We start from the raw sequence: 272,524 nt of genomic DNA, 5'->3' as shown, positions 1-272,524 counted from the left end.
ATTGAGGTCGCATTGTAACGTAACCTTGTTTATAAATCAAGCCGTCTTCCTAGCTTCTATTATGCAACATCGAGGTCAGTTCATGGAGCATCTTCTTATGATTGAGGTCAGTTCATCGAGGTCAACTGCATTACTGAATGAATCTTTCGATCGAAATTCTTACGCGTGAGACAAAATGTGCATTCTTGAATTAAAAGGTCGAACTGTATTTTTTGTATGTTTGCATCTCTTAAGGTAAATTAATTAAAATAAAACTGAGTAAAATGTTATATAACTACTAAACCAGACTTCAAGTTTTTATAAGAACTACTTATGCAAGCGGAATGTGTGCGCACGTGGAAGCATTTGCCGGATGCCTCATATGGACACAATTCAGGTTGCACAACACTATTAATTTTTACTATATATTCTTACCAAAATTACGCAACTTTAGATACGGGTAGCAAGTTTAAAACAAACTTCTGGGAAAATTCCTCTTTACAACTTTTAAAACAATTGTTCCTAACCAATTTAGTAGCTAAAAACACACAGCCATCCACAAAGGCACGAGAGTTTGTTTACATCAAAGTTACACATGTGCTTGAAAATCATGTCCGAGCCCTTTCACCCCCTGCCTAAATAACTGGCATCAAAAATTCAAGTGACCTCGTATTTTTACAAAGGTGGGAAAATCAGGCATTTTACACGTTGTTTTTCATCTCATTTAAAAGTACAGTCCCTGTCGCTGGCGGAAAACTCCTAAAAGCGAAGGGAAATTCGGGAATTATTTTCACTCAGCCATGTTTTGAAGTGAACCTCCGGAAAAATAGTGTTGTGATACCTGCAAGTAATCTATTATTTTACACTCGATAAAATAAAATCTGAGAACACAAAAACATTTATTGTGGAACACATGTGGAAAGTTTTACTGAATTCTGTAGCTATATCTAAAAGTTATGAGCGATTATTAAAACCATGGTGCTCGCGGTGGCCTCTGATTTATGAAAATATGTTAAAAGTTATACTGTATGTAATTTCACGGCGTGTTAATTTTGAATGATTTTCTTGGTTCTAATTTGTGCAAATATGCATGTCTATTCACAAGACAATGCAAACCTGTTTATATCATGACGACCCGAGAATATATACATGTACAAGTTTAGGGAATCCTGCCTTTTGGGGGGGGGGGGGGGGGGTTGAAAAACTGCCGTTATATCATTCAGTATTAAAGAATTGGCGTGCATTTTCATATAACTTAGCATTGTCAGGTTCTAATAAAACTAAGGCGGGTGCTGAATCATAGCTAAATTCATATTTCACTTTAATATTGGCGTTTTAGGGGCATAATTTTATAGATTCTGTATACCATACAAGCGTCTAAATAACTCATTTTACACAAAAGTCGTATTACATAGAAGCTTTTTTGGTTTACGACGATAAAACCAACTTTCTGGATAAGCTGCTGTATATTTTGGGGGCAGTTTGGACGGTCCGATACACTATAATCGGGTCGCTGTTTGATGTTCTACGAAATTTCAGAGGAAAAATAGTGTTGTGATACCAATAGTGATCGGCCGAAGCCGATCACAACAAAGGAAATTCGGACTGATTTTGTTCATTTTCTTTTTATTCTCTTTAAAACTTTCTGTAGCAATAATTCTGTAGGAATGTAATTGCATAAATTAAGTTTCTATGTGGTTTTTTTCATATCATGTTACATATTTTATGGTTGTATTCCCTTATGTATGATTTAATGTCACTAGCTGACATGCAATGGGAAAAACCTTTAAAATATATAAAATCAATTCCAGATAGAATATCTCGAAAATTTTATCATTGATCTTATATAATGTTGATATCATTAGAAAATATAACAGTTTGTAGGCAATCAGTGGTTTGGAGCTCCTATTAGTCAGTTTTTTGTAAACTTGATCAAAAATGGGTAGAATTTTGAAAATTGATAGAGGAGATTCGGGCTAAATTAAACTTAAAATATGAGTTTAAAGGGTTTCATTGAAATGTGAAATTAGTGAAATTAGTAAAGCTATTCGTTTTTATTTTTCAACCAACAAGTTGTTTTGTAATTTCTATAAATTACAAAAATTTTGAAAACCTTGGAAAGGGTGGACAATTTTGACAAATGTTTATCAATAAAATAAAAGTAGATTATTGACCTAGTTATTTAAAATTGAAGAAAAAGTATCCCAATACTATGGCTACAATGTAAAATAAGTAGTTTTTTCGTTCCTATTTGTGGATTTTTTTCCGCCCCTGAGTAAACGTAATCCTTAAGTCAGGGTCATGTGACCCCGACTGTTTGATTAACTTTAAGAAAGGGTCACGTGATCCCATCTATAAGGGCGACGTGAGCTGAAACTCGGGTATATAACTTAAAATTTACAATTTTCAGTGTCTTTGCATGTGCAATGGAACACTATTTATCAATTTTGTACTATATAGTCCAATAATTTCAAATGACGTAATACTATTATAATACTTAGTCCAGTAATTGGGGCGCAAATGGGATTTGCTTACATATATTCAAATATTTCATCGTGTAATTTCATGAGGTGATAATTTCGGTCGGGTGTGATCAATCTATCTAACAACACGTTCCCTAAAAATATGATTATTTTTCAATTTTCAGCAACCTGATAATATACCAATTTAAATTATTATAATTTATAATCATTTTTAAAATGATTAAAATTTAGAATATCTATGCCAAACATTTTTATTTCAGCAATTTAAGTTGTTTTCAATAAGATTATATAGGATATTGCACACTCTGGTATCCAGCACAAATGTCCGGTAAGGTACCCTAATTTGTTGCAAAAAACCTTGTCAAAGTAGTTAGTAAATCTATACCAAAATCCTGGAAATAGTTTAAACAACATTGAAGAACGTGTTGTCTAGATCTGACCTTAAATTTTAAAACTTTAAAATTTTCCTCGTATATGACCAATATTCACTTTGATATCTTACCAGCTCCAGGACTCTTACACACTGAATTGCTCTACAAATTTAAACCTCCCTAATCATCTAGATAATCAAGTTCACAATCCGTATCGGAAGCTAGCTCTGGTTTTAATTTACATAGATATCCAAAAATTCATGACATAGATTTATCTCACCTGAGCTAAAAGCTCACGTGAGCTTTTCTGATAACATTTTGTCTGTCGGCCGTCTGTCTTTCCGTAAACTTTTCACATTTTAAGCATCTTCTCAAGAACTACTTAGCCAATTTCAACCAAACATGGCACAAAGCACCTTTAGGCAAAGTTCAAAGTTGAGAGAATTTCTTTATGATTTAATTCATTTATTGACAATTACCATGTCGGCATACATTCATGAATATGAGTTACATAAAACAAACATTAAACATAAGCAAGCAAAAGAATATATCTACAGTGGACAAAACATTGGGTGAACAAAACTGAGCTTGTGCAAAGATTGTTAGTAGGCCTATACAAAAAATTGTATAAGTGTTCATTGTTGACTTTCTTTTCTAGCGTTGAAAAAGTTTTTTTAGAAAACAACTTATCCTTCTAGCGGATGTAATGTTTTTAGAATTCACAAGTTCCTTAATGGGATTGACATTTGTATAAGAGTTCACATTAAATATAACAGAAAAAACGTTACTTCACAAAATCACGAAAATCCCATGTTAATTCAATTTTTTGTATGTAACTTTAAGGTGCCTGTTGGTCATATTTTGAACAATACAAAGTGTTTCTCATCTTCAACAAACATTATGCAAAAATTACAGAGACGTTTTTATCTCATCTGAGCTGAAAGCTCAAGGGAGCTTTTCTGATCACATTTTGTCGGTCATCTGTCTGTCCGTCTGCATGTCTGTATTTTTTTTTTTACAATTTCGAGATCTTCTTAAGAACAACTGAACCAATTTCAACCAACCTTGGCACAAAACATCCTTAGGCAAAGGGGATTCAAAGTTGTGAAAATTAAGATCCACGCCCTTTTTCAAGGATAGTTAATTAGGAATTATTGCAAATTTTTGAAATATTTTCAAAAATCTTCTTCTCAAGAACCATTTGGCCAGGAAAGACGAAACTTGTGTGGAAGCATCCTCAGGGATAGTACATTCAAAATTGTGAAAATCATTACCCCCAGGGGAAGGGAGGGGCCATAATTTGGGGTCGAATTTTTATATAGGATTATGCAGAGTAAATCTTTAATAATCTTCCTCAAAGAAAACAATCATCCAGGAAAGCTGAAACTTATGTAAAATGTGGAAGCAAAACATGTACTGTAAATTTTAAGCTGTGAAAATCATGACCACTGGGGTAATATTTTAAAAGATTTTTTCTATATATTCCTATGTAAAAATTCGACCCACCCTTCCCCTTGGGGTCATGATTTTCACAATTTTAAATCTACACTACCTGGATGCTTCCACATAAGTTTCAGCTTTCCTGACTGCTTGGTTTCTGGGGGAAAAAATATTTTAAAAGTTTTTTTCTATATATATATTCTTATGTAAAAGAATTTATTGTGGCCCCACCCTACCCCTGGGGGTCATGATTTTAACAACTTAAAATCTACAGTACATGAGAATGCTTCCACATTCCACAGAAGTTTCAGCATTTCTGATTGGTTTCTGTGATTTTTGGGAGTTGATTTTAATCAACTCTCCTATGCAGTTACTCTGGAAAACCGAAAGTGAAACAGTGTTTGGACCTAAGCACAAATCATCACCGCTGACAAGACTTAGTTCTTGAAAATAATAGAAAAATTCGATGTAATGTATGCTGAAGCGTTGTTTTTCAAGGAAACTTACCTATAAACACTTTGAAAATAGTCAGATTTTATATAATACGAACAATTTAGATATTTTTGTAGTCTCATGTGTTCCTACGCAAGAGTTTAATATAGTCTCGTTCAACCAAACGCTCGGCTGTCTCCATAAATCTCCGACAAGCATAGAGGCTCTCTTGTTTGTGGGAGATTAACGGAGACAGCCGAGCGTTTGGTTGATCGAGACTAGAGTTCAATATCAATAGTGCTTGGATCCATACAATTTTTAGAATTGTTTCGATTACTAATACATAGTTTGAAATCTATCTTTAAATATAACACAACATGATTCATATGGGGCTTCTCAAAATTCCTGTCGGAAAAGTCTAAAAATTTATATTATAAAAAAGTGCGTAATTCAAATACAGACTACAAACTAATTGCCATGCAAGATAAGTTGATTTTAATTTAAATGATAATTGATAAAATCAACTCCCGTCAGTATTTCAGTACTTTGATTAAAGATTAACTCTAAATATTCCTTTTTAAAAATTCGACCCCCCCCCCCCCCCCCCCATTGTAGCCCAATCCTTTATAGGGGTCATGATTTTTTCAATTTATACTACATGTAGATGCTTCCATATTAGTTTCGAAGAAGAAAATTTTAAAAGATTTTATCTATATATTCCTGTATAAAAATTCGACCCCGCACCCCCCCCCCCCACCCCCATTGTGGATCAACCCTATTACCGGTGGCATGATTTTCACAACTTTGAATCAAAACTACATGAGGGTGTTTCCACATAAGTGTCAGCTGTCCTGGTTGATTGGTTTCTGAGGGGAGATTTTTCAAAGAATTACTCGTCATATTCCTATGTAAAAATTCGACCCCCCCCCCCCCTGTGACCCACCCTATTTCCGGGGGTCATGATTTTCACAACTTTAAACTACACTACATGAGAAAGCTTCCATATAAGTTTCAGTTTTCCTGGCCAAATGGTTCATAAGGAGAAGTTTTTTGAAAAATTCTCAAAGTTTTCAATAAAATATTTTTGAAACGAATCTTTCTAAAATAAGCTTTCAAACATATTTTCCTGCAAAAACTAATTTCTCTGTGGAAATTATGTTCAAATCATATCGGTCAATAATAACACCAATAATGACTTATGGGTCTGAAATATGGATATCCGACTTCAAATGTGATTTAATGTCTTCAGAACACCCAAATTTTAAAAAAAAATTAGGGATACATAGAAAGGCATCAACTCTTGCTGTTTTAAGTGAATTCCGACAATTTTCTCTGTATTATATATGCATTGAAAATATGTTTTATAAGAAACTAAAAGATATGGAATAAAAGAAAATGACTACAATAATTACTTAGTAACATCTGCATTCAAAGAAGACAAAAAATTGCTTCTAGAGTATCTTGGCAAAGAAAACTGTCTTCATTGCTACAAAAAATTAAACATCACTTCTTTGAATATTTGTCAAAAAATTTTAAAGAACAAGTTAAAAGAACATTATTAAAACGAAATAGATGAGCTAAACAAAAAAAAGGTTGTAAAGCTGACACTGGAAAATTGTCTTTTTATAGCAAAACTGTAAACCAAAATGAATATGAAGTACAACATTACTTACTACCTTTAGAAAAACTGTGACAGATCTGTCCTTACAAACCCAAGAATCACTGCCCATTCATTATTTATTGAAACTGGTAGATAGTCTAAACCTCCAAGAGAACAAGACGCCCATGGGCCACATTGCTCACAGGTATGATAAAATCAGCGTAATGGAATCATAATACAAACTATCTGGACAATGTTGTATAATACATGTAGATTTCCCCTAGATATTCTTATTCTTTTTATCAATAGTCCATTTTCTAACAGGATAATTTTATAATATTTGAAGGTTTGTATCCCATATACATAAACATGTGTTTAGGATCTTTTTGAGAACTGCAGTGCTCAGTATATGATATATATATCTATATCTATATCTATATCTATATATATATATATATAACTTTAAAAGGGACTTGATTATAAACATAAGAATATCCAAGGGAAATTGAATTTTTGTTTATACAAGATCGACAAGTATTTACCACATTGTCCAGATTTTTTGTATTATGGCTCCATTAAGCTGATTTTACCATGCCTCATGTTGCTCATGTGTGCAATGTGGCCCAAGGGCATCTTGTTTCCCCATGCAATTTTCGTTCACTTCTCCGATTTTCATACATCGGCCATATGTCGCACTATATCTTAAGCAACATCAATTTATATCTGGTTCAGATCGTCCTAAAAATATTTTTTATTACATGTATCATGATTCAGAGGCAGGTCAAAGTTTTTAAGTACCGAGGAACCAGTATCTCTTCTCTTTTCACACTCGATGCCTCCTTTTTTTCGTTTGCTCAAATTGTATCAAAATCATGATAAAATTGGGGCTAATCCGTGAAAAGTTGGAGCGATGACGTTTACGCCAATGGTATTAATAACATTACTTATAATTCCGACATGGATTTGTAAAGATAACCAGATAACCATTTTTTATTTGTATTTATAATTTTTATAGTCATAAATACATAATAGTAGGTTGAGATTATACATGAAAAGTAAAAGTTAAAACGAATACATGAATTAATGAAAATATCAAACATCTTACAATTATTATTGCACGGTTATAATTTTTTTTGCTACAAACTGATTTCATAAACATATTTGTGAATAATGTCATTTAAACATATACAAGGTAAATACATTGAGTTAAGAAGTTGTATATTTTTTCAATAGTTAATTTGGAAACTCTGCACTAGCAAGACAAATGAGCAGCTAAATTGTTATACGGGTACTTGTGATTTTTCTCACAGATTGAAATTGTAATAAAATAATTCTATATGTAAAAGATAAAGATATAAAAAAAAAAACCGGCTGTTTATACAACCTAAAGCTCCCGATAGTTACAAAATTTATTGCAGTTAAATAATTAACAAGAGGCCAATTGGCCTTAACGGTCACCTGAGTAGCATATATCCAATACACAAACTTGTCATGGAGTCTCATATATGCATCTAATTAATTAGGTTTCATACTGGAGTAGAAAAATTATAAATTTGTAATGACAACCACATTTAATTCAAAAAGAACTGTGAAACCTATAATTTTGGTGAAAAACTAAAAGATCTGGTCTACAAAATAATGAATTTAGTTTTCCTTTCAGGTGTGTGGGAGTAAAGAAGATAATTTTTTAACGTTATATGCATTAACATCTATACATCCATTTTGGCCCTGCCCTAGAGTCAAAACCCATACCCCAGGGGACATGAAAATTAAAATTTCAGTAGAGGACTTCCTGGTAAACATAATTATTAGTCGGTTTTTTTTATACAGATGTGTGAGAATAGAGAAGAAGATTTTTAAACATTATATGCATTAACACTTTATTGCCATATTGCCCCCCACCCCCCTCATGTCCTGAACCCCTGACCCAGGGGCCATGAATTTCACAATTTAGGTAAAGGAGATTGTGGATATCATAACCATGTATTCAGTTTTTTGCCCACATGTGTGGGAGTAGAGAAGAAGATTTTTTAAGATTTAAATCATTTTTACTATATGGCCATATTGGCCCCACCCTAGAGCATGAACACCTAACAAAGGGGTCATGAATTTCACAATTTTAGTAGAGAGCCTCATGGACATCATAATCATGCATTTAGTTTTTAACAAATATATATGATAGTAGAGAAGAACATTTTCTAAGATTTAATACATTTTTACTATTTGGCCATATCGGCCCCACCCTAGAGCCTGAACCCCTGACCGAGGGGTCGTGAATTTCACAATTAAGGTAGAGGGCTTCATGGACATCATAAACATGCATTTAGTTTTTAACAAATATATATGGGAGTAGAGAAGAAGATTTTCTAAGATTTAATATATTTTTACTATTTGGCCATATTGGCCCCACCCTAGAGCCTGAACCCCTGACCCAGGGGTCATGAATTTCACAATTTAGGTAGAGGGCTTCATGGACATCATAATCATGCATTTAGTATTTAACAAATATATATGATAGTAGAGAAGAACATTTTCTAAGATTTAATACATTTTTACTATATGGCCATATTGGCCCCACCCTAGAGCATGAACACTTAACAAAGGGGTCATGAATTTCACAATTTAGGTTGAGGGCTTCATGGACATCATTATCATGCATTTAGTTTTTAACAAATATATATGATAGTAGAGAAGAAGATTTTCTAAGATTTAATACATTTTTACTATTTGGCCATATTGGCCCCACCCTAGAGCCTGAACCCCTGACCCAGGGGTCATGAATTTCACAATTAAGGTAGAGGGCTTCATGGACATCATAACCATGCATTTAGTTTTTAACAAATATATATGGGAGTAGAGAAGAAGATTTTCTAAGATTTAATACATTTTTACTATATGGCCATATTGGCCCCACCCTAGAGCCAGAACCCCTGACCCAGGGGCCATAAATTTCACAATTTTGGTAGAGGGCCTCATGGACATCATAACCATGCATTCAGTTTTTTCCTCACATGTGTGGAAGTAGAGAAGATTTTTGAAAATTTGGCTTTTTTTGCATATTTGGCCCCGCCCGTGGCACCCCAGTGGTGGTAGAGCCATAAATTTCACAATTTAGATTCTTCTTACCATAGAGATGCTTCGCACCAAAAATGGTAACGATTGGCCTGGTAGTTTTCAAGAAGAAGTTAAAAATGTAAAATTGTTAACGCACGACGCACAACGCACGACGACGGACGAAGACCAATTGCAATAGGTCACCTGAGTGACTCAGGTGACCTAATAAAATTTTAAAAATAAAAATTAAAAAAAAAATATCTACCTGCGATCGTTTTCATTTTCCAAATATTCTTAATATGTATATTCAAAATATGAATGTAAAACAGCAACTGTCATTTTATAATTAAAAGAAGGTTTATATTCCTTACTTAGTTTTAACAAAATGATAAAGAATAACTTCTTTTTGTGGGAACATAAATAATCATGAGGTATGCGGGGTTCAGAAAGAGATTACGAAAACAGGAATGTGTTTCTAAATAATATAAAAACTTTCATTTAAAAAAAACGTTACGACAAATGTTAAAAAAAGAAATATCTAGACTAAGATGAAAAAGGTCTGAGTTGTGATTGTATTTTGAAATGGAGTATTAGCAAGTGAGTAAAAAGAAATTGTATCGGACATCATTAATATTGATAAAGGAGTATGATTTTTGACAAAAGTCCGTTTAAATAACGTATCGTCATATTTTCTTCCAGTGAACAAAAATGGAAGAGAAAACATATGTAAAAGCAAATTTGCTCATATAAATAAAATATTTTAATAACCGCTCCATGCTAAGCGTACAATTTCCTACTGAAATATCTGAGTTAGTTTTGGCGGTCGGTGTTCCTCTGTTCTTCTGAGTCCCAGCTCGTCAATAATGGCTTCCTTCGCCTCCATTTTACGGTAGTGGTGCAGACGACGACGCCATTGTGTCGCAAGAATAACAGCACAAACCTCATCGTTATCACCGGAGTCTGGTGAGAATAATCCCTGAAAAGCATCATGTTCCAGATATATTTAGAAGTTTTGTAAAGTTAGACTATCAAATCGACGAAATTTGATCCTGCTCTGGGCTTAGCGTTAATCATACGCATTATCTAAAGCAACCGTAACTGTTATAATAAGTTTATTTGTACTCAAATAAAATTTCAAGTTGTTCAATTTGATGGGAAGGGGGGTGGGGATATATATTATAAATAAAAAGGTACAATTTAAGATAAAAGATACGACAGGTGCTTTGTTATTCCTCTCTTTATTATCTATAAATTTTCTTGTCTTCATTAAAAAGAATACAGATTAGAGGCACCTACGTTATGTTGTGTTTCCCCTAAAAATACATGCTTGTGATCTTAGAATTAAATCATGATCTGGAAAATGTGCACTTTTGCAAAAATTTCAATTAAAGCACAAAGGTTCATGGTGTATTTTTAGCTCTATCAAATTAATGACATATCTTGTTGACAGAATATCACGTTAAATCAAATGTATTTTGTAAAAGCAATACATCTAATTGTCATTACATTTACAGCTTGTCAAATTTGAAAAATTGAATTTTCTGTTTGTTTGTCTTATTTGTTATCGAAGTCCAGCTGTTGGATTTTATTTTTAGAATAAGGAGCTTTAACCAACAAAAGGCCCATGGACCACATTGCTCACCTAAGCAACAATAGACATTATAAAATCAACTTTACGGAGTAATATACCAAAAAACATATGGACAATGTAGTCTAACAGATCCTATATTTAAAAAAAATAATTTTTTTCCCTGGATATTCTGTTTATCATTGATCCCTTTTTGTCACTGTATTGTCATTTCACATATTGAGCATTACATTTCTTAAGAAGACCTAAATCAAATGGGATATAAACCTATCAAACTTGTGAAGCCCAAGAATTGTCCAGAGGCCAAAGTGTAAACAATTTTAAAGAATCAAAAATATGTCAAAATTCTTACATTTAAGTTTAACCATAAACTATTACATTTGAGTTTTGATGAATTTAAACTGTTTTCTTATGTAAAATTGGACCCCCAACCCCATCTGGCTCCATCCTACTTCTAAAATTTAATTTTGACAAATTTGAATCTACACTATATAAGGTTGCTTTCACTAATGTTGCCACTTTTCCAAGAATTTTTTTTTTATAGAAAAAGATTTTTCACAATACATTCCTTTGTAAAGATTTAACCGGTCTCCACTGTGCCCCTACCCTACCCCCGGGGATCATAATTTAACCAAACTTGAATCTACCCTACCTGATGATACTTCACACAAGTTTCAGCTTTTCTGGCCAGTTGTGTTCTGAGTAGAAGATTTAAAATAAAATTTCTCTTTATATTCCTATGTAAAAATTTGCCCCCCCCCCCAATTGTGGCCCCACCTTACCCCTAGGGACCTTGATTAAGCAAACTTAAATCTGCACTATTTGAGAATGCTTCCATGCAAGTTTCAGCTTTTCTGGCCTAATGGTTTTGAGATTTTTAAAGATTAACTCTATATACTCCTATGTAAAACCTCTACCCCCATTGTGGCCCCACCTTACCCCTGGGGACCATGATTTGAACAAACCTAAATCTACACTATCTGAGGATGCTCCCATACAAGTTTCAGCTTTTCTGGACTAATGGTTTTGGAGAAGAAGATTTTTAAAGATTAACTCTATGTATTCCTATGTAAAACTTCGACCCCCCCCATTGTGGCCCAACCTAAGCCCTGGGGATGGGACCATGATTTGAACAAACTTGAATCTGCACTATCTGAGAATGCTTCCACACAAGTTTCAGCTTTTCTGGCCAAATGGTTTTTGAGAAGAAGATTTTTAAAGATTAACTCTATACTCCTATGTAAAACTTCGACCCTCCCCCCCCCCCCATTGTGGCCCTACCTTACCCCTGGGGACCATGATTTGAACAAACTTGAATCTACACTATCTGAAGATGCTTCAACAGAAGTTTCAGCTTTTCTAGCCAAATGGTTTTTGAGAAGAAGATTCTTGAAAAATATCACCAAATTTTTTAATAAATCCTAATTATTTCCCCAAATAATAGAGCGTGTCCCTTTATTTTAACAAGTTTGAATCCCCTTTACCCAATGATGCTTTGTGCCAAGTTTGGTTGAAAATGGCCAAGTGGTTCAGGAGAAGAAGTCAAAAATGTAAAAAGTTTACAGACAGACGGACGCTTGACAAAAGTGATCAGAAAAGCTCACTTGAGCATTCACCTCAGGTGCACTAAAAATACTAAGGTTTTAATAACAAACACATCATATAAACGCTTTATTCAAAATTGTTAGATATCCTGGGCCCTGCACACAATATTAATTTTTTTGCAGCAATAACCAAAGGATTAAACTTGCAAATATACATGTGTATGTAACTGACCCCTATAATTAAAACCTAAATAAAGAAGTGCATTTTACACTTTTAGCTAAGACGAGTACATTGACATCCTGCTGATGTCTATCTACTGTTTTAACAGAGCAAGAATATTGTCCAATATCGACTGCTTTTTCAGCACATAACAGTAGACATGTGAACAACGAACCTGTCTATATTTAACCCCCTCCCCCCGGTTATACTTGGTATGTTTAATGGTAGTCGGTGTGTTCGATGGTAGTGAATAAATTGGTATGTTCAAGGGTAGTGGATAGTGGTATAATTGGTATGTTCAATGGTAGTGGATATAATTGGTATGTTTGAGTGTAGTGAATATGGTATAATTGGTTTAATCAATGGTTGTGGATATCATTGGTATGTTCGATGCTAGCAGATATAATTGGTATGCTTAATGATGGTGGATACTGTTGGTATGTTCATTTGTAGCCCATATAAAAGATATGTTTGATGGTAGTGGATATGATTGGTATGTTTGATGGTAATGGATAGTGGTATACAGTTGGTATGTTCAATGGTAGTGGATAGTGGTATAATTGGTATGTTTGATGGTAGTGGATAGTGGTATACATTTGGTATGCTCGGTGGTAGGGGATATAATTGGTATGCTTGACGTCAGTGGACATACAATGTACATATATTATAAATTGGTAAATTCCTACCTTAACACAGACTGCCTCCGCAGCTGTCATGGCTTTCAGAACAACAGTCATTAGATTTCGAGCATTCTGCACCAATATCCTGTCCGCCTTGGTAAAATATAGTAATTATATTATATATTTTGCATGTTTATGTATAAGACACATTAATTGTGCTTTGATTGTGTGAATTTCATGTAAAATAGACTTATATACGTAGCTTTTCATTTCACATGAACTTCATGTGAAAATGTTCCCATGATTTTTGTACAATTTCTGTATAATATTTCATGTTATCACAATTACCTAAGTAACATAAAAGTATGTTCATCTACTTCTACTCGTCTTAAACATGAAAGAAATGTTCTTATATTTGGGGGGTTTTAAAACTCTAATACAATTCAAAGTAAAATATGATGAGGTACCTCAGTTGTTGCATGTATCATCAAAGACTATAATTTCTACAATATAACCAATATAACATTTGGCTGCCAAGTGAGGGAAATATTACTAGTAACCTTAGGGTCAGAAAGATAATTAAGGTCAGCAACAAGACCCATTTCACATTTGAATTGTCTCACCAATTTGTTTTATCTAGTACATAGCTCACAGTGTTTCTTGGAAATATCTTGAACTGCTTCTAAATGGAACTAATTTTAGGTAAACATGAGGAATAGTGCATTAGTGAAATAGAAAAGGTTAGGGACACAGTTGAGTTGCTCACACAATGTCTGAAATTTGATGAATGTGTCTTGAAAAGTTTCTATGATTGCTTAATGAATAGTGTGATGGACAGACAGACAGACAGGCAGATATATAAAAGATGAATACAACTAACACTGTACACCCTGGCCATATACAAAGCAAAGCATAAAACAAATAATAAGATAAGAAATATGATATTCAACTTCAATCATATCGCATTAAAAACCATAGTGGATTTTCCATACTTAAATTTGTTGATGTAAAATAACTGAAAAGAAAAAGGACACAATAAAAGGAAGATTTTAAAGCACATTTTTCTCCACTTAGAATAGAAAAAGAGAAGATACAAAACTGAAAAAATACACCAAATAATACACTCTACAAAATGTGCAACACAATTCTACAAGACTCATGAACAGCAAACTATAATCTAGATCCAATTCTACAGGGCTTCTCGGTTTGATAAAAGTTACGCTTTTTATGTTTTTGAAAAAGAATCAAATCTTTTATATGCTGATCATTACATTGAAATTGTTCAACCTTGATTATTTGGATTAATTAAGTCATAAAATTCCTGACAAGTGTATATAAAGTATAAGTGTGCTAGCTACCAATCAAAAACACATAAAAATGATTAAGTTTGGCTTAAAGTAAATATATATGTATTTGAATTACAATTTTAATTAAAATTCTTTTCAAAAAATTGTAATTTTGGCTTTCAATATCTTAATTATTAATAAAGGCTGTGCAATTTGACATGTTCATGAACTTAGAAATTTTAGCCCTAGCCAGTGGTATAGAAAACACATGCCACACTTAATATCACTCCAAATAATTAGTTACCACCTCATCAGGGCCAAGCTGAAATTTAACCCACACAATAGTCATTTTTATGTTTAATAGGAGCAAGTGTCTGGTCATGTACTTAGCACCAAAGGAAAACTATTCTGAGTTTTATTATAATAAAATTATCAAAACAATCCTTTAAATCTAACTGTTGTCAAAAGATACAATAGCAATAAGTACTTAGGTTTTAAATAGAGTTTAGTATAATGCAAATTGTATATTAAACAAGTACAGAATAATTCTTTTTAATTCACTTAGAAATGCCAAGCTACAGACTTAAATTGAAGATTTAAAAATCTGAACAAATATGAGAGGAGGTCATTAGTGTTCACTTAACAAATATTTGTTGAGAACAAGGTTGAAGATGGGATATGTCCAGTGGCGTCAGTTTTAATGTATTTCTGGTCAGTAAATTATCAAAATCATTGAAAATATCCATAAAAATGTCAGATACTCTGGACTAGAACAATGTTTATCTATTTGCCATTTAAATAAGCACATTTAGTATAATATTATTATCAATAATACCACCTTAAAATCATCATAAAGTCATAGATTTCAAAAACAAGTGTACATAACAGATGCATCACCTCAAAGTTTATGAAAAATAATGGTACTGTTTAAACTATAGAGCATTTAATATAAATTGATGGTATTAAATGTACTTAAAACTTATACTACTATTAGCACATATAATATAAGTGATTATCATAATAATCACCTTTAAATATCAAAGTCAATCTGTTTACAACTGTGACATTTATTTTATGAAAATAAAATGTTGCAAAACACTGGTGAAAGACAGAAATGGATTTTGTCTGTGAAATACAAAGATGTTATTACTTCAAAGTGACCTTCATGTACTTAAACAGTGGATTTTCTAAGGTTAAAATGCAAAAAAATAGATATTTAAATTCCCTGAAATTTTCATAGATATTTCAAAAACAAGTGTACATCAGAGACATAAATAACAGAGATTGGCAGCTGATCGAAATCTCGCAAAATCCCGCGGTCCCTATTGTTCCCAGTTTAAATCAGTATATCATTCTAATAAACAACTATATCGAAATATAAGCAGCTAAAACCTATTACCAAAACATTCAAAATATTATACTTTCATGTGTTTATGTCATATAAACAATATTAAAAGAGGAGTTTTAGGAGGCAGTTGGCTACCCATCGTCCGAGATATCGTCGATGTCTTATAGCAGGCCAATATATTTTTTAATATATTAATCTAATTTTTCCATTTTTTGTTTCAAAAATGTCTAGAACCTATGCACACTTTTCATTAAAGCAATATACTTTTGGTTTAAGATCATTATCTCAGTTCACTAAAATGTAGTTCTCAAAGTAAGGTTGGTCCCGTACCATTTTTCAACAACAAAACACGCTAATGGCAGAGTAGCCAATCTCTGTTATTTATGTCTCTGGTGTACATAACATATGCATCAGATCAAAAGTTTCTGAAAAATGATGGTACTGTTAGAATTTTAGAACATACAGTACCGATCAGACCCAACCTAACAGAAAGTAAACCCCAACTAAACCCTGGGTTTACTTTCTGGGTTTACTCTGGGTTTACTAGAGTGGACCCAGAGTAAACCCAGAGTAAACCCCAAGTAAACCCAGAGTGGACACAGAGAGTAAACCCCAAGAGAAGTATTCCCTGAAAGCAGACACTACATGTGTATTCGTAATATACAAGGGACAGGAATCACAGGCAGTAGGATGATAAGATAAAATATACAGGTCTGCTTCACACTTCAGTGCATATAGTTGACTCCAAAAGCAAATCTCAAGTAAACCCAAAGTAAACCCCGAGTGGACCTAAATTTTCAAAAGTAAACCCAGAAAGTAAACCTCGGGTTTAGTTGGGGTTTATTCTGGTGTTAGGTTGGGTCTGATCAGTACTGTATAATATATATTGATGGTACTCCATAGTTATATTTGTATGCTAGTATTAGTGCATAAAATATCAGTGCATCATTCTTTTACAACTGAATTGGTTATAAAAAGGTCCAATAATAAAAAATCTTGCTCAAAATCTTTGCTTGTCATACAAGCATCTGTATATAATTATCATTGTTCTGAAGCTGCAAGTTGCAAACATATCACAGCACAGTTATACAAACATTACCATAATGCATGAATTGTACAAGTATTCACATTGATTTTGTTTATACTTAATATACCACTCTGTTATCCTTATTCACAAATGATCAGTTTAGCAAAAAGTAGACAAAACTTAAAGCTTAAATTCAAGACATGCACAATATGCATGCAACAATACCAATCAGGGTTTGGAAATTCTACATCTTTTTGAAAGAATATAAAGAATATTAACAAACAGATCTTACTCTGTTGTCATCCTGTGAGCCCATCTGCACATTGGCTAAAATAGTCAGTTGTTTACTAAGTGAAGGGATCTGGCTGGAATAGTACTGCAGGTCTTTACCACATCTTCAAAAAAAAGGAAATCTAAATGTTATACTTCCATGTCGGTGAAAAAGAATTTAGTACATATAGTAAATGGCAGCAATTTATACTATTCTTACATTACCTTTCATCTATACAGTGTTTAGCAAGCACATCTGTAAATTGTTTCATTTTTCTTCCATTATCAGCAATGGCCAATGCAACTCTTACGACATCCTGATGATTCTGGGGAAAATAATCAATTATACCTATAATACTTCAAATACTTGTGTGAATGGTTATTTCATAAAAAATGAAGCTGAAATTACTTTGGTACCATACCATGTACATGTACATAATGTCATGTATTACATATGTAATATTGATAGAAAATGTAGTTGAAGTACATCAAACCCTTACCCCAACAGGTCCATCCCCCTTACAAAATTCTGCCATCTGTTCCATCTGTAAAGACATTTCCTTGGCAACCTGAACAATAGGGTTGTTTTCATCTTCCCATTTATCAGCTTCTTTTTGAAGAAATCTTGCAGCATCCTAAAGCAAAAAAATGGAAAGTGTCAATCTACTAGATATTAAATATCAAAGATAAAGATCTCATTTATTCCATCCAATTATGTTTTGTTTCCTTTTGTAGTTTTTGGGGGGTGAGGGGGGAAGGGCAGTGATGGGGCAATACGGCAAATAGAAACTAGGATAAAAATTCCCCTGCTATATGTATAGAGTACATGTACATGCACAATTTTTTTTTACAGTGTTCACAATAAAGTCATTGTAGATAATTAAGATCAGAAATCATACAGTTGTATACCAGAATTGATGCAGATGGCTTATAAGGAGATTTTGAGTGGTCTTTTCTTCGATTTCTGCTAAATGTTCCAACATTAGTTTCCAGATCTTTTTCTCTGAAAATATAAAAGAATTAAATGATAAACATGCTCAACAACCTCAGAAAGTGAAGTATGTTAGAATCACATGCAAATCTTTAGCCACCATTTTACATGACTGTATACAAACCAAGTTCATTCACTTCACAGGGTTGTTTAGGCTATTTTAAAGAAGTTAAAAAGCAAGTTAAGAGACAACATCTGTAGTTAAATTTTTGAACAAACAGAAATCTTTTCAGCCTGGGTTTATCATGTGGACATGAAATTAAAAATTTTTATTGATGACTTAAAAAAATGAACTTTATTTATTATACAACGACTGATAAACAAGTTATACAACTTATACTAATATCTCTCATTGGCATGGATGTTAGCACGAGGGGGTTATTGTGGGAAGAAGCCGGAGTACCCGGAGAGAACTCACCTGTCCAACGAGCGACCCCCATACCCTATCACATACAACCACTGTCGAACACGGGGATCGAACTTGGGTCGCAACAGTGAGAAGCGAGTGCATTGTCCACTACACTACTTGGACACCTTATTGAGGGCTTAATGGGTCACTTAACTACAGTGTATGAATTTTCGGGGGGGGGGGGGGGATTCCAGATAAGCAGATGCAGTGAAAAAGATATTGTAAAATGGTCAAATTTTTGGCAAATCAGGCACTGTCCTTAGTGCCCTTCTCGGGAAAGTGTCATAAAAGAAGATGAGTGAATAAGATGGTGCAAATGCCCACTGGTTTAAATGTATAATTGCATTTTTCAAAATTTTTTTAATTTACCAGTAAATTCATTTTTTTTTATTTAATATTATAATACAATTTTGCAAAAAGAACATATTTCTCAATATAGTCAGAATATTTTAACAGACACAAAGAAAAACAAAACATAGTTTCCCAAATTAATTTTGGTTGTATTGAACCCTCAACCTAAAAAGACTTCATTGTTCCATAAATACCAGTATGATTCTACAGACCGGTGTTCTAACCACTGAGCCATTTCAGTCACATCAAAGTTTGTTATCAAAATGCTCTATGACTATTTGGTTCAAGTTTACAGACCTCTATTATTTTCCTAAAATGTTCTAAATCAGTTGTTGCAATACAAAGTGATATGACTATTTCTAATGTATAGTGGGTCACCTGTCCAATTTATTGTTGATTGAAATTGATTCATTTTTTATCCAACCTCAATAAGAATATGTCAAAAATATGGAGCACAGACCTAATCTATAGATTAAAAGGTATTGAAAATCTAAAAAAAAAATTGTAGGTAAAACACCAGTTCAAATCAACATATTCCAAATATTGAACCTTTTTAAGGGTTATACATATTGACGTAAGGTTCAATGTACATTTTTTTGGATTAAATGTTTGATGGAAATAAAAAAAAATATGTTGGTAATTTAATTTTCAGTATTTTATCTACCCTGAATTAGGCATTATATCCATCTGTTTTACAATCTATGTTCCTCTTATCCAAAAGATGGATCAAAAGCAACCCATATTTGAAAAAAAACTGACCAGTTGTTCTCAAGAAGAAGTAAACTAGAGGTACTGTGAGCAAGCTCACAATTGATACCCCCGCTAAGAAAAAATTATAACTTGTATTTTTTCTATTATAGAAAATATTGGATGAATCCATTTCACCGTCCATTTTTTATAGTAACAAATGCTCTATTTTTTGAAATTGTTAATGCTAATATGAGTACACAAAGTAATTTCTATTCTTTAAATTCCATTTTAGTTCAAGTTATCTGTTAATGCACGAGGACATTTGCATCCTTATGTTAACAAACATGACTCGAATCAAACAAAATTCCACATGTCAAGCAGCCATTTAATATATCAACATTTTGAATTATTGGTATACTGAGCCCAATTTTTTTTTAAACAATGACCTTGAACTTCCTCAATTGACTTTTGGTCAAGGTCATGAAACACCCTCAGGTAATAAGCAATCTGGATGTGAATTAAGAACTTCCAAGGTTTCTCCATAAGAAAGATATGGACCAAACACGAATTTTGCACTTTTTCTGCCAGTGACCTTGACCTTGCGCAAATGACCTTAGTCAAGGTCATGACACACCCTTGGGTCATAAGGAATCTTTGTGTGAAGTAAAAACTTCCAATGTTTCTCCTTAAGAAAAATATGGACCGGACCTGAATTATGCACTTTTTCTGCCAGTGACCTTGACATTGCCCAAATGACCTTAGGTCAAGGTCATGACACACCCTGAGGTCATAAGGAATCTTTGTGTGAAGTAAGAACTTCCAATGTTTCTTCAATAAAAAGACATGGACCGGACCTGAATTATGCACTTTTTCTGCCAGTGACCTTGACCTTGCCCAAATGACCTTGGGTCTAGGTCATGACAAACCCTTAGGTCATAAGCAATCTTTGTGTGAAGTAAGAAATTCCAATGTTTCTCCATAAGAAAGATATGGACCTGACACGAATTGAACAGACAGACGGACGGAAGGACGGACGGACGGACGGACGGACGACTTCGGTGACTTCGTTTGTGGGGGGTATAAAAATGTTCAACTGTAAATGCACAATGTACAATGACAGTCAGATAAACCTATTGCACTCTGGTGACCTTACAATGAAGTCAATCCCTAATCACTTTTAAATCACTTTATTCAGGAACTTGAGCTCTCTGATGCGTTAGACCCCTTCACATTAACTGTGGTACTGTCTTTTGCAAGACAAAACGACATAGCTTGGTGAAATTTGACTTAACATATTCTACACAGGTAGAACATACAACAATTTTTTATTTACTAATATTCACAGTAAGTTTCCAAAAATCACAGTATCTATAGAATTCATTAAGGGCAAACTGTAAATCATTTGCAGACTCAGCTAGAATAACAGTATCATCTGCATAAAACAGGATAAACATTTTTAAATATAAAAAAAAAGTTCCTTTTCAATTCCCTCAGTAATTGTAGACAGGCCAGTTACGTTTTTATCTAACAATTAATATCTAAGTTTATTAATAGACAAGGAAAACCAGAATGGAGATAAAATTTCTCCTTCAACAAAGTATATCAATTTCTCCTGCACAAGAGACCATAGTTATCATTGAGGGGTCTATCCTAACGAGAAGGTAAATTTGCAAAACATGTTCTTATATGTGTAAATGAGTGTTTCACAAGACAATAAAAACATATTGATTTATGCTAATTATTTTCAACGTGTTAATTCTTGAAGACTACGATCAATTGTTATTAAAAACATTAGTATAGAGAAAATATTAAAAAAAAACAAATTTGCTCACATACGTAAGCCTGTCAAATGCAACATTATCACAAGACACACCATCCATGCAAGTTTGGTGATCAAGCTTGATAATGGAGATTGGGCTCTGCATCTGAAGCTTCCTCTGTGATTCATTTATATTATAGTTAAATCAACTATGCAAGTTTGAGATAGTACAAGTTTTATTGAAGTTAGGACCTGTAATAACTAAAATATAATCATCAGAGGGCACCTGCTCCAAAAACTTTAACCAGCTCTAAAAACATTAACCTCCTCCAGCATCTGTAACCTATTGCTCAGATTCAGCATTCAAGCCTGTCAGGTGCTTCAGTGTCATAAGACCCACCATTCATGCAAGTTTGGTGAAGTTAGGACCAGTTATAACTAAGATATAATCATCAAAAGCACCTGCACCAAAAACTTTAACCTGCTCCTAAAACCTTAACCTCCTCCAGCATCTGAAATTCATGGCCCAAATTCAGCATTCATGCCTGTCAGGTGCATCAGTATCATGAGATGCAACATTTTTGGTTTGGTGAAATTAGGACCAGTAATAACTAGGTTAAAATCATCATGATCAGAGGGCACCTGCTGCAAAAACTTTAACCAGCTCTAAAAACCTTAACTTCCAGCATCCGAAACCTATAGCTCTGAAGATTCAGCATTCAAGCCTGTCAAGTGCATCAGTATTATAAGACACACCATCCATGTAAGTTTGATGAAGTTAGGACCAGTAGTATTTAACTTAGAAATTGGTATCAAAGGGCACCTGCACCAATACCCTTAACCTCCTCCAGCAGCTGAAATTCATGGCTCATATTCAGCATCCAAGTCTTTCAAGTCCATAAGTAGGTCCAGATGCATCATCCATACACATTTGGTGAAGTTAAAACAAGTAATAACTAAGATACAGGAACTGCAACAAAAACTTTAACCAGGTCTGGATGCCGAAGCAACCCCTGAAGCAGGGGGTATAGCATAAGCTCCTTCCGACTTAGTCTCGGTGAGCTAATAAAATGGGGGCAAATATTTCCCTGTATGTATACAGTACTACCTTGTCACTAGCAGCAGTTCTTCATGTACTGATGGCAATCCAAATTTCATTGGTTGAATCTGTGATGATCCAGATTTGCCACCCTCAAGAGATCCAGATGGGCGGTGATTTCCTGCAAGAGTCTCTGTCTCACTGTCAGCAGAGAGTTTTTCTGTCATATCCAAGACACCCATCAAGTTATGAAGTTCTAAAAATACAATAGGTTTCCTTTGAAATTTATCCAATTTTAACGTAAATACATCTCTATAAATGTTTGTTGCAGAAATTACATTGTGAAAAATGTTAATATGATATTTTTAAAGAAGATGGGGGAATAAGATAGCGAAAATAACCATTTGGTTTGGTCGTAAAATACAATTTCAAATCTATATTTTTTAACTAAATATACTTGATAATGTTAAAATAACAGTTAACAAAACACAATTTCTAACTATATTGGTTTTGAATATTTTAACAAATGAAAAGAAAAAAAAAAAATTCTAATGTTTTGGTGGTATCGAACCTACAACCTAAAACCATTGTTACATAATGTTACCTAATGTCTGTTGCTCTAACCACTGAGCCATTTCAGTCACAACATACTCAATTGTTTAAATGCGACTTCAACCACAAATTTATGGACTTGTATTATTTCTCTAAAACGTTCAATTGTTGGGGTACAAAATGATATTTTTTAAGGTAAAGTGGGTCATCTCTCCACGTTGATTGAAATTGGTAGATTTCCTTTAAACCTTAAAGAGATTATGTCAAAAATGTGGCGCTTAGACCCACTCTATAGAAGAAAAGGCACTGAAGTTCTAAAAATGACACTATTTGAAAATTTTGACACTCATACGCCAGTTCAAACCAACCTATTCCAAATATTTAACATTTTTAAGGGTTATAAATCAATGTTATGGTAAATATACATTGTTTTCAATAATCTAGAAAAAAAAAGATGAGATTTGTTGATATTTTTAAAGTTTTATAGAATCTTGTATATCCTCATGTGAGCAGTTCACATGCCTTATTCCCATATCTTCTTTATAAATTTTCCTTTTACAATATTGTAAATTTCATTCAGCATATGATTTTCTGGATCTCCAGTTCTCCACATTTTTGTTTTCAGAATCCATATCACCACTCTTTCTTAAACTGATGACAAATAGCTAGTGTACATATTAGAGTATCATATCAATCTGATTGTCAGTGCACTTTATAGGAAAATGTTTACTCCAAGTCATCCCCCACAGCTATGTCAATGATATAAACAGGATGGTATACCTGATAGAGACAAGATGTTATTCGATATTGTAACTGCATTATTATGAATGATGTAAACAATAAAAGGAATGTTTGAAGTAAACACAATGTTGAGTAATGTCTTTAGACAAAAACACAGCAAGTTGAAAAGTTCACCAGGATATGAACTTGGTTGGTCACATGACCAAATCCAGTGAAGTCAAAAGGGCCTCTGATGATAGAAGATTTGATTTCATACCAATCAAATTTAAATCCTAGTGAACTTTTAACATTGCTCATTATTAACCATATCTATGTTTGAGAAAGGTAACTTGTTTCAAATCATTAAAATAACCGTGTTTAAATGGTTACAATAATGCATTCATCAAATGATAAGTGCATGCGGTAATCATTGTGACATCATTAAACAAGAGGTCAATGGGCCACATCGCTTTTTCACCAACTAAAATACAACCTGTTGAACTTTTGTTTCATTTAGGGAGTTTTAATTTGGCTTTTAATTGAGCGAGTGTAGTGAATTGAGCCTTCCCATGAATTCACTAGATGGATTTTAAAAAATACAAGATAACATGTTCGAGAATGTTAGATAGTATTTTAGTAGAAGGCCAAGGTGCATCCTACTAGCCAAACCACAACTTGCAATCGACAAATGCAAGGTAATTCTGACTACATGCAATTCAAAATAACAGGACAATGTGCATTAATTATTTGCTTACATGGAAGTCAAGGTCACCTTCTAACATCTTAAATTAGCGGCTTGTGACAAGAATTTGACCTGGCATTTTTACTTCTTAGTCAACACTTTCCCTCCACATAGTTTATTAGCAGCAATGATTTTTCTTAGATAATCAAAAAAATACTTTCATGTCAACCATTCTCTTAATGCATATCCATTTATTACACATCTCAATCTTGTTTGAGCATTTTCAGAATGTAAACATGGCGAATCTAAACCATACCATGTGTATTAATTGTATTGCATCACATCATATTCATTCAACAGCCGACAGAATTTTTAGTGGCCACCTTTTAAAGAGTTGCTATGGCTGAATAGTTAGCATACTGGGTATGCAAATCTAAGGATCATAGGTACGAGACCCATTATTTTTATTTTCTTTAAGATCCAAAATTGATTTTTCTTTTTAATAACTCATTCATCACCAATGCATTTGGACATTTTTCTACACCATCAAGAAAGGTGGAAAGGTCTATGAATAATTAGTCTACAAGTTCTGCTTTGCAATGCTTACACTATGGGAATAAAAACTGTGTTAAAACTTTGTTAATCCATAGTGAACTGCAATTGAAGCAAATTTCAAGAACATATCATTTCTATAATCACATATAACCTTTTAAAAATCAAAGATATATATACCTGCAACTAGATTTGGTTTAATGTCTGACATCTGCCTGAGGTTGACCATCAACTCTCGTATCTGTGAGGCCCACAGTAACTTCTGTCTATCCACTTCTACCATTGTCTCAGTCACTGTATGCTCATCATCTAAATCATGAAATCATTATGCCATTTTCCAATTAAATGTACAAATACATATAGTTACACACACATAAATTTACATTTATCTTTAACAAAATTTTTAGCTTCATCCAAATATATAAATACAGATAAACAACATTTAACATCTATACAGCCTGGAATTTACTTGTACCTGTCAAGGACTTGATGACTTGGATAAGTCTTGGCGAGGATTCTGTCACCTGATCAAGACACCTCCGGACAGCCGCCCTTTTCTCTAGATTTGTGGATAACTGGATGCAACTTTGCACTCTCTGTCTCATTTTTACAAGCTTCTCACTAAATCTGCTGATCTCAAGCTGCAACTCAGAAATCTGGATCATTCTCTGCTTTCCTGGCAATGAATATAAACTTTTTTCAGTTTGATTGATGAATTTTTTGTTGGGTGGGGAAATTGTCGTTTACAATGATAATGCACACATTATTTTGTTTAAGTACATACATGAGCAGTGCCCATGTATGTATTCAAAATTTAAATATTTCATCCTTTTTTTAACACCCATGCTATCACTGATCATAAGCAAGGATATAGCTTGATTTACACCGGACCAGTCCTAAATACAAAACACACTATCCAGTTTGTTCCGTTCTTCTGTACCTTCTGGCATTGTTCTGGCACCGACTCCTCTATCAGTAAGTGACATTACTGGTTTGAAGTACACAGAGATCTGCTCCTGTATCATATTCACACAACAAACAGCCTGAAAAAGTGTGAAATGATAAATACATATTACACACCAAGATAAAATGGTTGAGAATTAGGTTCCATGTTTAGGCTCTCTTTTTCGGGCATTATTTTGTCCTATAAATGTACACTTGCCTTTACAATCCAACACATACTGGCCATTCGAATTCTGAGAGGAACATAGGATTTAGACACCATGAAGGCTCGTTGACAGCTCGTGACTCGCCGAGCCATCTCAGATCTCAGCTTGTCAAGGAGTTCACTCATACAATGACAAAGGTCCTGTGCCTCTTTGGCTTTAGATTCATTGCTTAAAGATAAATATAGTAGCAACTGTCAGTCTGTGTTACTGATTAATCTAATAGAAGATTGAAGTTTATCATTTATTATACAAAATTTATAAAGCACCATATATAATTCATATAAAAATTACTCTACAGTGCTGTACATATATAAGTTTTGGCATAAAAGCTAAGAACATAAATAATATATCTACATACACTTTAATTTAAAACTACATACATATATAACACTAATTTTTGTTTACATGTAAAATTCAAAGCTGTGCTGTCTATTATTCAAATTCTTACCCGATACATGCCCCATGAAGAATGTCTCTCAACCTTTTGTTCTCTTGCTCAACATGTGCAATGATATCCTCTTGTTCTAACGATGTCATATCCTGTGTAGACCACACCTTCCTTTCTATTCCCATTTTGCTCACTTCCTCTACAATGGTGTCCAGATCAGAGAGAATACAGAACATCATGACAGCCCACTCTCGTCCTAGCTGGTCAAGCTGATTAATATCCTCGTCACTCACTGATAAAATTTGATTCAGGGAAATAAATATTTTATTCTAGCAGATGTAAATGAAAAATACCCTCTTAGAAAATATATAAAAATAACATTATATAATGGTTTAATTTACAACATTTAAAGGGGAAAAGAGAGGGAAATTTTCCAAAAATAAGATCTTTTAAAATATGAAAAAGACTTGGATTTAAGTTAGCATATGTACTAACATCTTTGTGAGCTCATTTCAGCGGTTGTGGTAATGGTAATAGAGATGTTCTCTAGCTCTTCCGCGAGGTCCTGACAGTGCCCCAATGGAGCCTGGTCGGTACAGACTAAACCTTGTGTCATCAGCACAACATCACCCACACAGGAATAGTGAGTCTTGAGACAATCCAACTAAATAAATATTTTTTAAAAATTATCAAAGGCCAAAAAAAGTTAATCTATTAGTTCTAAGGCATGGGCAGATTAGGTCAAATTAGCCATATATTTAAAAGGGAAATAACTCAATCTTCAATTTTAAGTTAAATGTAAAAACTGAGTTTAATTATTCTTTTCAAATCTTAACTGCAATGAAGATAAAAATAAAACCTTTCTGTCCCATTAAATTTCGAAGTTTTTGGACAATAAAGAATCAAAAGATTATTTGTCAGACAACTATATTTACCAACAAGAGCAGAAAACTTTTAAGTACAATGTATTTATTGGCATTAGGATCTGTGCTGTCAATGAAATGTATTTAAATTGTGTGTAATTGGGGACACAATGTTGTTGGATGTTATTTCACAAATTTAATGTTATATCAAAAATAAAACATAGGTAATCATAGATTACTAAGCTCACCGAGACGGAGCATCACCCTTATGAGACATCACCTTCATAAGACCACCTTTATCATTTTATATGAAAATCATACTTTATGATCTTGGATATTCATGGATTCTGTTTTAACAAAATATCGTATATCATCTGATAAATTTTTTTATGATAATCATATGTTAATCAATACAATGATATAAAATTAAATATTGCATCATGTCATATATCTAATATAATATATATCATATAATAAATAAAATACCGTAATAAACAATAATGAGATTTGATATTGTAACGTATGATATGACATTGTATTGTGTTATACCTTATTGTATTTGATCACATAATACAATATCATAAAATATAATACAATATAGTATCATATTACAATATCATATTACATAATACATCATAACACTGAAACATGATATTATATTGTATAATATAGAATGATATTGTATTGAATGACACTGAAACATATTTGATACATTATATGATATTATATCATATAATACAATATAATTTGATTCCAACATTGTATCTTATCAAATGATACAATATTATGTGATATGGTAAAATATTATAAAATACATTATTATATTATACATATTGCATCATATGACACAATAAAATATATTACAATATCATATAATACAATTTCATGTGATATGATAATATATCATATAAACCAATATCATATCATACAATATCGTATGATACAATATTATACAATATTACAATATCATATAATACAATTTCATGTGATATAATTCTATATTACTGAAACCAATATCATATTATACAATATTGTATGATACAATATTATAGAATATACAATATTGTATCATAGGATACAATATAATATTTTGCAATATCTTATGTAATTGTATCATGTGATAAAATAATAAATTAAAAATACAATATAATATTATACAATATTGTATCATAATATACAATACTATACATAACAATATCATGATACATAATCATATCATAAAATATCAAAAAAATTGATACAATATCATATCGTATAACTTTTTATAATATAACATATGATATCATATTGTATCATATCAAACAATATTGTTTCATATCATACAATACTTTATCATAGGAATCATGTTATATCATTTATCAACAAACACATCTATCTATCGAGCTGGTTTGAGTGAGGTAGGAGATTTCTTTAGCATCCTTGATAATGGAGATCAGGCTCTGCTTCTGAAGCAACCTCTGCATTTAATTTATAGTAAAGTTAAATCAACTATGCAAGCTATCATCTATAAAACATGTGACCTGTTCCAAAAAACTAAACCTCATCCAGCATCCGAAACCTATGGCTCAGATTCAGCATTCAAGCCCATCAGGTGCATTTGTATCATAAGACGCATCATCCATGCAATTTTGGTGAAGTTTGGACCAGTAATAACTAAGATATCATCATCAGAGGGCACTAGCAATTAAAACCTTAACTTCCTCCAGCATCCGCAACCTATGGCTCAGATTCAGCATCCATGCCTGTCAGGTGCATCTGTATCATAAGACACACCATCCATTCAAGTTTGGTGAAGTTAGGACCAGTAATAACTAAGATTTATTTTTTAGCATCCTTGATAATGGAGATCAAGCTCTGCATCTGAAGCTACCTCTGCGATTCATTCATATTACAGTTAAATCAACTATGCAAGTTTGAAATAGTACTATCATCTATTAAACATGTGACCTGTTCCTAAAAACTTAACTTTATCCAGCATCCGAAACCAGACTATGCATTCAAGCCTGTCAGGTGCATCAGTATCATAAGACACACCATCCATGGAAGTCTGGTGAAGTAAGGACAAGTAATAACTAAGATATCATCATCAGAGGGCACCTGTTTCAAAAACTTTATCTAACCAGCTCTTAAAACCTTAACCTCCTCCAGCATCCGAAACCTATTGCTCAGATTCAGCATTCAAGCTTGTCAGGTGCATCAGTATCATAAGACGCACCATCCATACAAGTTTGGTGAAGTTAGGACCAGTAGTAACTAAGATATAATCATCAGAGGGCACCTGCAACAAAAACTTAACCAGCTCTAAAAACCTTAACCTCTTCCAGCATCCGAAACCTATTGCTCAGATTCAGCATTCAAGCTTGTCAGGTGCATCAGTATCATAAGACGCACCATCCATACAAGTTTGGTGAAGTTAGGACCAGTAGTAACTAAGATTAATCATCAGAGGGCACCTGCAACAAAAACTTAACCAGCTCTAAAAACCTTAACCTCTTCCAGCATCCGAAACCTATTGCTCAGATTCAGCATTCAAGCTTGTCAGGTGCATCAGTATCATAAGACGCACCATCCATACAGGTTGGTGAAGTTAGGACCAGTAGTAACTAAGATTAATCATCAGAGGGCACCTGCAACAAAAACTTTAACCAGCTCTAAAAACCTTAACCTCTTCCAGCATCCGAAACCTATTGCTCAGATTCAGCATTCAAGCTTGTCAGGTGCATCAGTATCATAAGACGCATCATCCATACAAGTTTGGTGAAGTTAGGACCAGTAGTAACTTAGATATTGCTATCAATGGGCACCCGCAACAAAAACTTTAACCTGCTCCAAAAACATTAACCTCCTCCAGCATCCGAAACCTATAGCTCAGATTCAGCACTCAAGCCTGTCTGGTGCATCAGTATCATAAGGCACACCATCCATGCAAGTTTGGTAAAGTACAGACCAGCAGTAACTAAGATACTGCTATCAAAGGGCACCTGCAACAAAAACTTTAACCTGGTCCAACAACCTTAACCTCCTCCAGCATCTGAAATTTAGGACCCAGATTCAGCATCCAAGTCTTTCAAGTCCATAAGTAGGTCCAGATGCATCATCCATGCAAGTTTGGTGAAGATAGGACAAGTAATAGCTTAGATACATGACCTGCAACAAAAACTTTAACCAGGTCCGGACGCCGACGCCGACGCCGACGCCACCGCCGACGCCGAGGGTATAGCATAAGCTCTCCTTGACTTCGTCTCGGTGAGCTAAAAATCAATATTGTAAACATAAGATATTAGGTTACTAGCTGGTAAAAAGTTTTAATAAATGTCCTGCCAATGGGAAAATTATAAGTACATGTACTGGTATTGTATGTACCATGAGTAACTCATAAAAAGCTTTGTTTTGCCTTGGACTAGAATTTCTGTACAGGGCAAGCGTCAAAATTTATACGGCAACATGGCAGACGTAATGTTATTTGAGCTGATTTTTTACTGAAACGTTCAACCATACCTTTAATTTTTAAGCCCCAAAATATTTAGAGTGACCCCCCCTTTGCCCGTGACGTAATATTATGATCCTACAAGAGCATCGAGGTTTGCACAAACGACTGGCGACGAAGGTAAAAAATTAGAGAATTAAGCTATGAATTTAATTGTTATATATTATCTTTTGTTTGTTTACATATCAAACTGTAGGTCCTCGACAAAACAAAACACTTATTAGGTTTGTTACTGACTGTTTACAGAAATTTGTGATGTCGGTAAAGTCCTTAGAAGGCTCAGCTCCGCCTTGCCTTCTATGGACTTTACTGACCTAACAAATTTCTGTAAACAGTCAGTAACAAACCTAATAAGTAATATTATCCACTAACCTCAATATGGTTAATAAGAACGAAAAGGAGGGTTTTTTTTAAAGCCCAAGTACCGTGACTCTTTTAGAAAATATATATATATATATAATACATAATACATATACAGTCAAACTTCGTTATCTCGAACTAGATGGGACTATATAAAAACTTCCAGATACCCGAGTATTCGAGATATCGAGGGTAAAATACTTCAAAAAATTAAGTAGCTGGGACTTAAAAATTACTTCCACATATCCATTGTATTTGAGATATCGGTGTTAAAGATATCGAAGTTCAACTGTACATAGAAGCCGGCTTGATCTGTTCACGTGTGTGTACCTCTTCCTTTGCTAGCACTAGGTTTTGCTCACTAAGTGCCTCTATCAGAGCGTCAGGGACCACCTTGTATGTGTCAACAGTAGCATCGACACATATCTGTAATTTCTCTGCCTGCAATATAAAAATATCATGATTATATTTTCATGCATTCCTCAGAAAAAGACTACACTGCCATTATAAATGGCATGATGGAAGAATGTGTGAATTTACATTGAGCATATATGACTTATTGCAAAGCAAGTAATTTTGAAAAAAAACAAACAAACATAAATTATTATATACATTTCACATTCAATAAGTTTGATTGGGGTTTTTTTTAACATTAAAATTTGTTTGACCTTAGTTTTCCAATTCAGACAATGTTCATTTAGCTCGTCCATCTGATCTGCATCTCCATCCAGGACTGACTTAGTTTGATCTATGATTTCTGATGCCAACAGGTCAGTTTCATGACAAAGACTCCTAATGCTTCTAAAATAAATTTTACCCTGAATATATTTTTTTTTTCTTCATACACACAGCACAATAATGCACTGCAAAAATTGCAAAGTAATTAATAAAATTGATACACAATAAAAAATTTGATTAATATTCCTCTTAATGATGCTGATGTTTTTATTATCTAAACTGTTCTCAATGCAACTACTTTCTAACTTTATCCATTAAAAATAAAAAGAATTACTTTTGCTTTGTGCCTAAGCAGTAAGGGCCTATGTGTTTTGCCATGTCTACAATATGGTTGGTCCAGGCTAGCAATTCTCCACACAACAGATTGGATCTGTGCTTGTTTATTTTCTGCACAGCACAAGTAAGTCCTTCCGATATTTTCCTCGCTATGCTCATCCCGCCTTAATGAAAGAAAGAAGTAAAATGTTACTTAATCTACCGTATCTTAACATTAAATTGTCATTGTTCCTTCTTGTCAGATGGGAAGGGTATTTTGTGAAGATAATTCAAAAATAGGAATTTCATTAAGTTTGATTTTTCTCCTTATGTACTGAAAATTATTATTATTCTATACATTATAGGAAAGGATTTATATGTTGAAAAAGTTTTCAAGAACCTAAATTCTCTGTTTCTGAAAAATGCTGGAAGACTTTGTGCTGCCGATCATTTGAGGAAGACATTTGGTGACTAGAATGTTGGCTTGAATATCTGGATTTCTGAATTGGATTCTGAACGGAATTGTCAAGGAAAACATCAGTGTCTTCTGTGGAAGATAAATGGAGTGATGGAAATCCTACAGTTGTTCTGGATGACCTGTTATGGAGGCCAGATCTGGAGGATTGGTCATGCAAACTAGATCTGGAAGATTTATCTGGGTGATCAGTTGTGGTCGAATGATCTTGTAGACTTGCTTTAGAGGACAAGAGGCTACTTTTTGAAGACTTTTTGTAAATATTTGAGTGTGACATAGCTGAAAAATGCAGAATTGATTTTTTAATAATACATATATAGAAATTGGAATAATATTTTTCAGATTTTAATATAAATGTGGACAGAAACTCAATTTTGCTTCTAAATAAAAAAATTCAAACCAATGATACAGAGTATTTGACAAACAACCTTTGCCAATATTTAGATATCAACTTAATATTCACTTCATCTTTTTATTAAAACATGTGAGTATATTTGACACCTGTCTGTCTGAGATTTTTGCGCTGTGGACTAAGAATGCTGGGGTGGTTGTCCTCAGATAAACCTGATGTGACCTGTTGTACTCTGTCAAGAACCTGCTCCAATCGCTTCTGAAATGTTTCAGCAAAAGCTCTGTTGCCTCTGTCTGACACAAGATTACTGTTGGCAGCTCTCAATCCATTCACAGCTATGCAATAACAATATTAAACAATTAGCCATTAATTAATGATAGACCAACTGAAAGTCTTTCATTGAATGCAATATATTTGACTTTGTCAAGAACATTAGCATTTAGAATGGTCGTTAGCCTGTATGGCTCAGAAACATGGAGAATAATTGTCTCTTCAGCAAAAACAATCCAGACATTAATCAACTCATGTCTGAGACATATCCTCCTGATCAGATGGTCTGACAAGATCTGTAACACCGAATTGAACAAAAAATAAATTAAAAAAGGTGGGGTGGATAGGTCATACTCTACACAAGCCACATGATAACATTACAGGGCAAACCCTATCCTGGAACCACCACCACCCCCCCCCCCCCCCAAAGAAAATGCAAGAGGGGCAGGCCAAGGAACACCTGGTGGAGAAAAGGAAAAGGACATTAAAAGAATGGGCAAAAGCTTGAATAAGGTGGAAAGGATAACCTGCTACCCCCCCCCCCCCCACACACACACACACACACACACTTTTTCCTGCAGCAAACATTTTTTCTTAAAATAACATATAAAAAATCGAATTATCAAGGAGTTGCCCCCCTCACTTTTTTGAAGCATGTAAAAACTAGAAGTGTTAAAAAAAGAAATTAACAGAGAAATTGAAGGTATACTCATACTCCTTTTACTTTTTGAGGTCTAAGAGATCAAAGTTTTTGACTTTGACCTCTAAAAACCCCTAATTACGTAACACATGAGAAAATCATTTCATTGTTTGAGTACATAATTGTCAGATTAACATGTTTGCTTCTGTAACCTATTACAAAATATCCCTCAGTAAAGTGCTATAGATAAAAGACTTTAGACCCATCTGCATGTCTCTAATTAAAGGGGCCAGCCCCTTTTTCCAGATATCAAATGAAAGGTCTTGATGTTTTTTACACTTACATGTAACTTTTTTTTATCTCTATTATTTTAGGTTCAGGTGAGCTTCGGCACCTTTTGAGAAAGAAAGAAATGAAAATTAAATTACAAATCTACCATCTTTTGTTTACCATTCATAAAATTTTGAACCAATGTCTCTTTTTTTTTATTTAGGAGGAGTACCATAGACAACACTTCCCTCTAAACATTTCTAAAATTGCAATTTTTCAAAAACAGAAATGGCGTCAAAAAAAATTTCCGATTGAGTTCAGATCAGTATCTATCAGATCTGAAAGTTTCAAGAAATTTGTCTGAGTCAATTTAGAGAAAGAGCGTGTACAAAATTTGTATGAAAACAATAAAAGTAATAACTACAGTAGACCCTAATAATAATAGGGAAAAAGAAACCAAACGAAAGCAATGAGGTCTTTTGTTGGAAATGGAAGACCTTGATTATTTCATATTCTTAGATTGTGTCTTATATTTTATCAAATAACTATGAAATATTAACATCTTCTTTTTTATCTTTGATTTAAATATGCATTAGATGAGTACGAAAGCCCATTGAGCTCATTTTCGTGGGTAAAAAAAATATTTTTTTCGCGAATAAACGCGAAAAATTCGCGATATAATGCGTTAGTTTCGCAAATAAACGCGAAACTTTCGCGAATAAACGCGTAACTTTCGCGAAACTTTCGCGATATAACGCGTAACTTTCGCGAAACTTTTGCGAATAAACGCGTTAGTTTCGCAAATAAACGAGTAAGTTTCGCGAATAAACGCGAAACTATTATATAAATATTGTCATTTCATACAGAACCCATATGAAGAAAAACAATGGAAAACAAACACATTTTAAGTTTTATATAATAAATACTTATTATTCATTATCATTATAATATCCGTGTTACGTTGATTTATGAAGACAAAATTTCCTTTTTGCATATAGATATTAATAAATCTGATAAAACTTTATCATAACATTTTTATGTTATATGTCCAAAGTAGATAATAAGTTTGAGCATCATATTACGATTTTCAGTTGTTCGCCGACCCTGTGTTCGAACAGGCATTCATTGATGATCTTTTTCTTATAAAAATTGACATAAATTTTAAACCGTCACAAACCTTTTAAATCTTAGTATTAATTTTTAAATGACATATGTGATAAATTTGGAGGACGAATTTACGTCATCTAGATTTGAACAAAAGCTTGAAAATTTCAATTCACAGCTTGACTTATCTTTCTGATATAAAACTAGACGTTAAGATATGTTGCAGCGATATAATATATATTATAACGTTTTAAACAATGATATCCTTTAAATTCTAAAATGATACCTAATAAAACGTTTATTTCGAATTAAAATTGTCATAATTAAAATATGTTGCTGCCCAATTTTCAATAATACAGCGCCCATTAGAATGTGAGAAGCGCGATGCATTATGTTCTTTGAAAATCAGTACTAAGATTTTAAAGATTTCCTACGTTTGAATTTATGTTTATTTGTATAAGGTTAAATCTAATTCATTTACATCTTTATGTAATATTATTTTGTTTTATTTAAATTAATATATTTGTTTTCAGTAATTATTCTTCATAGTGTTTCTTCTATGAAATAACAATATTTATATTTAAGTTTCGCGTTTAATCGCGAAAGTTTTGCGTTTATTCGCGAAACTAACGCGTTACATCGCGAAAGTTTCGCGTTTTATCGCGAAAGTTTCGCGTTTATTCGCGAAAGTTACGCGTTTATTCGCGAAAGTTTCGCGAAAGTTTTGCGTTTATTCGCGAAAGTTACGCGTAATATCGCGAAAGTTTCGCATTTATTCGCGAAAGTTACGCGTTTATTCGCGAAAGTTTCGCGTTTATTTGCAAAACTTATGCGTTTAATCGCGAAAAGTTTCGCGTTTATTCGCAAAAAAATATTTTTTTTACCTACGAAAATGAGCTCAATGGGCTTTTGTAGATGAGAAAGTGGTAAATAGTTTGGAAAAAGTAAGCATATATGTTTAATGGAAGTTAGGAATATACATCTCTATGCTCATTGACATTTGACCTTGTTTACTTAAAATCAAGAAGAGTCATCTGCTTCTAAGGAGTTACCAATGTGAATTATAGTCTGTCCCAAAATATTTTTGCTGCATATTTTCTTTCATTATTGATATTTATAAATACCTCTTGATTCAGACAATGTCCATTCAATAGTATGAAAAAATCTCAAGGTTTCCATTTTGAAACGCCCCCTCTAGCTATTCAAGTTTCAATACACAGCTAAAAATAGAAAGTCTATGGGGATTTTGCATTGCATCAGCCATTATTAAGCCTGGATGATAACGTTGAAAAATTGTGCAAGGTATTCCCAGTGACTTCTGAATGGAGAAAAGATGTCAACATTCCCCATTATAAATCTCCTTAGGAAATCTGTTCTCCTTCCTGTGAATTTTTACGAGGGAAAAATGTTAAAGTGTGAATGAAGTTATCTTGGAAATTTTCCCTTTCATTGACTTCAATTGCACTTCTTTCACATGTATGTGTATTTTTATTAAAAATCATCCAAATGTGCAGCATAAATATCTTGAGACAGACTATACTAAAGTTTGAGGTCTGTCAAGCAAAGGGCAACCAACCAATCAACATACAAACCAACTGGTGCAAAATATCTCCTTCATAAAAATAATTTATTTTTACTGCAGATTCCTAATAAAACACAAAAAATGGCTAAAAACACTCATCCCAGATTTTAAAATCCCACATTTATTTTCCTGAGAGTTGTGGACTTTGTGGAATAATTGTTAAAATGTTTGATGCTCACAATATTATGTGATATAATATATTACTCAGTATGTTATTCAGTTTTATTTCTCTCGATTTGATGGTGGAATTGCGGAATCACTTACACGCCTAAAATAAGGAATCTACAGTGTGGGTTTGTTATACGGATTCATTCACCTTTCTGCAGTTGTTTGACAAACACCAGAAGTCCATTTCTGTACAGAGGGTCCTTGTGTCCACCAATGATTCTCTCAGCCATCTGACAAACCCTTCTGGCTCTGCCTACTACAGATTTCACAGCTGACCCTAAATTGAACTCATCTCCATCCTCCAGATATCCATGGCACACAGATATATCTTCTTGAATTCTAGATTCTGTAAATAATCATCGACATTATATCCTGCAAATATCATGTTAAGCATAATATTTACAAAAAGAATTTGTCTCTTTGTAAACACTTTTAAGGGGGATGTACAGCCATCTTGTACATTTGAGGATAAGAATGTAAACATTTCTTGTACTGGCTTGTTTCAGCCTGAAACTGGCCAAAAATGTTGCCAAAAGATATAAAAGCAATAAATACAAAGTCCTACATGCCATTTTGTTTGAAAAGTATGCATACAAGAACAGGACAATGCCTTTTTAATCACTCAGAACATCTGTCGAACTGCGCACATACAGACTTATTTTGAAAATTTAAAAATCTGAAAAAATCTGAAAGGGGTTCATTAGTGTCCTCCCTACAACCATTTGTTGAGAAAAAGTTTAAATTTTGCTCATTCAAGTGATTTTTAAACCTTCAAAATAAGTCTGTAGCTGCACAGTTCAACACCTGTTCTGAGTGATCAAAAAGACATTGTCCTGTTCTTGTATGCATACTTCTCAAACAAAATGGCATATAGGACTTCATATTTATTGCTTTTATATCTTTTGGCAACATTTTGGCCAGTTTCAGGCTGAAACAAGCCAGTTCAAGAAATGTTTACATTCTTGTCCTCAAAAGTACAAGATGGCCACACATCCCCCTTAAAAAGAGTTACGGTATATATTTCTTGCTATGAACACATGCAACTATGAGACAAACACTCTGGGGAGAAAATTGGCTTTAAAAAAGGTGTACCAGTATACAATATGTGAGACTTTACAACAATATTGTAAAGACTAAGTATTATAACTGCTGTTCTTGTGCTTGAATACTAGATGCCTAACAACACAAATGGTCTCATCTTACCAGAGACTTGCATGAATATTCTTGGGTCAGTCATTTCATCCAGAACTTGCATCAGAGAAGTCAATTCAAATGTCCATTCTTTCATTAGTAGTTTAACATGCCTAACAGCCATCTTGTCCTGAGACTTCTTGGCCATAGCAACCACAGCTGGCACAATATCTGGATCAAGTCTCTCTAAGTGACAGACACATCTCCGGATGGTTCTAACACCTGAAGGCAGAAATAAATGACATTATAAATCACATTCTTAAAATGAATCCACTTCTTTACAAACATTTACGAATTTCATAAACTGTAGATTCCTTATAATGTAAAGCGAGTACTTAATTCTGCAATCCCGCCATTGTGTATCAAATCAAGAGAAAATAAAACTGCGAACAAGGAACTTATATCCTAATTTCTTATAGTTCTCAACTCTCCGAATATAATAGCAAGATAAAATCTGTGAGAGTACTTCTCACAATTTTACGCAATTATTAATTCCTTGCATTTTATCAAATATCTACAGTACTGTGGTTTCATTAATCACTTTTCACAGTTTCAAGGACACATAACTTTATAAAGACCAATGATAACAATATGTTACAAGATGTTGCACTTCAATAAATCAGGTAATTTCATGAATGACCTCTACAATGGAATCCACAAAAATTGGTATTCAACAAATATTGATGAAACCTGAGTAATGCTTTGATTGAGTTCAAAGGAAAATGGGAAAATAAAGTTTACGTTTGGCATCAGTGGAGCTAGCTGCAGCAAAACTTGCAATCTGTCCCATTTTATCTGCATGTGCTTGAAAATCTGTAACTAAATCCTTCATGTGCTTTTCAAATCCTTTTTCCTGTAAAACAGTTTACACATGAATCAACAAAGATTTTATAAGGTATATATTGGATATTAATGCAGTTATACGGTTAAACTATCAACATAAAATAATATTTTTTAAAGACCTGTGTGGAATACATGGCTGCTTTCACCAGTCTTTCCAGTGGTTCAGTGGTTTCTTTGAACACATCCACCACCAAGTTCAATAAGGCCAGGTTTACATCCTTTTCAAGTTCACAAAATTCATCAATGTAATTTTCACAGCATTCTTCATAGTCCTCCCTGAAAGAAAATCCATGCATTTAAACCAATGTCCTGATCACACAAGCACATGCTTTAATACTCATCTTTTATATGCATGTATAGTTCTTATGGTAGTTGGTTTTTCACTTATTAGAAATACTTAAGCAATAATTACCTGATAGCGGGAAGTTCTGGATTACTGATCATGGAGTTATTCAGCTGAAGAACTCTGCTTTTCAGCTGCAACACCTTTAACATGCAAAATTAGAACATGTCAAACCCTGCCTGTAATAAAGTAGTCCTCTCAAGATTTTTGTTTCTTCTCCAGTAAACATCAGATATAAAAAATCGGAGAGGCCTACATTATTGCAGCTAATCAAAATGCAACTCTCAAATGTTGATGAATGTAACTAAATTTGATCTTGATTCTTTTTGTACTATATCTCAGTCCTGTGAAGTTTATACTGACCCTCTGACAGGTTTTGACAATGATATTTCTGTAATGGTCCAAGCACAGGTGGGCCACCAGCATGCTGTGTCTGACCAGATTCTCTGTCCACGTCTCTAGGTCATCATCCAGTTCAAACCGCTTCTCCACAGATAAAGCTTCCAGCACCTGGACTCAAATAATTTTTGATTAATTTAAACTTATGATGAATAAAAAGAAAAATATGTTAGGGACCACACAGAGCATTCAAAGGAAGGAAAAGGACAATTAAGCTAACAAGACTACTTTAAAAACCAACTTTATATCATGTGCAGGAAAATTTTACATTGAATGTTCACAAGTATATCATCAACATAAATGTTTCTAACTGCTAACCAATCTTTGCATTTTATTACCTCAGCAGGCATTTATTTCATGAAATAAGTTGCTAAAAATAAGCTTACCTCTAATAAAAAAATTGTGAATTAAAATTACCCAGAATATTAAAAAGTTGCAATTAGTTTACAGTTTCAACAATTTGAGTTTACTAGTAAAAACAAACCTGATCTATCTTTGTAACAAAGTAGCCAGGTTCCTCCACATCGAGGTAATCTTCATCTGTAAACTTGTTCTCCACTGCCTCCACTATATCAGACACTGCAGACTGAGCTTGGTTAATCACGAATGATTTGCTCATCTGCCAATGAGAGAATTTGTCTTTTTCGATGACTTTTAAATACGAGGAAAATTTGAATGTATTTAAACCAGGTCTGTGTTTTCAGACTCCCTATTCATTATCTCCTTCACTGCTTACTTACTGGTACATGTATATCATTTTGTAATGAAACATTTTGTTGAGTATTCAAACAAACATCACATAGAAAGAAATTATTTTTCACCTGTGCTTGCTGATTTTTGGGGTATTTGATATAACTTTGGAGTGCCACACTTAGGGAAGGAATAGATTTCTTCAACAGACTGAGGGCTGTTATAATCCTTTCTCTCTGTCGATTCTGACACAATTCTGCCTGTCGCCTTTGAGCCAACGAGCAAAGAAGAGCTGCTCCATCAGTGAAGCTCTGTAAAATATTGATGAAAATAGAAATCATCCTGCAATAGATGCATAACTTGGCAACATTTTATTGTAAATACAAAAATAAGAAAAGGAAAAATCTCAACCACTGTAAACCAACTTTTATTCACACACAAGAAATATTTGCTAGGTTTACAAGAGTCTCAGCATTGTGATTATTTGTTGCACGAACCCTCTCTCAAATGTTTCTAATAAATTAAGTTAAGATAATCTGCATCTTGGTCATCAAAATTACTCCTGACAACTGTGATCAAGTTCATTTCTGATAAATAGTGAAATAAAGTTGTTGCAATTAAAGTTAGGTTACAGTATTCAACATACCTTGAAATTTGCAAGCAGATCTTGCATGCTATGAACCATGCTTAGTCTTGAAAGGCATTCTGTCACTAAGTGACCAGCACTGACCACTTTTCTAACCTCCGCATCATCAGAGACAAGCAAAACCTTCAAGAATATATTTTTTAAGTGAATATTTTGATCTTTGAAGACCATTTTCAATAATTATGTAAATATTTTTACATAGTGTAAAAGTTCTGCATATATTAGGCTTACCTTCATTGTGCCCTGTAAAACATCTTTGGAAGCATTGATGACTTTAGTGCGAATTTCTTTGGAGGCATCATCATCAAGTCTTTGTGAGGCTATGTATAAACCGCTGCTAGCTAAATCTAGAATTTCACATGCACTCATCATCTGTCTTTGGTAATCCTGAAAATAATTACCCTTTTCAATAACCACCCTTGTAAAAATCTAAATATTGATCAGAAAATTGATGTGCATTTCATTTGACATTTTAAATCCCTAACATATTACATGAAGATGTATCAACATATTTAAATGTACATGCAAACTTAATCTTCATTTTTTATATACTGTAATGAATGTACATGTTACATACACATAACTGTTGACATCGGCAGTGAATAATTCATATTTCATTCAGAGTAAATGAAAATTTGACAAAAATTCTTTTGGAATCCCTTGTATAAGAAAGTGATCATGTAGTCACCAACAAATATATGAATGGGTATCTAAATATATCAAAAGATTTTACATATTAACATTGAGATAGCTCTATAAACAGGACCTACACTGTCATGAAAAAAAATCATATAAAAGACAGCATAATCAGAGGTGAAAAATGAGCAAGTGGAACTACCTGATCTGGTGAGTTGTTTGCCCTCTCTTTGCCTATCTTGATGAGGTTTTCTGCTGCTTTCATCACAGCCTGTGCACAAGGACCCATATGATCTGGTTTACCAACTCCATTATCAGACTCATCCAAAATGATTAACAAAGAAACCTGATTACGATAAATACTAAGTAATAATTTTACAACTTCATTAGTCAAACATAGGTAAATAGATTCCCATAGCTCTTTCTATAGATGAATACGAATTCATTCATTTACCTTTACTTTACTCTGGTTTATATGTACCAAGATTTATCTTGTAATATTCCGAAAAAGACTCCTGTTCTAATGTTAGTCTGATTTTTGAATGTTTGTAACATGTTTATTTTCTTGCAATTGATAAAGTGATATCAATTAAGGTATATCTGGTGATATTAATGTGGATAAAGGTTCATTAAATCAAAAATATTTTCACTGGTTTAGAATTATAAAGTTTTGCAAAATTTGACCAAAAAATTGTGTTTAAAACATTGTTGGAATGGTAAAAATTATAAAAGCCCCAGCAGGATGCGAACTTATGACTTATATTTGCATATACAGATAGCATGATGAAGCTATGCTGAATTGCTTAATAAAGCTATATAGTGAATATAGTCTATAAAGCTAAATTAAGAAGATATCATATATCATATAGACTACAATCTCTCGTACCTGTGATGCGATTGGTGCCAAAACTCTTTCTATCGACTTCGTCTGCACAAGACTGGATAGAAGACCGTTTGTGACCTCCATTGTTTAAAATTCAATAAACTACTCACATAAAGAGGGACCTGTACTTCTTACAGGTCCCTAATAAAACTTGAAATGTGTCTATTCAAATATTGATTACACTTGCTAAGGATAAAACAGTCTCCAAAGCACGAGAGTATGATCGGGGGAAGCAACTCTTCTCTCAGAATGGGTGTAAAAGTAGAAACCTGGTTTTAAAGAGAAGCAGAAACGAAATATCAAAGGACAGAACTATTCTGTTCTTGAAGTTAAAAATAATTAGACATATATATTATATGTATTTAGATATTTATATGTATTTAGATAGAAAAAAACCTTAATCCAGCACTCCTTATAAAAAATACTTATTTTTACCCCAACCCCATGTTGGCTCAAATTTGCCGGGAAAAACGTCCTTACGGTCCTATTGATTTATAACTCACAAAAATGGATGCATTTCAAGACCAAGGATTCATCTCTGCCTTTAAAAGTCTTCCTGAGAAACCAAGTACAACTGTGAGATTTTTTGATCGTACAGATTATTATACAGTCCATGGACAAGATGCTGTTTTTGTTGCCAAGGAAGTTTTCAAGACAGTTGCAGTGATAAAATATCTTGGAGCAGGAGAAAAGAAGCTGGAGTCCGTAACTGTAAGCAAACTCAACTTTGAATCTCTCGTCAAAGAGTTGTTGTTAATACGTCAATATAGAGTTGAAATATTGAAGAACAAAACTGGATCCAAAAACAATGAATGGATGCTAGCTTTTAAAGCATCTCCAGGCAATCTAACTCAGTTTGAAGATATTTTGTTTGGTAACTCCGACATATCCCAATCTGTTGGCGTGTTAGGTTTGAAGATCGGAACAGAAAATAATGAGAGAATGGTGGGGGTTGGATTTGCTGATGTAATGATGAGAAAAATGTTGGTAGCAGAATTTGCTGACAATGACCAGTTTTCAAATTTAGAGGCATTGATTGTACAAATGGGAGCCAAAGAATGTGTAGTTGGGACAGGTGATCTACACACTGGAAAACTGAGACAAGTCTTGGAAAGAAGTAATATTCTCATCACTGAAAGAAAGAAGAGCGATTTTAGCAGCAAGGATGTTGTGCAAGATCTTAACCGATTGCTGAAGTGTAAAAAGGGACAGCAAGTAAACAGTGCAACTCTAAGTGAAATGGAGAAAAAGATCGCAATGGAAGCAGTTTCGGCACTTATCAAGTATTTGGAGCTCCTGTCAAATGAAGATTATTTTGGACAATTCAGCATTGGGTCTTTTGACTTCAGTCAGTATATGAAACTTGATTCTGCAGCAGTCCAAGCATTGAATCTGTTCCCCACCTCATCTGATGGAAACAAGAATCAAAGCATTCTTGGATTAATGGACAGGTGTAAAACTGTGCAGGGACAAAGGCTTCTGGCTCAGTGGATAAAGCAACCTCTGATGGATATTAATCTTATTGAGGAAAGACAGAAGCTTGTGGAATTTTTCGTAAAAGACACAGAACTTCGACAGTTGGTTGCAGAAGATCATTTACGAAGGTTACCAGACTTTCAAAGATTGGCTCGAAAATTCCAGCAGAGAAAAGCAACACTGCAGGATTGTTACAGAGTTTATCAGGCATTGGATAAGTTACCCCATTTAATGGAGACTCTAGAAAAGCATGGGATGGAGAGTTGTCAACTTATTATGGAGATATTCGTAAATCCAGCAAAAGAAATTTTGATGGATTTTGCCAAATTTCAAGAAATGGTGGAAGAAACCATGGATCTCCAACAAGTAGAAAACCATGAATTTCTAATAAAACCAGGATTTGATGAAGAATTGCAAGCCCTGTCAGAGAAAATTAGTGATTTGGAAGATAAAATTAAAGGTCAGCTGAACAAAGTTGCTAGAGATTTAGGAATTGAAGCAAACAAAGTTCTTAAATTAGAGAGTAATGCACAACTGGGGTATTTCTTCAGGGTGACACGAAAAGAGGAAAAAGCATTGAGAAACAACAAAAATTATATAACTATAGACACTAAAAACAACGGAGTTCGTTTTCACAACAATGCTGTTAAACAACTGAATGAAGATTATCTGAAAGCTAAAGAAGAATACAGTGAACAGCAGAAAAGTATTGTAGCTGAAATCATTTCCATAGCTGCTGGTTATTGTGAAACCATGGTCATTTTGAATGAGTTGATTGCGCAATTGGATGTGTTGGTTAGTTTTGCTGTGTCAGCAACAAGTGCTCCAATACCATTTGTTCGCCCAAGTCTGTTGCCTAAAGGCAGCGGAAATATCAAGCTGATAGATGCCCGTCACCCTTGCTTGGAAATGCAGGAAGATATTTCTTTCATTCCAAATGACATCATCTTTGAAAAAGACAAACAGATGTTTCACATCATTACTGGACCAAACATGGGAGGTAAATCTACCTATATTCGTTCAGCAGGTGTCGTGGTACTTCTTGCACAGATTGGTTCTTATGTTCCATGCAGTGAGGCTCAGGTGACCATTGTGGACAGCATTTTGGCGAGGGTTGGTGCTGGAGACAATCAAGTGAAGGGCATTTCAACTTTCATGGCAGAAATGTTGGAAACGGCTTCAATTCTGAAATCAGCGACAGAGAACTCTCTTATGATCATTGATGAGCTCGGTAGAGGAACTTCGACATATGATGGATTTGGACTGGCTTGGGCAATATCTGAACATATCGCAACAAAAATCAAAGGATTCTGCCTCTTTGCAACCCATTTTCATGAATTAACTACACTTGCCGATAAAATACCAACAGTGAATAACTTACATGTCACAGCTTTAACCTCAAATGACACTTTGACCCTACTCTACAGAGTCAAGCAAGGACCATGTGACCAGAGTTTTGGAATCCATGTCGCAGAATTAGCTCATTTCCCAGCACATGTTATTGAGTTTTCGAAGAAAAAGGCAGCAGAGCTCGAAGATTTCCAGTCGGTTGATTTGGAGACTTCATTGAAAGGAGATGATGAACCAGCTGTGAAAAAAAGGAAAATGGAAAAAGAAGAAGGTGTGGAGATTATCCAGAATTTCCTAGATAGTGTGAAAAAGTTGCCAATCTCCAGCATGTCAGATCAAGACATTCTCAGCAAAATGAAAGAAATGAAACAACAGGTTCTTGATCAAAATAATGCATTTGTTAGAGATGTGTTGGCTAAGAAAAATTGAATTGTGTAGATCTATACATTTGTTTACAAATTTCTACAATCAGATGCATGTGTGTATATGTGTAGATGAATTATTGAAATATTAAATTTGTAGTCATGTATCTACATAGACTGGTAGTTGTTATTAAAAATTTTAACTTTTACTAGTTGATAATGTAACATTAATGTGTCAGTTAGAAGAGTGATGTTACAACTTTTGAATGTATTTTGTTTCATTTTGTTGAATTTTTTTGTGGGGCCATGCCAATTTAAATTTTTTGGTCATCAGACACCTGATGAGAAATGTATGTGTAAACAAGTGATTTAATATTAATAATAAAAGGATTATATTTTGTAGGCAAAATTTAGGTGGTACATGAATAAATATGAATGTACAATTATAGTTTTTCCTACTTTTTTCTGATTTATAAATTAAAACAATTTAAGCTATGAAAAAACAGAAATAAAAAAGAATTTCCTGGATAAGTGAAATCTGAAATAATACATGTATTATTTGTTTAGTTTTGTTTGAATATGAGCATGTGAGACAAGCAAGAATTTTATTTGATGTGGCCTAGGAATATGTTTCAATTTATCCTTATGACTTATGAGGATGAACTAATGCTTAGTAGAATTCATTGCTATAGTTGAAGTGTATAGTACATAGTTTTAATACTCAACACAAAAAATATTTTTGTGTGAAACTGATAAATATCATTTTTTATAATTTGTGACACAAATAAAAAAGGGGGTTTGAAACCCAATCTGTATGTAGTAATGAACGCTGTCAATATGGTACAGTACTATATAATTATGCAATTTACAGATACATGTACTTATCAGATGATGACATTTTTTATGTAGATACATGTAGTAGATATGATTATTGTTATTTCATGAATTTATCTTTTTTATTGTATCTGAAGCGATGTAAATTTTATTTGAAATTATTGCATGAAGAGGGTCAGATAATCATGGCCAGATTTAAACAATATTGACACCTCCTCTCCCCCTTCACCACCACCCCTCGAAGGAGAACTCTATTTAAAGTTCAAGAATATATGATTTTTTTCTTTTTCTAAGTTATAGTCTATAGCAGATGACTTGTTTGTTGACCTCCCAGCCTCATTCAAGCAACTTCTTAAAGAAAATGTTTATTTTTTAAATTAAGTAAAATTGTGTATTAGAATTTTTTTCTGATGCATTTAAATATATTGCTTTAAGATTGTTTAATTATCCACTGAGATGTTTTTGAGTGAATTAAAGTACTGATGGTTGCTCTAAGCATTATAGTTCAACATTTGAATCCAATATGTGATACTTTATTTGATACATGTATTACAATACGTAAGGTTAATACGTGGTCAAAGCCTCAACTGATTATCTTTCCTAGGAAGTAAAGAAGACAGTGTTGGAGTTTGTATCCAGTTCAGGGGAAACCTTTGAGAGACAATCCAACTCAATCAACTCATTGTTAACATGCATGCATGTTTCAGACTATATGATTTGTTCCTAGTCTGTTCATCTTTAGAACATTCATCAAACTTGTCCTTGGCTGTTACTAAGGTTTTTTCCTACTCCTTTTTATGAAGTGGATGTGACTGTATAAAAAATTAAGAATACTTAATTAATCTTTCAAAAAACTGATTTGGTTTGTACATCTGTATTCTTAAATATGAAGTCAAGTTTACAAAATTTTGTAAAATATTGCTCATTGTATCTATACTGATTTAATTACATAACTCATGATTTAGTAATAAATGATAAATCTATGAAATCATTAATTTTCCTTTGGAGTTTTCAACTTCCTATTATGTATTGTTTTAATATATCAACTCACAAGAATGGACTTGAAGTACAGTAACCAATTACCTTATAAATTTGATTGATTTTAAATTCATGCTAGTGCATCGCTGGTCAACTCGCAAAAAAAATGAAACAAAAATGAAACTGACAACTTTTAGAGAAACTTTTTTTTTACATGACGTAATTCTTTTACGAACGTCATTTCATTTTACCGCCTATGGATAATCTAAGTTTTTTCGCACCGAAATTGAAAATTTATGCTTTTATGCACATATATGTACGTAATATGCATAGATAGAGATATTCTTCTCTTTAGTACGCACCTAGTACTCATTTGTTACATGCGGGTCATTTCATACGTAAGGTTTTTTAGTGGATTTATAGAATAAATTCAAAATTTTTGAGAGAATCATTGCAAACAAATAATATAATCCTACCGATGATTTTCCGAAATGTGTTTTACTATTTTCTTCGTAAAGCTTACTTGTCATTATGCCCCATCTCTACGAGGGGCATTCAATAAATAATGTCATCGTTGTTACAAAAATAACAGAATAAAATAATTTTTGCATTTTTTTTAAGTACAGACACGCATAATTTCAACCGATTTAATGTTTTTATGCCCCCGCCTTGAAATGACTTGGGCATACAGTGGTACCCGTTCCGAAATTCCATCTTTCTGTTATTCCGTCCTCATTCACTTTCCGATCATTATCTCCAAAACCGCTGCACACATTCAACATGTGTTTATGAATATATTCATTTTCAACTCAAATATGATGGATTTACATGGATGTGCCATAGGAATATACAGGGTGAGTTTGAATTTTGTCCATTTTGTTCCGGTCCAATGTTGTGCCTCTTGAACTTTGAAAAAAAAATGAGAAAATCTCAGTTTCCGCTATGTAACTTTTGAAGGGATGGATATAATATCGGAAGCAGATTGAAAGGGGGCGGGGGTAGGGGGGGGGCTAGACTAATCATCAGAAATCTTGACGAGCAAATTATATTTCATAGGTAGGCTGTATAACTATTTACGAAAAACAATGTACAAATCAAGTTCGAATTGAGTTCCAGTACAATGATTTCTAACAGAGTTATGTCTCTTGAACTAAGGAAAAATGGAAAATTCTTATAGTTTCCGATAACTTTTGAAGTGATGCATATTTGACATGTGTTTGATATTTAATAAAAATTAAAGGTTACATTTATTAGAAAATACAGGTCAAGTTTGAACATGAATTTTGACAGAGTTATGCCTCTTGAAAATGAGTCAATTTGAGTGATTTATAATTTATAATTGGTACTAGTAAACTAAATTTGGCATTTGAAACTTTGGTCGCAGGCGGGGGCATTCGTAGCTTTACGATATATATCTAGTTTTGGAATGATATTCATGATTGTACTAATAAATGGCAGAGCCCATAGCATTCCTTGAAGCAAGTCCTCCTGACAAGTGTTTTTTTTATAATTTAGGAAAAGGGAAAAAAAGTAGCAGGGAGGCAAGTCGGGTGAATAGGGAGGATGGGTCAAGACATGAACCATCCAAAAAATCTTGACAAGCAAAAAAAAACAAAACTCAAAATCATAAAAATTCTAATCCTTGGGGGAAAGGGAGTGGGTAGATAGCGTAATATACACTTATAACTTATCTCTACTTTTCAATTTTTTACTTGGTCTAAAAAAAAGTTGGGGGGGGGGGGGGGGGAACTCCTTGTTAATTCACTTTTTTATATGTAAATTTAAGAAAAAAATTTGTTTGCTGTGACAACTACCCCCCCCCCCCCCCTCCCCTCCCCCATGCTACGACACGTGCATAAGCTGTACGAAGTGCTCCAGGACGTTGTTTATTGGACAATGACTATTTTCATACACTTTCTCGAGTAGGGTTTATATAAATAGATCAGCTTCTCAAAGGAGCATTCGATGATGAAACGCGGTCAGATAAACGGCCATAAATAGAATATGATCCAAATCATGAATGGAAAGAAATCCAAAGGTTAATTCAACCCTAGCTATATTGTATGCAATCTGATTAGTGATATTATATCATTCATTTATTGAACGTCCCTCGTACTTGATCTTATTCACACGTTTTAACTGTGCTCTCATTTCCATTTTTTAAACGTTTAAATCTACTTTAGGTATATATTTTGGACTTTACATATCAGTTCTCCTTGACTTTGACATTAGTTGGTACAAATAGAATCCTATATGACGTGACAGAGATTGGGTAGAGGTCATAGGATAAAGCCTTCCAAACGGTGCATTCATGTTTACCACTTATAAATTTTGATCTGTAACTTAAAGCTTATTCTCCGATCATTATATAATTGGTGTTCTGTATATGAGACTCCTCCAATGAACTACAGAGTGTTTTGGTCTCTTATCAAGCATTATGCTGTCCCATTGGTGTAATGCAAAGACCATCCACAATTTGCCATAGGTACATGTAATAACAATAACTGCATGGTTCATGTTCTAATTTTTGTTTGAGGGTATTGGAATTATTTCAAAATAATTTTCTAACAAATCAATAGGTTATCTTCAACAGTTCAAGGAAAGCTTTAGTGGATCTTGGTTGACATGATAAGGTGATAACCTGATACTAAAGATTTGTCATTCGATCTAGCTATACACTAAGATCGATATCTTCTAATTTTTTCGAATTTAAGAATTGGGATATGCCCACAATTCTATACACTAGAAGATATAATTTATTTTGTGCGATTAATACTATTCAATACAAGTAATCAAACAATCGAACAGACAAATAATGAAAACAAATATACAAATCTATATATCAATTTATCGCAAATCTTACATGAAAGTATTCGCTACGACCGATGTAGCATTGCGTTGAGTGATGACACTTTCTAATCGGTGTGTATTTCAATTGTGATTTGAAATAAAGATTCTGATTGGTGCATTTATATGGACCCGCCCATTTATCAAATGCATGTTGAGAACATGATGCTAACACGTGGAAAGATATGTCGGAGAAAGAAAACATCTCATAAAGTTGTACTAGCAAGTTAAAATTTACGTTCAGAGTTATTTAATAACAAACGGGGAGATGTTCACGTACATGTGTAAAATATTAATGAAGAGAAAAAGAAAAAGTTCCCTAAAAGCAGGGATCGGCGCATATAGATTATCAGTCACAGAATAAGATTGTACTTCGCTTACGAATAATGTCATTCAGTTCATTGTGAAAAAAAATCGCCAGAAACTGTTTAGTGAACAAATAAATTTTACGTTAGCGTTCATAATGAACCATATACTGTTTATGGAAAATCGCATGAGTTGAACTGTTTTTCCTCATAAAAAACTTGTTGCAAAATGTAGATCCACGGGTGGACACGCCGTGAAATCCATTAGACGTTTTACAGCATATGTCTTCACTGTTTTATTTACAATAAATATGTACTGAAATCTTTTAAACATCGTCAACAGCTCCGCAAAATGAAGACGTGTGGTTTGTTTATATACATTGAAAACTGTAAAATGGCGACTCGATCTGCACGTGAATTATACAATCCGAGGTCGATTAGCGTGTCAGTGTCAACATCAGAAGTAAATATTGTGTGATGAATATCGAAAAACATATAATAAAATGAATATTTATACAGACTAAGTGAGTTACAAAATAATGTTGATCACAGATCAGTCCAAAATTGAACACGTTTACATGCCGTAAAATTCAATTTTTTGGTATGTTTGAAAACACATGCACACTTGTAGTTCTAAGTGTGTCATATTAATCAGTCAAATTTCAACAAAATGCAACATAGGCTATGTAATATTTATTGTCAGTATCTGTTGTGAATTCTTTGGAATAAGCTACAACAAAATAAATATAGCTTCATCTTAAATTGATGCGTTTAACAGCTAAAAGGATTTGAATTTTTCGATGAAGTATGTATTATATTTAAAAATGAATTGGGGATTGAACCTGTTTTAACAGCGTGTTTTTGACAATTGTTTACACCAAAAAAGAAGATGCGATTATTGTGAGAACTCTTAGTCAATTATTGCAGAAACGACACAAATACCACGTCAGCAGGTATGGGTGGGCGGGTACTAAAACGGCCAATGAAAATGCTTGTTTATATAACTGCAACTCGCAATCCCGATAGTGTCGTCACTCAACGCATCAGTTTATCACTCGCAGCGAATACACCCGTGTAAGATTTGCGATAATATGTTTCAGGATAAATAGGAATATTTAGTGTATATATCTAACATGAACAGTGTATAATGCTGTGTCAAAATACAATTTAACATTACATCCGACGCAAGGTGGATGAAAAAAACCTTTCTTAATAAAAATATACGTTTTATATCTTTGGCGAAAAGCAATTAAAAACGTTATAGTTTAGATGTTTGTTCTGTCTTTACGTTAACGTTGGCTCCGTGCACGTCAACGGAGAACGACACGTGTCCATTGTCATGACTAGAGTTGCCGTTCTTTAGAATCCCTTTTTGCTCCTCTTTTGAACGTTTCACTAACCCATCGTCATCATCGTCTGCCTCTTTGCTCAATCCAAGAGAAATCTTCTTCTCTAGCTGTTTGATCTCTTTGGTGAAGGCAGCTTTCTCCGTTTTCACTTCTTGCTCGTATGATAGAATGGTGTTTTCTCCGTACCAGTTTGGCTCGGTCGGATTGCGGCGCATTCCCGGAATATCCTCCACGGATTCCGAAACGATCATCTTGAGATCGGGACTAGAACCCGGATGACTACCCAATTTCATGACGGGTTTCCCCCTTTTCATTCGCCTTTTGGCTCTAATTCCAAACGGAATTCCCAGAGCCAATATAACGATGATTAGCACCAAGACTCCTGCGAAAATGGCGGAATGAAGAGAGTAGTCAGATGGATTCTCGGTCTTTTTCTCAATCCGAACAATGAATGGAAGAGGGTTTGACACTGCCTGCCTATGATTGTTTGTGAGTACAACCTATAAAAACAGACACAATTGTTGTAATCAGATTGTTGCCTTATTTAAAAACGCATTTTAACGCCAATTCTTAAAATACCGTTGGCTTTTTTTTTCAATGTTACTTTTCAAAAGATGCAATCTGGCACCTGTTTATCATTATGTTTTTTTTAAATTTTAGACATTGCTCAAAATATGATATACAATGGGTATAAAAGAATCGTTAGCGTTATTCTCTGAAAACATAAAATGGACAACAACAGTATTTTAATATAAATGTGCTCACATAGAATTTGAGTTCTTTCTCATCCTGTAATTTAGCTGTGTTGTTTGTGTCCACCACTATGTAGTTGTCTTTGTTGACGGAGAAGTGTTCCGTGTCGAACACTCGGAAAATGGGAGCGGGGCCCTGTAAAAATGGGAAACAATGTCACGTTAATTTTTTTGGTGCAAAAATGACTATTACATGTACAACACAAATAAAATGAAAGTGTTTTTTTTTCAGAATAAAATTATTGATGTAGAAGAAGCATTTATGATTGAATTAGAGGCGTACCGATGTGTTTCTAGATTTTCTAATTTTGAGTCGGATGTACTTGACTTCGTTTCCATTCTCTGTAAGAGTTTCGCCATCTTCTAGATTCACCAGTATCCTGTCCCCCGACTCAAGATCAGGAAAGAGGTACCCTTCCATTGCATGACCCTCGCTGTCGATTTCATAGTCGTAGACATCGTGGGTTTCCTCTACAAACAAACAAACAGAATTAGAAATGAATGGTTGTGTTATTAGTATTACAATGGAATCATTTAATTATTTAATTTAGCTGAATATACCGGTATTCATGATAATCTTTTTTGCTTTTCGACAAGGGTATTGGTTGATATGTTTGATAATGTAAACCAATCATTGATAAATAGTCATGAATAATCATTATTTATCTCTAAATGTGACACATTTTACTTCTCTAATCTTTTGAGCATCAAAAATACAAGGTCTCGTTGATGGATATATACCACCCTGTTCTGTATATATATATCTATCTATCATATACCTTTGACATATTATTATTGACTCGCCCAATATAGACATTGACACGGATAAAAGACGACATTTTCACAGATAAAATCCATTTCGACAACACGCAGTTGGATCATAGATTTGAACTTCTTATCAACATTTTAAACACAACATATTTCTAGACATAAACAAGTGACCCTCTCACCTGACACGGCACTTCCGAACACAATCGCACACGTGAGAAGTAAAAGTTTCCATTGTGTCATCTTCAAAATTATTTCCTGAATCAATAGAACAAAAATTATTTATATTCCTAATATGTATTTTAATTTACAAGTTCCCAGCTGGTATCCTTAGTTTCAAAGAAGCTGGTTTATGTTCACAAATCACGTGTTTCAATATGGAAATGTCTTTTGCTAATGAATGAGTGAATGAGTAGTAGTATAAGGACCGAAAACAAACCGGAAGATGACTTCTGAGTTACGTCTTGTTTATGACTGGTGACGTAATAATGTCCCCGGGGGTAGAGCTTGCCGTGTATTAGGGAGACACACCGGTAGTTACGTACACCCGGGTGCGAGCATTTGCACATAATGTCTCATTCCTGACCCACCTTAACCCCATCCGTTACGTTTCTACAGGGAGTGGGGTACGGTTTGCGAGTGCATGTGCACCGAACTCTGTACTTTCTGCTCATTTTTACAATATACCCAGTGTGAATTGTCGTTAATTCATAATGTATAAATATCTTTTGTTCATATTCGCATTTCATTTTCTTATTCCATTGTACTTTAATTTTTTTCTTGCGGTTTTATTCCATAGAATTCCTGAAAAAATTCTAATTACGACAAGTCCAAAGAAATTGTTCTGAAATTCAATCAGAAGCTATCTAATTTTGAGTTTGTGACTTTAGATATTATTTCTTAGAGTTTTAATAGGTGTATGTCTTATTCATTTTTGATTTATTATTTTCACTGAGGTCAGACGACACGTTCCTCGAAAAATTATGATTATCTGTCAAATTTTCAATGGCCTGATAATATACCAAATAAAAATATTATTATATGATATGAGTTTCAAAATGATTAACATTTTAAATATATATTCATGTATATGCCAAAAAATTTATATCAGCATTTCAAGTGTATTTTCAATAAGATTATATAGGAAAATGTATACTCTAGTATCTCGCACAAATGCCCGGTAAGGTACCCTAATTTTTAACAAGAAAGCTTGTCAAAGTAGTTGTAAATCAATAACAAATTCCTGAAAAAAAGTTATATTAAATTGAGGAACGTGTCATCTGAACTTAAAATTCAATATATCTGATCCCCTTGCTATCAGTATTAATTTTAAAAAAAAACATTCGATCGTTTAGTTCCTGTTTTATGAATGTTTCCTCTTTCTTTAAGGTGGCACACCTTAACCCGGATGGTAACGAATTGACCGACAATTAACAAACCCCCAGGATGTAAACTATACATGCAAGTAGAGACACGTGTCTCCAATTTCTACATACATGCACATGTTAACGTTATGCAGAATGTATCCAAATATAGCTTGACAAAACTTTTTTTCGGTTAACGATCAGAATAATTATAATAATAACAATAATAATAATAATAAACAAGGTACTTGCAACACTGATATGACCTAGGCGATTTTTCACAGATAAAAAAAAATTAATTCTGAAGGATACCCCTTTTAATAATATTAAAAGCAACATGGTAAAATTATCATGTGGGGTTGATAAGAGTGTATGAATCGAATTCATATCATTTGATAAATAAATGGAAAATTAATAATAAAAATATAATGCGTACTTTTTTTCTGCAAAAAAAAAAATGAATATATTTTTTAGCATTAATGGAAAATTATAGTATAATTTATATTGAGTGCATGCATTATAAACGATTTATCCAAGTACAAAGAAAAATGATCTATAAGAGCTATCTTTGCAAAAATGATTACAAGCAATGAATTATTTTTCAAAACTCACGTTAAAATACCAACAAAGGGTTCCACTGACAGTTTTGTGTATTCCTCTCATATGATCAAAGTCTGTCGTAAAGCCTTCCGACAAATGCCCTAATATCCAAGCATTCGATGAATGTGTTTAAGATGTATTAAGAAATCGCATGGCCTGCGAAGCTTTATCTTTGATAAATAAACTTGAAGCCGCGTCCTAACGAATGTGTACTTTAAAATGTACCCAAATGTCCCGCTATTGTACGAATACCTTATCTAGATACTTCTATCCCCCTCCCAAATATATAAACTGTAAATAAGTCATTTTAGTACTGCTTCGTTTCATAGTAAATGTACTTAACTTTTATTTCACACATTCTCATCAACGTATTGTTAATATTTAAAAAAAAAATTTAATTATTTATTTGTAATCAGCATAATACTTGTTTTTCATTACATTTGTCGTTTTATAATAAAAACATACTGGCATTTGATATCAAAAACTTAAATTTTGCAAGAAATACCGTATTGCAACCTACTGACACAGGTACCTAAGAACAACAAAATCATTTTATTCGATATTAACACAGACAGGGATGTTGTAAACATATACATGTACTGATGCATGGACTATAGTAATTGTTTAATTATGTTAAACAAACATGCTTCAGATTCCAAAGGAAGATAAAAGATGTCCATTTCGGAGAAAATTATTGATAAGACGAACAACATCGATATCGTCTATTTACCCCTATGACCTGCACCACCCCCGTTTTGTTTTCATGCTCAAATAATATTTATTAATTCCTGTGTTTATATCGTCTGAAAACTACAGATTTTTTGAACGAATGAAAATTTTAGACGGTAAAAACCGGATATTTATTCATTAGATAGATATATCTGTAAAGTGTATTAAGCTGTATAATTAATAATTAAGCTGCTTTAATTTCTCTCTCATAGGAAAATTTTAACGCCTGTTTACTCATTGGATGCAATCTTTATGTAAAAGTACATTAAACGTTTTAAACCGAACGGCAAGACTACACTAGTAAAAAGGCTTTTGAAGGAATTATAAAAACTTAACATCAGCAATTTTGCAATGCGTGGATAAGCAATTTCGAATCACGCAAGTCCAGCGTGCCCAACGATCAGGCGAAGAGTCTTCGAAAAATCAGACTTTGCGTAATCTGATTAATTGATTTTGTGAATTGGTGCTTTCTGGCGTTTGTTTCTGATAATAGCCCCCTTATCTGTCGAGCTCATTGCCTTTTAATTCTAAAAAGTATGGATTCTAAAATATGCATTGGTTTGGGCGGAATATTGGTATAGTGCACAATTTGTAATCCTTATGACATCAACGAGCTGCGTGTTCTAGTTTTTTTTATGAACTTAGAAATTAGTATTCATTACCGGTGAACTATTATTTATTTAGTCCTCGCGTTCCCCTTCCAGATATATTTGTTTATAACTTCATACAAGATTGTATTGTGTTTATTTTTTGGATTTTAATCAATTCTTCTATGCAGTTACTCTGGCAAAACGATAGGAACTAGGCACAACCCATGAATGGGAAACCATCACCGCTGACAAGACTTAGAACATGAACTTGAAAATAGTCGATAAATCCGATGTCATGTATTTAGAAGCATTGTTTTTAAAAAAAACTTATAATTTATAAATTTCTTGAAAATAGTCAGATTTTATATGGTACGAACAATTTATAATTTTTTGGTAGTTCTATGTGTTCCTACGCGGCCAGATGACCGATTTGCTGTCATTTATAACCAAAGCGTCATTTATACAGTCTAGACTTATTATAGTTTGTTTGTTAAAAATTGCTTGGGTTAAATTTTCAAGAAATATTTCGATTACTAATACATAATGCATCGAAGTGTTCGATTGCGTTTATTCTTTATATGATACACAGCATGATTCATATGGGTTTTTCCGACTAAAGCTTGGAATTCGTTTATTGTAAAATAAACAATAATCAATAACATCAACTCTCGTCAGTACCTCAGTACTTTGTTTTTTTTAAAATCTTGGTACCACGTGAAGGTCTTTTCACCTCATTTTTTTTGCTATTTAGATGTTTATTTTTCTACAAATGTCATGTGATTTAGGTCTTTCGACATATTTTGATTTCTGTCAGTCGTCCAATTTTTATTTTTTTCCTTTGAAACTGTTGAGCCAAAAATTTATGTAGCATTTGTGATTCAGTTCAGTTCAGTTCAGTTCAGTTTATTTCACTCAACACCATATAATGGTACAAGAGTACATAAGAAGAACAAACATATTTACATATATACAATAAAGTTGTAAAGTTCAAGAAAGTAAGTGGGGTGAACGAACAGTATGATTAATTTTTGAAATAAAGAAACACAATTTTCTTAATGTGATATAATCGACTGAAGACATGATTTCATAGAACTTTTTAGTGTTAAGAGAAGAACAGTAATATGTATCTAAAAACTGACTTCGTAATTTACTTAATGCCTTGCATTCTAATATAACATGAAATTCATCACCAATTTTGTTACAATTACACAAATTACAATAACGTTTACTTCTTTCAACAATACCCCACCTTCCTATTTCAACAGGAAGATGATGATTTGTAGTTCTAAACTTAACTAATATTTTTCTTAATTTATTGGGTAACAAGAGTAAGTAGCGTTCACATTCAGAATTTGTTTTATAAATTCTATATATAACACCCTTAGTCGATTCCTGAATATCGTTATGCCATTTTTGTAAAAATTGATCTCTTAACCTTTGGTTAATAGTTGAAAAATGCATACATTTTAAAAACGAGCCGTATCCCTTTCGGCGAAAGATTTTTGTTTAAAACTTTTAAACATTGTTCTCTGAATTTTTTTTATATCTACCTCAAGGCATTGCAAAGACAATTAGCACAGTATAATAATGATCAAGAAGGTATCAATCAATTTTTTAGAGCACGGCTCACGGTTGTACCTGTATTGCTGTATGGTTGCGAAGTATGGGGTTTTGAAAATCTTGATAGTATTGAACGTGTTCACCTAAAGTTTTTAAAGCACATTTTATGTTTAAAAAGTAGTACTCCAAACTATATGGTTTACGGAGAAACAGGTCGTTTTCCTTTATCTGTAATTGTATTTACTAGAATGGTATCATACTGGTGTAAATTAATTTCTAGTACTAATACTAGCATTACAAATATATTATACCGGTACTTGTTGAATCAGACTGAAAATACAACCAGTACTAACCCTTGGATTGATTGTATTCGTCATGTTTTTAACTCATGTGGTTTATCAAATGTTTGGCATAGTCAGTTTTTAAATATTGTTAATCAAAAATGGGTTTCAACGGCAGTTAAACAGAGATTACAAGATCAATTTATTCAAAAGTGGCATGCTGATATAAATAATTCATCAAAAGGAGTAATATATAAAAATTTTAAAACAAATTTTGGATATGAAAAATATTTAGATATTTTACCCCTGAAATTCAGAAAAATTCTAGGTAAATTTCATACTTCAAATCACCATCTACCAGTTGAACTGGGAAGATGGGAGGGTATCCCATTAAATGAAAGATTTTGTCCTCTCTGTAATACAAAACGTATAGCCGATGAATTTCATTATATTTTAGAATGTGATGCAATATCACAAGTCCGGAACAAGTTTATAGACAAAAAAATTTCAGCTAGACCTAATGTGTTAAAATTTTCGTATCTTATGACAACATGTAACCTGAAATTGCTGAGAAAATTGTGTATTTTCATAACAAAGATATACGAGGTAGTCTGTCCTCCATGAGTTTCACTTTGTATAACTTTTCCTAACTCTATAACCTTTATATTAATATAATTGTTTACCTCTGACCAATTTATATGTATATTTTAATGTTATTTTTGTCCTCATGTACCATATGTTTGAAACGGTTTTGAGCGAATAAATGAACTTGAACTTGGAGTGTAAGGATTACAGAATAGGGTTCCACTGGTTATATGGTGTTTTAAAATTATACATAACTCTTTTTCAGACTGTTCGTCTTTACACAGGATTTCATTTGTGACAAACTGGTTGTATAGGCATGACTAGCATAGATAATGGAATCTCATCAAATTATTCCATGATGCTGGATCATCACATCACCCAAACCTTTCCGTCTTATTTAGATCTATTTTATCATGATTTATCACTTCGAACTATTGACTGCCATGATTAGGTTACTTTATCTATTGGCTTATCAGTTCAATGAACTTGCTAATTTTGCAGCTAATTTTTAGATGTCGCATATGGCTCTACTATTTGAATTTCTTTAATATGAAGATTCATGTGAATACACAAATATAATGAAATTAGTCTGGACCCCCCTGTCACCCCTCACGATCCGCGCATGTCATTTCAGTATTGCATCTGTTCAGTCTAATATGGCTACAGTAACTCATACTCTACATGGTGAGGCTGTTTGTTTGGTGGAATTTGCACCATTACAGGCTTCTCAGTTTTTTTATGTAGGCAACTGTTCCTATGCCTACTCAAAGCTGAATAGGTGGTTAACTGCTCCCAGGATCTTCCTAATGTAGCCATTAAACAAGCTTTAAGCAAATCGCTATATTTATCAACTATAATATTTACGTTTTAAATGTCTATGTCTGTGATAACACGATGATTTTAAAAAATCACATAAATATGTCAATATTTTATTATTTAATCGAACAATTGCTGAAATTGAAATAAATATAAGTGACAAGATATCATTTTGTGAATATTATGAGGTGACAATTTCGGGTCGGAGCGTGATCAAATCTATCGTATACATGTAGGTCTTCCGGCTTTATTGGATTTGACCACACCCCGAACAAAATTATTACCTTATGATACTCAAGGAATTATTCTTTAGTGTCTAATTTGATCCATTATTGATTTTTTTTCTCAATTGATAAATTGACAACGATTGATTGATTGATTGAACAATTTGATTGATCGATTGTTATTGTGATGATTGATTGATTTATTGATTGATTAATCGTGCAGCCATATACCTGCTCACCAAGTAGATGACATGACGGTTGTGAAAAGGCATGGTTAATTTTTAGGAGTTGATTTTAATCAACTACTTTTGCAAAACAGAAGTGAAACAATGTTTGGACCTCCTAAGCACAAATCATCACTGACAACAATTAGTTCTTAGAAATAATCAATAAATTCGATATAATGTATTTAGCAGCATTGCTTTCAATAAAAATTCATAGATAAATTGAAAATAGCTGGATTTTAATGATACGAACAATTTAGATATTTTTTTAAGTTGTTTGTATTCCTACTCCAAAGGTTTACTAAAGCGCCATTTCTACAGCAGCTGCGTTTGAAATCAAGAGGGGCTAGACAATCAAATCTAAGATAGAAACAGTACTGGCATAGACTAGACTTTATTATTACTTTTTGTTAAGAATTGCCTGGATACAATTTTTTCAGAAATATTTTGATGACTCATACTTAATGCACCGCTGAGTTTGATCCCGTTAATTCTATTTTTAAATATTACACACGATGATTCAAATAGGGTTTTCCGTCTACAGCTCGGGTTTCAGGTCGGGAAACCTCGAGAATTGATATTACAAACAAATGTGCGTAATTATTCAAATACGGCTTAGAAACTACTTGCCATGCGAAAAAGATAAAAAAAACTCTGATTTTTAAATAAAAACAAAAAAATAAAATAAATAAACTCCTGTCAGTACTTTGATATTACATAACTCATGACAAAAACCACCACTTGGTTTTTTATAAACTAGTGGAAATTAAAATTATTCTTTCAAATAAATGTAGTTCTCAAATCTTGTTTATTCGATTTCAAAAGAACTTCTACTTGGTGGAGACCCAAGGGTTCGGATTTCAATTTTGTGAAATTTTAAATTCAGTAAATCCCCATTGTAGGAAGATGTGGTACAAATACAATTGCAGACAATACAGTGACTAGTACACACCAATATTTATTCATTTGCAAGAAAATTTGTGAGGTTTTTTAAAACATCCAAGTCAAGAGAGTTAATTGCCGTGAACCAGTTTCTTTAAAGTTCTTTGCAGTTGTAAAGTTGGGCTTGTGGTCGAAAAAATTAGTCGCTGCCAACCAGTTTTTAACTGGGTTACTGCGAAGTATGTCGTGATGACAGTTGTTTAACAGTTGACATACTTTCAGCAGAGATGTTATCCCATTGATATTTCGTTTCATCATCTGTTGTCGGTTGTATTTTTGTATCTTACTGATAGAGACGCGGCACATTTAAATTGGCTACCGACGATGAATACATTTCATACACATGACATACATAATATATATAGCCCTCCAAATGCTGAATATAGAATCAAAGTTTTAATTAAAATTCAGTTTAACAGACTAACAATTTTAATTGTTCATCTATAATGTTAAAATCTTGTTTTTGAGCAACATGATTTTTTATATCATATTGTTATTTAATTTTACTTATCATCAAATTTTCATTCTGTGAATCCATTATACATGATTTTTTTTGTTCTCAGGTGACCCTTAAATCCCTTGAGCCCCATGTTCAAAGGAGGCTCGATATAGATTTTTATAGGTAATAATAATTTCATGGGCAAAATTTAAGATATATAGCAACATTGCTCTAACAGGAATTAAATTAAACAATGTGGTTTTGTTTCAAACAAGCATTTCAATGGTTTGACATAATTGATGTCGTTTTGTTTGAATTTCCGCTTACAGAAATTCATATTTATTTAGAATTATAAATTTTGAGTTCAGTCAACGAAGAAATGAATTTGTGCCTCGCCCGGTGTTCCCCCGATTCGAGATAAGTAAACACAATCATGAATTGATTGCCTTGATTAAGCTTTTGACTTCTTTAACCTTTATTCAGCTCAAATGTGTGAGGGAAGTATTGATAATGCACTTTATGCATGTTTAATGGTAACGGGAATACAAACCCAGGACGCGCACTTAAAGTTGGACTTTAGAATCTCTCTCTCTCTCTCTCTCTCTCTCTCTCTCTCTCTCTCTCTCTCTCTCTCTCACAGATAAGATATAAGTTGTCAAGTAAAAAACAACAACAAACAACAACATTTGGTTTATATCAACTAGATATGGTAGACACATGATCATATAATTATGTATGGTGCTGTCAGTGGACGGATTTTGCTATTATTTTTGTCCTGTTTTAAGCCTCTGAAAGTTTTTCTCCTAGATGCACCGGCGATATTTTAATCAAGTATAACGACATCAATACAGAGTAAGCCATCCTTTCTTAATTTCAAAAACATGTAAATATTCCGACGTTGTCTCATATATTCCGACATTGTCTCATATATTCCGACATTGTTTCATATTTCGTCATGAATTGATCATTGCAGAAGTTCACTACTTTTAATGATATAAACATTGTCAAACTGAGAAAAAATTAGCTTATGACGTTACTAGGGCTGGGTAAAGGTCTCAACTTTATCATGTTTCGTTGTATTATTAAATTAATTTTTACTTTAAAAGTATCTATACTACTATATTAAAATAATAGACTCGAATTTTTTGTCTTTAATACCGAGAAATCGGAAGAATACTGTCTTTTGTTTTGTATATTTTAAACATCATTGGTACTTGAAGATTACCAATTTGTTTTTATTTTTTCTCAGTTAAGCTTCGCTTATTAATAATAAACGAAAAAGGTGTGTCGATATACCTATTTCGTAAATGTCCGATATGCAATGTCAACCCGTGCACGCACGGGTCAAAGCCTAGTACTTTAAAAAAAAATTCAGAAAGCTTACAAAAAATGACTATTATTATTATATGTGAATGAAACTGAGGAAGTAAAACCCATGTGTCAGATACTTAAATATACTTATTGTACATGTATGAATCATAGATCTATATGTTATCTTTCACCATACAAAATGACCAAGTACGAAATAACGTTTTCAGCACTCGTTCACTCCCCCATTATCCCCTTCCAAACAGAGTTAAGAAGATCGGTGTACAATACAAATTTACCCACGGATATCCGCCCTAAGATAACGTGACATTTCTATGTACTGTATAGTAAATGTCAATACAAAGTCTGCAATTTCTGAGGATTTAAGCATTTTGAAGTTATTAAGTATATATGATTTTTAGATACCCGCCCACCCGTCTGTCCGATAGAACATGCCATTCAGACCAATTCATTCACTTAAACTACCCGGTATGTACGATGGAATTCATTCACTCATTACATCATTGAGTATAGGATAAATGCAATCAATTGGTGTTTACATACATTGATTAATTTTTAAATCTTGATACAAATACAGGATTCTAGATCTTTAATATGTAATAATATATCTGATTATTTTACTTGTACAACTTGAGTTCGATGAATTGTAGATTTTTTTCTATGTTCTGTTTTGAATAATATAGTAACATTATTACGTACAAAGCAGTTGTGGATAATCTTTAGAATATATTATGAAGTCCCTCCATAATATTCAAACATGTGCCTCTATGGGTATTGGTAGAAACAATGCTTTTTATACTTTATAAGATCTTGTATATTTATTTCTTCTTTTGTTGTGTTTTATGCAAAAAGGAAAATGAAAATGGGAAATATTGGTTTCATACCACAGTACCCCATTGATATCTGATATTGGTGTGAGGGTTTTGAACAGCAGCCATAACGGACAGTGTGAAAGAAAGAAAGAAATATGTCCTAATCCCCTTTTGTGTATGGATAATATTAAAGCGGCAAAATGAGAATAATAAACTGTTCCCACTTCATTTCTACATCAATAAATCAATGAAATGTTTACTTTTCAATGAACAAAGCTCTATTTTTCAAGACTTGTTTTATCCATAGCGATTTGGGGTATCAATTTCACTTCAACATGAATTTCAAAATGATCTGGGCAAAACTACACACGTTTTTTTTTTCAATGGTGCTCATTGTAAATTGAAATAAATTGTTTATTTAACACTACAAAGAGCTTGACTATATATATATGAGTACTAGTAAACGATTTGGAGATTCAGGAATGCTAGTAATTTTAAAAAGTATTTTATTACAAGGTTGTATAGTTAATACATGTACATATACACTTACTTTGTTACAATGATAACAGTGGAATACCTATTTGAACTTTATAACCTTTGAGAGAAATCGTTTAATTTTAAGCAATGTATTCTTTAAAAATCATTTTTCCTTTAGACTAGATACATAAGTATGCTTATACATGTCTAAGAGTTTTCCTTTCGTAATGCTATCCATTCGAAAACCCATCGTCTTTAAATGGCCACAATATGGAGAGGTGATGGCGTGTACCTTCTTGATTAGTGTTTAAAGTAGTCCGAGTATCGCACTACGTCATAATACGGATTTTACAATATTGGTTCGACTTTTACAAAGCGTTTTTGATATCCGGTATTGATTTTGCTCTACATCGCTGTTGTAAACAATGGCAATAATAAGCATTTAGAACAGTAATATATGTATTCTATGAGAGATAGAAATGATTAATGTTGAGAAACTCGATTCTGTTAAAGTTAAATGAAAAACGAAGTTTCTGATTAACCAGGATCTCAGGTATGCTTATATCTTCTTTGTTTTGCCCCCCCCCCCCCCGATTTTTTCTTTTTCTTTAACTAAAAGCGGTTTGAATTAAGAGACAGAAGCTTTTTCGAGTTTAATCAATCATCAATTTATAAATGTTTAAATGATATCTAACATTGTTGACAGATCTAGGCAGAAAACTGTAGCAAAATGTGATTTTTACGGATTTTTTCGTCAGGGTCTACTTGGTTTAGAGCTTATAGCGTGAAAAGTAATCCGTCAACATATATTTTTTTTTAACAAATCTTTTTTCTAAGATGTCAATCTATAGAATAAACACCATGAATTTTAGTTTGAGTCCATAAAATAGTAAAAAAATTACCAAATGCGATACTAGCATTGCATTTTTTGTATTCTATTTTGATACATCAGGTCCATAAGGCGTACTTACTTAGAAAAATTTGCGCAAAATTTTTGATGAGATATGGCTTAAATAAATATTTATACTCTATTGTGAATGTTCAGTTCTAATTTTCCCAAAATTGGTAATTATTTTTATGAAAAACGGACGTCTGGCAAATTTCATAATTGTCAATAATTTTCGCAAGGGGGTATACCCGTCTGAGAGGTGATAACAAACAAACTAACATGTAAACATACATATTTTCTTTTGTATATGTATTGCTAGAATGTATATTTATCATTTAAAGCTAAGCTTTTAATGATTGAGCCCATTTAGTGCCGAGTATAGGACTACCTTAATGTCATTAGTGGATACCGGATGGTTACAGGTCGAATTCAAAGATCGATAACTCTTACTTGTGTATGAGATATTCTGAATCGCCAACTATACTATCGGAAAAAAGAAACTGAGCATTATTTGATATATGAAAAAAAAATTAAAAATTACAATGAACAAATTTTATTTTTTGTAATACTGTGAACACATGTATCCGTAACAACATCTCATAACACATTAATGTCAACGTCGAATAACGTCAATTTCAGCACACTCGAAAGTCACTGTTATTTGAAATTGAATTAACAAAATTAATAACGCATGTGACCACCATCTGCGTTCACAGATGCTTGACAGCGACGCCTCATTGATGCCACTAAAGTGTTCAAAAATGCTTGAGGGATGTTGTTCCAGATGTTGGTTAAAGCCTGGCCTAAATCAGCCAAAGTCATTGGCTGGTTTGGTAAACGGCGTAAACGTCTTTCCATTTCATCCCAGACGTGCTCGATCGGCGACAAATCGGGGGAAACAGCTGGCCAAGGCAAAACATCGACATTCTGTTGAACAAACAAGTCCCTGACTATACGTGCAACGTGTGTCCTTGCGTTGTCTTGCTGCAGAGTGATGTGATTTTGATGTCTCTGTATGAAGGGTATCACATGACGCTGAAAAATTTCATCTCGATAGCGTACGCCGGTGAGATTTCCATTGAGAATTTGTAGAGGGGTCCTTCCACGTGCTGATATTCCACCCCACACCATAACGCTACCTCCACCAAATTGTCGACGTTGCACAACACAAGCGTCCTGGTAACGCTCCCCACCGCGACGATACACCCTACAACGGCCGTCACTGCTATCCAAATGAAATCTATATTCATCAGTGAATAGAATATTGGCCCAGTCCTATGATGATGACGTTGAAGCAGTACTGGGCGCACCGCTGGACGTCTTGGTCTGATGTTTTGCTCACGCAGACGATTACGCAGTTCTTGGACTAATTGGTCGAAGCCTTGGAATGCTACGGGCAGTCAAACTTGCTGTCTGAATGCACAAGTCTAATGTGGTTGTACTGTTGACGTGACGTCACACGAGGTCGCCTAGAGCGCGGTCGATCCTGAATGTTGCCAGATTGTTGAAAACGTCTCCATAATGACTGGATTGTGTTCCTGTCTTGCTACAGTATTTTGTGCCATTCCAGCTTGCAGCATCTCAACAGTACGATTACGTTGGTTTTCGTTGAGTCGTGGCATGACATAGGGGTAAATTTTGTTGAAACTAAAGTGATTTCCTTAACAAAAAAAGGTTTAAACAAATCCTTTACAGTTCTTATTCCAAACAGTATTGTCCCATAAAACTCGTGCGTACAAATTCTTCAATAAACAACAGGTGCTCACTAACCATGAAAAAGTCCGTGCACCCGGACGGTTACCATCCGATATTGTCAAAAACATTACCATTATCGATTGTTTAAATTTTATAAATACAAGCAATGGATATAGAAAAATTATACTAAATTTTATAATGCACAGTTTCTTTTTTCCGCTAGTATACATTTATTCCCCTCCTCTACAGCAACTTAAATTAACTTCATTTTCCTAATAGCTAGCTGTTAGCTAGCTGCTAGCCAGTTAGCTGATTTATAATAAAACAAATACATTAATCTTTTTATCAAAATGTTAGCTATTTATTTTTTCAAAAACGAATTTTAGAAGGAATATATTGAGCGAATAAGGTAGTGCAATTGCCTATCGGTTCAATATTTTCTAAAATATTTATTTTGGCTTGTTACAGTCTCTTGAAGATGAAAAAAGAACATGTAAATCAACGGTTCTGTAGTGATAATTTGAAGCCTCTGAATGGTATCTCTAAATAATGACAATAGTTGAAACTATCATTTGATTGTCATAGATAAATACATGTTCATGGTATATGGCATTTTCACAAATACTTTTTTGCAACCTTGTATTTCATAGCTCATCTATTCATTCGTATTGTGTTGGAATAAATTACTGATGCTACGGGCTTGACATTTTTTTTTCTTAATTCAGATTGACAGTTCACACACTTTACAACACATCGGGTTTCATAAAAATATTGGTGAAAAGAAAATGAGTATAGCTGTAAAAAGACGTGCCATATTTATAAAAGAACAGTACGATAAAGTAAGCGTTCGTAATCGGACTATTATACAGCTTAAAATTAGTTTTTGCATAGCTGGTTTTCCTGGGCCTGTCTTGCCTGTTGGCAGTCTCAGCTGCTCTTAAAACAAGGCCTTGGACTTTCAGTAGGACGTTACTATCAATTTCTTGCGTCAAAACAAGTTAAAAATGACGCTGGTTTCATGTGAAATATACACCGATCGCATAGTGTTAGCTCAAAAGCCAGACAAATCTTGTTGATTTTAGAGAGCAATTGCTGAGTCGCTGACAATGAAATAGACAGGCCTACGTCACATTGCTGTTTGACACCAACTACCCAAAGTCCAAGCTCTTGTTAATATGGTTCTAAACACTTCACCAATAATCAGCAGAAACTGCCATATAAACACACGGTTCCTGAACCGCTTTGTGGTTTATAGCCTGTCAGTATTAAACAATACGCTTGCTCACGTCGTCTTCGTATTGGTTTTTGGGAATCTACATTTTTTCTGTTCAGCTGCTCCTGCAACGTTTTGGATGCAAAGGGGAGGTAGTCAAAGGATTTTGATCGGTATGTATGAGATAGGATATCTGTGTGTGTGATTCTTTTTGGCATTGTGTCCGTAAACATTTAATTCCATTTTTTTTTCAGGCAATGTTTATCACCGTCTTGATATTTGATATGATGTGTAGCCTCTGTTACAAAATGAAAGAAGATTCTTGTGTGAAAAAGTTTTGTTCACATTAAGTATCCTGAATGACGTTAAAAAAAAACTGTCGAAGATGGCGACGAAAAAATTAAAAAAAACAACCGGTTCATTATTGTGAATTTGAAGCATTTTTGTTGTGCAGATTAGTCATGTAATTGATGTCTTCTTAGATAAGGCTAACAGAGATTGTATTAAGCCATAAATGGACTTTTGAAAGTTTTTATTTCATTTTCTTTTAACTCAAAACCAATCGAATATATACCCTTACATGCATATTCTTTGAACAGTTGAATAGACTCTCTCTCTCTCTCTCTCTCTCTCTCTCTCTCTCTCTCTCTCTCTCTCTCTCTCTCTCTCTCTTACGTACCGGAAATCGCTCTTTGAGAGAGGACCTTGACTTATTAACGTTTCGGCTGCAAAGACCGTTTCAACGCCTACTTATATCAGCGTATTGCAGATTTAGCTCAGCATGAATCCTTCAACATTATTAGTCCTCAGTCTTTTACTAATTTTTCTGACATATGGAAATGGTCAGAAAATAACTCTTTGGATGAATAACCAAGCAGTAGTATTGGGTAAGTTTTAATTTCAATCTTTGAAAGTTATTCAAGTAAACTGAATTTTAAGTTTTAAAAAAATGTAAAACTTACAGACATGAAAACCAGGCCATCTGTCAAAATTGGTTCTTCTGCACCATATGAGCCACCAGTCAACCATCAAACAAAGATAGGTGCAGATGAGCACGAGGAACCGTTGGAGGAAGATCCAAAAACAGTGTACCTAGCGGATTCAATGTGCGAGTCGTGCGAGAATCTCGGACCGGTCAAAAAACACAAATGCCGGAAACAGCTTTGTGAGGAGGGACAAACAGTCGAAAAAGAAATTCTTATTTCGTAAAATTTGAACATTCTTTGATTTTTACAGATCTTTATTTTGGAACCGGATTAGAATTGTTTCGTCGGCCATATTTGTTATTGATTTTAACGTTTTATTACATGTATGCAGAATTTAATTTTGAATTATGTCTTTTTGGATTCAAAAGAACAAATAAATGAAATGCGATTTTGTTGCTTGCCTTAATCATTATCATTTATATTGTATTTGTGAATCTGTTCTAATCAAAGGATCATTGTTGTAATTTGTACCTGTTATATGTCTGCATTCAACAATTTTGAAAATCATGTCATAGATTATATTCGAACCTCTTTATCTTTAAAATGAATTATGGTTTAAATAAAAGAAAATTTCAATCTAATTAAAATTAGAACTTCCATCCGCTCCCCGGTTTTCGATATGTCGCGTGGAAGATCTAACAACATTCCGTAAGAGGTCATGTTCTGGTGAACTCTGTATTAACCAATCAAATCTCAGTAGACTTTCTTGTGTCCGGTAGAGACTGGTTCTCTGTCATTGCGTTCGGAAGTTTTCTCATTCTATGTATTTTAGTACATACCCGATGTGTTCCGAATTACAAAAATGGCTGCATCAACACCTCGAAAAACGTGTGTTTTGTCAGACGTTTGCATTCTATGCGGATTTTCCTTCATTCAAATTGAAAAAACGGATGGTGGAGAGAAAATTCACAAGTTTTTTGATATTAAGTTAAAATTAAATAAGGAAAGAGTCGACAATGTAAAGAAGATTACCGGACTGCCAGACATTGATGTAGCAACGAATGCTGGCGTTTGCAAAAAATGTTACAGATCAGTAGAGTCTATTTTAAAGACGGAAGAAAAAAACCAGATAACCAAGCAGAGATTCCGCGAAATTGCAGAAACCACAATGAAATCACACATGCTACAACTGCCCTCACCTAGGAGAAAATCCATAAGTAAACGAATGCTGAGAAGCCCGTCCATGCCATCTTCAAAAAAGCAGACATTGGTGAACCTATCATATCGAAAGCTCGTGCAAATAGCGCCATTTAAGGACCTGACGAATACAACAGAATGGCAGAAAACTGAGGTAAGTCTGCTGTCATACTGTTATGGGATGTAGGAAGTAATTCGAAATTCCTCTATATCAATTAACAGGTAGACATTCACTTTATTGTTTACAATATGAAGATAATGAAGATTTTGCCGTTTTAATCTGACATTGGCGTCGGAAGCAAATTGAAAGTGAAGGGCTAGGCTTATCAGGAATGTTGACAAGCAAAAAAACTAAACAAAAAATAACCAGGAATATAGTTGTCCAAAATGCACCCCCTGTTCTGACGCCTATGTCTGAAAGAATTAACTGTATTGTCCATATATTAAACTACCCGGTAAATACAGATACAGATGTATATCAACTGTGTTTTAATCAATAGGATTTGGTTATTTATCTACTCTATTTGAAGTTATACATGTATGACATGTATGATTAAAGATTTTATGATTTACTACATTATATTCACAGCTGTCTCTACCAGTCACCTGTCCACCGGAATTTAGTGCATCCACCAATATCCCTATTGCACCAAAGGAGAAACAAGGTATGTTGGATTTGTTTTAAAAAATTGAAGTTATGAATGTATGAAATAATAAAATATGACCATATTTCACATGAAGTACTCGTTATATAATTTTAACTGAGTGATATGTTGTTGTTGTTGTAAGTACATGTAAACATGAAACACAAATAAATCATAAATTTAATTTGAATATACTGGCAGACAATCAATTCTCACCAAGTACCAATTCTTGCCACCTCTTTTATTTTTGACGCAACAATTTACTGGCAGGAAATGGTACTTGGAGAGAATTGGTCGTTGGTGAGTAGCGATCTAAAATAAAATATTTGTTTTAAATAATTTTTATCTTGTATTATCAATTTATTCTGGATTTTTCTTCTTCATCGATGTTACATCTAGTTTGGAAATACAAGGGTTTAAGCGATCTTAAGATCTTAGTGACATTCATTCCACACTATTAGACGGATTGAGGTTAATTCAAAACATTTAGTAGTTGTTAAGTGTTGAAAATGTTATAATGCTAATTATGTATTTACTGCCCCAAATCATGATAGAAAATATTTTTATTGTATTGATAAATTTATGATGAATTGTAACAGAATCAGTTCCTAAATCCTCTAAGAGGGCCTTATTCTCAAGCGCACTAAAATCGGACCAGTGTTGTCTAGATGGGAAAGTTGAGGTGCAATGTTACAAATTTTTTTTTTTTTCAATTTCGTTTGTTTCGATTAGTCTTAGATTACACCTGTTTTATTTGAATGTTATGTAGAAATGTAGGGAACTTGTTAATTAACTGTGTTGAACATTCCTTTAACAGTATGTTTTGTGTACCGATATATACCATAAAATAAATACTTAAGGGTTCCAATGTCAATAAATGAATACACCCAGAAAGATAATCACTGCTCTTTTGAATATCTATGTAGGTAGTCGGTCATTTTCCACCTACTTCAAATTTATGTATCGGTATTCAATTCATTCATACAATTTTTTTTTTTATTTTACAAAAGACTTCCAAAGTTGTTTTTAAAAGTTTTCCAATGACAGAAATCTTTGGAAAACTTTAAACTTAAACCTTCACTAGTAATCTCATTAAGATTTGTTGAGACTAAAAGATTTTGACGGATCGGTCAAAATTTTTCAGTCAAAATCTCTCTGAGATTACGGTATATTACTAGAGGAGACTATTGTAAAAAAAATTCTGATTTATACATGTTTTATTTTCTATCTGACATTTGTCACACTGATTCAAATATTGTAAAAAAAAAAAAAATGTAAAATTCTTATTGCCAACAAACTACTTGTTGGTTTAAATATCAAATTTTATATTAAGCAGTCATGACTCAAATGTAAACATGTATAAATTTTCATTGTTCCTTATAGTCCTTAATTGATTTTTGTTTTATTGAACTGTTAAATTATTTCTTTGTTTTTGTTTCTGATTTTGTTGTACAGGTTAAAATCAACATAATGACCAACCAATGTCTACCAGTATTAAATTTCCAACAAGTAACCTTGCCAATGCAAGTAACTGAATATTGTAATGTACTTTTGTCTAAATCAGCTTTTTAAGTATATAAAAGGACAAATGAATTGGCATTAGAAAAAATGAAGGAGCTTTAAGAAAATGTTAAATTATTTTGTGTAATGATGAACACTTACAACTGAGATACTCCAATGAAAATTTGATGCTGATATTAATGATCAGTTTAAATTCAAAAATTCAAACAGTACTGACAAGTGTTGACCTTGTTAACTTTAGATTTTGATATTTGCGTTTATAGGTGTCCGTGTATTATGCCAGTGGAAAGAAGAGTGTTGAAATCACAAATGATGCACACAAAACTATATGTAAAGCATTCATCAGAGGAAAAGGTGTGGAAAAAATCATAGTTGATAGTATTTGCAAAGCAAATAAGTCAGCAGTAATTCATGGTGCAGGGCAAATTCTGAAGGAGGAGTCTCAAAGAACATGCAAGAGAGGAAATTCCCTGTTACAGAGAAAAGACTATCATAACTTCTTTGGCTTCCATTGGAAAGATATGTATGATGACTTGAGCAGAACCTGTCCTTCACTTCTTGAATTACTATCATCTGTTGTATGTGACATCCCGCCTGCACCTCCCAGTAAACCCTTTGTTCATATCATGTTAGCTGCTGCAGTGGCACTACATGGTAGAAATCAGGAGATGTCATTGATGCATTACTTTACCGGGTTTATACTTACACATGGAGGTTGCACGCAACGGGTAAGTTATACATGTACATGTATATAATTTACTAAGTCTATTTTAAATTGCAGTTGTAATTGTGGTTTTCTGCCAACCATATCATTTTAAAATTGGTAATTTATATCTAGGATATACAAAGTATGCATCAGGTTTGTGCTGAACTAGCATAACATTTTTAATTTGCAGGAGCCATGCTGTGCAAATTTTAATCTATATTTCTTTTTAATCTTCATAACAGGATATTGAGAGGTTGTCTAAAATTGGATTTAGTGTCCACCCACAAACCGTTCACAAGAAACTTATCAGCTGGCAAGACAATTTAGACATGGATTTGGTTTCTATTAGAGACTCATGGGCAGAAGGTGATCAGACGAAGTTCCAGATCATAGGCGATAACTGGGATAAGAATATACTACCATCTTATAGAACTTCAGATAGAAAAACCCTCTCGCTTCATCTCTTTAATATGTATGCCATTGTGGATCGGGTTGTACCAGCATCTTCAACAAACTCCCTGACAGAGAATAGACCAGAACTTGACAATCTGAAATTCATTCCATCAACTCAAGAACAGGAGCTTCTGTTAAAGGAAATGACCTTTCTATGTGCACGTTCTGTCATTGAAAACATACCACAGATTGGAAATTTGTTCCACAAAATATATCCTGATCATCTTGAGCACAAATACAGTCGCTTTGCTGGTTTGAAGACCACTCAGGTGATTTAGATTGAATTATAAAGTAGTTAAAAGAAGGAGCAAATTAATATGTGCCAGCATTGTTTGTATGACCATCCCATCCCATAATATGTACCTACCGAAAGCTTATGAGCATAATCACGTCTCGGAAATTAGCTTAAACTAATAATTGGCCATATTTTAGATTATAGATTGTTATATAAATATTGCTTATGATAAGTAAGTACCTCATTAATGTTTATAATCCAATATCATTCTTATAACTATATGTACATTGTATGCATTTTATTTTGCAGTATCCACTTGGATTGTATGACTGTAACGAAACAAAAACTGCTGATGTTGTCCAGTTGCTGAAGAAGCTAACAAACATGTATGTGCCAATGAAAGATGATGAAATTGTTGAGCCAGTATTTTTTGGAGGTTTGTCTTTTATATTTTTTTTTTAATTTAATAGTTAACACCTCTACAAGTAGAAATATTTACACAATGTCACATCTTCAATACTATGAATATAAGCTTGTTTTCAAAGAAATGAAATTTAGAACCCATCCAACCCTGTATTCAAGCCTAAAAACTGATATCAGATCTTGTTATGGGAGTATATCTATAGCTTATATCCTACTTAATATCATGTATATCTTACCTGTGAGAAATTAACATTAATGCAATCCATCTATTTATGGATCTCAGGTACACTGATATATGAATCTCAGAATAGTGAAAATTCTTTCAGATGGTCCACAGTTGGCTACTGATTTATAAGTTGTATGCATATTGCATAATATCTTATTCATTTTCAGGAGACCGACTCACCGACGAACGAGTGCAGGGAGCTCAACAAGCAATGAGCAATGCAGGTTCTGCGAAAGAGAGGCTAGAGGGGTTTATTTCTAAGACAGAGGATTTCCACCGTCTCATGAATTTCTTAGAGGTACAATTTTTGCTATGGTTGAAGGCAATTTTTTCACATTAAAATTTTAAGAAATATTTGTGTATGGTTAGCTAAATCATTCTTAATTTTGATATTATTATACCATTGTTTCCAAAATTAATTACCAAGCATTCAATATTTAAATTGATATATTTAAATTTTAGGCAATACACAAGATGACATTCAGTACAGAAAGTGCAAGTGATCCTGGAACTGTTTATTATTATAGAAATGTCCTTAACATGAGAAATGTCAAAGGAAAAGTAAAGAATTCATATCGACCACACAAAATGTTATACTATACTGTTTTGGATGGTATAATCATGGCACTTTTCTATAATCATTTTGGGTTAAAGGATTTTGAAAGCGATATTCCTGTACCAGAACATTTTCAGAATTTTACAGAGGAGCAGAAATTGCATTGGTTGAATGACATTTGTGAAGAAATTGTACAGAAGTGGTTTTTTGACAATGGCACAGATATTTGTCAATCCCTTAGAGAAGTACTATCAGATCCCAATCACCCTGAAAATTACTGGACTGAAAACATTTGTGAAGGTGGTCGGATTAAGTGTCACTTTTGTGAAAAGGATTATGCTTTTATAGGTTCATTAAAGTCGCATGAATCTAAAGTTCATAATTTCGTTGTTATGAAGGATAAAAAGCCAAAGAAAAAAAATGACTCGGATGAATTACAAGACTACATTTCTCTGCTGTTTAAGTTAACCTTGCTGCACAAAAACCTTGACACTGCTGTAGATATGGGAGACGGTGAGCGTTCAGTACGTTCTACTAAGTATGAACTACCTATTTATAACAGAACAAGAAAAGTCAAGTATGTGATTGGTTCTATTCATTTATCAGCTTTGACATCTGGAGTACTTGAAGAGGAGCAATGTGAGCGTTTGGTTGCTAATCGATTTGTCAATGTACAAGGAGGGCGAAACAATAACATAGCTTTGGATGAATACCTCGAGATATTAAACCGGGAAAGCAAAATAGCCTGTTCAGGACATCAGACTAAAAAAAGTATTATAGAGCATTCAAAGGAATATCCGCATTTAGTTGGATTTGTGCAACATTTGGAGTCAATCAGCGATATGAACCCAAGGAAAGGATTTCATCACTTACCAAATTACCATGATGATGTTAAAAAAGTTGCCTTAGATTTGGTGAAACATAATGTACTGTGTAACATTCCAAAACGTCAATTACAATGCAGATGCCTTGTTAATGACAAAAACCCTTTTGAAAACTGTTACTCTGGACTTCCAGAAATGATTCATCGCCACAAGCCAAGCTTACCATACCGACGACTCCGAAGTCATCATATTTAGCTTAAGGTACCTCACTACACCTTGAAGTAGTTTCTTAATTCACCAGAAAATTACTTGATTATGATAGATAGCATGATGGATAAGAAGTATATGTGTCAAATAGGCGAAAAAATGTGCAATTTTAGATAAAAAATGACATTTTCAAAAATTTCATTCAGTAAACATAAACAAAAGCCCCAGTCGGATTCGAGTTCATGACCTGCGGTTCACAAGCCTGATACTTTAACCACTGAGCTATTACGATATACATCTGAGTCAATTGATACAAACAGTTTAACGAAACATTTAAATCGCCATCTTGTGACGTAGCGTCTTGAAAAGTACAAGTCTTGGTGTAGTGAAGTACCTTAACATAATGATTGTACATTGTATTATTGTAGTACAGGAATTATCATCCATGTCATGTTAATATTGAACAGTCATCTAAAGTAAATAATGTCACAGTGAAAATTTTTCTGTGGATGTTTTTCAAGATTCTTGCCTTTAATTCACCCTCACTAAGGCTGTCCAAAGATAATTTTTTGTTGAACATCACCAACAAACATGAAGAAATTGCCATTTTGAAAAATAACTTATTATAAGTCCAACTTTAATCTTCCTTGTACAGTAGGTAATGTATTTCGAAGGTGACAATAAATATAGAATTGACTTTGGACAGCCTAATTACTGTTTAAAAAGTTTGATATTTTAGCAAAAATCAATTTAAGTAATTTTTCTCGCATATAAATAAAAGCAGTAAAAAGTTCAATTTTTATTTGATCAAGACAATTCTAAATTTTCATCATTGGAGAAGTACTCCTCTGTATCACTGTCAGAAATATCACTGTCTTTCTGATTGACGCTTACCGATGAATGGTAATAGATTTCTTCCAGTGGAAGCATACTACAGTTCTGACACTTGCATTTAGTTTTACATAAATCACAACATGTGTGTTTCCTGCTTTCATTCTCTTTAAGCAATGCAATAGCTTCTGGCTTTAAAAAACACTGCATCAATGAAATTCTCCTACAGTCAGTTGATTTCAAAATTTCTTTCACATCTGATGAGAGTTTTCTAAGATGATAACAGTTATATAAAATAATAGCAACTGAAGGTCCTCCATCCCTGCCGACTCGTCCGATTTCTTGAAGCAGGTCAACAATTTGCACAGGTGGTCCAAATAATACGACACTGTGACAATTTTTCACATCCAATCCCATGCCCAATGCGCTAGTGGCAATAACAATTTTGATTTCCCCTGTAATGTTTGTTAGACTTTCCAGGATTCTTTGTTTTTTGGTCTGTGGGGTTTCAGAATGAAACATTTCCAGTAAAGTTGAAGTGAAAGGTAATTCCTTTGTAACATATGAATAAATTTCAGAGACATCCTTTATCGAGGTGCAATATATAATCGTTCTTGGAAATTTTTCTTTGAGTTCACTCAGCCCCTCGATAAGCCAATGCATTGCTGTTTCTACAGTGTTTGATACTTTGGCTACTGATATTCTAATATTTGTTTTATTTGGAGAAATAACTATCTCTTTGAAATTGTCAGCTAAATGCAGTACCTTCATCACCCTCTTTCTAATCTTTATAGTGCACGTTGCACTGAGTGCCAACACTGATGATCTTGGGTAAAGGGAGCGTAATTCTCCAACATCATTAAACCATTTACGAAATGTTTCCTTGCCTTGACTTTCACTATCGTCCCCCCTGTAAAAAAGATTTCAACAAAACTTTGAAACCAGGTATATTTATCAATATATTGTGCAGTATGAAGATTAATCAAATACCAGTAATTAATGGTGCCAATGCTAATTTATATGGAGGGACATTTCCATTAAGTAGATAATTTTTTTCTTAATTGATTTGGACTAACTGAAGAAATTTAATATGAACAATTATATATATAAACACTGGTATAAAATCTGTAGCTCAGCTTTTGAGATGTGAACATTTTTATCACTGATAATTTTGGTGTTTGCACATGCATTATTCCTGAATCCATATAGTTTTTGACAATGACATGTTCCAGACAAATGAGTGACAAAAAAAATTATATTTTTTTTGTTTTTGTCATCAGTTATTCAGTATCTTCAGAGAACATAGTTCAGTATGGAACTTGATAAATAATACCTGTATTTTTAATTAAACATACCATGTAGCAATTGTGTGGAATTCGTCTATGACAAGCACAGACACTGGCAAATTTTGGATGCTTGCCCTCCATTCTGGATCACCTACCAAGGTTTCTGGCGATGCATATATGATGTCCACTTTGCCTTCCTTTATTTCAATGTCACTCTGTGGACATGAACCTAACGGGAAAAGAAAATGCCATGGAATTTGATAAGTACAAATGAGTAAATATTACGAATTACAGTCAACTCGTAAACAAACTGACTTGTAAACAAATAGTCCGAGTGAAAAATTACCTTGTTATAATATTAGTCATGCTTTCAAAGAGTGAGAAGAATATTTAAACTTGGCCATATAATTAATCTTTTTGTTTAAAGATAAGATTGCATGGAAACAGAAATTTTCTATCAAATGTTGATATAGGGGCCTCTTTGGCAAACTTATAGGAGATGACACTAAATTGCCTAAAATTCTACATTCAGTTATCTCACAATTTCTGAATTATTTGTAATCATATCAAAACTTAACCTTAACAGCTTTTCTTTTATATGTTTACAATCCAAGTATCATTGTTTTATATCAACGGTATTATTACCCATACATGTAGCAAGTGATTTTTGCAACATTATTGCTGAAAAAAAAAATAGAAAGGTAAATACCTGCGTAGGCTGATTTCACACCTGGAATCTTTGACATTTTTTCTACTTGATCTTGCATTAAGGCCACAAGTGGACAGCACACGAGAACGATTTCTTTATCACTCGTCAGTCGTCGGTTTACCAAACTGTACATCTGATAAGGCAGGGACTTTCCATAGCCCGTGGGAAGAACTGCCATGCAGTCCGTTTTATTCATCAGACACTGTAGTATTGTTTTTTGTTCGTCCTTTAACGCATCGACTCCAAAAACTGGTAATAAATCGCAAACTAACGCTTCTATCGTGGACGCCGCCATCTTGTAAGCATAAACGAATCAAGCAAGAAAGACGCTTTCTGATTGGGTGCTTGAAAAGGTTGATCCATATTTTGATTGGCTTGTTAAAAAATAAGATAATGTATTCATATTGAACTCTGACGTGACCCTTAATGGGATGTTGTTAGATCTTCCACGCGACATATCGAAAACCGGGGAGCGGATGGAAGTTCTAATTTTAATTAGATTGAGAAAATTTGAACTGTTATCTAGAGAGAAAAATATTACATGCGTAAAGCAAAGGAGCCACTCAACGTGGCCTTGTGAATGTACTTGACTTAAAAAGAAATATGATTATTTTGTACTAACAAGGCAACATAAACATACACACTGCACATTCAGCAATCTGGTTAGTGCCAGTATTATGTACGTAGTTTTTTTTCCTAGATAACTGACATGGCATTTATTAATGATTTATAAAAATATGTTCGAAACGGTCGTATGCTAGCTAAAAAACAAATTCCGAAATGATGCCTGTATTTTTGTAAGCATCCCAATGCAAGAATTAAACATACTGTTTCATTAATGACATTCTCGACTCTAGAACATACAACAAGAACAACTTTGCCGTAATATAATCAATCAAGAAAATCAAAAAGAAAAATAACCCCTATGAGTTTCATATCCATCTCTCCCCAATTTCCTGTTACCAACTTACTTGTTTGCTTACTTACTGCCTGACTTAATCTTCTTCATGTATTTCTGCACATAAGGAGGCAACAAGGTATCTCCATCCACATCTATCATTTGCATTTCTTTTGATGTCATATCATGCTTCCTCCATCTGTTTCTATGTTCTTCCAGGCTTCCTTTTCCCGGGTGGAGTCGATTTCAAAGATCTTCTGACAACGTTATTCTCTATATCTCTATATCACCATTTCAATATTTATATCATCTATTTTTGTTCTTTCAGCCATTTACAATAAAAATTATTTAATACCCATTATTTGCCTTAAGCATCTGCCTTCAAACCCACGAAGTAGGCTTTTTATCTCCATGTTTGTTCTCCAAGTTTTAAGCGGCATATAGTTGCCCTGTTCCTACATTCCTGCTGTTCAGCTTTTTCTCCATTATTTTAGATATCTTTTTTGATTTCCAGATGTTTTCAGTTTTTTAACCTGATGGTGCTTTTTTCCTATGTATACTCTCATGTAATATAATATAATTTGTTACGAAACTAATAAACTTAATACAACTCACAAATAATTGTAAATTTACAAGATATTCTCAGTATCTTGTAAAGAAGATGGGTGGATAAGGCGTATAAAATGCCCATACACGGTCGGACAAGCTACCGAAAAATTAAAATATCAATAAATCTGATATTTTTTTTTTAAATCATTTAAAACAATATACATTTTACATATCGTGGATTTTTTATAAACTTTTTCAATACTTGGAATATGTTAACTCAAACAGGCGTATACGCATCAAACCTGCAAATACTGTCATATTTTAGAATTTCAGGGCATTTTCTTTTATAGAGTGGGTCTGTGCTCCATATTTTTCTCATAGTCTAAATTAGGTCTATTGGAAAACAAACCGATTTTAATCAACAAAAACGTGGAGAGATGACCCACTATACATTAAAAATATATATTTGTATCCTAACAACTAAACGTTTTAAGTCCGTAAAGTCGTGGTCAAAGTCACACATAATATTTAAACAGTCTACATTGTTGTGTCTGAAATGGCTCAGTGGTTAGAGTACCTGACATAAGCTAACCTTGTATATTTAAGGTTTTTATGGTGTGGGTTCGATACCACTAAAAATTATGGAAATACTTTTTTTTTTCTTATATTTTGTTATATATATTAAAAACTGAATATAGTAAGAAATTGTGCTTTTGCAAACTCGTATCATAATGTATCTGAATAGATTTAATTGGGAAAAAATAAATTCAAAATTGTATTTCACTACTAAACCGAATGGGCATTTGCGCCATCTTATTCCCTCATCTTCTTTAAACTTACTACGAATTATAATACAAAACTCTGTTAGAAAATAATGAAAACAAAGATTAAAATGAGTTAACAAAATTTTAAAGATATTCTTTTTTAATTTTGCTCTCTAAAATTTACATCTATTAGATTCTGATCTTTTTTTTAAAAAAATGGTTACTAGAATTCTGAAAGGAAACATGAGGAATTAGATAGCTTTTCAATACACTAAGAATATGTCCAATTGGATATCCAATGTTATGGAATTGAAGAACGTGAAGAGCGTGCCAACCCACCAGTACAAACAGATATTTGCAAATGTACTCACTTTCAACCAATTACAAGTACCTGCTTTAACCGGAACGTTGGTGTCGGGATATTTTGACTATTATTACAAAATAAAGCATCGACAGTTGTATACTCACAATTAGAACATCATTTATTACTCCATGAATAGTATTTTTACTATTGAGGTAGACGAACATTGCAAAGACGGTCGTTTTATACCCAAATTCTAACAATAGTTGCTAAGCGGTTTATTTGCAGATGGTGCGAGTGGGGGTCTTATCGGCCACGCTCACCAGAGAGAAGCTTGAGCTGATCTCCAGACATCCTCTGTTCCCGCTGACATTTGCTTCAAGATACAGACATGGGGATTTAAAATGAAACAAAGATGACAGTCTTTTTTAAGTTGGAATTAAGTTTCCTCCTGTTTAGTGAAATCAATTGATCTGCGGTCTCTCAGGTTTAGCCAAATTTAGCACTTTTTTGTAGCTACGTCAATATCTATAAAATTCTAAGAACACCATTTCAGGAATTGACCACAGTTTTTATTTTTTTTAGTGTTGATGTTAAAATTGCCATTTTATTTTTCTGGGTGGGGGGGTTGTTGTAAATTTTGCCCTCGAGTTACAAAAATGTCACTTGGACTTTATCCCTATAGTGTTATCTGTTTGTGTCTGTGCTTACAATCATATCTTGTTATAAATAACTAAGTATTACCTATAGCTCAAAGTAAAACACCATTATACCATCATAAAGTGATTTTGTAATAAAAATAATTGTAAAATTTAAGAAGTAATATCATCGTATAAGGACTGTGATTTCCTGTGTGTATACACAAAGTGTTTTGTACTGTTGGTGTCACATAGTCATAAACGTTTGATTATTACGAGTAGTTTATTAAATAAATCTATTTTGATATCAAATTAAAACTATCTGGACACCGATCAGGGGAAAACAAATTGGTAAGTTATATGCAATTTCGGTAGAATTTGATTAAACGATCTGTGTTATCTTAAATAAGGGTTTTCTCTTTAGATATCTGAAACTGAATGATAAATATTTGTTTTGCTATCTACATGTACATAAATGAAATTTGACCGTTTTGATATGATTTACAATGTTATCGAGTTGTTTATTATACATCCAAAGTGCGCAGTGACAATTCCGGCCACCATTGCGTTTAAGACCACAATTATACGTAAGTGACTCTTTTCTTTACATCTTTAACGTTATTCCATCCTCAGCAAAGACCAATAACTCTCAGATCCGGACGCTATTTATTTTTAATTCACTCCACTTAAGGAAAGGCTCTGTCTACACGATAAAAACGCGAAATATTTGCATGAGTTCATCTGTCTTACAATAGTTCAAGTCTATAACCATAATTTTATCATTTTCCACCAAATCTTGGCTAAAAAATATTGGGGTTTTTATAAAACACTTATCCTATAGTCAAATTTCTTTTGATTTGTTTATAATGTATTATATACGAACAAACAAATTGCCACCATGTTAGCAGACAAAGCTCAGGCAACCTAAAAATATTATATAACAATGGTTTATCTTTTAAGTTCGTGAAACAAAATGATTGCATAATCAATATAATGTATGCTTAGCCTTACTATAGTGTTTCTGACTATCTATGAGAACTTGTTGGGTTGCTAACGACCATAGAAGGCAAGGCGAAAATTTTGTTTTTGTCGAGGAGCAAAACCGTATATATGTGTAACAAAATATATAAGAAAGAAACGCAATAAAAACACATTGCATCTGTCATGTAGTACAGTACTCGTCTATATTCTGCTATTCGCCTTCTACAGATCAAGTGACACCCTTAATCAAATACTAAACGTGAGCTATTGGCTAAAATGGAAGTTGGCTTGATTTACTCCCCCTCCCCTTTATAATCTCAATAAGAAGCTGATTTTGATGGGTTTCCTTTTCTTGTCAAATTGATCACATAGTTTTGTTCCATTTCAACATTGAGAGCTTTGAATAAGCGTCTTTTCTCTAACTGACTGGTAGAGCCTAAGGTTGTTACAAATCCTTCTGAAGCTCCATCCCCCCCCCCCCCCCCCCGGTGCTTTATCCTCTCAATTTTTAGGATTTGTCTTATGATATAATTACTCACACAGACATGAGTTGTTTTTGTTTTTTTTTGTTTTTTTTTGGGGGGGGGGGGGTTTGGTGGGGGTTTTTTTGTTTTGTTTTGTTTTGTTTTGTTTTTTTGGTCAGGGTCATTTTAAAATAAAGCTAAAAATAAAGCTATCTCTCAAATAAAATCTATTTCATTAATGCAATTTACTTTCAGATAAGTCTTCCCATCAATTCAAATTTTATTCAGAAACTAAATTTCAAAAAGATAATATTGGACTGATGTTGGTGATTTGGATACAATACAAATTGATTAAAACTTCCTGATGGGTTCATTTGTGTTATTATTTACAGGGATGCTGGGGGTAGAAATAAAATAATCTTTTCTTATGAGTTTGTTTCTCATACACGACTTAATTATCCTACATGTATAGCATTATTATTTAGATAAGAATACAAGTAGTTTTTAGGATTATTTTATATCTTTTAAAAAGTTTGTCTAACGCAGGACTTTCAAGGTTTTCGATAGGTTACCCAATCGATATTCCCCTAACATAAAACTCTAACCTTTGAAATAGAATTAAGACTTTGTCATAATTTGCTCAGGTTTTTAATAAGGTATCCATTATTTTAGTAGAAGGAAAGAATACACCGTAATTGGACTTGTACATAATATTAAACGGTATACAAAAATTAAAAGTGTTTCAATGCAGTCCTTTCTTGGAAAAATAATTTAAGAGAATAGAATGAGAATTTTGTTGTTGTTGTTGTTGTTGATGTTGTTATTCAAACTTAGATCTTTAATCTTGTATCCTTTTTTAAAAAATCACGAGAGAGAACAGGAAACCGTGAGATATTGGGCCATCAATGACACTTAAATCTTAGTCAAGATACATGTATACCACTAACAATGTACTGGTACATGTATAACTTGGTGTTTATGATTTGAAACTGCATGATAACGGCAAGGTTCAGATTTAACTGTTCTCTAGCTTGGTATCTATACAACTGTGTCTTTCGGCAGTATATCGATAGCTTTATTTCCCAATATACATTAATGACGCTTGCAACTGGTATTTGGTTTTTTAACATTTTAAAAATGTTGTGTACAAATGACAGCTTTTATAAAAAGAATTCCTTTGTTTTATCTCATTTTGTTAAGACTCGTGAAGAGATGTTACATGAACTGTAGTATTTTCTAATTGTAATCATAGGATTTATTAGGACCACAATACACCTTGTCATGGAAACCTTACTGAGGATGACATTTACAAATAAGTAAAGGACAACAACAGCAGGTTACTAACACAATATATAAAGCAGTTCTGTTTCTTTTGTTTATACAACGTAGACAGTTGTGCTATGACTTGTCAATGCCAATCCACCCTTTCAATGTCAGTTTGAGTTTATAGTGTGCTATGTCATTTCGACATTTCAATTTTAGTTTTGCAAAGCAGCTTACATGATATATAAAGTTAAATCTACATTGCCGATAACAGCCACATTTTGTGATATAAACGTAAGTCCACTGTTCACTGCATAACTCACTGATAGTGAAAATGAGAGGTTCGACTAAATTATTTTAAAATCTCGTCAGCTAATTTTTAGGCAACTAAGTAAATGCAGTGAATCATTACACCCATAAAGGAAGTAAAATGCGTCGGTAGCTAGATATAAACATTTATTGATTTTCGCAAAATACTTCACAGGACATCGATCACAAGTTAGGTGTTCTGTTCTAATGATTGAAAACGGTCGTACCTATATTAGTTAATCTTTATGGAATATTCCTAGCGGTTTGGGGGGCTAGATAAGAGTTTTGGCTAAGGTAGGTACGTGTTACTTTCAGATTAAATCTTTTTAGAACCTAATATCATAGCTGATTTGGCTACATTTGTAAGTTAAACTTAAATCTTCACTTATATGATTTATAACACCAACACTAATGGTTCGAATATCGTCGTAATAATTATAATGATTAAGTATTTCTAATTAGGCCATTTTTAATACATTTGCTTGGTTTGTTGATGAATAGTTATCGATCCAAAATGAAAATAGAAAAATGATGTAATGATGTAAAAAAAAAAAAAAAAAAAAAAAACGGTCATGAAATTTGGTACGGAAAATATTTCAATAGTATTTATTTAGTGCATTATGTATAAATCATACCTGAAAAAAAATAAAATACTGTAATACTGTAAAACGTCATCTGAGTAGAATACATACTTCAATTGTTTAACCTTTCAAATTTGAATATCTGGGTGTCCTGCACAATTAATGCATTCTTATATTGATTTACTAGAGTGCTGTTTCGATATCAAATACAGCACGTTGATCAAGGCCTAGGTACTTAAATCAAGCTTGAAGGATGATGTAAATATTCACAGTATAACCAAATCATTGTACTGTTGTAGAGCAAATCGTTTTTATTACGTAATACATGCTGAAAATGCATAGATTAAGGGTTATTTACACCAAAGAAGAGTTACTGGTTAATGCTTGAATACGTCATTGACAGCTTTTTACCCCTGAAGGGGAACAAGATAAAAAGAAAAAAAACAACGACGGTATTAAACGAAGCGTTTTGCAAAACGTTTTCAAAAGTCTTAGAATTTTGAATATTGTCTCATTCCAAAATTTAGTGAATATGACTGCGTCAGTCTAATGATTATTCAATTTCCACTCATATCAAACAATATCAATGACATCATAACAATGAATACAAAGTCAGCCATGTTAAACAAGACCAATAGCAACTACATTATCCAGTGACAAAATGGGTACCGCTCTGCAATGTTGTCGACCGTCTATAAACTATACCATCATGTCAATATCAGTCCATCTAGATTGATGGAAAAAGCAAGTATATTGATATCATTTTGTACGTAATAATATCGTGTGTTGTTAGGCATTTAAATGTCCTCTAGACCAGGTAGTAAAACGTCTAGTAAAACAAACAACAAGAAATAAGATTTACGCGTTCATGCATTGAGAACCAGTGAATAGCCAAGGTAACTTTTAAAAGGGTACATATATTTAGATCTATATACATTTGCTTCAGGAATATTACCAGCTGATGAATATTACTAGCTGTGTTAGTGTTGTACGAAAGGTGGAGACTTAGCGAAAGATTGTTAAACTTATTACAGAACCGAGGTATCTATATAGTAGGTTAAAGTATGGGCTTTGACTGAGTATTTTTGTAAAACAATAATCTTTTGCTGAATTTTAATTATATCAATTCTGTAGCTTCAAACATTGTATTCGTACAGTTCAGTACATGTTGAAATATTTCCTTATTTTTTTTTCTTTTAGTTATCTAATCGAGTTTCGTAAACTGAAACTAATCAATGGTACTTGTATCTGAGTGTTTATAGCTCAAGTCATTGTCACAAGACGGACATGAATTTGATACCCACTGGGCCGTTTACAAAATTTTTTAAAAATCTATGCACCGTTGATGCTTAAAGAAATTTAAATGCCAGAGTAGTTTGAATAATAAAGGTTTATTGCGTGGATTTACCTTTAATAAAACATGACCTAAAATTTATTTTTATGATCTTGTCAAGGTTTCATAAAGTATCCAAATAGTGTGTATTCTGCAACTAAGGCTTGTTTAAAGGTAAAAAAAAATAGATTGGTATCCCTGTTTTTCTTATATGGTACTTATTGCAGAGTTGACATGTCAGTTTTTACAAATTAAACATAAACTTGTATGTGATTTCGTTGAGATATATAATTTTGTCTTTAAAGGAAGCCAGTTATGAAGGACAAAACAGCACAGTAACACTCAACAGTAAGTTTTATAGTACTTATAAATACTTAAAAACAACAATAAACAGATTGAAGCGAGTGTCAATAAACCGACCGCAAACACATGTTTTTCTTTTACCAGAAATATGTCTAAAATGGCGGTTTTAAAATAAAAACTAGTATGATCTTTAAATTAGATGACTTCGATTGATTGCATTACATGACAAATATAAGCGCTACCAAAATGACATATACCATCACCCTCAATCAATATATGAAAAAATAAGTATCAATGAATGATTTAATTTTAATATTTTTACATTTCCAGTGGCTGATAAAGGTGGTTACACTCTACGAAAACAGACCTTCATAAAAACTGCACAGTACCTCAAATGCAAGTCGGTGTTTGAAGAACGTCGCCTTATTTTGATCACAGGAGATGCTGGATCTGGTAAAACCGCTATTGCTCAAAGACTTTTGAAAGATCGAAAAGGGCGAATTTCGGCTAATTGTTTCGAAATTCGGCACCCAGAAGAACTCCGAACTGTGGGTCATGGAACGACAATTCTATTCGATGATATATTCGGTCGGTATGATGAAGACGTGTCAATGACCATAGCGTGGTATTCAAGGACGAAAAAATTCGAAGAGTCGAGTAAAAGAGTTTTCTTTATTCTGACCTCAAGGGAAGATATATATTCTCGATGTAGAGATCGGACAGGGTTGCAATTTCTAGAGAAATTTGTTATTCGTTTATCGTCCATCAAACTTACAGAGGAAGATCGAGAAAACGTAATAGCAGGATTTGATTATCCATTTGGTGCAAATACAAGTAACTATGAGCTGTTTCAAGCCTGTGATATTTGGAGTAGGTTAAAACAACAAACTTTCCTGGACGTGACTTCTGATGTTTCTGAAACATCGTTACAGACCTTTTTTCAGGATATGTTCAAAAGAAGAAAGGACCTGTCCTTCGCCATTATAATGACTCTGATATTTGGCAACAAGTTAACAGAGGATAACTGGAAATCTTCAAAACTGTACGAAGTAGCTAAAAAGATTGGATACGACACCAATGAAAAAAAATTCAAAATGTCATTGGAAACCTTATCAAAGTCGTTGTTGGAAAAGGATGAAAATTCTTACTCTATATCCAGTACTATCGTACTCAATGAAGCATGCAACTGTTCACTGAAACACTATCCTGAGGCTTTCATAGATTATTGCGATTTGATATTTTTAGACAAGCTTTCAAAACATTTTGATAACACTGATCATGTTAACATTGAAAGGCTTTGCGGGAGGTTGAGTTTGGAATTGAACACCATAGTAAACCTAAAACTGTTCAATTTACTGAAAAATGACCGTACTCTTCAAATGTTTTTGGAAAATCTATCGGGCTGTAAAGAACAATTAGATATGCTTTTAAACTCTGATTTCTTCTGGTTTTCTTGCTGGTCAAATAGCTTCTTAGTAGTGGAAAAACTTTTGCAGAGAATGAAGGGTAGAAAACATATTGTTGAGACTGCAGTCGGTTGTAGTTCATTAGAGATGATGCAAAGGTTGTTAAAAAGGCATCTAATGCAAGATTCGTCAGAAGCAACAAATATTCCAGAATCGCCCAGTATATATGAAGAGATGGGTATGTTGTATCACAATTTAAATCCAATTTTGATTTTTCTAGTATTTTATTGCGTATTTGGGAATTGAGATCGCAGTAATGCATCACTACTATAGATAAGTAATTCCCAACTGATGAAATCTCATAATATAATTGATTATTTCTCTTTCAGATAATCCATTGTCACATTTTACGACTTTTGAAGCTCTGAAGTGTCAACTCGAGGATTTTCCAAGACTCCGATATCACGGCAAGCTGCTAAGGGGTCTTGGAGACAGATTTGTTACTCTACAAGCTGAAGAGCCTGGGCTGAATAGCGTGAACTTTGTTCACTGGGATAAGGTGAAAAAGAACCCCATCATTTACCTGGCTGGAGAAACAAGGGGTCATTGGGAAAACTTGCCATTTCTTTCTGTTGATAGACAAAAAGAAACATTAAAAACTAAAGGTATTACATTACAAAATGTCCCAATATTTTCTCTTAATCGATTTCACCCCCCCCCCTCTCTCTCTCTCTCTCTCTCTCTCTCTCTCTCAGTTATGATTTTGATCTACCTCTTATTTTTAGATGTACATAAATCACATCCTAAGTTGAAATTCTCCGACTTCGAAGGCTGGTCTTTATCGTGTATCGTATACCGTTGCTTTGAAGGAAAATCAAAACAGGAAAACATTTCTTTGATTAAAAAGGTATGTACCGACCTTTCCCGAGTCCGTCTGATTACGACATTCTCAAGAACATCCCAAACTAATACTTTACATAATTAAATTTCAGCTGTCTGTGGATATAGCCAATTCTGAGTTGACTGGAATGGGTTCATGTGTGATGGTTGTTTTGAATTGTGGAATACCCTTTACTTTGTTGGATGAGAATTTTCAGGATACTGATGTGCCTAAAAGTAATGTTCAAATCGTTATTTCCAATGGTGAGAGGGAAGACTTACTGGAGCTTTTAACGTCAGCGTTCGAAGTCCCGATGAACGAATATATCACTCTGTTACAGTCAAACTTATGTATAGAGAGTATGTCGTCTGCCAAAAGGATTAGGTCCCTAAAGACAGAGTCCGATGCCCTTCTAAAGAGACTTCGGATGTCTTCAAAGCTACCACAAGAACCGGTGACTGCTTCCCCGTCCATGACCGTCCCCAATGAAGTACTTAAAGAACTAGACAAGTATGGGTTTTTATCTTTAAAGACGTACTTAGCGGACTAAGGAACATGATGAAATCGATATTATCTTATGATCTCAAAATATAAAAATTGTAGTTGAATATAATTTTAACGTTTTTAATTTGCAGGAATGCTGACCATATCTACGGTTATGGATTTCGACCTGATGAATTTTACGTCTTGGTGAATGACCGTCTGTCATCGAAAAAAAGGAAGTCTCTTGAAGGCAAGATTCAAAAAACCATACAAAACGAAAACTTTTCCTGGAAAGTCAAATTTGTAAACTCTAATGGTGTCCATTATACCAAACACTTTGGAACAGGTAGTCCTGTAGTGCCTGATAAAAAAAATCCAGGCAAGTACGGAACTCTTGGGGGTTTTGCACAAGTAAACCGCAAGGACGTGGTAGGACTAACGAATTTCCATGTGGTTGACAAAGGAATCGAAGCATACGTGAAAGACGGTGACAGTTTGATAAAGTTAGGAAAGTGCCAGTTTGTTCTAGTTCCTGGTTCGAAGTCTTTAGCAGATTTTGCCCTCATTCAGGTCAATAATGGACTGACAGAACAGTGTAGAAAACCCCTTGTTGATGATGAGGACCAACCCAAGAGTGCTACGATATACTTAGGAAAGCCAAACCTGATTATTCCCGCCATTGTCCATAAAAAGGGAGCTTCAACAGGCATAACACAAGGAACTGTAGTAGAAATGATGACCTACAGAGAAGTTCTGGGTGATCGAGAAACCCATAGTGCTTTTCTAGTGGAAGACCTTGAACAACCTTTCAGTGTCCCTGGGGATAGTGGATCACTCGTATTTCAGAATAGCTTTAGTGCAAGTCAGGAGAGTATAGAGGTAGTGGCTATCTTGAATGGAAGATACACTGAGCAGGGTGAAACAGAAGAATCCAAGTTTGTTTTGTGTTCTGATATGAAATACATTTACGATGAACTGAAAAGTAAAGGTAAACGCTTGCAGTTCTTCAAAAAAGAAGAAGAGTCACCATAAAAGTAACTCATGTACAGAAGAGGACTAGTCTTTCAACAACAACAAAAGAAACTTCCCAGTTGTCAATAAAAAAAATGTTTTGTTTTTTATATTTTTAAAGAAAATTGATGTATATTGACGAGATTTGTGATAGAAAACGATGTGCAATTGTTTTTATTTGTTATTCAAAGTTTAAAATATAATTAAAAAGACGTAAATTCAAATGAATGTTTTTCTAATGTTGTCCATATAAATAAGAGGTAATTCGTATTTATATCAAAGTATGTGAAACATTTGACAAAGTGCTCATGAAAAAGAAACATCCCGCTAAACGCGAATTGAAATTCCAACTTTATTATGTACATTGGATAGTACTTGTTGAAAACTGGGTAAAATGAAACACTGGAACATATCCATTGTCATTTTTGATAAGATACATGGAAAATGATGTTTTGACAGCCCATGATAATAAAGTAGTCGATTGTTATATAAATAAACCCAGAACATTTAACATTCATGTATAAAATGCGTACAATATATATTGAATTCATGTGAAATGTCTAATACTTGTATATGAGAAAATATGTAGTTTGAACTGGGTAGATCAATGATAAACATAACACCACAACATCGAGTTGAATAAGAATAAAGAAGTCCATAAACCACCTCAGTGTATTACCGATTAGTACAGAGTTACCAACGCTACTTATGAAAACTGTAGAAACACCATAGGAGCATGATAACAGTAGTAACAACACTTTGCAAGGACAAAGCATCATACATAGCATGAAGATCACTCTATAACAAAGAAATTTTTTAAGAAGTCTACAGTAATAGGTGATTACATGACGATGGATGGTTGTTAGCGACTTAAGCTCACTTGGTCATATGGATGACCTAATCAATGCAAGGCCAAACAATTTCAAATACATTTCGCTGATTTTATTTCATTCTTTTTTTTTGCAAAAGCACAATGACAACTTAGTGTTATGAATATACACGTATATTACAAGTAATAGTACTGATTCACCTTTAGTAGTAAGATTTGTTTTTTATATGACATGTCTAACAAGTACTGTATCAATGCATTCACATACTAGTATATGTGTCATTCTGCAGCTCATACAAGAGATCTTGACTTGTTTTATGATCTGGATGAAATCAATTCCTGAACACAGTGTCTGAGGCTGCATTCACTGTCTAGATAGAGCACAATTTGACTGGTCCTTCCTTAGAATTTAAGGCTGAATCCTGGCCCTGACGCACTGACTCCTTTAGCAGCGTTTGTTAGATGGAACCCTCCTGACATTTCTATCATCTTATCATCATCTCCTCCCTACAATACAAATGCATTTCATTAACTTTCTAATTCATGAACAAAAGGAAACTCATATTCATTATCTGTGCTAACAAAAGCATTAACATTACTAGGATTTCATCTTTCCTAAATGTTTTATCCAGAGCGGTTTTTTCTTCTTGAAACAATAAAGTTAACCTAGTTCTGCTTTATATTAAAATAAATAATTTGTAAATACTAAATTATCTCACCAGAAGTTTTGAGTAAGCCTTTCCTCCAGAGGGAGGTTTGGGGGAGCTAGTGTGTTTGCGGGGTTGCTCACTCTTGGCTGGCCAGGTGGGGAACATTGAGGGATCAATAGGAAGAGGGGACTCGGAGAAAAACTCATGCTTCAAAGACTCCTCCGCTGTTATTCTCTTTGTTGGGTTATAGGTCAAGAATCTGCCAGTATATCAAATTGTACATACATCAAAAAAGAGGAAAATAAACATTTATGGTATTTTACAAATTATTACTAATATGAGTGGAAAAATTATTATGTTCAAGTTACCAGTGATATCTTGAAATACAGTAACCCTTTTACAAGTGTTACATTCTAACAAATATGCTTTAGCACTAGATGTACTGCATTTCAGGAACTTATTTTGAAAAAGACAGTAGCCAAAATAGGAATAGGTGGCTTTACTTGTTTAACAGTCCAAATCCTGAGTCGGTGAGGTAAGACCCAAACCTCTGCCTCAGTGTGTTATATGGGTGTTCAGCAAACGTACACTTCTTCATTCCTGGCAGTTCCTTCACTCCAGACCAAATCTTCTCTGTAGGGGTCCCAAGGTCCTGATAATACAATAAAGTAAGTAATAAACTATGTGGTTTTTCCTCTCAGAACCCAGCAAAAAACTGAAGCAGAAGTACTGGCCCATTATAGGTATACACACAGTATATATGTTACCACAGGGTGGTCTTTAAATTTCAGGGTTGAACTTAAGCGTCCAAAGGACAATGTAAAAAGTTGATTCAGGTTAGTATAGAAATTGATGTAAAATAAGTGTTTTCTATTTCATTGTTTAAAAGTCCTAAAAATCATATTAGGTAACCAGCATTTACATTTCTTTTAACTTATATATTCATTATTCAAACACTTTGCCTTCATGGACCAACCTATTTTAGCTAATTAAGGTTTTAAACTTACAACACTCATTAAAAGAAAGTCATTGAGAGAATTGAATTGACAAATCAATGTTAAAAAACTGAATAAAACAGATTTTCAAACACACAAATACCCACACACCCCCTTTGTTTTATAGAACAAATCTTCAACTTCAACAGCACATTTTTAGTAAATCTGCACTTGTGGTATCATGTCTAATATTCGTTTGTTTTGAGTCATAATTTTTTTTTTTTAAATTTTCGGGGTGGGTGGTGGGGGGTGGGGTGTCCAGTCTTAGGGATACTTACATACTTAGCAATACCAGTACACTGTACTTACATCTACTATCGGTTACCCTATATGGTTGTTAATATTAACATACCTTGAATATTCTGTTAAGCTCATCTATTTCAGATTTTCCTGGCCACAGCGGTTTCATTGTCAGGAATTCAGCAAATATACAACCTACACTCCACAGATCTATCGGGGTAGAATATTCCTACAAGATAAAAGTACACATTCTGGTCAATGTAAATGTATACATGATCATCCCCCTACAGTAAAACTCAGGACATAATGAATTCCAGATAATCTGCCAATACACTCCATAAGTCATCACAACATTATTTCAAACTTTAAAATTTGTAATTTACATATTTTTCATCTGATGTCCAGAAATATACCATTGGCAGTACCCATTTTCTGCTCATCAAAGCATTAAGGTGAAATAAGAATTAAAACCTGATTAGAATCTAATCTTTAGTGAAATATCACATAGAGAGAAAAATTCCTAGTCTTCTGGGTCATGAATGTTAAACTCTGTGTGGTACGTGTTATGGAATACCTTGATGCCCAAAAGAAGTTCTGGAGCTCGGTACCAGAGGGTGACCACTATGGGAGTGTACTGCTTCAACGGGGATCCATATTCCCTAGCAAGCCCAAAGTCTCCTATCTGAAAAATTTAACAATTGTACATGAAGGTGATTAATTTTACCAACATCTATCAGACCCTTTTCTTTACTTTATCAAAATAAATTTCAACCTATGAAACAAATATTTTATAATACATGCAACACATGTCTATGACTTGACCATTCATGATCCTGTGTATATAAAATGTTTAATTGCTTCTAATCTGCATTTACAGGATTGGATTTTCATTGCTTTACTTTTTTCACAATAAAAGTTAAATTAATTAAACTAAAAATTACTGTAAATTCCTTATATTACGGGAGAACTTAATTCTGTGATCTGGCAGTTTTGGATCAAATCGCGAGAATATAAAATCGCGAACACGGAATTTCCATCCTTATTTCTTATAGGTTTGAACTCTTAGAAAATAATAGCGAGGTTTTAAAATCCGCGAAGGGTGCTTCTCGCGATTTTACGCGGATATTAATTACTCGCGGTTAATTAGGAATCTACAGTACATGTACCTGTATTATTATGGTGTTCAAGATCTATATTCAATTCAAAATAGCACAACACAACAAAGTACATACCTTTTTTTTAACTCAATGTAGTTAGGAATTAGAAATATACATAAGCTTCCATAAACAAAAATTAATAACATATATTATCTCATAACCCTAATACATGTTAGAGAAATAATATGTTTATGCATCATGTATATATATTAATAATAACCTTAAAAGAACAAATTGTACAAGAGTACAATATTACACCAACCTTTAGTATCCCTTTGTGACTAAGAAGAAGATTAGAAGTCTTGAGATCTCTATGGATGATCCAGTTGTCATGGAGATGAGCCACACCTTTTAACAGCTGTATCATTAAAGTCTTCACTTCACCTATATAATGTAAAGGAAAATTACACTTAAAAAATTGAAGTTTAAATCTCATTTTTTAAGGCCAAAAAAAATTAATCATTAGTTTCTCGGGCCAAAATTTTGAAATTTTGATGAGGCAGGCAGGTTTTTTTTTTTTTTTTTTTTTTTCTTTACACAAAATTTACATTGACTGTGACCCATATTATATGATTTATTTGTGTACTCATCAGCAGATATTCATCAAGCTCATACATTGGCAAAGTTTAAACATTTGTTTTAATTTGTTCTTTTTAGTTTAAACTGTTCAGTTTCCTTTTATAAGGTTGAGTTTTTGCAGATGAACAAACAAGACAAATGGTTTATGCTCCTGTTTCATTTTGCGGCCCATCTTTCCCCTCCACAGTAAAAACAGAAGTCTAAACTGAAATAGGGGACTTCTTATGGCATTTTACTAGTTAATTTGCAATATAAAAATTCATCAAATAAAGCATTCATTTGGGGGTGTTTTCTTATCAATCATCTGTGCCTTGAGGACAGAAATCAAGGAAAAGTAAATAAGTCATTATAAAATTCTCAAACAATACAAGTGTCCTTTATTCCTGTTTCTATGCAATATCACAGAGGCTTCAATTTCTGAAGATAACAAAGAAATTTCAGTGGTTGTGTTAACAGGGAGCAACCCAGAGCAAACTTAGTTTAGGGAGACTTCACTTCTGGAGTTCTCCCTCACAGAAAAATTGGGAGAAATTTGAGAAATCAGGTAGACTTCCATTCTTTGACAATGGCATAATGCTAATGATAATACATTTATATACACAGATTCAACCTTAATTTGAATTTGATTAGAAGCAAGTCAATTAAAACAACTCCTAAAAAATTTAAAATCTTATCCAATTTTTAAAATTTAATTTATTATGTGTATTCATACATTTTGTAGCTGAAATGTTTCGTAATTGTGTTGGCTAAGTGACAAATAAAATTAGTCTATGTGTTTAAGTGTATTTTGGAGGTATTAGTCCAACCCTTTGACCCAATTACAACTGTCATATAGTTGGTTGTAGAGAATTTTGTAGTTAAAGATAACTGTAGAAAAACGGTTTCATGATTATTTTAGCACTAACTTGGCAGAGTTATTAATTAATTACAAGTTACCAACTAATTGTATATAATATCAGCACCTAAAGTTATAAACATCGGTTGTAATTTTCAGTGCACAGTATGTGGTTGCATAAACCGTATTTATAACCTATGAAGATAAGACAGTCGCTAGTTATTAATCACAACAGGGGTTAACTTAGGCTATGAAAATGTCTTTTGAATTAGATGATTATCATTTTATTGCATTTGGAGTTAACTTTCACGATCGTGAACTCAGAATACAGGGCAACTTCAACCTCTCTTTCTGAGGAAATTCTGGCGAAGTTACCGACCACAAAGCGAGTAATCATATCTACATAAAGTTGTATTTAGCCCAGGTAGCCCCCTAGGTTGGTCACTGGGTAGATGTTTCAGATAAAATTACGTTTTTCACTGACAGAGACAAGCATTTGTTCTGAGCGTTTGTTTACATAGATTCTATAATAGAGAAAACCGATAATGATAAGATATAAAAAATCCGGAAAAATGACGATAAAAAAGTTTGATGCGGCGATGATTTTACTGATGCGGCGGTGCCTGAGAAACAAATCATTAATTTTTTTTGGCCTAAGTAGATTCAAGATGAATAGTCCCAGTGTATAATAAATCTATGTATACAAAAGATAGATTATAAAATGTATTATTTCTAGGACTACCTAGATCCTTCTATACTACATAATCACTGACCCATTAGAAATGGATTCTTCATAGTTTCCATAAGACTCTTCATATCATGTTCCACATAGTCCATCACAATGTAGATCTTATCCATGTTGCTTCCAACAACTATCTCCTGAAGTAAGGAAAAAGAGTGTTGAATAAAGAGTAAAAATTCATATCTATGACAACCTATCAACAAATTACAGTGCAAGTTGGAATTCCACTTTAGTCTACTGACAAACTTCAATCATATTTAGTTTTGTTCACTTAAAAGCATGTACATACATATATCCATACAAGTATTATTTAAGAGTAAATAATTGATTCCAGTATTCTACACTGGGTATGATGTTATTTTCTTTCATTCTCAGTTAGTTACTGGGTTAGATGGCACTAAGTTTTTGGTCATCATTTCGAAGACTCACCCTGACTGTTACTATGTTCATGTGCTGTGACTTCAGCAATGTGTTGATCTCTCGTAAAGAAGTTATTGGGAATCCTTCCTTCTCTTTCTCCATCTTCAGTCTTTTCAAAGCGACTATTTCGTCTAAAGTTACATAGAAAAATACAACATGCAGAAAAAGTAAGATATCTTGCATTTATTCATTTATACATTCCTTAGTTAAAACATGCAGCTATCTGATAGTTTGTTACAGATACTGAAACTTTGTCAAATATACAATTGCATTGGCTTAACAGATACATGTTTTGGAATTAAACTTTTTTAAACTAACAATGCATTAGAACTTAGAGGGCAGAAATGGGTCACGTTGGTCATTGAATGAGCACTGCAATCGCATGTTGAATGTAAACAATTGATCCTACCTGTTTTTTTGTCCTTGGCTCTGTACACAACACCATACGTTCCCTCCTCAATCCTGTTGAGACAAGAGAACTCCTCCACATTCCTACAGCCCTGTATAGCGGGCAGGTAGGGAGGGAGTTCTGGGCGGAGCTCCACAGGGGACTCTGTGGGAGTCTCATCCATGTACACCTCCTCCTCCTCCTCCTGCTCTGAGTTGTGGGCCGTGTCCGTGCCACTCTCATGATCAGAATGGTCATCAAACTTTGAAGTTACTTTGACTACAAACATTAGATACACTGAATTATATATTCCTTACTCATGTCTTGTAGAGGGATTTCCCCATGTAAAAAAAAACTTTTAATCTGACTTAGTTACTTTAACTTTGCACAAAAATTACCGGTAAATCAATTGAATTACATGTACAATGTATATTCATTATGCATGTCTTTGGCTTTCTCAAATGTAAAAAGAACTTTTAATCTGACTATAGCAAATGATCTAATTCATTGTAGAATATACGCACCCATGGAATCTTTGTCCTCTGGGGTGTGTTCTCTCTCTTCATGGTCATCACTCTCACTCCCACTGCTACTGTCACTGTCTGACCCTGTCACAGGAAAAACAATAATTAATGAAGGCTCTACAAGCTATTATCCACTAAATGTTTTACTAAAAATATCTGTATTTATTTTACAATTTGAATATCTTTTTAAGCTGTTTGTTTTCAGTTCTAGAAGAATATGTTTTAAGTTTTTTTTATTTATTTTGATTTTTCTCGCAACAATTGATTTTCTTTTTGTCCCTGTTTTGTGCAATGTTTTTCTGTATACCTGAGTTTGACCCAGAATCGCCACTGTTGGATGCCCCACTGCCCTGGTGATCATGGTACTCTGGGTCTGGACTCTCCGGAGATTCTTCTTCCTCTTCATGCTCGGGTTCCGGGGATGAGGGAGCTTGGGATTTTCTCGCTGCATAAATAATCGAAACCAATAATTGTTTATTTTGTAAGATTGAAAGCTTGCAATATGCATAACAAAGGTCTCTCTAAAAGGTCTTTATAAATCTAGTTTACCTCTTGTTCCCCCATTACTTTTAATATTATTTTTAACTATATCGTAATATTATATAAAACAATAGAAAATAATTAGATTGCAATGAAGTGCTTAATTACGGGGCTCTGGTGATTGCTGTTTCCTCATTTTGAACCTCTCATCTTTCCTTTCTGTCTGTCGATGTCTTTCTCGACTTCTACTTCTGGCCTCACCATGTCCATGTTTGACTAGTTTCCTCTCTTTCTCTCGTCTATACACATCTATAACAAATAGTAATAGTGTGAAAGTGCAATAAACTTTTCGTTTTTGGGGGGGTATAATTCCTATTGTAACACACTGATGCAACGATAAAAAAATATCAAAAATCATACTATGGTTTCATCAATTTTCATTGAATGCCAATTTTCAAAGATTTAGCTGTTGAGTTGATTAAAGAAATTAAACTTTAATTGAAGCAAACTTTCAAATAACATACTGCACTGATAGGACTTTGTTCACAAATTTATGTACCGATATGTCTAAAAACTGATTTATATATAATCCATGAAAATTGATGAAATCACAGTACTGAAAGTAGGCTATGGGACATAACTCTCCCTGATAACTGTCAGACACAATGAAAGCTTTTCCCAGTTGGTTACTAAATAAAGCTATTTTCATTGTTTAAAGGTACCTTCCATTCTCTGTTGAGCAGCCATATATTTTTCTTCTTCACGTCTCTTTCTCCTTTCCAATTCTTTTCTCTCTCTATCTTCTCTTCTTTCCCTGTCTTCTCTTATCCTTTTCTCTCTCTCCCTTTCTCTTTCAATCCTTTCCAATCTTTCTCTGGAAAAAATTGAATGAATAACAGGCATTGCTTTTTAACGTTATCAGCTTACATCTTTTTAGAAGAAATTTAAATAAAAAATAATAAAATATTTACATTTCGTACCTTTCCCTCTGCGATTTTTCTCGTTTTTCTATCTCTTTTCGTACATCTTTGACTCTGCGTTCTTTGTCACGCTCTCTATCTTTCTCCTTATAGACCTCTCTACCATCTCTTACATCTCGAGATTTTGCTTTCTCACCATGATGAAATCTCTCATCATGACCTCTTCCAACATCTGAATTATTATGATTGACAACTTATGGATAAAACTGTTCATATTTATTTACAAATAATATAAGAATTTTAGTTATTTTTTTAATTCAACAACTTGTATACCTCTTGCATCCTTTGCTTCCCTGCTCCTCCCAGGGTCTTTGCCCTCCCTCATTCGATCTTTGTATCTTTCGTATTCTCTATGCTCTTTATCCCTTTTCTTTTCTTCCTTGTGTCGGTGTTTATGGCTTTTTTCCTTTCGACCTGCCTGATTCTGAGGTGGCTTAATGTTTATGCCATCATCCTCTTCCATATGCTCATCCCTGAAAGGTATGAAACCCCGAACATTAATTATATATATGTACACTTCCATTTTAAAATGTTATTCAAAAGATATTAAAGCACAAATATAGAAAATAAAAATACCCATCATCATCTTCAGTCTGAGATACATCTTCTTCATTTTCTTCCTCCTCATCTTCATCATCAGCACCTATTCTCTCTTTTGCATTCACAGAAAATGAGATCTGGATGTTCTCTACCATTTCCATATCAGGACTTGGAGCTAGTTCTCCTTGTTCATATGGACTTCTACTGTCATCTTCACTGTCTGACATAATATGCTAAAACATAAGAAAGAAGACATCAAATCAAAATCTCTACCAAATCAGTCATTCCACTCCCCAAGTTGTTCCCCAGACCAGACGCATTTTGTAGGTGAGTAATTTCCCATTTTCCAATTTAATGATTTAAGAATATGCAATATCTACATAGATTTTATAGCTGTGTATTTTCTCTCTTTGTTCTTTTTTGATTTAGATCACAATAACAAGGCTGTGTCTTTGATTACAGTTTTGCCAATATGTCTTTTAATTTCTTCTTTTATTTTACTTACTATATGCAAAATTAGCTTAAAATCGATATGCCAGTAAATTATAGATCTTGCTTGTATATATTTAATACCTCCGTCATTTTGTGGGAAATCGCACCCGGAATGTCTCAGATTTTATCGTTAACATGGCGACAATAAACAGCGAATTTTCAAACCTGATGTTAAAAGTGGCAGCGATTTCATTGCTTTTTTGTAATGTGGTATTATGGGATTATAAAAGAGCAACATTGTAGGTATTTGAGACCAATCAAATGAAAATTGAGGCGAGATACAGGGCAATATAATTTTTTCATTTGCTACGAAGCGAGTATATGGGACGAATTCTATCGTTAAACCGGGTCCGTAGGACGTCTGTCATTTTAACGATAGAACATTCTCAGGGTTGTCTCTAAGACCCGGGAGGCGGGGAATTCCCCCGCCTAAAGTGACGTAATTACCCGGCTATTATTGCATTTCAAACACAATCTAGTTATAAGCTAGACCTTCAGATCCCCTTCTACTTTCTTATTTCTCCCTTCTACTTCAATTTTTAGAGACAACCCTGCATTCTATCTACTATATATCCCATTTGGTCGTTTGGTCCTGTCAAAATTGGTACAGTCATTGGCTAATGTAGGATCGAGGAAGTCGTCCACCATTGTTCAAAACGTCCAACAATTTGGTCTAACTGACCCCTGGTTTCGATTTATCAGTCCCCCATCTAACATATTAATGACTGAACATAAACAGAGAAGTGCAAAACATTTTTGTGTGATCAATATGATTGCTTTTAAAATAATCACACATAACTGCTCCTACTATATCTTATGAATGAGCAATGGAATACTTACCTCAGTTTCAAAAAGTGAAGAAAAACTTGGTGAAAAGAATACAAATCTAAACAAAAACTTAAGATAATACAGTTGTAACAAAAGTGAAAAACGCCGAAAATGATGCGAGCGGAAATAAGAGTATATTTATCTCCTTCTCAAAAGAGCTTTGATAACTAAATTACAAACTAAAAACGAGTTAAATTCCGGATAAATTAAAAAAATCTGTAATGTATATTCCAGTACATTTCACCAATAACCAATAGGAGATGAGGTCATCTACAGATTTTTCCGATGATTTCTTCCAAATACGGTCACTAGTCCGGTCCAAGTGGAAAGTGGCGTAGCGTACTATAAGGCAAAAAGGCAATTGCCTACACATAATTTTGTAAAGCAAAATTTAAAATTTGTGTACAATTTTAAATTTAAAACAAAGTTGACATTAACTTTGATTAGTTAAAAAATCATAAAACAAATCGAAAGCAGTAATCGTCATACTTGCACAGGGTCGGTTCTTTAATTAGCGTTAGAATTATACTTCCGATTTAATTTCTTTTAAACTCGAGGGAAAATGCAAAAAATAAACGATTTTTTTCATTAAAAACTAACAATTTTTTACTCTCAAAAGTTGTATTTTTGCGTCCTTTAAAAAAAATTCTAGGGGGAGGCCCCCCTAACCCCCCTCCCCCCCTCCCGCACCTACCCCCGGCTTCAATTTTTGCCTACACTTATATTTGGGTCACGCTACGCCGCTGATTGTATGCTCGTACAGTTGCTGAAAATAATATAAATATGAGTAATAAGGAATCATTCTTTGAATATTATGAGTTGATCAATTAAATGCAGTCGTGCGTGATAATCCATTCGGCCAGTTCGGGCTTTATAGGTTTTGATCACCCCCGACCGTATTTGATCACCTCATACTTAAAGAATGATTCCTCGTAATTTAAGTCCAACTTTTATGGCATGAGACATGGATATAACATCCTTATGTCATAATCGTTGGCTCTTCATCAGCATCAGAGAGTTTGAAAACGGAATGCAAACACCTGAATTTAAACACTTTATAATAAGATAACATCATGCATGTACTAGTCTTTAATTACGATATTGTTTTTAAAGGACAAGAAACTGTTTTCCATATGATATATACAAAGTATGCATGGATCCAGAGCATTTTTCCAGCGGGGGGGGGATGTTTAAGTTTGCCCCCCCCTCCGGGGGGTTGGGGGTTGTTATGACCAGAGGCGTTTCGAAAGGCAAAAGGGGGGGGGGGGGGTCCGACCCCCCCCCCCCCACTCGACAGATCCGAGCATGCAAAGAAATATCTTTTCCGTCACTAGCATTTCTATATAGCAGATAAAGACGGTCAGGGGTCAGGAAGGATACCCACCCCACTCTGAAAAGTCAATCTCGATCATTAATTTCACCTATAGAGTTACCTAAAATACATGTAGGTAAACACCCCCAACGTAGTTATCTGTAGAACACCCCTTCCCTGAGAAAAAAAATCTAAATCCGCGCGTTGGGTGAACCATTCTCCCCGGTGCAATGGGTTTATTGTGTGATTTAGCCTGCTTTTTGTAAAAAAAAAAAAAAAAAAATAATAAGTTTTGTTCACTGTCATCACATAAAATCCCTCACATTATGGTTTTTACGTATTTGTTAGATTATAGATCCGTTATTGATCAAATGAGTAATAAAAATAGAAAAGAGCATCATAAACATGTGATACACTTGGTCGCAATATTTACACATTAAACTTCTCTGCTTTGTTTGTTTTGGGATTGTTTATTGTGTTATTGTCTTTTCTTTCCTTTTTTCCGGGGGGGGGGGGTACTAATTTTGAATAGTTTCAGTTATTGCAAGTTTCCAAACGATTGTTCATGATTGATAGAATGATTGAATGAATTGGATAAAATTCTATTATATATTGTATATTACACGTTCGGATTAAGTGATGAATAAGTTCAATTGCTATTGTAATATTTCTATTTCAGAGGGAATTATGCTATTGTAAATTTTGAGTAAAAGACTTGTTAATTCCATTTAAATTCAAAATAACTAGACACTAACTACTACTCCCTACAATATTGAATGTATAATTGCATTGCATTATGCATCGCAATATCATACTGTGACATTAAGTATAGTAACAATTTTTGATTTTTTTTTTTTAAGTTTTTTATTCAATTGGCGAAATATTATATCATAAATAAAATACATTTTCGAGATTAAAATTTGTGTCCGGAAAACAAACAAAATTATTCTTATACATAAAAACAGTAATATATATCTTGCGATTAATCAGGTCTTTATATACAACCAATTTTTAACACCCATCAACAATGTACTTGAACCAATGGGGAAAATGCAGAGGCGGATCCAGCAATGGGGGGGGGGGTTCCAATTGATGAAAATCAATACCTGCAAAATTCATTACTTGTCAATAAACAAGGACTTTTTGAAAGTTTTCCGTGCGTAAATTTAATAAAAATTTATTTAGTCACTATCTATTTCACATCTATTTCAATATCAGAGTGCACTGCATTATTGAGCGTTTTTTCTGTTTTGGTTTAGGTAAAGAAGATTTGCATAATTTCTAGCCTTAATAAAAACCAAGCATCCAGCAATAAAAACGTGCGTCTATGCTTAATAGAAAAGAAACACTAAAAAACAAAAAATAATTCGGACTAATTACGACAAGTTATTATAAAAATGGATTTTTTTGGTAATTTTTTATGTCTTTGATGTTTAAATTCTGAACTATTCATCGATTTTGATTTCTATCGATTGCCTTCTTAGATAAAGGTCTAAATGATCGGATATGACAAAAGAATGGGGATAATTTATCTGCTGAATATATGGTACATGTGTAATACAATGGTACAAGCAATTGTCGTCTCAGGAAACTCCTGTAATGGGTGCGCTACATGATCCGGTAGTAGTACAGATGCGATCATACATGTATAAGTTCTGCATTTTCATAATGGTTTACATATAACCCTTTTACACGGTAGTTTTGTAACAGAATTTCCGATTGTTGGAAACAAAATACAAAAAAAAAGGCTTTTTTGTGTCTCATGTGGGTATGAGGGTAGATAGCATTCCAGAAAAATAGCATAACCCACGTGTTTATTCGGTGTAGTAAACACCGGATGCTGAAGGAGAGTACTTTATTTTGATAAAAAAAATCGATAGGGTTTTTTTTCATATAGGAACAAAATTTCGGTACGTTGTACGAAATTCTTTAAATAAGCAATTTTATAAGCATTTATTTGATATTATTTGAGTATTTATATTATAAATGGGGAAATTGTCTTTAAATAGGCATTAAAGGTTTCCAAAAAATTCATTTGTCCCAAAGAAAGGGGGGGGTTCCGACCCCCGGAACCCCCTCTCTGGATCCGCCAATGAAATGTATGTGTTGCATGCAGGACACAGTATATTTAATTTGATGAAAACTTTTATTGCATCAAACATTTTATATACATGTGTTTAAAAAAGTTCATGGCGGTGATGGCGGGGGGGGGGGGGGGGGGGGTCAGTGTTACGCAATAATCAATGTGTACTTGTCTCCCGCTTTGACCTTATCTCTAGGGAGTCTAAAATTAGACCGGGTAAGGGGGGGGGGGGGTACAATGCACCCCATGCGGCGTAGGGGATAAGTGCCAGATGCCATTTGAGTTTCCGTTAAGTTCTATATAGATAGTACCTTTGTTTTAATTTACACAGTTGAAGTAGTAGTATACAGTACGTGTAATCATGAGCGGATCCAGAGGCGGGCCGGGGGTCGCCCCCGTACTTTTATCCACATTAGGCATTGTTTTTGTTTTGTTTGTTTTGAACATATTTAATTGAATAAACAAAAGGATCAGAAACAAGTTCTAACAACTTACAAGTTCCTCTCCTTAAATATAACAATAGTTGTCATGCATATGAGTATAGAACAAAAGAATATAATATTGATATACACAAAGAAATATTATTTAAATCTCAAGGATTCATCTATAAACTTTTGTACAGAAGCAAAAATGCTTTTGTTGATATGTAAAGGAAGGTTATTGTTGCCATATAAAAGTAAATCAGTATCAATATTGACTAAATCTAACATAAACAATTGATCAAACATGTTGTTTCTCGCTCTAGAGTATTTTTTACAAGAAAAAAAGAAATGATACACATCTTCTGTTTTACCACATAAACACAACGGATTATTTATAATATTACGTTTACAAAGATCATAGTTCAATACACAGTTATGTCTCAGCTTTGTATGAATAATGTTGGTACAGCGTTTACCAAAAGAAAAATAAATAGGGGGTTTCGTAACTTTAGGCATATGTTTGCAAAACAAATTGATTGAGGTGGCTGTTCTGGCTTCTATATTTAGTGAATTTAGTTAACATTAGGCATTGACAAGACTGTGGTGTCCCATACCACCTTAATGCTTATTTAAAGGCGATTTTCCTCTTTCTATAATCAGAATACTATGCTAATCTTAAATAAAATGCTTTAATATTTAAAGATAGCTTATTTAAGTGAAGAATTTCGTAAAACGAACCGTAATTGCAAATTTCTATGATTAAAAAAAATCTTTCTTTATTTTATTGATTTTTAAAGTACTCTCCTTCAACTCAACATCCTGGTCCATTATGATTTACAGAGGCAAGATCTTTTATATTCAATAAGCAACTTGCAATTAGATGTCCCCATTTTCTGGAACTTATTGTTATAGGAGCCGGGGACTGTAGTTTAATTGTCTTATAAAAAAAATGTTGCTATATATATTCAATATTACATATAAGCTACCAAAAGATGTAAGTTTTTAAATATTCTTTAAAGTGTCATTTAAACATACTAAAACAATTTATCGTTTTGTACATAGATAATATCAGGTACCGAGCTTTTGATGCCATTTATTTTTTCTTTTGTTTTTTCTAACTTATATTTTGTTGTTACCATCACTGTCAAATCGACTGTTTAAGGTGAGGGACCAAATAGGCAGATGGGCTGCTGCCCAATCCTTATTATGGAATATTTAAATGATAAAATATTGTTTGTAGTAAACATCTAGTTTATTTCACTGAGAAAACATGTGGAAAATGAAAAAAAAGTTTCATATACTTTAGCAGTATCGCTAAAACTATCAGATTTATGAGGTTATTTCCCTCTCTCTATTTCTTGATAAAATCAATTATAGTTCATATATACAGATTTGAACTGATTAGCCAGAAATCTCGGCGATCGAGTAAAACATACGGCATTCGCGTATGCACGAGAAAACGCTTTCGTTTTCCTTTTAAAAACTGCTTTCAAATATATTGGTTAGCTAATTCAGTTGTCATTTTCATTTATTACTTTATGAAGTAGATAACTTTTACTTTATTTCATACATAAAACACAAAGTTATCACGCGGTATGATACAAAAGAAAATTACACAATCCGCTTGTGCAAATTACGTTATTTTTCTGAAATGACAGCTACTTTTATACCTGCATAATAGTCAAAAATAGCATTTCTGTCGTTGTTTTGTTTAAATATTTCAAAGAATCGGAAATTTGGTTATAAAATATCCCGAGAAGGGTTAATACACGTATGTAAACCATATTGAAATTGTATGACATTTCAAAACTTTCCTGAAAATAATTGCATTTTTAAAAAAATTAGTTTAGTTTAGTTTATTAGCTCAAAACACATGGTTTATATGCATTATATAAATACATGTAAATACAAAGCCAGTGTAAACAAAGTTAGCAGTACACATGCATCTGCCATGATAAGATATTACCTAAAATGTACTATGTAATTATCACATAAATATGGGTTAAAAAAATTGGAAGGATTTACCTTAAGGTGGACTAGCACACATGGAAAAGTCACTTAAATCAACAGTAATTATTTGATTATGAAAGACATGATAATAAATAAACTCTAATATATGTCAAATAAGAGAAAAAATTTGCTGTTTGGGGATGAAATGTCTAAAAAATTTAATTCAATAGTGGTAACAACAAAAGCCCCTGCGGGATTAAATTCATAGTCGGGATGAACGGATCACAAGCTAGAAACGTTCTCCACTCGGCTATATGAAGTGAGTTACATGTTGCCGTCGATAAAATCCTCTTTAAAATAATATAAAATGTCGTAGCATCGGGTGAGGGCACTTTTTCTCGGAAAAACTAATTTTCTTAAATTTACATATAAAAAATTGAACACACACTCACACTTTTTTGGGAGTATGTAAGATTAGGATTAGGAATTTGAAGATCTTGAAAAATTTAAAAAATCCTTTTCTTTTTTTTTTTGGCTTGTCAAGATTTTTTGGATGAGTCTGCCCCCACCCCCCCCCCCCACTTTCAAAAACGATGCTACGTGCCTGCTTAATCCAATGCACTCTGATGTTGAAATAGATTTAGTGATGAGATAAATGTGTTAAATTCTACGCAGGAAGATTCCTTTTTTACGAATACTGAATTTCATACGAATTCTTTTTCATTCGTTTTCGTTGGACCCCCCTTTTTTATCGCTGGATCAGCCTCTGGTTTTTGGTTTATACAGTAATATTTACATCTACCAAGTTTTATTTCCTCTATTTCTTACGAAAACTTATAGTTAATTCATAGCTCTATAGAATCAGCCAGACAGAAATCAATCACATGTATTTTTTCTGCAATTTCGCCACCTTCATATCCCGCATGAATCACAAAAGGAAGCATTTTATAGTTTAAATGATATCCAAATTGTCCTAATTTCAATATCATAAACCATGCATTCTCAAAGAAATACTTTCTAAAAGTACAAGACGTCAGGTAGTGTGCGTAAGTTTCGTCGAACATAGATAAAACCTTAAAATTTTGTTCAAGCCTCTATTTTGATATCATTTATCATATCAACATGCTGTAAAATACAACAAAACATAACATTTATCTCTAATTTAGAGCCCAGAGCAGACAAAGTGTGGATCAATTATTACAATTACAAAGGAAAGATATATCAATTGAAAAAGTGTTAAAGCAATTATTAAAGTATAACACTTATAGTAAATGAAAATGTTCAGAACAAAAATTCTATGCATAACCAGAGACTCAAATACTGGTATTTATCAGATTATGTCTCTGATATAACCTGTTGTACTGTACTTGTAGATATTTATTTAAGTTCTATAGTGTGGAGGAGGTGGAGTCTGGTTTTCTAATGCCAGTAATGGGTTTTTAAGTAGCTCACCATGTGTGGTAAATAAATTATGCATGAATAATTTCTTTCGACGACGAGAAACAATATAAGCAGTATTCCGCGTCGCATGTATGCACATTCTTCTGGCTCTTACACATTTCCGGATGGTTATCTACACAATGGTTATCTGATTTTTATAGAAGTCCTTTCCATTCGGAACTCTGTATGTGCCATAAACTCGAGAGTAAACCCGAAGAACATTGCGGATTCCAAACAAAAGCACATGTGGGTCAAAGTTGAAGCTGGAATATTCGGCGGTGGTATCGGATTACACTTCTGTAGAGAACCAAGAAAATCTGGTTGCCACATCATCGTTTCTAGAGAGCCGGGTGAACGAGCAATGAATTGAGGAGACTGTCTTTCACAGGAACTGTACAAATTTTCAAAATGGATATGTTGAAGCGTTATAATTTCTTTATCGATGTTCTTATCTTTACTTGTGGTATATATTCCGTGGCTTCTCTGGAAGATAACGGTGAGTGTTTGTATAACGTAGAATGGTGTACGTGACATGGATCAAGCCAATTCTATAACATATAAATTATTTGTAACTAATGTACACATTTGACTATACTAATATTGTAATGACAGCTGATGGAGGTTATGTAGCCCTACATCAATTAACTAAAGAGAAAGTGATTAAGTTTCAGTTCTTGTAAATTATAAAAGCATCAGATTTATAGTATATGTATTAGTGCAATGTTTCAAGATCAAACTTTTAGCATGTTTAGAGACTAATGCTAAAAGCGAGCATTATAAAAGCTTAGTACTTTAATATTATATTAAAATATAACATTGATCGAATATGATATAGAATATATAATATTAATATTATATATTTATATTATAATAGATTGGTCTCTGATTTACATTTAAAATAAAGCGGATGATTTTAAAGTCTTTAATTGTTAAAAAAAATTGTTTTACCACTTTCTTTTGCTGCCAATTAAGCTGTCAGATTCTAATTTCAGGATGCTGTCTTTATTTTTTGAAATGTTATTGTAGGTAATTACGGGATAACATTATTTTGAATTGATAATTACATTAAACATGTTAAAACCATGAGCTGCAAATAATAGAATGATTTACTATAATATTGTAAGTTTTGGTCTGTGCTTTACAACAAATTATGATTTAATTATTATTTGTATTTTTTACACTTTTGTGTACTTTTGAGATAGTGATTTTAATGCATTCATGAAAATCTTAATAAAGCTGTTTGGTCCGATTTTTAAGCATATTTAATGGATGCTATAAAAGAAAGGTTCTAGCTATATTATATGTATATATAAAATTGATTGGCAATGCACATGTTATTGTAGTAGTATTGTTGATCATAAATATCATTTTTGGGAGTTGATTTTAATCAACTCTCTTATGCAGTTGCTCTGGCAAACCGAAAGTGAAACAGTGTTTGGACCTAAGCACAAATCATCACCGCTGACAAGACTTAGTTCTTGAAAATAATAGAAAAATTTAAAGTGATGTATGCTGAAGCATTGTTTTTCAAGGAAACTTATCAATAAACACTTTGAAAATAGTCAGATTTTATATAATACGAACAACTAAGATATTTTTATAGTCTCATGTATTCAGGGTTGGCTGGGAAATACCAGTGCTGGGAATTACCGGTGGTAAATACCGGTATTTCCCGTCCCGGTAAATACTACTAATTTTCACTAAACTGGGAAATACTGGGAAATACAAATTTTTAATCTTAATTTCTTTAATTTGTTCAAAGTAAAACGTATGTTTAGGATATAAGATAATATTTACATTCTACTGTGTTTTTCCATTAAATTCTGTGATCTTCAAATGCCTCTAAATGCAACAAGTAGTCAAAGGTCAAATTGACGAGTTTTATTATGACGTCATAAACGCTGAACGCTGCAAACTGCAACGTCACAAGCGAAAATCAAAGTTCACGCTTGTGGCTGTTACTGTGGCTCTTCCATTAATATTAACTTACCCTTAGAATAAGATAGGAATTTTAAGGCATGAATCACATTTGCAGACAAGGCAAGAAGTTGAAAAAATGTAAATATAAGCATTAAATCATGATTTTTTGAAGTATACACTCTCATAACTGCCGCTGTGTGTGCATACAAATTTTCATAACGCGCTAACGCGCGTTACTCAATTTGTATGCACACACAGCGGCAGTTATGAGAGTGTATACTTCAAAAAATCATGATTCAATGCTATATTAACAATAAGCATCAAAACATAATTTAGCATACTTTCAATTGCCATTTCACTGTCAGTTTATGAATCTTAAATTCACCAGATCACCTATTCCCAAAGACTTCTATAGCTGCTAGTGAACAAATTTTAGTCCAGCTTTTTGAACCCCAAGTTTTGTGTTTTACAGATTTATAATTCAAAGCACAAAATAAACTGTTATAATTACTGTAGGTATTACAAGTAACAATTAAATAATCATACATGTTGTTTTAATGAATAATTGACTCCTGACAGTTTATGTGCTCCTGTTTTGGGGAGATATATACTATGAGTGTGGTTAATTGGCTTCTTCTTAGGTGTGTTGCATACTGAGGTAGTGACACAGTCACACTTTAATTTTCATAATTTTCTTGGCCCATTTTCACATACATCAAATAACTAGAAAACAGAACTTTTGATATCATGTTATTGACAACTTATAGATACACCTATACATGTACCTGACTTACGTACCTTAAAAACAAATAACAATGGTGTATGAATGAACCATGTTTGGAGTATTCATGTGAGAAGATAACCAACGCATTACTGGCCATTTAAAACTTGTTAAAATCAAAGACAATTATAAAATGTCATTGCTGACAAAGTGTACTATTGTCTACATCCTTACAGATTTGATTTAGACTGAGTATGAAGTACTTTAATATGTAGTTGTACTTTATTTCCCAGTATTTCCCGGGAAATACCAGTAATTCCCGGGAATTACCAATATTTCCCACCGTCCTGGGAAATATGAGTATTTCGCGCTTTTTTGCCAACCCTGCATGTAAAAGTCTTAAATTCATATAATAAAAAAGTGCGTAATTCAAATACAGACTAGAAACTAATTGCCATGCAAGGTAAGTTGATTTTAAAATAAATGATAATCGATAAAATCAACTCCCGTCAGTACTTCAGTACTTTGATTTTTAAAGGGTAACAGTTGATTTTGTCGATGATCTACTCTTACTTATTCCTTCTTGTATACAGAGATTAATACATAAATGACATTGGCATTCACCAACAATAATGGTGAAAACTTGAAAGCGTTGCTGCATGGCTAATTGGAAAATAAACACATTGCACAGAACTGTTTATCCTATAAAGTTTGAATTAGTCAGCAATGCATATAAACTTAGTGGGATCCCATCTAAAACAATTCATCTTGAATTGAAATGAATTTGAATATAAATTATGAAATGCAAAATTTTTTCAGAGTTGAAGCTGATTACAATAGGGACAGATGTTACTGATGGACTAAGAAGATACCTCAGATCAACCAACAAGTATGACTTGGATGCAGAGGTACATTAAATCAAAGTACTGAAAGTACTGAGAAGCGCTAAGTCGGGAAGAAAGTGTTAAAAATATATCGATTGATATGAAAATACATGTAAAGAATCATATTGTTAGTTATTGAGAAAAATGCACTTACTCAGAATTCTGAAATGATGTAGAATTTGGATATGTCTCAGTTATAGAATGCAAATTTTTTTAATGATTAATGCATGTTGTCGTGTTACAGTGAAAACAAAACGCTGATGACTTTTTAAAAAATCATAATAAACATGATAAAAGCATTTCGCAATAAATGTAAGTGTATCTTTATTTTGAGGCATAGAATGATTTATCCATTTGACTGTAAAGTCAAAATTTCCAATTTACAATATAACAATCTGCCTTAAAGCATGTTTAAAAATGCTTGATTTTAAAATTTTAGCAATTTTTGGAAATCGAGGTCATTTGTTTTTGTTAATTTAATACTGGTAGAACAAATGCATCTGCATGCAGGATAACTTGAAGATAATTAAGTTCTCCCTACTGCATAGCTATGATATTTCCAGAGTACGACTTCTCCATGATACGACTTCTCCAGCATCCGCCAGTAGGTGGCGGTATATAGGAAACGCGAAAACGAAAGTGGAAGTACATTTAGAAATCTGGCGACAAAAAAGCGCTGCAGCTATGCTTAGCGCTTTAACAAAAGGAAAACCAACATACATTTAATTCAATAAAAATTGTCATTATGTCCTTGTTATGTTATGCTGCAGTTATGCTTAAGTTATGCTGCAACAGTAAAAGGGTTCAAGAATTTTTTCTTCGTTATACAATAACATTTTTTTGGACACTTGAATCAGAAATTACGATTTTTAACATCATGCTGTGCTTATATCTTATGTCTGAGTCTGAGTCAATATCAAGGAATTTGCTAAAAAAATAAGTGACAAATGACAGATTTTGACATTTTTTATTTAATAAGTAGTATGAGGACAAGAGGATATTTTTCACTATTTTACAAGATAAATTAATGTATATAGATTTTTTTTTTTCTGTAGGTCTTTGGAATTGGCATGGATTGGAAGGGAGGGGATGTAGCCAATTCTGCTGGCGGGGGTCACAAAGTCAACATCCTTAAAAAAGAGCTGGAGAAATACAAGGACCAAGAAAACCTCATTCTCATGTTCACAGACAGGTACTTGCAGTTTTATTTGAAGCAGAGTTGGTTGATACATATGAACCTCTATCTTTATTTTTTTCCTTCCAATCCTATTTGCTTTGAATGTCTCCATCTACATGATCTAAATTAATTAATTGCTGATATGCATTTTTACAAGTTTCATAGGGCAGAACAAAGTTAATCATGTGTAATGATAGATTAAGATAAAATTGTTTTTGGAATATTACAGTACAATACTATTTGCATTTACATGTAAATGTAAAAATATTGAGAACTAAGTTACAATTTTTTATTACAAGGAATTACACGCATGTATATCTTATGTATCTCTATGTGTCTTAATCCCTTCTGATAAGCATTCATGCTGAAACAAAGCATTAGTTTCCTAGATATGTTTATAATGCTGCATTAGTTTAACAACAGCATTAAGCCCACACTGCTACAACAGGTGTGAATAGAATTTCTATATTTTGTAGCTATGATGTTGTCCTTACTGCTGGCAAGCAGGACATTCTAGAGAAGTTTAAGAAGTTCAATGCAAGGGTTGTATTTTCTGCTGAGGGATTTTGCTGGCCTGATCCATCATTGGCTGTAGGTTTCATGAAAATCTGCATGATCTTAAAAAAAAAAAAACATATTAAAAAATAAACCCTTAACATACCTGAATTGATTTTATCAAATGCCGATATATATAGGAGATGAGAATAAGGTGCTTCAAGTCCATTAAAATCGCTTTATAAAATTAATGATGTGGAATCTTTGACAGATTTAATTCTTGATAATCTTACTAGAGTTCATACCTATCAGCTAGTACATGGCGCGAGACACTTATCAAGTTTTCATGTTGTAAATTTTTTAAAAACATGAATTCGTATAAGAAAAATATGTATGCTGCTCTCTCTCAAAGTACATGTTATTATTATGATACAATTTATTTTTCAGGCCTCATATCCTGAAGTCAAATCTAAAGAGAAACGTTTCCTTAATTCAGGAGGTAAAAAGATACATCGTACTGCACTGGAAAGTATATACAGGCAGTGTAGAGCTGATGATGATGAAACACAGTTTATAGTTAGAAAAAAATACAGTTCCTCATTATGATGGCCAATTCTAGAAAATCGAAGTTCATATTACAATGAATTATCGATTATTTATGAAAATGATGTGTCACTTTTATTTTTTCATAATTAGCTGTATTTTGTACTTAAATATTTTTGGGTATTGATTTTATATTCCTAGAGAGTAAATGATTGTACATGTTTTGATTGAGTACATATTGCATAACTTGTGTATGCAGGTTACGTTGGTTATGCAAAAGACCTGTATGAGATAATCACACATCGCAGCATTAAGGATACTGATGACGACCAGCTCTATTTCACAAACATCTTTCTGGATGAGACACTCAGGGTGAGTCGATGTCTGGCCATAAGTGACCACATCCTTTGTGTACTTACTAGTGTGTGAATGCCATCATTGAATGTGCATCTATAAAAAGGACATACACATGCAAAATTAATAACAATAAAAATTTGAACAGTTCTTATATGCGGAGATTTTTGTAAATATTTCTATGCATGAATTGGTGTATACATATGGTTTATGTTATCTATATGCTTAAGGTATCCCACTCCTCAATGTTGTTGTATAAAGATTTTCTTGAGAAGTATATCATTGAAATCTGTAGACAAAACAAACTTTAAAAATACAAAGATAATGGGGGATCAGTATCCATCCCTCTGAGTTATGGCCCATTTAATTTGACCTTTTTGCACATAAAATGCAATTTCATCCTGATTAGGATTTGTTGTCAGTATTTTTGATTAAGCAAACTTATTTCTTCAAATATTGTTTTTAATTATGCACAATGGTCACACTTAATAGAGGGATTACGAAAAAAAATTGTACAAAGCTGCATAAATTTTTTTGTGACCTTTTTGCACTTAAAATAGACAATTTCTTTAATAGTTACAATTGGATTTGAAATAAAAACTTTTTGAATATCAAGAATTTTATAAGATTAATCCAGTTTGCCTAAATATGTATTCAGTATCATTTTGACATAATATAACATGGGGGTCAGTGATGTCAAATTTTAGATATAGGGCTTCAAAGGTAAAATTCTCGCAAAATTTGGCTTAAAAAAATTCAGACATGTTCTATATATATGCATGATTTTATGCTAAACGGCTATCACATTCTCAAGATTTGATTTTGTACATGTCACACAGAACCTATAAAATATGTTACAAACCTATCAAATGTTAAAATGTGAATAATGATTAAAGTAGTCCGAGTATCGCACTACGTCATTATACGGATTTTACAATACTGGTTCGACTTTTACAAAGCGTTTTTTATACCCGGTATTGATTTTGCTCTACATCGCTGTTGTAAACAATGGCAATAATAAGCAATTAGAATGGTAATATATGTATTCTATGAGAGATAGAAATGATTAATGTTGAGAAACTCGATTCTGTTAAAGTAAAATGAAAAACAAAGTTTCTGATTACCGGTAACCAGGATCTTAGGTATGCTTATATCGTCTTTGTTTTGAGCCCCACCCCCCCCCCCCCACCCCGAATTTTTCTTTTTCTTTTACTAAAACCGGTTTAAATTTAGAGACAGAAGCTATTTCGAATTTAATCAATCGTCAATTAATTAATGTTTAAATGATATCTAACATTGTTGACAGATCTAGACAGAAAACTGTAGCAAAATGTGATTTTTACGGATTTTTTTCGTCAGGGTCTACTTGGTTTAGAGCTTATAACGTGAAAAGTAATCCGTCAACATATAATTTATTTTACCAAATCTTTTTTCTAAGATGTCAATCTATAGAATAAACACCATGAATTTAAGTTTGAGTCCATAAAATAGTAAAAAAATTACCAAACGCGATACTAGCATTGCATTTTTTGTATTCTATTTTGATACATCAGGTCCATAAAGCGTACTTACTTAAAAAAATTTGCTCAAAATTATTGATGAGATATATCTTAAATAAATATTTATACTCTATTTTGTATGTTCAGTTCTAATTTTCCCAAAATTGGTAATTATTTTTAGGAAAAACGGACGTCTGGCAAATTTCATAATTGTCAATAATTTTTGCAAGGGGGTACACCCGTCTGAGAGGTGATAACAAACAAACTAGCATGTAAACATACATATTTTCTTTTGTATATGTATTGCTAGAATGTATATTTATCATTTAAAGCTAAGCTTTTAATGATTGAGCCCATTTAGTGCCAAGTATAGGACTACCTTAAAGTATAATAAAAAGAAAAGTATATTGAAAATTCATAAAATTGCTTGTTTCTGTCATTTTCGTCTAAAAAACCTTCCGCACAAAAAAATAGTTCCCCAAAAAACTTGTTTGTTTCTTGAATTCAAATGGATTTTCTTTATGAATGTTGTGTAATTATGAAATAATAATCTATCTGTGATGATTAAATAAATAAAATCATATTCATTTTAAATATAATGATCATCTGCGCAATGAAATCAAAACATGAGGAGTGAGATACCTTAAATTCTTATGAAGCACTTCAGAAAAGTATGGTACAGTTTTGTATTACATCATACATGTATTTAATTAACATGGGTTTACAGTTAATTCTTACATGTCAACGCAATTTGCTTTTGATTTTGGATAGAAAAAATGTCTCCATTTTAAAATTTCAGAAAAAATGGAACATAAAACTTGACGTTAAATCGGAGCTTTTCCAAAATATGCATGGGGCTCAAGGTAAACAAATAGTAAATTTTCTCTTAATTAATCTTTAATACCCCTGATTTTTTAACATTGATTTAAAAATAAATTCCCTTAAAAATAAAAAGTGTTTTCCAATGAACAGGTGATGTCACAATTAAGTTCAAAAGTGACCACAGCTATGCATACAATGTCATAACTGGAACTACTCCAGTTGTGGTACATGGAAATGGACCCATCAAGGTAAGTCATTGATTATGGACTTGGGACTTAAACTACTGTAATATTAGTTCTACATGTAGGTACACATACATGTACGTATTCAGAATATACATAATGAAACTTGACGATTCTTTTTCAGCCTGAATTCAACAGATTTGCCAACTACCTAGCAGATGGATGGACAACTCAAAATGGCTGTCAGGCTTGCAAGGAAGAGACAATATCTATTAGGGAGTTGAAGGTAAGAATTAAATGCAGATACATGTACTGGCAAAATGCAGAAAAAACAAATAGCAGAAAATACCTGTTATATGATATTTATTTGCATTTGAATTTTTTACATATGTGTGTTCCTTAACAATCAATGTACATATTAAGAAATAAAATTGAAACAACACAGATAAATTTATACATGAACTATATGTGCGGTAGATTGAAGTATTTATTTAATATCATGAATTTTGGTCAAATGAAAAAAAACAAAAAACCTTTTTCATATATACAGTTGTACAGAACAGTCAAAATAACACTGTTAAGATATACAATCATGACTTTTCTTTTTGTTTGTTGCAGGATGATGAATTCCCTACAGTCTTAGTTTCACTGTTCTTTGAGCAGCCGACACCATTTGCAGAGGACTTCTTGGAGAGAATAGCTAACCTGAAATATCCAAAATCTCGAATAGACCTATTCATTCACAATAAGGTAAGTTGTTGATAAAGTATAATCTTGTATTAAATTTTGTAAGCTAGAGTAAGACTATGAATTGTACATATTTACATTCTGAGTGCTAAGTTCTTCTATGTTAAGTAAACCTTTTTTTTTTTAAAGCAAATCTTTATTTAATTGATCAGGTGGAATTCCACAACAAGGATATTGCGTCTTTCCTTGAGAAATACAATGACATGTATAGGTCTGCAACCATCTTGATGCCATCTGATGGAATTTATGAAGCTGCTGCCAGGAACTGGGCAGTGTAAGAATTTGTAACTTGTTACAACTACATTTATCTGCATTTATTTCTGTAATCTTTTTCATGTATTTTTAAAAACTCCATGTTACAAAAACTTTTAGTTAATTACTGTAGAAGCAGAAATATTCGTTGAGGATTTAATTTCGTTATTTTCGTTGGCAATATAAATCAACGAAATTAACTCCATGACGAATTTTTAACCCTGGTATTAATGAATACAACAAGATTACGATATGACGAAATTAAATGCCAACGAAATCTTGTTTGGTTTAAAAACAACGAAATTTTGACCCAACGAAAATATATGTTTCTACAGTAAATGCCCATACAATTGTCTTTACAGGGAAGTATGTAAACAGAAGAACGACCAGTATTTGTTTTCTGTGGATGTTTATGCTCAAATCACAGACCCCGAGACCTTGATCGATCTAATAGAACAAAACAGGTAAAAATCATTTAACTTGAAATTTCTTAACAAATTCAACCCTGGCAAGGATGAAAAATGCTTGTCATTAAAACTTGAATAAGTAATAATTTGCATGATATTCATGCACATGTATACATAACTGTAAAAACAGAAGCATTTGTTAAGGATAAAATTTTGACCAAATACAAATTTTAATTTAAGTACTTGCATACATTTACATGTACATGTACAACATATCTAGATGATATACATTTATATATGTAAACAAAATTAACTTTGTTTGTGACAGAACCATGCATGAATTTAAAAAATACAAGTACTGTGGTTTCATCAATATTAGTTGAATACCAATTTTCGTGGATTTCGTTGTTTAGTTGATCCACAAAATTAAATGTTCATTGAAGTGCAATTTTTATTAACATTTTGTATTGATGGGGTAATTGGCCATTGATTTACGTATCCTTAAAACTGTGATTTTCACTTTATCCATGAAATTTGATACCCTTGAATATTAATGAAACCACAGTAGATTAAGAGAAAAATTAGTGTTTGTTTGATAGAAACAAGCCATTTTCTTTTTTTGGCCTAGTCATAAAAAAAATCAAAGGAATATGACAATGCATTGAAATGTGTGATGACTGATGAATGGTATGTATTCAATGTGTAATGTGGTTAGCTTTTTATCTCTTTCAGAACTGTTCTGGCACCAATATTGTCTCGCCCTTACAAATTATGGTCCAATTTTTGGGGAGCTGTCAACAAAGATGGATGGTATGCCAGGTCTGAAGACTACATAGATATTGTGGAGAAGAAAAAAATGTAAGTCACTAAGTTACCGGTACATGTACAATTTAATGAGCATGTACCCAAATGTTAAGTGATGATAGCAAAGCTTACTTACATGTATCTGCTTTTAGTGGACTGTGGAATGTTCCATACATCACTGGAGCCTACCTTATCCATGGATCTCTAATGGAAGAACTGAGAGACATTTATTCTGCAGAAAATGTTGAACCTGATATGGCTTTCTGTGGAGGTCTCAGGAAAAGGGTTTGTGTTGTCAGTTTTTATGTTTATATATCTGCTGGACAATCATCAGTATTTGTCAAAGATTCTCTCGAAAAAGGAAATGACCTCTTTTTCAGATGAGGTCAGAGGTCAAAGGTCATTAAACTGCTCTGGACACACCTAATGATATCTTTGCTAGATAGAAAATGATCTTTGCCATTGGCATTTAACCCCTATTGATTTTGAAGTGTCAAGGGTCATACTACTTGGATATAGGAATACTGTTAACTAACTTGAGAACTTATAGTAAACTGATAATCAAACTTAGTACGCTGCTGCTGTTAAGAAGTAGACAACCCTTTGAAATAATGAGTTACAAGGTCATGGGCCAAACTACTATGAACATAGAGAGTTGTCAGCTGAAAATCTTGAGATAACTTCCTTTGCCAACTCAGTACCTATTCAAAAAGTTAAAACTTTTCAAAATCGCCTTAATTAAAGCACAATTTAGTCTAAAACACCTCTATATTGTTTTTAAAAGCATTAACATTTTCTAGTTTCTTTGTTTTCAACAATCATATTTTAATTATCTTATGCTTTTCTTTTAGGGTATATTTATGTATGCCACAAACAGAAAAATCCTTGGCCATCTTGTGGATTATGACAACATGGATACCTCTCATCTTCATAATGATCTTTATCAGATTGTACAAAACCCTTATGTGAGTACACCTGCATATGTTAATTAATTTATACATGTAAAGATGTTTAGTCATATTTGGATTCCATTCTTTGGCTTGATGATGATGTATAAGTTAAATCTTATGTTTGATTAAAGGATTGGAAACTGAAGTACATTCATGAAAATTATTCCCAGAGCTTGGAATTGAACAGGACTCTTGTTCAGGTACATGTAATGCATAATTTCTTTTAAATCTAACAGTACTAGTAATAGAGATACCAGCCAACCACGTATGCTTGAGCATGCACATCATTTTTAGCTACAGTGTATATTGCATAATCACAGGAAAAAAAGCACTGCCATTCCAGCAGATGTTGATGATTTTATCCACTGCATAAATAAATAATGGTTATTTTGTAATACTTTTGATAGATATACTACATGTACTTCATGTCAAGATAAATCCAGTGCCAGTTTAGAGCTGTTTTATAAGTGGCTTCTATCCATTTGAACCGTAATACATGTAGCATTAGAAGTGCTTACAAAAGAATAATGTTTAATGATTAATTTTCTCTCGGCCCTTCAGCCCTGTCCTGATGTGTTCTGGTTCCCCATTGTGAGCACAAAGTTCTGTGACAGTCTGGTGGAGGAGATGGAACACCTAAACCAGTGGTCAGGGGGCAGGCATGAGGTCAGTGTTTTTGAACTTACGGTACTCTTTATAATAAGCTTTATAATAAAGGTATGTTTGGATTTGTACTTGTACATTTATCATAGCATTGCTTTCTGGTACATGTAGGGTTTCAGTAAATTACAGGTTTTCTGAAATACTATTAGGGAGAGCCAGGGCAATTATACAATACATATCTTTTTGAATTGTGCCCAATCCTATTGTTTTGAAACTGCAATAAAGTGTGTTCAGATTAAACCAATTACTACAAGAATTCACAAACCAATATACATGTAGCAAGAAAAATATGTGCATGTATAATGTGAAATGATGTAGTAATAGAGAAAGTACCTGTATGTTTTAAAATTTTCTCTAGGATCCCAGACTGGCTGGAGGCTATGAAAATGTTCCAACTGTAGACACTCATATGAGGCAAATCGGAATGGAGGAACATTGGTTACATTTTCTAAAGGTTTATGTCTCTCCTCTACAAGAGCGAGCATTTGAAGGATACCATAGTGATGTAAGTTAGTGATAAACTGGAAAAAGACCCTTAATGTTCACATCTACACTCCGGTTTACAATATTTATATCTATATAATTTCTATTCAGTGCAAAATCGTAAGATTAAAAATCAGTTTTTGAAATTACCCGGTATGATTTCATTTAATCCCTAAATTAAGTCACGAGATATTGTTTTCATATAGGAAATTTCAAAATGGACCAAAGGAAGGATTTTAATTAGTTTATCATTAAAAAGTGAAACTTATCTAGCATCATGTTATTGTTAAATATTCACAAAGAGGTTCAAAACATTTATATAACATTTAGCTTGATACAATTGGGATATCATATTTTGATGTTCTATAAAAAATGTGTAACTCTACAATACATGAGTGCATATACATGTATGACTTTGTAGCCTCCTAGAGCGATAATGAACTTTGTTGTGCGGTACCGTCCAAACGAACAAGACAGATTACGCCCACACCATGATTCCTCCACCTTCACCATTAACATCGCCCTCAACACACCCATGAAAGATTTTGAGGTAAACTTTTCTAATTTTGGAATCTTGTGTTGGTTTCAAGCCGCTGTTATTAATAATGGTTGAGAAATGTTTGGAAGCAGTCATCGTTTTCATGTCTTGGAATCTATAAACATCATTTATAAAAAAAAAAAAAAACTTGTAACTACATGCAAGTAGAAGATATGAAGGCAAGCTTTGTAATATTCCAGCTTCTTTAGGTATGGAATGTACATAAAAGATGCTTGCATATCTCATAAACTTATGAACAAACTTATTTTTCATTTACTTATACTTTACCTCTCAAGAAATATTGCTACAAATGCCTGTATTGTGTAAAATGTAATTTACATACCAGTTTAATATATGGTATATACATTAATGTGCATGTCTTTTGAGGTTCAAAAGTAACTTTAAATTATTTTTCTTTTTTTCCACAGGGAGGAGGTTGTCGCTTTTTAAGGTACAATTGCAGCGTGACGGCAACACGTAAAGGCTGGATGTTGATGCACCCGGGACGACTCACTCATTTCCACGAGGGCCTCGTGACGACCAAAGGAACACGATATATCATGATTTCATTTGTAGATCCTTAAGAACGAACATAAAATTCTTAGATTTCTGCAAAGTTCATCTATATATTTTTATACAGTATTTTGATGAAACTAATTTTAAAGTTTCCTCAAAATAAGCATGTACAATAATATTGAATTTTAAGATATGAGCGATTTATTTTACATTAATACAAGGATCTGTTTTAAAGGTTTACAAGGAGATACACGGATAGGCTTATTTGTGCGCTCTGATATAAGAGACAAGGGGATACAAGGAAATTGGGACCTGGCCTAAGTTCTTGTGATACTAGTCAATTTTTACCCAAATATTTCATTGTCTGATTGGAAGTCTGGTGTTTATGCATGTTAATGGTTCTACACAAGTGTCATATGTGGATTATATTGGATTTTGCAATTCATATGAATTGATGCTGCATAGGGAAATTATACACGCTTTAAAAAGAATGAATGTTTTTCTATGCAGTTTATCTTGCAATATATACATGTATGCCTGCTTTTTAAAACCAATAGATCTTCTATTTAGTAGTTGCTTTTAATGATTTTTAATTGCATATACATTTGCTATATGGTGCTTAATTGAAGAAATTTCGATGTATTGAGTTAAAGCATGTAATAACACATTTGAAGTTTTACAATGCTTTTAATTACTGATAGATGGGGGATTATATGGTGGTAAGAAATCTTTTAATTGACATGCTTTTTATCAGAAAATGGTTGTGTTTCATTACTATTGCCTGTGTGATATGGTATTTAATCACATTTTAGAAAGACACTGTTTTCTAAAGAAACTTAACTTTTTTTAATTTAGGCATACAAACATGCAACAAGTCTTTAAATTACTGTGAAATCTAGTCAATTCGTTGTGTCATAATCAATTGATGATTTTTTTTCTCTTCCTTGTGAATGTCGCAAGTCCCATAAAGAGCATGCTCTTCTCGTTTGGTAATTAAGAGAAAGAAAGGTATACATGTATCTTCTTACATCATTGAGAATGAAGAATGTACATCGTTTGTTTTTGTGACATGTAAAACTTTAGAATGTTTTACAGGCTTATTCTAATCTTGTGTAACAGAAAGCTTGCTAGAGTAGAATTTCATGTATTAAATGTTATGATTTGACACACTTTACTGAATGTTTGTTCACTTGAAATGTAGAATCTCAAATTGTGATAATCTCTGATTTGTCTTTCAAGTTTTTTAAGCACACAACAAATAAAGCTGAAGGGAAAAAATGCGTTTGTTATTTGTAAAACAACTTGGAAATTCCAGTTCATGCATCTCCAATAATGTAATACTATCATATTGATGACAGGAGTTTAAAAACTTCTATGATTTAAGCAAGACAGAGGTCAGATTTTAACAGACTGCAGAAGATAAATAAAAAGCAACTTGCAGCATCAAGAAAAGTACCAAAGGTCATAGACATATTTTTTTGGTATTAGCTGAATGGGAAAAGCCAAGTTTAAATTTACATGTAGAAGGCTCAGTAAGATTTTGATGGAGCTCTCCAAAATAATCCATTAATATTCACCCTCGAGGTGAAATAGCAGGGCAGCAGTCAAAGACAGATGAAAGCAGTGTATCAGGTCCTAATATGCTAGGTGAGGTATTAAATATTTTTGCATTTCAAGCCTGGCACTAATATGCACACCCCTAAAACATGGACATTTCATCTAATATGTAAAGTCTCCTACTGCATGCAAGATTTAAATACTATTTAAAGTAGTGTTTTTATTTCAACTGGTAAGCATATAATCGAAGAGAGAGTCAGACAAACACCTTTTTTGTATTTTTTTAAAAAAGTTTATTAATAACCATTTACATGATAAAGATTATTCAACATAAATGAACATGTAAACATACACCAGATTAAAGATAGAAAAATTGTTTCCCAAAAGTTAGGAGTAGAATGCTCAAAAATTTAGATCAGAGGATCTATATAACTATAAATAAAAATTCAAATTTTATTTTTGGGTTTATTTTTCTTTTTATCTTTTTTTTTTTGCTGTATCAACAATCAGCTTAAAGTTGCTATCTATAATCACGATAAATCTTTCACCTGATGGTGTCACAATAAATTTACCTTTATAATAATTCAATACAATGTACAAATAAAAGCAAACAACAAGTGACATGCTGTAATTATCTCGACAGATGATGCCAAATAAGACTTTGCAAAATATTTCATGTCGTTTTCATAGTTTAATGATCCGTTCCATAGTCCAATTCGCAATCCAATCACAGAAGATATTTATGCACCGTACACACTTTCATCACTGTAGGCAATATACAGAAAGAAGTCCTCCTCATGATGCTCCTAAAAAGTTATATACAAAATAAAAATAAATGGCTGTGTTTTTAAGTTTGTGACAATGTAGAAATTTGCTTAAAATATGTAAGACTTTGATGTTTTCACCAAAAAAATATATCATGCTTTCGGTGCACAATAAATGCAATTCAAGTAACAACTAAAATTTACTTTCTAAAATGTTGATGAAAATTTTTCAATCTTTATTTGATTATATCTTAACAGCTAACACTTATTACAGATTATTATTACTTGATAAAGGGATCCCATTGTGGCACTGGTAGGTGGAATAACATTATTGACGAAGAAAAACAAAGCATCCTCTGGTCTCAAGTGAATTCTTTTTCTGATCAAGAAATAAAATTGTCCAACAGTTAAATCTGAAGGAACTAAATATTTCTTCTTGTCCAAATCTCCAACGCGAGCCTTTGGTGCCTTTTCTACAATGACCTGTTGAGAAAAAATAGAGCATTTTATAAGTTAATATTGAGTTGAAACAAATAAATATTGGTATGATTTCATAAAAACTTTGTATATTTTATGAAATAATCTTAGTAATACGATTAAAAATTAAGAAATGAATTATGTGCTCCTGGATAAGCCAAGTCTTCACAAAATGGTTGACCAAACTGTGATTCTTAAGACTTTGAGCATTAAAATTTCTTCATCGTATGAACGTTAAATGATTGAACTGGTTTATTTGATCAGATAACAACCTCAAGTTGGTGCTATCGACATTGATTATCGGAATAATAATGATACTCATTAACATGTCTATCATATTAAATTTCATTTCCCTATCCACTTATAAAAGAAAAAAGATCCTTACAGGGACTCTGTCTGGGTACTTCTTTCTGATTTTTTCTCCCTCCGCCCTTCTTTTTTCAAAGGAATGTTCTTCTTTATACTCCCACTTCATTTTTGCAGAAGATCCAGATAAATTAAACTCAGACGTAAATGGTTATGGTACCTTTCTTTCTGTCAACAAAATGGCTGACCACTGATATAAACAATCGAATCACTGCACAAAACAAAATAGTTCAGTAAATTACCATAAATAACTCTTAGTAGGCAAAGTGGTTATTGTATTGCTTTTACGAAATATATTATGAAATATGTATATATTGCTTGATTCATAACATCATTTTGCAAAAAGATGACTCTCTTTTTATTTTTTTTCTCAACCAAATGCGGATGAATAATCTACAAGTCACGAGGCAAATTTCGTCACTTTATATAGTTCCGTCAGTGTTAAAAATAAAACAAGGGAATGAACTCTAAAATCGACACGTAAACCGGAAGTGCTTGAGAATGTAGACTCAAACAACTTTTAATATTGGACAAAACATTGAAAATGTCTGCATTATTTAATTTCCAAAGTCTTTTGACTGTTGTTCTATTGCTAATATGTACATGTGCTTACATTAGATCAATTGCACCACGCCTGTTGGATAAAAACAAAACAGGAGTGCTTGGAACATTTTGGAAATGTGCACGGATTGGAGAGAGACTGAGTCCCTATGTAGCAGTTTCTTGTGTTGGAATGGCTATTGTGATATTATTTTTTACATAGACAGGTGAAGAGATACCATTTTCCTTTGCTATTCATTGGATGCATCAGATGACTGCTTAACGAATTACACGCGATGAATGTTTGCGATACACAGATGGAAACTTTTGGACAACTTCTCCATGTGATGTGTCATTTGACTGTCTACCGCCAAGTGGTACTTTCATTGAAAGTGATTTTTTTTTCAAATCCATATGCACAATGTAAACACTATGTAAAATATAGATGAAAAGTAAAAACAAGAAATGAATGCCAATTTTTAGCTCATTTCTTTTTGTACATGTACATGTACCAGGTACATATTATTTTCCCCATTAATTAATAATTATTAGACTAGTGTACACATATATCATATTACATTGACTGAAATGGTATGGTTTGCTAACACTGAAAACCGCACCTTTTGGTATTTATTGTTGCACAAAGTTACTTTGATGGAGTAAAGCTCTGGTATCAACTTTTAAACATGACCTTTCATTTGTGCATGTAATGGTATTTTAATGTATATTTAAAACACAAAATGTGAAAGAAATTATTTAAATTTTTCTATGAAAAATTATAAGCATGAAATGTTCAGGGCTTCATTTCCTAAATGCTATTAGACTTTTGACCAATGAGCTTGGTGAGTGCGATAACAAAACCAGGCCATGAAAAGTCAGATAATTGATGCAAGGATAAAGCACTGGATGTTATAATGCACACTCAGTCTTATGTGATGGCCCTAGCCCCCTCAATTTCATAGTGATAAAAATTGAATTTGGATAAAACTGATAGGCTACTATTACAGCAACTACAATTCACGTTGTTTGTAAAAGGCAACTGCTTTTAAAAATGTGTAAACAGCATGATCTCAGAAGTTAGATATTCAGACAAATGGACCAGTATGACTTTCACTATCTCTGTAAAATTCATTTTTACAGAAAAATCATATATAAGATAATTATACCCCTCTCTCTCTCTTTCTCTCTCTCTCTCTCTCTCTCTCTCTCTCTCTCTCTCTCTCTCTCTCTCTCTCTCTCTGTGTTTCCCATCCCACTGCAGAAGATAGCAGAGACGAGAAAAAGTAGTACACGAACTTATATGACCCATGTTTGAACACTTTGTCGATGACTGAATAGATAAGATCATATACAGTGAAAATCTTGTACGTGGCTTTGACACATCCTTGCACAATGTGGACCCTGTTGATTTCACCGATTCTAATTTCTCTTGTCTGTAAGTGCTGGGATTGCATTCTTTGAAATTCTTTTGCAAATATAACTTCAAACACATTCAATATTAATGAATTACACTTTGCTATAGGTACTGAATCCTACGATTGTCGTTATGCGCAGTTGGGATAATTATTATATTAATTAATGTTCTTGTAACATACGCTGCTATCTAAAAAATGTTATCTCCGTTTTATACTTTGTTATACTTTGGCATAAATACGGTGAATAATTTTTACGTGGGTACCGACACAATGTGGTTTTAATATCAATTCGCAGGCACGTAGCATCAGGGGGGGGGGGGGGGGGCAGGGGGGCCTGCCCCCCCCCCCCACTTTTTCTCGCAGCAACAAATTTTTTAAAATTTACATATAAAAAAATGAATTATAATGGAGTTGGCCTGTCGTGTATCCGCGCCGGTAGTGACGTGTTTGGATAAAGTGAAAATGGTGGTTCCGTTTGCTTCGTGATAAGTTTTCGTGTTATTTAAGGCTTATATTGTCTACTTTAACACGAAAAAGATCGTCAGATCTATTTAAAAGTGTATAAAATCTTTAAAGTTCTACGAATTTTATGTTAAAATTATGTAAATAAGCAGTTCATGTCGATTAATTGTGAACAACGGAACAGGTTTGGATGACCTTGTTTTTCAAAATAGGATCGGTTTGGATACGCATCTGATACGGTTTGGATGTAATTAATTTGTGAGTGTAAATAGTTCCTTTAATTATCCCCTCGCGAAGGGGATATACCTTCGCTACTATGCGATATACATGCCCTCACTGAAAAGCATGCTGATATCGTCATGTGATAGACATATGAAGTCACATTGTTTAAAAAAATAAACATACACGTTAAAGACTTGTGCATTTAAGCCAACAAAACTTAATATACCGTAATTTGAATTTCAATTTTACACACGCTCCAAATAACGTGCAATTGGCTTATAAAAATTGCATACAGATTGCTTTACAGATATGTTAAGTCTATTGTATAATCATTCCATCGATATTAATTTCGAAAGATTCAGCCTTACCAAAATCTGTACCGACACAAAAAACATGTGTTTAAGACAGTTTCAATTGTTATGCTTCTATATCGTTATCGGCTTTAAACGTGAAAACGTCAAACAATCAAAAGAGATCAGTCAAATACAGAATTATACCAACTTTAAAAAGTTTAAAGTCTGTAAAATCATCTAATGATACAAATATTTTTTTTCTTTTAAAATTGAAACGATATAATATATCGATACACTGCACAGAACAAACCGTGATAACGTGGATATTTTTAATTATTGGTATCCTGATATGGGTTTCATGAAAATGAAAAAAAAATTCTCTTTTGATACAGAATATTTAACTTATGATATCCAACATTATACTTGTCTATTTTTCTAAATTAAAAATTGAAACGTTCCCAAACAACTTCTTAGTTTTGCAACAGCCTAACAACTTTGCTTTGGCAAATTTTTAACTATGACATTTTTATCATTATACTTTCATGTTAAATACTAACGCGGGTTTTGTACTTTTTCTGCAGTGACACCACCTTCATTTCCCGCATGAGTCACCAAAACCTCTTGATATACATAGATACATATTTATTGTTTTGATTTTCTGGTGAGAATTATGATTGAATAAAATTTAATGTACATATAAAATGGCGATGTTTACTTAGGTCTCGTCATCACTTGAATTTTTTGGACCAACTATTTCTAACAACAGAGTAAATATATGACTTGGCAGACATCTATGGTACTTTGTATTATATCAGTATAATCACTGGGAGTGAAATAATTGTAGAACTTTCTTTGTCTAGCGATGTACAGGCTTGGTATTGAATGTAAACGAGGCTCACTTTCATAATATTATTACCAAGCACGTTCTCCGTTAAACGTACTTCACGATTATAAATATCATTTCAGAATAACTAAAAAACACATCATAAAGTCGCTTGCCATAAAAGTAGTAGATAGTTGTCTGTTAAGGTGTGTATATGATATATTGCTTTTCAGGTTAAAGGTGAAATACTTATATTTTCTTTATAATTTAAAATTAAAGAAAGTATTCTTTTGAAATGTCAGTAAAAAAAAACTTGATATAACTATATTTACATTTTCAATGTCTTTTCATTTGATAACGCTAAGTATCAATTTGTTCATATTCAGTCCAATAAATTCAAATGACGTTTCCTTATTAAAATATTTAAAAGTACAATTGCTGTGAATTAAATTAATATAAGTAATAAGGAATCATTCTTTCGATATTGTGAGGTGTAATTTCGTTTCGAGCTTTATTGTGTTTGACCACGCCCCGACCAAAATAATCAACTCATGATATTCGATCAAAGAATGATTCGGATCCTTATTCGTTAAATAATCAATTTCTGATCAATTATACACTAAATATACCATTTTATCAGAGGAAAAAAACAGGCTTGTCTAAAGAAATAAACTTATAGTCATCCAGTTTTAGTTCCCTTCGAACATGTGGAAGTATTTTGGTTTTATAATATGTCATTATAATATTATATAAAAATATTAAAAATCCTTAAACTTTAAATTATTCAAACCGTACCATTTGCACAATTGATATTTTAGCATCCAAACCGGAATAATTTATTTATCCAAACCGTACTACTTCTTTAGCAGGTGCATGAAGTTATTGCTATTTTTATACATATTAATGTATTAAAAAGACATCGGTTTGGTTTTATTTGGTTAATGCAATGTTTTAAATTAATTTTGGCTGCTTCAGATTTTTAGTATGTGTTATATTATCTACGTAATCTAGAAATAGTTCTTGGTTTTAGCGTTAAAATGACACGTTAACGATTGATTTTTCTACAAATAAGTCGTTTTTATAAACGATGAACGAAAATAACGCACACTCTTTTCAACTGCAAAACCTTCAGAAAAATATGAATGACTATTACGATATTTTAATTAATATTTACCCCGTTGTCGATAGAAAAAAGGACACAACACTCATTGTTTTTGCAATGGATACGCCATTTTCACGTTATCCAAACATGTCACTACCGGCGCGGATACACGACAGTGTGCCCCCCCCCCCCACTTTTTTGAAAGTTAGTAAAAAATTAGTAAGAAAATTAGGAAATGAGTAGTCAAATTGAAGTTACCCCCCCCCCCCCCACGGATTAGGAATTGCATGATTTGGAGGGAAAAAAATTTTGGTAGGGAAGAATTTTTTTTTTTTGGAAGTATAGTTGAGTCTACCCCCCCCCCCCCCCCCCTTCTACGGATTAGGATTTTGAAGATTTTTGGAGAACTTTAAATTTCCCTTTTTTTGCTTGTCAAGATTTTTTGGATGGGTCTGCCCCCCCCCCCCCCCCCCCACTTTCAAAAACGATGCTACGTGCCTGATTCGATTTACAATTATAGACCAAGTCGTAGATAAATAGCACACCCTCTTTCCATTTTCTTAAGATGGCGACAACATCGAAAACTGTCCACCGAATCTCTCACGAAACATAAATCTAAAGGCATACAATGGCCATTGCTACGAGTTTGTGGTCCACCGCCATATTGAATGGAAGGCGGCGGAGAGTGACTGTGCTTCTAAGGGAGGGACACTAGTTGTGGTCAACAACATGGAGGAACAACTCTTCCTTATGTCCGCTCTCGGGTCGTTCTCATTCCATGGTCAGGGAGTCTGGATCGGATTGACTGACCAGTTGCAGGAGGGGAAATTTTCATGGGTCTCCGGTATCTATTGAATAACCAGCAGGCCTATATTCAAGTACAGGCTTCCAAAAGCAGGCCTATTAATATTCAAGTACAAGCTTTCCATAAAATAAATCTATAATTGTTTAAAGTTTTTAGACAGATTTAAGTCACCTTGCTCTTTAGAGTCCGATTTTGGCAATATTCGGTCTATTTGATAACTAAACATATATTATACCAATTGACTGATCTATCTTTAAAAATCATATACAGATATATAAAAAGATACAAATTTGCTCAAAAGTAGGAGAGCCAGCTACTTTCACCTACTGGGCCGCAGGACAACCCGGAGTGATAACCTCACCCCATATTGGCAAGAAGCGTTTGATTTTGGACACCATTACTGGCCTTACTAACATTCATCTCATAGACGAGGACTGTGTGCTGTTGAAATACACCGACTCGGGTCACTGGCACGATTACCCCTGTCTCAAGCTGGACCCTCTAGGCCTTGTGCACGAAAATTTCCCATACGTATGCGAGTACAGTACGTGAAAATACTTGCCGATACTTTAAAGAGTATTCATTGTTGTTTGCATGGTAGACAGATTGGAATGTATGAGTATTCTTATTCTTGTCCGTTCTTTAAGGGCAAACAGCTACCACTGTCGGAACACCGCAGACCGTGACCCCATCTACCACACAAACCACTATTCCTACCACCACACCGGAAACTGACGTCATGGCTTCCACGGCATCAGCTAAAGTCGCTGGGTCCGTGGGGGAACTTGTCGTAGGATGAATTGAAACAAATGTTGCGTCCGTGCTTCAATAAAAGAAGAAAACACAGAAAAGCTTAACTTTGTTGTACTATAATGCTACTATAATTATGTTATTACTAAACGTATTAGGATTCTATATTTCTGCATTCGTCAAAACTCTCACCATCATTGCTGTTGGTGTCTTATTCTTATATCTTGTGTCAAAATGTCATTTCATGACTCATAATTAGCCGAGGTCGATAGTAGCAGAAGTTTGTAACATACAACAACCTGATATAACTTCTTTCAGTGTAAATATATTTCCTATTTCATTGAAACTCTTTATTACAAGAAATCAGCGGATACAGTTTTCATCAGTCCTTATTAAGAAAATTCGACACGTAAAAAAATTCATCTGACTATGTTTTTAGTTTTTACCCCAAATGTAATTCTTTCATTGCTTTCATTGCATGTCTCTCTAGAGGAAAAGTGCGTAATTTAAGAAACCCTTAACTTTAGAAGATGATGTATATCTCATACATGCACATATTTGGATCCTTCCGTGAAAAAAATAGACTATAATTTAGATAGTAACGTTATCAGGGATGCGTTCAAGATCGTAGCAGATAGCCTAGCCGCTAGGTCGTGGATATCTAGGTCTATTGAACGGACCGCTAGGTTAGCCGCTAGGTCTCAGATTTGAAGTTGGAATATTCAACTAAAGACTAATTACATTGACATAATTTGTTAATTTCAAGCGGGAATATGCATGTTAAATTTCATTATAACTTAAAGGATGAACAACATATCACTATATAAATAGAGTTCATGTTTGTTTCAAAGAGGTAACTAAGATGGCCATCTTGAATTTGATGCCTAGCTTAAAATATTTAAGCTACGAATATCTACGTAGCGGCTAGGTTAGCCTACCGTTCAACTACGTAGCCCTACGTAGCAGCTACGATCTTGAACGCAGCCCTGAAAGGCTTTAAATCACATCAGTCTTGTCATATTTTGGAATAAACTTGACCCCATCTTTCAACATCAATTCAAAACAGACTAAAAAAGCACTGTATTGTTGCAAAACACGCCAGAATCGGAGGCTTGTAAATGTTGCAGGCCATGCATCCAGATGCGTCTAAAATGCCAGTAGTGTGTATGTGTAAGTTACAGGAAATTAATATGATGAAATGTGCCAACAATACATTCTTCAAACAAAAAAAGGTAGGTTGGAAATTTCTTGATATTTTTGCAAATACATGTTAATTACGCTTGCAACCTTATATCAAAGAATGTATACTCAAATTCCTTTAATTGGAACTGGTTGCTATGAAAGAAGATGAAGGGTCAACAATTTATCCAAAACTTTCCCCTCGAGGTTTATTCCCTAGTCGGAATCTATATTTACTGTACACGTACATTACCTGTAACATTAATTGCCTCTACTATTGACAATTTCATATGGTCAACAATTCCCCGAAAATATTCATTTTGTACTTTCCCTCCTTAGTGTATTTCGCTATCGGATTACTTCAAGCACAGGGCATTTTAAAGGGGCATGGTCACGATTTTGATCAAATTTTATTTTTATGTTTTTATTATTTACAATGCTTTAGATATGCATTTCTAATGATCAAATGAAATTTAAGAGTCATTCGTAGAGTTATAAGTAAGATACAGGGCTCAATTCTTTGTCATGTAAACAAGGCTCGTGCCCTGTTTTTGTTTACATAGGTTCAATATACAAGTAAAAAAAAATCCAGCTTATTTGTCTATCTTTTTATTTGTTTTAAGCATAGATAAACAGTTCCTAACATTTGATACATTCGTTTTAGGTTCAAAACTGAAATTTTTGCTTCAACCTTCAAAATGTAAACAAACGCTTTGTTTACATTGCGAAGAATTTCAAGCTCTGTAACTCGCTCATAACTAAAAAAAAAATGGCACTCAAATTTCAGTTGCTTATTAAAAATGCCTTTCTGAAGCATTGTAAATATTAAAATCGGAAAAATAATTTTTGACCAAAATAGTGAACATGCCACTTTAACTATAAAGAATGACTAAACCCTATCGGATTCTTGTACCCCATCAGCTAACTACATTCCATAAGATGATAACACCCAGCACACTGTGTGACTTCACTCTTTTGGGTGATTGAATATATTATATATTACCTATCTGATGAATGTCATCTGCCTACAAGCTAGCGGGTCACTATATTATACCAATGACTTTATACTATAGTACTCTTTGTGACGACAGCACGTACATGTATAATATATGAACTCCGAAGAGTCTACCAATGCAATCTTATGAGCAGACCTTGAATATGCACTGCACATTTCATATAAATTAGATAAGACAGCGTAATTGCAGTGCAGTCCTTATGATGTTGTTACACGTGTTCCTGTATATTCTTTCGTCGGCAATTATTGCATGTAAGTTTGTATTGCAATTTTAATTATAAATTTTAACTTTTGATATTACTCAAATCATATTAATTAAAGATAAAACAATAAAAAATAATATGAAATTTATGAAAGTCAATGTAAAATTTTGAAAACAGATGGAGACGATATTCAGGGGTGTCCGACGGAACTCCAACAACGGAACGCCACCCTGAAGACCCACACGGGCCACTGCTATGAATTCGAGGTCCGTCATACTAAGGACTGGAATGCGGCCCAGAAAGATTGCCATTCCAAAGGAGGGACTCTGGTGACGGTCAATGACAGGGCGGAACAGGACTTTCTCATGTCCGCACTGAAGGCCATTTCGTTCCACGGGACAGGCATATGGCTGGGTTACAATGATATGACACACGAAGGAACCTTTACATGGGTCACAGGTTATCCTTTTTAAACCCTACATAGGAAAATATATATAAAACACAAAATGTGAAAGAAATTGTATATAAAAGTAACAAGTCCAATAATCATTATTTTCAACTGATTTGAACAGAATAGAACATGATGTGTTTTGTAAATATATGAAATGTAGGAGAGACCAGCACTTTTACTTTCTGGGCGCATGGGCAGCCTCATTCTCACCACAAAAGAAGGTTTATCCTGGACAGTGTGTCGGACGAGGACTGTGTCCTCCTGAAGTACTCCGACTCCGGTCACTGGCACGACTACCCTTGTCAAAAGTTGGACCCACTGGGAATCGTGAAGGAACACTTTCCTTACGTCTGCGAATACGGTAAGAGCTTCAAAATTGCCACATAATTCGAAATATTACTATTTCATCTGAATTGGTTACATATATATTTAAAAGTTCTTGACAAACGTTTGTTTAAGGTTCGGCTGTAATTCCGTCCCCAACTGTCGGTTCTACTATAGCGCCATCTACAATAGAACTCGCTACCACGACTGTACCAGAAACGCCTAGTATTCCTACTTTGTGAACTTAACGTTCATTTTCTTCCAATTAATAAATACATAATCAAGATAATAGTCTTAGAGAATCAGTTTTTAACAATGCTCATTTGTTTACACTGTAGAAGCATTGTCATGTGAGAAAAATATTTTACGTATGATGTTGGTTTTAATCAAGATATGATGTCTCATTATTATTCGTTTTCTGAGACAAACGACTATGTTAAGTAAATGCCACGGTACATGTATCTCTCGAACGCATATAAGATTTAACATTGATGCATTCAAATAGCACATGATCGTTATTATTTTTGACCTAATACGAAAAAACCAAAAAGTTTGAATAATGCGCAATATACATGTACGTGTATAACTTAATGTGAAGATGGTGGTTTTGCTGATGGTGGAAAAGAGGTGAAATGTTAATTAGTATCATATAAGGCTATAATCTGCTTATTTTCTTTCCATATAATTCCTCTCAAAAGTTAACAGCGCGCTTTTTCCCGATTCCGGACAGTTATTCTCACAAGGATAGTCCCTGTATCTCACCTTGCTCTTAAGGACCCTGAGTTAGAGATAAGAAGAAACATATCATATATTACATCATGACTAGCAGGTGTGCAGACCATAGGCTTAAAGATGCACTCCTCGATTCTCTGGTTTCTCCTGGCGATTAACGCAGTCTGTAAGTTCAGCATGTTAACAGAAGGTTATCTTAGATCTTGAATCACTGTCTCATCAATATGAAAACCCATATATTACAGAATTTAACGAGCTGATGAATACTTTCAATGTAGAAAAATAAAGTTGCTGTCAAGATTTTCTGCTCTTCCAAAAACAATCCAATACAACCTACTGTATTGTAAACTCAACTTTTTAAAAACCTTTATTACTACGGCTGTACATGTAATCATTGTTTTTGTGTTCATTTGTACATGCTTATTTTGAACCTCAAATACCACTGTACTAGTGTTGAGTGAGTAAAGAATTGAAATTGAAATGAACTTTTTTCAAGTTATTATATGGGTTTGATATAACGGGTAATTAAACAAAAAACAAAATTGACTAATCGATTTTTAAAAAGGCTGTAATTTTGTTTTTAAAAAATCTAGATTGAGATGATGTATGTAATTGAATAAGTAACTTTAAGAGCTATTGTAATATGTGTTATAGGTGGCGCGCATGTTTCAAATTGCCCTGCCAATCTACAACAAGGTAATACGTTGAAGGTGTATCAAGATCATTGCTATGAATTCAACCTTCACCACTTGACTGATTGGCCACATGCCGCAAACGACTGCAAATCGCGGGGAGGGACTTTGGTTGTAGTCAACGATTTAGCAGAACAAGACTTCATTATATCGGCTCTGAAATTATTCCCCTTTCACGGTCGTGGCATTTGGATCGGATACACTGATGCAGAAAAAGAAGGGACGTGGAAATGGGTCACAGGTAACTTATTACATGTATAAATCATATCTAACCCCGATTCAATCCAGTTTTATCATTTAAAAATGCCATATGGCACTTTGCATTATCATCTGCATTACCAAACTACATGTACTAGTATTTGCAACTAATATTCACAGTTCCGCTTCAAATGGCGAAAAAAAAAGAATTTTGTGATAGAATGAAACAAGTTTTACTTGTTAATGTTGCCTCTTATTAGAGGGACATGCTAGGATATAAAATTCAAGGATTAAGACACGAGACTTAATTTTACGTGTGCTGTAGGGGAGACGTCTACCTTCACGTATTGGGCAAGCGGCGAACCAAGCAGAAGGAGGCGATTTTTGTTAGACGCAGACGAAGACTGCGCCATCATGAAATACTCAGACCCCGCGGGCCATTGGAATGATATTCCCTGTGTAAAACAGGATCCACTTGGATTAATCCACGAACGCTATCCCTATGTTTGCGAGTACTGTAAGTCATCTCTTCAAAACACTTGGCTGGAAACATAACACGATTTCTTAATATATAATTTTCCAATGTCTTTGTATTGTGATAACAATTCTGCAGTACACATCTTTAATATATGTCATCAGTGACGTAAATGGTGTAACCAAGCGGGGTTTGCATAATTACACATTCAAATTGAAAATAACGAATTAATGTCAACAATTTAATATTTAATCGTACAATTGCTGAAAATTATATAAAAATAAGTATTAGGGAAGCGTTCTTTGAGTATCATGAGGTGATAATTATGGCCGAAAGGTTATCAAACTTGATGACGCCCCAACAAAAATTCTCTCCCAATAATACTTTAAGAATGATACCATATTCTGTAGATATTAAGCATGTGTAGAAAAATGTACAAAATGTTTAGATGGATTAGAAACAGTTGCTGAAAACAAATTTGCAAAAAAGCAAATTGATTCTTCAAATAGAATCTTAAAATGATACAAAAATACACACAATTACTTCTGTCGATATCTTTGCTAAATGCATTGTTTTATTTTACAGTACAAAGAGCAGCCACAACAACACAGCCTGCAAACGCTGATACATCACAACCATCCACTGTTCCCAGTACTGCAGCATAGGCCGCATCATCGCTTGAGTGTATTTAACAACTTAACTTTTACTCTCACCGATTTAAATGAACCATTTTCCCACTTTCCGGAAAAAACTTATGCCTATACATGATTGACCATAATCATTTCATGATGAAAACGATTTTAAAAATGTTCTTGTTTACAACCCCTCCCATTCTGATCGTGGTCGAATAGAAACTGACAAAACCGAAATAATTCATTATAAACAGTTTAAAGACTCCAAAAGAAAGCACAGTTTAACAGTTAGCTGTTCATTATTTGACAATGATTTTAAAAAAAAATTAAATTAAAATGTTTATATTGTTCAATAGTTGTTTTTTTTTTTTGCATAATAAGGTTGATCATACATATGGATTCATTATGATCGCTCGAAAAAAATGTTTTATACATTACTAACGTTCGGCTTTCGACAGTGCAAACGCGTTGGGCATCTAATCAGAGAATTGCTTCTACAGAAGCTACAATGTAAGTATATACATTTGAGTAGAGGACAAAAATATTCATTTGCATATAAGGCAAAGATGAAAGTAAAATTTCTGAGCGGATGACAAAAATTTATCGACTTACTAAGCAATAATTTTGCAAAGTGCTTTTCGTTTACTCAGGGTTTGAGATTTCAAAATATCATTTTACAAAATTCAATACCTGCATGAAGATAAAAGCTGTTTTAAAAACACAAAATAACAATTTTATTAACAAAAATCAATATTGACATCCATTTTTTGTTTATTTGATGATGCTATGCTACGATAAAGGTAGATAAAGGTTGATACAGAGGAAATTCGGACTAATTTTTCATTTCTTATTTTCTCTTAAAAACTTTCTGTAGCTGTGTAGTTGCAAAAGTTAAGTTTCTACGTGTTTTTTCACATCATTTTACATATTTTATAGTTGTATTATATTGTGTATTATTGTATATCACTTGCTAGCACGCGATATGAAAATCTTTAAAATACTTATAATTAAAATAATTCCAGATAGAATATCTCGAAAATTTGATCATTGACCTTATATAATGTTAATGTCAAAAGAATACAGACAATAAAATAAGCTTTAGGCAATCAATGGTTTGGAGCTACTATTAGTCAGTTTTTTGTAAAACTTGATCAAAAATGGGTAGAATTTTGAAAATTGATAGAGGAAATTCGGACTAAGTTAAATTTAAAATATTAGCTTAAAACGATTCTTTGAAATATGAAACTAGTAAAGCTATTCATATTTTATCATTTTCTAACCAATAATTTGTTTTATTATTTCTAAAAATCGCAAAATAAAGAAAATCTTAGAAAGGGTGGACAATTTTGACAGTTTTATTCAACAAACATTCAGAGGTCACTAGCATAAAAAGTAGGTCATTGACTTAGTAATTTGAAAGTGAAAAAGAGCACCACAGTAGTAGGGCTACAATGTAGAATAAGTATTTTTTCGTTCCTATTAGTAGAAAAAAATATTCGCCCCTGAGTAAATGTAATCCTTAAGTTCACTTGATTTTTACAAGCAAATTTAAGAGAATCTAATTCTTAAATCGGAAATCACCGGTTTTTTCAAGAACACTTCAATTTAAAGGAAATAAAATGAATAATTATACGTTCGAATTTATATAAGTATGATATGAACAAAGTTATTAATGCAAACAACTTCAAAGAACTTGTTTTTTGCAATCACGCCTAAGCACCATCTTTATATTCAACGATGTATATTTTAAAAAATGATCGTATAAACTTATACTATATCATAGTGCACGAAGAGCAATGATGTCATTTTCGACTTTATTTTTGTCTATGTGACAAGTGTGAAGGTGTAATCATGATGGTATTGTCTGTTAACAAGGGTTTAATTTCTACTACAAGGGGACTGTTGAGAAACCGCAAATGAGCTCTAAAGCTTCCTGCAAGCAAGCGCCTAAATATTTAATACCTAAATCCAGTTTTCAACAGTATTATAGTAGACTACTGCACCCCAGTGAATTTGGTAGAGCAATGGACAGCAAAACTGTAAGTTCAACCATTGACATGGACAGGAATCAAACCAGTCATAGGGGATTTACTAGTAAATACCAACATTTATGTGTCTAAATTCAGTCGTAAAGATAACATGGACGTCTAGACGAAACTATTCTTAGCCTTGCTTATCATTCTAGTTTATATGATACTTATAAGTTCACAACAAAACAATACGATCGATGCTATAGATCTATATTATCTTAATAATATTCAAGTATATTTACATTTTGAAGTGTCTTTTCTATGATAGCACTACAAATCGATTCTGTAATGTATAGTCCAATACATTACATCAATGACTATTTTAAATGACAATCGTACAAATGATGGAAATTATACACAGTAAATGTAAGTAATAAGGAATCATTTTTTTAATATTATGAGGTGATTAAATACGATCAGGCGTGACCAGATCTATCACGTACACTCCGGGCTTCACTGGATGTGATCACTCCGACCTTTTTTGATTACCTCATAAAACTCAAAAGAATGGTTCCTTATTCCTAAAATAGAACCATTCAGATCACTTGTACCAATGTCTTTATGACCTTAAAAAAATCTTGTTAAACATAATATTAGTAGTAGTTAATATGCTTTGCTCCTGATGTAATCAAGACTTTTGTCAAATTGGGACGATATGAATCTTTGTAATGGTCATCTATATTTTATATAATTACGAAGACGTCGGTGTAAGGAACTTCTCTGTCAATCAAGAAATTGACCTGTCCATAAAGGCAGAACAACCTGCTCTTTTAAAAATGCGCATACGTCTACGGTACATTTTCAGAACATAACAGATAATCAGTCTTCTTACATTTTGTGTATTGTTTATTCATTTGATTTCTACTGTTACATATAATATACGAATTTACTGACCAATCATATTTTAGCCAACTGATAACCCATATATTGTAACGAAGATCGGTTGAAGATAAGACCACCATGTTATACGATAGGAAGCAGCGTGTACTATTTTCCCTTGTTGTTTTGTTTTACTCTTCCGGAGCTTATCTAGGTTCGTAAATAGCTCTCTAAAATTGTTTTACTGTAGATCAAATAATGGTTAAACTTTGCATGCAGTGAACGGTGAAATTTGTATTTACAATAACTATACCTTTCACATTTCTTACAGATCCCATTCATACACAATTAAGATTAGAGTAAATGATATATTAAGTAAATTTCTCTGATAAAAGACAGTAACGAAATGCATGGTTTGATGGCTTGTAATGCTAAAATCTACACAATTATCATCCATAGAAGAGAAAATTTAAACGATTCAATTACTGTTTATAGCAATGCCTTATTAGTTCCCTTTATACTTTGTATCCTATTTAGGAGGGGGAGGTGGTGATCCTCATACTTGCCCCAAAAGTCTCCTACACTCTCCCTATCTGAGAACATACAATGGCCATTGCTATGAGTTTAAGCTAGATGGAGGTCTTAGCTGGGTCGAGGCTGAAAGCGCCTGCAGAAACCACGGAGGACACCTAGTATCTGTTAACAGCCCCGAGGAACGGCAATTCCTATTGACGACCCTATTTTCCATGTGGTTCCATGGAGATTACGTATTGATTGGATTAACCGATTCCAAAAGAGAAGGAACATTTGTTTGGTCCTCCGGTCATTAATCAGTGTTTAGATTCTTATTCTGTAACTTAGATACATGTATTTATTTTCGTAGAATGGGTTTTGTTAAGTGCAATAAGTTACTAGTATGAAACTTATGAACAAACTGGTGTTACACAAAAACTCAATTATTTAAGTAATGTAAAATGTACCTTTTTTATTATTATTTATTGATTTATCCAGGGGAGACGACTTCTTTCATGGACTGGGCATATGGACAACCAGACCAATACATCCATGGAAAAAAACGTTTTCTTGTACCGATACCACCGGTACCGAGAGAAGAGGATTGTGTCGGTATGCGGTTTAAGGACTGGGGTCATTGGCACGATGTTCCTTGTGATAGACCATTTATCAGTCCTTACATATGTGAATATGGTAGGGAATACTTTTTGCAACAAACTAAATTTTGCTGCTGAGAAATAATAAAATGATATACTAATAACATGACACTGACATGATAAAAATGACATATCAAAAACGTACAAAAGTGTGTGTTCTATCAATCTTTATATATCCCAAGCACCAACAACACACGTTCCTACCAAAACAACATCAGTAACGATGACGCCATTAGCTAGCACCACCACACCAACACGACATGGTGAGTTAAATTAATACACACGTGTATCACAGTATGACATGGCATATTTGGAACTAGTTTTAATTTCACACTTTTTTTCAACAGCTGAGACATCCGAAGAGTCCATTGACCCGCCAAAAACAACAGTAGCTACGGTTCCCAGCACTGAGTGTAAATATAATAATGAATTCGAGTTTTATGTCTGTGTACATAACATTCTGGTGTTTGTAAAATGATGATGATAAATGATAATATCAGTTAGAATCTGAAAAAATATTCATATACAGTATATGGTATATAATAACATTTATTTACTACTTTATTTACAGGGGTAACGCTAGGAAAAAGAGGAATGCTTTCTTACTGGCACCTGATTTTGAATAAACATAACTAGTTATAACTAGTAATATAAAACGCTTTTGTATGCTAATTATGTATTCTAAAATAAACTATTATTTACTATTTTCATTCAGTCTACTGATATTTATTTGTTCTTACATTATGGACTTTCACCTTATTTTTTGAGACATGTATTTTCCTTTCGATGTGTCAGCTGATATTATTTGCTCTGTATTATTTAATTGCTATTCAAAGAATTAGTGCAAACAGACCATGCTAGCTCCATAAAGAACACTATAAACGTTTTCAGTAGTACATAACGAAAATTGTGTCTTACTGAAGAAATCAATAAAAGCAGTCTACTTTAATTCAGACTTAAGTTTTAGCTTCTTTTAAATAGATAGATTTTTCGTAAAAGAATCATTGATCGATTATCTTACGATACCATTCAAACTGACTGCAATGGCATCGAAACCGATATATATCAGTCTGATAGTTATATTTCTTTGCACGGCGATGTCAGTGTATCTGTATCAAGGTAAGCACTAACATATGATAATCATCTTGTTTGCCCAAGAATAATAAACTAATTAGAAGTGATGTCGCTTACAGATATTTATACAGGCACGTAGCATCAGGGGGGGGCCAGGGGGGGCCTGGCCCCCCCACTTTTTCCCGCAGCAACAAATTTTTTAAAATTTACATATAAAAAAATGAATCATAATGGAGTTGGCCCCCCCACTTTTTTGGAAGTTAGTATAAAATTGATACGAAAATAAGGAAATGAGTAGTCAAATTGAAGTTACTACCCCCCCCCCCCCCCCACGGATTAGGAATTTCAAGATTTGGAGGAAAAAATTTTTTGGTAGGGAAGAATTTTTTTGGAAGTATAGTTGAGTTCCCCCCCCCCCCCCCCCCACGGATTAGGATTTTGAAGATTTTTGGAAAACTTTAAATTTCCTTTTTTTTCTTTTCTTTTTTTTTTTTTTTTTTTGCTTGTCAAGATTTTTTGGATGGGTCTGGCCCCCCCACTTTCAAAAACGATGCTACGTGCCTGTTATAGTATTTAAAATGTTTATCCTAATTATTGGTCTATATACCGGGTATTTTTTTTTTTATTTCTTTGAGTGCAAATGTGTTGATTGTTTTAGTTCAAATTTTATGTGAATATAAAAAATATTGATAAAGCATAAGGAAATTTATTTATTTTAAGGAAAAAGTAAATTTTACTGCTAAATCGATTTGTTTTGCAGACATTCAATTTAAAACGCGACATAGTATCACCACAGGTGTGAAAGAAATTGGACAGAGAACCAAGAAAAAGATGACAAAAGGTATAAAAAAAAAATAGATTCTGCAGATTAAAAAGTGAAGAATTAAAATTAGATATATTATATCGAGTTGCAACAAGTTTGCTATATCCCTTGTATGTTGTAAAACGTTAAAACTTTGCCATTTTTTCTGTTTTGTTGTAAAGAGGTTTTTATGTATATCATAGTATGTTCAATATTTAATATACATGTACTACTTTCTCTGGTTTCTTTATATATATATATATATATATATATATATATATATATATATATATATATATATGTCGAGGTTTGTTTTCCTCTAAAATGCTGTCTAAGAATTTTATATCTTCGGTCTGTTAATTCTTTGCTTGTTGTGACAGGTTTAGTGTATCCCTGTGATCGTATAAGGTGGTATGGGACATCAGTCGGTATTTATTTGGATTAAAGTACATCGTAATTGAAATACTTTCATCGGTTTGGAATTTTTAAAATTCACAATATTCAATCAAAAAATACGTTTTAAAAATGTTGGGAAAGGTAAAAATTGTAAAATCCCAGCAGGATTCGAACTCATAACGCACAGGTCCGTAGTGAACCCTCTTTCCTAATGCGCTACGCTGTTAGGTGACAATATTGGGAAAGAATGTATTTATGAAATTATACTTGATTTTATTTTCGATAAATAATACGTCACAGCATGGAGGTGTCCCATACCACCTTAAACCAGATTGCAATATCTGTTTTGGTTTTCTGATTTTGTTATGAACAGAACATTTATTTATCTTTCCATGTTTGTTATTTTTGTGACGGGTTCATTATAAAAGGTTTACTTTACATCTGGTTTGTTGTAACATGTTTTGCATGCCTGGTTCTTTTTGGTTTCTATACGTCTGGTTCGTTCTGAAAGGTTTCTATATGTCTGAATCGTTATGACAGGTTTCTGTGTGTATGGTTCATTGTGGCAGGTTTCAGTAGATATGGTCATTGTCATTGGTTTTTATATGTCTGGTTCGTTATAATAGGTTTCTATATACCTGGTTCGTAAATATAAATTTCTATATACGTGTACGTTGCTCTTTATGGCAGGTTTCTATATGTCTTGTTCGTTGTAACAGGTTTCTACATGTCTGGTTCGTTATAACAGGTTTCTATTTGTCTGGTTCGTTAACACAGGTTTCTGGTTCGTTATAACATGTTTCTATGTGTCTCAGTTGTTAGACAGGTTTCTATATATATGTCTTGTTCGTTATAAGAAGTTTCTATATGTTTGGTTCGTTTTGATGGGTTTCTATATGAATGGTTCGTTATGACAGGTTTGCTTGTCTCTTGCTTATTTTGACAGATTTACTTTATCATTTGCGTATTATGATTGACTTTCTTTGTCTCCAGTTTATTGTGACCAGGGACTTGTTCGCTTTACACCTGATTCATTGGACATGTTTTCTGTATTTTGACTTGATTTGATTGTTTTGGCAACATTTTTTTTCGGGTTAATTTGATCACCGCGTGGAGTACGTAGTTTTCAGTAGTGTTTTAAGATATCATGTAATACCAACGTGTTGTCGGACCTATTCAGAAACTTTGCAAATAGGACAACTTGAGACAATCCCTATTTTCAACAACTGAAGGTCACAAGGCCACAATTAATTTGTAAGACGATTTCATCTTACAGACATTCAGTTTCAGACTCAAGAATCTCTGACAAAAGTACGCAAAATTAAGACAGCAACTGAACAGAGAACGAAGAGGACCTCTGCCAAAGGTATAACCTTGTGTCATACTGGGAGTTCTTTGAATGTCTATTTCGAGGAGTTCGTTGGTACCAGAGATTTTCATACTCTGTTTTATGTATTCTTAGATCACATTTACATTAGTTGATCGTGATCTTTATTTAGCCAGAGCTTTGAATTTTTGTTTTGTGACCACATACTAGCGTAATATGTGATGTGCTCTTAATAACTCTTTCATCTTTTATATATTGTAAAAAAATCATCTTTTTTCTCATACTGTGGAATTATTAGAATTCGTGGTGGATCAATTTTCGTGGTATTCGTGGGTAGCCCTCCTCCACGAATTTGCATCCTCAACGAAAACAAATTAAGAAAGAGTTATCTTTGCTACTGAAAATGAAAACCGACGCACCCACGAAATAACATCCCCACGAATAAACAAAAAACCCACAATCCAAGAAAATTGGCCCCCTCGAATTTAAATGATTCTACAGTATTCTATTCATTTTAATATACTAGTTCCTTCGTTTGATTTGCATACCAGTAAATATTTTTTAAATTTGTCATCCGTTTAATAAATGTAGTTTTACTGGTGAATAGTTTGAAACATGTTAAATAAGACGCAAGTCTGTATTTACGCAGTGTCTCGGGCAGTGCGAATGACTCTATTGTTGGCCTACGCAAGGACTGGCTCAACCCTGACTGGAGAAATACTGACCTTGCAATCGAAGAATTTCTATTTATTTGAACCTCTTCATGGATTAATAAAATCATTACAAAACCAAACAGAAGTTACTTTCTTAAATGGATCAACTAGGTTGGTGTTTTTGATAACTTTTTATGAAAAAGTGAAATGTATATTGTAGGGATCTTAAGTCCATTTTTACTAATTCTGTTTTTATTTCAAATATTAATTTTGCCTTGAATTCCTTTTATATTTTAGAGCTATATCAACTGTAAATGAAATTAACGATCTCATTTCGAAAACACTTTACAACTGGTTTACCTGTAATTTTGAGGAATTGGACATGGCAAGCCTGACGGACTTTTTTCTTGACGTTTTTACACCAGAGCATGAAACATATGTAACGTGTTTGGGTCCTCGGAACAAAACAAGAGATATAAGCATCGAAACAGTACAGAGATGTGTCGGTATACTACAAGATAGATGTCTTTCAATGACCTCTGTGACCATTAAGACAATAAGAACCCCAATGAAGTCAGTTGAATATCTTTTACAGACAATTCGACATCTGAAGGTGATATATTTAGTGCGTGACCCTCGGGGAATGTTTCTGTCTCGGGCGCGAGTTGGGATGCTGCGCTGGAATGAACTCGAGGAAAAATCAAAGATGATATGTGAACAAATCGACAATGATATTGAAGAATTCAATAAGCTTTACACAAAATATCCATCTAGGCTTAAACGATTGGCTTACGAAAACCTCTGTAGGAACCCCATATTTGTAGCTGGCAAAATGTATCAGTTTTTACGTCTTCCATACATGGAGATCGTGAAATACCAGATAAGAAACATTACAACTGGGCCCATATTGAAATGTTCTTTTTGTACAAAGCGAGGCGATGCACTGGGTAATGCATACAAATGGAAGAAAGACATAAAGGAAGATAGATTGAAAGTCATAGACAAATATTGCTCTAATGTCTATCAAAAACTTGCATACAGGTATTTGTCTTATCAACAATTGAAGAAGGTAAAAGAAACATGGCAAGCGCACGTTGACCTCATGCAGGTATAGAGAATGGTTATGTGACTGCATATAACTCTTTTATATATAGATATGGTTGTTTTCAAAATCGAAGCATATACTTTAAATGTTTAACGTTGTTGAAACTTGGATGAATAAAGATTTTTAACGATATTTTTTTTAGGATTTACAAAAAACTTATTAATGAATAAATTGGATTTTTAAGCGTTTTTTTGTAAATGTTTTGTGGTTGTATATTTTCATAATGTACATATTCACTGAGCTAATCTGGTTGCCTAGAGCTCATTATTTACGATCCTGTAACAAAGAAAAAGGCAAATAAAACATTTTAATTCATATTTGTTTCCAGAGAGGTGACTGGTAGAGTGAAGAACAGGAAAATACGAGAAGTACATACCTGTTAATTCGGACATCTTTCTGCCTGTCCAGGGTAGTGGGCGAGCCCCAGGCAGTTTTTTAAGCTTCAAAAATTATTTAAATTTTTGGAATTCAGAGAGAGAGAGAGAGAGACCATGGTTAAGATTCTGGTAAATTTTTCTTTTTCTAATTTCATTGTTTACAATGCTTTACTATTGCATTTCTAATAATCAACCAAAATTTGAGTGTCAGTCGCAGAGATGTTTGTTGTGTAAAAAGGTTCGTGCCGTCTATATGTCTATTAGTTCTATGTAACGGTAACAATTCTTTTTCAATTTTATTTTTTATCTGCTAAATCGTTTTGAACATAAATAAACAGTTCCTAGAGCTTTTCACATTTATTCTGGGTCTAAACCTGAAATTTTCTTGTAACATTCATAACGTAAACAAAAACCAAGACCTGAGCTTTGTTTACATAGCAAAGACTTGTGAGCTCTAAATCTCGCTTATAACTCGACGACCGACACTCATATTTTGGTTGACTATTAGAAATGCTCCACTTAAGCGTTGGAAATATCAAAAAAGGAAAAAATTGACCAAAATCGTGACCATGCCCCTTTTATAGTATGCCTTTCGCATGCTGCTCATTAAAGAAAATAAGATAAAAACTTGTAAACAACTACCATTTTTCTATTGCTTATCACAGGATTTTAGGAAGGCGTGGTACTTTCAAGATAAGATCATTCTATTATCCTAGCATCTACGATTTTTTCATAACAAGCTGGTGTTTTTATCTTTTAACGTCATATATTTACATTTTCCAGTGCCTTTGTCTGTGATAACACTACGTATCGATTTTGTATTATATAACCCATAACTCCAGCGGGGTTTGCTTATTTATATTGATAAGGAATCATTCTTTGAATATTATGAGGTGATAATTTCGGTCGGAGCATGAATAAATCTATCATAAAGCCCTCATGGCTTTATTGGATTTTATCACGCCCGACCGAAATTATCACCTCATAATGCTCAAAGAATGATTCCATATTCCATTTATAAAAAATCCGAGAGAGATAGCATGATATATATGTACAGTAGAGAATATAAATGAAAACAAGTACCGTTTTAAATAATGTGTGTCTATCAAAATATCGATGAAAAGATTTTCATGCCTTAACGTTCAGTACACGAAACATATCGAACGCTTGAAACAAATTGAAGCCTACATATTTAAAGCTATACTGAGTTTTATTTCATTTGAGTATACCTTCTATGTTATGTACCGGGCGGTTGAAAACTTTGAACATCAAACGTGCATATATACGTTTGTATAATTGTGTAAATCAATATTTATCAACTTTACTAGTCTTCCTTCTTTTATCTTTAAAATTGTGTTTTAATAATATTGACAAAAAGACCAATGCTTTGCTGAATAATGCTGAACTAGAATGTGTTTTATTATGCGAATGTAAAGTAGGGAGGCATAAAGTCCGTCTACAAAATGACGAGGAAAAGAAATTGTTTGTGGGTCAGGAGGAGGGTTAAAGGGTACCTGCGGCCCAGCCCATGTGAAACTGGGTTTAAAACGGCGAAAATTAACCCCCTAAATATTCTTTTTTATTTGTTTTGTTAATATGCGGAACATTTCTTATAAATAAAAAAAAATTAACTTTAATATCGCATGCATGTATGACAATAAAATATTCTTCATTTGTATTTAAAATGCGTTTTGATATTATAGAATAAAACTTATGGTTTACAGCACATTCAAATAAAACTAATAGCAAGGTACAAACATTTGAATGTTTATAAATTAAACCATACAGATATTTAAATTTACTACCAATCAATTAACCGTTGTAGTTGACACTCGAATAATTTGGAAACAAGAACTTTGAATCTTTATAATTCTTAAAGAATAATTTTGCGAGTTAAAACAAAAACATATGAAAGGTTTTGAATAATATATAGGGGTTAAAATCGCAGGAACATTAAAAAGGGGTATACTTTAAATGTATAGATGAATACGTATATAGAGAATCTTGCACAATGATAAATCGTGTAATTTGAATTGCACACGTTGTGTAAACATAATCGAATGATTTGACCAACCCCGTATTTAAAAAAAAAACAATTTAAATAACGTATTTACAACCAAAAAAAGGCGTGAAGAAGAGACGCTATTTATATACCCGAGGAAACGTCGGGTGCTAGAGACAGTCACGAAGTGTTTAGTCGTTCCTGTAGATACTCAACTCGCCTTGTTTCACAGTTCTAATATATATTCTGTCTTGCTTCAAATTCATTTACGTAAAATATGGGTAAATCAAAATGTCTATTGTACACGGCCTTTTTCTCTGTTATAATCATAAAGTTATTTATGAGTTACAGGAGTGGTATGTACTTATTGTCGATGGAGAAATCTACAGCAGGTAATGCAATATATACAATCAGATTACCATCTTGTAATGTAATACGATGATTAATTAGTAATATTTCATGTTTGTTATACTTTCATGTTAAATACTGAAATCTGATTGGTTAAGACGCAGTTAATAATATTTTCTATTACCCTCAGCGTTAGCAACGCACTTAGCAACGGGTAACATTAAAAAATGTTACATGCGCGAAAATTATGCGCGTACGGTTCGCTGTAGAATTCACGTTACTCCTATATAAAAGCAGTAAAATTTTCTTAAAATTAAGACATTCAGTATAACAAAATAAATAGTGCCTGTTTGGGAGGATAACAGTTGAAATTGACACCCCTCGAAAACCATTGTCAACCTCCGCTTCGCGTCGGTTGACAATGGTTTTCTCGGGGTGTCAATTTCAACTGTTACCCTCCCAAACAGGCACTATTTATATAATATTTCAAAGAGGACATCTTTCATTGTATCATTTTTAATAATGAAAAAGACATCGGTTAATACAGAGTGATATTAAAAAAAAATTATCAAACGACCGAGCAGGGACTAATGAAAAAAATATATATATCATATATATACTTTAATTATGAATAAAATTTTATTTCATAATTGAATATGCAAATATCTTTTGTATGAACTAAGTGTATAAAGTGTGTATAAAGAATATAACACCGGCAATCTGTAATTTGTGACTGTTGTGGGATCATTAGTGTTTAAAAAGTGATCAAAACGAATCTCAACGCATCAATCCATGGTCGTTAAATCCATTGAGATAGTATAATTGCTATAGATTCATCTGTCGTAAGTTGTGTATCATTCCTAAAAAAATAAGTGACGAAACATAAACTTTTCTTTAAGATATCGGTATTTTAGCTTTTTAAAACTTTTTAAGTTTCAATGTTATATGGTTCATTGAGGTTAATATGTTTATATTAAAAAACCTCATTAGAGTATTAAATTCCAAACAATCGATCGAAGTATATTCAAAAAGGCCTGTTAATGTTTGCAGTTGACTTGTAAACAGATACATCAATGAGTGGCTAGCAACTTGTTTTTGAAGTTCAAACACCCCAATGTCATCATTTATTGTATATTCCCATTATGGGCTCTTCAACTTTCAGCATTCAATACTTGCATGTTTTGTTGTAGACTAAAGACAAACACAACTGGCAAAATATTGATTTGGAGTTTAAGGAGTGACTTCTGTCCCAGTAATTCCGTGTGTGTTTGTATAAAGAAAACGCTTGTTAACATTTATTATATTTTTGTACCCATCAAATTAATCATAAAAAACTACTTTTTGGTAATTGAAACTCTATGGACGTGTTCCGCGAGGAAAATTTCTGCGTAAAGACAATGTTTAGCTGTATAATTGATTTGGGAAAATATACTAAATCTTGAAGGCGATATATTTGTATGCTTTAAAAAGCGGAACATACATTAGAGTTTTCTCGGTCATGACGTCATGTACACTGTTTCTCGTGAAAGCCCTTTATTTTCCTGGCGGAATAATGCGAAATACGTCAATTTACAAACTGGTCTACTATGTAAGAACTGTTTCGTTTAGAAAAAAATATGCAACTGATATTTACGGTAAAAAGAAAAATATTTATATTATTCCTTGCAATTACATGTATCATTATTTTATGTGCGTTTCATGGATTCTACTTCCTACGACCTGAAGAGGGCAAAGGTAATTTAAAAATCAGTTTTGTTGTAGGTCGTTCATGCAATATTCTAAAAACAAATTTTTCACAGATTTGTAAAAGCAATAGGAATTAATGATTGTTTTTTTTAAATTATATATATATATAATAAAAATAACAGAAAGCCGATTCAAAACACTACCGGTTTCATTGTAATCTTGATTACAATGAAACCGGTAGAGTTTTGAATCGGTTTCTGTTATTTTTATTTTACACACACAAATTTTAAAAATATCTGCAGATGAAATGTATCGTGTACCAAATGTTCTGTTTTGGGTGTGTAGACATGTATATTTTTTGTTGTCCTTTTAGACTTCTTTAGGAAGCAATACAAAGTCTCAAAGATATCAAGTATTAAAATTACAAAATGTAACAATGAGAAAACATCTTTGGAAGGAAATAAAAGCAGTAAGTCTGCGGGTATTCTTTCTAATGTAAAAACAGAAATATTTATAAAAGATGAAGCTCTGAAAGAAACTGAAAATAATATAATTTATATATTCTTCAATTTTTTTCGGTAATTTTTTATTTAACAGTACATGTGCCCATGACATTGGTGCTAGGTTACATGAGAAGTGGGTCATCCTTAACCGCTGACATTATTCGCTGCAACCATGGAGATTTTTATATATTTGAACCACTCCATGGATTGATTGAACTCTCAATAAAGCAGAACAGTCCCGTTCGATTTCTGAATGGGACAAGAATAAGGTATATGTTTACACAAGATTTTTTTCTTTTATTTTTTTAAACTACAATGTAATACCTCTCCTCAAAATTATGTAAATTAGATAATTTGTTAACAATTTTCTTGCTACAGATGTTAAATTTGTTTTAGTATTACTTTTATCAGGTGATTTCGTATGCAATACATGTATATGATTGTTGTTTTGCATTAAAATGTGATACCGTTTTTTTAAACTAGGAATAAGAATAATTCCTTAGGGTTTCTTTTTTTTCAAAGTATGTTAAGAGTTTATCAGAACTTGAATCTTGTCTTAATTGCTTGTTCATTTATTTTTTACTTAAAATTGGTGTTTAAACCTTGAAGTATTTAGCAAAACCGATTTTTTTTCTTGTTGAAAAATATGCTAGAGCGCATAAATGAACGGAATATTATTTAATGGTTAGTTGCAAGTGAATGTGTGTCGAAACATAAATTATTTGAGAGATTTATTTAAGTTAATTATATTATAAAAGTTTCATTTAAATCACAGTCTTATATCACTCTTTTTCTACGTCAAGACTGTCTATCATGTTTCATACATTTACATACATTAAGAATTTTTATTTTGTTGATCATTTTGTTTCTTGTCTTTTCAGAATCGCACAAGATGACAGAAACATAAATAATATGATGGCGGATATGTTGTACAATTGGTTTACTTGTGATTTCCGACAAATTGACCTACTAAGTTTATCCAACGAGTTCATCCACATTTTTACACCTGAACATGACACGTATTTCAATTGCTTACGAGGGCTCCGAATGAAATCTGCACTCATAAGAACCATTGATAAGTGTTTACACATTTTAGAAGAACGATGCAAAATAGCCAATTCACGGATATATAAAACCATTCGATTGCCCATGGCCTCAGTAAGTAAATTGCTCGAAAGGCTACCTTCGTTAAAGGTTGTTCATCTTATTCGAGACCCTAGGGCAATTTTGCAGTCACAGCTGGTCGAGGGTTTAGCAGACAAGATTAAATTTAGTAATATATCCAATCTCACATGTACACAAATGCATAATGACGTCATTGATATGAAGTCGTTGGTGGTAAACTATCCAGGTCGACTTCAGCGACTTGTGTACGAGAATCTTGCTGTCCATCCAATCGAGGTCTCAAAAAAACTGTACAATTTTTTAAATGCCCGCTTTGATAGAAATGTAGAAGGTTTTGTGAACTATTTAACAACTGGGCCAGTGTCTAAGTGTAATTACTGTACAAACAGGGGGAATTCAAGTTATAATGCATTCAAATGGATAAAAACTATAAGACCGACGTATCATCGAATAGTCGACCAACATTGCAGAGAAATATACAGAGAAATTGGATACCGACAACTGTCTTTTAACGATCTAAAAAGCAGAAAAAATACTTGGAATCCAAATGCGTACCAACGAAGTGTTTCACTGTAAAATATTTCATTTCTTTATTTACATTAACTGAACCTCTGTACAATTCACATGTCATGCACCGCCATAGGCTTCAGTGTCAATGAATTGTTTGATCATTTCTGTATCGATAAAATGGGTGATGAATTTTCTTGTACCTATCCTCTTATTCTTATCCCCCTCCCAGCACCCATATTGATTACATGTGTATGTTATGTTTAGATTTCAGTACTCCAATCAGGCGTTATTTTAATGTTAAACTGCTTTTGAATGCTAGCTTTCTTGGCTGAATTGAATCTTGTTAGTGTTATTAATTCCTGCATTATAAAATTCTGAATTTGCTCCTTTTCAAATGGTTGTCGCCCAATATTTTGTCGTTTCAGGAGTCCTTTGAAACCATTTTGGTAGCCCCTTAGGTCTCGTAAGAACATGATTGTTGAAAAACCCGTTTTCTTTTAAGCATTCTGTGTAAAGGGCGGCGATACAAATCAATTCAAACTTTTATTGATATTTCTTTACATAGCCGCCAAATGTGAGATTCATTTATCAATGATAGAGTACGTTATTGTCCCTTAAAGAAAGATGGTGCATACCAACTGATTTATTATTGAAAAATTTAGTCTCGCTGCTTGTTAGATTATAAGACGTCTTATCCATACTTGAAACTGGTTAGCAAGCCAGTCAAGGTCAAAAGAAAGTTAAGACTTCTAAAAATAAGAACATCCTAAGTTTATTAAATTAATCAAATTATTACATAGAAAATGCAACTGTTTAAAGCGAGTGCATACAGTCATGTTTTTACTATATATATATATATATATATATATATATATATATATATATATATATATATATATATATATATATATATATATATATATATAATATATATATATATCCAAAGTCTCTTTTTCAATGAATAATAAAAAACTTTAAAACACTGTTTCAAAATATTTCGACCGTGTTACCGGTGTCGTATAATTTAAGGTCCGCCCCGTAAAATGGTCCGGCCGGACCCTTAATGTTAACATTTAAGGTCCGGCTTTCCCCTATAAGAAAAGGTCCTACCCGTAGTCATTTATTAAAGTTAAATGAATTAATTATTCTCTTTTGCTAATGTACTTGTATCTTAAAGATGTCTTTGTTTACATAATCCAGTCGGCCATTTGCGTATGGTTTATGTATGACCGTATTATTTTAATAAATTACTTTGTGGACTATCAAATTAATATTGATAGCGGGTTAGATTTTGACCAATTGTTTAAGAATCTGAAAAAAGAAAACCAGGAGTATTTTGTCGATAATTTGCACACACCATGTAGTCCCTTTGTTTTTAAATCTCTTCCGGTGTGTATAATGTATTAGCAGAGGGTTTCACAACAGATGAACACGGGTAAAAGAAGCCCTGCAGGCATTCACACCTGTGCTAATCAGAATACACCACTGAGCTGAGAAAGAAAAAAAATGTCTCCGCTGTATAGTGTTCTTCGCAACTAAGATTGTCTTTTTAGCTTGTGCTTTGTTTAATTTTCAGTAGACCAGAAAGTTATGATAATATACTAATAATTCATAGATATCTAGGTAAATTTATCACTAGTTTAAGATAAATAATAAAAGGTCGCATATGTGGATTACCGTTGTTATATAGTGCCTTTTCCCCCTAGCCATCTTTCCCCCCGGAAAAATGGCTATATAGCAGTTCTTCCCCCCGGAAAAATGGCTATATAGCAGTTTTTCCCCCACGGAAAGCTGACTATATAGTGGGCTTTCCCCCTTTTTATAGCCAGATTACCCCCACGGAAAACCTACTATATAGTGGATTTTCCCCCATTTTTACTTTCCGGCTATGTTTATTGCGGACCATTCGTGACAATAATTTGAAATAACTGATATGATAGTAATTTCTCACAAAAAGGATAATTATGGCATTTATTAATACCTCGAAAAAAATATATGGTCTTTCAACCCCAAATATGAACTAAGGCATGCGCCTTCATAACATGCATGTGTCATCATCGTTTATTTCACCTGTTCTCACCCCTTTTTGGTACACCTTTTACACGGATTTCGGAATACCTCGAATCTTTTTCATCTAATCGATGCTTATCTACAGTTTTGACTTCGACGTTATGAACACGTAAGAACACATTTGAGTGAAAATACGCCGGTTTGGAAATTTAATTTTCCAATGTATTACCATCAATGTATAAGCTTCTCCCAGGGAACTAACTGACCAATCTTGACTTAATTTTGTAGAGGAAGGGAATAAAAAGTGGAAATGTATTACTCCCTTCGTCCAAAAGGCCATCAATTTTAAATTAATACCGTTAGAATTGACGAACTTAAAAACAATTACTAGTATATATTTCTTCTTCTAAATATCAAACGGGAGACAGGATGCAATGATATGATGAGAAACTGAAATGTTTTAGTTTTACTTTGATTGATGGGGTTCTAAATCATGGTTAAGGGGTATTTTAATTATGTATTAAAAGCATGAGTAAAGTTAGTGTTTACCATTTCGTTTTAAAGTTACGCATATTCATATTTTAAGCACAATTCTACGAAACGCGAGATATTATGATGTAAACATTTAAATAAAACAATGAAATGTCTTCACAACCAGAACAATGTCGGTATCTTTGCTGGTTACTTTGGAAAATGAGAAATGGAGCCTGAACTAACTTTATGTTTATATTGGCACTCACTATTTGCTAATTTTTCCATTTTTAAGTTTGCAACGTGATTTATAAATATACAATTTTGAAAACGATGCTATATAAATCAAGATATACGATTCCATTACCTAAAAAATTTATACTATTTGTTTCATATTTTTGCAATAAAGATTTACTTGTGTACCATATTATTTCTTCGAACAATTAAACAAGGGTAATTAAAAAAAAAAACAAAAAACAAAAAAAAAAAAAAAACAACCAACACATATATCGTGATGAGCTGATTTTTTTTTTAAAATGTAAGCTTGTTCTTCTAATCAACTGACAAGTAAAAAAGGCGTATATGCGCTTAGGTTGGTTATTTATTTTTGATTTTCAGTTTCTCCTTTTATGAATAAAAGTTTAAAGATTTATTTATCTAATTATTTATTATATCATTAGTCATCTTATGAATTGATTAAATGTTTTGAAGAATAATGAATTTTACCCGCGTTCCTTTTTTAAAAATTTTGTTCGTAAATTAAAAAAAGAGCAGCAGAATGAATTAAAGGTAATTTTCAATCATTTTGATAAAGATATATACGAGTGATTGTGTATTTTTAAATGATGTTTTTACTTTTAAATGACCGTAAAAATATGTTTATGTGGTCATCTATAGTTTTTGAGACATGGGGCCCTAAAAAATACATATTCTTTATAATTGGATTTCAAACATCGAGCTCAAAAACAACAAAGGCTCCTACCCTGCATGGGGGCTTAAATTTTCGGTGTCATCTACTAGTGGTATACCACTATCACTGTGAAAATATGGTTAATTGGTCATCTCTAGAATTTGATAGAGCACTATTCAATCATTATAATGGGGTTTTTAACATCGGGCCCTGAAACATCAACCCTGAGGGTTGAAATTTTCGGAATCATCTTCAAGTGGTAAACCACTCCCACTATAAAAATATATGTGATATGGTCATCTCTAGTTTATGAGACATTGGACCCTAAACAATATGCACTATTTTTTTATAATAGGATTTTTAAAATCGGCTCTGACACATCGGAAACAAAATTTCTCTAAAACAGAGGTTTAGCCTGGATGAAATTTTCACAAACAGACAAACAGTCTGATAAATTTATCAAGAAATTCTTAAAACTTTCTCGTTTAATACAATTTCAGAACACAGAATTATGCATATAAGTGTATAACTTGTAAAACTTTTTTCAATAAATTACCTTAATTAAGTTCTATGTGTAGTTCCATTACACACATGTTTAACTTTCAGCATTGTCTATAAAAATAATAAATCGGCAAAACGAAACTTAACCTGTACAGATGAATGCAGATATACATGTATGCAACCTGGGAGTGTAGATACATTGATTTTAATCCTTTCTGGATTTCCATAAATATTTGTTATAATATCTGAACCAAAAACGTGAGGGAGAAACCCTACTATGAGGGAAAAGCTACTATATAGTAGATTTTCCCCCCGGGGGGAAAGGCTAATATATAGTAGGTTTTCCGGAGGGAAAAGCTACTATGGGGGAAAAACTGCTATACAACACCGTAACAGAGGGTATACGTTGACAATATAGTGTACATCCGTAGCTGTGGTAGATGTAAGGACGTGAAAAGACAAATGAAATTAATTAGATAATACTTGTACCTATAATTAAAAAGCATGTTTTAACTGACTACCAGTAAAGTGCTTAAAAAAGTAATGAAAGTGATAATGTTGTAAAAATATTCTCTCTCTCTCTCTCTCTCTCTCTCTCTCTCTCTCTCTCTCTCTCTCTTCATAATGTGCATGCAATATTGCTAAAATAAAAGTATAAGTGTTTATTCCCCACGGTATTTGATCACCTCATTATTCTCAAGGACTTATTCCCACTTCCTTTAATCAAACGTACAATACTTTTATATGTATATACAAATGTAATATATAGTATATAATATACATGAAATAAAGCAAGGATTTGGTTACAAGTAAACACTTAATAAGTAAATCCGTTTCCATCGGTAAAGTTTACAAAATTCAAATTGTTGATATGTCCAAGTTATGTTTTCTTTGAAAGCACATCTATTAAAAATTAAAGACAGAACTGATACTTTCAAAAATTGCGCTGAGGAAGAAAATAACAACATGTAGGTGCAAAGTGTATAATTTGTGATAAAATTGCTATGTTACAAAGCGCTTTAATGCAGAAATATATTTGAAAACTGCCTAAAAAACAATATCCTTGCGGTTTAAAAAAAATATGTATCTCCGTGGAGTAAAATATTGATGTCCTTATCCAAAGGGATAGTGTCTAAGAGAAGCAGTCTTTCATTGGTACATGTATAGATTAATCTCTCTCTCTCTCTCTCTCTCTCTCTCTCTCTCTCTCTCTCTCTCTCTCTCTCTCTGACTTCCATGTTGGAAAAGTGCCTAATTTCATATCCCAAGATAAGATCAGTCTCGATGCAGCAATGGTACATGTATCATTGTTAAATAGGAAATGCATGTAGTTAATCAAGTTGACACTTGCATTAACTTTCATTTAATGATGATCTTTTTTTCAGTGGATTGAATCCAATAGTATAGTTCGAGAAAAGGTCTGCCCCGTTGAAATACTGAATGCAGATAATTAATATTCATATTGATGCGTGTATTGATTTATCCTGATGATCTTTTATATTAGGGATAGGACCTTATACTGTGGTTCAAGAAAAGGCCCGCCTGTTGAAATACCGAATGCAGAAAATTAAAATTCTTATTCAATTTGATACTTGCTTTGAATGACCCCGATGTTCTTTCAATATATGGGTAGGACCCAATATTATGCCTCAAGAAAAGGTCTGCCTGTTGAAATGCTGGATGCAGATAATTGATACTAATATTAATACTTGGTTTAATATACCCCGATGATCTTATAAAATATCGCTAAAGAAAAGGTCCGCTCGTTGAAAAAAAATCAACATGTCAGTACATGTAGTTAAACAAGGAATTAAGTACTAGTAGGCAGGCACGTAGCATCGTTTTTGAAAGTGGGGGGGCCAGACTCATCCAAAAAATCTTGACAAGCAAAAAAAAAGAAAAAAAAGAAAGGAAATGTCATGTTTCCCAAAATCTTCAAAATCCTAATCCGGGGGGGGGGGGGGGGGCTGGCTTACTATATAACTTCAATTTCACTACTCATTTCCTTATTTTCATATCAATTTTTTACATACTCCCAAAAAAGTGGGGGGGCCAACTCAATGATAATCCCATTTTTTATATGTCAATTTTACAAAATTTGTTGCTGCTAGAAAAAGTGGGGGGGGGGGGGGCAGGCCCCCCCCTGGCCCCCCCCCCCCCCCCCTGATGCTACGTGCCTGGTAGGTAAATAGATATTAATAATGTATGGATGTTTATCGATAACTATTTTTTATTCAGAGGGTAGGACACAATATCATAGTACAAGAAAAAGTCCGCCCCATTGAAATGCTATATGCGAAAAAATTCACAGTATGTTGACCCGATGATCTTTTATTTCAGAGGTAGGACCCAATATTATAGTTCAAGAATAGGTCCGCCTCGTTAAAAGAACTGCATAGTCATACATGGCATAGACATCGGAACCGGGGGGGGGGGGGGGCTCCACATTTTTTTGCAAAGTTAGACCTAACCATTAGGCACATAGCATCAGGGAAAGGCCACCCCCCACTCCCTACTTTTTAATATTGATTCTTGTAGTGATATTTTTCATTTGATCTTCTTACTGTTGGAGTGGACATAAAAGTGACTTTAGCATAGGTTTTTTTTTTTTTTAATTTATTCAGATTAAAGTTACACATTATTTATAATAGTATTTAAATAATTGATTTTCATCGTAAGATATTGCAATTAAAGGAATGAGACCCGATACATGTATATATACATGTATTGTGTCACTAAAAAGACCGGAAACTTAATGTAATGTTAAGAAAGAGAAGTTGCTGTAGTAAAACAAATTTATAATTGAGTTTATCCGACGACTTTTTAAAAATGTGACAAAGGCCTGAAATCCAATGTGTCTCGTTGAAATAATCTTAAAATATTACGGTCGGTTTGTCCTATTTGTCTGACGGTATTGATTTTCATCTAATAGCCTTTTTATTCTTTTTTGGGCGAGGGGCCAAGAAATGCATTTCATAATGTTTATATGATACTTGTGAGAAAAAAACCTAATACTATATGTGGGTGTAGCAGTCAGGAATTTAAAATAAAATTTTACCGGACGGAGTGGCAACATTTGCCCTTTACACACAAATATTTTCTTTTTAAGGAACAGAATCCCCTTAAATTCTTTTAAGATACAAACTGCTAAGACATCCGAAGGAATGTGGCTCTTTACTAATCTTACCAATCTAATTAAAATTAGAACTTCCATCCGCTCCCCGGTTTTCGATATGTCGCGTGGAAGATCTAACAACATCCCATTAAGGGTCACGTCAGAGTTCAATATGAATACATTATCTTATTTTTTAACAAGCCAATCAAAATATGGATCAACCTTTTCAAGCACCCAATCAGAAAGCGTCTTTCTTGCTTGATTCGTTTATGCTTACAAGATGGCGGCGTCCACGATAGAAGCGTTAGTTTGCGATTTATTACCAGTTTTTGGAGTCGATGCGTTAAAGGACGAACAAAAAACAATACTACAGTGTCTGATGAATAAAACGGACTGCATGGCAGTTCTTCCCACGGGCTATGGAAAGTCCCTGCCTTATCAGATGTACAGTTTGGTAAACCGACGACTGACGAGTGATAAAGAAATCGTTCTCGTGTGCTGTCCACTTGTGGCCTTAATGCAAGATCAAGTAGAAAAAATGTCAAAGATTCCAGGTGTGAAATCAGCCTACGCAGGTATTTACCTTTCTATTTTTTTTTTCAGCAATAATGTTGCAAAAATCACTTGCTACATGTATGGGTAATAATACCGTTGATATAAAACAATGATACTTGGATTGTAAACATATAAAAGAAAAGCTGTTAAGGTTAAGTTTTGATATGATTACAAATAATTCAGAAATTGTGAGATAACTGAATGTAGAATTTTAGGCAATTTAGTGTCATCTCCTATAAGTTTGCCAAAGAGGCCCCTATATCAACATTTGATAGAAAATTTCTGTTTCCATGCAATCTTATCTTTAAACAAAAAGATTAATTATATGGCCAAGTTTAAATATTCTTCTCACTCTTTGAAAGCATGACTAATATTATAACAAGGTAATTTTTCACTCGGACTATTTGTTTACAAGTCAGTTTGTTTACGAGTTGACTGTAATTCGTAATATTTACTCATTTGTACTTATCAAATTCCATGGCATTTTCTTTTCCCGTTAGGTTCATGTCCACAGAGTGACATTGAAATAAAGGAAGGCAAAGTGGACATCATATATGCATCGCCAGAAACCTTGGTAGGTGATCCAGAATGGAGGGCAAGCATCCAAAATTTGCCAGTGTCTGTGCTTGTCATAGACGAATTCCACACAATTGCTACATGGTATGTTTAATTAAAAATACAGGTATTATTTATCAAGTTCCATACTGAACTATGTTCTCTGAAGATACTGAATAACTGATGACAAAAACAAAAAAAATATAATTTTTTTTGTCACTCATTTGTCTGGAACATGTCATTGTCAAAAACTATATGGATTCAGGAATAATGCATGTGCAAACACCAAAATTATCAGTGATAAAAATGTTCACATCTCAAAAGCTGAGCTACAGATTTTATACCAGTGTTTATATATATAATTGTTCATATTAAATTTCTTCAGTTAGTCCAAATCAATTAAGAAAAAAATTATCTACTTAATGGAAATGTCCCTCCATATAAATTAGCATTGGCACCATTAATTACTGGTATTTGATTAATCTTCATACTGCACAATATATTGATAAATATACCTGGTTTCAAAGTTTTGTTGAAATCTTTTTTACAGGGGGGACGATAGTGAAAGTCAAGGCAAGGAAACATTTCGTAAATGGTTTAATGATGTTGGAGAATTACGCTCCCTTTACCCAAGATCATCAGTGTTGGCACTCAGTGCAACGTGCACTATAAAGATTAGAAAGAGGGTGATGAAGGTACTGCATTTAGCTGACAATTTCAAAGAGATAGTTATTTCTCCAAATAAAACAAATATTAGAATATCAGTAGCCAAAGTATCAAACACTGTAGAAACAGCAATGCATTGGCTTATCGAGGGGCTGAGTGAACTCAAAGAAAAATTTCCAAGAACGATTATATATTGCACCTCGATAAAGGATGTCTCTGAAATTTATTCATATGTTACAAAGGAATTACCTTTCACTTCAACTTTACTGGAAATGTTTCATTCTGAAACCCCACAGACCAAAAAACAAAGAATCCTGGAAAGTCTAACAAACATTACAGGGGAAATCAAAATTGTTATTGCCACTAGCGCATTGGGCATGGGATTGGATGTGAAAAATTGTCACAGTGTCGTATTATTTGGACCACCTGTGCAAATTGTTGACCTGCTTCAAGAAATCGGACGAGTCGGCAGGGATGGAGGACCTTCAGTTGCTATTATTTTATATAACTGTTATCATCTTAGAAAACTCTCATCAGATGTGAAAGAAATTTTGAAATCAACTGACTGTAGGAGAATTTCATTGATGCAGTGTTTTTTAAAGCCAGAAGCTATTGCATTGCTTAAAGAGAATGAAAGCAGGAAACACACATGTTGTGATTTATGTAAAACTAAATGCAAGTGTCAGAACTGTAGTATGCTTCCACTGGAAGAAATCTATTACCATTCATCGGTAAGCGTCAATCAGAAAGACAGTGATATTTCTGACAGTGATACAGAGGAGTACTTCTCCAATGATGAAAATTTAGAATTGTCTTGATCAAATAAAAATTGAACTTTTTACTGCTTTTATTTATATGCGAGAAAAATTACTTAAATTGATTTTTGCTAAAATATCAAACTTTTTAAACAGTAATTAGGCTGTCCAAAGTCAATTCTATATTTATTGTCACCTTCGAAATACATTACCTACTGTACAAGGAAGATTAAAGTTGGACTTATAATAAGTTATTTTTCAAAATGGCAATTTCTTCATGTTTGTTGGTGATGTTCAACAAAAAATTATCTTTGGACAGCCTTAGTGAGGGTGAATTAAAGGCAAGAATCTTGAAAAACATCCACAGAAAAATTTTCACTGTGACATTATTTACTTTAGATGACTGTTCAATATTAACATGACATGGATGATAATTCCTGTACTACAATAATACAATGTACAATCATTATGTTAAGGTACTTCACTACACCAAGACTTGTACTTTTCAAGACGCTACGTCACAAGATGGCGATTTAAATGTTTCGTTAAACTGTTTGTATCAATTGACTCAGATGTATATCGTAATAGCTCAGTGGTTAAAGTATCAGGCTTGTGAACCGCAGGTCATGAACTCGAATCCGACTGGGGCTTTTGTTTATGTTTACTGAATGAAATTTTTGAAAATGTCATTTTTTATCTAAAATTGCACATTTTTTCGCCTATTTGACACATATACTTCTTATCCATCATGCTATCTATCATAATCAAGTAATTTTCTGGTGAATTAAGAAACTACTTCAAGGTGTAGTGAGGTACCTTAAGCTAAATATGATGACTTCGGAGTCGTCGGTATGGTAAGCTTGGCTTGTGGCGATGAATCATTTCTGGAAGTCCAGAGTAACAGTTTTCAAAAGGGTTTTTGTCATTAACAAGGCATCTGCATTGTAATTGACGTTTTGGAATGTTACACAGTACATTATGTTTCACCAAATCTAAGGCAACTTTTTTAACATCATCATGGTAATTTGGTAAGTGATGAAATCCTTTCCTTGGGTTCATATCGCTGATTGACTCCAAATGTTGCACAAATCCAACTAAATGCGGATATTCCTTTGAATGCTCTATAATACTTTTTTTAGTCTGATGTCCTGAACAGGCTATTTTGCTTTCCCGGTTTAATATCTCGAGGTATTCATCCAAAGCTATGTTATTGTTTCGCCCTCCTTGTACATTGACAAATCGATTAGCAACCAAACGCTCACATTGCTCCTCTTCAAGTACTCCAGATGTCAAAGCTGATAAATGAATAGAACCAATCACATACTTGACTTTTCTTGTTCTGTTATAAATAGGTAGTTCATACTTAGTAGAACGTACTGAACGCTCACCGTCTCCCATATCTACAGCAGTGTCAAGGTTTTTGTGCAGCAAGGTTAACTTAAACAGCAGAGAAATGTAGTCTTGTAATTCATCCGAGTCATTTTTTTTCTTTGGCTTTTTATCCTTCATAACAACGAAATTATGAACTTTAGATTCATGCGACTTTAATGAACCTATAAAAGCATAATCCTTTTCACAAAAGTGACACTTAATCCGACCACCTTCACAAATGTTTTCAGTCCAGTAATTTTCAGGGTGATTGGGATCTGATAGTACTTCTCTAAGGGATTGACAAATATCTGTGCCATTGTCAAAAAACCACTTCTGTACAATTTCTTCACAAATGTCATTCAACCAATGCAATTTCTGCTCCTCTGTAAAATTCTGAAAATGTTCTGGTACAGGAATATCGCTTTCAAAATCCTTTAACCCAAAATGATTATAGAAAAGTGCCATGATTATACCATCCAAAACAGTATAGTATAACATTTTGTGTGGTCGATATGAATTCTTTACTTTTCCTTTGACATTTCTCATGTTAAGGACATTTCTATAATAATAAACAGTTCCAGGATCACTTGCACTTTCTGTACTGAATGTCATCTTGTGTATTGCCTAAAATTTAAATATATCAATTTAAATATTGAATGCTTGGTAATTAATTTTGGAAACAATGGTATAATAATATCAAAATTAAGAATGATTTAGCTAACCATACACAAATATTTCTTAAAATTTTAATGTGAAAAAATTGCCTTCAACCATAGCAAAAATTGTACCTCTAAGAAATTCATGAGACGGTGGAAATCCTCTGTCTTAGAAATAAACCCCTCTAGCCTCTCTTTCGCAGAACCTGCATTGCTCATTGCTTGTTGAGCTCCCTGCACTCGTTCGTCGGTGAGTCGGTCTCCTGAAAATGAATAAGATATTATGCAATATGCATACAACTTATAAATCAGTAGCCAACTGTGGACCATCTGAAAGAATTTTCACTATTCTGAGATTCATATATCAGTGTACCTGAGATCCATAAATAGATGGATTGCATTAATGTTAATTTCTCACAGGTAAGATATACATGATATTAAGTAGGATATAAGCTATAGATATACTCCCATAACAAGATCTGATATCAGTTTTTAGGCTTGAATACAGGGTTGGATGGGTTCTAAATTTCATTTCTTTGAAAACAAGCTTATATTCATAGTATTGAAGATGTGACATTGTGTAAATATTTCTACTTGTAGAGGTGTTAACTATTAAATTAAAAAAAAAATATAAAAGACAAACCTCCAAAAAATACTGGCTCAACAATTTCATCATCTTTCATTGGCACATACATGTTTGTTAGCTTCTTCAGCAACTGGACAACATCAGCAGTTTTTGTTTCGTTACAGTCATACAATCCAAGTGGATACTGCAAAATAAAATGCATACAATGTACATATAGTTATAAGAATGATATTGGATTATAAACATTAATGAGGTACTTACTTATCATAAGCAATATTTATATAACAATCTATAATCTAAAATATGGCCAATTATTAGTTTAAGCTAATTTCCGAGACGTGATTATGCTCATAAGCTTTCGGTAGGTACATATTATGGGATGGGATGGTCATACAAACAATGCTGGCACATATTAATTTGCTCCTTCTTTTAACTACTTTATAATTCAATCTAAATCACCTGAGTGGTCTTCAAACCAGCAAAGCGACTGTATTTGTGCTCAAGATGATCAGGATATATTTTGTGGAACAAATTTCCAATCTGTGGTATGTTTTCAATGACAGAACGTGCACATAGAAAGGTCATTTCCTTTAACAGAAGCTCCTGTTCTTGAGTTGATGGAATGAATTTCAGATTGTCAAGTTCTGGTCTATTCTCTGTCAGGGAGTTTGTTGAAGATGCTGGTACAACCCGATCCACAATGGCATACATATTAAAGAGATGAAGCGAGAGGGTTTTTCTATCTGAAGTTCTATAAGATGGTAGTATATTCTTATCCCAGTTATCGCCTATGATCTGGAACTTCGTCTGATCACCTTCTGCCCATGAGTCTCTAATAGAAACCAAATCCATGTCTAAATTGTCTTGCCAGCTGATAAGTTTCTTGTGAACGGTTTGTGGGTGGACACTAAATCCAATTTTAGACAACCTCTCAATATCCTGTTATGAAGATTAAAAAGAAATATAGATTAAAATTTGCACAGCATGGCTCCTGCAAATTAAAAATGTTATGCTAGTTCAGCACAAACCTGATGCATACTTTGTATATCCTAGATATAAATTACCAATTTTAAAATGATATGGTTGGCAGAAAACCACAATTACAACTGCAATTTAAAATAGACTTAGTAAATTATATACATGTACATGTATAACTTACCCGTTGCGTGCAACCTCCATGTGTAAGTATAAACCCGGTAAAGTAATGCATCAATGACATCTCCTGATTTCTACCATGTAGTGCCACTGCAGCAGCTAACATGATATGAACAAAGGGTTTACTGGGAGGTGCAGGCGGGATGTCACATACAACAGATGATAGTAATTCAAGAAGTGAAGGACAGGTTCTGCTCAAGTCATCATACATATCTTTCCAATGGAAGCCAAAGAAGTTATGATAGTCTTTTCTCTGTAACAGGGAATTTCCTCTCTTGCATGTTCTTTGAGACTCCTCCTTCAGAATTTGCCCTGCACCATGAATTACTGCTGACTTATTTGCTTTGCAAATACTATCAACTATGATTTTTTCCACACCTTTTCCTCTGATGAATGCTTTACATATAGTTTTGTGTGCATCATTTGTGATTTCAACACTCTTCTTTCCACTGGCATAATACACGGACACCTATAAACGCAAATATCAAAATCTAAAGTTAACAAGGTCAACACTTGTCAGTACTGTTTGAATTTTTGAATTTAAACTGATCATTAATATCAGCATCAAATTTTCATTGGAGTATCTCAGTTGTAAGTGTTCATCATTACACAAAATAATTTAACATTTTCTTAAAGCTCCTTCATTTTTTCTAATGCCAATTCATTTGTCCTTTTATATACTTAAAAAGCTGATTTAGACAAAAGTACATTACAATATTCAGTTACTTGCATTGGCAAGGTTACTTGTTGGAAATTTAATACTGGTAGACATTGGTTGGTCATTATGTTGATTTTAACCTGTACAACAAAATCAGAAACAAAAACAAAGAAATAATTTAACAGTTCAATAAAACAAAAATCAATTAAGGACTATAAGGAACAATGAAAATTTATACATGTTTACATTTGAGTCATGACTGCTTAATATAAAATTTGATATTTAAACCAACAAGTAGTTTGTTGGCAATAAGAATTTTACATTTTTTTTTTTTTTACAATATTTGAATCAGTGTGACAAATGTCAGATAGAAAATAAAACATGTATAAATCAGAATTTTTTTTACAATAGTCTCCTCTAGTAATATACCGTAATCTCAGAGAGATTTTGACTGAAAAATTTTGACCGATCCGTCAAAATCTTTTAGTCTCAACAAATCTTAATGAGATTACTAGTGAAGGTTTAAGTTTAAAGTTTTCCAAAGATTTCTGTCATTGGAAAACTTTTAAAAACAACTTTGGAAGTCTTTTGTAAAATAAAAAAAAAAATTGTATGAATGAATTGAATACCGATACATAAATTTGAAGTAGGTGGAAAATGACCGACTACCTACATAGATATTCAAAAGAGCAGTGATTATCTTTCTGGGTGTATTCATTTATTGACATTGGAACCCTTAAGTATTTATTTTATGGTATATATCGGTACACAAAACATACTGTTAAAGGAATGTTCAACACAGTTAATTAACAAGTTCCCTACATTTCTACATAACATTCAAATAAAACAGGTGTAATCTAAGACTAATCGAAACAAACGAAATTGAAAAAAAAAAAAATTTGTAACATTGCACCTCAACTTTCCCATCTAGACAACACTGGTCCGATTTTAGTGCGCTTGAGAATAAGGCCCTCTTAGAGGATTTAGGAACTGATTCTGTTACAATTCATCATAAATTTATCAATACAATAAAAATATTTTCTATCATGATTTGGGGCAGTAAATACATAATTAGCATTATAACATTTTCAACACTTAACAACTACTAAATGTTTTGAATTAACCTCAATCCGTCTAATAGTGTGGAATGAATGTCACTAAGATCTTAAGATCGCTTAAACCCTTGTATTTCCAAACTAGATGTAACATCGATGAAGAAGAAAAATCCAGAATAAATTGATAATACAAGATAAAAATTATTTAAAACAAATATTTTATTTTAGATCGCTACTCACCAACGACCAATTCTCTCCAAGTACCATTTCCTGCCAGTAAATTGTTGCGTCAAAAATAAAAGAGGTGGCAAGAATTGGTACTTGGTGAGAATTGATTGTCTGCCAGTATATTCAAATTAAATTTATGATTTATTTGTGTTTCATGTTTACATGTACTTACAACAACAACAACATATCACTCAGTTAAAATTATATAACGAGTACTTCATGTGAAATATGGTCATATTTTATTATTTCATACATTCATAACTTCAATTTTTTAAAACAAATCCAACATACCTTGTTTCTCCTTTGGTGCAATAGGGATATTGGTGGATGCACTAAATTCCGGTGGACAGGTGACTGGTAGAGACAGCTGTGAATATAATGTAGTAAATCATAAAATCTTTAATCATACATGTCATACATGTATAACTTCAAATAGAGTAGATAAATAACCAAATCCTATTGATTAAAACACAGTTGATATACATCTGTATCTGTATTTACCGGGTAGTTTAATATATGGACAATACAGTTAATTCTTTCAGACATAGGCGTCAGAACAGGGGGTGCATTTTGGACAACTATATTCCTGGTTATTTTTTGTTTAGTTTTTTTGCTTGTCAACATTCCTGATAAGCCTAGCCCTTCACTTTCAATTTGCTTCCGACGCCAATGTCAGATTAAAACGGCAAAATCTTCATTATCTTCATATTGTAAACAATAAAGTGAATGTCTACCTGTTAATTGATATAGAGGAATTTCGAATTACTTCCTACATCCCATAACAGTATGACAGCAGACTTACCTCAGTTTTCTGCCATTCTGTTGTATTCGTCAGGTCCTTAAATGGCGCTATTTGCACGAGCTTTCGATATGATAGGTTCACCAATGTCTGCTTTTTTGAAGATGGCATGGACGGGCTTCTCAGCATTCGTTTACTTATGGATTTTCTCCTAGGTGAGGGCAGTTGTAGCATGTGTGATTTCATTGTGGTTTCTGCAATTTCGCGGAATCTCTGCTTGGTTATCTGGTTTTTTTCTTCCGTCTTTAAAATAGACTCTACTGATCTGTAACATTTTTTGCAAACGCCAGCATTCGTTGCTACATCAATGTCTGGCAGTCCGGTAATCTTCTTTACATTGTCGACTCTTTCCTTATTTAATTTTAACTTAATATCAAAAAACTTGTGAATTTTCTCTCCACCATCCGTTTTTTCAATTTGAATGAAGGAAAATCCGCATAGAATGCAAACGTCTGACAAAACACACGTTTTTCGAGGTGTTGATGCAGCCATTTTTGTAATTCGGAACACATCGGGTATGTACTAAAATACATAGAATGAGAAAACTTCCGAACGCAATGACAGAGAACCAGTCTCTACCGGACACAAGAAAGTCTACTGAGATTTGATTGGTTAATACAGAGTTCACCAGAACATGACCTCTTACGGAATGTTGTTAGATCTTCCACGCGACATATCGAAAACCGGGGAGCGGATGGAAGTTCTAATTTTAATTAGATTGTAATCTTACAGGACTGTGTTTAATTTCTTATAATTTTGTAATGGGACACGTTTTTAAGCGTGTATCGTATTGGAAAGATGTGCAAAAAAAGAACGTATAAAATTTTACAGTTTATATTTTCCCCGTCGTATACCTCAGTATATATAGAGCTCAGTATTGTTTAACTACTTCTCGAACCTTCGCTCGAATAAAGGTTTCTGTTTAAAATGTTTTTTTTAAATTATCTTGTACTGCAATAAAAATAATGACACTAGATTTTACAGACGCCTGAGAGAAAAGGGGCGATCAACGGTCGTGGGGAAATAAACAAGACCTTTCCTATGATATGAATCAGTCTTATCCTTTGGACAGGACATACGTGTGATATGATATTTCCTATTTAGCAAACAAGGATAATACGTGGTTTCCCGTCTTAAATACATGTATAACATCAAATGTACCGCGCATGTCGGTGTAGAGGAGACGTTTTGTTGGTGCTGCGTTATAGAAAACATGAAATGGAAAAAATATAGTGTGTTCGCCTGCATTTTTGGATTTTTGTTTGTCATCATGGAGGTGCATTATATTTCTGGTAGATTTAAGACTAAGTTGCAGACAGGTATAAACTTTATTTTAATATTACCATTTATATACATGTATATTCATTTTCCTATTGTTTACATGTATTTTGAAGGTATAACCTACTTTTTATTAGAATAAGTTAAATTAATTGTAATGTCTCTAGATATAAATATTTTCTCTCTTTTTTTATCAGAAGGAGACGGGCCAAGCTTTGTTATCAATAAGGCATATCCAGAAAAAAATCTTAGGAAAAAGACCTATCACTTTAAATAAACGTTTTCTTTATAATTTTTTATTCTTTTGATTCAGTATCTCATTGTTACAGGTCATGTGCCTATGACATTGGTGCTAGGTTACATGAGAAGCGGGTCATCCCTAACTGCTGACATCATTCGCGTTAACCATGGCGATTTTTATATTTTTGAACCACTCCATGGATTGATAGAATTTTCAGTAAAACAAAACAGATCTATTAGTTTTCTAAATGGAACAGAACAAAGGTTTGCTTGTTTTATTTTATAAAATTCACACAATTACTAACTGGACATTGATTATTTGTTAGGTGGTAAGTATGGGACTATCAGGAGGGGAAGATTATTTTTAACCTTTTTATGTTCAATCAAAAAGTAAGGGTCATACAATGTTACATTTTCTTGTTTTGTTGAATTCTTATTTTTTTTTCGTTTACGTAACTTTGATAAATACACCATCTAAAATAGACATAGTTTATTACTGCTTATTATTTTTAGTTGGTTTTAAGGGTCACATAACGTAAGGAAATATTATTGCACGCACGTTTTATAATTATGTGTGTTCATAAGGATTTATAACTAAAGTCAAGAAAAATATGTCCGCTTATGTTTATGATTATTTGTTTTCATAAGGATTTATACCGAAAAGTCAAGAGAAAATGTTCTCTTTTTAGCTCACCTGAGCTGAAAGCTCAAGTAAGCTTTTCTGATTACATTTTGTTTGTCTTCCTTCTGTCTGTCTGTCTGCGTATCCGTTAACTTTTCCCATTTTCAACATCTTCTCATTAACTACTGGGTTACTTTCAACAAAACATGGTACAAAGCAAGCTGAAAGCTCAAGTAAGCTTTTCTGGTCACATTTTGTTGTCGTCTGTCCGTCCGTCTGTCCGTAAACCTTTCCAATTTAAAATGTCTTCTCAAGAAATACTGGGTTAATTTCAAACAAACATGGCACGAAGCAACCTTTGTCCCCAAAGGGATTCAAAGTAGTGAAAATTAGGGACCACACCCTTTTTTCAGGGGAGATATTTAGGAAATATTGAAATATTTTTAGATATTTGAGTCATTTTTTTAAGATAGGAGTAAAAACAGTAAAAATCTTCATCTTAGAAACTAATCGACCAGAAAAGCTTAAACTTAAGTAAAACATCCTCAGGTAGGGTAGATTCAAAGTTGTGAAAACCATGACCCCGCAGATAGGACAGAGCCACGATGGGGGGTCAATATTTTACATAGGAATATATTGAGTAAATCTTTGAAAATCCACTCAGAAAATAATCAGATAGGAAAGCTGAAGCTTGTGTGGAAGCATTCTCATGTTGTGTGGATTCAAATGTGTGAAAACTATGACCCCCAGGGGTAAGGTGGGGCCACAATGGTGGTCGAAATTTTACATAAGAATATATTGAGTAAATCTTTAAAAATCTTCTTTTCATTTTCAGAATTTAATCAACCGGGAAAGCTTAAACTTGTGTAAAAGCAACTGGTAGGGTAAATTCAAGTTTGATCAAATTATGATCCACGGGGATAGGATAGGGTCGAGTCACAGTGTGTGTGTGGAGGGGGGGGGGGGTGGGCAAAATTAACATAGGAGTATAGATAGAAAGTTTTCTTCTAAAAAACCTTTTGCCTAGAAAAGCTGTAACTTAGGGAAAGCAACATCAGATGATGTGAATTCAAATTTGTTGGAATCAAAATTTTGAGGAGTAGGGTGGGGCCACATTGGGGAACCAAGTTTACAAAGGAAAACATTTTTATTCACAAAAACTGAAATGTTAGAATATATTTACCCCTACACGTATGCAAGCAATTTGAAATATAGCTGATTCATTTAAATTGTTTAGTCTGTGAACACTGGATGATTCTTGGGCCTTAGAAGGGGTTTAGAGCTTGATGTAGGTTTATATCACATATATAAACAAACAATTGTTTAGTCATTTTAGTCGTTTTAGAACTACAATGCTCAACATTTGATATGACTATAAAACCATCCTGTTAGAAAAAGGACTTGATTAAAACATAAGAGTGAAAAATGTATATTTATTTTAACAGGATCTACATGATTTATACTACATTGTCCAGATACATATAGCTATATTATGACTCCATCCAGCTGATTATATCATACATGTGTTCCTCGGGTGAGCGAAAGGCCCATTGGCCTCTTGTTTTATGATAATCTTTCAAAAACAATTTTAATTCCACTCCTTTGAGACAGGATATACATGTAATAGGATATTTCCTATCCAGCGAAGAATTATATTCATCCGTTAGTGAGATGATTTTCCCTGTAATGCAATAACCGAAGGTGTCTTTGAGGCCATACTATCTTTTTATCCTTTTTTCAAATCTACACATACCAGACATGTTTTAATAAAAAGAAACGAATGGTTTCCATCCCTTTATGTGTCTTGTTTCCTTCTGTACAGGTTATCATATAATGATACAGACATTGAAAAACTAAAGACAGAAATGATGCTGAACTGGTTCACCTGTAACTTCCAGGACATCGACTTAAACAGCTTGTACAATGAATTCATTCATATTTACACCCCGGAGCACGATTTGTATTTTAACTGCACCCGACAAGATCGTTCAAATGATTCCTCTCTAGCTATGACTATAGCTCCATGCATATCAATTTTACAAAAGGCTTGTGTTGAAGCTAATTCAAGGACGTACAAAACTATACGTTTGCATACAGCTTCGGTCGGTTATTTGCTTAAAAGGCTGCCGTCACTCAAAGTCATTCACTTGGTTCGAGACTCGAGAGCAATCCTTCACTCACAACTAATCGGTAACCTTACTCAATCTAACAGAAACCATTTTCAAAGTTTTTCACGACTTTTTTGTGGCAAGATGTTAGAAGATATTCGTAACGTGAAATTGTTAACTGGTAAATATCAAGGACGTATTCAGAGACTTGTGTATGAAAATCTTGCATTGAACCCAATAGAGGTATCTAAGAGTATATACAATTTCTTACGTGCACAGTTTACGATAAAAGTAAAAGAATATGTTGACAGTTTGACTACTGGGCCAATTGTACGATGTGAATACTGCACTAGAAGAGGAAACTCAACGTATAACGCATTTAAATGGATGCAAAATATTACTTCGATGTATCTTCACATAATTGACAAAAACTGTAGGGAAGTATACAGAGAAGTTGGTTATTCCGGAAATATATCCCTGTATAATGAGTCGTGGAATCCAAACATATATCAATTAAAAGCAACACTGTAAAAGTTTTAAATTCAGAATCAAATATTGAGAATGTGCAATAAATATACGCATGTTTGAATTTACATTTGTTTAAATTAAAGGGGTATGGTCACGATTTTGGTCAAAAATTATTTTTCCGATTTTAATGTTTACAGTGCTCCTGAACGTCATTTTATTTACCATAATTCTAATAAATTGATTCATCGCAAACCAGATAAATTGATTTAATATGTTCATAGATGTTATGGATAAAGGAATTTAGGAAAACAACATTTGATTGTATTTACACCTACACCTACACGTATGTTATGTTAAAAATAAAAAGGCTCAAGCTTTGTTCACAAAACAAAGAGTTCTTTACTCCGTAACTCGCATATAACTAAATATATAACATTCAAGTTTCGATTAAGCATTAAAATTCAAATACTTAATTCAGCAACTCTAAACATTAAAAAATTGAAAATTAAATCACTTATCAAATAATGAAGTAGTTTAATAATGTGTAGAAGTGGCTTTGAGGCTTCAAGCGCTTTTGAAGTCCTCTGAAAATGTTATTTGACATTTCGTCTGGTGATCAAAATGCCGTGTCGATTTATATATATATATATATATATATATATATATATATATATATATATATATATATATATATATATATATATATATAAAACTAGAGAGACTTGAAAATATCAACCAAGCACGTTCAATATACTATCAAAGCACTATTTGAATTCCAGTTCTGCAATCAATTAATTACTAAAAAAAAAATGAGAGGTAATACAATGTTTAAAGAAAGTACCAATAAATGCAAAATGGAAATTAAAGATATTTTTGATATATTTATTTTTCTCACTCTCTCTTGAATTAAATGTCTGCATGGTTAAGTGGTTGATTGTCTCTTTATATGAATTTCATGTATATGCATTAATATAATATTGATAATTAAATAAATATAAATTTTTTTTAATCCACATCTTTCATCTCCATGAAAGAAGAGAGATTGCAATTCATTGCATTTGTTTTATTACAATTTCGTCCATAACATCTAAAAGAGTTTTCAATGATTTTAAAACAGTCTGAATTTCTTCTAAATATACTAGAGTAAAAAAGAAACTGTGCATTATAAAATTTAGTATAATTTTTCTATATCTATTGTTTGTATTTATAAAATTTAAACAATCGATAATGGTATTGTTTTTGACAATATCGGATGGTAACCGTCCGGGTGCACTGACTTTTTCATGGTCAGTGAGCACCTGTTGTTTATTGAAGAATTTGTACGTACGAGTTTTACGGGCCAATACTGTTAGGAATAAGAACTGTAAAGGATTTGTTTAAACTTTTTTTGTTAAGGAAATCACTTTAGTTTCAACAATATTTACCTCTGTGTCATGCCACGATTCAACGAAAACCAACGTAATCGTGCTGTTGGGATGCTGCAAGCTGGAATGGCACAAAATACTGTAGCAAGACACTTTGGAGTTCATCGGAACACCATCCAGTCATTATGGAGACGTTTTCAACAATCTGGCAACATTCAGGATCGACCGCGCTCTGGGCGACGTCGTGTGACGCCACGTCAACAGGACAACCACATTAGACTTGTGCATCTGAGAAATCGTTTCCAGACAGCAAGTTTGACTGCCCGTAGCATTCCCAGGGCTTCGACCAATTAGTCCAAGAACTGTGCATAATCGTCTGCGCGAGAAAAAACATCAGACCAAGACATCCAGCGGTGCACCCAGTACTGCTTCAACGTCATCGTATCTGCAGCCTAGCGTGGTGCACACGACATCTGCGATTCAGAATACAGGACTGGGTCAATGTTCTGTTCACTGATGAATCCAGATTTCATTTGGATAGCAGTGACCGCCGTTGCAGGGTGTATCGTCGCGTTGGGAGCGTTACCAGGACGCTTGTGTTGTGCAACGTCGACAATTTGGTGGAGGTAGCGTTATGGTGTGGGGTGGAATATCAGCACGTGGAAGGACCCCTCTACAAATTGTCAATGGAAATCTCACCGGCGTACGCTATCGAGATGAAATTATTCAGCGTCATGTGATACCCTTCATAAAGAGACATCAAAATCACATCACTCTGCAGCAAGACAACGCAAGGCCACACGTTGCACGTGTAGTCAGGGACTTGTTTGTTCAACAGAATGTCGATGTCTTGCCTTGGCCAGCTGTTTCCCCCGATTTGTCGCCGATCGAGCACGTCTGGGATGAAATGGAAAGACGTTTACGCCGTTTACCAAATCAGCCAGTGACATTGGCTGATTTAGGCCAAGCTTTAACCAACATCTGGAACAACATCCCTCAAGCATTTCTAAACACTTTAGTGGCAACAATAAGGCGTCGCTGTCAAGCATGCGTGAACGCAAATGGTGGTCACACGCGTTATTAATTTTGTTAATTCAATTTCAAATTACAGTGACTTTCGAGTGTGCTGAAATTGACGTTATTCGACGTTGACATTAATGTGTTATGAGATGTTGTTACGAATATATGTGTTACAAAAAATAAAAAAAAATTCATATATTAAAGCTGCTTGGTCCGATTCTATATCAAATTTTATGCACGGTTTTAAACGATGGTTATGCTTAGTATATGTATAATAATAGACATTGCAGTAGTTTTTTCTACTCAATTAAGTCAAATTTCAATGAAAAATACGCACAAAATTTGCTAACAAACAAACGACATAGAAGGGTACTGCGTTATTTCGCCTAATGTAAAATTTCACCCCTGACGACGAGACGGGTATGGTTATATTACGACTTTGACATCGCATTTAATAAAGGTCGAAATAATCAGACAAATTACAAGGAGACATGTGTACGTTTTGTTCGCTAATATTTCTGAAGTTTGATTTCTTTACAATCGATGCATAGTATGCGTGTTGAATGATCCCAATCATTCGGGGGACGAAACCAAACGGTTTCTTTTTCTAAACATTCCCTTGATGCATTTTGGTTTGTTTTTTCGTTTGCCCAACAAGAAATTATTTTTATTTACTTTGAATATTTCTAACTTTGAAAGGAGACTGATTCTCCTGGTGTAAATAGGAGAAAGTCCATAACTTTCTAAGATAAATGGTTTGTATGGAAAAAATTGTGATACTGTAATAACAAATAAATCGGACCAAGCAGCTTTAAATAACATTCCACTTCATATACATTCTAATAGTTATTTATTCTACAACTTAATGATATACTCTAGAAAATTGAAAGAAAAACATCTATACCAATAGATTGAGACATTTTGTGAATAAACTGCATACACCTTTAGCATTTCAACACGTGTGAGATGATGTATATATGTACGTAAACTATAGTTTTTCTTAAGTGATAAGTAATTATTGTGATATTGAGTAAAATCCTACTTTCATTTTTTGTAAACCAGTCTAAAAATGAGAGTAAAGTGGTGGACACGCTTTGGCGGATCCAAGTCAGTGGGAGTTTGCATTGAAATATATACTTGCCAAAAATACTATGGAATGATTACGTAAAGAGTGAATATATTTACTGGGAACTTATTTAGAGAATACTTAGAAGTTAAGATTTGACAAATGCTGAATAAATAAAATGAGCCTATCGTGATTTGAATGAACGATTTTAGTTTTAATGGATAGAACTTCCCAGAACAGGGTAACCAAGAACGTGGGTTAGGCGGGTTGACTCATTTACGTCACAGCAGAAAGTGTAGGACGAGTTCATCATGCATCGCGGGAGATACCTTGGATCAGACATCTTTGGTTAATAAAAAAAAGGTGAATAAATAAAACGGACCAATTTGACGCGATCTTTTTAGTTTTTATTTAATTTTGTTTGTTTGTTTTTGTTTGTTTGTTTGTTTGTTTTTTAGCTTTAGTTTAGTTTTATTGGAAGAGCTTATCATCTAGTATAATATTAAAAAGAGCCAAAGACATACTGTTCTGACTTGTTTTGGCAATTTGTTTACTTCTTCGGAAATAATTTTCACGGCCCATGGTCCTGAAAGATCAAAGATTTTTAAAATCAGAATTTCAGTATGTTATCAAACAGAAACTTAAAGTTTGTATTCGAAACGTTATTGTTGAATATTTTCATTCTACTGTGCGTTATTCAATTCGTCTGCTTACCTGACGGAAGTTATTGACACGACGACGTAAAAAATAAATCGTTCAATGCTATATTATGAATTAGGTGCTTTGTACAAAATCTAATTTTAAGTCTAAGACTGCTCTCTAATCATGGAGCCAGGAGTATGGTAGGCTTTTAAAATTTTTATTGACTTGTGGTGTATATATATACAAGCATCTGAAATTTTGATCGGACCACTTTCAGATTGTATCAATTAATTCTTTGTCAATTCGATGCACAAGGACATGCTAGTCATATGAACAGTTTTTATGGCGAGGCAAGCTACTGACTAACAAGTTAATAAAACAAGACTATCAACAGTCTCGTTTGAAGTCATCTTTTCGTAAGTTCTATGGTCGATACAACGACCTTGTCAGCAAATACAATCTTCCACTGCGGTGCATGCTGACTGAAGTTTTTCATACTTATTGTTAGACCACAATTAATAACCTAATTGTGTACGGACTTTTCCGGTTTTTTCCCGATTACGACAAAGAGCACACGGCGGGAGTGACCGAATATCTGTACTTTGAGTACTATGATTCTTAATCAGTATTGTGCCTCGATTTTATTTAAGATTTTTTGGGTAAATATATTGCTCGTATTGTAAACTTAAAAAAAATCACAAGCCTAGTTTAATTAAAAGTTCATGATAAAGTGATTTGAAATGTTTTAAATTTTAAAATCAGACAAGTTCTAAACGCACTGATTTTATTTAATACTAATTGACGTTTCCTATTGATTAAAACAAATAACAAAATTAATATGTAGTAAATGTAGTGACATGATTAAACTTTAATCTGGTCACCACTACATATCAATTTTGTCAAACTATTACATAAAAAATGCAATTGTCTAAAGCGGGTACATACATGTACACTATACAGTCATGTTACTACTGTATATTTATATCCACCAAGTATTCTTTCCTCTATTTCTTACAGAAACTTAGAGTTTATTCACGGCTCTATAAAAACAGTCAAACTGAAATCTGCACGCCCCATTTATCGCTTTGTCGAAATCAGCAGCTGAAACTGACAAGAACCTGACAGGAATGAAATTAAGACGCCATGTTTATCGATTGGTCGAAACCTACAGCGACATAAGAAAAATTAGACTGCTCGAAATAATCATGATTATCAATGAAGAAAAAATTAACCCGCTAACGCTGTCCTGCAATGTCGCTACCTTCATATCCCGAATGAATCACCAAAGGAAGCATTTTATTGTTTAAATATACTATCCGAAGGATAATAATTTCAAAAGGAGATCTAAAATAATATATGGCAGACTGCAAAATCGCGACATGTAGCCAGTGAAACTATTTCATGACTGCTTGTTCGTTGCTAAAGATTTCTTTTTTAAAATAGTTATTATCAAATATAGTTTTAATACTATATTTTTATCTTCATATAAACAGAATATTTTTATCGTGCTTCCTGTGATTATTTACATGTATATCAATAATTAGTATTAAAAAAATAATAACATGTCAAAAATCTCCGTATTTTGATACGAGTGAACTGTTAATCGGTGGGAAAGAAGTGCGATTAACCGATTAGCAATTTTGCAATCGATTGCCATCTCTAGATTAAAGCACTGTTTATCTATAGTTGTATTAAATGGCATATACAGTTTATTTTCCCCATCATATACCTCGTTATAAATCACAGCATTATTCAATTACCTTCTTTAAAACAGAATCAAATTAAGGATTCTGTTTCCAATGCTTTTTAAGTTATGCAATAAAATGCAATAAAATTTATAATGATATCAGTTTTTCAGTCACCTGTTTTAATTTATAAGTTTCTACGTTTGCATAGTTTACTGCCTCTTTTGAGATACACAATCTCAAAACCATTAAAACGCCTTTATTAAGGGAGAAAAGAGGCCATCTACGGTCATGGGGAAAACAAACAAGAGCAATTCTATGAATCAGATATCGAACATGTGGGTATAGAGGAGAATATTGGAAGTGTTGCGTTATACATCATGAAATGGAAAAAATGTTGTGTTCTCGTCTGCATTTTTGGATTTTTGTTTGTCATCATGGAGGTGCATTACATATCTGGTAGATCTAAGACTAAGTTGCAAACAGGTATAAACATACTTCCATTTAACCCTTATAAACCAATTTATAAATCATATTTCCTGTTGTGTATTTTAAAAGTACATGTATAACCTTCTTTCCTTTTTAATAGATTAAATCGATTGTAATGTGTAAAAACATTTATTTTTCTCTCTTCTTCAGGAGAAGACAGATCAATCTTCCGTTATAAATGTGGCAACTCCAGAAAAACTCATACAAAAAAGAATTCAACTGGTAGACGTATCATTTTAACTTAAAAAAAATAACCATTTTCTAGTCTTTATAACTTCAAAGTTTTTGATTCAGCATGTCATTGTTACAGGTCATGTTCCCATGACGTTGGTTCTAGGTTACATGAGAAGCGGGTCATCCCTAACTGCTGACATCATTCGCTGTAACCATGGAGATTTTTATATTTTTGAACCACTTCATGGATTGATTGAATTTTCAGTAAAACAAAACAGATCTATTGGTTTTCTAAATGGGACAGAAAAAAGGTATGCTTGTTTTATTTCTCTTATCTGTTCATGAAATCCAAACATTTACTGGCTGGAGATTGATTTTTTTACCTAGTAAGTGCGGGACTATCATGAGGGTAGGGTTATTTTGAACCTTTTTTTCGTACAATCAAGAAGTGAGGGTCATACAATGTTTCATTGTCTTGTTTTGTTGAATTCTAATAGTCTTTTTGTTTACGTAGCAGTTGCTAAATTACTAACTTTAATTAGTACATCATCGAAAATCGACATAGCTTATTTTATTAAATTGGTATTAAGCGTCATGAAAAGCAAGGAAATACTATTACACGCACATTTTGTATTCCTGTGTGTTCATAGGGATTTATAATAGATGTCAAGAAAAAAAATGTCCGCATTTTAGCTCACCTGAACTGAAAGCTCAAGTAAGCTTTCTGATCACATTTTTTGTCGTCCGTCTGTCGGTCTACCTGCATAACCTTAACTTTTCCCATTTTCAACATCTTCTCAAGAACTCCTGGGTTAATTTTAACCAAACATGGTACAAAGCAAGCTGAAAGCTCAAGGAAGCTTTTCTGATCACATTTTGTTGTCGTCCGTCTGTCTGTCTCTCCGTTAACTTTCCCTATCTTCAAAATCTTCTTAAGAACTACTGGATAAATTTTAACCAAACTTGGCACAAAGCACTCTTTGAGGCAAAGGGGATTTAAATTTGTGAAAACTAGGAACCATGCCCTTTTTCAAGAGAATAGGAATTGTTGAAACATTTTTTGAAATTTTGCTCAATTTTTTTACATAGGAATATATAGAGTGAATCTTTAAAAATCTTCGTCTCAAAAACTAATCGCCCAGAAAAGCTGAAACTTATTCAAACACCATCCTCAGGTAGTACACATTCAAAGTTGTGAAAATCATGAAGTCTGGTGGTAGGGCAGGGCCACGAGGGGGGGCGGGGTCAATTTTCTACACATGTATATATAGAGTAAATCTCTCCAAAACTAATCAGCCAGGAAAGCTGAAACTTGTGTGGAAGCATTTTCATGTGGTGTAGATTCACAATTGTGAAAATCCTGACCCCAGGGGAGGGTGGGCCTACAATGGGGGTCGAACTTTTACATAAGAATATATATAGAGTAAATCTTCAAAAATATCCTTCTCAGAAACTAATCAACCGGGAAAGCTGAATTTGTGTGTCAGGGTAGATTCAAGTTTGTTCAAATCATGTTCCACGGGGATAGGATAGCGTTGGATCACAACATGGGTGGAGAAAGGGGCAAAAATTAACGTAGAAGTATATAGAGAAAATTCTTTTCAGACCTTGTATTAAAAACACTTTGCCTAGGAAAGCTGTAATTGTAGTGAAAGCAACATCATATAATGTAGATTCTTTCAAATCAAAATCTTGAGGAGTAGGGTGGGGTCACATTGGGGATCCAATTTACAAAGGAAAACCTTTATATTCACAAAAACTTTTATGTTAGAATATATAATTTTATTCCTAGCTAGCATTTTGACATATTGCTGATTCTTTTGAATTGTTTAGACTTTGGACCCTAGACGATTCTTGGACCTTACAAAGAGTTCAGAGTTTGATATAGGTTTAGATAACATGTGTGAACAATCATTTAGGATCTTTTTTGAGAAGTGCAATGCTAAACATGTCATATAACTATAAAATCATCCTGTTAGAAAAGGGACTTAATTACAAGCATAAGAATATCCAGGGTGAAAAAATGTATTTTAATTTATACAGGATCTACATTGTCCAGATAGTTTGTATTATGACTTCATTTAGGTGATTATATCGTACCTAGGTGAGCACTGTGGCCCATGGGCCTCTTGCTTTATGATATTTTCTTCAAAAACAATTTTGATCCAACTCCTTTGAGACAGGATACTGGTATATGTTTAGTAGGATATTTCCTATTCAGCAAAGAATTATATTCATATGTCAGTGAGATAGTTTCCCCTTGTAATACAACAACTCAAGGTGTTAATCGGTCATACTATCTTTTTATCCTTTTTTCATTTCAAATCCACAAATACAGAATGTTTTCGTAAAAGGAAACGAATGGTTTCCCGCCATTCATGTTTCTTGTTTCCTTCTTTTCAGGTTATCGTATAATGATACGGACATTGAAAGACTAAAGGCAGAAATGTTACTGAACTGGTTCACCTGTAATTTCCAGGACATCGACCTAAACAGCTTGTACAATGAATTCATTTATATTTACACCCCAGAGCACGAATTATATTTTAACTGCACCCGACAAGATCGTTCAAATGATTCCTCTCTAGCTATGAATATAGCTCCATGCATATCAATTTTACAAAAGGCTTGTGTTGAAGCTAAATCAAGGACGTACAAAACTATACGTTTGCATACAGCTTCGGTCGGTTATTTGCTTAAAAGGCTGCCGTCACTCAAAGTCATTCACTTGATTCGAGACCCGAGAGCAATCCTTCACTCACAACTAATGGGTAACCTTACTCAATCTAATAGAAAACATTTTACAAGATTTTCCAGACGTTTTTGTGGCAGGATGTTAGAAGATATTCGTAACGTGAAATTGTTAACTGTTAAATATCAAGGACGTATTCAGAGACTTGTGTATGAAAATCTTGCATTGAACCCAATAGAGGTATCTAAGAGTATATACAATTTCTTACGTGCACAGTTTACGATAAAAGTAAAAGAATATGTTGACAGTTTGACTACTGGGCCAATTGTACGATGTGAATACTGCACTAGAAGAGGAAACTCAACGTATAACGCATTTAATTAAATGGATGCCAAATATAACTTCGATGTATCTTCACATAATTGACAAAAACTGTAGGGAAGTATACAGAGAAGTTGGTTATTCCGGAAATATATCACTGTACAATAGGTCATGGAATCCAAACATATATCAATTAAAAGCAACACTGTAGAATTTCTAAATGCAGAATCAAATATTGAGAATTCGCAATAAATATGAACATGTTTGAAGTTGATTTTTTTTCACATTTAAAGTTTCAATGGACTTAAACACGTTTAAGATTATTTTTTTTCAAAATCTTATTATAATCTCATTTTTTATATATATAAATTGGTTAACATAAGCATTTAAAATGTTTGATTAAAATGTTTACATTGGAAGTTAACTTAATTCAAGCGAAATTCAGAATTCATTGTTATGTAAACAATTTGAAAGCTTGAGTTTTACTATTATACTGTGAAAATTTTAATGATTTTAATAAATTGAATCATCACAAACAAGATGAACAGACTTAATATTTTCATAGATAATATTAAGGACAATGTAAAACAACATTTGATTGAATCTTACACCAATAAAACGTATACATGTATGTTATGTAAAAAATAAGAAGGCTCAAGCTTTGTTTACAAAACACAGAATTCTTTACTCCGTAACTCGCTTTAAACTAAATATTTTACATTCAAGTTTTGATGAAGCATTAAAAATTCACATATTAACAATTTTAAACATTAAAGAATTGAACATTAAAATTTGAAAATTTTAAGCTCAAGTAATATCTAGGTTCCTTTTATCATGATTTATTCGCGACATTTACACTAAGTCTTGGCTGACCTGTTATGAAAGTTTGCCAACAGGACATAAAACCAACACTGAACAAATAAGTTTATTGATGTGCTAGATTGCTTTTGAGGCTTCAAGCGCTTTTCAAGTCCTCTGAAATGTTATTTGACATTTCGTGTGGTGATAAATAATGCCACATCGATGTATAGAGATATTGAACTGGGTAGACTTGAAAATATCAACCCAACACATTCAATATACTATTAAAGCACTATTGCATACCCATTCTCAGCTGAATGTCTGTAGCTCCCTGTCTGACTAAATTTGGATGGAAAACCTGGTAGCTACAGTTTCGTACATGTGAAAAAGTTATTTACGGCGCACTAAAAATGTGCTAGTTTTGGACTGATTAACCTTATTTGCACATAAATTCTGTGGAAAACATTAGTACCATTAAAAGGCAATTTACATCTGATACTGTCACTTTACTTCCCTCAGACCTTCTCTCAAACACACAAACCGACCTCGTAAAATGACGTATGTTAAATTCACGTGCAGATCGAGAGTCACTATTTTTGGGAGTTGGTTTTAATCAACTCTCCTATGCAGTTACTGAGACATACCGAAAGTGAAACAGTGTTTGGACCTCAGCACAAATCATTGCTGCTGACAAGACTTAGTTCTTGGAAATAATTGATAAATTCGATGTAATGTATGCTAAAGCATTGTTTTTCAAGGAAACTTATTTATAAATAGCTTGAAAATAGTCAGATTTTAAATGGTACGAACAATTTAAATATTTTTTGTATTCGTATATATTCCTACGCCAGAGTTCAATATTGTCTCGTTCAACTCGACGCTCGACTGTCTCCGTAAATCCTTGTCGGAGATTTACGGTGTCAGCCGAGCGTTTGGTTGAACGAGACTAGAGTTCAATATTTTCGAGAAATATTTCTATTACTGATACATAGTTTGATTGAATTAATGTTATCTTTAGATATTATTGAACATGATTCATATGGGGGTTTCCCGACATTCTTGTCGAAAAAGTCCAAAAATTCATATTATAAAAATGTGCGTAATTCAAATTAGAAACTACATGTACTTGTCATGCAAAATAACATATCATTGATTCTCAAATAAATAAACATCGACAAAATCAACTCCCGTCAGTTCTTCAGTACTTTGATTACATATAAACAAACTGCACCACTTCATTTTACGGGACTGGTGATGGTGCTTAAAAGAATATCAGAGGCAAATGAAGAGACAATATCTGTAGTAAAATGTCCGACGAATGTTTTGGAATCAAATACAGAATGTGTTCGGAAACAAGATTAATCAGTCTGAAACTAGCGCAACTTTTTAGGCGCCGTTAATTACAACTTTTTAACACGTACGAGATTGTAGCTCTCGGGTCGTCTATCCAAATTTTTTTTCAGACCGGGAGCTACAGACCGGCAGCTATGCCTTTCTGCAATCAAATAATTAAGCAAAGGCATAACTATGTTTAAAAGAATTTACCAAATCAGACAGTAAAGGCAAAAATGAGAATGGAATATATTTTTGATATATTTATTTATTTATTTCTCTTTTCTCTTTCTTCATTTCTGTCAACAACTATCCATTTATTGCCACTCGGTAAATTCGTAAATTAAAAATTTCACAACCTGACATACTTCGAAAAATCTTTTGCCATTGAAATTTCAATGTCTGTATGTAAAGTGGTTGATTATCTCTCTAAATGAATTAAATGTATTATAATGTAATGAAAATCACAGACAAACCAGTTCAATGAATAAATATACTTTTTTCCAGTCTACATCTGTTATCCCAACGAAGGAAGAAAGATTACAAATCATTGCTTATATTTTATGACAATCTTATCCATAACATTGAAAAAGAGTTTCCCAATTGATTAAAAAAAATTCTTAGTTTTTTTATGCTTTATCAAACTATGTTCCGAGACTTTCAGCTCTTCTTATCCTATAACTGGTTGTAATGTTTGATTTACATTTTAAAAGGTAATTATTTCTATTAATGTCCCCTTCTGTTCAACGGACACTGGAAATTCCTTTTGTCATATCCTTTGCCCGAAATAGCAACGTTATACCAAATTAAATATTTTCGCTCATACATCAAAAATACAAATGACTTAACAAATGGAGTTAACAATAAAATACATGTAACACCACTTGTATTGATATTCCATATCTTTGTTTTATAAGATATACCTAAAATTATACATGTCAAGTAAAGATTCTCAACTGGGACGTATTAAGTTAAATATTTTTCAATAGACCAGTATACAAAAATAAATATGATATTTCAAGACCCGGTAAATTTTAGAGTAAAAATATTAAATTTTCTGTTAATTTTTAATGTTTTGATTCAAATATATCTGAAGGACATTTTACATATCTTGTTTCTCTGGCAGCAGCTTGTATTATGACATGCTCGTTGTTCTCTTCTACCATATACACCCTGTAGGGATCAAACGCTATATCCTTTGCATTGGTCAGTGACCTATCAATATCTGAATAGGAATCAGTGTCATCAACAGTCACCATTACGTTAACACTTATCCCAGCAGCATTCAACTCCTCGATCTTGTGTTTCAGTTCAGAATTCTCAGACGTCGGCCATTTCCCATTTGTAAATAAATAACAGATTTTTCTAGCTTCCTGTCTACTTCCTGATAATGGTGATGTAAAAAATTCTTCCATTTTCAATAAACCTAGACGTATTGAACTGTTTCCTTGTCTATTATCGACGGTAGTAGTAACTATTTTTGCTTTCATATCTTGGTTTGATGTATGAGAGAAGTTAAACTTAATTTGCGAATCACTGCTAAACGTAAGCATGGCTACTTTAATATCTGTGTGTACCATATCAAAAGAATCGACAAGCTTATCGACAAATTTCAGAGAGTGGAGGGAACCCCCTTTCAGTGGACTCGAGTCCTCCGATGTGTCGAAAAGAATGATGACATCAGTCACAGAAGTACTGTTGCAATCTGAAAAATTGTGATAATACTACATTTTAAAAATGAGATTTAAAAACAGATTAATACACCACAAAAACTCATATTCATGATGGAAAATCTAATAGTCCATATAAAAATGTTAAACAACTAAGCCATCATATTAACTTAAAACAAAAATCCACGGACCATGAAAACACTCTTATTATTTTCAAATTCCTAATGGTAAGCTTTCATTGACTAAGGGGTTGCACAAAACATTTGAACTTGAAATGTTTCGAACTATTTAGTGATCATTTTGATTTTATCAACTTTATTCTCGTTCCTTTTGAACGAATTTCATTACCATTTCGAATAAGGTCCCAAAATATGTGTAATCTCTCATTGACCACCAAGAACGCAGCTAACAGAGGATGGAAAATGTTTTAAGCCTGCTTAATTTCAAAAGATTTGCATCTATTTTTTTTAAACTTTGCTTAAAATAATAAATTGTAACACTTTAGCAATATTTAAAAAGTTTGCATCTCTTCTAAGACAATCCATTAAAAGGACAATTGAGAATCCACAATTCTAGTGTATCTGGAAGCTTATTGTAAATTATTGAATTACTCCCGGAAAAACATGTTCACACTTAAAATATCGTGTATCCCATTTAAAAGAATACAGCGATTCGTGTAAACAATTTGACTTCCCTTCACTATAAGAATGACTTGTACCAAATTAAGTTTTGTAAATTGTAAATCATTGGTTTTTGAGAAGTCGAAAGTGACAAACGGTCAGATATACAGACAGACGGTCAATAGACAGTCGAGATAAGATAATAGCCAAAATCTGCAACACAGACGAGCCGATGAACGCAAAGCAAAACGTGATCAGAAATGCTTACAGGAACTTTAATCCAGATGAACTAGAACTGGTTAAACATAACAAGCCAGTCATTATGTACCTGTACATCCATAGTCAGCTGCATCCTTTAACATGGCCAACAGCAAATCGTTGTTGTCTGGAGAGAACGATAGAGATGCATCTGTAGGGAGTTGTACTAGTTCCTCGTGTGCAATGTCCTCGCCGATACCCACAGCGTAGATTTTGAAATGATGGTTAGGGTCTCTAAGACCCCGGGCAATGTGGATTGCCTGACTACGATCTGTGGAGAGTCCGTTTGTCACAAGTATGACATAATGACTAATGTTGGAAAGCAGACGTGCGCCGTTTGCTGGGTTCAGTATTTCCTAAAAAGATTGAAAAACATAGGGAAGCTTTCGAGGATCAACGATTTCTAAAAAAGTGTAAGGTTGAGAAACAATTGGTTCATTCTTTCTGATTCCAGATTAAAACATTAGTAAAAAAACCACTTAGATTTTATTAGATTATTAATTTCACATGCACATTATAGTCACATGCATATCTTTCTTTAGATGGATATTAGAAAATATACTTTATAATCTAAAAGAACAACCCAAACCATCTAACCTTCCTTGGAGGTTTTGTATAACTTATCTTTTCTCGTCTCTTTGAGAGTAATTTTTGGACCAAGATCATAAAAGATCACAGACTTTTAAAGCAAGATTTTCAATCTACTTAACAGTTCGAAACAAGAACTTTGTAAATAAAAACAAGAGAGAAAAACAATTCTGAACTGCACTTTGAATATTGTATGTTGATTTTGACATAAAATTGAATGCTTTGTGCCACTTTGGATTTAAGATGGTATGGGACACCTCCATATTGTAAAGCACCTTCCATCAAAATAAGCAATAAAATCAAGTAAAATTTTATTATAATACCCCCACCCAACCCCCCAAATTGTTACCTTATTGCATAGCGCAATAGTTTAAAGCATTAACTACGTATACAATCTGTTTGTCATGAGATCGAATCCCACAGGGGCTTTTATAATTTTTACCTTTACAAATATTTCAATATAACTTTTTGGTTAAACGTTGTAAAAATTGAAACTAAACCGGTAAAGGTATTTTAATTGTAATGTACTTTTATTTACATTATTATTGACAAGTGTCCTATACTACCTTAAGTTTAAGACTCTTTACATTTCAAAATATTCTCTGACCTGTGATGCGTATTGAAGAGCATCTGAAGTTATTGTCGGACCATTTTTAGCTTTAATCAAACTCAGGGCGTTGAGAAGACTTGAATTACTTTGGTAGGTCTTGAAATCAAAAATCATTTTAGGATAAAAAGTAAATGAAGCCACGGCAACTTGGAAGTCATTTGGTCCAATTGGAATTTGTTTGACGAATTCCGAAATAAACTCGATGGTTTTGTTATTTACATGTCTCTGACTGAACGACGTATCAATCAAGAACATAACGTCAGCAGGACCAGGTCTACAATCTGAAGTAAATAAAACAATTCAAAGCCATTAAAACATCATCACAATATAGTACGTATATCAGTCAGTCGTGTCTAGAGCTACCATATTTCAGTCTGGCTACTTTTTTTTTTAAAACAAACGCAATTTGTTACATGTATATCCGATACGTTTATAGTACGTATAAGAAAAAGGGGAAATGAACTTAATTCGCTGTAAGCGTAATCATAAATGTGTTCACTGTAACAGTGTTTTATAGGAATGGGATGTAATGTTTACCATGTTTCTATTACAGGTACTTTTATAAAAATCATAATGGAAACTGCAATGTGTACAGTGCATCATATTATACAATTATTATTAGTAATGGTCATTATTATTGTTTACTTAGTATGATAATTTTTTTGATCTCAGAAAAATCATGGAGCAAACCTCTTTCACAGTAGACACCTTCAAATCTCACACTGCACACACAGATGTAGCTGTCGATTCTGTCCTGGATACAGTCATTTCCGTACATGCAAGGAGTGCTAGAACATTCATCGATATCTGAAAAGTGCTGAAATGTATACTTCACAATATTTTGTTTATTTTTAAAATATCATCATGTATATGGCTCTATTGTTAACGTTATCCCAAACAAACAAATAAACCTTATTATTTTTATTTGTCTGTAGGATTTTTGAATGGAATTATTTTTTACAAGCCTAGAACATCTTTTTCTTTTTTAGAAAAAAAAACAGGCAGATAATAATTTTGCTGATTCAGTTGTCCATGTTTTAATAGACATTAATAAATGATTAACCTATTTCACAATTGGTTCCCGTCCAACCAGGTAAACAGCTACAGGTGTACTGATTGTTTCCATTGTGGCAAGTGCCTCCATTTTGACAGGGGTTGCTGTCATATTCATTTAAGTCTATAATAAAAAAAATAATACATGTTTACACTACCTTTATAAAAAAAGGTTTTTTAAAGCAGTAATATACTACTACGTGTATCTAAAGAAATATACGAGCTGAAACTTTTAAATCGTGATTTTTTTAACGTCAAATTGTAATTCACAACTAAATTGACAGAAAGAACGATGATTCATAAACTTCTGTTCATACTTTTGTGGGGAAGAATGCATTTAAATCTTTCTCCTTATACAATACCGGTAATTTAATTGTATTTTAATCTTTTTTATCATAAAGGATACACTCAGAATAATCATCATAGCAAGATTTTGCAGCAAAATGGATAAAATTAAAAAAAAAATACAGCTTATTTTGCTTTACCAATTACAACAATGTAAACTAGTAGTTGAGAAGTTCTCACCAAGACATTCATGCTTAAAATGGGCAGGACATGGGGTTGTCAACACGCAGTGCTGGCCGGGGGAGCATGGTGTTGAACATCTTTCCTCCCTCGTGTTCTCTTGATATATCTTTTACAAGAAATCACTTTGTATAAATGTTTTATAACAAAGGGTTAATTGATAAAGATTACTGCAAAAGTACGAGTTTAAAAACTGAAAAAAAACCCACGCTTATTCCAGATTGTCCAACACACTCCCGCTATATATTTTATGAAATGGTGGCAAATTGGATCCGTTAGATTGGGCATACGGTATTTCTTTTTATATAGACTTAAGATTTGAAAAAAAGAAAACGTAAAGCACATTCATTTTGCTGGTGCGTCCATTCTTGTCACTGCAAAACGTTTTTTAAAGTGTCTAAGCATGTTGGTTTGGTTTTTTTTAATTAACCAAAATGCAAATCAAAATATTTTGACATTAATAAAAAACGATACATATTTTCTTGATTAATTTTGTTTGTTTTATTCTTGATGTAAGATGATTGATGATTTAGTGCAAGATCAATCATCGTTGTTTCAAAATTGAAGTGGATCAAATGTCTAAATTTTCTTTAACAAAGTTTTATTGCATATTTATTCAGTCGTTGACAACAGCAAACAGCTCTTTGTCTCCCAAATATGGGCAGCTTTAGACATTTTCAAGGTAGGACTAACGTGTAATTTATAAAACAAAGAATCAAAAATAAGAGACTATATTTGACATAGCGAAAAATATTGCTAATTAAATAACCGTAAGAATTCAAACAAATACTATGAAATACTTTTTAATCGACTGATTTATCATGTTAGAAAATAAAGAACCTTCACCCAAAGCGAATGAACGCACAAAACTGGACGAAGTGCAAAAATTCAGTCTCTATGATTGTAAATTATGATTTACACCTATGAAGGGATAGTAAATAAATATAATTAGGAGGCAGACAGGGTTAAATGTGATTAAGGCCCCCTCCCCCCACGTTTTCTCGCAGCAACTATTTTTTTAATTTACATATAAAAAATTGAATTATCAATTGGAAAAATCAAAATTCCCTTTTTTTTTTCTTGTCAAGATTTTTTGAATGAGACTCCCCCCTCCCCCTTTTAAAATCGATGCTACGTGCCTGTCTGAACATGGTAGGGGCTTCGGACGAAGAAGTTGAATTCTTTAGAAATAAAGGTAACAACTGACAGAACTACATTGTAACCTAGCTTAATGGTGCAGTGCATATAGGAAATACCTGGATTTTGTTATCCCACCTTCTCAGAATATAATTTTTATCTGTGTTCAGAGAGGAGAGTTCGGAGACTGAGTAGTTTATCTTTAAAGTAATTACATAAATAAGGATCAATATAACAATAACCCACAAAACTATCCCAAACATACTCTACTAGTCAGAACGCATGCAGCATAGTAAATGGGGTATTAGGGTGGGGTGTCAAAGTGTTTGAAAAATTACGCACTTTGAAAAATGTTTTCAAAATGCGTTAATTGTGGGACTATAAGTCAACGCACTTTTAAAAAAAAAGTGCGTTGATATCGTCGATATTAACGCACTTTGAAAAAAAATATTTTTTTTTAATATCAACAAAAAAGTTGATAGTTTTATATACACGTAAAATGAATTATTGTTTTAACCTTGTTTAGCTCAATGTGATATATTTAACAAAAAAAGAACTCATTGCATTCTCAGGTAACTTGATAAACAGTTTCTAGATGAGAATTGTTTTCTTTTCTCATAAGACAATAATTTACACAGAAAAAAAAATTCAGGAAGTTTGAATTATCAAATATGACATAAACTTCATCGCCTAGCAATGGCATTTTCCTTTTTTAGAGTATGCAGCAAATTTACCTTTTATCTAGCATATTGGGCTATGCACGAACAAATATGATTTATATACATGAATAATGGAGATCAATGTATAATAAATTTCCACTGGCTTATTGCAAATATGATGTGAAAAAAGGATACCTTAGTTATGCTTATCAAAAACAATATGATCTTTTAGAAGATCAGTGCGAGAAATTTAACCCACATCCTAATGCTTGTTTTTAGGTTTGTAATTATTTAATGTTCGTTAATGTTAATATCCTTTTATTGAAGTGATTTATTTGACTAGAATACGAAAAGAGGGTTACAGTAACTGTTGAAACACATAGATTCTTTAACGTACCAATGGAGAAATTATTGTTCGGCCAGCACGTTTTTTCAATAACACTGCATGTACTTATACAGAGCATATTTCTTTTTCTTTTTTTACCCAAAGTTGCTGAATATCATATGTTTTGGAAGGAAAAATGAGGGGTAGGGGAACTTCTTCCTGTAATCAATAAAATGATGCACTGGTATTTGACCCGTATCTTTGGTTAACCCCCACCCCCATCCCCGTTCTAAAAACGTTAAATTAGATTCACGAGTGTTAACAAATCATCATAAAATCAAAAATTCAGTCCAAGAATTTGTGATATAAAAATAGTTTTTCAAAGTGCGTTTGGAGTGTCGATACTAAAAAATGTTGATGTACCTTCATAACGCACTTTGAAAAAAAATTTAAAGTGGGTTAACTTGGTCCAAAATTTAACGCACTTTGAAATTTTTTTTCAAAGTGCGTTGATTTTGTCCAAAATTTAACGCACTTTGACACATTTTTTCAAAGTGCATAATTGTTTCAAAGTGTGTTGCCACATTGGGGCTAGCTAATATTCACAATTTTCATTATATTTTTGTTAGAATAGTAGTTTGAGGGGGAACATTCAACAAGTAGGGTGTAATAGGGCTATAAGAGTCATGCTTGTTTTTGCCAGCATGACCCAAAATAAGCACAGTATATAAAATAATGCATGGTAGATATACCCTTATATTTACATTTTTAGTTTCTTTGTCTATGATAGCATACGAATCGAATTGTATTGTAGAGTCCAGTAAATTCAAATGACGTATGCGCAAGCGGGGTTCATGATTGAAAAAAAAATGAAATTATCATATATGTCAACGTTCTAATATCTATTCGTACAGTTACTGAAAATTACATAAATAAGTAATAAGAAATCATTCTTTGAATATAATGACGTGATAATTTTGATCAGATCTTTCATTAATTAGGCCCTTCAGAATTGTTTGTATTTGATCACGCCCCGACCAAAATTATTACCTCATGATACTCAAAGAATGGTTCTTTATTCCTTAATAATTAAGAGACTGGTTTACATTAATTATAAGGATTTGCATTATTCAGGATCAAAATTATAATGATAATTGCTTTTAAAACCTTCATAACTCTATAGAAACCATTATTTACTTCGCAAGACTTTCTATTCTACCTGACAATATGGAATGTGGTCTTCACACCATCCCTCGTAATCGGTTGACCTGCACCAGGCAGGGTTTCGAGCTGAACTTTTTATGTGGTCATAAGTTAAAAAAGATTTAGCCTGACTTTCAGATATTTCCGGAAGATCCAGTGAATGTTGATGTCCTTCATGACCTGTCACTGCAAAACAAGAGTTGAAAATTTCTCTATCTGCGTTATTTTTATTTGACGTAATTAAGATATTTCAAGTTACTTGAAAATCATTAAATAAAACTTCAAATGAAGTAATTCAATCATAAATTTCTTGAGATTTTAGAATAGTGCGTACCTGATAGAATAAAGCTTCCATATATTAAGAGCGCCAACATTTTTTACTTGTCTCTTCGCAAAAAAATAAACACCAGGAAGTTTTAGGCTTTTGGAAATTTATAGGTTGAAAGAAAGTAATAGCTTACTCTCAGATAAGACAGCAATCGATTTTATACAGTTGATCATAAATATAAATCTAAACGAAGGACGGTTGTAAAATTACAACCACTTACGGCCTAAAGGGTTGAAAATACGTTTCTTGTCTCGCAACGTTTTTATATCATGAGATCGTCAGCAATTGACGGAGAATAGGACGAAGAGAAAATTTATAACATGTCTATCTTTGCCATTATTTGCACTTCCATTTTCGTAACAAATATTCAAGTTCATTTTATTTAAATGTGCGCCATAAGATAAAGAGTTTTAATCATAAATATCAATTACATGTAATTATACTGTGCATATATTTTTTTATTCATTATTATACCGCACTTTTGATAGTAACGCACTCCTTCAAATCATATTTACAGTTGTTTTAGCAACAGATGCAAAACACATATTCATTAAACACGTGTCCTGCTGGTTTTAAACCATGATTTATTACAAATAACACATTGCTTACTTAAAATATTTGGCCTTTAAACAGTGTTTACGATCGCTTTGTTTAATGTATATATCCAGTAAGTATGCAATTGGACAAAATATGTAAATATTAAAGAATATCTCCATGTCATTATGCATTTATAAATAAACGTTTTTGTGGTGTTTTCCGTTATAAAAAGTGCACGCTAATAAATTTCTGAGATTTCAGCTGTCTAGATTGACATCCGTGGTCGTCCAATAAAAAGAAACTTTTGAGGAGCTACAAAAACTTATTGGATAGGATGCTGGGCATTAACACAATTGATTAGCTTTCTTTAAAAAATGAATTCAGAAAAAAAATGTTTTGAGGATTTGAGAATGCACATTTGGTACTTTAAACCTCAACAATTGATATTTGAATTGCTTTAGATCACATCTAACTGAGACAATTTGTTATGTTCCTATTCTGTAGGATAAGGCAATGTTTACGACATTTTTGCAAGATAAATGTTTTCCTTTCAGTTAAAAAAAAAGTACCATGTAAAACTTTCGGCTGAATAGTGTTTAAATTCTTGTCAATCAAATTGTATCATTGTAAAAATTAAAACTTGAATATTTCATCCTATTCATTTTCTCAACAGGGCGATTTTATCATTATACAACACAAACACGTACAATTTAAACGAGGATTTTCACGGTTGATGAACATCGGCTGTTAGTTAAGATTGAGTAGAAATAAAGTGTTTTCTCTTTTCTCTTTATCATCCAAATGCAATTAAAAGTGTCGTGATACAAAATTGTCAATTACAAATTTTGTTAATCGTCATAATATAATAAATAATCATTTTATGACTGACTGACTGAAATTTTGATTAACGAGGCCGGGTCAAATTTGTTATGCACTAGTTTTTTAAATGAAATTTTCTTACATGATTTTCTACTGCAAAAATTATTGTTTTAAATTTTAAAAAATCAGACATTTACCACATCGTTTGTTTAGGGCGTCTTCACAAAGTTTGTTAATTTTTAACATAAGCCCCTTTGGCATTTTGCTTGAAGTGTATCAATTTCGCACATTTTTTACTTCAAACTTCTGCTCTAGGGATTTTCCCCTGTTCTTCACATGAAGGTTATTGCTAAAAGGCATCAAATGATCAAACAAAAATAACCGTTTACCTCCTGCTTTTTTTCCAGGGGTCTTATCAAAGTTTTATTTTTATGTCCAATTTCTCAGAGTTGTCGGATAATGGCTATTTTTCATTTGACAAAGGCGGAAATGGGGGTCTTTACAGCGTTTTTTAAGCATTCAGACATATTTAAACAATAAAAAAGAAATATATAATCATATATTAAGGGTCATAAATACAAAATACATGGTTACTTTCTTGAAAAACATGTATTAAGCTATATTTAGTCGGGGAAAGAAAACGTGACAGAGTGCTAGGCTTAATTGCTGAATCTTCTTCATATTTTCGACCCGCGCCCAAATATAGCTTATACTTCTTTATTTATTTTTATTCTACAACATAATATCAATTTTACGCCTCAGACGAGCTATATACGATAAATTTCGCTAAATATCTGCAGTTGAAACCATAACGCCATGGCGTCAATCAAGCAAAAGATAACGTTAAAAAGCAAATAAACGCTGCGCAAAAGCGTGCGTACTCAAACTGTACTCAGCCTCGTTAAGTCTGATGTTGCTTGTAATAGATCTTGCATTTATTATACTACCAATGTTTTCTTGTCATATCTTAACACAGGTACACAAATGATTGCACAAAGGATTGTTTTTCACCTTTTAATTTTATTCACACATATGTCATGGACACGAAATCATTATGCAAAAATTTTTATAGAGGCATTGTTTGAATTGAAATTGTACACACATTTGCTCTCTTACAGTTCACAATTTGAACGTTCAAATATCTCAAAAACTGTTTAACATGGAGTCATGGCTAAATAACCATAAATGTTCTAAAGTAGCATTTATTGTTTAACATAATAGTAATGGGCACTGAATCTGAATAAAGCTATTAGGATACAAATATCATAGTAATTATAACTAGATGCTGTCATCAGACAGTATTACAAGCACCAAGTGTTTGCCCCTAAATAACACTGTTTTGTACCACTTTCATTAAAAATGAAGGCAACATGCAATTTCCAGTAATACATTTAAAAATTATAATTTTCATAACTGAAGGATGAGATCCCTTCTTATATGATAATACACATGAGCAGCACTTTATCTGCAATTTGGGGTTGAACTGTTTGCATGTGAATTTTAAGTTAATCAATAATCTTAACATTTCATGTCATAGAAAGTATAACAGTATATAAATTTATTACAAACAAAATTAAATTATGCCCCCTCCACGCAGCGGTCGTCGGCTTTTGATTTGCTTCTGTGTGCTTACATGTACATCATTCGTGTGCACGGATTTAGAGAAGGGGTGGGAGTGAGGGGTCCAGGCCCTCCCCCACGCCCCCCCCCCCCACATGAAAATTCATTTATATCAATAGTAAAATTACCAAAAATACACCTCGGACCCCATTGCCCTTACAGACATGTAAACGTTTCTTTTGTGATAATCAGCTAAAGGGATTCGTATTGTGCTCTAATTGGATTATCGTTATGATGTTAACCAATATAGGTAAGCATAATACATGTATAGTAGCACAATATTATGAGACACTGGTATGTACATAAGTATTCCTTTCACTTTCTAAATAAGCGATCGCCCTTTGCCTGCATACTGTATCATCATCTTTTAATATTTAAGTAAGCGTATCATAGTTACCTATCCTATCGCATTTGTAAAGTTTCTGTCATTTTAATTGCAAAAGTTATTTTTCATTTGTCCGACTTTAACTATTGAGTCGACCCGATATTGACTGTAACAATTTCGTATTAAATTTGTTTAATACATGTAAGTAAGTGTAGAGACTTATCATTTTTATATGAGCTATAATAGGAAGGAAGGGGTCTTTCTTTCTTAATGTATAATAATGCATCAAACACAATGTAGGCCATACCCTATGGTATTGTTCTGACCCCATGAAACAGGAAAATACAAAATATCTTCTGTCATTATGATGCATCAAATGGTGTAAAGTACATGACCCTCAGGTGTTTATTTATTTTGAGTGATAAATTTTTTGCTATTATTTGACTCCCTGGATGAAATTAAATTTTTTTAAACCTTATTGCACATCTATAGAATATTCCCTATCATATCCTAAGATATGATGTGTCTGTCCATTAAATCATAAGAGGAGTTCTGGGATTTATGTTTTCTGAGTGATAAACGTCAATTTTCTGCTACTATTTGACTCCCTGGATGAAATTTAAATTTTTTAAATCTTAATGCACACCTATAGAACAGTCCCTATCATATCCCAAGATATGATGTGCCTATCCATTTAATCATGAGAGGAGTTCTGGGATCTCTGTTTTGTTTTTGTTTTGTTTTTTGGGGGGGGGGGGGGGGGTTGGTTTGTTTTTTTTTAGTGATAAACGTCAATTTTCTGCTACTATTTGACTCCCTGGATGAAATAAAAATTTTAAAAATCTTATTGCACATCAACAAGACAGCTCCAATTTTATCCCAAGAGATGACGTAGCTACTCAAAAAGTTGTAAGAGGAGTTCTTGGAACCATACGTTTTTGCAAAAAAACCGTCATTTTTTGTTGCCCACTGATCCCCTTAATAAAAAAAAAATTCTGGAACCTGGTCACACTTCAATATAACATCCCCAATCATATTCTAGAAGATCATTTGGCTACTGCAAAAAAATGTTGACGTTTTTGAAACCAGTTTTTGAAATCAATTTTCAGCCACTAAATGACCACCAGGACAAAATTGAAATTTCCGAAACCTTATTGCGCATCTATAGGATATACTAAAACATATTCCAACAGATGATTTGTCCACTGTTGAAAATGAGGAGGAGTTCGAGGAAGAAGGTTTTTTGTGAAAAAACGTTATTTTTTTTACCAATTATTTGACCCCCAGGACTACCAGAGAATGTTTGAAACCTTTTTACAACACAAAATGACACCCCAAATCAAACTTCAAGAGTTCAGTTTGTTGGTTTATGAGATGTAAGAGCAGTATGAGAAAGTAAAACGTGACAGACGGACGGATGGAACAGGGTAACAACAATATAACCGAACTGTCTTTAGAAAGTGCGGGTATTATAATTAGGATAATAATAAGCATAACCATATCTATCAATTTATTTGACTACCGCTGGTTCGTCTAAAACGATTCAACACATCTTAACTGGGAAATGAATTGATCAGTCAATATTTGTGTTTGGTTCAATCGTCATCAGACATAGGACAGAAGGAGGATGGACTCGTGCCCCCTCTGCTGGAACCCATGGTCTCCGTCACTGGACCCCACCTGTTGTCCGGCCAGAGTAAGGAAAGAGCATGGAAGCAGACGAGTGACTCGCTTACCCTCGGGGATCGAGATCGGTGTAAATGACCCTATGACACTTTCTGGATTACGACTTTGGGCCATGCGTTTTCCTTTGTCTCAAACATCTCTACTACTGCGAAGGATTTTTCACAGTCTTGGATGATTGTAACGTCTTTGACCTTTTCCTTTGTAGTAATGCGGAGGTCACGCTAACTATTGATGATTTATCTATAGCACTCACCCCACCCCGATTTATCGATATATAGCACTCACCCCCACCCCGATTTATCGATATATGGCACTCACCCCCACCCCAATTTATCGATATATAGCACTCACCCCCACCCCGATTTATCGATAATCACCCTACCTTGGTGTGTACTGTATATTCTTAGTTGAGACACATTAAAACTTTTACCCACTTTTGCTGTGTAGAAAATGTTGGTGTACTTTGATGATTATTGACATATGTAAAAATTAATTTTTAAAGATGTTTCTTTCTCTGTTATATCTTAATGTTTTGATTCAAATATATCTGAAGGACATTTCACATATCTTGTTTCTCTGGCAGCAGCTTGTATTATGACATAGTCATTGTTTTCCTCTACTATATACACCCTGTAGGGATCGAATGCTATTTCCTTCGCATTGGTCAGTGACATATCAGTATCTGAATAGGAATCAGTGTCATCAACAGTCACCATTACGTTAACACTTATCCCAGCAGCATTCAACTCCTCGATCTTGTGTTTCAGTTCAGAATTCTCAGATGTCGGCCATTTCCCATTTGTAAATAAATAACAGATTTTTCTAGCTTCCGGTCTACCTCCGGATGATGGTGACGTAAAAAATTCTTCCATTTTCAATAAACCTACACGTATTGAAGTGTTTCTTTGTCTATTATCGATGGTAGTGGTAAATATTTTGGCTTTCATATCTTGGTCTGAGATATGAGAAAAATTAAACTTAATTTGCGAATCACTGCTAAACGTAAGCATGGCTACTTTGATATCTGTGTGTGCCATATCAAAAGAATCGACAAGCTTATCGACAAATTTTAGAGAATGGAGAGAGCTTCCTTTCAGTGGACTTGAGTCCTCCGATGTGTCGAACAAAATAATGACATCAGTCAAAGAAGTACTGTTGCAATCTGAAAAATTGTAACAATATAATTTTAAATTTGTCTTAAAAACCGATTAATACTTTACAAGAACTCATATTCATCAAGAAACACTCAATAGTCTTTATAAAAGATTTTTAAAATCTTAACTCGTCGTATTAACTTAAAACAAGACGCCCATGGACCAGGAAAAGACCTATTTATTTTCTCTCCTAATGGTGAGCTCCCACTGACTTAGAGTTTGCACACATCACTTGAACTTGAAATGTTTCGAACCATTTCGTATGTATTTTGATTTTATCAATTTCTTTCTCGTTCCCTGTTTTTGATGAATTTTGTATGCATTGCAATTCCATTTCGAATCAGATCCTAGTATATGTGTAACCACTCAGTGGCCACAAAAATGCAGCTATAAAAATGTTGAAAAAATGTTTAAAACCTGCTTGGCTCTGTATTAATTTCTTATAAAGTAGGCGCAATGGTTTTCGAATGCATTCTTTATATTTTATAAAACAAAATTTCACATCTTAACTCTGATGGTCATACATGCATTAGAACTTGACACAATTAATTTCGTATGAGCATAATTTAATCAGTATATCTTTCATTTTAGTTCGCTTTTTAAGTTGATTTAAAGTTTTCAAAAGATGTGCATCTTATCTATATTGGAAAACTATGTTAAAAAAATAATTGTTCTATTGTAGTTTTTTCTTTATATTCCTGCAGTAAAGTTTGCATCTCTTTAATCTATTGTTAAGGACAACTAGAATCCACACTATTATTGCATCAAGAAGTTTTGTTGTAAATTATTTAATTACTCCTAGTCAAGTGGTGAAAGAGTATTTTTAAACTTTAAATATTGTACATTGTACGAGATATCCCATTTACAAGAACAAGGCAATTCCTGTGTACAATTTGATTTCCTTCACCACATAAAGATCGTTTGTACTAAGTTCGGTTTTGTAAATTATAAATTATTGGTTTTTTGAGAATTAAAATTTGACAAAGGGTCAGATATATAGAGAGAGGGTCAATAGACAGTCGATATAAGGCTATAGCCTAAATATGCAACACAGACGAGCCGATGAACGCAAGACAAAATGTGTTCAGAAATGCTCCCTGGCACCTTAATCAAGATGAACTAAAACTGGTTAAACATAACAAACTGGTGACTATATATACCTGTACATCCATAGTCAGCTGCATCCTTTAACATGGCCAACAGCAAATCGTTGTTGTCTGGAGAGAACGATAGAGATGTATCTGTAGGGAGTTGTACTAGTTCCTCGTGTGCAATGTCCTCGCCGATACCCACAGCGTAGATTTTGAAATGAGGATTTGTGTTTCTGAGAATCTGGGCAGTGTGGATTGCTTGATTACGATCTGTGGACAGTCCGTTTGTCACAAGTATGACGTAATGACTGATGTTTGAAAGCAGACGTGCGCCATTTGCTGGGTTCAGTATTTTCTAAAAGAGTTTCAAAATATTTGGAATCTTTTAAAGATTTTGCAATTTCTTCTAAGACAATGTCGTGCTTGTGTAAAATACATTTTTCATTTACTTATAGATAAAATCCCAAGTGACTTCATATGTATTTTATAAATCATTACATTTACTCCTTAATAACATACTCTTAGGAAATTGAAAAATACATAATATTAAAAAGAGCCAAAGAAAAATATGGAAAAAAATATATTCTTCTAAAAAATGCAAATACCAAGAGTACGATAACTATTGGTTAAGCATCTTCCAAAAGCTAGAATCATAGATAATTTTTTTCATCTACTTTTATTTTTGTACCCTCACCCTACCCCTGCTTTATGTCTAATATTTTTCTCTATTCCTTCCCTCCTCCCTATGGGTGAATTGAATTGAAATCAAATGCTGGTAAATCCTGATTTAAGCAAACACACTTTGTTATGCATGTTTAATGTTTGTGTCTATGCAAATGTTCATGTTTCTACATGTATGTGTATGTATAATAATATAAGAGCAAGATTATTATATATTAAGCCTTTGAATTTCTTTTTTTTATAGTATGGTCCAATCACCCATTTTTTAACCCTCCCTCATCCCCTCGCCCCAATTATATAACCCAAAATATATCAACTTTCATTACAAAGATAAAATTATAGTTCTGATAATGTTCACTTGTGTATATATGTATTTATCTTTATGATACTAGAGATATGTATTGATCAAATTTGCTTTAAGTTAATATGTCTTATATCAATTTTATCTGTTCATTCTTTCATGATAATTGTATTTAATTAAAAAAAATAAAGAACCAAAGTCATATAAACTTGTTTCGACAAAAATGTTCACCTCTACGGGTTTTATTGTCACGGCCCAAACTTATGAAGACCAAAGATACTGGTATTTGAAGTCAGAAATTCATTAAGTTTGTTAAATACTTACAGAACGAATAGGAACTTGTGTTTGAAATGAAATTGTTGGTTATGACAAAGTAAAATGCTTTGTGTAAATTCTTATTTCAGCCAAAGACTGCTCTCTAATCAAAGAGCCAACTGTAAGGTAGGCTTTTAAATTATTTACTGACCTGTGACGCATATTGAAGAGCATCTGAAGTTTTGGTCGGACCACTTTCAGATTCTATCAAACTCAGAGCGTTGAGAAGACTTGAGTTACTTTGGAAGGTCGTGAAATTAAAAATGGTTTTGGGGTGTAGGGAAAATGAAACTAGAGAAACTTGGAAGTCATTCGGTCCAATTGGAATTTGTTTTACAAATTCCGTCATAAAGTCCACTGATTGGTTGATAGCTTCCTTTTGACTGAATGACGTATCAATCAAGAACATAACGTCAGCAGGACCAGGTCTACAATCTGAAGTAAATGAAACAATTCAATGCCAGTAAAACATCATTGCAATACAATACATATACCAGTTAGTCGTGTCTAGAGTTACCGTACTGAAGTGCGGCTATTACATTATTTTCAAATTACAAATAAAATTTGTTGTATCTGATGAATTTATAAAACGCCAAAGAAAAAGGGATATGTAACTAACTTTACTGAAAGTGTAAATTCATTATAAGTGTGTTCACTGTTACAGTGTTTTACTGGAATGTAATATCTACCGTATTTCAATTACAGGTGTTTTATAGTAACCTTAAAGGACACTTCAATGTTTACAGTTCATCATTATCATAATTATCAGTAATGGTCAATACGTTTTACTAAGTAGGATTCTATTTCTATTTCAGACAATACATCATGGAGCCAACCTCTTTCACAGTGGACACCTTCAAATCTCTCACTGCACACACAGATGTAGCTGTTGATTCTGTCCTGGATACAGTCATTTCCGTACATACAAGGGGTGCTAGCACATTCATCGATATCTGAAAAAATGTTGCAAATCGTACATACTAGATATATGAAAAATGTTGTAAATTATACGAATATACTTCAAAATATTTAGTTTCATTCCATTGTTATTTTAGCGCTTACTTTATTTCAATGAAAAAACTTTCGATTTTTATTTGACTCAGTGTGTCGTAGGATTGATAATTTCGCTGATTCATGCGGCCAATATTTTCGAATGACATTTCTAGTTGTCTCACCTATTTCACAATTGGTTCCTGTCCAACCATGTAGTTCAAACTATTAAGTTTAATTCTCATGTGATATTGTGCCAAAGTTAGCCTTATCCAAACCTTTCTATTGTTATCTGTCCAAATATGCCATTATCCGATTTCTTCGTTTTACAAGCATATTAAGAAACCCTTCCTTCAAAGAATTGCTTCAGTTGTTTGTCTTTTCCAGAGTACCTTCTAGTTGTCTCACCTATTTCACAATTGGTTCCCGTCCAACCAGGTAAACAGGTACAGGTGTACTGATTGTTTCCATTGTGGCAGGTGCCTCCATTTTGACAGGGGTTGCTGTCACATTCATTTATGTCTAAAATATCAACACCAAATTTGTTAACGTTTTTTCGCTGGAATAAAAAGATTAAAGCTATACACGCTATAATTTGCGTCAATTTTGAATAAAGGGGAAAATGTATGTTTTTGATTACTAATAAAAGTTACCTTTATGCTGTTAATTATAATGCTCAATTCGATCACGTAACAAATAAATCAAATATTAAACAATAACAAATATTTATTTTCCTGCCAGGAAAGTAATGCCTCCTCGTGAATATCAATCTATCACGTGATATCGACAGCTAAATTTAGTCCATCATACCACAACTGGTGAAGGGTCAACATCTTCATAAATGTGATAGTTTCACAAAGGAAAGAATATTTTCAGTAAAGCACAAATTTTTCCGATATACGAGTACAGACAAAATAAAAAAATACCAAAAAAAATAAAAATACAAGCCTCTGAGTAGATATGAATACTTCCTTTAAAAAAAAATGACGTAGACCTGTGTTTTTCCCCAATGTGCTATTTATAGATCCTATAAGTGTTAATGCAGAAGTAAGGGTATCGTGAATGACAAACGTATTTTACTCATTATACATGTATGTATTTCAAATTAACAACTGTTAAGCATATTAAAAATCAAGTTGGATATTTAATTAGGCAAACAATAACGACCACCTAGTTCTCCGCGGACATGCGCAATGAGGTCGGTTTTGCTCTTCCTTCATCAATATTAATGAAAAGGTATATTTTCCTGGCAAGAAAATAAACAATTAAAAATCTATATCTTTGTAACGAGATGGAATTCACCATTGTAATTTACAGATTAAGGATAACTTTTATAAGTAGACAAACACGTGCGTTTTCATTGTCATTCGAAATTGACGTAAATTATAGCGTGCATAGCTTTAAATAACCATTGTTAGATTATTACAGCAAAATAAATTTCACCGGTAATTAAGATTTTCTCACCAACACAATTATGCCTAAAATGGGCGGGGCACGGGGTGGTCAACACGCAGTGCTGGCCAGGGAAGCACGGTGTGGATAAAGTAGCACATCTGTGTTCCCTAGTAAACTCCTGCTGTCCCTATTTAAAAAGACATTCTTTAGAGATAACAGCAAATTTGCACTGAAAATTCAAAGATACGAGTCAAGGTAAAATCCCAATAGTAATAGTCGATAATATTGCAGACCATTTAATATATGCATGTGCACTGTTCTGTTTTGTTTCCTATATTTTTTTTTGTAAGTATAGTTTACTTTATGTTAATTTTTCTAATAAGTTTCGAGATAAATCTCCTTCGCGGTGTCAGAGATTTGTACTGATTTATTTTGTAAGAGTTTATTCTGGCATACGTTTAATTTAGGAGATCTAGAAATTATTGAGATAGGTGCAAGAATTCATTTATAGCTTTGTAATACAACAATCGATATCTAAGTTTGATAAACTATCGCTATATTGATTTCTGTATGCATTCTAAAAAGTGCAATTCATGATTGACTTAATAAATTTATCATGTGTAGAAGTAGAAGTAAGAAAGTAAAGACCTTGGCCACAAATACGAATCAAGAAACCAAAAGCCGTGATTAAAGCTATACATGTAGGTTTGTTATAATGAAGTTTATTGGGGATTGATACACGAAAGCTTACAAATATCCAAAATCTATTAGTAAGAAAAAGCGTTATAAGAGCATTAAAAAATAGCTAGCCTGATGCGGTACATATATTAAGTAATTAAGATTAATGAGTGCTGAAATGCTTATTTTTAAGTGTTGGTTAACATTTTCACCCCTCTCCAAACCAACGACTGAGTTCATCTGTGGCAAGGGAGGGTCTGGACGGACCATCTGACCTTCAAATGACTAATATGGGAGCCGCATTCTACATATAGTATGACAGTGTGACTGACAACGCTAGTCTGACAAACCAAAAGGAATATATCGCATTGATAGAGTTATGTTGATGCTTGTAGTCTAAGTAACTGGCCACCATTCACAGTCTTCGTCAATGCTCCAAAATCCTCTTATCATTCTGTAGAAAATGTTGCCTATTTGTCTTTGCAAGTCTTTCTACACCTACCTGGCAATATGTAATGTGCCGTTCACACCAATACTCGTAGCCGGGATGCAGGTACGTGCAATACTCAGGCTGGGGAGGCGCGTTCATATCCAAACTCCTTATGTGTCTATTATATAAGAAGGATTTTGCCTTGTTCTCGGATATTTCCGGAAGATACAGTGAATGTCGATGTCCTCCATGACCCGTTACTGTAAAACAAACAAAGATTTGTCGAGCTAAAAAATCTCACTTGGTCTTTCTGCCAGATCGAGTTCATCCGAGCATTTTTTTTTGTTTCCTTTGCAATCAATGTTATTCTCAAATAGTTAAGGCATCATAGAATACTTAAACTTTGAAAAATTGTTTTTCTTTGAGAAAATTAAAAGACTCATAAATAGCTTGAACATTAATGAATAAAAGAAATGGTTAATTGTATAATAGGTAGATAAAATATTTATAAATCACTTGAATTTTTAGAAAAATACGTACCTGAGAGAATTAAGCTTCCACATATAACCAAAACCAACATTTTTAAAACTTATCTGTAGCCACCTGTTAAAATTCCTTCCTTGCTTTTTAACCAGGAAGTTTTGGAGATTCGGAAATATACAGGTTGAAAGAAACCAATCACTTACTTTCAGATAAGACGGTGATCGATTTAATGCAATTCAACATGGCTATAAATATTTACACAGAGTTTTGTAAAATCACATTCAGTTATGATCCGAGCTGACAAAGATAAGTCAGTTTTGGCCCCGCGATTTCTTTTTTTTATAAGGTAGTCAAGCATTGGCGGCGAATTAGACCAATTAAAAAGAATTTTTTTATAAAACATCTATCTTTGTCATTACTTGTGCTTCCATTTTTTGTTATGATTTCATTCAAATTCATGTTCATTTTAATGAGCAACATATTAATTTTAAGTATTGTTTTTAATTTTTAATGAATTATGTTAAATACTGAAATCTGATTGGTTTAGACGCAGTTGGTAATCCGTTCTATTACCCTCAGCGTTAGCAACACACTTGGCAACGGGTAACACTGTATAAATAGTGCATGTTTGGGAGGGTAACAGTTGAAATCGACACCCCGAGAAAACCATTGTTAACAGACGCGAAGCGGAGGTTGACAATGGTTTTCGAGGGGTGTCGATTTCAACTGTTATCCTCCCAAACAGGCACTATTTATTTTATTAATCTGTCGATTAGAGAGAACAAGCCTTTTAATTGCTAAGTAGTCAAGAACAATGTAAACATACAGAACCACTTTAACAAGACTTTCAGTAGGACGTAGCTATCTATTTCTTGCGTCAAAACAAGTAAAAGATGACGCTGTTTTCAAGCGAAATATACACCGATTGCGTAGTCTTTGCTCAAATGCCAGATAAATCTTGTTGATTTCAAAGAGCCATGGCTGAGTGGCGAGCAATGATAGAGACAGCCTACGTCACATTGCTGCTGAACACAACTACCCAAAGTCCAAGCTCTTGTTAAAATGTTTCTAATATCAAATCGCAAACACTCTTCCAAGTTACCTAGCACATCAAAAACATTAACAAACTGACAAGGACAGATCTTCATGCTATGGTTTACAGATGTAAAATACATGTATAGATTATCGTCGTTAACTATAGTTTTCTGCCCGTAAACTATTTTACAACCGTGAAACCTAGTATATCGACTGTGAAACTATTATTAGCTCATTTTTTGTGAATTCGGTGTGCCATAAATAACATCAGTTGTTACTTTCACTATTTTTCATATGTGTTAATTGAAATATTTTAAGTAGGCCGTCTTTAGTTTTCATTGTGCATGTTTTTGTGCATTCTATAGTATAATTCAGTGGATTAGGCTTGAGGCGAATTACATTGTAATGTAATGTATTACATTACCATTACTTCTTGAATTTGGGCATTAAATTACCATTACTTTATTTTCTTGAAGTAATGCATTACATTACCATTACTTGAGTAAAGTAATGCATTATCATTACCATTACTTTTTGAAAAATTAAGTCAATAATAAGTTTTTAAAAAGTAAAGCTAAATAAAGAGTATATGCAAATATTTCAATTATAAAACAGAATTTAACATATCTACATGTTCATGGGCACCATCAGGTTCAATTTAATGACTTATTCAAGATTACTGTTGCACTTTATGATCATCAAAGTTTCAAAGGTTTCAGCTTTTAACTGCATCCTGTACATTTGAAAATCTTTCTAGCTGTTTTGAATAAACACTCTTCAGGAGCAGTGGAAGCTGGAACTGAAGGTTACTGTTTGGCAATCGTTATCTTAGGATATATTAATTAAAGGGACTTGGACACGATTTGAGATCAAAATTTCTATTTTTATTTTTTATGTAGAAAATGGTGCATTTTAAATGATAGACCAAAATATTGAATGTTAAAATCAAGTTACAAGCAAGAAACAGAGGTAAGAATTGATTGTTACGTAAACAAAGCTCGAGTCTTATAGTTGTTTTAAAAAAATGTAATGTAGAGAATTGCCATTTCTTAGACAAAATGACACGTAAAAAACAATTTAAACTAATTCAGTATCTTCATAAATACTATTATCACAAAAGAAAGTGAAATTTGATTGAAACTTATACCAATACAACACATATGTAAAAAATCATAATATTCGAGCTTTGTTTACAAAACAGAAATTATGAACTCCGTATCTTGCTTATAACTTGATATTTGACTTTCAAATTTGGACTTAGCATTATCATCCTCTATATTTATCATTATAAACATTGAAATTTAAAAAAATAAAATTTGAAAATTTTAAGTCAAATCGTGTCCAAGTCCCATTAAGTGTTCGGGCAATTATAAATAGAAAATCACGCGATTCTTGTATTTCATATCAGTCCAAACTAATGAGAGATTATTTTCAAATGGGTTATAATATTAGAAGTGATTTTTATGCTTACAGAGACCATGGTTGGACAGTGCATTTATTAATTGTTTTAAAGATACATGTCTGTCCTCTGTTCTATTTGAACACATCCAAGAGAAGGGGGGGGGGGTGTTTGGCACTTCTTAAAACAATAGGTTGTTTTGATACTTAGATTATATCATGAGGGCGTTGTGTGTTGTTGACACATTCTCAACAGTAAAGAATTGAATGCACAACTAATTGGAGTAAACTTTCCAAATGATTTCAAACTCTTTACAACAACACTCTTTAAAATGTCATTGAATTGTGTTGTTCTAGCTAGTAATAATGAAAATTTAAGAATGGATTTTTAAAAAATAATTATACAATTTAAGTATTTTTATCTCAAAAACTATTTCTTTCTTCTTTAAGATAATTTTTAATCAAATACAATTAATTTCAGTTATTCAATTCAACATGATTTGAATTAAGAATAAACATGCATAGTAATGGAAAGTAATGCCTTCTAATGCTAGCATTACACTAGATTTTGGAAAGTAATGCATTACATTACCATTACTTGTAATGCTAAATGTGTGGCATTACACATTACTAGCATTACTTTGAAAACATGTCATGCATTGCAATGCATTACAATTCCATTTAGCATTACCTCAAGCCTGCAGTGGATTGATATTCTTATGAAATTTTTACGATGTCATACATAAAATTGAACACAATAAATAAAATACAAATAAAAATATTTAGATTTAAAAAATTTTTTTTTTTTTTAAACGATTTTTCCGTTGTGCGGTAGGGGAGCATTGCCATTGCGCTTTTATGACGTAATAATAAAATGAAGCTTTGTAGGAGTACGTTATAAGAAATAACATAAAAGAAAAAGTAAAAATTGTACACCGTTGAAATTTTATACAAAGAATTGAGCTATCCTCGGGGACATTTAATCTTATTTTTTTAATAAATCCATTTTACCAATCTTCATTCTTAATGCTTCAAATATATAGCAAAATTACGTGCATTTTAATATTTTGAAATTGCCCACACCTAAAACAAGAGGTTAGAATTTAGTATTTTTTACATATAAGGTAGGAAATGATATTGTCAATCATATATAACATTTTGAGAAAAAAAGCTGTTGTAGTATTTTTTTAATCTGCTTCGAAGTGCGGAAAATGACAGTTTCCTATATATTCTTATAGTAAATGTACCTCTATTTTGAGATGGTCCCTAAAAAGAACCAGACGGTCGATTTTCTTGAAACTTTGCAAAGTACGGTAACTAGAATTGGTTTAAATGACATATTGTTAAAAAATTGTAGTTTTTCCGCAAATAAACCAAAATCGGTCCCCTTAAATTGTAAATTTAAATACATTATAACAATAAAACACCCAAGTTTTACTCTTGGGTGACAGTCAATTAAGTTTTTGTGATGTAAGCGAGTTACAGAGCTTACAATTCTTTGCTATGTAAACAAAGCTTTTGTTTGCATTCTATATGTTGAAGTGAAAAATCTAGTTTTAGACCTAAAATGGATGTGTTAAACGTAAGGGACTTTTTATTTAGGCTTAAAACGAATGACAAATTAGATTAAAAAAGATTTTTTTTTACTATTAAAACAATACAGTCATGTTTTTCAATCTTTTAATTTTTTTCTTCATTTTCAACCAAAATATTTCTAGACATGCAAACGAGATCATAATCCAAAATATTTTACAAATGTAATGGTAAAATTGAGACTTTAAAATTGTATTAGAACGAAAAAGTCGCTTTCTTAAATTCCACAATTTACAAATCTTAATTGAATTGCACAATTTATAATAAAAAAAACTATCACAAAAATATTGAAAAAGCGTAACAAAGCTAATGAAATGACAACATCTGAAGGTTGAGTAAGGACTTGTCCATGCATTCTTTTACCTACAGTTTAACAATGGAGACACTACAATGTCTTTATAACACCACATGAAAAACCAGATACTAGTAACTAAACATGGCAACATATGATCTGAATCTAGGTAATAATCCAGAAATCTTGAATGCTGTGTGACATCTATTTCAAATAGAGTCATAGAATGCAAAGTAACCACAAAAGCTCTAAAGTAGCATATAATGTTCAACATAGAGCAATGGGCAGTGAATCTGAATGAAACTAAGAAGCTATGAATATCATCACAATAATAGCTAATCCTTAAACATAGTGAAAAAAGATGCTGGGCCCTGAAGCAGGTGTTGAGCTATTTGGAACATCGTCATCTCTGGTGTCCTTGCAGAAGATTCAATGCTCTCCAAGCTGGGTAATAAATTGATCAGTCAACACTTGTGTTTGGTTCAATCGTCGTCAGACAGTGTCTCGTATTGTGCGGACAGAAGGAGGGTGGGCTCGTGCCCCCTCTGCTGGAACCCATGGTCTCCATCACTGGACCCCACCTGCTGCCCGGCCCCAGAGTATGGAGAAGGCATTGAGGCAGAGGAGGTGCTTGTAGGGATGTTAGATGCAGACGTTGGCATTTCGGAGCTAGAGTGTGGGTGTGTGGTGGTGTCTAGAAGAGGGAAGTGTGACTCGCCTACCCTCGGGGATCGAGATCGGTGTGTAAATGACCCTACGGCACTGTCTGGTGTACGACTTTGAGCCATGCGTTCTCCTCCGTCTTGAACATCCGTACTACTGCGAGGGCTGTTCTCACTGTCTTTGGATGACCTTGAAGATTTTGACCTGTCCCTTTGGGGTGATGCGGAGGTTACGTCAGCTACCGATGAACTATCTATAGCACCCCCTGATTCATCAATGATCATTCTGTCTGAGTGTGTACTGTCTATGCTTGGATGAGACACATTAGAACTTTCATCCACTTCTGATGTATCGTGTTTGGATGAGCGTCTCATGAAGCGACTGTCAATGTTTTGATCTGGTCGCATGTAAGACTGAGCTTCTGAGCTCTGGGCTTCGCTATGGTCCATTCCAAATCTTGAGTCTGAACTTTGGACTTGCGAGTCACCTCCTCGTTCTGTACGACTGTCAGAACTATCAACTATTCCACGGCGAGGGCTTCTGGTTGTACTTGACAGAGCCATGTAGCTTCCTTTCACCACAGGGTCATCATCCGGACTATCTGGGAAGTCGTATTCAGATCGTGGACCTTTCTTGTCTGTTGTGGTAGATGCCCTCTGAACTTCAGACATAGATGATGGTAACGATTTTGGCTGGGAGTATTTGCTCTGAGCATCATCAGGCCCATACTTGACTCTTCCACGTGCAAACATGCGTTTCTTAGCATGTGCCGCTGAAATCTGAGATACAGGTTGGGATGAAGTGCTGGAGCTATCACTCACTTCATCACTTGAACTAAGGTGTTTGTTGTTTGGGTCCTGATATTGCAGCTGCTCATTGGAGGAAGTACTTGAAGGAAAAGTCTCATGCTGGTGTTGCTGTAAAGATGCCATGCTGTCTCCATGTTGCTGTGAGTGCATCTCTCTCTGTTGATTATCCCAGCCCCTCTGCTGGGTGGACTCTGGCTCTGCCTGTTGGTGGTGACCCCCTGTCATTGGAGAGATGGAACGATTGATTCCTACACTGGAACTCTGTAGGTGACTGGGTCCTGATTGCTGTGCCATTTTCTGTTGAAGGCTTCTCTGATGCATGGTAGACGCACCAGATTGTGCCTTGGGATCGTACTCATCCCGGAGAACTTCAGCAATCTTGTTCTTAACGTAGTCCAGCGGGGACAGGCTGCCCAGCTGGCTGTTGTCAGGCTTGGAGCTGGAGGCCACTTCTGACACTTGTGGGGAGGAGACGGAACACTCCGCTTGGTGGCCACCTGCAGAGCAAAGAAGCAAGATGTGTCAAGAATGAATGAGTTGACTGCCTTAGTAAAAAGTCAATTATCTATGACAAATTATCAGATATCAAATATGCACCAATTTTGGTTTTTTAAATATATATAACTTAAAATTTCAACAACAAGTCCTCAAATGGTAGGACCAGATGTATGCTGTGAAGGGGAGCTGAATGAACACATATAAATCATTAGAAGCACCCAAACAACCAATAGTTTAAGCAGCTATGTCAATTTTAGTGAGAACATAAATCTTGAGAATTAAAGAACTACAATAGAGGTACCATAAGGGTAAGTGTTTTTTAAAAAAAAATCTTAAAGAATTTATAAAAATATTTTATTTACTTTGATGCTAATTTGGTTAAATAAAAAACTAATCATCAGATAAAAAGCCCAATTCTCAATTTGTTTTGATTCAATGTTTTATCCAAACCATGGAGATTCGAGGAATTTTTATAAACTTGTACATACATGTAACGTTTTAATGATATTTAGAACCACTTTAACAAGAGCTTGGACTTTCAGGATGTAATTATCTATTTCTTACATCGAAACACGTTAAAAATGACACAGGTTTCAAGTAAAATATGCATAGATTGCATAGTCTTGGCTCAAATGCCAGATAAATCTTGTTGATTTCAAAGAGCCATGGCTAAGTGGCCAACAATGAAATAGACAGGTCTACGTCACATGGCTGACACAACAACACAATGTCCAAGCTCCTGTTAAAATGGTTGTAGCAACCACTATGATCAAAGGAAAAAAATTATAACCTGTCTTAAAAAGAGTATACAAATCAAGAAATAGAGATATATATTTCATTCCTAGAGATTTTTTTAAGGATGAGTAAATAAACCCAAAGCAAATTCTTAATCTTATGGTACCTCATGTTCAGAAATTCTTGAAACATACCAGCAGTGTTGGGTCTAGACAAGAGACTGGAAATATGTTGGTGATTTGCGGCTACACTTGAGGAAATGTTCAGTGAACCAGATCGTGAGCGAGGCGAGGGAGGGGGAGAAGTCATGGCAGGCAGTGCCTCGCTACTCTCTGGGGCTCCTAGGGGAGCAAAACGACACAAATACAAAATACAATCACAAGCATGCAAGACATTCAACAGTAGAAAGGACTGACAAATTTAACAATTGACATGCTTTAGAACAATATTGAACATTTCTAATTACAGGTAGATAAAATACAAATAAATTAAGTTTAGATCTAAGGTAAAATATGTAAACAGGTATTTAAAAAGAAAAATGAAAAACACTTTAAAATCAAAGTACTGAAGAACTGACGGGAGTTGATTTTGTCGATGTTTATTTATTCTAAAATCAATGATATGTTATTTTGCATGACAAGTACATGTTGTTTCTAATTTGAATTACGCATCTTTTTGTAATTTGAATTTTTGGACTTTTTCGACAAGAATATCGAGAAACCCCCATATAAATCGTGTTAAATAATATTTAAAGATAAAATTAATTCAATCAAACTATGTATCAGTAATATTTATCGAAAATTGCATGGATCCAAGCAATATTGAACCCTAATCTCGTTCAACCAAACGCTCGGCTGATACATTAAATCCCCGACAAGGATTTACGGAGACAGCCGAGCGTCGAGTTGAACGAGACTATATTGAACTCTGGCGTAGGAATATATACGACTACAAAAAAATATTTAAATTGTTCGTACCATTTAAAATCTGACTATTTTTAAAGTATTTATAAATAAGTTTACTTGAAAAACAATGCTTTAGCATGCATTACATCGAATTTATCAATTATTTTCAAGAACTAAGTCTTGTCAGCAGCAATGATATGTGCTGAGGTCCAAACACTGTTTCACTTTCGGTTTGTCTGAGTAACTGCATAGGAGAGTTGATTAAAATCAACTCCCAACAAACATAAAGAAAGAGAGATTGCAAAAATGTTCCTCTAAAATTTCACAATAGCAAAGGTTTCAGAGCCATTTGAAATGTTTTGAAACCAGGTACATCACTGAAACAACAAGTGCATGCTACACTTATTTTGGGGACTAGTACAGTTGTACATGTAATATGAAAACTTAATCCAATTATTTCCCAGCCCCAATATTTTGACAGAAGATCTCTCACCTGCGGGGGACACTGGTTCAGTGCCACTACAGATGAGTGGGGAGCGGGATTGGTCCGGCTGTTGACCCCTATCCCCTTCTCCCGTGTGAGAGGTCATGCTGTCTGGGTACATTTCTCCAGATCCAGATGAACTTCTGGATCCCACATTACTGGTGTCCTGCTACAGAGAAAATTTTCTATTATTAAAGTGTTCAACACAATTTACTACTTAAATACACTCGAATATCTTTTGAAATATAAATAGAACAAACAAATACATCCTATATTTTAATAACACAAAGATAGTAACATGACTATCAGGGTGTTACAGTAAAACCTTTCCTCTTAAATTAACAATGTTTAATCATGAGTATCAATAAGAACCATTTTAACAAGACCTTGGACTTTCGGTTGGATGTAGCTATCTATTTCTTTCGTCAAAACAAGTTAAAAATGACGCGGTATCAAGTGAAATATGCACCGATTGCGTAGATTTAGCTCAAAAGCCAGACAAATCCTGTCGATTTCAAACAGCCATGGCTGAGTGGCCAGCAATGAAATAGACAGGCCTACGTCATATTGCTGTTTGACACAACTACCCAAAGTCCAAGGTCTTGTTAAAATGGTTCTAATATAAAGAATTTCTTCTCTGTACATACATGCATGTGGGCTTTCTTCCATTTGTGGCCATGGACAGAGGGTACAAATCCTGCTCCTGTGGAGAAGCTTCGGGGGCGAGAGTCAGTGGATTGGGACACCCCATCAGTCTGACTCTGGGACGTCAGGGGTTTCCCTGGGGACGACTGGTCAGGCACTGCAGTGACTGGGGTTCCCGAATTACTGACAGAGGCTAAAATAAAATAAATACATGTATAATGAGGTTAAGTCTTTTCATATGCTATCAGTTCAATGGGTTCTACACCCACATTTTTCTTTTACTTAAGCTTTATTATTCATAAAACAGTTTATTGATCCCTTAAACCTATTTTTTTTTTTTACGTATAATGGTTAAAAAATTACAATTAGGCCTAAGGAAAAAAATTGTTTGTTTCCGCTTTCCCGACCGACCCTAGCTTTTACCCCCCGACTCAAAACTTTTTTTAAGGATTTTTGATGGAAAATCGTTTATTTTCCTTTTTATCCGTTTTGGAAAAAAAATTACTCAAAATTTTGGTCACAAAAACGCTTGAAGCAGTTACTCTTCTCAAATCAGTTTAACTCAAACGTTTTGTTTCAAAATGGCTGTATGTTTCCATGTGTTGTTGATTTTAATAATGCTCTTATCGTTGGCAGAGGAAGTATCTGATATATAATATCATTTTTGTGTTTTGTTAAGACCAGCTTAATAGTCAGGAATGATATTAAAAGTATTTCTCATTTTATACCATTCAGTATTGTCAGTATCTAACCGGCATGTATGGATACTGCAATATTAAAGGGGAAAAAAAATGAAAAAATAAAAAAAAATTCCGACCGACCGACCCTACTTTTTTTCAACATGAAAGCGGAAACAAACTAATTTTTTTGTTAGGCTTTATTATTAAAAATATCCTGTTGCATTTCTCATTTTGTTTACAACCCCCAACAGACAGTCTTGAAATCAAACAACATGTAAGTGATAACTGAAGTGGAGGTGTGTGTGAAGCCTATTTAAACTTTATTCAAAATTATTTAAGCACACATGCTGTACGAGGTGACAGACACTTACTGTGTAGGTTTTTATGAGTAATCAATGCCCTTTTTATGTTTTAAAATAGGATGAAATGAATTAAAACTTTAAACTATCAAAAAACTTCTTCCTACAAAATGCCTGAACTTACGAGAGTCTTCTGGACTGCCATTAATCTGACTGAGAACGTTGTTTTTGAGGGAGGGCTTGCCGTTGCTATAGTCCATCATTATGATGGAGGTGATGTGTTCCCCCAGGGTCATGCTATTCTTCTGGTCAGCACTTGATCCTTCAGATTTGGGTGTCTGGGCATCCATGCTGGATGTTGTTGGACTATTGTCACTGTCTGATACCTGTCCTGATCCACTCTGTACAAAATTACATAAAGTGCAATACTGCAATTACCAGTTTAATATATTTATCCCTGAATGGAATACTGCAAGGCATTTTAGAGAAACATCTATTTTGTTGAATACCAGTGTAAAAATTTAAAATACTGGAATATCTAGTTTTTCCTTTGAAGATAACATTAATACAGAGCATTGGTTCAGCTGCATAGGGTTACATCTTTAAAATGGTTCTCATTTATACCAATTTAAACATGAAATACGTGAACTATGCATTTCACATTACCTGAGGAGTGCTTGGCATTGGAGAAGACTGAGCAGGCCTCTGCTGAGATTCATGTACCCATCTCTTCTTCCCATGCATGGCTGGTGGTGACTTTTGGTCAGGCTGCAAAGAATGTGGTCCTGCTTGTGGAGCTGAGTCTGGTGGCTCCTGTTTGGGACGAGAAGCAGAGGAGACCATAGAGTTCATAGGAGATGTCTCTGTTTTGGAAGTCGCTGTCTCTTCTGTAGAACTATTAATCTGATGAATAATAATAGCATCAATCAGATTGGCAGCGGTTAAGGAAGACTGTCTCTCACTACCTGAGCGGTTTGTTCCACTTTGATCTTGGGCAAAGACTTTGAAGAACTCTGCTGGAGTTGAGATGTTCTGTTGCCTGTATCCTGGGGAAGATCGGTTTGATGTGGATCTGCTGGAATCTGTATCGATTTTGTGTAGCCTTTCCTCTTGTTTGGGGGACTCCATTATCTCTCTTCTAATCTGCTCTTCCAAATTGAAAGCCTTGACTTTGTTTGCATTCTCCCTTTCTTGTTGTTCTTGTTTTTCTTGCATCTGTCTTCTGTTGTACTCCTGTTGCTGTGCTGCAAGTGTAGCAGCTGGTATGCTTGTTCTTTGCTGTTGTTGCTGCTGTTGTCTTTGTAACATTGAGTCATATCTTGGGGAGCTTGCACCCTGTCCACCTCTCATACCCTCGTTTGGGTACTCTGGGCGATCATTCACAGTGATGACACTGGGACGGCCTGTGCCATGTGTTATGCTTGGTCGATCGTGAGGAACTTGACCAGGAACTGGTCCAGCCATTCCCTGTTTAGGCCATCCAATAGGTTTCTCCTCATGTGGTGGAGCATTATGTGATGGGTGTGGTGACAATCTCCTATCTTGTGGCATGGAAGGTTGAAGATACACTAATCCCTGGTTACTCTGAGGATAGCCTGGCATCATGGATCCTGGGTAAGCCCCTGGCTTTCCCTCTTTTCCTCTAGGTGAGGATTGGCTCTCTTGTTTTCTGTTGTGCGGTCCTCCCATCTGCCTAGAAGTTTCAAAGTCACATCTGATTGTTTGTCTGGTGCTGTTCTCTGACTGGTAAGGAAATGGCATTCCTGGCTGGGGATATTGCTGTGGTCTGGTCATGTGCTGCTCCATCATCATTCTCTGTTGCTCCCATTGTAACTGCTGCATCCTAGGCCCCTCCATTCCACTTGGAGGCCCTCGGTTCCCCATATCTCTATTGACAGGCGTGCCACTAGTTATTGAGCCACTAGGCATCCTTGGCTGTACAGGTCTGTGAATAGCCTCCTGACGCTGTACCATACTTGCTACCTGATTTGGATTCAAACTCTGAGCCATAGTTCTCACAGGAGTACCCTGAGTTATTGATCCTGAAGGTGAATGCATAACTGAACCTGGGGGCATGAGCATGGAGGGATGGCCACTTGATGGAGGGGATTTTGTGTTCAGCTTGGGGGAAGGTCCCTTGTTGTTGATTAATGGCGGGGGTGGAGGAATGGTTTGCCTAGGTTGTCCACGGCCATGGGGGTCCATTACTGTGGGCATTCCAGGGTAAGGAGATGTACTTGGTGGGATGTGCCTATTAATGGCTGGTGATATCGCCTGTCTGTCATGCTGGAAGGAAGGCTGTGGGGACTTCTGCTCCACAGATGGAGGTCTGTTAGTTAGTGGCAGAGCCTCATTGTGATAATATCCACTTGGTTTTTGAGAGTGAGCAGGTGGAGGACCAGAAGACCTAGGCAACGGATCCTCTGCAGGTCTTCTATATTCAAACTGAGGCTGGCTTCCAAAATCCCTGGGATTTCCCCTGTAACCTTGGGGAGCTTTAGATAGGTCCTGAGGGAGATCTCTGTCCCTGCTGTCAGGTACCTCCCTCTCCATTCTGCCCACAGGCATGTGATAAGGAGAAACTGAGTGCCGCCCACCATACTCTGGCTTCTCTTTCCTAAGATCCTGAACATTGTACTGATTCATTCCAGGAATCATTGGTTGACCTCTATAAACTGGCTCTGAGGATGCAGGCCCTACAAATATGAAATATGTACAGATGAATGATACAGAAAAGAGATATTGTATTTGTGTCACATATCTTTGATAACAGTCTACTGGTATACATCAAAATATTATGCATGTATTTACGTTTTTCAGGGGGTCTCTCTGCAGGTCGATCCGACTGAACCAGATTCCTCTCTATCGCTGAATGAATGAGGTCACGGACACAGGACATTCTTTTGGCATCATTCTGACTGTTCTTGTTGCCTGGTACAATTGGTGACATGCTCCTACTCAGATGGCCTTGGTTGACAAATCCTGGCTCTGACATAGCACTAGAAGGTCTGTGTTGACTATTCTCTCCTTGATACATCATACTATATATGTTGTTCCTGCCCTGCTGTTGGTTTTGTGACATCTGTCTACCTGAGAAATCCAGTACTGAGGAGTTTGCCTGTCCCATTCCTTGCTGGACCTCCCTGATGTCACGACTTGATGGGCGAGATGGGCGATTGTGATCCATCTCCAGGGCCGGACTTGAGCCCACCATACTGGGCACTGGGCTCTGCCTGATGGGTGATGGATGGGCATGTGAAGCACTCTTCATCTGTAACCCAGGGCTTGTGGAAGGCCGGGGTTGATTCGGTACACCTAACTGGGTGCCTTGAATCACTTGCTGTACGTGGGCCTGACTTGTTTGAGGAGGTTGCAGTGGAAAGTTACCAAAACCTGGATGCTGCATTGGCAACTTAGAGGCAGGGATTCCAGATGTTCTAGGACTAAATGAATCTCTTGGCTCACCTAAAGAATGACAATGAGTATTACCCATTGTTTATTTTTTTGATTGATAAAAATACAGGTTATCTAACAATACAGCTTCCATGTACATAATCAATTAAGTGGGAAATAAACTGAATACAGAAGAGACAGGACTCACTCTGCTGTTCCCTGTGGGTGTGGCTGTCTGAGGGATGGGCTTCATCAGCACTCATTGTGGCACTGCTGTCATTGTCCACACTGCGGAGGCTGCCCTGGGAGGCACTCAGAGGCTTGTTAGAGGTCAGGTTCTGGGGGAATCCCACTGGGGCAGTGCTCTGGTGATCCGGTAGTTCAGGTACGGTGTTCCCTTCTTGTTTGTCCTCTTTCATTGGACCTTAAAAAAACATTTTATTAGAAACCTATGCATTGTATTAAGAGAACTACTTGACTATACAAGTATAACATAGGACCAAACTGCAATTGTAAACTTTAACATTCCACTACAGCCAAGTACACTTTAACATTCCGCTACAGCTATGTACATACATGTACCACATGCATGCTTGTTTCCTCAAACAGTATGTTATATTTCTGTATTATTGTAATACTTACAAGTACATTACAAAAATTTTTTTTATCCCTTTTTAACCTATCCCATCTTTTGTGGAAAATGCCTATGAGCATAAGACACCATATCTCATTTGATGAGGTATTGCAGCTTTACATAAACAGAATCAAAACACTTTTCTTTAAAGTAAATACCTTCCTCCATCCTTTGAGCAGTGGGGCTAGGAGCACTGGTTGTGTCAGAGTCATTATCCTCATCATTGTCCTCCATTCCTGAGGACATGTCTTCCACATCTGAGGTCGCTGTAACCGTGGAAGCAATACTCTCACACACAGAGGTGGTCCTTTTGTCTACTTCTTGGGAATTTAAAACCTGTTGGGGATTTATCAAGAACTAAAAACATGCATAACATATGAGAGAGAGAGAGAGAGAGAGAGAGAGAGAGAGAGCACAAGAGTGTTACGTTTGCACACATTATCTCATGGTTTATTAGAATCTTTAGTATTTAAAAAATTGCATAAAAGACTTACAATTGTAATGCATATATTGGTAATGTATCCTATAGTCAATACAAACAACGGAAACAACTCGATGTCGAACCTTTTCTTTGGCATGTTCCTGAACAATCTGCTCCAGATTCAGTTTCTTCTTGTAGTTAAAGTAGAAATTTTTGCACTGTGCCTCTGTCTTAGTAGGTACCATGCTTGCTATGGCTGCCCAGTCTCTGCCATGAAGCCTCAGTCCTAGTTCAGAGAAGGAGATTTATTGTAACTTAAGATTTTTTCATAATGCTCATTTACACATTTAATCTCCTTTATAAAACTTTTTTATGCTGAGATATCACTTGTCAGATGCATTAATTAAAAATAATCATGCACAAACATATCATATTGAAAGAATACAAGAAAAAATTAAAATTGAATTGTTACAAAAATCTTTTCAATTCTTTAATTAGATTTCCATGAATACCCTGAATAAATTTAGCTCACCTTGTTTTGCTATCTCCATTTCCTCTTCAGTCCACCGAGATGTCTCTACACTCTCTGTAAAATAAAAATTATTTCTTTTACATGAAATTTGTAAAAAAAAAAAAAAAATGTTTAATTTGGCAACAAACAAAATTTTTTTGGGATCATTTTGTTTTCCATTCCATTAGCTTTTTCATTCATGTCACAATAAGATTTATTTAATTTACAATTATGCAAATTCTTTTAACACTTATACAAAGGGTTAACTTCACAACACAGGAATATTAGAGGAAGTGTGCCAGGTGCTCTATGACATACTTAGAATACCTGTGGTGTCTGTGGTCTCGGGGGCCATCGGTGCCACCTGGTCCCCGGCCCCAGATCCCGTCCCCAGTCTCCTCGCTATCCGGTTAAAACAGGCAGAGCAGCACTTTGTAATGTCATCAGTAAGCTCTGAAACAATCGTATTTTGGATAATTTATCTAAATGTCATATAAACAAACTGTTCATTGTCCTAATATCCCATACAGCTCACAGACAATTTGTGGACATGACACAACAATTTTTTATGGGTTAACTACAAGTATTATTAACTTAAAATATTTATTCAATTTTCTTTCTTGTTTACTTTTGGTAAGACTAAATGAAACTAAATGGCAAAGATTAAGACAATCTTACTGTAAGACCATAGGATGCTATAAATGATATTGAACAAACTCAAGTAGGAAAGGAATTGCAACCTAATCCATATTTTCTCTACTTTATCCTTTCTCCAATTCTTTTAATGAAAAAGTGAAATATAAAGTGAATTGTTACACTTACGAAGTTCCTTGATGATTGGGTCTTTAGCCTCAGCTGATAACTCTGACCATTTAGGGGGCAGGGGTCGGAGTCGCTTGACCTTTCTCTTTGGAGTTTTACATAAAGGTACTGGGCATCTGTTAACACATTTACAAAAACATAACAATACCAGACATAATTACAGCATCTAAAGTTATCCTTTTTCATGTAAATGCATTGAATTAAAAGCAGCAAAGTCCATAAGAACTGTAATTAGCTCCATCTTACTGTGTGTATCTGCGCCTCACAGATTTACAGCGACAACTGCTGCACACTCTCATGTCAGGCTTCAGGTTTTCTTCCTTCATACCGTACAGGTCACAATTACTTTGTGTCAAAGGTCGACTCAGACCATAGTGCTCTAGATGCACATCGCAGATTGCACAGTTATGGGCACCCCCTGAAAAATATGAATCAATTTTGTCAGGACATCTTAAGGTATTCACAATCAAATTTAACACAGCAATCTGAATTGAAATTTTAATAAACACAATATCAGCACACCCTATGGGCGACCTTTCACAAAATCCCTCAATTCTAAGAAAAGAATGGACGAAAATTTAATAGTTTGAGTTATCACTCTTATCACAGAGGTGTTGATCCTCAAGTACAATACTGTCTGACTCTCGACTTACCATCCCCTTCACTCCCTGCAGTGACTGCTGCCATTGCCTCGTTGTCATCTGATGAGAATTCTTCCTCTTTGATCTTGAGGTCTGCCTCACTTGAGGAGGAGGCTTGTGCACAGTTATCTGAGGTTTCCATTGCCTGCTCTGAGGTGGCCGAGGAGACTGCCTCATCTTCACCACCAGCACCTCGCTCCTTGTTAGAGTCATCCTGAAGGCGTGAGGATGTTTGCTGCTACAATTTCAATCAAGCAATTATGATAAAAATGCATAGAACATTCATCTCTGTAAACATTAACTTTATACACTTAATACACTAAAAAAGACTATTCAATCAAACAAATGGATAGTCTTTAGAATATATTCTAGAGATTTCTAAAACAACCTCTGTTTTTAATTGAGCACTTCTTAATTCCTTTGTTATCATCATTATACTTTTAGTGGTTCTCTGGTAACTTTTATTAGAGAGTATGTGAAAACCTGAATAGGTCCTACCTGAGGCTTCTTCCACTTCTGTTTTCGTACTGTCTGTTTACGTAGAAGCTGTTTGTAATTTTCTGTTTTCTTGGTTTGATAGTAGTACTGGACACAGTCTGCTACACTCTGTCAACACAAATTCCTTCATGAAATATCTTTTTTACCAAATTAAAAAGAAAAGACAACAAAGCACCCCCCCCCTAAAATACATTGTACTTAAAATTACCTTTCTCTCCAGAAACTGAGCAATGTAAGAGAAGTTTTTGGGATGCTGTAAATATTTCTCCTTGAAGATGTTCTTTTCCTGTGGTGTCCACACATTTATGAACTTCCTCTCCTCATCCTCAGCCATTGGATCTTCTACACGCCCATTATTGTTTGTGTATCGTAATTTGCGTTGCCGAGCATCCAACATCATAGGGGGAACCACTGCATAGCTCCTCATCTTTTTGTCTTCCTCCTGAAAATACCATTTTCGGTGTGTTGTGACTGAGTATATAAATATTGTTGCTAAATGTACAAATGATGTTACTGAATATACAGAATGTTGTCATTGAGTTCACATATGTTGTTTCTGAATGTACAAATGTTGTATCTGATACGATTGTACAAATGCTGTTACCAAATACAGTATATATATGATGTTACTATATATTTGCAAATCTTGTTGCTGAAAGTACAAATAATGTTTCTCATATGATTGTACAAATGATGTTAATGACTGTTTAAATGTTGTAACTGAATACATACAAATGTTGTTACTGAATATGTACACGTTGTCATTGAATATATGTATGTTGCAAATGAATGTACAAATATTGTTACTGGATATAATCAAAGGCCTGAAGGGCCTAAGACTCTACTCGCTCTGAACGTGTTGTCAATATTTTGATGTAATTGTTAGTAATACATATAAAAAAATTCTGTCTTTTGTAAATACTTTAAACATAGGTGTACAAAGATTACAGGGCTCATTGTGGCAGACATCACCTTTATGAGACCAGCTTTATCATATTAAATTATATGATAATAATAATTATATATCGTATTTATTTAAAAAATCATCTTTCACGATTCATGATTTCTTTTTTATCTTTGATATGTTGTAGCCAGTGATAATAAGATACTTCTATACTTAATTCATGATTTATTTCAAATTCTGCGTCTTGAAAGCAGAAAAGGGTCAATAAATGTCTGATTCCTGAATCATCAACTCGTGTCAGTACTTTCAGTTCTTTGATTCAACACTTAATGATGACTGGCAATGCCTACCAGACTGGCAATGCATAATATCGTAGGATAGAGACAAAGGACCAGTATATTTCAATGACATAGAAATAAGAACTATTTGCATTATATTGCACATTATCAATTCACGTTTGTGCTCAAAATCCACTCCAAGAGATCCGATGACAGCTAGGGTCTTCTCGCTTCGCGAGCTGGGTTTTTCTAAAAATAGATTTTACGCTTAATATGGAACAAGGTTTTCCCCGTGTAAGTTGTTCGAATTCATGGGCGGCGATTGAACAAAAATTACTTTGATTTGTTTTATTTTTTGAACATCAAGAAAAACTTTAAAAATATATGTGTAAAAAAAGATAAGATTGTTTAACTATTTCAAATTCGCAATCACGCAAACAAAAGAGGTTAATGCATGCACTATTTTCATTAGCGCATGAATAAAGTAGTGCAAAATTTTCGCAGAAACGGCTATGATAACAAGGACTCGCTCGCTTCGTGAGCCGACTCAAAAATGTTAGTGCTTAATATACAAATGTTCAAAAATGTTAGTGCTTAATATACAAATGTTGTCAATGAATATACATTCAAGAGTGTATCACTGAATACGCAAATATACATGTACGGTCAAACTTTTTATTTCCAGGAAAACAAAAACACCCCTCAAATGACTCACACTAATATTGGTACCAATATACATGTACAATTGTTCTCAAAGAGCATCGTTTTTTAAGTTACCTGATTTGGTTTCATCATTAGTTTTGTGAACACAATTTTTTGCAGATTTCTTTGTTGAATTGATCCATAAAATCAGATGGTGAATCTTACTAATTCAAGAAAACTGATCCCCACAAATACTACTGAGACCCCAGTACTAACCTCTTGTTCATGAATTCCATCCATAATCTGCTCCAGCTCGGCCTCACTCCTCACATACACCCCATTGTTCCCAGCACGAGTCCCAGCCCTGAAAGCATCAACACACTTATAGCATTCAAGCTTTGAAACCCCAAAGTTCTTGTTGAAACCAAGTCCCTGAAACAGGACATGGCTAGAACAAGTGACTACAAAATACAGGTGCTTGCTTTATTTATATGATTAACCTGGAAAACCTCTCTTTATCCTCCCTGTTCTTCTTGATCTCTGGGAATACCTTCTCAAAGTACTCCCTTGTTTTGGCATCTTTGGCTCTGTAACATCAAGTATTTCTTTAGATTTTAAGATTTTTTTCAAAATTACAGAACTCTAAATTTTTAATGTCCACCTTTTTTTCTTTCTTGCTCAATATATTCACACTTACTTTCTTTTAGCATTGTTCTCAATTCTTTCGATCTTTTTCAACCAAACTTGCATCAACTGATCATATCTTTCTGTTAGATACCTCTCCTAAATGCGAATAAAACAATTGGTCTAAGTAAAATGGAAATGACATGTATAAGATACCGTCCAATACACTTAACTGTATTATTCTGCAGCAGCATTTGATATTCATAGCAATCAAAGGACTTATTCAACTCAATTCATATGTTAATTTCATATAATACAGAAGGAGTTTAAATAGGAATCCTTATTTCATCTTATATTAATGTATTAATTAGCAAAAAACTTTCCACCATCAGCAAATCTATTTATCACCATCAAATTAATTATCTTTAACTCCTCACCCTTATTCTCTTCTCCTGCTGTCTCTTTTTGAAATGCAGAAGGAGCCTAGGTTTGAACTCGGCATACCTTTAAAGAAAAAACGGACCTCATTAAATCTTGAGCTTATTCAGTTTTGGCATAATTATCAAAAAAATCTCTTGGTAGAAACACTGTTCTTCTGTTCTCTTTGTTTCTCTTCAAGATTACTTGGAAATTCAAATTAAAAAGAAAAATCTTCCAGTTCACAAATCAAGAAACAGGAAGCCCAGCAGTGAGGCCTATTCATTATTTCTCCAATTACAACAGCCCAGTGCCTTTGTCAAGTCTTACTTTCTTTTGTTCTCATGGTAAACAGTGGTGTCTGAGGGCTGGTTATACAGAGGCTACAAAATCAATATTGCATTCATTAGAGCAGCAAATGCAAGAAATGTGTTGCAAATTAGTATTTTTGTCACTACTAAACTGATGCGCATATTGCCTTACCAATTTAACACATACCAGATCTATCTTCGGCCCTAGTTTAGCAAACATGTTGTGTGCTTCCTCTGCTTTTTTCTGCAATATATGTGAATGATAAATTAATACAATATATGAATATGAAGTATGAATAAAACAACGCAATTAATTACATACTGAATAAAATTGCTTTTTTAGTTCCATTTCTTGACTCCCACAATACTTAATAACATACATGTTATTAAGATAAAGACTTTTAATTATTACAATCCTGGAAAGTTAAATATCAATCCAATCAACATTTTTTATTTTCATTTTACTTGAATAAATCTCATTTTTCTTTCTTTTTATCTCTAGTTGAAGGTAGGGAAGCAGTGTCCTTTTATTTCACTGTACAGGACATGAATTTCAATTGATTTTCCCCATTTGAGACGGTCTTATTTTTCATCCTCATTATTCTGGTTAAGTAGTTTCTATGGCAGTGTGTGGGTGATTACAGAATAGTGCCAGTATTTTACAAAGCTACAGAAAGCCTACAAGAATTGAATTTCTAACTGTCAGATCAACTTACAAATACAACCCCGTTTTTTAATCATCCCTTTACAGTTTTGGACCTCTTTCTACTAAAGTCATCACATACACATGTAGCATGGTCAACAAAGATTAAATATACCTGATTTATAATGCATACCTGGGAAAACTATCATCAGAGAAGCAAAATAGCAGGTATATCATATCAATTAAGAGAAAAATACTGTTTTCATAAGAATTTCTGTAGAGATGTATCCTGTTTGAGACATACCGTATGTAGGTAATTTGAGTTTTGCTTGGATTGAATTAAGTGAGAGGTATGCCCTGATTTAGTCAAGATGATATGAGGTATACTATAGATCGAGTCAATGAAGAATCGTACCCTGTTCTCAGCATAAATGATTTGAGCTATGCTCTGATGTTTGGTCTCCGTGACAACAATATCCTTTACTTTCTGTTTCTCTTCTGGTGGTTTACATTTCTCTAACTCTAGCTGCTCCTGTAAACAAACAAGCTTGCTCAAAGCAAATAGTTATAATCAAAATACTGAACAATCACCTATACCTGTCAAACAAAATCAAAACTATTGCAAATAATATCTACAATACCCATACTGTAAGAAAAGAATATCAGCCCTCATGCTTAGAATTTTACTGAGCATTAGAGCGTAGCAGGCCAATTTGCACCGAACACTGAATGCATTTCTTTTACAGCATTCATTATGTGCGAGTGTAGCTTAACAACAGAAGTAAATATGTGACAATGATAAATTATCGTAAGTAAAGAAGAGCCTGAATTACCTGTTTCTTTTTGAGTTTCTGAATGTCTTTGTCGACCTTGCTGATCTCTCTATCCACTTTACTGATGGCCTGAAGAAGCTGATCCTTGGAGGAGGGACTGGTCTCATCGGGAGGGAGGGTGGGCGATATTGCCTCCACTTGCGGATTGTAGGTTGGTTCCTGACAGAGAGGTTAAGATCCACATAACAAAGTAACTTCAGTTCATAAATGAACAACTGATCCAAATGAGAATATGTGATTTTATGCAAAATCTCGCCCACAAAATTTAACCTTTTTTAAGATCTTTAAAAATAAGGTGGAAGAGCGTTGAAATCATATTGATAATAAGTTGTAAAAGATTATTTTGATACATTGATGTTTTGTAGAAAAATATGAGTGCTTTCCATGGTTTTTCAACTGGGAAACATTAAGCAGAGGATTGCTCAAGTACAATTTTTTAGAATTTGTGTATAATTATATGAACAAAAACAAATGTAACAATTGTACTTGAGCAGACTTGCGCTCTATAGACATCCTTCCAAATGCAAAATATAAGGAAAAAATGACAATATTTTCCTCTGTTTGCAAAATTGCTGGAATTAGCTCATTTAGATGATGTCATAGATAAACAGCTAATAAATAATGATGACTAATATCAAGATTAAAGTGATAGGCATCGTCTGTAGATTGAATTTTTATACAATACTATTTAAAAATTGGTTATATTTGATATTATATTACCGGTAGATATTCGACCATTCCAAATACATCTATAGTCCTATCTTATCTTATCATGACTGCCAAATTCATAAAGGAATATGGAAACATTTTTCAAACCTTTTTCACGTCTATCTGCAGGGGCTGTAACTCTGGTCTTTCCATCCCCAGGCGAGGGCGTTTGGGGGTGTGAGGACCAGTAGAGGCTTGGTTGACCTGGCTTGTACTGGGACCTGGATCTCCACCCCCTTGGGATACCTGAATATTTCCCATTGTGTCCTGAGCATATCCAGCATAAGCTTCCCTACTTCTGTAATCATATACATGTATCAATTAACAACATTTCTTGAGAGTTCTTGATTTTACTGATGATATATATTATATCATCAATATAATAATATGATTGATGAAATGAATAATTATAAATGTAATAAATCAATGCATACCGGTATGATATTAATAATAAACACAAGAAATTATAAGCCAAACTTTATTAAGGTTTGACATAAATTAATACTATGAAAATAGTTTGAAAAGAAATTCATTCACATATATCTATACTCATCCCAAATTACAATACTGTATATGCTTCACTCATATCTATATTGAATTCATAATGAAAACTCCATGCAGACCTAACCGATTTTCTAAATGTCAGAATCATTATTCTCCAGTGATAAGGCTACATGAAAACAGGCCAGGAAAGGAATCTAGCAGATCTGACAAGTCAGGCCAATAAAGCTGACAACTGCATGTGCTATTTTATTTCCAGACACTCAGCTGCCCAGACCAGAAATTGTAAATATAAAAACCAGGGCCAAAAGATACAATTCAATCTAAACCAGTGACCTAGATCCTTGAAGAACAAGCATAGCCCATATTTTTTTTTTATCATAAGGCATCTATTTTTTTTCAAATTCAGGTATACACATGCAACACTCAAATATTCAAACTACAAAGATATCAAGATAATTAGAGGAAATACTGGGGTAAGAAAAAAACAAATATATAATTTAGATCAATTACCTCAGTAAATGGATCATGCACACTGAGAACACATGCAGTCTATACTTTATTTGAACTGAACCAGATAAATTCGTCACAGGTCAAACACTAGAGTACATGTTGTACACTATTTATACCCTAGAATATAAGTTAGTTGCCCGACATACCAACTTAAGGCAACTTTCAACTTAATCTTAATCTCCATGTTTTAGATTTAACATTTCATTCCTAATTTTGACCTCTACTATCACTTCCTTTTAATGTCCTGATCTGACCTACATTTGAAGTCTCCAGGTACTCCCATAAATTTAAAGAATTATAATGAAAAAATGAAAAATAGTATTTACATAAAATCAAATCAAGGAGTCAGCTTTCTTTGGAGCAATATCCAATTTCCAACTGGGAGATAAACCAAAGAGAAATTTGATAGTTAGTATAGCTTATCAGGTTCACAGAGAGTTCAATTCTTCCTTTTCTCTCCTCACCAATAATTATATCACAAATATTAAAGGTGAAATATGATATGCACCAAAATAAAACTGGAAAAGGATAATACTGCAATGATCCTACTCTTCATTCACGGACATAAGTATTACATGCATACTTAATTCACATTCAGGTACCAGTATTGTAAACCCACATATTAACATTTTTCAGTGTCATTGCCTGTGATAACACTACGTATCAATTTTGAACTATACAATCCGATATATTCAAATAACGTATAATTGGGGTGCGAGCGGGGTTTGCTTATTTATATTCAATTAATTAATCACACAATTGCTGAAAATTATATATTAAATATAAGTAATAAGGAATCATTCTTTAAATATTATGAAGTGCTTTGGGCTTTATTAGATTTGTTCACACCCAACCAAAATAATCGCCTTATAATACTCAAAAGATGATTTCTTATTCCTTAAATAAAATATTTCTTTTCATAGCTGATCACAAGACAGATTAAAAATGACGGAAAAAAAATATGTAATGATTGACAAATGCAAGGACTTCAGTACATACACATGTAGAAAGATTTGAGATACCAAATCAAAACCTGACCCGAATCCTTAGCAAGGAAAAATTCCTTGACGTCAAAGGTTCCTGTTGACTTTCACAGTCAAATAGGCTACCATGAAATGCAGTGTTACCTAAACATGCTTGTATCATATAATGAAGGTTTTACCTGTATCTGTCTATATTGGCTCTGTGTGCCTGGTAGTCATGGAGCAGGGTGGGGCGTCGGTGGGGAATCAGGTGGTACTCCTCTCTGTAGCGGTCCCTGCCCGCCTGGTCAGCCGATCCCTGTAAAATACAGAGACATCCAGCATATTACAACCAGGCAAAGAATAAGCAGATTACTGCTATAAGAGAATTCATGACTCAAACGTAGTAAAATTCATATTATTCTAAGATTGTTATTATGGTACATGTAATATGTTGATTTGATGTTCTGAAAGGGAAAGATTCATCAATAAAGCTACATATTTTTTCCCCCATTAATTCACTGCTTCACAATCTTCATAGTTCTACTTTGTAACATTAGAATGATAACAAACAATTTCAAATTTTAACATCAGACTCAGCAGCTAAGAAAATAAATAGTATTCATTTGCCAAGAAAATACCTTTCATACAAAGTTTGATATACCTGAAATAATCTAGCAAGCACTGATCATCTTATCTTGTACTTTATGAACTACTAAACCATTCAGACAAATCTAGGATCAAAGCATCAAAACTGGCATATTTTCAATTGATATTGTATTGTGCATGTCTCGTATCAAAAATGAAAAAAAAAAGTTTCTCCTGAAATAACAACACAGAAAGTTTGTAATATCATGTTTTTATGTTTGAAGTCTAAAATTTTGTTTGTTTGTTCTGATGCGCCCCTTGTGGAGACACAGTGCCTTGAACTTGAAGCATGTTTTCAAATCAATACACAGTACACTCGGTGAACTGTCAGTTCTTTATTCAGAAATTGACCATACTAAGAATCTGCTTTTAATGACAAGTCACAAGTTATAAAAACAAATTAAGATCTCAGTGCTTAGGTACCATACTGTAACCCAATTCTTTTATACCGATATTCTTTTACCAAACAGTCTACACTATCACAGCACGCCATATCAGTATTTTTCTTTGTTATAATATATCCCCTCTTTAAGCTACTTTTCATGACAATATTACAAAACATCTGATCAAAACACACATGCACTCCTATAATGTTGTGTATGCAGCCACAGCCATCATTTACATAATTTTCTCATTACCCCCCTGACCAAGTGGATCACACTGTGATAAGGGCCTCCCTTTCCTGACCTGTACATTCTTGTCTGACACACTTTCAGTACAAGAGTCCTATTTATTAAATGTCCTGCACTAAGTCTGTCCCACCTATTGCTTACATATTGACCATTTAATACCCAACTTGTTATCCAGTTCAAATTTTGCTGGTCATTGTTTTTAGTCACCTACTTTTTTCTCCATACCTCATTTATTTATTTAACCAAAAATAATAGAGATTTCTCCTTTTATGACTGAGTGTTGATTTATACAATGCAACATTTGAATACTTCAAGACAAGTTAAACATCCACAATGAATTCTTAATGAAAAAATCAACCCTTGACAGAAGGTTAAGATGAAAGTAAGATAATGAATTCCTTCAATTTGACTAAGTCACCTATACAGCCTTCATGTACTGGTTTAATGACCAAATCATCACAATAAATGGGGGGGGGGGGGGGGGCGGGGCACATATGATCTCAAAATCACAGGAACATATCATGCCTGAATGAACTATGAATATGAAAACACAACCAGAAACAGTACAAATAGGTCACAGAGTGAAAACCTGCCCAGGTGACCTACATAATTCTGTTGCAAAATAATTCAAACAAATAACTTGCTTATTACAAGAGACTGAAAATGAAAAGATCAAACATACACTGACCTGTGTGGTGGGAGATATGGGGCAGACTCTAGGAGTGACTTGTGTACACAAAATGAGACTGTGTGTTGTTTCTAAGTATAGTGTGTAACCTTCACCTTGCCTTTATGTAGTTTTGATTAGGGCAAGAGGTAGTGTGCCTGCTCTAGATTTCTTCATGAGCAATGCATGACCTACATGGGTCAGTCTGTACAGAGAGGGTAAAGCCAGTCAATCAAACCAGGTCATAGATCACAAAGCATGATGAGTGGTCACTGATTTATATGGCACATGTTTACAAGAAATCAGTAGATTTATTTTAACAGCATTTTTAAAGAGTTCAAAGATTGAGCAAGAAAAGTTAGCACTGTTACAGGGTTAAAATGTAAACATTTCTCGGGGATTTTTTAAATGCATTATATTTGTAAAGTGTTATCAAAATGATAACTGAATCTTGTACATATATATTAAACAGAATTTAATGGTGTATTTAATTAAATGTTATAGGTGTACTGAAAGACTCAATATCTCATTAATCTTTGACAAAATTATTTATACCCTAACTATAAGCATATAACCTTTTTTCCTTAAAGCACCCAAAATTTTCAAAACAAATATACTTGATACTTTCAAAATGCAGGAATATATGCAGCTTTTGATGGATCTTCCTCAACATCTTTTCCCCCTTTTAATATACATAACACTAAAAACTATGCCACAAATTGACTTGTAAAATTGGACATGAGGAAAAGGACGTAAATAGGATAAATTTCCTTGTAATGGGTCTAATTAAGGTTTGGGGTTTTTTTTGTTTTCCATCTTCGAACAAATATGTTCAGTAAATGACCAGAGTCTCTAGTGACAGTGAAAAGCAGATAAAGATTGAGTCCCTAACATGCAGTGTTTCCATAGCAAAGCTCTAGTTATTTCTCATTAAAAGTTTGAGACAGCAAATTTCTCTGTCAGTTTGATTTATCGAGAAGCTAGGAATGCAATGATACCAACTTAATTAACAGCTGACCATAACAAAGCAACATAGCTTATCCTTTTGCATGCCAGCCGACCAATTTTTAATGCTATTGGACCTCAAACAAGAAATTTAACAATAAAAAAAAGAACTCCATCACACTGAAAAGCTATTTGCTGCAATGTGGATGATATTTGAATAAAACAAATAGGATTTACTGAATTAAGATCTTAATTCTATGTTTTTATACCAGGGTATTACATACTTGAATTTTCTCAAGGGACTGCACTCATCTCAGAAGTGACCACTTTGATAGTCATATTTACAGAAATCTCAGTTTAAGTGGTATTACCATATCCCTGCAGGGAATAGATGAATCATGGAATCTTTATTTGGGGTACCATTTTATCCCTATCAAATGCTTTGGGAGCTTAGAAATTAGAAAAAGAGGGGCACTTTTATTTAGCATCCATGTAGTTTTATCTTGTGTGCCATTTTGTCTTAGAAGCATTTTAAAATAAAACATGCCCTTGAACATTGTAAGGGCATGCAACAGTCATTGGAAAACTTTTCTATAAAGTAAAGCATCCTTCTCCGAGGATTGGAAACAACTGAAGGAAGTAGGCCAGTTTACATAAATCAGTGTAAAGCTCTTCAACACAAAGAGGTAACCTTGACCATAGTGGGGCATAAAACTCACTATCACAATTGTCTGGTAATGATGGGTTCGTCTATACAAAAACAACATTCAATCTTTGTTGCAAGCTTAATAAGCACATCACAGACATTAATTCTTATTATAATTGCAGTTCTTACAGGATTCACAAAACATGATCTAATTAAAATTTGATGTGTTGATTCATACCATCTGATTTTAATTAATTAAAGACTGGATATAACAATTTGAAAATAAAAGCTGTTGCTCTTTTATGGTTTTTTCTACCCAATCTAACAAAGTACATTTATTATATATGCCTATATAACATGCTATCATGCAACTCACAGGACTTATAGTATCATTGTAATACTATCATGTTCAAACTTTGCCAAAAGGGACATTACAATATGATTGTATATAATTCATGTATCAGTATATAATTTATAATAGTACATATTTCAGCATATATATTTAACAAGATTGAATGTATTATACATGAAAGAGTTAAACTTTTTAATCAATTTAATGATATTAGTGTACCTTTTCATATTAACTATATTCTTTATGGTAGTTCTGAATTTTCATACAACTTAAATTGTAAAATTGTTTCTAATGTTCATAGTTATATTATAGCTTCTAAGCGTTTTTGATTTTTTTTTTTTTTTTTTTTTTTGATTTTTTGATTTTTTTTTTCTTCAAATGGGCTGGATCATGACACCAATATTCTATGTCTGTCTGTCGGTATGAATGAATGAGGTGATGGGTTTATAAATGTAGGAATGAATGTGTTCGTGTACAGTTGTGTATATGTTAAACAACAAGTTAATTTATCATCATATGACAAAAGTCAAGCTTATTATTCATTATCCAGTTATCCTTTGTCTTGTATACAAATATATCAATAATATATCACTCTGTAAACTGGTAAATTATACTACATACTATATACTATATTCTATGATTATTTTATAACACCACTTCTTGACTTTGTATTTTGGAGAGGGTTTATATAGGCTTTGCCTGTTGCCCAATCCATTTGATTACTCAATAAAATATGTTTAAATTATACATGAATGCCTGTTTCCCATAGATAATACCCAGTAACTGGCAGTAAGTATTCTACAGTCCTTACCTGGTATTCCTGCCTGTACATAGGATAAACAGAGGCAGTCACCGGGACCCCAGGGTAGGCCCTGTGGCTCTGGGGGTCCTGGGCATATGGATATCCAGGTCTCTGCTGTACAGGGCTCTGGGGGCGAGGTCTCTTGTACGGGGAGGGCACATCGTGGGGGTTTCCTGGTGGCCCTCTAAAATAATAAGAACATGCACATGTAACAAGGGAAATCTTGTAATTTAATGCATGGATTGTGCATACTGCATAATTCTACAAGTTTACATAATGTAGAATTAAAAGTACACTGAAGTAAAAACTTGTTATGTAGCTTCTTAAAATCAAAACATACACTTTGTGTCTATCAGGCAGTGTTTTTAGTGAAGGAGAGGATTAACCAAGATTGACTGTGCATCTGGTCTTATCAAGATCATAGAATTATTTATAAACCCTCCCCCCCCCCCCCCCCCTGAAAAATGAAAAGTTTATTCATTAAATTTACTTTGCAAATATGCCTCGGACCTCTTCCCCCTGGCACCCCCCCCCCCCCCCCCAAGATAAGGAATTTAATGATTTTTGAAATATTTTTGTTTCCTAGGTATGATTTTCTTTTTGGAGCTATAGATATACTACGTCCCCCCCACCCCCGATTAGGAATTTGGGAATTAGGCTTTTTTTTTTTTTTTTTTTGCTTGTCAAGATTTCTGATTAGTGTTGGTCCCTCTCCGACTTTCAATTCAGACCTGCAAAATTCAGTGTTTCATAAACATACTTCTAATCCACACTTACTCTTAAACATACATGTTCTAATGCTAAAACTCTCAATATAAATATATCAAAAGTCAATAAACAGGTGCTTACAAATCAGGGCAGCAATGTAATGATGCTACATAAAGTCTTATCTACCCAGTCAGTCAAGCATTATTTCAGGCCCTTTAATCATCCAATAGGTCTCTGAATATGTGATCATAATATAATCACATTATGATTTTTTGGGGGTGATGATTTACAACAGTTTTGAGTGTTTATAGCACAGCATTTCAATTTGCTAATATCAATTAACACCATATTCATTTGACTTTAATAAAATGACTGATAATTACACATGCTATAAGACAGTAATGGTTAACCAGTTTCTTATCCGTAATCAGCATGCAGTTTTTACAGAAAGGATCTCGTATTTCATTCCAGGAATGACTCTAATATTTCACGGTATCATTTCAGAATGCAATAGATGCTATTTTGTATGCCATTTCAAACTGAATACTTTTTAGGCATAATCAAAAGTCTACACCTTTTAATGCTCTCATTGGCAGCCATGAATTTAATAAATTCAATTGCATATAAGTCAAATGAAATATTAAAGGTTAAGAATTCAAAACAAACAGATATCTGTCAAGTACATGTAATAAAGTCACAGGGAATGAAAATCACTTCACTATAAGCATCAATACATTATAAGCATGTTCACTACATCTGTGTTTTTCTGTATGTATACATATATAAAGAAAAACATTCTTCCTTCTAGGTATTGTACTGATTGACAAAAAAAATAAATATATTTATTAATAGTACCGGTACTTTAGCATAATATGACTAATTAAGGAGAGATTAAAACGGAGATGTCATTTTCTTGCAATGCTTGCTGTCTTCATACCCACATGAATCACCAAAGGTTTTGTTTTTTGTGTCATGATTTTTTGACAGACCATGTCTGAAAAGTGTATTAAAAAATATACAATGTACTAGTACATGTACTCAATTTTAATACATGGTATACTATTTACGTATTGTATTCGCAGTACCGTAGAAAAAGCAGTAACTTGTTCTTTTAGGTAGATAATGAATAACTCTGTTCTGGATATGAATTTGACAAAAAAGAATGACTTCCACAACAAAGCCATCAATTATTTCCCCCAATATATTCTCTACCATCAATATAATGCTTCACTGTGTATGGTTTCAGTGAAAAGTGACTAGATGTCAATGCCAAATAAGCAATAATATTAGAAATGTCAAAGCCAGGAAGTAATATGCAGCTCCAAACAGGACTGAATCCCTGCAAATTATAAGCTATCCATCAGATAAATTGATTATCTGTGTTACTATTTCAATGGCAGCCTATGCTATTAAATGTTCTTTCTCTGTAGATATCCTTCACAATATCTCAGAATAATTACACTGCTTGATTTATTTTAAAATGTTCATTTTCATTTTAAATCCACTAAAAGATAAAGTTTTTAAAACGGTTCTCCATATAATCTAAATACCAGTACCAATATTCAGCAATGTGTAAATTCCACATAGCTTAAAATAATACATATACCAAGTATTTGTCATAACAACTTTGAACAGTTTAATAATGTGACATACTTAACTTATCAGAAAACTGTATCAAAATTAAAATATGAAACCTCATAATTAAGCTAACCATTAATTTTTTAAAGCAAAAACACAACATGAAGTTCTACAGACCTAAACCTTCTCCAAAATGCAGTGGCATGGAGAGCATTCTGAAAAACTTGAGCATTCCATTGTTGCTGCTGTGAAAGTTGCACACAAGCAGCGGCAGTGTTCAGTTGCTGCCCACCAGACTGTGCTGTCAAGGCAGGCGCAATGTGCAGTGATTGCACCATGTGCTGCTGCTGCTGTACCTGAGGATGCTGCATTGGCTGCATGGGAAACTCGGAATTGTTGAACATGACCAAGTTTTATGTCCCCAATAAATGTCTCAATTTGTTCTAATCACAGAAATCTTGAGCGATTATTTTGGCAAACCAATTGGTAATAAAAGTACCATTTAAACTATAAAAGCCTAAAATCAAATTCATCTACTCACAGACTTGAAGGAGGCACCATTAGTCAGTGTCATAAAACATGCAACAAGAAAGAAGGAACAGTAATTAAAACACAGGAGGTACTGTTGTTTTTCGATGTATCAATAATGGTCTTTTGGTTGGGATGGCACAGTTGAAATAAGGCACCTCATTTGGCAAAACATGATCACAAAGCACCAAAGAAGATCCAACACTAGTGGCCTCTGGCCATATAAAACACATTTAGTAAGAGTAAAATGTCTTTGCATAAAGACCACATAGCACAAGTACTATCGTATTGTCTGTTTGTCACTAAAGTACTCCTTCCTGTGACAATGCCAGAGTTGCCTGCAGCCCAAGATCATCCCTGCAGCCTGTGATTCCTATATGGAGAGACAGAGCCAAGAACAATGCTGCCCATGGCTTCAGTAAGTTCTTGTGGCAAAGCAGCATCAATATTTCTTTAGAAAAAAATATACAATTCAATGAGATGTGTGCTATTGAACTTTCCAGGCAAATAAACCCGCATTCACTACTGTCAACTCCAAGTTGATTAAATTTCAAAGAAACAACCCTATAAATCCTTTCATCTTTTTTTTCTTAATTCTGTCACATATTTTTTTTTTTAAACTCAAAAAGGACTAGAAACCTAAGATATAAGACACAGTCATTAGTGTTCCAATATCAGATTGTATAACCTCTGGTAATCCTGTTGAGAGTTATTGATTGCAATGACCATTCCAAATTAAAAACCTGACTGTCATTTGCAGACTTTACCAGTACTGTACATGAATAAATGGCAGCTTCCTCATTTTATTCTGGAAATTTGATTATTTTCCTTCTTTTGCCTTGTTTTTTACAGCTTGTCTTTTACAGGTTTCTGCATTGGTTCCAAGAGCAGAACATTCAATCATGTAGCACTTCTCTGCATCTCACATGACTCATATTCAGAGGCCAAAAACCTTTTCATGGATACACAATAGCACCATATTTAACATCCATCAGGTGAGAAAGTCTAATATTCTTGCTGTACATGAACTCTCTATTAGAACTCCGCTATTGTCACCAACGCTTCAATTTCCATCTGCTCCTGACACATGATGTATTTTCACACAGATTTCAATGAAATTTCTTTACATAATTGAATTTTTTTTCATTACCCAGACTGTACATGCAACACATCTTGTACATAGATTTGATCACTTCACTACATGTGCTGTTTAAGTCTTGAATGTCACACAACACACTAATCAGGCACTAGACAAAATGATGACTTTTACAATGTTATTGCTCATAAGAAGCATGATGATTAAAAACAAGCCTATATGGTAAAGCATGCTAAATGTGCCTAATTAGATTTGTCTATCCTGAGGTTTCAGTGAAAAAGTCAGCATCAGGAGTGGTATTGTCTGATCAATATTTTTCATTAATGAGCAATTAACAGCCATGAAAAGTGGTAATAAACAGCTGCAGATGGGTGCTGACATTTAAACATCAGTGTGAAATAATAAACACTACTGAAATCAGAACCCAGTATTGGATATTATGTAAAAACATGTATTATTGCTAAATGTCTTTTCTTGACATATTGAGATGATAAAGTTCAATACCAAGATCAATTTACACAAATGCGATTAAGCCTTCCCAAGTCAATAAGACTAAAAATATTTTTGATACATGTATATCCAAGAATTCAAAATGCAGAAATTAAAATGCACAGGTTTCATCACTAACCCTGGACTGACAACCATTATAAACGGATAGACCGTTGGTCATTAAATCAAATTCATTAAAAAAAAAATTTTTTCACTTTTTTCCTATTCACTTACCCAAAAGAACAATTTCAAATCCACATGCTGCATACTGCAGATCTTGCATTTAAACTTGATGCAGTTTTTTTAAAATATGAAATGTGACCATTTCTTTAATTAACAAAGAGGCCAACGGGATCTAAACTTTAATCCATAACTTCTTTGACGATGGACCTCACTTTTATTATTTGATGTTGGCAAACTTCAATTCATAAAGGAGAGGGGGCGAGAGTTGGAGGAATACTCAAGGAACTCAAGTGACCAAACAAGAGATGTTTGTGAAACACTTATGCCCCCCTCCCTTGGAAACATCCACAGAAAAAATGAACGTAAACTGCAAAAAACTGGAATTTTTCTATGTCCAAGAGCCATAATTCTGTTGAAAATTGCTCGAACATACCCAATATCTAACTTGACCTAGATATTATCATGATAAACCTGTGTACCAAATTTCATTTCAATATGTTCATCCTCTGCGAAGAAAATGAGCGTAAACTGCAAATAACTGGAATTTTTCTATGTCCAAGGGCCATAACTCTGTTGAAAATTGCTCGATCATACCCAATATCGAACTTGATCTAGATTTTATCACGATAAACCTGTATACCAAATTTCATTCCAATATGTTCATCCTCTGCAAAGAAAACGAGCAGAAACTGCAAATAACTGGAATTTTTCTATGTCCAAGGGCCAAAACTCTGTTGAAAATTGCTCGATCGTACTAAATATCGAACTTGACCTAGATACCTGTATACCAAATTTCATTTCAATATGTTTATCCTCTGCGAAGAAAATGAGCGGAAACTGCAAATAACTGGAATTTTCTATGTCCAAGGGCCATAAATCTGTTGAAAATTGCTCGATCGTACCCAATATTGAACTTGACCTAGATATTATCATGATAAACCTGTATACCAAATTTCATTACAATATGTTCATCCTCTGCGAAGAAAATGAATGGAAACTGTTGGTGGACTGACCGACCGACAGACCGACTGACTGACAGCAGCAAAGCAATATGCCCTCCCTTCTCTGAAGGGGGCATAAAAATACATGTCCATTATATGACCATATTTGTCATCCCCCCCCCAAAAAAAATAAAAACCTGCCACATGGGCAGTGAATTTCACAATATTTAGAGATAAAGATTTTCGAAGTTTTAATACATTTCACTATATAACCATATTGGCTCCACCCTAGGGTCTTGTTGTCTGATCCAGGGGCCATGAATTTCATGGTAGAGGGCTTCATTGACCTAATAACAATGCATTTCATTTTCTTTTTCACATGTGTGGGAGAAGAAAAGAAAAGAAATTTGCTTTTTTTGCATACTTGACTCCCCCCACCCCCAATCCATGAGGCTCCGGGGCCACAAGGTCAAAGGATTCACAATTAAGATTCCTTTTATCCTAATGTTGCTTAAATCCAAAACATGGCAGCAACTGGCTTTGCAGTTTTCAAGAAGTTACAAATGTATAGGTAATTGTTAACAGACGTACAGCACACAATGTCATTCAATAAAAGTATGTGGAGACTAATAGATAAGCAAAGGGAGGTAAACCGCACTATTCAAAGATATTTTCTTATTGAGTAATTTTGATTAACTGTGCTACTAATAAAATTCTAGAAAAAGTGTCTGTCTGATCAACAAGAGGCCCACAGGCCTTGACGGTCACCTGAGTACTATAGCCCTTACATTGACATTTCAGAGAGTTTCTTGTTTGTATTTTAAGCTTCATTTTTAAGTCTAAACCCTAAACTGAGACTCTTCTGACAATTAAAATTACCCTGCTTTTAAAAGTTGATGATTGAAAAACATTCATACATGAAAATGTGGAGGGGGGTTCAAGAGTCAAAGGAATGTCGGATTATCTACACCTTAGATCCAGGGGCCAAAAATAGTAAATTTTGGTAAAAATAGACGTGCACGCCTTTAATAGCTTTTAATCTTAAATAAAATTCATACTTTTATTTATAATGCACACAAAATGCTTACAGCTTATTTCTACAAGTATACAATGCACAGGATTTTCAAGTATTAATATTTCTTAAAATACAAGATGTATTTAATTCAACATTGCTAAATGACATGTAGTTTTCAAGATGAAGTTCAAATTGTAATTTAGAAAACATACAACAAATACAGTTAAACTTCGGTATCTCGAACTTGACTGAGTAAAAACTTCGAGATATCCGAGGGTTCGAGATATCGAAGTTGATGGAAGTTGGTCTTTAATGTTTCTAGACAAGCAAATGCACATATTTTTTCTATACATGTATGCACACATGTATTTAGTCATTTATGTTATCGTAATTCATAGTGTATAATAAAACACTCAAAGATTTAATGTGTTTTATTTCATTTGTATAAACCTGAAATGTTCTTAAATTATCTTGAAAAGCAATACTTTTTAAAAGAAGACTTGCGGTCGTCTTTGATTGTCTGCAATTCTTATAACCGGATATACATTACTCTAGGTAAATTGATCAACCAATTACGGTAAAAAGAACAAAAACGGAAAACTAAAATCAACATCACTTATGCCTTCTCAACTTCTGTTATAGCCTTGAATTTTGTTTTAATGGTAAGCACCATTGCCAGATCATCTAACTGTCTCCCGGGATTAAGACCGGGTCCTTCGTTAGATTGTTTATCAGAGATGATGGGTACCGAGAATTGAGTCTCTAGTGTAAATTCATATAACTCAAGAAGTATTTAATTAATTTCTTGATTTCTTTTTCACTCTTATGTCTTTACAAAATAATCATTCCAAGTTATGTCTACCAGCAAGGCATGTGTGAATAGAAAATTCAGACTAGTTGCACATTCATTCAACAGATTTTTTTGGCGTCAGTAATTCGGACCAGTAATGCATTGTTTTAATCGTCCAAGTAGTTCCCTGTAATCATGGCAATTTTTATCACTCACACTCTCACGAGAACCAGCAAGACAATAAAAACAATAGCGATGTATACGCCACACAATCAATGTTACCTCTAAAGTTCACCTCAGTACACTCAATCAAAAATAATCGAGTGACGTCACAAAGCTTTACACATTGATCCCATAGATTTTTTCGGCGTCAGTAAATTTTGACCCACAATTCATAGTACCAACGGTTTCCAACCTCACGTTCTCACGATAGTCAAAGTAAAACTTTTAAGAAGTAATTTTAAGAACATCATGCTTTTTAAATAAGTAAATGAAAAGTATACTTCGCGTGCTTTTATTTCTCAGGGGAGCTTTAAAGAGTCAGAAGACACTTAGCCAACGTGAACTTTGACGTCACAATAAGGGGAAATTACCCTAACTGAAGTTTTTGTAAATCTGCTGAAAATCCTTTCAAAATCTTGCAAAGCTAAAGATTGAGGACATTTCTTCAGATAAACAGTTGTAACTTGCACTCATTTGAATGAATGCTAACATTCATTTTATTCACTATAATTATGGTAAGTTAATTTCCAGGAATGTACACGTAGCATCGTTTTTTTAAAGGGGGATGGGTGGGTGGATGGCAGCCTCATCCAAAAAATCTTTACAAGCAAAAAGAAAAAAAGGATAATTCTCAAAATCATGAAACTTCTAATCCTTCAGCTCTATTGTTTCTATATTTTCACTTCCATTTATTACATGCTCCCAATCCCAAGGTTGGGGTGGTGGGGGAACTCCATGTTCTTTGCATTTGTATAATATGACAAGCAAACTTTTTGTAAGCGTAAAAAAAAAAAAAAATGTGGAGGGGGCAACTCCATGATAAGTCGATTTTCTATGTGTAAATTGAAAAAAAAATATTTTAACAAGGTGTGGGGGGGGGGCTCTATGATAAGTCAATTTTTGTATGCAAGTTTAAGAAAAAATGTCTACTGCAAAAAGGGGGATGAACTGACCTACGTTACAATCACTATAAAAGAGGAAATAGAGTGCAATGAACATTTATATTAAAATCTTTATTATTCAACAACATTGTATCTGAGATTGAATTATTGTTCTGCTTATAAATAAATAAATAACAAATCTTATAAACTAGGAATAATGTAGTAAATTTACTGAAAAAATAGGTTTATGCAATCAAATTTATTTACGTTAATTTTATTTTTATTGATTTATCATAATTCATTGTTTGATCACATGCTGTGCTCGCCCCAACGGTCGCACCGTAAAACATATTATATTGCGAGTGCAGCAAGAGGCAGGCAAAGCGAACACATATATATATGTATATAAGAAAATCTGTGAAAAATAAAAGTTGTATCTGGGGTACTGAGGGCTTAAAAATTTTCTTCTACCTTATGGAGGCCGCCATATTGGCCACCATTTTGTTTGACAAAGTTAACTCATTCATTAAATGGCTGGCACTTTTCGACGTTTATTGTCCTTAACTCTGTTAAAAATTTTCCATGGTTTCAATTGAAAGTAATTCAAATGAAAATAATTGACTATGCAAACCAGATAAGTTTCAACAGTGGTTCAATCAGGAAATAAGACTAGTTTCATGCATGTCTTATCAAAATTATTACCGTAGATGGAAAATAAATATATTAACGTCAAGGAACCAATCATTTAATTACTGAGTAAAGTATTAAAAGAAAACATTATCAACTTATGAAATGGATAAGCACTGAAAGATGAAATAAAAAATTCTTGAAATGACTTTTCTTTGGCTATTTCCAAAGACAAAACTTTTATGTTTTTCGTATGAAACTTGACTTTATAGTTTAACTTTGGCTTATAATTTTGAGTAGGCAGGTGGTTCCTACTTTCTACATTTCAAACCATAAAAATCTGCACTCAGCCCAACGTTACATCGTTAACATATTATCTATAAACAGTGAAGTGAAATATCAAATAATTTCTTATAGCATTTTTATCTATAAATGAAGTTTTTAATAAACAGACGTACGTAAAAAAGTCCTGCTCAAGCACAGACGTATATATTAACTGGATAGGCAATTCTCACAAGTCTTACCAAAATCATGCTGTGCGTGATTTCGTTGGTCATTTTTAACTTCATATATCTATGATGTCACCAGATATATTGTTATAAAGTCTTTAAAAAAAACTATCTAAAAATTATTCTAGAATTATTTGTACTTTGTGACCCTAATCTTATCATGTTTACAACAGAATTTTTAAAACCCCAAGAACTGTTTTTGTCCCATTTCTGTCCATTAAGTAAAAATGTAAAACGCACTAGATACATCAACAGGCTTTGGTTTCTATTTTTACGTGTAAATTATACTAAACACACGGTACATAGAATTACCGAAATACCCGCGATTTACCGAAATACCCGGCGAAAACACCGAAATACCCTTCATAAACACCAAAATGCCCATTATTACGCCATAAAGAGTGTATGTCTAGTATTTTTAAATTATATAGATAGTTATTGTATATAAAGTTAATTTTTGGAATAAATGTATATTTATTTAATAATTATAATACTTGAACTTGTGTTATATACGTGTGCAAGGAAAGGAGCAATTCTGATAGGAATTACGTCTTTAAAATAGTTGCAATTTTATAGTTGCTTCCACTCTATATGGATTTTTGATGATTATTATATGAAATTAAAAAATAAAAGCTGATAAACTGTTATTTTCAATTCTTAGTTATTTTATTCTGGGAATATTCGAGTGAAAAGCAATTCATGCAAGAGTTATCGTTCTTAACCCAATGTCTACACATGTTAAAAATCGCTATTTATGTAAAAATACTTACATTATCAAACTGAAAATTGGGGAAATACATTTAAAAACTTAGATTTAAACTATGATGTTAAATATTTGTGGTCAAATGAGGCATTTCGGTGTTTTTGAAGGGCATTTCGGTAAATCTGGGGTATTTCGGTAATTCTAGTTACCCCTAAACACATCAACATGCTTTTGTTTCTTTCATGGTCACAGAATTTGAATATTTATACATATGCACAATAACAAAATCCACGCGTTAAGAACTACAGAAATAATCTCAAAACTATTAAGTAACGAAACTCAATTGCCAGTATATCACTGAATATGAAATGTATATTCAAATATTCATTGAAATGAATGCACCTTTGTTAATGTTTTCTAAATATAATATTGCATATTTAATTTTCACACCTTCTAGATAATTTATGCAGTGTGAGAATTTTGATGATATTGCTTTTGTGCTGAATATTACCTCTCATTTGGAGGACGTCCTGACATTTTTTTTTCGATATTTTATGTCGCCATTTTTCTTTCCGGAAGTAGTATCTCTAAATGAAAAACCCGTAAGTAAATTATCAAAATCCGGATTATGTTAGTAGGGGGTATTGACAATCTGAAATGTTATTAAACGGGGAAAACGAATTAAAAGTGATTGAGGTTTTGTTTAGGACTTGAAATAAGCGTGTGTTAATCTTTCATTAAAGTAAATACATGTATTTTAAAGATTTTTAATCCAATTAAAAAATACATGAAAATTTAATTCAAATAGATACATTTCATTCCACAGGTTAAGTCAAATTACAAGTTGATTACACAAGTCCAAAGCAAGCTGTTGGTCTGAATATCAGGGTTTGGTTTGTTTTTAACGGCTTCACTGTTACAGTAGATGCTTACAATTGATGACATGTATGTCTTTGTTCATTATCATATCCTGTGTGTGTGGACATGTATGCATTTATCGTCAGGTGCTCTAGCACTATAGAAAGTCTATATGGCCCAACATTCAATTTTCTCCCTACAAGGCTACACTTAAGCATTCTTCCAGTATCGCCAAAAAAAGGAGTACACTTTGCATTTCTTGAACCACCATCATCATTGCAATTCCTACAAATCATAATTGTTGTGTTCGTTTTTAAGCTCCCACCTTCCACCGTCAGAGATTGGCAAATTACTCTAAAGAACATTTTATTCCTTTCTGTTTTGAATAAAAATCCTTTTTGCCAAAGTTCATTTTTAAATTGCTTGGTCCTATTTTGTACGCTTTTAAACGATGGTTCTGCTATTTAGTATCTATTATATAATACATGTATCTGCAATAGATATTGCAATAGTTATCTCAGACAACTAAGCCATATTTTAATGAATATTAAATGATAAACAAATACTTTTTATAAAACAAACGACTTAAAAAGGTATCGCATTATATCGCCTCATATTGAAATTCGCCCAACGTTGGGGCAGGGATGATTGTATAACGATTTTGACATCACTTTAAACAGTCTCAATATGAGTAATAATCTTGAAAATCAAAAATAAACCTGTGAACATTTTGTTCACCATTATTTCTGAAGTTCGTATTGTTTACAATTAGTGCATAACATGTGAGTTGAATAAATTTGAACATTCTAAGGACGAAATCAAATGGTTTTCTTTCCTAAACCTTCCCATGATGCATTTTGGTTTAGTTTTTTGTAAGACATAAAAAGACATTATTTTTATTTAAGTTGAATATGTCCAACTTTGAAAGCAGACTGGTTCTGCAAGTGTAAATGGGAGAAAGTTTAAAACTTTTTCAGATAATTGGTTTGTATGGAACATTATTTGATACTGTTATACATGTAGTAAGAAAAAATCCTGACCATTCATTATATCCTTTGAAACCACATGAAGATTTTAGCCTCCCACCCCTTCCTTGAAAATGAGAATTGTGCAATTTTTCATACTCAGTCTTGCAATTTAGTGTGAACCTTGTTTCAAAATCACACAGTTTTATTTTCAATTAAAACACAAGAAAACTGTTTTTTCATCCAAATATTTAATGGCAGGGAAAAAAAATGATTTGTTCACTTTCAAAGGATTTCAGATTAAATTAATGTCTACAGAGATGATGAGGTTCTATGCTATCCTTTCAATGAGGTCATTCCTGCTCGCATAATTTCATCCACCAGTAAAAGATTTGTGGCAATAACAGTACTGTAAAACAAAAACAAACATGAAAATATTGTTGCAAAATGCAAATAAAGATTAATAATAATATATTTTTATTATGCCTTTTCCAAAGTCAATACTAAGATATTTAACTACCCACGGTAGAAATACATAAAATTTAATCAATTCAATGGGCATTTCATGTCATTCAATGATAAAGCAAGCAATGAAAAATTCAAAATTCTTTTCCATTGTATATTTTAAAGAGCTAACCAAGAGTGAAGAAGTTGTCTTTTGACCCGAAAGTTGTCTAGAATTCCTACATCCATTGGTAAAATAGCTTCCCCTGCAAAAAAAATACAATTGAATGGATACAAAATACCAAAAACATACCCATAACATAAATGTCATCAATTGAAGACATCTACTGTAACAATATTTCTTTATGCTATATACATGTACTAATGTATTCATACACTTGAAACTTATATAGTGAAGTCTTAAAAACAAACCTGTTTTGATATCCAGACCAACAGCTTGCTTTGGACTTGTGTATTCCTCTTGTAATTTGACAATAGATTCCTGGGCATCTAGACCTGAGTTATGTGCCAAGGTCTTTATGATAACCAGCAGAGCATCAGCATATGCCTGGACACCTGAGATGAGAGAGAAAACATTACAATACGTTCATTGAAGTATAGATGCTTTCATTATCTAGTAAATTCAGTAGGTGTGCCTACCTAGTCTAGCTCTGCCCTTCACTTCATTTTTGTACTTCATCAGTTCCTGGTAGGCAGCTATCTCAAATGCTCCGGCGCCGGGCAGTACACAATCTATAAATTACATGGTGTGTTTTGCTAATATAATCATTTTTTTGGGAAGAAATATTTTGCTTGCATTTTAGCTATAAAGTATGGGCAAGGTCAAACTCGTTTTTCCACTATTACTTACTGTCCTCAATGGCATTTTTGACAGCCCTAAGGCCATCCCTGATAGCATCCTTGATCTGGGTCACAGTGTGCTTGTTGGGGCCTTTCACCAACAGAGTGACTGACAATGGGTTCTTGCATTGCTCAATAAAAGTATACTTATCTTCTCCCTGTAAAACAAGAACAATTTATTTTCAATAGTTGCATAATTAACTCTATTTGTAGATTACGAACTATGAAAACAGGATTAAAATGGAAAAGAAAGAAGCTGCTTAAAATGTGATATCTTACCAGAACACTTTCATAGATGAGACCAGCATATCCCAGACACTCAGGGGTTAGGTCATCTACCGAGTTCATTGCTGTTCCTCCACAGGCTAGAGTCAATCTGTGTGATGATATAAAACTTAAATATTACCATCCCCTAGAAATCTCTTCTCCACATAACCTTTAACTTAAACTTTAGTCTTCACAGATGCTATGGTTTGAATTCTTCACAATACCGTAATATCATTATTTGTGGAGACTTTTCCATTCAAAACATACCTCTCCATATTTCTCCTCTTTGCTCTTCTAAGTCCAACAATTCCTTCTTTAGCCAACATGTCCAAAGACATAGGATCAATGCCCTGAAACAGAACATGTACATTACTGTCTGCTCTGTCTGACAGTAAAAATAATGTTTACTGATACTTCTTTTTCTCTATACAGAGAGAGAGAGAGAGAGAGAGAGAGAGAGAGAGAGAGAGAGAGAGAGAGAGAGAGAGAGAGAGAGAGAGAGAGAGATATTTTCCTACCTTCTGGTTGATAACATAGAAGCTCTTGTTGTTGCCTTCACAGACTTGCTTCTTCAGGGCTATGATTTTCCTCACACGTTCATCAATGAATTCTCTCTCAGCCTGAACCAGCTTCTCTCTTTCTGCAGCACTCTTATAGAAAAATCCAGAGTTGACTTCACTGAAAAAAATATACATTCATAATTTCCATGTCACTTTTAGAGAACATTGAATTCTAAAGAAAATATTTATAAAAGTCTGCATTGAGCTAAATGATAAACATACACATGTATTCAAGCTAGTGGCGCTACTCATAATCTTGAGCTAAGCATGACAGTTTTTAAATACCCTGTAACCAAATAAAAATGCTGAACCTTCACTCATTCCCTACGTACATTTAATGACAAGAAATTTAAGGTTTAGTTTCTTAGCACTGCTGTCACATTAATTATTTTATTGCCATATTGCAAAGGGATATAACTCATTTTGTTGGACGGTTAAAAAAATCCTATCATTTTCTTTTTCCTCTCTCTCTACTTAATATCCAAGATTGTTATTTGACCAGTCTCATCTTCTAACTGCAGTAAATTTCAATATCTCAAATTAAATCTGGCACTGCTATCATAGCATTCCACCAGCAGGTCCCTTATTATTATACTTACGTTTTCTCATACTCCAATGAGACATTACAAGTGAGAATGTAACAATTCTCGGATCTCTTCTTCATGTCAGGATGCCGGGCTCCATGATCCATCACAATTCCCTTCACCAATCTGTCAAATATTAATTCAAAAAATTTCTTAGTAAATCTGTGAAAGTGACTGAATTTAAATTATTTCAGCTGAATAGTTACTTTGTTGGCTTACACTGTGTCCATGTCAGTCTTGTGCATCATCTCCATGATTTCCACCATGTGCAGATCAACTGGGTCATTACCTCGTTTGATGGCCAATACTGCATCAACAACTTCCTTTAATATTCAAAGATGTACTTATCAGCAAATTTAGAAGCAAATAAATTATCATGCATGAACATTCAAAGGAACATTAAATGTCATCTGACTATAAAAAATGCATGTGTCCTGTTAGTAATTTGTATGCATGCACAAGATTAAATAAACATAATTTGTAGCCTTGCACTGCTTTGAAATATAGAAGGGTACACATACTAACTTATTTTTATGCCCCTGCCTTTTCATGAAAGATTTTCCTTTTAACTACCATGCATTATCACTAGTGGATATATTTGTAGAGTTTCAATAACCTACCTCGGTCAGCAGATCAGCTAGTTCAGTGTGAACCTTCGTCCTGAGAGATGTCCTGGCCACCTGTATAAGGGTGTCTCTGTCTATCTCCCGAGACACTTTACACTCCTCCAAAACCTTAATGTACATCACAGACATCAGATTTCAATACAAACTCCCCATATAAAGGAAATAATAGTAACAGTCAACAAAAAGTGAATGTGCAGTTAACATCTTACCTCTAGAGCCTTTGCCTTTGCCAAGTCAAACCCTTCTGTAATTAAGCGAGGATGAAGTCCCTGAAAAATACAAAACAAAATATATGAATCAAAACCAAATAATTTGGTACATGAGGAACATATACATACAGAATAAAAATAAATAAAAATTGTCAGAGTTATACATAGAGTCAGGAAAAAGATAGTAAAAATGGATGTATAACAGAATTCATACTTAAATAACGCTTTGGTAAGAAGGATGCCTGAACTTTCAATACTCCTTACCAAGTATTTAATATTTCAAACTTAAAATTCAAATGGGCACTATTTTTTAATACCTCTGAGATATACAGATCTGCCTGCTTCAACAGCTCTCCAATAATCAAAACATTTGATGTTGTTCCATCTCCTGTGATATCGTCCTGTGCAGTGGCTACACGGGCAATCAGAGATGCTGTTGGATGCTGGATTTGCTGATAAACAAAAGAATATCCATAAATTAAGTACATTAAACTCTAATCAATATAGTACCATAAGTTAGTTCATACTTGACAGTATATACCCATTACATAATGCTTGTAACTCTTTAACATATTTCCATATTTCAAATTTCAGGCACCAACAAATGTCACTCATGAGGCTCTCTGAAGTATACATACCATTTCATGAAGAAGAACATTCCCATCCTTTGTCAGTTTGATGTCACCTGATCCAGACACCAACCTATAACATATAATATTCTCAAAATAAGAAACATTAAAAAATAAGAGCATTAACAAGTCTTTGCTCAAAAAAAGATTTTATAACAGGACACATTTAGTAAACCTACATGTTTAAGTGAGCCATAAAATGTAAGTTTTTTCTATGTGAAATGCTGTAGCTCTATGGCATTTCAACCAAAACTTCACCATAGAGTTACAAATTACCTCTGAGTTTTTGCCACAATGTTAAGAAAGAGATTTTTTGTCAGAAAAATGATACACAAAGGGAAAAGAGAATGACTCCTACTTGGTAGTCACCAAATAGGAGTCAAACCATCAAATGGTGGGTTTAGATCGAGAGTCATCATTTTTACATATTTACATTCGTGTATATTTCCCATTATGTTTGCATTGGAAATCTGCGACATTCAATTTTCTATGAATACACTTTGCTTATTTATACGCCAAGAGCACAGATACAAACATCTTCATGTGTTTTGAGCATATTTATTTTTGCAAAATTAAATAAAACTTTCAATCTTACATAACCAATTTGATATGTACTTTTGAAAAACAATCATTAATATCTACTCCTTAATGAAAAAGATTTTTCCCCACAAAATTTCTGGCACTACATTATTTGACACTGAAGCTAACTAAATAACATGTTAATATGGCTGTTCCATGTATGTTTCATATCCCTGACTAAGAGCGCAAATAATGGCTATATAGCAGTCTTCACGACAATTTTTTTTCAGCACATGCCGTTCGGGCATGTAAACCCATCATTTTAAAGGGGCATGGTCACGATTTTGGTCGAATTTTATTTTTCTGTTTTTATTATTTGCAATGCTTTAGGAATGCATTTCTAATGATCTAATGAAATTTGGGTGCCAGTCGTTGAGTTTTAAGCAAGATACAGGGCTTACAATTCTTTGTCATGTAAACAAGGCTCGTGCCCTGTTTTTGTTTACATAGGTCCAATATACCAGTAATAAGTCTTTTTAAAGCTGGTTTGTCTATCTTATTATTCATTTAAAGCATAAGTAAACAGTTTCTAACGATAAACACATTCATTTTAGGTCTAAAACTGGAATTTTTACTTCAACATTCAAAATGTAAACAAACGCTTTGTTTACAAAGTGAAGAATTGTAAGCTTTGTAACTCGCTTATGACGCATCAAATGAGACTCAAATTTTGGTTGCCTATTAAAAATGCCTTACTGAAGCATTGTAAACATTAAAATCCAAAAAATAATTTTTGACCAAAATCGTGACCATGCCCCTTTGATGCAGCCCATTCAAATTTTTACATGCCGAACTCAAAATTCTAACATTTACCGATACATGTATGGTGCAACCAAAATTAATAAAGAAATAAAGGTTTTATATCACTTTTATCATCGTTGTTCATCTCGTAATTTAGCAAACATATATACAATAGGTTTAACTAAACACTTCAATGATTACGATTGACGCTTATTTGACAAGTCGTACAAAAAATGTAGACTGCACAAAGCAAGTTACGCGAATAACTTGGGTACGATGGAAGAAATGGCAAGTAAACATATTGTACATTGACAGAAAATTTACACATGCCCTCAGGGCATGTAATTTGGCAATTTTTACATGTCCGCCTGCAAATTTACCAGGCCCCGGGCTTGGGACTCCTGGGTTATTTCGAAGACTGTATAGTGGCGATACACAATATTTCATACCAATAGACATCAGTATGAAAATATAAATATAAGCATTGAATGCTAATTTTTGGATGTCATCAGTCGTATGACACACCAAGCGGTGCAGACAAATTATCATACCGCAGTATTCAATTTGTTTGCACTGCTTGGTGTGTCATAGGACCGATGACATCCAAAAATAAGCATTCAATGCTTACATTAAAACTAACTGCACCACTTCAATTTACATGACTGGTATTGGTGTAAATGAATATTAGATACAAGTTAAATTACAATATCTGTAGTAAATTGTCAAAGGAATATTTTGAAATAGAATATATACACAGAATGTGTTCAGAAATATTAAGATTAATCAGTCCAAAACTTGATAAATCTTTTGCAGATTTATATTGCATTTTTCAATATATATTTGATCAGTGCTTACTATCTATCAAGATATATTAAGAAGTCTGGTATTCTTTACACAATTGCACTGAAAAATATAGTTTTAACTAGACACAATCTCGTTGCGAGCAACAAATAGGTCTTCCGTTTGATTATGAATAAATGATAGGGTTAAATCAAAATGTTGACATTTGGTACGAGTTACTATATCAACTTCCTTTTAAACTAATTTTTGGACCTACACTGCAATGTTAAGATTTTCGGAAAAGGTCATTTTAAAACTGCAATATCTCTGCAATGTGTTGTCCGATTTTTTAGTCTTTAGTTTTGAATTCAGTACAAAAATGTCTACAAAACGTATATGCTTTAAAAATCAAAATATCGATCTTTTGTATAGGGTACTGTAAAACGATAAAATATGCCGCACTACAAATGTAAGCGCCTTTGGCGCAACTGCCTCTGAGCGCTAAAATTAATAGTGCGCCAACAATTTTCCAAATGTATTAAATTTCTTTAAGTTGCAAAACAATAACGTCAGTCCATTTTTAAGGCTATATACAAGTGTTCATTTAAATATCAGATGCTGTCGGTTCTGTTTGTTTAAACAATTACACAGGTAAACGGTATGGTTTATCGGGTATAAGTGCCTAAACATGGATTAATTAATTCAGTTTTAATTGCTTTTTAATATCTCTCATTAGCACCTTGAAAATTGGGCTTCTCCCCATGCCACTTCCATTTAGCGCCTCGAGGTGAAAATGTGATTAAGAGTGGCGATCGTTAACGCTGACAATGCATGATTGATCATAATTTCTTTGATCTCTGATTAGTGGATATAAAGATAACAAGACGATACCTATTTTTTGTGTTTTTTTAATGTAAATTACTGTGAAAAAGATTCTCTCATGGTGATCGACTCTCATGGTAAATGTAGCTTTCGATTTCACTTTTAGTTTCGGGACTCTTCTAGTGTTATCCAAGTCGACACGTTAATTTCAAAGTCCGATAACTCAAATTTGTTTACCATCAAAAATTACACATCATCGCCAAAAAATGTTTTCATATCTATCTACTGACGATTTACACAAAAGTAAGTGTATTGTTCTCAACGACAGTTTACGAGATAGAAATCAAAGTCGTTGTATTCACGTGCTTTAATGAAAACAGAAATAAATTTTGGGCGTGATCGTTTATCAAACAACAAAATTTTTTTGTATTCTTTTTTAAAGAAAAGATTCATGCGCTAAAATATAATTGCGCTTATGTACTGGCACTTGCGTTTGCGCTAAATACGTATGCGCCAAATTTTCTCGTTTTACAGTAACCCATTTTATCTATTCTTGTTTACTGTGGGAGGCACTGTAGCTCTCAGGTCGTCCATCTGAATTTTCACAGACCAGAACTCGGCAGGAGCTACAAACCTGCAGTTACTGAGGGTTGAGCCCAGTCTGCTAGCAGTAAACTATACAATCGTGTATACCTCAATACAAAGATTAATAAACTCTATTTAAATAAGAAGAAGAAGATATTAAAAAGTAAGCAATTGAGATGTTGTCATAAGACAAAAAGTCATAATTTAATAAAAAGTATAACAGAAAAGTATGAAAGCTAAATAACATGATTAGTAACGGAAATAACAAATCACAACATGAGCAAACCACGTGTTCTGGAACGTTCGGTTTCCATTTGTATTTACAACACTTACATTTTAAGGGTCCCCTTTGGTCCAAGATTTGATTTTAAGACATCTTGAAGACCTTTAGCAGCGCTTATGTTCACAGCAAGCGCCTGCGAAGCCCTAGCAACTTCAGCTTTAGGATTGAGTGTCTTGATAGCCGACATGACTTTGCTTGTTTCCTGTACAGTAACTTCCCTTGCTAAATCGGAAGACGGCGCTGTGTGCCATGGGAGAAGTTATTATTTGATAAAAATGACTTGCAGATTTGGCGTATTATAAAGTGATTTGCAAAAGACTACGGAATATGTTAAATATATCTCCACTAAGAATATTATTTTTTAACCACCTCTTAACCTACCCCCTCCCACCGATGGTTTGACGTGCGATTTGGGTGCAATGACTACTCCCTACGGAGATGAACGAAATTAGTCGATTTTTACCGAACAATTTTCACATTCATTGGTGACGTCAACCACAGGGGCACCGTGTCTTTAATCAAGTGGTAAATGATGATTGCAACAGATCGGTAGGGGATCGGAGACGGATTCAGAAACTAAAGAGTAAGGTAAAGGTTATGCTGCATCTTTAAAAGGTTTTTTTTCGTAAGTCCATTGACGTTCACAGTTTAATCATAGTCTGTACTGTAGTGGTCAATGGTGAAGTGTGGCCTTGGTTGTGTAATATACTCAAAAATACTGACCTGCGTACAGTTGTGTATGTACACTATTCACGCTGAAATACAGATGCCACCTAAGGGGCGTTGACCACTACACGGGGACGTTTTGCTTATTTGATATTGATACCGGTTACTTTCTGGTAAATTTAGCCTGCATTCTAGTTATTGAACTTTGACACTGCCTGACCTAACATAAGTAAACAGGTAAAAGTGTTACCTTGATAAAGGAAATAAAGATTCAGTCTTATTATATCATTGTTTTATATACAAGTTATAAACAAGCTCAGTTTGTGTTATTAGAATGTATTGATCAGATGGTCTCATGCATGCACACATGATTGCATGATTTAAATTATTACGTCATATTTGATTTGATCAGAGACATAAATAACACAGAGATTGGCAACTGGTCGAAATCTCGAGAAATCCCGGGGTCCCTATTGTAAAGGGTTCCCAGTTTAAATCAGTATATCTTTCTTATAAACAATTATATCGAAATATAAACAGCAAAAACCTATTGCCAAAACATTCAAAATATTATATTTTCAAGAGTTTAAACAATATTAAAAGAGGAGTTTTAAGAGGCAGTTGGCTACCCGTCGTCCGAGATTTGGCCAATGTTTTACAGCTGGCCAATATATTTTCTATATATTAAACTTATTTTTCAATTTTTTGTTTCAAAAATGTCTATAACATATGCACACTTTTCATTAAAACAAATTATACTTTTGGTTTAAGATCATTATCTCAGTTCACTAAAATGAAGTTCTCAAAGTAAGGTTGGACCCGTACCATTTTTCAACAACAAAACTCACTAATGGCGGAGTTGCAAATCTCCTTTATTTATGTCTCTGATTTGATAAAATAATGAATTTATTTTGATTGAAGTTACTTGTTACTTTAGGCTTTCTGGTAAAATTCAAACCTTTCAGTTTTTTGTTTACATTTATATACTCAACACTAAATTTGAGTGTCTTAAAGAGCCAACTTACTATAAATGTCTATATATATCATATCTTAAAGGCTAAAAAGGTGTATAGATTGAGTATTTTATCTTTGAGTTGATGGAAAATCATATGAACTTAAAATCCAAGGGTTGGGATTGATTTGAAGCAATATGAACTTTAGTTTATTACCACAAAATCACACTACAATCCTTGTCAGTACAAGGCAATATGACACATTACAGCTAGGCTTTTAACTTTCTTTGACACACTTTTTATAAGGATATAACAAAAGACATTGTTTTAAAAAATACTAAACATGAGTGAAAGAAAAAGAGAGAAAGGTCATCATTGGGGATAAATTTCAAGAATGATGTTTTATGTCTAATGAACCTCAGAATTTTTGGGTTTTGCTATTTCTAAATTTATTTGATTTAAAAACAAAGAAATCACAAACAATACTAAATTGATAAATAGATTATGTTCACAGGGTGTAATGCATAGCTGTGTTTGTGATGACCTGATACACGGACAATTATCCTTTTATGATTGGTGGAATCAGATAAAATAAAGGGAGACATCTGGAACATTATCTGAAATTTCTGTTTAAAATGCAGTGAGTTAATCATTGCATTGGGCCAAAATAAAATTTATGTTTGGAATTGCCTCCTGCCTTGTTGAAATACTCTATGCTGATAAAATTTTATTAGCAAAAAATAAAGAACTTTCTTTTTGTCATCGTACAATGTTTATTATTAAAAAAAAAAAATTCTTACCTATGTCAATGAGCTCAATGGGCTTTTGTAATCTTTCACTATTTTTGATAAAGAGGCAGTTGAAAATTTAATTCAGTTGTTTCTGTCAGGAATTTACAGTAACTGACCTCTTCACATCAAATTCTAAGCATTGTGTAAATGGTATCACTATTGGCAATCCTTTCTAAACTGTTATTTACAGAATTTTAATTTTATGGTGTACTTTTTGTGTAAGACTTGTTCTATTTGTTATATATACGATAGCTGGCTCTAATAAAAGTTTTTAGGTTAAACAATGCTCACAATCTTTGCAATGTTTGATAACTCTAAAAAATACTATAAACAGAAAAAATAGATTGATCAACATTTAATTGATAATTTTGCTCCATAAATAACAAAACTAGGTCTTCAATTCTTGTCACTACTTAGTACTTGGTAGTTTAATATCATTTGATTTATTCTGGTAGTTTAATATAAATTTATTAGAACTTTAGATTAAGTTTAATAAACTTTATGCAATGTTATGATACGCTTTCAAGGAAACTTAACACAAACTCAAGTGCAGGATTTCTGTATTTTCTATAAATTTTTATAAAGATATATCTTGAGTCAGCAAAACAAAATTTTATTTTGTTAACAGTGTGGGTGGGGGAAATTGGTATTTTCATTTCAAACTTTAATTGTATTTTTCATATTGTGGGTGGAGGAATTTATCAGGTACTATTTCAAGCACGTGTACATACTTTATACATCTTGAAATAAGTACATGTAGGATATTCAACATATGTTTTAGGGTGTTTTTTTTTTAAATCTGTGGGATTTCAACAACGTAATAAACTATTTGTAATAAGCTGATGACGGATGAGGATATTTTATATAATATGTAATTGATACGAAAAATCGGCTAGAAATAAGTGACAAAAAAAAATCTGTCGTAAGATAGTTAAGATGTGACATAATAATCAAATCATCTACTAGTAATACCTTTATTGGCTATGTTATAAGATCAAAATTACCAGGAATGAGAGCCATGGAGCACTGGGTCCTTTTGATAAATGACATCACTGTATTGAAGTGATGTATACATAGAATGTACAGGAATCTGGGGGTTACAGAAGGAAGTTGCTGTGTTTACCCTATTGTCTAACTGAACTAAAGTAAAGCGATGAATGTCCGTGCTGCTCTGTGTACTGCTTTGTTAACCATAAAGTAATGTTTGTCTATTCAAAGAAGAAAAACACAGGATGTGAATTAAATCTCTGTATGAAAAAGCTGTTTCACTTACTTTTTCATTTTTTACAAGACAAAACTTATTTCCTGAATTTAAATGGATTTACATAAGAACATATTTTAAGGTGGGAAAAAGAGATGGAAATTTCATTAAAATTCATTTAGTAAAAAAGCAGAGGGTATTGATTTGCTGAAGGCACAATTGATATATCATTATCCAAAGACAGAAAACTCAGTAATTATTTTCTTACTAATTGTTTATTATGAACATCCTGTTAATTTCTGATATCCACTCTCTGAAATCAGAAATTTGCTTTTCTTTTTTTTAGAATACCCCAAACACCAAGTTATAGGTAATTGACTATCCTGGCTGCAGTTGAATAACTGACCACTGAGGACACCATACACCTGAGTCATGAGTTCTGACGATCCAGCCTCGGAGGTACCTGTGGAGGAGGAAGGTCTCTTCTCCGCCCTTGACTTCTTCATTCTGTCTATCCTGGCAGGCATGGCTGTCTACTGGTACTTTTTCAAGAACAAGAAGCAAGAACAGCCCACCTTTAAGAAGCTCACAGTTCAGTAAGTCATTTTGTCTTTTACCATGCTCTACCCCTCACAAATATCTTTTTGTGCCTTGACGGTGGGGGGGGGGGGGGGGGGCATATTGATTTTTGTCACTCAGACTGTTTCTTTTGGAGACTTTCCATATGTACCTTGGTCAATTGTTTCTTAACTACGAATGTATACATGAGTAAGACTTAAGATGAAAGGTCAAGCTGTTTGATATCATAGGATTTTTTGAGAAATTGGGGAGATAGTTTTTCATTTGCTGAAAAATGGCTACAATTTGTACCTAAATCAATTTGTATCTCTTTTCAGTCAATTTGTTATTACTAAGACAAATCTGCGTAATAGCGTGTTCTTTCACATACTTGTATTCTTACTATGAAACTTTAATATCCATATGCCTGTGATCTTGTGGAGAAATTTTCTTTGAACTGAATGAACTCGCAGTAGAAAATTGCTGGAGTTTCACTGAAGTGCATTAGAAAACTAGAGTGGGAGTTAATTGGAACCAGCGTGTACTTTTACCTAATACTTGAATGAGAAGTAAATCTAATAATACTCATTATTCCCTAGCTGTCTGGCTATGAATTTTCTTTCAACACTGGTTCCCCTTAAAAGCAAATAATTGAAGTGATTCAACAGTTTTTGTCCTGTAAAGAGGCTGAAATAGACACAGACCTTTATGATAAATTTAAACATTTTTGGATGAAGAATTTATAGGTGATTCTAGGCAGAGAATTATGTCGACATTCTTGGTATTTTATGTTAGCATGCAGTCTGAGAATTCAAATACAATTGTTAATCAATAGAATTCCTGATTTACTGGGTGTTGATCTGATGGAGACTTCCCTGCAGATATGATCCAGTAAATGAACACATTCTGTCACAACTTCCTTTTCATAAAGTGCTTGTATGCGATACGATTCAGACTATGTGAAGGAAAAATCAATAGCAAATCATCATATTATTATGTTTAAGTCAAAAATAATATCTTCATTAGAGAGTTTAGTGCTATAGAAAACATTTTCTCTCTCTTACATTCTGGAGGGTTGGGTTTTTTTTTTGGGGGGGGGGGTGTTAAAATGAAATAAGGAGCTCTTAATGATTTATAATCACTACTGTGATCCAGATCAAAAGTGAAAAACCTGGAGGTTCAGAGAGCAAGATCTATATACGATAAGTGCATTCCTTGACTTGATACCAGTACATTAGCTCTCAAATCATTGTAGTATTCTGATGTTTGAACTGTCTTTAATCTCCCATTAGTTATAAATCTGCTTTTGTTTGATTTTAGACCTGTTCAAGGGCGAATGAGTGATCCCAGTTTCATCAACAAAATGAAATCCTCTGTAAGTGTATGGCTGTAATAACGTGTTTGATTTTTGAGTACTCATAACTGCTACGTACATTTTTAGAGACCATTATGTTTAACATCATTATGAATATGGAATTGGTAAAACAATTTCTTTTCTTTCTTCAGGGGAGAAATGTTATTGTTTTTTACGGATCACAAACTGGAACAGCAGAAGAGTTTGCTGGTCGCTTAGCAAAAGATGCTCAGGGGTACGGAATGAAGGGCATGGTAGCTGACCCAGAGGAGTGTGAAATGGTAATGTCTACACTAATGCTGGGTTATTGTACATCATTCTAATTCAAAGTGGTAGTGTCTATGTTCACGCAGAGCAACTTTAATTCAATCTGAATTACAGTACTTAAAGAAGAGTTTAGTTCGTAAATGAACAAATCTTGTATTTTAATTCACTTGTTGAATTTATGTTGGTGATAGACTTATTAAATTCATCTCTTGCAATTTGAACAAAAATGTCTTTGAATTTTTCTGCAGGATAATCTGAGTAATTTGCCAGAGATAGAGAATTCCCTGGCTATATTTTGTATGGCTACATATGGAGAGGGTGATCCCACTGACAATGCCCAGGAGTTCTATAACTGGCTGCAGAATGGAGAATCGGATCTTACAGGGGTTAAATTTGCTGTAAGTACAAGTAAAAGTATCCTAAACCAGATAAAGAGGATGGTATAACTGGGTATCAAAAGTAAGGAAGTTTTCAGTTCATCAATACCTTGAATACATAAACCATCACGATGACTTCTTGAAATGAATTGGAATTCCCAATCCCTCTATATCTGGAATTTTCTTTGACCAGTCAAAGTTGATATGATATTTGGCTGTATCTAGATTTTAGCACTTTTAGCATATTTGTAAGAAGGAAATTTTTGCTTTGGCAGGTGTTCGGTTTAGGAAACAAGACTTATGAACATTACAATGCTATGGGTATCTATGTAGACAAAAGACTAGAGGAACTGGGAGGAGAAAGGATCTTTGAGTTAGGACTAGGCGATGATGATGCAAAGTAAGTACCGGGGTATACTGATGTATATGCTTTGTTTGTCCCATTGTTGGTGTATTTTGCTAACGGTGCTTCCATTTCTTACGGGTTATTTATCATCAAGTAGTTATAAAACAGGTTTTCTGCTGTTATGACATAACATAAGCCATAATGTTTCTCACTGGTTGTTTATCATTAAGTAGTTCTAATATATATGATAAGTCATATATGATATATGATAAGTCAAGCCACATTACATAACAGGTCTTTTCCTGTTACGACATTAAAGACCCTATTAGCCGCAAACTAGGAAAGGTAACTGGCCTTAGCTGTCAGAGCAGATTTATAATGGTGTGTCTTTAAGGCTCTATAAACCCACAGTTTATTCCAATTTTCAATAGAAGACCACAAAACATTAACTTTTCAAATATTAAAATGATGATAGGGGTACTATAGGTATTTTTACAGAATTTTTAAATGTTTTTTCGTGTTTTTGTAAAATAATTTTTAAAAAGTTAACTATTAACAAATTGAGAAAAAAATGTTGTCATATGATAGATATTTCTTTCGGACACCTAAAAATAAATATAATACTTCTTAACATTCAAAAATGTTATTATTGCAATTTTTTTAGTATTTCCCCAAAACATAATTTTTCATATTTTCTTACTCTGTTGACAAATCATCTAAAAAAGCTGCTTGATGTTATAAGAAATGTATTTTAATAACTGTGACATAAAAAATTTGAATAAAAATCATTGCAAATAAACACAAAAAATATTTTAAATTTTATTTGGTATGAAAGTTCCTTAGGTAAAAGTTATCGTTCCTAAGTTCCAAGGCCCAAACATCTTGGGGACTTTTCATTTCTGAGTTGAAGAAAATTTCCTAAATATCATGATGAAATGATAAATACATACATATTTCATTATAGGCCTATATAAGTGAATTTATTCGCTTTAATGCAAAACTAAGTCAAATAAAAGGGAAAATTAACTAATAGGGTTTATGTTTTCCAACCTGAGAGAAATTCAAAGCCACCCTTCCAGTTTCCTTATGGTGGTTAGGAATATCTGTCAATATTGATGTGGGTTAAAGTATATTATAATTGAAATACTTTCACTGGTTTAGAATTTTCTATCACAGTATTCAACCAAAAAACATGTTTCAGAAAATTTTGGAAAGTTTTTATTGTCCTCAACGGGATTCGAACTCATGACCTACAGGTTTGAAGTGAACCCGCTAACCCACTGCGCTAAGTTGTAAGATATCGAAAATCGAAAAGAAACTATTTAGAAAATTTTACTTGATTTTATTGTTTATTTCGGTAAATAATACGACACAACGTGAAGGTGACACATTGCTTGTAAGTTATGATTTTTCCAATTAACTAATTAAATCTAAGACTATTCATTTAACAAATTATAAAAAGAGCGGTCCCCGTACAATTCGCCTCAGTTTAAATCAGCCAAAACCAGAATTGCATGCTTCCAGATTTACTTTTTTGCGTACTGCGTCATCAAAAAGTGGTGTATAGAGCCACCTTAAATAGGTCAGACACATGCTTGCAATGATTTTTGGCATCTTGATGTTATTTTCTCAAACTTTTCTTTTAGTATCAGTTTGAAGATTAACCTTGGTTTATATCCAATAGTATGTAATTTTTCAAAACCCTCAAAATTTTTGTCCCATAGATCCAGTCTTGTAGCCTTCAGTGAATAATAAAGGGTTGTTTGTCATCATATTGTGATTATAATATTATTTGCAAGTATCTGGCCAGTGATTAAGTATGTCCAGTGATTGCCTTCTTAACCATACATTGACTAGATGGATTTTATTTACAGCATAGAGGAAGACTTTATAACTTGGAGAGAAAAGTTCTGGCCAACTATTTGCGAGCACTTTGGAGTGAAAGCGACTGGAGACCAAGTCAGGTATTTGAACTTGTTCACCTGATGAAGATTTGTATGTACATGTTAGTAAGACTTTCTCTCTACATGATACGTTTTGTTGGTTTCAGCATTCGCCAGTATAGCCTCACGGTACACGATGAACTGTTAGCAGAGAAATGCTACAAGGGAGAAATAGCCAGACTAGGATCATTTGGAAACCAGAAACCGTAAGTTTGGTTCTTGAATTCCTGTGACAACTGATGCTGTGTTCTACAAATTCTATATCATACTGGTTCTTTTGATAATTTGTTTTCAGACCCTTTGATGCTAAAAATCCTTTCTTGGCTCCTGTGAATGTAAACAGAGAACTTCACAAGGGTGGAGACAGATCATGTATGCATATTGAGTTTGACATCACTGGATCAAAGATCAGGTAATACCCAGTATTGAAAATTTCATCATGATGTACAGTATTAAAAGTACATGTATCTATTTTATTAATGGATAAGCCATTTATTTTTCTTTAAATTTTGTCATGTTTTATATTCATATACTGGTTTATGTGGAGACAACTTTGCAGATTTGTACTTTCTTTTCCACTGCAATACTTATGTGGTGATTTTAGGAAAAATTTCTTTGCATCAATAAATCAGGTCTTTGTCACTGAAAAAATTTGGCATTGCTGAGAGTGCTTTGTTTGGTTCTGTAGGTATGAGGCAGGGGACCATGTGGCTGTGTACCCAGTCAATGACTCGGAACTGGTGGACCTGATCGGGAAGAGACTGGAAGTGGACCTGGATCAAATGTTTACCCTCACTAATCTGGATGGTGGGTGCAGATACCTGAATGTTATAACACTCACTTTAAAGGATTTCAAATCTCTCACTTTGAAAAAGGATGCAATGTACCAAAAATGGATAATACCTAGTGAAAGAATGTTACATGTACATTTTTTTTGCAAGTTTCTTTTAGTGCAATAGCTTAACAGGGAGCAATAAGCAGGGGAAAAAATTTATACAGACCTACTTTTTATTTGATAAGTACACATATAGGTATATCAGCGGTGATAAGTAATGGACAAAATATTTGATAAACGTTTATGGTAATTTTACAGAGGAGGCCAGTAAGAAGCACCCCTTCCCATGCCCCACCACCTACCGCACTGCCTTCTCCCACTACCTCGATATCACAAGCACACCCAGGACCCACATTCTGAGGGAGCTTGCGGAGTATGCCCAGGACCAAAAAGATAAAGATTTCCTCCTCAAGCTGACCTCTTCAACTCCAGAGGGCAAGGTAACCAGTGCAAAATTTTTAACCAACAGTTTACTTAAAAAGTACTGTAACATTATTCTAGGAAAGAAATAGGATTGAATGAATGATACAGCCTAACTTTGTCCTCTCCCAACAATACCTACAGTGGTCTTGATTTGAACAATGAGACCCAATGGACATTTACTCTTTGACAAACATCACATGTTCTTCACTTTTCACGTAATTGTATATTCGGTGTACAAAAAGTGTTTGAAATATAGCAAATAAACTATTTAGATTTTGTATTCATGTACAATATCTCATTAACACAACTTGCTAAATATTAAAAATTTGTAAGAGAGCTTGAGATGCATTATACATGTAACTATAAGATAATATGTGTGAAATATTTCTTGCAGACTCTGTATAGTGATTGGGTGGTTAAAGACAGAAGAAACATCACTGCTATCCTTGAGGATCTACCGTCAGTGAAACCGCCCATAGATCATTTGTGTGAACTGTTACCAAGGTTACAGGCTAGATACTATTCCATTTCTTCATCTCCAAAGGTACGTACATTGAAGGGTGATGCGATGTCATAGCTTTACCCTTTCTTCTTGTGCTTGATATACGTGAATTTAAAGTATTTTATGGAGTTTTTGTTATTGAACTTTTGATAACTCAGATTATTCACAAGAAGTCTGTTTACTAGTATATACACGTACATGTACATTGAATAAGTGTTTTAAAAAACCACTGAATTGTATTGTTCTTGATTTACTTAATGGAAAACAAAAAACTACAGTTAGTTGCTACAGATGAAGGCAATTTAACAAATCAATTAAATTTCTTTTTTGTCTGTATTGTTTCTTGCTATTTTGTTACTGTATTGAAAAATATCTTTTCTTCTTTATTTAGGTCAATCCTACGAGTATTCACATAACAGCTGTTGTTGTCAATTACAAAACAAAGACAAACCGTACCATGAAAGGTGTGGCCACCAATTGGTTAGCATTCAAAAGACCAACAAACGGACTGAAGCCAAAGGTGCCCATCTATGTTAGGAAATCTCAGTTCCGTCTTCCATTCAAAGCCAACACACCAGTCATAATGATCGGTCCAGGAACAGGGTTAGCTCCCTTCAGAGGATTTATACAAGAAAGGAACTTCTTGAAGAAAGAAGGTAACAATGAAAGACCTTTACAAGAAAAATTATTCATAAATGATTTTGACTTGTTTTTCAACAATAACTTGAAAATTTTGGTTTTTCAGGCAAGCCAGTTGGAGACACGGTGCTGTACTTTGGATGTAGACACAAGAACCAAGACTACCTCTATGAGGATGAAATTGAGGAGTATGTCAAGGATGGCACCCTCACCCACCTCCACTTAGCCTTCTCCAGGGATGGACCAGAAAAGTTGTATGTGCAACATCTCCTCAGGCAGAATATGGAGGAGACGTGGAAAATGTTAGAAAAGGGTGGCCATATATACGTGTGTGGGTAAGGATCATTCAGTATATTTGTATGGACTGTTATGGTTGCTTTATCACAGGCAATAAGCTTTGCTTCATTTTGAGATAGTTACAGTTTTGTTTGTATGCCTTTTTTGGTGGCTTTAATTTTTAGTGTACAATGTACATGTATGGTACATTTTCTCTAATAGAAGTAGTAACGAAATGAGGCACCTACTTTAGATAAATTTGTAGGTCTTATTTTTTTGGGTTTTTTTCTTTTACTAGGGATGCTCGCAATATGGCAAGAGATGTTCATGAGACATTAGAGAAAATTATCACCGAATGTGGGAATATGGACAAAGAGAAAGCAACTAATTATGTGAAACAGATGCAGAACAAGGGACGCTACTCTTGCGATGTGTGGAGCTGAAGAAGGTCTTTTTATGTATATCAAAAGATTTGGGCTATCATAATAATATATTTGTATTGGCTGTGTTCCCTTACTGAAAATAGATTGTTATAATTCATGTTTGAGAAGCAATAGTAAAAATTGGAGAGATTTTTTTCAAACAATCTGATTGGGGGGGGGGGTTAAAAGTGAAAATAACTACCAAATCAAGGTTTGATTTTAAAAGGAGGGTGAAGACCTATTAAAAAAAATTGTGTGTTTAGGGTAACACTGATGAAAAAATTAGGTTAGGAAGGTAGGGATTTTGTTTATTTTATCATATTTTTTTCTGCATGAATCCTAAGAATGTTTGTTTGTGTCATATTCAATAATGGGTTTTTAATAGAAATAATATAAAAATCACAATTGGATAAAAAAGACATCAAAAAATTGTAGGATCGGGGCATTTTTTAGGTTAGGTCGGGTTACCCTAAACACACAACTTTTTTTTTTTAGGCCTGAGTGATACAGTTAATGTACATGTGAATCAGTCATTAAATTTATCAATATGTCAATAATTGTATCAACAGTATTTTTCATATACATAAAATATATTGGAGCTTGTGTTTTGATGATGTTTATTAGAATTACATGAGCATGTGTTTTACCTGCCAGTCTAAAGGGCTTTCATCTTAATTAGTTTTCTTTAAAAAACAAAAATCATACTCTTTAGATTGCATTTGTATACATGTATTAACTTTTGAAGAAAAACTTTTCTTTTTTCTTCCCCTTGTGATTTTTAAGGTCTTCATTAAGATCTTTACAGTCAATATCCAGCCATTCAATGAAATAATTGATTTGAATTTTTTTGAGATGAAGCAATTTATATCAAGACTTTATTTGTACCATCTACCAGAATTAACTGTTGTACCATCTACCAGAATTAACTTAGAGGTTGTGACATAGAAGATTTTCATCTGATTCACTATTGGCTGTACAAGTATTTTTTTTAAAAAACAGATGAATAAATATTCATGGCTTTTACATGCATTTGATTATGATGTTAAGTAACAAGTTTGTTTAATGTGCAAAGGTAATAATAAAATGATAAAAATTGATTGTTTCAGCTAAATTCATTCTATGATATGTCCTCAATTAATTTGTACATATTTTGTACTTAAGAATGCATGAAAGATGAATGTAAATGGTATATATGAACATTAATATGACATTTTTTATACAAATCTATTGATTTTTATAAATACATTTTTTGCACTCTTGTTGCATACATGTATGTGTGTATTCTTAAGAAAAACTCTTGTAGATATAGATATAGAATTGCAATTAATGTTGTTTATTGATAGAATCTTGCATAGCTTTATTTACATATACAGCATGTTTTTTTTATAGGGAGAGCACCTATCATTAATCAAGATGTGATTTGTTTAATTGTTTACATTTCATTTTTCTGATGTTCTATTGTTATTTTATCTCTTTTAGAGGTTTATTTATAGGGCACCAGCAATCTATATAAGTTTCACATACGGAGTTTGCTAATTCAAACATTGGTTTAATGAGGCAATTAATGGTGTCTACACATGTACAGTGTTCTGCCTTGGTACTATATGATCTTTTAATATAGACATTTATGACAATGAAATACATGTATTTTGCTAGGTTAAAGATACGCCATGTGAGTATTGCATTTGTACAAGTACACGTACTTGTAAACCAAAGTTATGAAGTTGAATTAGAATTAGAATCAATATTTGTAGAACTTGTATTTATATACTGGTAGTTATTTTCTATAATTTTCCAATTACAATGTAAGTTTAATAAAAACTGAAAAAACTCTATCATATGAAAACTTCAAATTTTAACTTTTTATGAATTGTCCTGTTATTTAAGTTTTTGATTCAGCTATATTGTATTTAAAATGATATGCTTTGAATTAAATGTATAAATTGTCTATTTATGTATTTGATTGCGTTCTGTTCTGTTTTAGCAGTTTTTGGATAAGATCACTTTTGTATGGTGGCATATCTCTGCCCCTTGTGTGCAAGTTATTTTTCTATTAATGATGTGGACATGCAAGAAAAATATGTTGACATGCAAGATAGTTATGTCAACATGCAACATAACTATGTTGACATGCAAGAAAACTGCAATCAAATAAGAGTTATAAAAAATCTCAAATATCGCCAACATGTGACATTCAAGATGCTAGATACGCTACCTATTGATGTCAACATGCAACTTATTTATGTTAACTTGCAACTTCTTTATGTCGACATGCAACTTATTTATGTCAACATGCAACTTATGTATGTTAACATGCAACTTCTTTATGTCGACATGCAACTTATTTATGTCAACATGCACTTTAGTTATGTTAACATGCGACTAAGTTATGTTGACATACAACTTATAAGTTGCAAGTCAAAATATTTATCTCGCATGTTAACGTAACTAAGTTGCATGTCAACATATTCATCTCGCATGTCAACATAAGTAAGTTGCATGTTAACATAAATAAGTTGCATGTTGACATAAATAAGTTGCATGTTGACATAAATATTTTGCATGTCAGCATATTTATCTTGCATGTTAACATAAATAAGTTGCATGTCGACATAAAAAGTAGCATCTAGCATATTGGATGTCACAAGTGGGCGATATTTGAGAATTATTGAGATTTTGTATAATTCTTATCTGATTGCAATTTTCTTGCATATCAACATAGTTATGTTGCATGTTGACATAATTATCTTGCATGTCAACATATTTATCTTGCATGTCGACATATTTGATTGAAAAATAACTTGCACACAAGGGGCAGAGATATGCCACCATACTTTTGGCATCAGTTTTGCTTATATAAAAAGAACCATTTAGGTATAGGAAACTGAGACTGAGATAAAAAAGTAAGCTCGTTGGGCGGATTTTTTAAAAACAAAAACTACCTGTAAGCAGATTGTTTGAACAATCGGATTGTAATCAACAAGTTGTCACTACACAGCTAATTGTGCCACATACGTTTCACATATGTTCATTAACGTACGTTAAACACACGTGGTACTTAAATCACGTTAAACGTACGTGAGGTCACATACGTATCACACATGTTTAACGTATGTGGCACATTTTGCTGTGTATTTCAACACAGACTATACTATTTTAAGACAATTGCTAAAGGCTTAGTGAAATTGGGTCATTTCTAAAACGGAAGTGGTGGAAGATGACATTTAAACCGGAATACGAGTTTTTAACTCGTAGAAAACAATTTTCAATATTGTTATTTGATTGAAACCGGAAATTCTTTACAAAATGCACTCTTCCTAGAAAATAAATAAAAGCATTTACTGTATATACCACATTCTACGAATTTTCTTTTCTTATCTACGTGTGTATTA

At 33.5% G+C, this 272,524-nt stretch overlaps 24 protein-coding genes and 1 long non-coding RNA gene across 48 annotated transcripts; 15 read left to right on the top strand and 10 right to left on the bottom strand.

Moving 5' to 3' along the window:
- Positions 1 to 8,922: 8,922 nt before the first annotated feature.
- Positions 8,923 to 42,975, bottom strand: LOC105324167 (uncharacterized). 2 transcript variants are annotated; one of them, XM_034481540.2, is made up of 31 exons: positions 42,763 to 42,975; positions 42,079 to 42,222; positions 41,472 to 41,627; positions 41,241 to 41,363; positions 40,726 to 40,905; positions 40,389 to 40,523; positions 39,869 to 40,015; positions 39,575 to 39,648; positions 39,282 to 39,438; positions 39,061 to 39,172; positions 38,332 to 38,541; positions 37,277 to 37,474; positions 33,244 to 33,429; positions 32,668 to 33,021; positions 32,287 to 32,452; positions 31,943 to 32,075; positions 31,605 to 31,715; positions 27,060 to 27,228; positions 26,625 to 26,856; positions 26,170 to 26,344; positions 25,948 to 26,050; positions 25,483 to 25,683; positions 25,188 to 25,316; positions 22,571 to 22,757; positions 18,172 to 18,265; positions 17,763 to 17,897; positions 17,488 to 17,588; positions 17,285 to 17,387; positions 14,925 to 14,939; positions 13,398 to 13,484; positions 8,923 to 10,335 (listed from the first exon to the last, which is right to left on the bottom strand). In XM_034481540.2, exons 1-31 carry the CDS (start codon positions 42,841 to 42,843, stop codon positions 10,153 to 10,155), a joined length of 4,581 nt encoding a protein of 1,526 aa, XP_034337431.2. In that variant the 5' UTR covers positions 42,844 to 42,975; the 3' UTR covers positions 8,923 to 10,152. The 2 variants fall into 2 exon arrangements, with proteins under 2 accessions (XP_034337431.2, XP_034337432.2); XM_034481541.2 differs by lacking the exon at positions 14,925 to 14,939.
- Positions 42,976 to 43,184: 209 nt separating this feature from the next.
- On the top strand, positions 43,185 to 47,760 carry LOC105335553 (DNA mismatch repair protein Msh2). The gene has a single exon (XM_011439505.4). It carries the CDS (start codon positions 43,267 to 43,269, stop codon positions 46,012 to 46,014), a length of 2,748 nt encoding a protein of 915 aa, XP_011437807.3. The 5' UTR covers positions 43,185 to 43,266; the 3' UTR covers positions 46,015 to 47,760.
- Positions 47,761 to 52,004: 4,244 nt separating this feature from the next.
- Positions 52,005 to 55,959, bottom strand: LOC105335552 (hypothetical protein). The gene is made up of 5 exons (XM_011439504.4): positions 55,757 to 55,959; positions 53,963 to 54,038; positions 53,296 to 53,483; positions 53,026 to 53,148; positions 52,005 to 52,760 (listed from the first exon to the last, which is right to left on the bottom strand). Exons 1-5 carry the CDS (start codon positions 55,805 to 55,807, stop codon positions 52,170 to 52,172), a joined length of 1,029 nt encoding a protein of 342 aa, XP_011437806.3. The 5' UTR covers positions 55,808 to 55,959; the 3' UTR covers positions 52,005 to 52,169.
- Positions 55,960 to 68,443: 12,484 nt separating this feature from the next.
- On the top strand, positions 68,444 to 69,930 carry LOC105335551 (uncharacterized). Its single transcript, XR_004604038.2, has 3 exons — positions 68,444 to 68,722; positions 68,804 to 69,436; positions 69,514 to 69,930. It is a non-coding gene; the product is annotated as an uncharacterized lncRNA (long non-coding RNA).
- A 179-nt stretch (positions 69,931 to 70,109) lies between these two features.
- LOC136273943 (uncharacterized) lies at positions 70,110 to 77,130 on the top strand. 4 transcript variants are annotated; one of them, XM_066079723.1, is made up of 8 exons: positions 70,110 to 70,826; positions 71,262 to 71,337; positions 72,772 to 72,843; positions 73,101 to 73,565; positions 73,786 to 74,265; positions 74,541 to 74,667; positions 75,048 to 75,178; positions 75,408 to 75,567. In XM_066079723.1, exons 3-8 carry the CDS (start codon positions 72,787 to 72,789, stop codon positions 75,417 to 75,419), a joined length of 1,272 nt encoding a protein of 423 aa, XP_065935795.1. In that variant the 5' UTR covers positions 70,110 to 70,826; positions 71,262 to 71,337; positions 72,772 to 72,786; the 3' UTR covers positions 75,420 to 75,567. The 4 variants fall into 4 exon arrangements, with proteins under 4 accessions (XP_065935795.1, XP_065935792.1, XP_065935793.1 ...); XM_066079720.1 differs by having other exon boundaries at positions 70,111 to 70,826; positions 75,343 to 77,130; XM_066079721.1 differs by having other exon boundaries at positions 70,112 to 70,826; positions 72,772 to 72,839; positions 75,343 to 77,130.
- A 121-nt stretch (positions 77,131 to 77,251) lies between these two features.
- LOC136273944 (probable ATP-dependent DNA helicase RecS) lies at positions 77,252 to 79,793 on the bottom strand. The gene is made up of 3 exons (XM_066079724.1): positions 79,294 to 79,793; positions 78,654 to 78,813; positions 77,252 to 78,208 (listed from the first exon to the last, which is right to left on the bottom strand). The coding sequence occupies exons 1-3, from the start codon at positions 79,586 to 79,588 to the stop codon at positions 77,275 to 77,277; spliced, it is 1,389 nt and encodes a 462-aa protein (XP_065935796.1). The 5' UTR covers positions 79,589 to 79,793; the 3' UTR covers positions 77,252 to 77,274.
- A 2,873-nt stretch (positions 79,794 to 82,666) lies between these two features.
- On the top strand, positions 82,667 to 92,794 carry LOC105335550 (uncharacterized). 7 transcript variants are annotated; one of them, XM_066079718.1, is made up of 9 exons: positions 82,685 to 82,794; positions 82,982 to 83,030; positions 85,141 to 85,224; positions 87,680 to 87,722; positions 88,008 to 89,321; positions 89,473 to 89,748; positions 89,869 to 89,990; positions 90,076 to 90,473; positions 90,599 to 92,794. In XM_066079718.1, coding segments are annotated over exons 4-9 (2,991 nt in total). In that variant the 5' UTR covers positions 82,685 to 82,794; positions 82,982 to 83,030; positions 85,141 to 85,224; positions 87,680 to 87,721; the 3' UTR covers positions 91,479 to 92,794. The 7 variants fall into 7 exon arrangements, with proteins under 7 accessions (XP_034337429.2, XP_065935790.1, XP_065935788.1 ...); XM_066079716.1 differs by lacking the exon at positions 85,141 to 85,224; XM_034481538.2 differs by lacking the exons at positions 82,982 to 83,030; positions 85,141 to 85,224 and having other exon boundaries at positions 82,667 to 82,794.
- LOC105335549 (cyclin-dependent kinase 11B) lies at positions 92,378 to 102,302 on the bottom strand. Of its 3 annotated transcripts, none has more exons than XM_034481530.2 (17): positions 102,149 to 102,302; positions 100,853 to 101,049; positions 100,550 to 100,749; positions 100,268 to 100,448; positions 100,019 to 100,170; positions 99,465 to 99,605; positions 99,124 to 99,261; positions 98,817 to 98,900; positions 98,314 to 98,571; positions 97,914 to 98,035; positions 97,516 to 97,621; positions 95,591 to 95,712; positions 94,746 to 94,853; positions 94,284 to 94,400; positions 93,440 to 93,588; positions 93,006 to 93,195; positions 92,378 to 92,793 (listed from the first exon to the last, which is right to left on the bottom strand). In XM_034481530.2, exons 2-17 carry the CDS (start codon positions 101,041 to 101,043, stop codon positions 92,689 to 92,691), a joined length of 2,364 nt encoding a protein of 787 aa, XP_034337421.2. In that variant the 5' UTR covers positions 101,044 to 101,049; positions 102,149 to 102,302; the 3' UTR covers positions 92,378 to 92,688. The 3 variants fall into 3 exon arrangements, with proteins under 3 accessions (XP_034337421.2, XP_034337423.2, XP_034337425.2); XM_034481532.2 differs by having other exon boundaries at positions 100,277 to 100,448; XM_034481534.2 differs by lacking the exons at positions 100,019 to 100,170; positions 100,268 to 100,448.
- Positions 102,303 to 109,603: 7,301 nt separating this feature from the next.
- Positions 109,604 to 123,511, top strand: LOC105335547 (multifunctional procollagen lysine hydroxylase and glycosyltransferase LH3). Its single transcript, XM_011439496.4, has 20 exons — positions 109,604 to 109,839; positions 112,804 to 112,892; positions 113,924 to 114,060; positions 114,522 to 114,636; positions 114,988 to 115,039; positions 115,343 to 115,455; positions 117,736 to 117,799; positions 117,909 to 118,006; positions 118,125 to 118,226; positions 118,559 to 118,690; positions 118,840 to 118,961; positions 119,302 to 119,403; positions 120,079 to 120,204; positions 120,303 to 120,435; positions 121,002 to 121,115; positions 121,232 to 121,300; positions 121,662 to 121,766; positions 122,122 to 122,268; positions 122,668 to 122,796; positions 123,213 to 123,511. The coding sequence occupies exons 1-20, from the start codon at positions 109,752 to 109,754 to the stop codon at positions 123,366 to 123,368; spliced, it is 2,193 nt and encodes a 730-aa protein (XP_011437798.3). The 5' UTR covers positions 109,604 to 109,751; the 3' UTR covers positions 123,369 to 123,511.
- A 1,771-nt stretch (positions 123,512 to 125,282) lies between these two features.
- On the bottom strand, positions 125,283 to 126,669 carry LOC105335545 (gamma-aminobutyric acid receptor-associated protein). Its single transcript, XM_034481529.2, has 3 exons — positions 126,484 to 126,669; positions 125,907 to 126,104; positions 125,283 to 125,663 (listed from the first exon to the last, which is right to left on the bottom strand). The coding sequence occupies exons 1-3, from the start codon at positions 126,571 to 126,573 to the stop codon at positions 125,598 to 125,600; spliced, it is 354 nt and encodes a 117-aa protein (XP_034337420.1). The 5' UTR covers positions 126,574 to 126,669; the 3' UTR covers positions 125,283 to 125,597.
- A 1,611-nt stretch (positions 126,670 to 128,280) lies between these two features.
- Positions 128,281 to 132,970, top strand: LOC105335544 (C-type lectin domain family 4 member E). Its single transcript, XM_011439493.4, has 4 exons — positions 128,281 to 128,439; positions 131,887 to 132,165; positions 132,431 to 132,670; positions 132,774 to 132,970. The coding sequence occupies exons 1-4, from the start codon at positions 128,397 to 128,399 to the stop codon at positions 132,923 to 132,925; spliced, it is 714 nt and encodes a 237-aa protein (XP_011437795.2). The 5' UTR covers positions 128,281 to 128,396; the 3' UTR covers positions 132,926 to 132,970.
- Positions 132,971 to 135,163: 2,193 nt separating this feature from the next.
- LOC136269432 (lectin BRA-3-like) lies at positions 135,164 to 136,337 on the top strand. The gene is made up of 4 exons (XM_011439491.4): positions 135,164 to 135,322; positions 135,451 to 135,732; positions 135,885 to 136,085; positions 136,184 to 136,337. The coding sequence occupies exons 1-4, from the start codon at positions 135,271 to 135,273 to the stop codon at positions 136,288 to 136,290; spliced, it is 642 nt and encodes a 213-aa protein (XP_011437793.2). The 5' UTR covers positions 135,164 to 135,270; the 3' UTR covers positions 136,291 to 136,337.
- Positions 136,338 to 136,607: 270 nt separating this feature from the next.
- LOC105335543 (perlucin-like protein) lies at positions 136,608 to 139,213 on the top strand. Of its 2 annotated transcripts, XM_066079715.1 has the most exons (5): positions 136,608 to 136,946; positions 137,435 to 137,713; positions 137,996 to 138,187; positions 138,731 to 138,829; positions 139,159 to 139,213. In XM_066079715.1, the coding sequence occupies exons 1-4, from the start codon at positions 136,901 to 136,903 to the stop codon at positions 138,808 to 138,810; spliced, it is 597 nt and encodes a 198-aa protein (XP_065935787.1). In that variant the 5' UTR covers positions 136,608 to 136,900; the 3' UTR covers positions 138,811 to 138,829; positions 139,159 to 139,213. The 2 variants fall into 2 exon arrangements, with proteins under 2 accessions (XP_065935787.1, XP_065935786.1); XM_066079714.1 differs by lacking the exon at positions 139,159 to 139,213 and having other exon boundaries at positions 138,731 to 139,130.
- On the top strand, positions 139,214 to 143,505 carry LOC136269430 (lectin-like). 5 transcript variants are annotated; one of them, XM_066079713.1, is made up of 8 exons: positions 139,214 to 139,287; positions 140,673 to 140,816; positions 141,716 to 141,840; positions 142,164 to 142,448; positions 142,638 to 142,832; positions 142,978 to 143,058; positions 143,143 to 143,208; positions 143,367 to 143,505. In XM_066079713.1, exons 3-8 carry the CDS (start codon positions 141,768 to 141,770, stop codon positions 143,429 to 143,431), a joined length of 765 nt encoding a protein of 254 aa, XP_065935785.1. In that variant the 5' UTR covers positions 139,214 to 139,287; positions 140,673 to 140,816; positions 141,716 to 141,767; the 3' UTR covers positions 143,432 to 143,505. The 5 variants fall into 5 exon arrangements, with proteins under 5 accessions (XP_065935785.1, XP_065935784.1, XP_065935781.1 ...); XM_066079712.1 differs by having other exon boundaries at positions 141,507 to 141,840; XM_066079709.1 differs by having other exon boundaries at positions 140,673 to 141,840.
- On the top strand, positions 143,501 to 148,168 carry LOC105335542 (carbohydrate sulfotransferase 1). Of its 3 annotated transcripts, XM_034481521.2 has the most exons (5): positions 143,501 to 143,914; positions 144,630 to 144,710; positions 146,344 to 146,433; positions 147,044 to 147,218; positions 147,345 to 148,168. In XM_034481521.2, the coding sequence occupies exons 1-5, from the start codon at positions 143,839 to 143,841 to the stop codon at positions 148,159 to 148,161; spliced, it is 1,239 nt and encodes a 412-aa protein (XP_034337412.2). In that variant the 5' UTR covers positions 143,501 to 143,838; the 3' UTR covers positions 148,162 to 148,168. The 3 variants fall into 3 exon arrangements, 2 of the variants coding, with proteins under 2 accessions (XP_034337412.2, XP_065935780.1); XM_066079708.1 differs by lacking the exon at positions 146,344 to 146,433 and having other exon boundaries at positions 143,502 to 143,914; XR_010712164.1 differs by lacking the exon at positions 143,501 to 143,914 and having other exon boundaries at positions 144,440 to 144,710; positions 146,352 to 146,433.
- Positions 148,169 to 150,782: 2,614 nt separating this feature from the next.
- LOC105335540 (carbohydrate sulfotransferase 1) lies at positions 150,783 to 155,464 on the top strand. Of its 2 annotated transcripts, none has more exons than XM_066077795.1 (3): positions 150,783 to 150,923; positions 153,163 to 153,337; positions 153,950 to 155,464. In XM_066077795.1, the coding sequence occupies exons 1-3, from the start codon at positions 150,809 to 150,811 to the stop codon at positions 154,767 to 154,769; spliced, it is 1,110 nt and encodes a 369-aa protein (XP_065933867.1). In that variant the 5' UTR covers positions 150,783 to 150,808; the 3' UTR covers positions 154,770 to 155,464. The 2 variants fall into 2 exon arrangements, with proteins under 2 accessions (XP_065933867.1, XP_011437788.3); XM_011439486.4 differs by lacking the exon at positions 150,783 to 150,923 and adding an exon at positions 152,911 to 153,034.
- Positions 155,465 to 161,784: 6,320 nt separating this feature from the next.
- Positions 161,785 to 164,327, top strand: LOC109619424 (probable ATP-dependent DNA helicase RecS). Its single transcript, XM_020069424.3, has 3 exons — positions 161,785 to 162,285; positions 162,766 to 162,925; positions 163,371 to 164,327. Exons 1-3 carry the CDS (start codon positions 161,991 to 161,993, stop codon positions 164,302 to 164,304), a joined length of 1,389 nt encoding a protein of 462 aa, XP_019924983.2. The 5' UTR covers positions 161,785 to 161,990; the 3' UTR covers positions 164,305 to 164,327.
- Positions 164,328 to 164,448: 121 nt separating this feature from the next.
- On the bottom strand, positions 164,449 to 171,464 carry LOC105333553 (uncharacterized). 3 transcript variants are annotated; one of them, XM_020069422.3, is made up of 8 exons: positions 170,753 to 171,463; positions 170,242 to 170,317; positions 168,736 to 168,807; positions 168,014 to 168,478; positions 167,314 to 167,793; positions 166,912 to 167,038; positions 166,401 to 166,531; positions 164,449 to 166,236 (listed from the first exon to the last, which is right to left on the bottom strand). In XM_020069422.3, the coding sequence occupies exons 3-8, from the start codon at positions 168,790 to 168,792 to the stop codon at positions 165,064 to 165,066; spliced, it is 2,433 nt and encodes an 810-aa protein (XP_019924981.2). In that variant the 5' UTR covers positions 168,793 to 168,807; positions 170,242 to 170,317; positions 170,753 to 171,463; the 3' UTR covers positions 164,449 to 165,063. The 3 variants fall into 3 exon arrangements, with proteins under 3 accessions (XP_019924981.2, XP_034308226.1, XP_065935779.1); XM_034452335.2 differs by having other exon boundaries at positions 164,450 to 166,236; positions 168,740 to 168,807; positions 170,753 to 171,462; XM_066079707.1 differs by having other exon boundaries at positions 166,019 to 166,171; positions 170,753 to 171,464.
- Positions 171,465 to 171,579: 115 nt separating this feature from the next.
- Positions 171,580 to 175,726, top strand: LOC117692728 (carbohydrate sulfotransferase 1). The gene is made up of 3 exons (XM_034481518.2): positions 171,580 to 172,068; positions 172,357 to 172,531; positions 174,712 to 175,726. The coding sequence occupies exons 1-3, from the start codon at positions 171,891 to 171,893 to the stop codon at positions 175,526 to 175,528; spliced, it is 1,170 nt and encodes a 389-aa protein (XP_034337409.2). The 5' UTR covers positions 171,580 to 171,890; the 3' UTR covers positions 175,529 to 175,726.
- Positions 175,727 to 181,132: 5,406 nt separating this feature from the next.
- On the top strand, positions 181,133 to 185,160 carry LOC105346868 (carbohydrate sulfotransferase 1). The gene is made up of 4 exons (XM_034481517.2): positions 181,133 to 181,728; positions 181,885 to 181,953; positions 182,042 to 182,216; positions 184,309 to 185,160. The coding sequence occupies exons 1-4, from the start codon at positions 181,623 to 181,625 to the stop codon at positions 184,979 to 184,981; spliced, it is 1,023 nt and encodes a 340-aa protein (XP_034337408.2). The 5' UTR covers positions 181,133 to 181,622; the 3' UTR covers positions 184,982 to 185,160.
- Positions 185,161 to 188,104: 2,944 nt separating this feature from the next.
- LOC117692727 (cartilage matrix protein) lies at positions 188,105 to 196,255 on the bottom strand. Its single transcript, XM_034481516.2, has 7 exons — positions 195,716 to 196,255; positions 192,376 to 192,484; positions 191,861 to 191,974; positions 191,488 to 191,604; positions 190,795 to 191,078; positions 189,670 to 189,955; positions 188,105 to 188,756 (listed from the first exon to the last, which is right to left on the bottom strand). Exons 4-7 carry the CDS (start codon positions 191,573 to 191,575, stop codon positions 188,119 to 188,121), a joined length of 1,296 nt encoding a protein of 431 aa, XP_034337407.2. The 5' UTR covers positions 191,576 to 191,604; positions 191,861 to 191,974; positions 192,376 to 192,484; positions 195,716 to 196,255; the 3' UTR covers positions 188,105 to 188,118.
- Positions 196,256 to 200,101: 3,846 nt separating this feature from the next.
- Positions 200,102 to 208,878, bottom strand: LOC105346880 (uncharacterized). The gene is made up of 8 exons (XM_020074781.3): positions 208,590 to 208,878; positions 208,122 to 208,309; positions 207,011 to 207,128; positions 205,955 to 206,068; positions 205,393 to 205,509; positions 204,708 to 204,991; positions 203,329 to 203,614; positions 200,102 to 202,176 (listed from the first exon to the last, which is right to left on the bottom strand). Exons 1-8 carry the CDS (start codon positions 208,627 to 208,629, stop codon positions 201,539 to 201,541), a joined length of 1,785 nt encoding a protein of 594 aa, XP_019930340.3. The 5' UTR covers positions 208,630 to 208,878; the 3' UTR covers positions 200,102 to 201,538.
- A 3,750-nt stretch (positions 208,879 to 212,628) lies between these two features.
- Positions 212,629 to 240,945, bottom strand: LOC105327345 (nuclear receptor corepressor 1). Its single transcript, XM_011428278.4, has 29 exons — positions 239,980 to 240,945; positions 237,526 to 237,700; positions 233,025 to 233,143; positions 230,957 to 231,146; positions 230,141 to 230,299; positions 229,723 to 229,839; positions 228,852 to 228,908; positions 228,684 to 228,736; positions 228,374 to 228,440; positions 228,010 to 228,095; positions 227,813 to 227,899; positions 227,589 to 227,676; positions 225,697 to 225,930; positions 225,489 to 225,596; positions 225,003 to 225,228; positions 224,596 to 224,767; positions 224,350 to 224,465; positions 223,846 to 223,980; positions 223,549 to 223,602; positions 223,160 to 223,302; positions 222,754 to 222,931; positions 222,170 to 222,385; positions 221,380 to 222,033; positions 219,235 to 221,264; positions 218,753 to 218,969; positions 217,592 to 217,782; positions 216,954 to 217,113; positions 215,750 to 215,896; positions 212,629 to 214,819 (listed from the first exon to the last, which is right to left on the bottom strand). The coding sequence occupies exons 1-29, from the start codon at positions 240,204 to 240,206 to the stop codon at positions 213,333 to 213,335; spliced, it is 7,893 nt and encodes a 2,630-aa protein (XP_011426580.3). The 5' UTR covers positions 240,207 to 240,945; the 3' UTR covers positions 212,629 to 213,332.
- An 8,912-nt stretch (positions 240,946 to 249,857) lies between these two features.
- On the bottom strand, positions 249,858 to 257,807 carry LOC105327904 (T-complex protein 1 subunit zeta). The gene is made up of 15 exons (XM_011428617.4): positions 257,630 to 257,807; positions 253,799 to 253,862; positions 253,478 to 253,612; positions 253,161 to 253,220; positions 252,946 to 253,059; positions 252,545 to 252,648; positions 252,341 to 252,451; positions 251,700 to 251,859; positions 251,449 to 251,531; positions 251,194 to 251,290; positions 250,925 to 251,072; positions 250,714 to 250,806; positions 250,486 to 250,629; positions 250,247 to 250,319; positions 249,858 to 250,018 (listed from the first exon to the last, which is right to left on the bottom strand). Exons 1-15 carry the CDS (start codon positions 257,764 to 257,766, stop codon positions 249,946 to 249,948), a joined length of 1,596 nt encoding a protein of 531 aa, XP_011426919.2. The 5' UTR covers positions 257,767 to 257,807; the 3' UTR covers positions 249,858 to 249,945.
- Positions 257,808 to 258,005: 198 nt separating this feature from the next.
- Positions 258,006 to 271,090, top strand: LOC105327991 (NADPH--cytochrome P450 reductase). Of its 2 annotated transcripts, none has more exons than XM_011428819.4 (15): positions 258,006 to 258,162; positions 261,537 to 261,786; positions 263,069 to 263,123; positions 263,255 to 263,383; positions 263,618 to 263,767; positions 264,022 to 264,146; positions 265,967 to 266,056; positions 266,143 to 266,241; positions 266,331 to 266,447; positions 266,724 to 266,842; positions 267,129 to 267,310; positions 267,688 to 267,837; positions 268,187 to 268,451; positions 268,541 to 268,769; positions 269,009 to 271,090. In XM_011428819.4, the coding sequence occupies exons 2-15, from the start codon at positions 261,623 to 261,625 to the stop codon at positions 269,151 to 269,153; spliced, it is 2,019 nt and encodes a 672-aa protein (XP_011427121.3). In that variant the 5' UTR covers positions 258,006 to 258,162; positions 261,537 to 261,622; the 3' UTR covers positions 269,154 to 271,090. The 2 variants fall into 2 exon arrangements, with proteins under 2 accessions (XP_011427121.3, XP_011427038.3); XM_011428736.4 differs by having other exon boundaries at positions 258,013 to 258,167.
- Positions 271,091 to 272,524: the final 1,434 nt, after the last annotated feature.

The sequence above is a fragment of the Magallana gigas genome, chromosome 3 (assembly GCF_963853765.1).
Source record: "Magallana gigas chromosome 3, xbMagGiga1.1, whole genome shotgun sequence".
NCBI classification, from domain to species: Eukaryota; Metazoa; Mollusca; class Bivalvia; order Ostreida; family Ostreidae; genus Magallana; species Magallana gigas.
Note: the sequence above shows the minus strand (reverse complement) of the source record. Positions and strands in the feature narration are given on the sequence as shown.

Excerpts from the sequence above, each read along its gene's own strand:
- LOC105335552 (XM_011439504.4), bottom strand. The coding sequence starts at position 55,807 with ATGAGAGGAATACACAAAACTGTCAGTGGAACCCTTTGTTGGTATTTT. Across the intron at positions 54,039-55,756 it reads CCCTTTGTTGGTATTTTAAC|GAAATAATTTTGAAGATGAC; the intron begins GTGAGTTTTGAA and ends CTATTGATTCAG. Across the intron at positions 52,761-53,025 it reads AGAAAGAACTCAAATTCTAT|GTTGTACTCACAAACAATCA; the intron begins GTGAGCACATTT and ends CTGTTTTTATAG.
- LOC105335549 (XM_034481530.2), bottom strand. The coding sequence starts at position 101,043 with ATGTCAGACAGTGAAGATGACAGTAGAAGTCCATATGAACAAGGAGAA. Across the intron at positions 97,622-97,913 it reads TGAACATAGTAACAGTCAGG|GAGATAGTTGTTGGAAGCAA; the intron begins GTGAGTCTTCGA and ends TCCTTACTTCAG. Across the intron at positions 95,713-97,515 it reads GAAGAATCCATTTCTAATGG|GTGAAGTGAAGACTTTAATG; the intron begins GTCAGTGATTAT and ends TACATTATATAG.
- LOC117692727 (XM_034481516.2), bottom strand. The coding sequence starts at position 191,575 with ATGTACGGAAATGACTGTATCCAGGACAGAATCGACAGCTACATCTGT. Across the intron at positions 189,956-190,794 it reads CTCTTCAATACGCATCACAG|GAAATACTGAACCCAGCAAA; the intron begins GTCAGAGAATAT and ends CAATCTTTTTAG. Across the intron at positions 188,757-189,669 it reads AGCTGACTATGGATGTACAG|ATTGCAACAGTACTTCTGTG; the intron begins GTACATAATGAC and ends ACAATTTTTCAG.
- LOC105346880 (XM_020074781.3), bottom strand. The coding sequence starts at position 208,629 with ATGTTGGTTTTGGTTATATGTGGAAGCTTAATTCTCTCAG. Across the intron at positions 208,310-208,589 it reads TGGAAGCTTAATTCTCTCAG|TAACGGGTCATGGAGGACAT; the intron begins GTACGTATTTTT and ends TTTGTTTTACAG. Across the intron at positions 207,129-208,121 it reads GGCACATTACATATTGCCAG|GGACAGCAGGAGTTTACTAG; the intron begins GTAGGTGTAGAA and ends CTTTTTAAATAG.
- LOC105333553 (XM_020069422.3), bottom strand. The coding sequence starts at position 168,792 with ATGACCAACCAATGTCTACCAGTATTAAATTTCCAACAAGTAACCTTG. Across the intron at positions 168,479-168,735 it reads AAGTAACCTTGCCAATGCAA|GTGTCCGTGTATTATGCCAG; the intron begins GTAACTGAATAT and ends TTGCGTTTATAG. Across the intron at positions 167,039-167,313 it reads CTGGTTTGAAGACCACTCAG|TATCCACTTGGATTGTATGA; the intron begins GTGATTTAGATT and ends TTTATTTTGCAG.
- LOC105335547 (XM_011439496.4), top strand. The coding sequence starts at position 109,752 with ATGGATATGTTGAAGCGTTATAATTTCTTTATCGATGTTCTTATCTTT. Across the intron at positions 112,893-113,923 it reads AGTATGACTTGGATGCAGAG|GTCTTTGGAATTGGCATGGA; the intron begins GTACATTAAATC and ends TTTTTTCTGTAG. Across the intron at positions 120,205-120,302 it reads ATTGTGGAGAAGAAAAAAAT|TGGACTGTGGAATGTTCCAT; the intron begins GTAAGTCACTAA and ends ATCTGCTTTTAG.
- LOC109619424 (XM_020069424.3), top strand. The coding sequence starts at position 161,991 with ATGGCGGCGTCCACGATAGAAGCGTTAGTTTGCGATTTATTACCAGTT. Across the intron at positions 162,286-162,765 it reads TGTGAAATCAGCCTACGCAG|GTTCATGTCCACAGAGTGAC; the intron begins GTATTTACCTTT and ends TTTTCCCGTTAG. Across the intron at positions 162,926-163,370 it reads TTCCACACAATTGCTACATG|GGGGGACGATAGTGAAAGTC; the intron begins GTATGTTTAATT and ends TCTTTTTTACAG.
- LOC136273943 (XM_066079720.1), top strand. The coding sequence starts at position 72,787 with ATGACCAACCAATGTCTACCAGTATTAAATTTCCAACAAGTAACCTTG. Across the intron at positions 74,266-74,540 it reads CTGGTTTGAAGACCACTCAG|TATCCACTTGGATTGTATGA; the intron begins GTGATTTAGATT and ends TTTATTTTGCAG. Across the intron at positions 74,668-75,047 it reads TGAGCCAGTATTTTTTGGAG|GAGACCGACTCACCGACGAA; the intron begins GTTTGTCTTTTA and ends ATTCATTTTCAG.
- LOC136273944 (XM_066079724.1), bottom strand. The coding sequence starts at position 79,588 with ATGGCGGCGTCCACGATAGAAGCGTTAGTTTGCGATTTATTACCAGTT. Across the intron at positions 78,814-79,293 it reads TGTGAAATCAGCCTACGCAG|GTTCATGTCCACAGAGTGAC; the intron begins GTATTTACCTTT and ends TTTTCCCGTTAG. Across the intron at positions 78,209-78,653 it reads TTCCACACAATTGCTACATG|GGGGGACGATAGTGAAAGTC; the intron begins GTATGTTTAATT and ends TCTTTTTTACAG.
- LOC105335550 (XM_034481538.2), top strand. Across the intron at positions 89,322-89,472 it reads CAGTATATATGAAGAGATGG|ATAATCCATTGTCACATTTT; the intron begins GTATGTTGTATC and ends TTTCTCTTTCAG. Across the intron at positions 89,749-89,868 it reads AGAAACATTAAAAACTAAAG|ATGTACATAAATCACATCCT; the intron begins GTATTACATTAC and ends TCTTATTTTTAG.
- LOC105335545 (XM_034481529.2), bottom strand. The coding sequence starts at position 126,573 with ATGAAGTGGGAGTATAAAGAAGAACATTCCTTTGAAAAAAGAAGGGCG. Across the intron at positions 126,105-126,483 it reads AGTACCCAGACAGAGTCCCT|GTCATTGTAGAAAAGGCACC; the intron begins GTAAGGATCTTT and ends TTTTCTCAACAG. Across the intron at positions 125,664-125,906 it reads CAATGGGATCCCTTTATCAA|GAGCATCATGAGGAGGACTT; the intron begins GTAATAATAATC and ends ATAACTTTTTAG.
- LOC105335543 (XM_066079715.1), top strand. The coding sequence starts at position 136,901 with ATGCACTCCTCGATTCTCTGGTTTCTCCTGGCGATTAACGCAGTCT. Across the intron at positions 137,714-137,995 it reads GACGTGGAAATGGGTCACAG|GGGAGACGTCTACCTTCACG; the intron begins GTAACTTATTAC and ends CGTGTGCTGTAG. Across the intron at positions 138,188-138,730 it reads TCCCTATGTTTGCGAGTACT|TACAAAGAGCAGCCACAACA; the intron begins GTAAGTCATCTC and ends TTTATTTTACAG.
- LOC105335540 (XM_066077795.1), top strand. The coding sequence starts at position 150,809 with ATGGGTAAATCAAAATGTCTATTGTACACGGCCTTTTTCTCTGTTATA. Across the intron at positions 150,924-153,162 it reads GATGGAGAAATCTACAGCAG|TACATGTGCCCATGACATTG; the intron begins GTAATGCAATAT and ends TTTATTTAACAG. Across the intron at positions 153,338-153,949 it reads CTGAATGGGACAAGAATAAG|AATCGCACAAGATGACAGAA; the intron begins GTATATGTTTAC and ends TTGTCTTTTCAG.
- LOC117692728 (XM_034481518.2), top strand. The coding sequence starts at position 171,891 with ATGTATAACATCAAATGTACCGCGCATGTCGGTGTAGAGGAGACGTTT. Across the intron at positions 172,069-172,356 it reads TAAGACTAAGTTGCAGACAG|GTCATGTGCCTATGACATTG; the intron begins GTATAAACTTTA and ends TCATTGTTACAG. Across the intron at positions 172,532-174,711 it reads CTAAATGGAACAGAACAAAG|GTTATCATATAATGATACAG; the intron begins GTTTGCTTGTTT and ends CCTTCTGTACAG.
- LOC105324167 (XM_034481540.2), bottom strand. The coding sequence starts at position 42,843 with ATGGAGGTCACAAACGGTCTTCTATCCAGTCTTGTGCAGACGAAGTCG. Across the intron at positions 17,898-18,171 it reads AGCCATCTGCATCAATTCTG|GATGCTGCAAGATTTCTTCA; the intron begins GTATACAACTGT and ends TTTTTGCTTTAG. Across the intron at positions 17,589-17,762 it reads AGGGGGATGGACCTGTTGGG|AATCATCAGGATGTCGTAAG; the intron begins GTAAGGGTTTGA and ends TATTTTCCCCAG.
- LOC105327991 (XM_011428819.4), top strand. The coding sequence starts at position 261,623 with ATGAGTTCTGACGATCCAGCCTCGGAGGTACCTGTGGAGGAGGAAGGT. Across the intron at positions 266,843-267,128 it reads TACCCTCACTAATCTGGATG|AGGAGGCCAGTAAGAAGCAC; the intron begins GTGGGTGCAGAT and ends GTAATTTTACAG. Across the intron at positions 267,311-267,687 it reads CTTCAACTCCAGAGGGCAAG|ACTCTGTATAGTGATTGGGT; the intron begins GTAACCAGTGCA and ends TATTTCTTGCAG.
- LOC136269432 (XM_011439491.4), top strand. The coding sequence starts at position 135,271 with ATGATGTTGTTACACGTGTTCCTGTATATTCTTTCGTCGGCAATTATT. Across the intron at positions 135,733-135,884 it reads AACCTTTACATGGGTCACAG|GAGAGACCAGCACTTTTACT; the intron begins GTTATCCTTTTT and ends TATGAAATGTAG. Across the intron at positions 136,086-136,183 it reads TCCTTACGTCTGCGAATACG|GTTCGGCTGTAATTCCGTCC; the intron begins GTAAGAGCTTCA and ends CGTTTGTTTAAG.
- LOC105335553 (XM_011439505.4), top strand. The coding sequence starts at position 43,267 with ATGGATGCATTTCAAGACCAAGGATTCATCTCTGCCTTTAAAAGTCTT.
- LOC105346868 (XM_034481517.2), top strand. The coding sequence starts at position 181,623 with ATGAAATGGAAAAAATGTTGTGTTCTCGTCTGCATTTTTGGATTTTTG. Across the intron at positions 181,729-181,884 it reads TAAGACTAAGTTGCAAACAG|AAGACAGATCAATCTTCCGT; the intron begins GTATAAACATAC and ends CTTCTTCAGGAG. Across the intron at positions 181,954-182,041 it reads TACAAAAAAGAATTCAACTG|GTCATGTTCCCATGACGTTG; the intron begins GTAGACGTATCA and ends TCATTGTTACAG.
- LOC136269430 (XM_066079713.1), top strand. The coding sequence starts at position 141,768 with ATGTTATACGATAGGAAGCAGCGTGTACTATTTTCCCTTGTTGTTTTG. Across the intron at positions 142,833-142,977 it reads TCCTTACATATGTGAATATG|CACCAACAACACACGTTCCT; the intron begins GTAGGGAATACT and ends ATATATCCCAAG. Across the intron at positions 143,059-143,142 it reads CACCACACCAACACGACATG|CTGAGACATCCGAAGAGTCC; the intron begins GTGAGTTAAATT and ends TTTTTTCAACAG.
- LOC105335542 (XM_034481521.2), top strand. The coding sequence starts at position 143,839 with ATGGCATCGAAACCGATATATATCAGTCTGATAGTTATATTTCTTTGC. Across the intron at positions 143,915-144,629 it reads GTCAGTGTATCTGTATCAAG|ACATTCAATTTAAAACGCGA; the intron begins GTAAGCACTAAC and ends TTTGTTTTGCAG. Across the intron at positions 146,434-147,043 it reads GAAGAGGACCTCTGCCAAAG|TGTCTCGGGCAGTGCGAATG; the intron begins GTATAACCTTGT and ends GTATTTACGCAG.
- LOC105327904 (XM_011428617.4), bottom strand. The coding sequence starts at position 257,766 with ATGTCGGCTATCAAGACACTCAATCCTAAAGCTGAAGTTGCTAGGGCT. Across the intron at positions 251,291-251,448 it reads AAGAGGAGAAATATGGAGAG|ATTGACTCTAGCCTGTGGAG; the intron begins GTATGTTTTGAA and ends ATCATCACACAG. Across the intron at positions 250,630-250,713 it reads GAAGGGCAGAGCTAGACTAG|GTGTCCAGGCATATGCTGAT; the intron begins GTAGGCACACCT and ends CTCTCATCTCAG.
- LOC105335544 (XM_011439493.4), top strand. The coding sequence starts at position 128,397 with ATGTGGACCCTGTTGATTTCACCGATTCTAATTTCTCTTGTCT. Across the intron at positions 128,440-131,886 it reads GATTCTAATTTCTCTTGTCT|ATGGCGACAACATCGAAAAC; the intron begins GTAAGTGCTGGG and ends CATTTTCTTAAG. Across the intron at positions 132,671-132,773 it reads CCCATACGTATGCGAGTACA|GGCAAACAGCTACCACTGTC; the intron begins GTACGTGAAAAT and ends CCGTTCTTTAAG.
- LOC105327345 (XM_011428278.4), bottom strand. The coding sequence starts at position 240,206 with ATGTTCAACAATTCCGAGTTTCCCATGCAGCCAATGCAGCATCCTCAG. Across the intron at positions 227,677-227,812 it reads GATAAAGAGAGGTTTTCCAG|GGCTGGGACTCGTGCTGGGA; the intron begins GTTAATCATATA and ends TGATGCTTTCAG. Across the intron at positions 223,981-224,349 it reads CCCAATCATCAAGGAACTTC|AGCTTACTGATGACATTACA; the intron begins GTAAGTGTAACA and ends CGATTGTTTCAG.